General features: G+C 39.0%; 2 protein-coding genes across 2 annotated transcripts; one reads left to right on the forward strand and one right to left on the reverse strand.

Moving 5' to 3' along the window:
• Nucleotides 1-24,693: 24,693 nt before the first annotated feature.
• Nucleotides 24,694-160,461, reverse strand: E(bx) (nucleosome-remodeling factor subunit NURF301 E(bx)). The gene is made up of 31 exons (XM_072306427.1): nucleotides 158,838-160,461; nucleotides 151,091-151,251; nucleotides 150,817-150,938; nucleotides 147,824-148,032; nucleotides 145,273-145,424; nucleotides 142,277-142,379; nucleotides 130,010-130,687; nucleotides 128,777-129,235; nucleotides 125,242-125,426; nucleotides 113,807-114,158; nucleotides 106,619-107,831; nucleotides 103,553-103,787; nucleotides 102,728-102,925; nucleotides 95,470-95,918; nucleotides 93,866-94,137; nucleotides 92,876-93,049; nucleotides 86,119-86,307; nucleotides 78,253-78,404; nucleotides 76,891-77,037; nucleotides 66,405-66,537; nucleotides 64,472-64,686; nucleotides 60,512-60,767; nucleotides 58,205-58,329; nucleotides 45,082-45,358; nucleotides 41,383-41,680; nucleotides 37,467-37,650; nucleotides 33,543-33,808; nucleotides 33,043-33,210; nucleotides 29,570-29,765; nucleotides 27,445-27,529; nucleotides 24,694-25,309 (listed from the first exon to the last, which is right to left on the reverse strand). The coding sequence occupies exons 1-31, from the start codon at nucleotides 159,835-159,837 to the stop codon at nucleotides 25,104-25,106; spliced, it is 8,859 nt and encodes a 2,952-aa protein (XP_072162528.1). The 5' UTR covers nucleotides 159,838-160,461; the 3' UTR covers nucleotides 24,694-25,103.
• Nucleotides 160,462-172,619: 12,158 nt separating this feature from the next.
• AIMP2 (aaRS-interacting multifunctional protein 2) lies at nucleotides 172,620-201,838 on the forward strand. Its single transcript, XM_072306488.1, has 3 exons — nucleotides 172,620-172,909; nucleotides 179,010-179,244; nucleotides 201,355-201,838. Exons 1-3 carry the CDS (start codon nucleotides 172,769-172,771, stop codon nucleotides 201,732-201,734), a joined length of 756 nt encoding a protein of 251 aa, XP_072162589.1. The 5' UTR covers nucleotides 172,620-172,768; the 3' UTR covers nucleotides 201,735-201,838.
• The last annotated feature ends 13,626 nt before the right edge of the window (nucleotides 201,839-215,464 follow it).

The raw sequence follows: 215,464 nt of genomic DNA on the forward strand, positions 1-215,464 counted from the left end.
GTTTATATTATTTTTGGTCCGGAAAGGTCCTCAATTTTGCTATATTGCTTGATGCGCTAAGTTGTTGGACATGCAACACCTGATCATCCCTTTTTTATGTAGCTTCAAATTGTTGGGTACTTCAGCCACTTGGAGGCATTCAGTTTCAAAATTATGTATAACCGCTTGAGCTATACAACCGCGCTCGATCACATGAGTGATTTGACATGCATAACATACGTCCTAGTTTATTTTTCAATTTTCAAAAATTTGGAGCTCTTATGACTGCCCTACCCCCGATTAAGGGCAGTTGAGATAAAAATTTTCAGTGACCTCCTAGGCTAAGTCAAGGCTTTTAATGCGCTGAATATGTAGACATGTCAAACTCATTATGTATTATGTTTAGCTGCAATTTTCCAAAATTTTGAGGCCTTAAGCCCCTCGGGGCAGTCTTTTTTGAAAATCATTTGTAACCTTACTTGCAACTGCACTCGGTACTCTGAGTCTTTAGACATGTCTCACTTTCATGTTTGTGAATTTTTCGAACTTTTTGGTCCCCCAAAATTTTGGGGGGCGGGGGCTAACTTTTTTTTTCAAATGGCAACCCCCCCTTTGTGATACCTCATTCGAAAGATAATAAAAAAAGAAAATTTTTTCGCGCAAATCGCAGGTCAAAATGTTCATTTTTGACAAAATGGCGGCCGGTCAAAGTTCAAAATGGCGGAAATTTGGCATCTCCGTTGTTTATTGACGGATTGGTGTCAAACTCGGAATCCTAGGATTTTTCGAGATGAGAAAAACGATTCTGGCATTGGTTTTCCTGAAAAGTCAGTCCTTTTCAAAATGGCGGCGGTCAAAATGGCGGCCTCGAGCGGGAAGTGGATATTTAGGCTGCATATCGTTGGATTTGCATGTAACTTGGTATCTGGGGGTATTCCGGCACTAGAAGAACGAATCTTCCATTGGATATCTAAAATTTTGACAAATTCCAAAATGGCGGCGGAAAAATGGCGGGAAATCAGTTTTACGGCTCTTCACCGATGGATTTGCATGAAATTCGATATCCTGGCGGTTTTTGGTTGGTTAAAAAGGAATCTTTCATTAAGGCCAAGATACACACGGCGATTAATCGCCGCGATTGGGTTGGTTCGGGTCGCATCGCTCAACGCAATACAATCAACAGAGGCCATCAGTGCGATCACGCATACACCTAGCGATTAATCGCCGCGATCAGCGCTAATTGTTAATGTTATTATAACCTTAAAATGAACAGTATCTTATCTAGTTGATCATATTGATAACAGGATAGTCGTAAGTACTGTGCCCAAAAGACTAGTGCCTTTTTTTAATTGAATGAAGATGAAGATTTTCAACTGAATAATGTTTCCTATTTCTGAAGTTCTGGTGCCTCTCTTGAATAATAAGTGGCTAATGAACGGACACACTTCTGCTGCAATTTTAACAATTTTCGCATCAAATGTAAAAATAAACATACTATAAAACTAATTGACGAGCACCTCGAAGACAGAAGAACGTAAACAAAAACACATGTAGACCACATGTACTGGTGGATTTCGCATCCATCAAGAATAAACAGGACTCAACAAATGCATCTACTCGCCCAAAAAGTAGGATTGAATCCTACTTTGGATTCAATCGCGGCGATTGGAGAAATTCCGAGAATTTCACTCGCCCGTCGCGGCGATTGACCGAATACACCTGCGTTTAAACGCCGCGTGTATCTAGGCCTTTAGATTCTTGAAATATCAAATAATTTCATGCTAATCCATCGGTAAAGAGCCGTAAAACTGATTTCCCGCCATTTTTCCGCCGCCATTTTGGAATTTGTCAAAATTTTAGATATCCAATGGAAGATTCGTTCTTCTAGTGCCGGAATACCCCCAGATACCAAGTTACATGCAAATCCAACGATATGCAGCCTAAATATCCACTTCCCGCTCGAGGCCGCCATTTTGACCGCCGCCATTTTGAAAAGGACTGACTTTTCTGGAAAACCGATGCCAGAATCGTAATTCTCATCTCGAAAAATCCTAGGATTCCGAGTTTGACACCAATCCGTCAATAAACAACGGAGATGCCAAATTTCCGCCATTTTGAACTTTGACCGGCCGCCATTTTGTCAAAAATGAACATTTTGACCTGCGGTTTGCGCGAAAAAATTTTCTTTTTTTATTATCTTTCGAATGAGGTATCACAAAGGGGGGGTTGCCATTTGAAAAAAAATTTAGCCCCCGCCCCCTTAAGGGGGGCCGCCCCCCAAAATTTTGGGGAGACCAAAGAGATGCTACTTTAGACCGAGGAACATTCCTAAAGTTTCAAACTTCTATCTCAATTTGGAAAAAAAGTTACAGGGGTGGTCAGTGACTTTTGGATAACCCTGTATAGTAAGCTGTGATTTTTCAAAATTTTTAGCTTTTAAGCCCCTTGGGATAATTAATTCCAAAAATTATGTTTAAGCTCGTAAACCACTGGAAATAGCTCAGTACTATGAGTTTTTTTACATACCTCACATCGGCACTTCATTATATTTCCATTTTCCAAAAATTTTTAGACCTTACGGACCCCCCCCCCCCCCCTTCCTCGGGCCAGTGCGCAAAAAAATGTTTTGAAGGGCCGATTTAAGCATTTGAAAGAACACGGGAATTGAATGACGGTACACTGTATCAAAATTATAGATCCATGGATCCACCACTAGAAAATATCGTACTCCATGTCTGCAGGTACTTCTGCGAAGATGTGCGTACAAAAGATGAGTATATTTTTCAAATATCGTTTTCCTCAGCTGCTCGATTTCGGAAAAAACAAAATCGAAAACGTTCGTTGGGGGGAGGGGGCTGTGAATAAATATATGAGCAGTAAGCGTAGGTGACACAGAATGGATGCGAGCTGCGATCCGATCGAACGGTTAGAAAATAGCTATGGAAACATAATAAAGCTCAAAAACTTTCATCAGCTGATAATCGGATGAAACATAGAAAGGCCCGCACTGTTGCCGTTCATGGCATAGATCAGCGGGAATCAAGTGCCAATTACGCGCGCAGCTCGCGGTGTCCGACGGCCACCCGGCAACGGCCGCGACAGAAAATATACCCGCACTGCTACGTCTCTCTTGCCAACACACACGGGCTTACGGGAATATCCGCGACTTCCGACCGCGGTTACTCGCTAATGGACGGGCGGATCGCGAAAAGGAAGCTTATTGCACCCCTCGGGAACAGTACCCGTCGAACGGCTAAGTTTATTGCACCGATTCCGACCGGTGGGAGCAGGGAGGCGAGCGCGATGGATGGGGGAGTGAGTGAGTGAGTGAGTGAGTGAGTGAGTGAGTGAGTGAGTGAGTGAGTGAGTGAGTGAGTGAGTGAGTGAGTGAGTGAGTGAGTGAGTGAGTGAGTGAGTGAGTGAGTGAGTGAGTGAGTGAGTGAGTGAGTGAGTGAGTGAGTGAGTGAGTGAGTGAGTGAGTGATCAACGTATTTCCCTTTTATTAGTTAGATAATTTAAGTACTTAATTTAGAAATTATTTCTAACCCACATAGCACAGAATATTGATATAATACTACAATAGTACTGACACATCAGTAGTGTCAGTATTTATAAAATGCTGATGTATCCTGATTTAATATTATATCAAGACTATGCCAGTATTTATTAGTTACTGATTTGGAGCTGTCAAAATATTGTTACAGTATTGGCCGAGAAGGTTGATTTCATATGGAAATCAGGGTTATGACAAGGTCATCAGAACACTGCAGGTCACCGACAATATGTATGCGTTACTACCTTAACACTGACACGTCTGTACACTCAGCGCACTCTGTCAAGTAGATATGAAAGTTCAGACGATGACCGTCATTTTCATAGTACTACACATGTATTACATTTGAAACATGAATTACGCAAGTATACAAGTATTGAATATTATAAACCACTTACTTGATGTCCAGCGACGTTTAGTAGCGTAAAATACCCGGACGCCCTCAGGTGGATTTGAACCCGAACCGCGGAATTCCTAGCCCAGTATTCTGCCATTGAGCCACAAGGAGCTGATGGTGTTCCGGGTTAAAATCACGCCTGTTAAGGCTGTTATAGCATGCATAGCATCAGTGCGCGGCTCGACTTTCATCATAACTTTGATTAACACCGTGTTTTCTTAGGCTTCTTTTTCTTCCTATATTTTTTTTTCATTTTTTCGTGTTAATTTCTTTTCGTGTTATTTTTTTTTTACCTCGTCAGGATTGACTCAATACTGTTGTTTGATATATTGAAGGTATCAGTGTTATATTCATGCTGACGCGGTATACCTTTTAACCGACAATCTTAATATCATACTGCATTAGTGTTGATGATATCATGTCAACATCCAACAATATGTATCAGTATTGACATAAGATTCTGTGCTATGTGGGAAAGATATGTAAGCTAATCTAAGTTATTGGATTCATATTTCAATCATGGATTAATAAAATCGCTTATCTAGTGAAGTATATATAAAAGCCTTGTTGATTTATCTAGTAGCTACGTTTAGCTTTATGAGCTGGACTATAAATAATTGATTAATAATTTGATATCTTATAGAAGTATGTCCTGGTAAAATGGCAAGCGTTAGGTCTGTGAATTTTCCACTGAGGTCAGTGCAATTTGCTCTGAGGTCAGTTCAGTTTTCTCTGACGTAAGTGTTAAAGCACTTACCCAAGAAGTCAGCACTGAGGTAAGAGGCACTGACGTCGGGGGAAAGACTTACCTAAGTGCAGAGATGTCTCTGAGGTAAGCGGGACTGAGGTCAGGACTTGGTTCAGAGGGTAATAGTCTCTGACATCAATCTTAATCGAACCGCACTCACTCCCAAAAAGTAGAGATGGCTCCCCTTCCCCCACCCTATTTCATTTTCGTGGGGGAATATTTCCTCGGGATACGGGGACCACAAACTCTATCTTACAGAGAAGCATATTTTTTAGGAGGGGGGATTTTCCAAGAGGAAAGGAAAAGTTGTTTAGGTAGCCCTCACACTCTTGAATAATTTGTTTTGCCTTCTTCGTTTATGATGGCACTTAAATAATTAAAACACAACAAAAAATGAGATCGATAAAAATATTATCACCGCTAAAATATGTATTTAGATATATTTATTTAAGCATTATTATTTTTTTATAAAAAAATAGTTTTAAATTTGGTTTTAATTTTTTTCAGTTTTAACTGTTTTTAAAATGTTTCAGTCTCAATTTTTTTTAAAATTTTCCTACTTTATTTTCAATTCTTTTCTAACTTTTTTACTCCTTTACTTTCAATTTTTGTATCTGCTAATTTATATTTTTTGTATAATTTCAACTTTAATTATTTTTTTTTGCATCATTAGCTTTAATTTTGAATTTTAGTGCGATCCATTTTTTTTCAAAGAAACGTAACTTACAACACTTCATTTACATGTTGATTGGTTAGAAAAGAATAATAAAAAAATTAAGTATCGGATTCAAATTCAAAGACAAAATCATCATTTGCTGGCAAAATTACTCTAATGGGGGCCCTGAAATATGGCAGAATTACGCCCCGCATACCAACACGCGCAGGTAGTGTAGTGGTTCAGTCTCTAGGTCGATCACCGAAGTTAAGCTTTGTCAGGCGTAGATAGTACTTAGATTGGAGACCGCATGGGGACGAGCGTTGTCCACTGAAGATTGTGATACTTACATGTGATTGAAAACTCACAGCAGCCCTCCCTGATCGTCAAATAGTGAATTAACGTACTTGGCGTATTGGCAATTAACACAATTTTTGCCTCCACAGTATTTCTGGGAGTTTCCACTCTACTTACGTCGGAGACACTTAGGTCAGTGCCACTTACATCAGAGGCACTTGCCTTTGGAACAGACCTAACACTGACGTAGCAGATCAGCGCCCGGCAGCACTGACATCAGTGTTTAGGTCTGTTCCAAAGGCAATAGGTACTGATCTGGGCACTTGCCATTTTTACCAGGGTTCATAGAAAACTTGGTCCTCGGGCTGTGGGTACACCACGTAAAAATAGAACACACTATACGCCGGACCTCTTGGGGGATTTGGATGCAATAAGTCATCACAAAATTATATTTGTTGTTTAATTTATACGTTAACGTTTTGTGAAACTAGGGGGCTACGCCCCACAGTGGGACGAAAAGGTGTCAAAACGGGACATTCGCCCATTAGACGATAAATTTTCGCCGATCTTCTCAAAAACTTGACATTTTCGGTCTTTTTGGGAAAAGGAATCCAATATTATGTTCAGTATTTGGTTCATGGTGACAATCCCGCCAAAAAGTGATGTTGCCAAGTCTCTGTTTAAATCTATTTGGACTGCATTTTGCAATTTGGAACTATAAATTCTAGCCCGATTTAAAAACAACGTATGTACCATTCGTTTCCCTATGCACATACGTGTTTTTTCAGATGAGTCAGAATTTATAGGTCCAAATTGCAAAATGCAGTCCATTTGATAAACAGATTAGCATGATTATGGTAGAGATTTAACGCGCGTGTCTTTTGCTTTTTTCATTGAAAAAGAAAATGAATTCACTTATCCTGAAATTGAGAAATGCTTTTATTAAGAAACAACACCCCCCCCCCCCCCTACCGTCTTCTTACCTATCGCAAAAACCGCATCGATATTTGACTATAGGGGAATGAGTTCATCAATGGGCAGACATTAAAGTGAATCCGGAATCATAATCGAATAGGTTGCTCCCAAATATTTCATTCTTTGACACAGATGCTTTTTTCCCCGTTTTTTTTCAAGGACTTTTCTTCTTCCCTTTTGAGCGCCATTTTCTAAAATCCTGATTATATGGAATATGCAACAGGACGCTCAAAAGCTCTAAATCTAAGATGTCAAGGCAAAATTCCATACTTTAGAAACTCCGAGTTTCTTAGGGGTCTTTTCTGCACTTCTGAGATATCGTTCATAAGAATGAGGATTATTGCCACTCAATATATTGCAAATTTTTCCATCGAATATGCTGGAATACAAATCATGGGATACTGTCAAACTGTCGCTACATTGGTTGAAATTATATTTTCAATCTCAGCCTCGATTCTACCCAGTTAGCAAGATCGAGCTCCATCGCGGATTCTAGCGGTGGACGGTGCCAAAGCGGAATCGCTTATCCGCATAGAGGAGCGGCAGTGTAGCTAGAGATATTCACCCGTTTGAATGTGGATACCCCTCGTCGGACTCGGAGTCCAGGCGCCGCTACTCGCGGCATCCGGAGCGGCTTTGTAGCACTGACGCAAGCGGCCCACGCGCGGCGTCACGCAGCGCGTTCCTAGCGGCAGTTCTGACTTATAATGAAATTTATTCGGGGTTTTTGTTTCTTTTACAAAACATCGGATCTTCAGGAAATAGATCTATATCTCAAGAGAATATAATTAAATTTTGAGGCTAAAAAGCTCAAAAATAAAATGTCAAAAATACCTCTGAAAGAATTTCACAATCCATGAAATTTTTTCTTGTATATTTTTCACTTTATTCCTCAGTTTTTTAGCTTTCAAAATTTCAGAAATCAGGCACTCTAGAGATGTAATGTACTTCCTGTGGATCCGATTTTTTTAAAAGTAATCCCAAAAGAAAACTTAATTTTTTTAAAAGAAAACTTATAGTAAAGACTTATACTTATAATGTACTTATATCAAAGTGTTTTCGATAGGTACACAAAATACCAAGTCAAAGTTATTAACTAAAGTTTTTTTCCATATTACCTCGAAAATCTATTTTTCTAGGAGACAAATTGCCTCTTGGATGAATTCGATATGTCGCTAATAATGAAAACGCAATAAAAACATGGGGAAAATACTTACTTTAACAAGTGGACTTTACAATCAATTCCATAAGCGCTCACGACTCAAATCACAACAACTTGCCTGTTGAAGGACGCGCGGCGCGCCATCCAGACTCCTGCATTTCTCCGCAACTCCAAACGCACTACACACGCGGCTAGATGCGCTCGCCTGGACTCGTACCCGACTCATTTTCGTTCAACCGCTAGAGACGGTGGATGAACACCGTCAGAAGCGCGCTTATCAACTCAGTCTCCAATCTGCCGCTAGAGACTGTGGACGGAGACTGTAAGGAGCGCGCTTAGCAATGCCATCTTCAATCTACTGCTACATTTTGTGGATAACGCGAGTATTGGAGCGAGCTCCTGTACGGGCTAATGGATCCAAATGACGGAGCTCAATCTTGCTAACTGGGACCGTTTCCATCACGACATCATTCGATTCTTTGCAAATTCAAAACAAAAAATTGCTCTACAAAAAAGACGACAGCAATCAGTATCCTAGATATCAGATAAGCATTGCAGCAAGCTGATAAGCAAGGCGGCGGCGGCGGCTCGGCGGCCAGCAACGCAGCCCGTTGCGCTCAACCTCAACCGTCAATTGGCCTGAGAAAGCGCTCGATTTTAAGCGAACCGCGCTCATGTTTTCCCTTGTAACTTCCAAAGTCGGAAGAAGTCGGATGAAAACTAATATGATTCTAAAAGCTAATACGTAGAAATCTCGATATGCAAACCGTTTCTTGGACAAGTCTGGACATTTTTTAAAACTCTAATTGAAGTTTGAATTTTAGTTTTTGACTTGTCGATTTTGAATTCACTCTCTGACCCCCAGGAAGTTAAAAGTAATCATCACCAATGACGTAAAAGAATAGTCTATGTTTGTATTCAATTGTTATAACAAAAAATTGCATTTAAAATCATCTCGAAGCTAGAGGAGCAACATTTGTATACTTGCGCTTTTACCTCTTTTTTTAATCTTTCCGAAACACGCGTTTCTCTACGCCTGTCATTTGAATATTCCTCAATTAAATTGTTAAAATCTTCGTTTTTCTGGAAGTTTAGACCCTCCAGGTAACTTCTACACCTTTGTTTTTTGCTTTTAATGATTTCATTTTTACCGTGAATGTCCCGTTTCTGTAATGGGCTCGTCCCAATGTGCGCCCCCTGGCCGCTACGCGGCCCAACCCCCTGAAGGCGCTCGCGCGAATTCAATGGGCCGCTTGGCTCTATTTTTACCCTCCTTTCAATGTTGGTTTCATTTTCCCCATAAAAATTACGATATGAGGTATACTTTACTTTTAGAATGAAATGATCTTTGTTTGTGATGAATAAAGAAAGAAAACATTTTTTGAAGTCAAAAGGACGCGTTTTGCAATGACTGATTAATGAAACATTGCAGTGAAACAACGAATAATGCTGATTAGATCATAAGTAAGTATAGTGGACGAGTCTGGAATCTAACCAACATCCTGAGCCACGTGGGCACTTCCAACGTCATGGACGACTCGGCTACTACTCATCTTGAAGTGACTGCAGGGCGAATCTTGTGTTGATAAGTAGAGCTGATGCGCAGGCTACCTACTCAGCCACTGCGCAACCTTCTTGGCCACTGCACGACGGCAGCAGGTTGCGGAGCATTCTGTATAAATTCGCTCACTTTTATAACTTAATTGTAAAAAAAAACCTGGGCCATATTTCCAAAATCTGATCAGAGCGGGCTGATCTAGGGCCTATCACCTGTCGATAGCCACAAAAATTATGGAAATCGGCCCGGTAGAACGCTCAAGGGTGATTTCACGATAACAGGAATAGTTAAAATATGAAATACCTGAGAAATAAAACTGCACCAATTTTAACAGGATTTCATTACCTCATTCTAAAGGTATTAAACTTCCTTTTGCCAGCTTTGGCACGCTCTATTTTGATTCAGTGCAAAGTTAAAGTGATTGATAAACAAGCCATTGAATCAGGTATCAGCGCTTCCCGCGGGACTGCTGGAGGTCCACGCAAACATGGCGGCCCTGCCAAATTGTGTCGGTTACGTACCTAACAGACACAGCGTAACCGACACTCAAAAATGTGAGATTAAAGATGATACAAAAGATGAAACTTGACAATTCTTGAGTTATGAGGTGGAATTAATGCTGCCTTAAAAGTTTTCTAGACTTTGGAGACTTCGTTTTAGTTTAGGTAATACTATTAAATTGAGGTTTTTGCGTAGTGAGGAATTAGTGCTACACACGTAAAAATCACTGGTTTTCATAATAATTTAAGTTTTCATTGTAAAAAAAACTGACTTATCAGTAATGGTTTTGTCAAGAAGACTTCAGCGAACAATTTGATGGCAGTTTTGAAACTCCTGACTCCATGTGGCGAGATAAACACTGCACTTAATACAACTGCAAAAAGTTGTTGCCAAATGTGGCGACATCTCTTTCTTATGACTTTTCTCGCTCAATAATAAACATTTCAGTTCAAACTGGCAATTTTCTTGAACACTATAGAGTCTCTTTTCAGCAAATATTGCCAAAGAGTTCATGATCAGTACTGATATTTTACCGCAAATTGCTCTTTTGCTTCAAAATCGGGGTTGGCGACGCGTAACCGACCGGACATTTTCGGCCTTTAAAGTCTCATATTATTAAATATAATAATAATTCATCATATTTTTTAGCATGGATAGGTTCAGGGACATCATTCCTATTGATTAATTAATTTGGTTTTCAATCGTTTTGCCTTATGTCGTTCAGAACCCACGGAGACACGACTGCCTATTATCGTGAAATCACCCTCAAACGAACTATGACAAAAAAACGTAAATTTGCATTGTTTACATGGGAAAATTCGCAACTTTACTACGTAATTTAAAAAACCTGGATCATATTTTGAAAATCTGAATAAAGCGGGCTCATCTAGGGTCAGTTGGGGTAATTCTGTCACGGGGTAATGGAGATGTTTTGGGTGTGAGGAATTTGCGATTTGACTATTATTGATTCTTATGTAAAAGTTCGCGAGAAACACGATGTTGCCACTGGTTGTCTCTGAAATCAACTCCCAAGCTCAAAAAAAGCTCTCAAGTTGAGGCCAAAATGGAGGAGGTATAACACTTTGGAGGGCAGTTATGCGTTTTATAATTTGAACAAAAATAATGAGAACTAAATCTCTCAGGGTGACTAACTGGACGTTGGTAACAATAATATACTAGCGCGAAAATTCTCTAACCTCAATATTACGACCTCCATGATGCCCATCTGGAATTACCCCATTGCGGGTGGGGTCATTCCGTATGCAACGGGGTGATTCCGGACGCAATGAAATAATTCACCAAAAAATTTTTACATTTTTTCAACAAAAACTAGCTTAACTAGCTCTCCACAATATGAGGAGCATGGCTGATTTAAAAAATTATTGAATTCAATCAGTTTGACCGGTCCAAACAAAAGGTCAAAGTACAAATTAGGTTTCAAGTAACAAAATCGTCCGGAATTACCGCAACTGACCCTCGAGACAATGGAGATGTTGCATGTGTGAGGAATTTGCGATTTGACTGTTGCATCTTTAATAAAAGTTCGCGAAAAACACGAGGGTGCCACTGATTTTCTCTGAAATCAACTCCCAAGCTCAAAAAAAGCTCTCAAGTTGAGGCCAAAATGGAGGGGATATCCCACCATACCCTGAGAGTCCACCTCTACATAAAAAAACTCTCCATGCAAAGCTAGGGAGCAAATACATTAGCAGGGTTGCCGTGTTTTCAGTTTTGGAGTCCCCAAATAAAGTGGCGACCCTGCTAATGTATTTGCTCCCTATTTTTGCATGGAGAGTTTGTTTTGATGTAGAGGTGGACTCTCAGGGTAGGGTGGGATATTCCCTCCATTTTAGCCTCAACTTGAGAGCTTTTTTTGAGCTTGGGAGTTGATTTCAGAGAAAATCAGTGGCACCATCAAGTTTTTCGCGAACTATTACATAAGAAGCAACAGTCAAATCGCAAATTCCTCGCACATGCAACATCTCCATTGCCTGTCGATACCCGAAAAAACGCTGGAACTAAGTGTTACCAGTTACCTACGCAAAATTACGGCATGGTGCCATGGCACCGGGCGGCAAATTTTTGGGGAGCGGCGAATTTCGGATTTTTTTTTTTTTATTAAAGAAATAGCGGAGTTTATGTTTCATGTTCGCCTTTTAAGTGTCACAAATCCTCGTTCCTTGAAGAATCATTTCCCCCTCCTTAAATGTTTGTTTGCAACACTTTCCTGCACAATTGCGCATCCTTCTCACAATCGCAGAATCGGATTGTGCTTTTGCCGTGTTTTCCGAAACTTATGTTTCGTCCGCATCAGCATCGTGTGTATCTATATGATATTAAATTGATCAAGATTAAGATATTATATTGTTGATCCTATCTAAAATCTCCAACCGGGAAGAAAAAAATCCTTATAATTAGCTAAAAATCCATAAATCCCCAGTTTGTTCAAATATCCCCCAAAAATCCCTCGATATTGTAAAAAAACCGCCATTTTCAACGTAGAATTATGACATCATTCGATGTGCCGATTTGCAATATTTAAATCTGATTTGCTTGTTTGAACTTTGCCGCCTTATGAAAGCGTTGAACAGACCAATGAAATGAAAGAATATTGGTTGAGGAGTTTTTTTTCATTCTTTACTTTTTAATTTTTTTTTATTCCGTTGAATTGTCAAGTATATCGAGTGACGTTATCGCTATGTGTTCCGGTTTATTATTGGGGAAAAATAGTGTTGCCAACAAGGCTTACATTTAAGGCCTATTTTCTATAGAAAAGAAAAGGAGGCATTTTTCTATTGTGAATCGAAGGTAAAATTGAGGGTAAAAGAGTAGATTCAAAAAAATTTGTAGATTGTCTGAAAAATCTCTAGGTATCGGATCACAGCCGCCACCGTATATCTGGACCGGGGGGGGGGGGGGGGGGGGGGGGGCAAATTTTTTTTTTTTTTGGCTCCAGGCGGCAAAAACCTAAATCCAGCTCTGAATAAAACGAATAGGTATTAAGGGTATAATGGTCAAAAACCGCCAAAAACAATTTTGCATAATCTTGTCAACATTGCAATGCGGTTAGTACCTTATTTTTGAGCTCGGTACATGCATTCATTGTAAACTTCCATCAACTTCATTTCATTTGTCAATGGATCGTTCGACAGACGGAAAAAGGAAGCAATGCTCAACAACAAACAAAATGCCAATTTCTGCTCTTTTTCCGAAATTTGGCACCCTTTAGCGTTTATATTGCCATGGGCAAAAAAAGTTTCGAAACAATTTTATAGGAAATTTAGTGAGGATTAATCTTGAAAAACTAATTTTGTGGTCAGATCAACTCCTCGCGAGTTACGGGCCATAATCCGCCAAAAAAGCCAATATTGGGCCATTTTTGCAAGATTTGGCAACTTACCGGTCCGAATTTTTTGAGGCAAAGTTGAAATTCGGATTCAGCGTCAAAGTTACACAGGAATCGCACTGAAAACATTGCCATCCGGGATTTTTGCAGGCTCTTTTCCTTGTTTGCCTGGATTATTTTGATCCTCCTCAGAATTGGAAAAATTTAGCAAGCACTAAATTGGTATTTACAGCAAAACATTACTTTCCCTGGTACCAGTTTATGGCTTACCAATAAAGAACACCTTCATGGACTGTTAAAATCTCTTTGGAAATTGGAAGCACAGATGAGACATTGAGTATTTAAAGTAAAGTTGATACTCTCTTCCTTTTCGATGACGATGAGATAATTTTAACTATCGGTTACCCAGAAAACCTGTCATTGACTCAATAGGGAGAAAGGTCTGACATATTCGAAAAGTTTCTTCTTATAACTTTATTTTCAACATTAATATGTTACATGTTGTAAAATTCAACTTAAAGATAATGAAGGGGGGGGGAGGGGCAGAATTAACTCAGTAGAAAGACAAACCATTCATTTTTAACGGACAAATTGATACACTGTACACATAATACATCATTGATCTTGAAAACACAAACACTATAGTAATAGTCAATTCATTCGTTACATACCTCACCTCATTCATTAAAAAAATCTACTAGACACGGTAATTTTTAAGAACTAGCAGCATTATACAGCATCTGAAATTACTCTGGCATCAGATACCCAGTGCTAACATACAAAAATATTCCTTATTGAAGACCAAAATCGCTAACCAACTAAGTAAAGTAAGGTAAGAAGAAATACAATTTTTCCTTTCTCATTCCTTTAAATTATAAAAAGACAATGCGATATATACACATTACTGAGTGAATTATTGCAGCATTTGCAACAATTTGTAATTTTTTTTCTTGTCTTCATAGCTTGCCTTTTTTGACAAATGTATCAGAGCAGAGTGAAAACAGGACTACTCAAGTAGTACACTCCTCCACAACTTGAGAGCGCTTTCCAGACTCTTAATTTTTCAGTTTAAAAGATAAAACTCTAGAAATTGGGTACCTGCTTTCTGCTACTTCCCCAGAATATCATTGAATGTATTACCTTTCCTCGAGATAAAAAAGTGAAAAGGCCGTTTTCTTTTTAGATATCTATACCTAAGAGACTCATGAGCAATGTGGTGAGATCTACGTTTTGTTGAAACGCAATAAAAAAGAGGGGAAGGGGGGGGTCTATTGGGGGGAAAAGGCAACTATTGGTGTGTGGTATTGAACCTAATCTACAGGTGCCTATATGAATAGAAAAACAAAAATATTATGATGATGATGCCTAGATTAAGAAAAGAAGTTAATGAAGCGAACCACTGAAGAATTATGATTAAAAGTATCATCGAAGTAAAAATAAAAAAACAAAAAAAAAACACGAAGCATGAAAAAGTCTGATTCAACTACAACTTACTTAGTCACGACTCAAGTTATTCATTCTTTCAATTTCTTACAGAGGTCCACAAAGTACAGGGAAATTCAAGAATCTAGATCTAAGTTCCTTTTATAATAATATATGCTGTAATCGCAGGCTTTCCATCAATAGAAAAATGTATTTATTCCTACTAGCAAAAACTGACTGAATAGTTATGGATTAGTCATGACCATTTGAAACCAATTTAAAAACTGAAAAAGAAGAGTGAAGAAAAAAAATTGCAAAGACAGTCCCAAAAAATTGGAGTAAACTTCAGAATAACAAATGAGGTCTAGAGGAAACTTCAGAAAAACTTATTAGCTACTAGGTAAGCAAGAGGCTCATTTGATATACGAGTAAGTCGAACGTTGGGTGTCTTATTCCAGACAACAAATACCCTGAGGCCAAAAAAGAATACGCTTTCATGTTGATTTGTAGGTACGAATTTCTGTCCCTTTTTCCCTCGGTGTGTAGGTATACCGACTGTAAGATGAAAATTAATCCGTATAAACAAATTATGTTTTATGGGAGGCGAGATACCCTCCGTACATCGCGATTTATCGAAAATCTGTCTTAGAATTCGGGAAATGACGCAAGGTGGCGTCTACTTAGGTTGTATAAAGCCGGTAGGTACCTTATTTCAGGGTTGCTTTCCTTTATTTCAAAATCCTGATGAGCGCACTAAAGCAAAGGGAACCGACCATAGTTCTGCTTGATATAATTCGTCACTACCGATTCCATATTTTCATGCCGATTCAATCCTACCAGATGAAATCAAGTTTTTGTGGAACATATTCATACTTCAGAGTAAATAACAGTCATGGTGAATCAAAATCTGTCAAAAACTAAAAATTGAAAATCAGGTACTATGTCCCCTTCCCAATAAATACGTCCATTTGAACTTGAACTTAAAACCTTCGAGAGGCTTTTTTCTACATGGAAAACATGGTGAGGAAACTGTACAGAGGTGAATAAATAAGTGATGTAAACAAGAGGGTTTTTCTTATAAATTAATAAGTTACTTAGAGCTTCCTCAAATCCTGTTCGATTACTTTTGATGTTTCTGAGCAGACATTCTCTTGCAGTTTTTAAGTGAAAACGTGCTTGGGAGAGTGAAGAAAGAGGCTGCAATTTTCTAAAACTGTCTCCTTTTTCAGATCATACCACTTTGCTCGAACAGATTAAGAGCTGAGACAAATGGATCATCAGGCATGATACTTTGATGATTGTCCAAACTGTAAGGGGATACCTACCGAAGGTGGTGAAATTTTTTTTTTTTAAAAAGCAAGTGATTTTGCGGCCATATTTGCCCCATTCAATGAGGTTCAAGGTCGCATCACTAGTTCCTACAGAATGCGAATTGAAATGGCACACATTTCCACTGCTCACTGAATTTTGATTAAAGCTGCGGCTCAAGCCAATTTTCTTCACAAGTCTGTTTCAGACTTCAGGCATGGCAAAACCAAGTATTTTTTACATGGAACATGGTTCAGAAATGACAATGAGCATGCGTATTGGCAAAGTTTGAAAAAAATCCTTACCTCCCCGTCTGCAAAAGCAATTTACAAAATTTTGAGCTTCTTCCTTGGAAAAGTATACTATTACAACGATTTGATGCCGATTAGTCAAAAACTTCACTTAGCTGCTTTCAAAATGATGTTTGAGTAACAAGAAAATTACGAGGGTCATCCAGAAAGTATCTTTACCCCTTTCATACTTCCGAAACTAAAAGAGATAAATCAAATCGGTAAAAAAGAACTTCTTACGTATATCCTCAGCTCTCCATAGGTATACCAAGATTTTTAAATTTGGACCGCTGATTGCCGAGATATTCGATTTTTACGTGAACAACTCCCGGCCAGTTCCGTCCACCAAACGATGCACTGATATGAGATGCACCGCGCGCTGTAGCGTCGCTTTTGTCTTCTGGGACTCTCAAGGAGTGCTTCTCGTCCATTAGTTGGCGAAAGGGTGTACAATCAGTGCACCACGGTATTGTCGAATATTGAATTCGTTGCGATTGGCAATAAAAAACCAGCGACCGGGTCTCTTGTCTCGTGGTCCCCTATTCCTTCACGATAATGCCAGACCTCACACGGCGAAAGAGACCCAAATTGAGCCTTGCACAAAAAGGGCTAAAATTCGCCCGTTTTCGGGCCCTCGAAATTGGGGTCGGTGTGAGGTATTTTTTCATCTATAGGGTGACCCTTTACACATAATAAAATTTCAGATTGAGTATACGCACCGTTTTTGAAATATGGGGGGGCAAAGTCCCCGATTTTTACTCATATTTGCAGGTATTTTATAGTCGAACTTCGGCTGCTACAAGGTACCGGATGTAGATATTGAAGCGCGGTTTGCGGTGATTTGTCAAGCTATTTCTGGATTATTTTTTCACATCTTTTACAAACCCGCAAATGGTTTTTCGGGGGGGGGGGGGGGGGGAGCTTTATTCATATTATCATGACCGTTCGTATACGTCTTACTGGCATTAATTGCTTCGTTCTCGACTCCTCTCCACGCCGTAATCATGATGGTATTTTCTGTTAGGAATCTTTCTTCTTCTTTATATTTGACCAATTCTAATGTTGTCTCCCCTTTTTCCCTTTTTAAACCCCCCCCCCCCCCAATTCTAAACACTCCCTCTCAAGTGTATATTCCTGTGCGGCAGATATGAAGGTGTTATTTGTGGGGAATTATTTTCTGTCTTTATGGTTGATAAACTTTGACCCCACCTATTTCCTCCTTCCCCCCTTTACCCCTGTTTCACCCCCCCATTTCCACCGTACCTTACTCGAAGTTGTCTGCTCCCTCTGCAGCAGAAATGAGGATGTTTCCGGTAACTATTACACTATCCGATAACTATTATACTCTCACAAAAAAAAGTATTCAAGCATGTAAAAAAGAGAAAAGAGGGGGGGGGGGCAGTGGAAAGAGGGAATAAGGTAGGAAATATGAACTAGTGAGGGGGGATGGGAAAGAGAAAAAAGGGTGGGGGGTGTCTCCCTTGTATTGAGTTTAAAAAAGTAAAAAATTCTTCGCTGGAAACATCCTCATTTCTGCTGCGGAGGGAGCAGACAACTTCGAGTAAGGTACGGTGGAAATTGGGGGGGGGGGATGAAACAGGGGTAAAGGGGGGAAGGAGGAAATAGGTGGGGTCAAAGTTTATCAACCATAAAGACAGAAAAATAATTCCCCACAAATAACACCTTCATATCTGCCGCACAGGAATATACACTTGAGAGGGAGTGTTTAGAATTGGGGGGGGGGGGAGGTTAAAAAGGGAGAAAGGGGGAGACAACATTAGAATTGGTCAAATATAAAGAAGAAGAAAGATTCCTAACAGAAAATACCATCATGATTACGGCGTGGAGAGGAGTCGAGAACGAAGCAATTAATGCCAGTAAGACGTATACGAACGGTCATGATAATATGAATAAAGCTCCCCCCCCCCCCCCCCCCCGAAAAACCATTTGCGGGTTTGTAAAAGATGTGAAAAAATAATCCAGAAATAGCTTGACAAATCACCGCAAACCGCGCTTCAATATCTACATCCGGTACCTTGTAGCAGCCGAAGTTCGACTATAAAATACCTGCAAATATGAGTAAAAATCAGGGACTTTGCCCCCCCATATCTCAAAAACGGTGCGTATACTCAATCTGAAATTTTATTATGTGTAAAGGGTCACCCTATAGATGAAAAAAAACCTCACACCGACCCCAATTTCGAGGGCCCAAAAACGGGCGAATTTGTGCATGGCTCTTTGTTGGACAAATTTGCGTGGGAGTTGTCACCTCATCCTCCATACTCTCCAGACCTTGCCCCGAGTGACTATCATCTTTTTCCGCAACTCAAGAAGCACCTACGTGGCCAGCACTTCGAGAACGGCATTAAGAAGCTTCAAAAACGCTATGAAAAATGCATCAATAGGAACGGAAATTACGTCGAAAAATAAGGTAAGATTGTTTTAAAGCTAATCTTAGAATATTTGAGTTGGTTATTCCTACGTAGATGTGTGGGGAACACAGTCAATTCAGGTAGCGTGACGGGAATCGCAGCGCGTCGTTTGGTGGACGGAACTGGTCGGGAGTTGTTCACGTAAAAATCGAATATCTCGGCAACCAGTGGTCCAAATTTAAAAATCTTGGTACCTATGGAGAACTGAGGATATAAATTCTTTTTTACCGATTTGATTTATCTCTCTAGTTTCGGAGAAAAGAAAGGGGTGAACTTATTTTTTGGATGACCCTTGTGAAAAGATAAACTCTTACATGAAGATTTTCTTTAATTGTAGCCGGAAAAAAACCCTGACGACGTAATTCCCTAAGATGACCCTAGCGGTCGATTTATGAAAAAGTTTTTTTTAACTATGAGCGCATCGTCTAACTAAAACCAAACCAGGGTTAAAATGTGCCCTAAAGCCTCCTTGATAAAATATAAAAAGCTCGTTTTAGTTAGAAGATGCGCTCGGTGTCAAAAAAAACCTCGGAGTGATAGAAAAACACGTATTTTCGCTAAAATACGCCTGCAGACGTATGTTCAGGCAGCCATTTAATGCGTATCCAGTGGCCTATGGATCAATTATTTCAGTGAACTACATTGAGACAATTTGGAAAACCCGCATAAATTTCCAGATCCTAGGTGGGGCAAAAAAAGGCCGTCTAGAGGGGAGGGGGCCCAAAAAAGGCCCTCAATGATTCTCCTCCTTTGCTATTATGTTTTAAGTCCTAAAGGCATCTGACCACGGCTCTTCAAAAAATAATCTATGCTGTGATAAGGACAGTTGTACGGCTGAAATTTGTTACTACACATGCGCTTTCTGAAGTCAAATTCAGAGAGTCTTGGTTTGTTTTTTTTTCTATTGTAAAGTTCCTAATTGAATCGGCTCATGCGAAAACCGCTAATGTCCATTTTCTCTTATTTTGAGTAAACTGCAAAAAACTGAAGAAGCCTTTTAAATGCGGGATTAAGAAAAGTTCAGAAGTTAATTATTACAAGAATGAATTGAAGAAAAAGATTCCTAACAGTTGTCAGCTCCTCTTCTGTCTGGGACGGAGTAATTAAAAAGAAAGGACTCTGGACATTAGCGGTTTTCGCATGATACGTAAAAATCGCCGAGTTTTGGAGCCGTTTGATATTTTCAAAATTCATTCTAAAAATATTAAAGCGGTAGATTATGATTCACATAAAGTTAAAAAAATAAAATTCTAGACAATTGCGGTACTTGAAATAAGTTTCATTACGAAACTACCATCAATAAAATGGACATTAGCGGTTTTCGCATGATTTGAGCTTGGACGGTTCTAAAACATCGAAAACGCATATTTTTCAGTATGCCTTTCGGGATAAATAAGGTTATACCAAGGTAATTTGAGGCGCTGAATCCGAATATGACTTCGTTTTTTACCATCACCCTCCAATTTTCCGGAAAAGCCGATTTTACTCGGAGAAATGACCTTTTTAGGGCATTTTCGGTGTTTTTCCAACTGGTATCCCCTGCAGAATGTAGGTAAAATTTTTCGTAGCTACGAGATTCAATTTTGTCGATGTCTTTTTAACTGATGAATCCGGAAATAACTTTAGTTTTTCCCGTTTTACATCTCAGTTTTCCGGAAAAGCAACTTTTTCCCGGGAAAATGAGCAAATTCGACGTATATTTGTCGTGCATGCAATTTATTTTTATAATTTTCCTGGACCCTTGGTCGTATGCTACTTATGTATTTCGAGCAGCAAAATCGGAATATGACCTTGGTTCCTTTCTATCACACTTCGAATTTCCGGTAAAGCCGATTTTTCCGAGCCTGAGATTGTGTATTGTAAAAGCTCTGCCAGATCGAAGTGTATTCAAAATTCGTTTTAAAAATGTTTCCGATGTGTGTAACATCGATTCCTTTGAATTTTGATCTGTTCAATTCAAATTTGATCTCATGTTTTTCCGATCACCCATTATATTTTCGGAAAAGTCGCTTTTCCTAAGAAAACGCTCTTTTCAGATATTTTTTCGTTGATTTTTCTGCTCTAAGGCCTTGTCTCCACGGGACGTTTTCATGGGATTATTCCCAAGTTCAAATCGCAGGAATGAAACTTCTGGGATTTTTCCCAGTTAATGTCTCCACGGGACGGGGCTCATACAGTCTTGCGACTAGTTTGCGCGGGAAGATAAAGTAGTTAAAGTCGGGTATTTAACCGGGATTATAATAATAAATGCACTCAATTGACAATTAGTCACATTATTTTAACTAAACAAACATTAACAATGTAGTAATGAATAAAATATCGCACAATTCGTTTTCACTTCTTCTTCTTCTCTCAGTGGGTCCTAGGGGTACAAGTACCATACTTGGTACTGGGAAAAATATTGATTAATTCAATATTTTTCCCAACTTCGTAAGTGGGATTATTCCCTGAGACAAATCTCGCGAAACGGCTCGTGGAGACAAGGCCTAAGGAGTTTCAGAAATTCTCCGGTGGGTGATAACAAATTTTTAACGTCATAATTGGGGTTTTCAGCTCAAATTACATGAGAATCGATGTATCACACATGCGGAAAAAGTTTTGAATTTCTCTAGAAGTGGGAACAGTCATGAAAAGCTCTTGGCCTGGAAAAATCGGACGTTCTAGAAAACGAAGGGGTTTTCAGAGATGAGTGAAGGTCAAATTCGAGTTCAGTGCCTCATACAGTAAGAGAGACCTAAAGAGGATCTCGGAAAACTTCTGAAACTCCTTAGAACAGGAAAATCATCTAAAAAATATCTGAAAAGAGCGTTTTCTTAGGCAAAGCGACTTTTCCGGAAAAATAATGGGTGATAGGAAAAATCTGAGATTATATTTGAATTCAACAGATCAAAATACAAAGGTATCGGTGTATCACACATCGGAGACATATTTAAAATGAATTTTGAATACACTTCGATCTGGCAGAGCTTTTACAATACACAATTTTAGGCTCGGAAAAATCGGCTTTACCGGAAATTCGAAGTGTGATAGAAAGGAACCAAGGTCATATTCCGATTTAGCAGCTCGAAATACATAAGTAGCATACGACCACCACGGGACCAGGAAAATAATAAAAATAAATTGCATGCACGACAAATATACGTCGAATTTGCTCATTTTCCCGGGAAAAAGTTGATTTTCCGGAAAACTGAGATGTATAACGGGAAAAACTAAAGTTATTTCCGGATTCATCAGTTTGAAAGACATCGACAAAATTGAATCTCGTAGCTACGAAAAATTTTACCTACATTCTGCAGGGGATAACAGTCGGAGAAACACTGAAAATGCCCAAAAAAGGTCATTTTTCCGAGTAAAATCGGCTTTTCCGGAAAATTGGAGGGCGATGGTAAAAAACGAAGGTCATATCCGGATTCAGCGCCTCAAAATGCATGAAGATCACCGAATGTCGTCCAGGAGCAATTTTTTTTATTTTGGTTTATTGCACAGTATTATGATGCATATAACGAAAGATGGACATCAGCGGCTTTCGCATGATTCGGACCACGCCCCCCCCCCCCCCCCCCTGAAAAAGGCTTCAAACCTGAGGAACAAACATTTTCACCACATTAATGAGTGTGTCTGACCTCCGAGAGTATTTTAACCTAAAAATCTCAAAATTGAAAAAAATGGACATTAGCGGTTTTCGCACGAGCCGATTCAATTATTGAAGTGCTACGTGCCTATATTATATTTGTGAGATCTGTTATTTTTCAGAACGACAATTGTCACATCTGTCTCCGGCGATATTCCAAAAATATTGCGTAGTAAATTTTTATTCAATGTTGCAACAGTATTGCTTAAACAATTTGTCAACATTGATAAAATATTTTGAAAATATTTTATCAATATTTCCTTGACAACAATGCTGCAATCAGGGGGCTGGACAAAAAAATATTGCAGCAACATTATTTCGATATTGCTGAAATATTATTGGAATGTTTCTGACAATATTTCAACAATATTTTCGGAATATCTCCGTGTTGGGCGGGCTCGCAAAACAACGGGAGTACAAAACATGCCTCAGCAATACACTCATGTAAAGAGGTTGTTCCATAAACTTCGATTTTGTACAAGGTGCCCCCGATGACTGGGAAAAATTTCAGCCCCCTCGGATAATTAGGGGACAGGGAGGCCGAGTTGCCATGTTTGCAAAACTGTAAAAATCAGTATCTCCTGAACCGTTTGAATGTAAGTGTTACGGATTGCGCTAAAAACGGCAAAAACATTAATACTATTTTGATTGTTGCATAATTTATCTTAATCATGATTCGACTTAGACAGTTCGAATTTTTGCCATTTATCGTATCTCTTTTTAAGGCGATTGTTCCTGTGGAAACAGAAATCAGTCGGGGTTACTCTCCAGTCGGATGAATTCCGCATCTTGTGGGAAAATATTCTCTCAAATATTCTGGTAGGAGCTATTATTTGACGTTTTTTTAGCGCAAACCGCAACACCCCCGCTCTATAATTGTCCGAGGGGGCTGAAATTTTGCCCAGGCATTGGGGGCACCTATCGGAAAATTTAAGAAAAGCAACCGGAACAAAACCGGGGGGGGGGGGGTAATCGGCGATTTCGGAACAACCTCTCTTTAGGGTAGGTTTTTTGCACTGAAATTTAGCGTAAAGCATTACTGTGAATTAGTCAAGATTCCCTGAAAAGTAGAAGTCACTACTTAAAAACCAGTAGCTAGGGCAAAGGTCGTCTGATTTCCTTAGGGTCCCTTTTTTCCATGTAGCTACGAACTCATTCTCAGGAGCAATTTTTATCAGACTGCTTTGTCGTGCTATAAAGTGTAGGATACAACTTTCCATGAAAGAATCTGTTCATTTCATCCACCAACAATAACATCCATTTTTATGTCTTGACTTATCACAGAACGCATTTCAACTTGAATACCCTTACTGTAGAACAAAAACAAAGAAAGAAAAAGAAAAAAAACCAAGAAAAAACTAGAGAAACGTTTTCCAAAATATAAGTTGATGATCCTAAGAAATGGCATCCATTTCTCCATTTGGCAAAGAGCACAGAAAACTCTTCCTATTACATAAGTATAGACTTTTTTTCTAATTTTTCTTAATCTTGCTCAAATATTTGGTTCTTTTTATTATTGTGGGGGGGGGGGGGGGGGGTGAGAGGTGATGAGACAACCCAAAAAACCACAAAATATCATGTAAATCTAATCCAATTTTTTCAAATAGAAAAGTATAGGTGAAAGATTTGTCTAAATCATGCTTCTTATGAATTTAAATAAGGTTATAAAATGTATTGACAAGTAACCTCAATTCTTGTTTGACATGTCAATAATAATAATAATAAAAATAAAAAGAAGAATCGGAACCAATTGTTTTTGGAGGGACTGGTTCATGTTTCAGAAATCTGGTGATAATGTTGAGATTCAGCGACTAAAACTTCTTCAGCAACCTTCAATTTCACTTTCAATACTTTTTAACCCTTTCAGTCATGTTCTGTGGTGACTATAAGGGATGCTGCTTAAAATCTTTTATAAAACAACCAAATTATTTACTTAACAAATAAAATTTTCTTCTATACTTCAGAATAATTTTAATAGAAAAATGATTTAACACTTCCTACAAGACCAATGCCTAGTTGAGATATTTGAATTTTGAAAGCTGTTGACGGGTTTATCCGCAGTGTGGTGATTCTTTAATGAGTGTAGACGAAATCAATGTGGCATTATGTTTGAGAAACTTTCTTGGGGAGAAGTAATCAGGGGAATGAATCAGGTCTAAAAACCAGATTACATGCAATACTGTTACCTACAGAGTATAAACAGACAGGTGAATTGATTTTAACTTTCTTGCTCTCCTTTTTACAAAGACTTTGAAAATTATGAGGATAATTAAATCTGATAAGAGACCTGTTTCAGTTAATATTATACCTCACAAAAATAAAACAATTTTCATCGGACAAAAAGTAATCCAATAAAATAAAAGCTGAGCCTCCTTTTTTCCATGCAAAAAAAAAAAAAACTGGCTTCGGAGACGGAAAACTTTGGATGCAGTTATAATATTTCAGTTGATAATTTTATGATTTATTTACAATCAAATATGAACCAATGAGTCAGAGACCAAAAAATGGGGAAAAAGTAAAACATGAGAGGATTATGCTAAAATAATTAGATGATTGTTGAATAAAATTTCTTCAGACAAGTCAAACAAATAATGGATTATCTTTTCAGGCATTGATAAATGAGGGATACAGTAAATAAAACTATCTTTATCGATAAAACGGAGAAATAGGTGAATAAATATCTAAAAAGGTGTATAGGCTTACTTACAAATGTACATTCATTATCCTCCACAAAAATTACTGCAAAATTACAAAAAGATCATAGAATAATTTAAAACTCATCTTACTTCACGATCTACGTAACACAATGATGTGTTTCCTGGCTTTCCTTAATCCAGGTTAAAGTCACTTCATTTGGTATGATCAGCTAGTTTGTCCCGCAACCCTTTCACTTTTTGGACAAAGAATGACTCCAAAGATTCAGCACATTTAAAGAATGGGGATTCTTTTGGATTATAGTAGCGACAATTATCAAATATTTTTGTCATATCTCCTATGAAGTCACTCAGTTTTTTGTAGCTTCTGTCACTAATCCTCAATTCAATGGTTTGAAGATCTGAAATAAAAAATTAAAAATTGAACTACAATAATCAGATATAACATAATCTAGCCCAATAATTAGTGATGACATACATAGAAGCTACATTCTGATTAAGATTCCGATGGGTTCATTCGGATGTGTGAGAATGGATCACACTTCAATAACAGGCAGCATTTATAGTTCAGCTTCTTCAGCTTGGCATGTTTTTTTAAAAATCTGCAAAAATCTAGAAATATTCTCAAAATGGGATTTTTCTCAAAGTTTCACATTTATTTCTTTCTATCCTTAATAGGAGTTCTGTTAAAGTTCCTTTGGTTAAAGGAGAAAATTTGGCATTTAGCGCAATATAGGTGGTCAATCAGAGATATAGACATTAGGCAGGTAACGTAAACTAATGAAAATTCAGTAAATCGTAAACTTCTGCAGCTTTTACAGAAATGATTTAAACAAGGTGGAATTTTTACCATAAGTAGGTTTCCCAAGGATCTTTCAATTCCCAAAATTTTAGATTTTTACTAGGAACCCCTTTTGAGTTGTAGCGCGCTGAACTTGGCTGAAACTTGAATGTCGGCCATCTAGGAGCAACTCTCACAGAAGTAAAATGAATCATCTGTGTGCTGATATTCGGTCATGTAAGTGCCTTAGTATGGATCTAACAGTAAAATTTTCAGTCTGTGCAATGAATTCCTTCTTCTTCATATTTCAGCCTTGAATTGGTCATTTTGGCGAATTTCAGCCCAATTTCAAGGCCTAAATTTACCCTTAACTTAAATTAAAATTTGAGAGTAAATAAATTGGATTGCACTGTGCTGAAAGTCCATACAAAGAACTAAAATTTCTGTTTTTGATTTCTCCGATTGCATAATTTTTTGGTGAGATATTTTATTTACCGCTAACAGCATTTTTTCCCTCATATCGGAGTCATATGGCAACGCTGCTGTGCGTAAGTTTTTTCGAAAAATTAAAATTAAATATTTTTGATCTTTTGAACTTAAATGAGCATGTGTTCATACTTTCAACAATTTCTGAGTCAGCCGAGCAACAAATTATCTGAAAGCTGGGTGATTTCAAGTGGAATAACTCTTATACAATCCGAAAATGGGTGCCTGATTTGCAAACCCTTAAAATTTAACCATTTGTACTTTCAATATACTTGCATTGAGTAGTCTATGAAACCAACTTGTATTAGAAAAGATTTTTTTATCGTTTTGAGGGCAAATAAAGCATGGTCTGAGTCAAAGAGAAAAACTTTGCTTTTGAGCATATCAACGCAACTCAAGTTTTCTAGTCAAGATACCATTACAGGCCTTCACAAACGGCTTGAGTTAGGTGAACTACATAAAGAAGATGCAACATTGGATGATCTTTGAAAGAGGTTTAGTGAATTTTTACTGTCCGTCCGACCCTTCCATCTGCTCTAATGGAAAATAGTCAAAAAGGTTGATTTTACCGGCTTTTCCAAGCCATTTTGAGTGAAAATTGATGACTGAACCCACAAAACGCCAGAAAGCCATCAATTTTATTTCATAGCGTTATAGATTATACCTTAAGGAACATTTTTTAAAAAAAAGAAAAAAATATTTGGATATCCCCTGCGCCTTTTTGGCTACTCTCATTTTACTTACTTTGATTTTTACCGCAAAAATGAAGCTTAAAAAATATATATATATATATATATTGACTGGTGCTCTACTCACTCATGGTTTGAGCCCAGAAAACATTTTTTCTCATATTACACATTCTCTCAGTGACCTGTGCACAAATTTTTATCCAGATATCTTTAAAACTCAAATTTTTCAGGAGATTTTTCGAGGAACAGGCACAGCTGTTTTAGTGACTCCAGAAATGTATTTTTTCAAAAATCATCAGAACTTCAATAATTTTTTTCTCGAGACCTACTGAGTATTTTGGGCTAAAAATTTGGACTTTCTCTTACTTTGACCTAAAGAACGAGTAAAAATAAAAATCGTGCAAATCCGATACGAGTAGTGAACTGGTCCGGTTGATTTGGCATGGAATGACACCGAGAACTTTTTGTCTCTCTTTCGCATTTTCAAAGGATTTTTTGAATGCCATTCCATTTAAGGAATTGAGATGGAGAGGACAACGGATGAAAGTTGGAAAATTGGTATGAATGACAAAAATTTTACCCATAGGTTCCTTGATGACTTTGTAATAATCTGGTGCTTCAATGGGATCAACAGGTTCCATAAAAGGCCATGCACTCTTATGCGCCTGAAAAGGTACAAGAAAAATATCAGTGTCACCTCAGAATGATTGGAGTAGAATAGAACACAGCACTACTTGCCAATTAAGACATGCCAAATTTTTTAAAATGACCGGTAGGAAGGCGGAGCAACACTTAAATTTTAAATTGCTCTCACGAGTTTATTTGCTATTGCACAAAAATGGTTATGGTATCAAAACAAAGGTCAGACAATTCTATGTCTCCGGCGAATAAAGCAAAATATCTATTTTCTTGCCTGTCAAATAGTTATTTGACCTCGAAATTTCCGAAAATTTGAAAAATGTTGGTTATTCCAATTAAGAGAAGAAAAATTCCAGCCTGACAGAAGAATTAGTTAGGACTACTTTTTTTCCCATAGACTTTCACGGCCGGCTTCAGTGAGACCTGAGAGCGGCATATTCCACTCTAAAAGTGCAGGATTTTCTTGTGTAGGCAACGGACTAGGGTACGTCAAGAAATTTGTTTATGTTTCATATGAGAGAATTGGTGTATTACAATTCGTTTGTTTCTTTGATAGTTCAGTTTCGGTCTATGTTTTCTTTCTCCCCATCATTTTGTGCATAATCATGTTTATTTTTTTCGAACGTTTGTGGTATAAAGGCTGATAGATTATTATTTTAATGGTGTTTATCGAAAAAATGGCTCTTCATTCATGAAAAATTCTTTGAAACTAATTGAAATCAAGGGAACTGAGTACATTGGATCTCCATGCTTCAAGGCTTTCGAACTGCGCGACTGCAAATGTCCAGGGTGGCAAAATTTAATGAACAACAATTTTGAAATTTCACATGAAATGTTTTATAAAATTTCAGAAATTTATGAAAGATATTGAAAAATATCGGTTCCTTTCCATGTTTCGAAAAATGTAAAATTGTGACTTTCTTCTATTTTTGTACGTTTGAGTGCGGGTTGCATACTCTAGCCCCTGAAATATATAAAATATTTCACAGGCTCGCGAAATTTCATGAATATTTCACTTAAATTTCCAATCTTTCATACGTTTCATGCCACCCTGCTGATGTCTGCCCGCATCTCCTTGTTATCCTGGAAACTGACTCAAACGACCGCATACAACTCCTCTACTGGCTCTGGGAGTTTTTCCCCTCGAGCGGTCAAATATTTATTCCTATCTTGCAGACTCATTATTTTTTTTGACGAAGTTTATATTATTAGTTACTCAGTGGAATTAATAGGATGGTAGAATAATGATGGGTCCACACTGTTCTGCATCGAAATCAGGCCGAATAATTCTGAAAATTTTCATCTCGTTAAAAAATTTAAACTCTAAACATTCTTATGTTTTTTGTACTCAATAGAATGGTGTCTCAGTATGAGTTGTGAGAACGTTCTTAACTACGAAACTTTTGATGATTTCTCAAGAAATATCTTGGATCCTCTTCAGCGAACAAAAAGTATGGAAACCACTTTGATACACCACTGCAAACTGCGATGTGGGAAACTAAAGAAACTATGTTGAAAGAATACTTTCATTTTGAGTTTCACATCGAGTTGTGAGACTGGGATGACTCTTCTGTATCCAAATACATCTTTGGTGCGGTATACTTTTTGAGGGAGAAAGCTAAAAAACGTGCAAAAATTTTGGGTAGATTGTAGAGTAAAGAGTTAATTTTAGAATTATTTTTGAGCCATTTCTTATGTGAAATAACGGTCGCCTTCACTCCAACTAAAGTATGGAACAGATTGTGCATCCATTGTTGAGAGTACTGTGGATGTTGACAGTATAATACAGCTTTTAATATTTCTTTACTTCATTATTTATTTTTCACATCACATGTTTCCCGGAACTGTATCCATTTTTATCTTTATCTCTACGTTGCAAAATTATCATTTAAATAGAGACCTCTACTCATGATCTTCTTCTGGTTTCTTGCCGGTCCACTATCGACAGACAGAGAACAGTAACCTTTCCGAAGGTTATTTTATGGACCTGTCTTTAAATTGAAAACTTTCCTTTATAAAAAGGTTTCCCAGTAAAATAATTTTTGAAACAAGAGTGAAGTACTAACCTGAATTTGTTTTATCAATTTTTTCAGAGCTTCAAAATCTCTACCACTCAAATTTTTCATGTTTGCAAAATTAACCTCTGAGTTCTTCTGACACTTCGGGCAGATATATTCATCAATGTTATCAGCTTCAGATTGCAAGATTCCAACACATCGTCCATGGAACCAATCTTGACACCGATCACAGCAAATATAAAATCTAAACAAAAATAAAATTTATATCCTTTATTAAGGGTTGCCACAGCATTTAGAGAATGAAATTCCTTGACATCTGAGGGTATGCAAGGCCGTTAAAAAGACTTAGTTTTAAATACTTGTCTCAGAAACATGTAAGTTTTATGGTGAATAGTTTATTTGCATACACCTAGTTTTCCGTCATTGACAGCAACTTAAGGAAGTTACATCTTTGAATGGCCCATTACTTTTATTTTTATTTTTTGCTACTTCAAACAGCCCACAAGGGTTAATCCTGCGCTTTCTTTCTGTCCCCTCTCCGTCCCTAACAACCAGTCCCAGGCAACCATTTTTTAAAACCATCAAACTCAGGTTGCCTGGTAGGGAAGCAAACCCAGGACCTCCCGGTTATAGAGCTAGCGCTACAACCACTGCACCATAGGAGGCCGACAATTATAGGAGACCTGGATTATTAAAGAAGTTTTGGTCAATTTCTTATGTTGTATTTCCACAATGTTTACATTGACATCAGGCTCTGATTGCCTCAGACAAAGAGTATAAATTCTGCAATGCTAAGTAAATTGCTGGGTGTGCTACCACTTCCATTTAGGACTAATAGTAGGTAATACTGAGTCTTCTGTACAAAATTGATGAAAAGAGAGGAAGTTGGAGCTAATCATTTTTCACAATAACCAATATTAAAAACCAGAAAAGTTCTTTATTTTACACTGAAACAATGCCCTGTTGCTAATATAAAACCTCATGGAGACAAAGGCACAAACACACAAACTACAGTAAAAATAGACCAATCCACTTCCCCAATTCAAATTTTAGTATTGTTAAACACAGTTCCGTCCTTCTGAAAGTTAGAAGGAAAATGACTGAAAGAAAGCGTTTGGCTGGGCAACAATATTGAATAAAAATGCCTGAGTTGTTGAAGCTAGGTAGAGAGAGGTATTTCCTTTCATTCTTGCTATGTATAAAAAGGGTAAAGTTGGTACATGCGCATCAATAGAACCGCGTGGGAGGAGGCGGTGGGAAGGGGAGGGACTGAAGGAGAGAAGTGGCAAATTCAGAGCGAGTTGGAGACCATTTGCTGGGGCAGAGTGGGGGGTGTGGGGATACGCCTCCCCAGAGGAAGGGGGCGCAAGGGGGGGATTTTTAAGAAAATAGGCCCTCCCAGATTGATTTTTAAACAGTTTTAGCATTTTATTAGAACTCCGGATCATCTTCACTGATCTGGCAAGAACGCGCGGCCAAATTTCGGACCGCAACGGTCTGTGTTGGGTACAATATAGCTGCCAACGTGTTTGTCCTCCATTGGTGGTGTGATTTGGTGGCGCAGAAACATACTGCGGCTCAAAGTAACACCACATTACAGCCAATTTTAGCCACAACGTAACTGAGGTAGGAGTTCTAATTCATTATTTATTACTTGGTGTTGGTATTGGTGTTCAATCTATTATCCAAACTTTTCAATTATTCAAACGGTCCCAATTAGTTCGGATAGTCGGAAGTCTACAAATTCACATCAGCGTATTGGAACTCAACAACAATTGTCGAAACAAAAGCTTGCAACACAGGCCCTATCAATAGAACCGAAAGTTGTAGCATGACAAAGGTAACCAATAACAGAATGACAGAGGAAAAGAGGCTGTCCCATTTTCCATACGAAATGGCCGCAAGAGATTTTCCATCCATACTTTCAGGAATCATAACGGATCATCGGAGGGGCCTAAATTCGGTGACCTTTCCCGTCTAGCCCTCCAAAGGGTGAGAGGGGAGGGGATCAAAGGTCAAACACACAGACCGCCATAACTTTTGAACGAAGCAACGGATCATCTTGATCTTGGGCTCAAATGAAAGCTCTCAACAGGACCTTACATTTGATGTATATTAAGGTCTGTTATTGGTAATTTTTAAAAGTGAAAAAAATCATTGTTTGATTTTTCAAGCCGAAAAAATTCAGTTTTTTAGGTTTTTCTACAAACGGAAACGCATGAATCATTACAAAAACTAATTTAAATGAAAGCCCTTGATTCAAGCTTTAAAACGAGCTATCGTTGAACCTGGGGAAATGAATTGTTCAAAAGTTATGACCGTTCAAAGTTGGCGTGGCGCGTGCGCGCGGAGTGTATATTCGCGTGCCACCCCTCCCTACCTTTTCCTTTGGTGCCCACTTCAGCTGATGACAGATACAGAAAGGTCCAAAGCTCCTTCCACCTGAAGAATAACCAATCATTAGTGCAAAATTACTTTTATTTCTAACTAAAAATCAAGCCTCTTTTACTGAAAAATACACTCAAAACCTGTAGATAATATTCATAGGCTCTAGTACGCAACTAATCGACCAGCACTTGAAACTCGCATATACTACTGAATATCTCTCCCTCACCTCTCTCCGATCTATTCCCCTCTTGTCAAGATTTACCTGCATGGGAATAATCAGATACCGCAATGATGAGAGGCTTGATTTGGCCATTAAATATTAAATCATGGAGGGGGGGGGGGGCGAAAAAATAATGTATGCCAGCGTCTTGTCGTTTATTAGCATTTTATTTATTTTTATTTCCTTTTTTTGTTAGAAATAAAAGTAATTTTGCACTAATGATTGGTTATTCTTTAGGTGGAAGGAGCTTTGGACCTTTCTGTATCCGTTATCAGCTGAAGTGGGCACCAAAGGAAAAGGTAGGGAGGGGTGGCACGCGAGTATACACTCCGTGCGCTTCAAAATAGCGCGCCACGCCAACTTTGAACGGTCATAACTTTTGAGCCATTCATTTCCCCAGGTTCAACGATAGCTCGTCTTAAAGCTTGAATCAAGGGCTTTCATTTAAATTGGTTTTTGTAATGATTCATGCGTTCCCTATTGTAGAAAAACCTGAAAAACTGAATTTTTTGGGCTTGAAAAATCAAACAATGATTTTTTTCACATTACCAATTACCAAAAACAGACTTTAATAAACATCAAATTTAAGGTCTTGTTGAGAGCTTTCATTTGAGCCCAAGATCAAGTTGATCCGTTGCTTCGTTCAAAAGTTATGGCGGTCTGTGTGTTTGACCTTTGATCCCCTCCCCTCTCACCCCTTGGAGGGCTAGACAGGAAAGGTCACCGAATTTAGGCCTCTCCGATGATCCGTTATGATTCCTGAAAGTATGGATGGAAAATCTCTTGTGGCCATTTCCTATGGAAAATGGGACAGCCTCTTTTGAGGCTTCCATACTCCACACTGAGACTTGGGCTGGTACGTTACCTAATTGTTAAGAGGTACAGAAAGTAATGAGATTGCTTATTGACTTACTGTGACTCATCATATGGTTGTTTACAGAGGCAATAAAGTTCTTGTGTTTCACGGGCGTGCTTGCACTCACTACAGATGAATTCCGTTAGAGATTTGCTCATCTCTTCCGTGATACCGACACAGTCACCATGGAACCAATTGTTGCACAGATCACACCCAACATAAAATCTGGGAAGAAAACACCGAAGGATTAACAAATGCAGTTAACTAAAGTAAGAAGAACCAAAATCATTCAAAGAGAATATAAACTCTGATAGTTTGATTTAAAGAAATAAATTGATGATACTTCAAAGTCCTCACAAAAACCTTCTTAAATTTGCTAGTAAATCGCAAGCTTGCAAAGCATGACTCCTCTTACATGGGTGGATTATAAAATCAAACTAACTATTTTCCTCCAACTTCTTTCACAGAGCAGGGGAGAATGTAGTCAATATTAATCCATGCAGAAAAAAATGTATAACTGAGGAGGAAGGGGAACGAAATGTTGAAACAAAACTTACTTGGTATCATCATATGGTGTCCGACACGAACAGAGTAATTTTTCTTTTTTGTTGGTTTTGGTATTAGTGTTAGTTGGTGGTGACTGGTGTATTGCTTTGGAAGTGTGTTTTCTTCCTTTGGAGGTTGACTTAGGTGGACTGATGGTGGTTGCAGGAGTTGATGCAGATTTTCTTTTGCTGCTTCCTTGAACATGGGTGGCAGGTTTCGGCTGTTCGACTTCAATTCTCTCAGTTTTCATACGTGATAAGTATTCCGCTAGCTCGTTCTGGAATTGAAAACAAATGAGCCATTTAGGATGAAAAATCAAAATACAAGAGAAAACTGCATTTTTGCTCAATTTCAAGTTTGAAGAGACCATCCAACTGCATATAATCATACAGAATTTCATGTTTTTAAATGGTGAGTAAGGCAAATATTTGCAAAATTGACAAGGTGACTGCAAAATCAGCCCATATGCGTAGGAGCTGTTTTTGCTTCCCACATTGCAAACAATTATTACACCAAAAGAGTATTACCTCTCCAAATATGAAGATGATCTGATAATTCCATGGCTTAAAAAGTCAATTTGTTAGGCAAGAAAATTAGAGAGTACACACACCCGACCTGGTAACAGTGCAGCGCAGTAGAGGTATTTCCAAAAATAAAACAAAAAGTCAAATGAAGTCTCAAAAAATCAGCCAATAAGTAAGTCCCTCCAGATAAATTGTTTATAACAAAGAAATTTTAAAGTTCACCATAAGTAGTTCCTTAGCATTTATGGTAATGTAATAGGTACCGATTTAAAATCTGCTCCATTCGCATATGAGGACATATATGTAACAATAGCAGATGTCGAGTTTTCACATTTTGAGAAAATCGCGTTTGAAGTTTTTGAAACTTTACACACTACCGCCCGTAGAACAGGGAGGATCCTTATATAGATTTTCATGAAGAGCAACTCTTCCTGTAAAAAACACGCGTTTTATGATTTATGTAAAAGAAAAATTGAAGGAGTTACAGCAATTTGATAAAAATGTGACATCCGCTATTTTTTCTGAGAATATTTTTTTATGCATGAAACAAAGTCTTCAGGAAGGGTGAGGCTGGTGGAAGTGGTGGAACGAATGGAATGAACCATAAGTAAGTCAAAATGCTGATTCATTTAACACATTTGAAAAAAAAACTAAACCGTTTGTAACTTCAACAACAAAAATAAGGGAAAAATTATAAAATCAGTTAAAAATTCGACAATTCTGGCGGGACGGTCCCAATTTGTATCATTCGAGTGTCAGCTGCAGCCCATGGCCGGTGCACAGGCAGTTATCTAGAGTGCGTTCAAATCTCCACAGTTTCCTGCCGCGCCTGCAGGGGAGAACAATGGATTCTCATAACCGCTGTTTTTACAAATAACATGGTTTTCACTTCATATCTCGCCGAAAAATTAAGCTGGATTCTGAAACTTTGCACAGGCATTTTTGAGGGCCCCAGAATTTGAAAAAAGCGTTTTCCCTAAAAATGGCAGATGGCAGCGACCACAATTGTTACATATAAGTCCTCATTCAGGGTGTTAGAAAAGTTCCCTCCCCCCCGTCCAACTTTTTACCTAATTGAGGTAGAGATTAGAAACTTGGAGGACGTTCCCAGGTCTAAGAAAGCTACTTTTTGACCACCCTAAAATTATCAGGGGGCCCTCCTTAGGGGAGGGGGGGGGGGGTTACGGACCCCAACTTTTGGCCAGAAATTGTATCCTAGGTTTTCTGTCGATGGATTTGCCTGAAACTCCGTATATGGGGGAATTTTAACACAAGAAAAACGAATTTGACGTTAGCTTTTTAATAAAACCAAAATTGTCTAAATGGCGGCTGGTTGAAGTTCAAAATGGCCGAATTTTTTTTTTTTTAGAAATCTAATTTCAAAGTTACTCTCATGCCATAATACTCCTAGAATCCAAGTTTCAGGCAAATCCATAAGCAAATAATCGAGCTGTCGACTTTTGGCCATTTTGAACTTCGACCAGTCGCCATTTTGACAGTTTCGGTATTTTTAAAAATCTATCGTCAAATTCGTTTTTCTCGTGTTAAAATACCCCCTCATGCAAAGTTTCAGGCAAATCCATTGACAAAAAACCTTGGTTTCAATTTTAGGCCATCTTGATCTTTAACCGGCCGCCATTTTGAAACGGTTTAAGGTATTGACTTCGGGTTTGCGCAAAAAGTTTTCTTTTTTTAATTCTCTTTCGAACAAGGTATCAAAAGAACGGTCTTCTCATTTGAAAATAAAAAGTTGGGGTCTGTTACTCCCCTAAAGGGACCCCTGAAAATTTTAGGGAGTCAAAGAGCAGCTCCCTTTGACCTAGGAGCGTCCTCCAAGTTTCAAATCTCTACCTCTATTAGGTAAAAAGTTAGATGAGGGGGAGGGGACTTTTCTAACACCCTGTATGTATACCCAACAGTGGGATGCAAAGATAGCTCATGACACAATTTTTTTTAAATATACTACAAAAGACCATGAATAAAAAAAATCATATATCTTTATGCAACTCTCCTTTAACGAGGGTTCTTACAGTCAAGGTTGCCATAGAATTTGGAAAATGATATTCCCTGACATTTCCCTGATTTCCTTGACACATTTTGGTGAAATTTCCTGACAACTGAAGATATGACAAGTGGTTGAGAAGACATAGTGAAAAATGTTTTCAGGCAAAATTTGCTGTTCCGAACTTCAAAACCATTCTAGAAAACAAATAGAGGTAGCAAATTTTCCCTAGCATTATCGTCATTTTCCCTGACATTTCCCGGTTTCTCCAGTATTCCTTGACTGTGGCAACCCTGTACTATGAGAATGCAAGAAAATTTATTCATTTTCTCAAAACAAGGTTTTTGTGAATGAGCTGTTTTTGCAGCCACCTCTTCATTGTCTAAACATGTGGCGTGGTCATTTACATATTTTAACAGATTGCACACTTCATTATTTCCGTCTCTTTTACTCACTCTCCAGCTTTATTCACTCTGAGCCAATCAGAGTGGAGGATTGTGTCAGGTGACAAGGACACCGTCTCTTGGTTTATCTAGAAGTATGGGCTGTCTTTATCGTTTTAAGATCGACAAATCATCAGAATATCTACGAAGATTTATTTTTGGCTCTGGTGTTCATTTCAGGATTTCCTCACTTTCCCAAAAAAAGTTTCCAGGAGAGAAGACCTTTTTCTTTGTAAGCCTTAATTTTGTGGTTGAAGATTTTCTTTGGCATGATCAACAAAAAAAATAACGTCACGTAGTAACACCATCCAGATAAGACCAACCAAGCCGGTGACGATGAGCAAAGCCTCGTGAGCGTCCGAGTCCGAGCATTGGGTATGGGTGGCGGAGAAGCGGAGAGGGGCTGGAGGGGTCTGGAAGGAAAGGGTAGTAGTAAGTAGCGCCACACAATGGTACGGCCGGCGGGACCTCCGTTCACGCATGTAAAACGGCAAATATCTCGAAAACCGCACATGGGATCTCTTTGGGCGTGTGAGAGCTTTTGATCAGAATGATTAGCTGAGCAACATATCTCGCGCGCTGCTGACCATCGAGCATGCCTCAATCACGTGTGTGCGGGGTGCGGGTGACCCTCTCGAACCCCCTGTTAGCTGAGTGCGGCTGTCGGGGGGGTGGGACTGATCGCCCCTTCCTGGCACATGCGAGCAGTAGTTGCCGGAACTCGGTTTTCTCCCCGCTTTCAAAGCAACAAAATAAAAAAGATTTGACCTGAGAGGGGGGGGGGGATTTCCCATTAGGATGGTATGGGGTCCTTTTTTTTGGTTTCCTTTTGGACAAAATTTCCTTGCAGATCACATGATCATCAGATGTTTTACAGTGCTACAATGTGTGCATCAATAAAGCACAAAGGAGACCATTAATTTGAGGATCTTTCACTCAGATAAAAAGTTAACAGTAAGAGTTCACCTGTATCGAAACTTGAAATTCTTTTTCAAGAAGAGCACGTTTTTTGACCATGTCCTTCTTTAAAAGCTCCTTGTGCCGAAAGACCAACACCTGCAATTTTGACTGAATTTGCTGTCGCTTTTTTTCTTCTTGTAACTTTCCTGCTCGGGCCTTCGGTCCTGAAGGGGATACCTTTTCAACAGTCCTGGAGAGAAATCAAAAGTAAAAAGAGTAAAATTTAGCTAGCTAAGCAAGAAAAGTGACCAACATACAAAGTTTGAAATAAAGAGACATAACTGAATCATATTCAGCTTGTTTCTTCAGAGCTATTTATTTCCACTTCTGTTCTTTAACTCTGAGCATTGAGTTGCTTCATTGTCTTTTAACTTATTTTTTTGCTCCAGTTGATTTTCCAGTTTTGTTGCGTCCAGGATAAATTTCTTTGTTGCCTTAAATTTTCATTCATCTTTGTCAAGGGGACACACGTTCTAGAATTCAAAGATTATCAAACTTAACCCTGACTTTTGAGGTGAGGTTCTTGAGCACATAATGTCCTAACTTTTCCCTGACTGCTACTCACAGATTCTGAGAAAGAAACTGCCTATTTTGTACTCCTATGTAAGTCTCTAAAAATAAACAGTTTTGCTTTTTAATGCCTTAGCAGGTGCAAGAAAAAGTTCAGTGCAAAATTTTACCTAAAATATGCGCTTTTTCAGACAATTTTAAGGTCACGCTAATGTTGAAATACTTATGGACAAAATTTTGAAAAGATCTTAGTTGAGTCATAAATTTAAAATTGTTGTTTCCAGTATTTCCTTTAAATAACTTAAATGATATTCCTGTTTCCCATTCTTTACGAGGGCTGTCCCAAAAGAAACCGGACTTTTGTCATAGAAGGCGAACCGAGCGTTGTAATAAAGTTTTCTTGGGCTTGTTTGAAAGCTGATAAGCTACCAGAGATACTTGTTTTTACAGAATGCAAAAATTCGTCTTGGTAAGGAAACTACACGCTTTGGAATAAAGGAAAGTCAGACTCAAGTTGCGATTTTTGTCGATATTTCAAGAAAAATTTAGATACATCTTTAAAAAAAACCCCAGGTTTAAAGTTAAAAACTACGTTGCTCTCTTATTCAAATGCTGAAAGATAAGGAAATTAACATTTTAAACAGTTCACCAAGTCATCACCTATCCCCTTCAAAATACTCGCCAGCTTTGTCGATGAATTTTTGCCACCGTTTCTTTAATTGGGAGAAACACTGTTTGAAATCCCGAGGTTTGAATGATCGCAATTCCTTCAAGGTGAAACTGTCAATCGCGAATATTACAATGGTGTTCTGAGATGATTACGCGGAAATGTCCGCAGAAAAAGGCCCGAACTTTGGAGAGAGAATTTCTGGTTTCTGCATCACGAGATAATGCACCTGCCCATGCATCCCTCCAAATTCGCGAATTTTGTGCAAAGAATGTCATGAGTGTCCTCCCTTATCCCCCTTATTCACCTGATCTGGCTTCGTGTGATTTTTTGCTTATTTCCATGACTTAAATTTATCTTGAAAGATCGACGTTTTCAAACCATTCCGGAAATTCAAGAGAACACCTTGAAGGAATTGCGATCATTCAAACATCAGGATTTCAAACAGTGTTTCTCCCAATTGAAGAAACGCTGGCAAAAATGCATCGACAAAGCTGGCGAGTGTTTTCAAGGGGATAGGTGATGACTTGGTGAGCTGCTTAAATTGTTAATTTCCTTATTCTTAAGCATTTGAATAAGAGAGCAACGAAGTTTTTAACTTAAAACCTGGGGTTTTTTTAAAGATGTATCTAAATTCTTCTTGAAATATCGACAAAAATCGCAACTTGAGTCTGACTTTCCTTTATTCCGAAGCATGTAGTTTCCTTACCAAGACGAATTTTTGCATTCTGTAAAAACAAGCATCTCTGGTAGCTTATCAGCTTTCAAACAAGCCCAAGAAAACTTCATTACCACGCTCGGTTCGCCTTCTATGACACAAGTCTGGTTTCTTTTGGGACAGCCCTCGTACAGTATATTTCCTTGAAGTTTTCAGATCTTGAGGTCTGAGAATTGGTTTTCAATATTCAGATAAATTTTTTGCAGCCTCATTTAATAACATCATTAATAAGCAGGGAATAAAACCCAAGAATTTATAAATGATAGAAAACCCCTCCAGTTCTGATTATTCAATTTTCAGCCATATTTAAAGCATGGGTGATATAAATATCATATGCTTGATTTACATTTTGAAAATTTATTCATAAATAGGAAGCACAGCTCCCGGAGAACAAGGCATTACTTAAGTTTATCTTGCTCTACATTAATGGAGGAAATATACCGATTTCTTCCTTCTGCAGGGCACTGTGAAGTAAACAGCAAGTTCCCATGATGGTGAACAATTGTGTTAGTCATAGAGCCGTGTTTTCTGATTTCAGATTATAACGAAAAATTAATAAGATCCATCCACAAACAAAATTTCCGCGTCGAATAAATTAACGAAGATAACAAGTTCAAAAAACATGGCAAGTGACATCATTCACCACAGTAGTGCATATCATGACTCCTTCCACCTTGATTTCCTCCATGTTTTAAAGCAAGCAACCAAGGAAAATGTGTGTCTCACTGACTGATTAATGTAAAGAGGAAGGAACCATGATATGTACTACGGCAGGGGATAATGTTGTTGGTTGTGTTTTTCAAAGAGCGGTATTTCCATTAATATTAGACACAGAAACTAGGCATCAATTGAAAACAACTCCTCTAGAACCCTTGACGTTTCACTCCTCTTTAACTCACTCATTTATCTAAAGCATAACATATTTTTCATCTAATCACTTTCCTTTCATTTCAATTTTTCTATAGTTGGCTGCAGGCCCCACTGGGATGAAAGTCATTAAACCAATAGAAAGTGAACGAAAAAACCAAGCATTTAGACCGATTTTATACCTTAAGTCCCCAAATTTCGGGAAAAGTTAAAAAAACGAACTTCAAGGTGATTAAATTTGACTCTTTAAATTTCGTTTTTTTTTAACTTTTCCCGAAATTTGGGGACTTGCAAACGTAATGTTGAACTGATTTTGACCTTACTGAGATAATGTGGGGGCAAAGTTAAGGGAAATTGGCTCATTTCGCCGGAAAATCGAATGACCTTGGAATTGACGGATTAAGGGGTCCAAACTCTCACTTAAAATTACTTCGAAGTGCTATCTGTGATTTTTACTTAAAAGCGAACACAATTTAGAGAATTTTCCTGTTTAATTTTTTTTCTTTGCGATAATTTGAACCGGAGTTAAAATATTTTGAAAATAGGTCAAATTAGACCTTTGACCTATCATAACTCGATCAAAAATTAAGATATTAATCTGCAGTTGGCGCAACAATTCTTAGTTTTTAATGTACTTTCGAATGATTTATTACAAGATAGGGGTTACCATTTGAAAAAAAGGTGGGGGCCTTCCCTCCCCTGAGGGAGGGGCAAAAATTTTGACCTCCCTGAAAGCTGGTCCTCTTTAAGATGGAAACATTCTCAAAGTTTCGTTTTTCTATCTCAAGCCGTTCAAAAGTTAAAGAGGTGGAGTGGGACTTTTGGAACACCCTACATAAGCTTAAACTATCAAAACGTGATTTTATAACTTATCTGCTGAAAAGTTGAATTTAAAGTCATATCTTTTCACGACTTCAAGACAAGTGGAAAGGACTGAAAAAAACAGGATCTCTGCAACTGAAGAAGAGGTCATGAAAACCCCATGGAGCAAACAACACCTTAAATGAGTTCATTAGGTAATATAGTAAGTTTTTTTAAAAAAAATTTAAGTCTCATAATTTTAACTCCATTGTTTTCCAGTTTAAATTTACTATCGTGATAAGTTACTGGTCTAATGGTACAGAAAGAAGATCAATGTAAAGCATTGCTGATTAACTCACTTGGACTCTTTTTGTTCATGGGATCTTGCAGGCCTTTTCTTGGGAGACTCGGTTTCTACTTCTGAAGGTGTAGGCCGCTTTCTGTTGCTTGATCTGGTGGGAGAAGATGGTGACTGTTGTGTCTGGATCTGATGAACCTGCTGAGGTCGGGATATCGATGTGAAAGATTCTCGTGAGTTTGGTGAATCTCTCAAGTTTGGTGAGTCTCTCAATTGCTTTTCTTGGTATCTTTGGTATTGAAGGAGTTTCTCTTCCACCTCCGGACTGAGGTTCTCCTGTTTCAATGCACTTTTGATGGCTACAAAAATCAAAACTGAATTACTGCCCTCACAAATGTTTAAGACACTTTCTCATTAAAAGTCGTATCACCAATGTGTAAGGTAGCTCCTTCATACAAGACCCAATAGAAATCAGATAACATAAAAGCTGCTCCTAAAATGCACTCTGGTGTTCTGTGACACCCAAACGCTACATGTCTCTACGTTCCCAAAGGTCATCAGGCGACTGACAACATAACCTCTCTTCATTAATGCCCTGCCGCCACCCCTTCATGGGACGTCCGTTTCGCCTCCTCCCGGGTGGTACCCAATCTAAAACTTGTGTGAGCAACCTCTCCTCTGACATTCATTACACATGTCCATAACTAACTGTCTGGACATGACATCATGCACGATATCAATTTTAATCCTCATCACCGGTCAAACTCTTTCATTATAGACTTGGTCCCGTCTCGAGATGCCAGGAGACCGCTGCCAAAAATTCATTTCAGCTGCCCCCAACATATCTTGCATTTGCCTTGTCAAAGGCTATACTTCGCTGCATAGAGCACAATGGCTGTATAGAAATCAAATAATATAAATAATTGAAAATAGAATAGTCAGAATAATTTGAAATATGGAAGGTCTTTTCTTAAAGGAATCATAAGTTTATACCTACCGTTCTACAAAAACTGTTGAATTATTTAGAGGGGCCAAGCTAGCTTGAGATAATCAAATTAGGGATCTTATTTTGTAAACTTCTAAAAGCGCCAACTCATTTTGGCAATGATTCAAAATATTGGGGTATGACTGTTTCAACTTATGATCTGACTTAACAACACTCACATGTGAAAAGGAAAGCTTTGAATTTGTTAGAGAAGGCATATTTTCTGCATACTGTGGAATGACCTAAAAATTTGTCGACTTCCAAAAGAGAGGGACTTCACCAATTTGAATGCATCCCCTAAATATTTTAGTATTGGATTCATTTGAAAAGAACAGAAACTTAAAACTAGGATGTCAAAAGGCGAATTATCGCGATTATGCAACATTTCACCGCAGCGACCTTTCACCATGGACACTTTTCACTGCGCGACATTTCATGGTGGATTGCTAAAATGGATCTCAAGTCAAAACGTACTATGAAAATGGGTGAGGTAAAAAAAACGCAATACGAAAGATCTTCCGAAATGCTATGGTGAGAGGTTGCTACTTCCACTTCTTACAGTGCATTTGGAGGGGGAATTCAAAAGTCCGGACTCCAAACAGCTTACAATGAAAATCCTGATTTTGCTCTCCACATTCGCGAACTGGCAGCCCTCGCTTTTGTACCCCCAGACGCCATCCTAAAGGCCTACCATATTTTGATGGAAAGTAAATTCTTCAAAGAGAACGAAGAAAACGAAAAACTGAACGACCTCACCAATTATTTTGAAGACACTTGAATAGGAAGACTTGGATTGCATTTTGCAAAAAGGAACCACTAGCATTGCGATGATGCTAAGATTGTGCAACTTCATCCTTTGCAATAAAATTGCAGAAATTGTGAAAAACTATGAAATTTAGATGGTCTTTTTGTCTTAAATTTACAGTTTTTAGCGAGTAAAATAGAAACTATTAAGGGATAATCGGGTTTTTCCTCCAAGACAAAAGAAGTTGCACAATCTTAGCGACATTGCAATGCTAGTGGTTCCTTTTTGCAAAATGCAATCCACTTAATAGAAGGAGACAGAGACAACGCCCCATTTTTTCAATTGAAATGTGGAATTGCAATTTAGCAAAAATCAAAGGCCTTCCTCGCACGAATAATGGTATCAAAGGCTGGTAAAACACTGTAAACTCCGCGTTGGGCGCAAAAATCCGACTTTATGGAAAGTTCTCAAAATGCTTCAGAAATAGGAGATGACAACACGGTGGCAGTTGGAAGAGTACACATCTGGTAAATAGAAGCCGGGCCAGATCGAGAAATATGCAAAGCTCACTCTTCGGCTCCAAAATATATGTCAAGAGTTTGAGTCAAGTCCTGTCCTAGATTTTCTCAAAGGCATTGCACACAATTTAGAACTTTACGTTTGGTTCAGAAAATAAAGGTATTATCCTTGATCAATTCTTTTGTCTCCTTTTGCTCATCCTTTTGTTAAAAGTATTATCCTTAATGAATCCTATTTTTTCCTGAGTATTTTATCTTCCAATCTCATCAATCCTCCTTTGAACCCTTAGTTATTCCTGATACTCAATCCCTAGAACTATTCCTTTAAACACAACTTTTTAAACACGCCCATTTAGCCAGTCCTAAGCCTAGAAAAGTGTGAAGGAAAAGTTTAGCCTTAGAAATTATTACTGGCGGTGAAATGTTGCGCGGTGAAAAGGGCTTACGGTGAATGGTCACCGCGGTGAAATGTCGCTTCACCAATTATCGCAGGTAGATTTCTTTAGGTTTTTTGACCGAACCAGCAGGGTTTCGATCCAAAGAAGAAAAAGCTCTGCTGAGGTCAAGAACTTGACTCAGTTACTTGATGAATTTCAGCCAACGTTTGCATCCGTCCACTTTTCCACCCTATGAGCTTGTTCAGTAATTTGTAAATCTTGCATTTTTGAAAACTAGGAAGTGCACATAGTTCACAGGAATTTTCCCCGATTTTTGGGAGCATGTTTAACCCACAGAATACGAGTTCAAAGTTCGATATTTCGAGCTCCCACTTCAACGCGCGTCGCTCGGGTTATCCAAGATGGCGTCCATTCTATCCGTCCAGCGATGGCCACACTTTTGACCTCACGTGCCGGCGAGGTACCTCTGCCGCGCTGAATCCATCGAACTCAAAGAGAAAATAAGAGAGAATAAGATAATAGATTGGAAGAAAGCGTGGTTACCTGATACTGGCTTGAGCTTCTTGCGCTTGCTTTTCTAATTGAGTCGGACAGATTCAGCCTAATGTTTGTTTGTTTACTTCTTGGACTGCCACACGGCAGAGGTTCCTTGCCGGCACGCGAGGACAAAAAGGTGGCCATCGCCGGACAGATAGAATGGACGCCATCTTGGATAACCCGAGCGATGCGCGTTGAAGTTGGAGCTCAAAATACGGAACTTTAAACTCGTATTTCATGGGTTAAAAATGCTCAAAAAATCGGGGAAAATTCCTGTGAACTATGTGCACTTCCTAGGTTTCAAAAATGCAAGAATTACAAATTACTGAACAAGCTCATTTGGGAGGTGGGTCAAGAATTTTTGATGTGATCCTCAATGCTGCTAACATGAAAACCAAATGTTTCGGGCTCATCATCCTCCGGAGGAAATTTTGTGTTGTTGTAATGGAGGTTGACAGTAAATAAATACCACTCTAACAAATTCACTTGCAGAAATTCTATTAAGAAGTAAGAATCCATCAATCCAATCTGAGAGAAGTGTTTCTCACAGATGTGAAACAATGGATGATAAACTTACTTTGTTGCACGTAATCTGGTGTAAGAATAAATTTGGTTCCTTGTTTCATGACAGGTGTGGCATTGGATGCAGCCTGGATGAGCGTCTGGTCCATCTGCCGTTGTTGTTGCAACTGCTGCTGCTGCAATAATTGTTGCTGCTGTTGTTGCAATAATTGTTGTTGTTCTAACTGCTGCTGTTGTTGTGGTGGTTCTTGCTGCTGCTGTTGCAACTGTGGTTGTGACTGTTGTTGCTTGGCTGCTAGTTGCGAACCGGATGTTAGAGCAGTGTTTAGAATCTGTGACACAGGTGAAGTAGGTGTTGAAAGTAGTTTTGATTTCTACATAAACTAGGGAATTATTAAATGTTAAAAGAAGTTATTGTCCAGTCAAGTTTAATTAACTCTCCTTTTATTTCATAATTTTAATGAAATGAGATAATGTTACATTTGACTGGATTGAGCGGAAAAGAACCAAATTACATTTTGGAAAAAAATAATTTAGGAGTAGTTGTGAACATAAACAGCTGCACATTTACTTCAGAAAAAATTCAAAGCCGAAAAAAAAATATTTAAAAGTAAAAATGACCAGTGTCCAACTTGTAAATAGAGCCAACAAGAGAATAAAGAAATTAATTTGTGCATGCAGGTACTCTAGTAATGTCAAACGAATAAAATGAGTAATAAAAAGCAAGCAAACTGCTGAAAGTGGGAAATATATAAATAATGAGTTGGAATCTAAAGTAATTAATGAAAATGTTAATGATCTAATTATAAATGGACTGTGCTATTATATGATGACCTGACAGAGATTGCCTGTAAATTTAATGAAAGTTTTGCCAACATCAGAGAAAAATTTTCAAAAACTGGAAGTGTAGCACAGGCAAACAATGTAATGAGAAGAGCGGTAAACAGTACTTTTAACTTCAAGTCTCCAAGTAAGGCAAAAATAGAGGAAATAATTAAAGGTCTAAATAAAAAAGTAGAGATAGGTTTGGATAGAATACCCAACAGGGTTCTTCTTAGTAACATGGATGTTCTAATAAACCCCTTTTTTTCAAAGCTGTAATCATACGGTCCACTCCACAAAATTTCCTGACCAGCTTAGAGTTGCAAAGATCATCCCAATACATAAGCAAGGTTCCAAAAGGGACTTTAACAATTATAGACCAATTGCTTTTCCTCCATTCCTCTCCAAAATAATTGAAAAGTACTATATGATCAAAGAGGGTTATTCAAAATCTGCGATTTTGCCCTACTCTTGGATTTTGCCCGGAGTTGGATATGTTGTTCCCTATCACAAGACACGCCTCACGGTTCGTTTCAGAGGGAGGTAAATGAAATTGTGTTGCCCACTCAAAATTCCTTCGGGATCTTGAAGTAGGATGCACACATAGTCATTAAAGCCTAAAATGAAAATATTCTGTCGAGCTCTTCGAAAATAAAATCGATTTTTGTGTTTTTGGCCTAAAATGGCCTTCAAAGACGATCGATGATTAAATTCCGATGGGTTGTGCATATGTAAAATGGTACATGTGCAATGGACTCTACGTATTTTTGGACCAGGAATCGATTGAGCAGGGTCCTGAATCGGTCCGAAGCTTCATTGACCGAAAAATGGGCCTTTTTTTGGATTTTAGGGGTGCTTTGGGCCGATTTTCCCCCAATTTTGGCGTGAAAAAACCTGTGCCGTCATGGGTAATGATTATCGGGTCATTTAGGCCGGACCATCGAATGCACATGGTCCCGAGACACTCCGGGGCTTCCGGAGTGATACAGGGTTTTCGAGATACAGGGGATCAAAGTCCCCGATTTTCACTCAATTCTGCAGGTATTTTAATGTTCAATTCCAACTATAAATTGTTTTCTGATTTAGATATCGAAGCGCATTTCGCGGTGGTTGATTCAGCTACGTGTGGTGGATTTTTCTACATATTTCACAAACCCTCACTTTGTTTTTTTTTGGGGGGGGGGGGTGTCTTTTTCTGTACAGGGTGTGCACAAGGTATGGGTACTTGTTAATACCTCGAGAACGTTGGCAGATATTGACTTACGGTTTGGACGAAACTTCCTTGAATTAAAGTAGGTACATTTTTGGTGAAGGGTTATGACTCCCTTGCCCCCAGGGAGGTGGGTGGTAGGTTCAACTTCTCGAAAATATCGATATGACCGTCATTTGAAAGCCTGCCAATTTTAAAACATCGTAATATTTTTTGCATTCTGATGTCAGATTCGTACATTTCCTGGAAAAAATACCCCTGGTTACTAAGTTTCATCAAAATCCACCGCTTAACGATCAAGACATCCATTTTCCGCTATTTTGAACTTGATCCATCCGCCGTTTTATGACGGTTATAGATGGCAACCTGCAATTAACGCGAATAATTGTCTTTTATTAAGTTCTTTCTAATGAGGTATCACACGATGGGGGTTCCCATTCTAGAATCGAAAATTGCCCTTATTCCCAACCCTTGAGGGGGCGAGGGGTAGGGTGGGACTTATTTTTTTAAATCGACAAAACCAAATGTTGTACGGTCTTAAATGGTTCTAGGTGATAAAAAAACACGGTAGCCAAGAGGATTTTGAGAAAAAAAATTTTAAACCCGGCGCGCACAGAGCCTAAACATCGAGATTTTTCCGGTTTTTTTGGCATTTTCGCCGTATATTTTTGATATTTTTGCCAGCAACACAGATTCGACGCTAGATGTCCAAAAATTGGTACAAACCTAGCACATACCTTGCAGATTCAGGGAAAATTTTTGTTTTTCTCCTAGGTCACTCTCAGTTCGCTTGGTAATGCCGAAACTCTCCGCTCGGAAGCTCTAAAAATCGAAATTTCGCCGTTTTTTAACGAATAATGAACTTTTTGAGCTACCTACAATGGTAGTAAAAATCCGAAAATTTGTGCAAAGCAAGTCCAGACCATCAGTATGGTAGGGCAAATGTCAGAAAACTCCTACGTCTTTTACTTTCTGCCAAGCTATGCCCATAATGGTGGAAAACTTGTCAAAAATAGCTCAACTTTGACCGTTTTTTTCGCGTTCGAAAATTTATTGGACACCCTGTAATGACAATGAAGGTCCGAAAATTTGTGGAAAGTAAGTTCATACCATCTGTATGAAATAAAAAATTTTACTTGGTTCATAAGTCTTATATTCTTCGTCCTGCGATACCCGAAATGGCAGCAAAAACGTCAAAAATACCTCAAATTGGCCGTTTTTTGATAATTTTTTGGAACACCTTGTAGTGGCAGTGGAGGTCCGAGAATTTGTGCAAAGTAAGTTCATACCCTCCGCAAGGGATAAAAAATCTACTTGGTTCCTATGTCTTACATTCCTCGTTGCGCGGTGCCCGCAATCACTTCGAAAACGTCAAAAATACCTCAATTCGGCCGTTTCTTCAATGGCGAAATTTATTAGACACCCTGTAATGACACTGGAAGTTCGAAAATTGGGGAAAAGCAAGTCCATACCACCAGTATAAAAGGGCAAATTTCAAAAGGTCCATAGATGTTTGATTCTTGGTCGCACGGTGTCTTCAGATACACAAATATCGTGAAAAATACCTCCATTTTGACCGGTCTTTCGCTATTAAAATTTAATAGACACCCTGTAACGGCAACAGAGGTCGAAAAATTTGCTGAAAGTAAGATCATTCCATCTTCATGCAATGAAAAATTCTACATCGTTCCTATGGTATGCATTCCTCGTTGTGCGGTGCCCGCAATCACTTCGAAAACGTCAAAAATACCTCAATTCGGCCAATTTTTCGCATGTGAAATTTTTTTGGCACCCTGTTATGACATCAGCGACTCTTAAAAGTGCCAAGTAAATATACGTTGTTTATACATCTGAAAGGAACGGCAATTTTTCAAAGACCCTTACATTTATAATTGTTGTCGCTAGACGCCCTGAAGTGGAGGAAATTTTCTAAAATACCTAAATTTATCCATTCCTTTCTTTCACCACTAGCTTCTTCCATAGTTTCGGACCTCCGCTGTCAGTACAGGGTGTCTGCAAAAATAATTCGGTAAAAAAATTGACCGCATTCAGGTATATTTGACCTTTCCGATGCGATTGCGGGCACCGCACAACGAGGAATGCATACCATAGGAACGATGTAGAATTTTTCATTGCATGAAGATGGAATGATCTTACTTTCAGCAAATTTTTCGACCTCTGTTGCCGTTACAGGGTGTCTATTAAATTTTAATAGCGAAAGACCGGTCAAAATGGAGGTATTTTTCACGATATTTGTGTATCTGAAGACACCGTGCGACCAAGAATCAAACATCTATGGACCTTTTGAAATTTGCCCTTTTATACTGGTGGTATGGACTTGCTTTTCCCCAATTTTCGAACTTCCAGTGTCATTACAGGGTGTCTAATAAATTTCGCCATTGAAGAAACGGCCGAATTGAGGTATTTTTGACGTTTTCGAAGTGATTGCGGGCACCGCGCAACGAGGAATGTAAGACATAGGAACCAAGTAGATTTTTTATCCCTTGCGGAGGGTATGAACTTACTTTGCACAAATTCTCGGACCTCCACTGCCACTACAAGGTGTTCCAAAAAATTATCAAAAAACGGCCAATTTGAGGTATTTTTGACGTTTTTGCTGCCATTTCGGGTATCGCAGGACGAAGAATATAAGACTTATGAACCAAGTAAAATTTTTTATTTCATACAGATGGTATGAACTTACTTTCCACAAATTTTCGGACCTTCATTGTCATTACAGGGTGTCCAATAAATTTTCGAACGCGAAAAAACGGTCAAAGTTGAGCTATTTTTGACAAGTTTTCCACCATTATGGGCATAGCTTGGCAGAAAGTAAAAGACGTAGGAGTTTTCTGACATTTGCCCTACCATACTGATGGTCTGGACTTGCTTTGCACAAATTTTCGGATTTTTACTACCATTGTAGGTAGCTCAAAAAGTTCATTATTCGTTAAAAAACGGCGAAATTTCGATTTTTAGAGCTTCCGAGCGGAGAGTTTCGGCATTACCAAGCGAACTGAGAGTGACCTAGGAGAAAAACAAAAATTTTCCCTGAATCTGCAAGGTATGTGCTAGGTTTGTACCAATTTTTGGACATCTAGCGTCGAATCTGTGTTGCTGGCAAAAATATCAAAAATATACGGCGAAAATGCCAAAAAAACCGGAAAAATCTCGATGTTTAGGCTCTGTGCGCGCCGGGTTTAAAATTTTTTTTCTCAAAATCCTCTTGGCTACCGTGTTTTTTTATCACCTAGAACCATTTAAGACCGTACAACATTTGGTTTTGTCGATTTAAAAAAATAAGTCCCACCCTACCCCTCGCCCCCTCAAGGGTTGGGAATAAGGGCAATTTTCGATTCTAGAATGGGAACCCCCATCGTGTGATACCTCATTAGAAAGAACTTAATAAAAGACAATTATTCGCGTTAATTGCAGGTTGCCATCTATAACCGTCATAAAACGGCGGATGGATCAAGTTCAAAATAGCGGAAAATGGATGTCTTGATCGTTAAGCGGTGGATTTTGATGAAACTTAGTAACCAGGGGTATTTTTTCCAGGAAATGTACGAATCTGACATCAGAATGCAAAAAATATTACGATGTTTTAAAATTGGCAGGCTTTCAAATGACGGTCATATCGATATTTTCGAGAAGTTGAACCTACCACCCACCTCCCTGGGGGCAAGGGAGTCATAACCCTTCACCAAAAATGTACCTACTTTAATTCAAGGAAGTTTCGTCCAAACCGTAAGTCAATATCTGCCAACGTTCTCGAGGTATTAACAAGTACCCATACCTTGTGCACACCCTGTACAGAAAAAGACACCCCCCCCCCCCCCAAAAAAAAAACAAAGTGAGGGTTTGTGAAATATGTAGAAAAATCCACCACACGTAGCTGAATCAACCACCGCGAAATGCGCTTCGATATCTAAATCAGAAAACAATTTATAGTTGGAATTGAACATTAAAATACCTGCAGAATTGAGTGAAAATCGGGGACTTTGATCCCCTGTATCTCGAAAACCCTGTATCACTCCGGAAGCCCCGGAGTGTCTCGGGACCATGTGCATTCGATGGTCCGGCCTAAATGACCCGATAATCATTACCCATGACGGCACAGGTTTTTTCACGCCAAAATTGGGGGAAAATCGGCCCAAAGCACCCCTAAAATCCAAAAAAAGGCCCATTTTTCGGTCAATGAAGCTTCGGACCGATTCAGGACCCTGCTCAATCGATTCCTGGTCCAAAAATACGTAGAGTCCATTGCACATGTACCATTTTACATATGCACAACCCATCGGAATTTAATCATCGATCGTCTTTGAAGGCCATTTTAGGCCAAAAACACAAAAATCGATTTTATTTTCGAAGAGCTCGACAGAATATTTTCATTTTAGGCTTTAATGACTATGTGTGCATCCTACTTCAAGATCCCGAAGGAATTTTGAGTGGGCAACACAATTTCATTTACCTCCCTTTGAAACGAACCGTGGCCTTATTCCGGCATTGGCAAGTTCATCCGAAATTTTTCCCGCGCGCTACAGCGTTGCCAAGTTGAAAACAGGCAAAATCCGTAAGTGACATTAAAATTGAGCTATGAAGTTGCGGTTTTCACGAAAATTCTCTAAAAATTGCGCACTTTTAGAAATCGACCATTTTTAATGTCGCATTAATTTTAACATGCATTATTGCCAATTTTTCGATTTTTAAATTCGACAAATTTTAAAAATCCGCAAGTACCCAAAAAAGCTATCTTCAAATTTGAATAAAAAGTTGTCTAATCGATCGTTCGTTTAATGCCTCATCCATCAATATATTATAGCTTGCAGGGAAACTTTTGGTTTGAGAGATATCATTTTTGTAAACAGCTTTATGGAGCGACAACGCTTTTTTAGTCCGGGCAGATGGAAATTTGAGCTTCCAAAAACACTGGGTAGCATTAGTTCCATGGTTTCCTATGTAATTTTTGGCGCTGAATCCGAATTTGACCATTCCATAAAAAAATTGTTGCCAAGAAGTTGCCAAATTTGGCAAAAATGGCTTAAAATCGGCCTTTTTTGCGGATTATGGCCAGTGACTTGCCAGGAGTTGATCAGACAACAAAATTGGTTATTTCCACAGTTAAAATTCGTTAGACTTTCTACGAGCTGAGTCAAATTCTTTCTGCTCTCGGCAAAATTAAACGCGTGACAAGCAGCAAACTGAAAAAAAACCACCAAAATCGGCGATTTTTGCGGTTTTTGTCCTACATGCCTTGTTGTCCAATTAAGAGAATGTTTCTTGACTGAACTAATGAACAACATAAGCAGAAATTAATAAAATTGAACAATTAAAATCGAACATATTCTAATGTTGCCGAGCTTAAACAAAATACTTGAATTTTCGCTGGTTTTTTCGATATTTGTCCTATGTTCTTTGTTCACTTCTTATTTTTAAATTTTATAAATGTATCTCTCGTGCAAAATAATACACTTCTGTAGAATAATTTAATTTTCAACTTGGATGCATACGAATAACTGGGGTATTTAGTCCAGAGAGGAAAAATTCATAAAACAGTGAGTTTTTTTTAATCATGTCAATAAATCAAGTTTTGAAACAATAATGGAGAACTTTCTGCTGAAAATTAATGAATAAAATGTACTCTTCAGACTGACTTCATTAAAACAAGACAAGACGCATTGCAATATTGCCAAAATGACGTACAATTGTTGAATTTTGGCGGTATTTGACCATTATCATTCATCGCTCTAAATTCAGTATACAATTTTATTTTATAATTCTGAGAAAATGAAGTTTAATAGGAAAAAGTAACAATACCAAAGTGAAGAAGATGCCCAGGAAAGGGCAATAAGGGGCTTAAAAAGGAACAAGGGCGCCCCCCTATCTATCTTATCTATGTATGTAACAATACAATAGTATATCGTTACACCCTGTGTAATTCAGATTTTCCTAAGAAAGGTTCATTCAGTCGGAAAACAAGAAACATAGGACGAACACCTCAAAAAGCGCCGATTTTGGTGTCATTTTTTCAGTTTGCTGCTTGACACGCATTTAATTTTGCCGAGAGCAGAAAGAATTTGACTCAGCTTGTAGAAAGTTTAATGGACAAAAACCGCAACTTCATAGCTCAATTTTAATGTCACTTACGGATTTTGCCTGTTTTCAACTTGGCAACGCTGTAGCGCGCGGGAAAAATTTCGGCAGAACTTGCCAATGCCGGCAAAAGGCGTGTCTTGTGATAGGGAACAACTTATCCAACTCCCGGCAAAATCCAAGAGTAGGGCAAAATCGCAGATTTTGAATAACCCTCTTTATAATTACTTTGAGAACAACAATTTGTTCTTCAAATTTCCGTTTGGGTTTCGGCAGTCGCGGTTCAAAACACCAGTTGTCAGCCTACAATTTGAAAAGTCTAAAGCTTTGGATTTGGTAGATCATGAGATATTATTAGAGAATTTGTTTAAATATGGTTTTTCCAATAACGCTTGTAACCTTGTCAAAAGCTATCTCTTAAATCGAAAACAACAAACAGAAGTATGGGCTTAGGTATCTTTCTTCCATGAAAACTTGTTCGGATGGAGTGCCTCATGGCTCGCTTTTAGGCGTATTCCTTTTCTCAATCTATATTAACGACTTGCCTGATTTTTTAGCTGACATTGAGGACAGTCAAACAGTAATTTATGCTGATAATATTAACATTGTAGTACAGGGCAATTATATACTGGAGAAAACAGAACAGGTGCGGGTTAATAATTGGGTAGAAACAAACAATCTTAAGTTAAATTTTGGGAAAACCTGCATACTAACTTTAACCAGAAAAGTGCAGGCCTTTGAAAAAGTTGTTTTCCAAGGCCATGAAATTCTAGTGAGCCAATCAGTCAAATATTTAGGTTTCCATATAGACCAAAATCTAAGTTGGAACTCCGATGGCAGTTATGTACAACGTAAAGTTGCCTCAAAAATATTTGCCATTAGGACACTAGCTAGTAGAGTAGACAGAAACTCTCTAATGAATTATTATTATGCCATTATTGACTCTATTATTAACTATGGCGTTCACGTGTGGGGACATGCCTCAGATGTAAGTGATATCCTATTAGCCCAAAAGAGAGTTTTGCGAAAAATTGCAAAAAAAGGTAAGACTTGAGTCTCATAGAAGGCTGTTCCCTGAACTCTGAGTTATGACAGTCTCTGCTCCGTACATTCTTATCACAATCAAAGAAGCAATAAAAATGGGATATATAAGTAAAAAGAGAAGCAAAAATGACCATCACATGGAAACAAGAAACATTCTAGTGAGAACAACAAGAAAGGTTGACACTGGCTGGGACTGGGATAGCTTGGAGTTTAGGGGATTCAGGTTTTTCAACAAATTACCTAAAGAATGGAAAGAGATCTTTGTCAAAGCTGAGTTGCCTAAATTGTTCATTAAGATATTAAAAGAACACTTCTTCGAAACGCTTACTACACCTTGCAAGAAGTTTTAAAGGGGTATGTGCAAAACGGGCCATTTCTCGCTCGTGTCGGATACCACTGAGACTTGTCCTATTCATTCATCTAACAATGCCCCATGTTTTCCCAAAGTTTCAAGTCCCTAAAAAAATTTGGGGGGAAATGGCAGGGGGTCCAAGTTGAAAATCCGCTAAATTTTCGCGAATTTTTTACTCTAAAACTACTAAATATTTCGAAACGCGGTTTAAACGAGCGTTTTCAGCGTGAAAAGAGCTCTCAGAAAATGTATAATATCATAGGGTTTTGTCGACTTAAACTCGAGTTATAGCCTCCGAGGCGCCGGAACGCTATAAATGACCCGCTTTTCTGTCACGTTTGGGCCGATCCCCAGAATACTCCATTTTTAATTTCTTTGAAAACCTAATATGTTGTTCCTGACTCTCTATGGCACCTATATGTCTTTACCGTATCCTGGGGAAATGTTTTGTTCGCGAGTTACAAGCGCGGAAAAGAGCGAAGGTCGGGAAAATCGGCTATTATGAACTGCGCGCGTCGCATGAGTTAGAAGGAGAACGCCCCCTCCTGCTCAGTTCGGCGAATCACACTCCTCTGCCGACTTCGCATTGTTGCCACATGTCTCCTGATCCGTCGCCGCGCGCAGTTTAAAATAGCCGATTTTCCCGACCTTCGCTCCTTTCCGCGCTTATAACTCGCGAACAAAACGTTTCCCCAGGATACGGTAAAGACATATAAGCGCCATAGAAAGTCAGGAACAACATATCAGTTTTTCACAGAAATTAAAAATGGAGTTTTTTGGAGATCGGCCCGAACGTGACAAAAAAGCGGGTCATTTTATAGCGTTCCGGCGCTTCGGAGGCGATAACTCGAGTTTAAGTCGACAAAACCCTATGATATTATACATTTTCTGAAAGCTCTTTTCACGCTGAAAACGCTTGTTTAAATCGCGTTTTGAAATATTTAGTAGTTTTAGAGTAAAAATTTCGCGAACACGTAGGGGATTTTCAACTTTGACCCCCAGCCATTTCCCCCCAAATTTTTTTGGGGACTCGAAACTTTGGGAAAACATGGGGCATTGTTAGATGAATGGATAGGGCAAGTTTCAATGGTATCCGACACGAGCGTGAAATGGCCCGTTTTACACGTACCCCTTTGTAATATTCATCTGTTTTGTAACTTTTTCTAATTGGACTTGTATTGAGCCTTTCTGTTCAGGCTAAAGTACTAATTTTTTTTTTGAAAAATATAAAAAAAAAAAGGCAAAGAAAGAAATAAATGATATAAAAAAAAATAATTACTGCTTAAAGTTATCTTGTATTTGCTGCAATCCGATGGCTTCACTTAGCCACAATCCAACTTCAAAATTGCCTCAATTTTTATACTTCTGCACTCTCAATCTTCTCCTAAATTGCCGATTTAATTTCGTTCTTTTTTGCCCGATTTAATTGCTGTCACATGAGACTGTCTATTCAAAGACATAACCTGTACAATACTGAATTCCACACTCAAAAGCAGGAAATTCAAACAAACAAATATTGAAAGATTGGACAGAAGGGAGGTCTCTCTTTTCTTATTCAAAACCTGTAAAGAGGTTCTCCGAGTCTGGGTTTTCAAGTTGCTTTCTTGTTCGTTGACAATTTTGGAATTTGCAGACTGCACAGGAATATGTAATTGATTTCTTAAATTCGGTGGCGTGCGGTCCTGATAAGAAAGGCAAGCACTTGTGGCGACAGAAAAAAAGAAAAAAGAAAAAAAAAGGTGATGACCCCCTCTAGAGGGCAGGGAGCTCTGGGGGAAGAAAAGGGGGAAAGGTGAAAAAGGGAAGAATAATGGACAAGGGGTGACTGGCCAGACCAATCAAGATAACAGCCAGACCGTACCTCTTTCCCTTGTCCGAAGAGAAAGATTGGAAAAATCCCTAGGGCTGACTGGCCAGACCAGTCAAGACAACGACCAGACCGCGCCTCTTGCCCTAAGGAAAAGGTGAATGGATGAGAGCAGTAAAGGTAAGGGACTAAAAGCGTATTGGGCAGACCAATCAACACAACGGCCAGACTGTGCCTCTTGCTTTTAGTCAGAAGAGCAAGAGAAAAATGAATGATATGCGACAAAAAGGGGGACTAACGATAGTTACGAAAGGGCAGAATCAATGATAACAAAGTAAATACTTGTTCGAGACTGAGACCTTGTATTCTAATCACAAGAATAGATAACACTGAACAGTAAGGGAGTAAATGAGAAAAGGACTAAAGAACAAAAAGGAAGTGAAAGAGCGAAGAAAAACTAACTGTATCGATTCGGGGTATCCAACATAACCTACTAATCCAACTCGTCAAATCCTACAAAAAACCTATCCCGAGGTCGAACTCCGTGCGCCACGGAAGCTCTCGTCCACCTAGATCTGCAGTCACGACCGGGGATCCTCGTCGCCTCCAGCGCGCCGCAGGCCAGCAGTGGGGGTAGCTGAATCAGCACATGGCTGTCGCCGGAAAACAAGTGTTTTCTAGCGAAAAGGACAGGCGCGATCCCACCTCTCACTCTGGCCCGAAACGCTACGGAAACTCACGAGAGGATTTCCCTGATTACCACACTGCTTGCCCAAAGATTTCAGAAGAAAGAAGAAAATTACACCTATTACATGTTTTAAATTTTAGCAAATATTATTTATGAAAGGTGTTAGTATTAAGTGAATTGTATTAAAAACAGAAAGAGAGAGAGAGACAGAAGTACGTATGGAGCCACTAAAATAGGAAAGCGGCAAAGCGGACGGAAGTGGCGCAGCGCGCTGCGCGGCCTGAACACGGGCCAACTCATGCTCTGGAAAATCGCTGACGATGGGCTGAACGGAGAGCCACTACTTGGCGGCGGCGGAATCAAGGCGGGCGGGGAGAGCGGTACGCTCCAAATCCGAGCGCTTTGCTGCGCGATCGCAGCTCGCTTCCCTTGGGCCTTTACTGCAGCGCGCTGTTTTTGCCACCGATGTGCTATCTTGTTCCCTCTTTCCGTCGCAGTTGCGATTGCTCCCTCTGGAGCAAATGGCCTCCATTTCTATAATATGTCGCTCACTTGGATCTATTTGGTGATGAATAAGACAATTCTCAATCCTATTTTAAACGCAGAAAGATGCTTTTTTTGCAAAACTTAAATAACTCCAAAAATTCTGAACGCTGTAGAATAAAGACTAGAAATACTTCAAACATGGGGCAAAATCGGTAGTTGAGAGCATGGAGCCGTCCTCCAACTCTCAAAAACATTCGAAACAAGTTGAGTAAACGAAATCATGAGTGAAAGAAAAAGAAATAAAACCACCGTTTTTCAAGACGTTCCATCAGAAAAATAGAGTAAATAGAGGGTCGCAAGGATCTGAATTTTTAACAATTTTGTAGGGGGGCTTCCTGAGGCGGGGAAGGGGATTGCGTTCCCCCCCCCCCCCATGGCGAACGCCAGAGCTTGCCTTGTCACTAAACCCACCGCGGGACACTGCTGAAATCGTTATTGGAAAAATATTTCAAGATCAATTATGCATATTTCCTGCTGTTCATCCAAAACAAGAGAGGCATTGCCTTCCTTGACAAGACACCTCTGTTCCTCTTACGTTGTTATGTTAGTGTTTGAGGAGTGGTAATGAATATTCCACACTAAAATACAATGTCTACTTGACATGTGTAATACATACTTGAGTCCCAAGTTGAGAGGTGATTGGTGGCGACTCTTTTGGTGGTGTCTGGGGCGTGGCAGGCTGGACCGCCAGATAGATCTTAGTTGGACCAAGAACTCCTTGTGTTCCTGATAGAGCTTGGGCTACATAAAAAAAAAGAAGTAAAATATCGATATCCATAAAATAAACGAAAGAGGTAAAAAGCAAAATCATGAAATACAGGGTGTTAGAAAAGTCCTTTCCCTCCTTTTAACTTTTTACCTGATCGAGGTAGAGATTTGAAACTTGTAGGACGTTCCTAAGTCAAAGGGAGCTACTTTTTTACCCTAAAATTTTCAGGGGGCCCCCTTTGGAAGGTAACAGACCCCAACATTTTTCTTCGAAATGGAAAGACCCCCTTTGTATTACCTCGTCCGAAAGAGCATAAAAAAAGAATATTTCTAAGTCAATAACTCAAACAGTTTCAAAATTACGGCCGGTTGAAGTTCAAAATGGCCGAAAATTGGGACCTCGGCTATTGGCACTTGGCTCTGCCTGAAACTCGGAATCTCACCCTTAAGTTACCCTTTGACACCGATTATTGCGACAAACAACCGGTGTCAGTTTTTCCGTCATCTCGAACTTTAACCAGGCGCCATTTTTAAACGGTTTGAGATATTGACTTCGGGTTTGAGCGAAAAATTTTCTGCTTTTATACTCTTTCAAACAAGATACCACAAAGATGGGTCTTCCCATTAGAAAAGAAAAGGGTTAAAGTCCGTTACCTCCCAAGGGAAGCTCCTCTAAAAATTTTAGGAGAGTCAAAAAGTAGCTTCCTTGGACCTAGGAACGTCCTCCAAGTTCCAAATCTCTACCTCAATTAGGTAAAAAGTTAGAGAGGGGGAGGGGACTTTTCTGACACCCTGTGCTTAAAGGTTCTACAACTTGACAGTTGAAACTATTTCATACATCAAAAGTTTTGAGGACCTAAAAATAGAAAATGTCGATTGAAATGGCTTTGAGAAGTCTTGGTACACTTGCTGATGGACCTAAAAATCATGTTAGTGAAGCAAAATATCGGGCTAAGCAATCGCATTAGCATTAACAATGATCAGATCAACAAAAAATCATTCACTAATAATTACAAGCAGCACTCTTCATATTTATGAGGCATACTGGACTTTTTTCTAGATACATACATTTATACATAAGTTTGTCATTGGCTACAATTCAATGAAATTAATTTTTTTTCTGAGGTTCACTCAACAGTAAATGTATGGCATTCATTTTGTTTGAGTGCTAGAGAGAATCTCAGTCCGAGAAAGTTCTGAGTGAACAAAAAAATCAGGGCCTGCTGACAGCTGCACTACCGGTTTCGCTTTCATAAGAGTAAATCGGGTCGGCAAAGCCAGCCAACCCTAATTTGAGGCCCGAGCATTCTGAGATGCCGTGCAGATCCAAATGCCAGACGCTGGCGGGAGACGTACCGACGCAGCGCGCCCCACGCCCTCTGTTGTATAACCACCGCGTAACTCCCACGGTTTCTCTCCTGGCAGCTGAACAAGGACTATCTCGCCAAAGAGCCAACCTGAAGGTCTCACACGAGGCAGGTTTGAGGGTCCATTTACAAACCTTTGCTCAGCACATTTCACAACTCGAAAGCTTTGCAAACGAAAGTATGTCATGGGCCACGATTCTATGAAAACAAATTTTTTTATGAGGTTTAGCAAACATTAAATGTATAGCACTCATTCGATTCATCGCTTCAATTTGCACCGCATCTGGGAGTGCTTGGGCCTCATAACAGGACTGGCTGGCTATACCCGCCTGATGTGCTCTGCAATGAGCGAAACCAGTGGTTAGGCTGTCAGCCTGCCCCTCACTGGCCCATTTCTTTGTCCACACTGAAGTCTCCCCGACTGAGATTCTAAAATGATGATCGTAAATTTCGGAGATTTCGAAACCTCCACTGCCCCCTGTCAAACCACAACCCTTTGGGTATCCAGCACCTTGACATTTCTGCTTCAATCCCATCTCTCCAACTTCTCATTGGGCACCCTCTGCGCCCTCTCCCAGAAAGAATCCAATCAAGGACCTTCTTTGGCAAACAGTCTCCTGCCATTCTCTGAACATGACCATACCAAATAATTTGTTTCGTCATAATGCCATGCACGATGGTCTATTAGACATCCATTATCTCCTACACCGTCTCATTCTTGGCGCAATCCTCTCTGGAAATACCAGCGGATCTACACCAGAAAACCATTTCAGTTGCCACTAAGACCTCCCGAGTCAGCTGTTTCGTTAGCCATACCTCTTCTTTTTTTAAAAAGAGAAAACGCATACCTTTGAGAAGCTGCTGCTTAACCTGCTGCTGCACTGCAGCCAGTTGCTGAGGTGAGAAATCAGATCCTTGGAGCCCTTGTAGCACAATTTTGGGGCCCTGAGGTCCTTGCATGACTTGAGCTGTTATACTCTTTATGATTGTACCTGGTGGCCTATTCACAAGAAGCGTTTTCTCTTGCTCGGCAGTAAGAGAGTTTGGCAATGAGTCAACTTTTTGGACAGGTGCTGTGGCTGCCGACGGTGCTGTAAGAGTTGCCTGGAGAAAGAATAAGAATAAAGTTGCAACCAAGAGCAAAGTTTTGCTGGAGAACCATGATCTAGAAACACAATGTAATTCCTCACTTGCTATTACTTTTCTTTTCTAGGCGCATGCGTTTTGTGGAAGTGGCGGCTGGCATCCTAAGCGAAACCGATTTCCCTAATTTTCCATTGGTGGGTGGCTGCTGTACCTATCCTCCCATCTCCCTCTGTTTAGGATATTGAAGCTGTGGACACCCCTTGACCCAAGTGAAGTAGATCAGGTCCTTAATTCCCTTCCTCCTCTTTCAGTTAATTAATTTCTTACTCCTATGAGTTTTGTTTTGACTTGTCACCGTTGATACATTAACAAATCCTTGAAATTGATTAGAAGACTATTCTAGGTAGAGCGATAAGCAGCAATGCACGGGAACGAGGGGGGGGGGGGGGGGGGAGATTTCCATCATGGATGTGGAACATTTCTGCTTGCTCAAATGCTCATTTAGGAGCATAGGCCAGACAGTGGGTCTATTGCACGCAAGAGATACAACCAACCGAATAGACTTTCTAGCGGAAAATTCACGGAAAATTGTTAAAATCACTTTGGGCACATAAAAAGTCTGAAAATCACTCCATGATGCGCAACCTGCATAGTTGGAAACACGTTTTTTCAAATTTACCGAGTAAGCGGGCAGTTTTTCTTGGTGGCCGGCAGTCAGGTTTGCGCGCAGAGAGACCTAACCTAAATAGACTAAGAATCTTGCAAACTGTTGTTAACTTTTTTTGCGTAGGAATTCAATGCATTCAAAGCTTTTGTTCTTGCAAAATAAAGAGAGAAAACGGAAAAAACGCTTGAGAACGATTGAAACCATACAATATAAAAAGTTGATGAAATCGTTTGTTTACTCAGATTGCTTTTTCTGACTCCTCTGTCTGTGCAAACCTGGTTTGCGGTGACTAAGAAAACCTACCCGCAGACGCGGGAAACTTGAAATTTGTGTTACAAACTACGCAGATTGCGCACTATGGAATGAATTCCTGACTTTTTTAACAATCCCAACGTGATTTTCGTGCGATCGTACCTGTATAGAGTGTATTTATTTGGCTGTATCTCTTGCGTGCAACAGTCCCATTGAGGTGAAAATATAAATATCTTTTTGGGTGCCAAAAAGCCACCAAACTCCGTGATTTATGCAAAATACAAAAAAAAAAAAATGTAGTTAGGCTGACTCTTTACGTGGTCTGTCCGGAAAGTATCAGGACTTTTTTATTATCTCGGAATGTAATGCATGTAATCAGCTGAAACTTGGGTTAGACTTTGCCCATGTCCTCTCCAATGCAGCCACACAATCGGGCTTTCACACCTTTAATCAGTCGATTGCAATCAACTGATCAAAGTGTGTGTGTCAAGTGCTATCGTCGCGTTTTTTTTTTCTTTCGTGAAATGACCGAGCGTGAAGATCAGAGAATTTGTATTAAATTTTACTTTAATCTAGAAAAAACTGCCAAGGAGACCATGGAAATGTATTGGAAAGCTTTTGGCACTGATTCTATGAGCAAGAGCAATATTTATGAGTGGTATAATCGCTTTAAATCGGGTCGTGAAACAGTCGCTAGTGATCCGCGGTCCGGGAGACCTTCATCGACGAATTCTCCCGATAATGTGGAAAAAGTTCGGGAAGCTATTGCCCAAGACAGTCGGTTAACCATGGGGGAACTGGAAAAGCAGCTAAATATCCCGAAGACCGTCGTTGCGGAAATTTTAACTGAAAAACTCGGGCTCCGTAGAGTGGCAGCGAAATTTGTGCCAACGCTCCGGCTCATTCCTCCTGTCTTGTGCAACAGTTTTTGGCAAAGCACGGTATTCCTCTGGTTCCACATCCTTCATACAGTCCAGACTTAGCTCCTTGCGATTTCTGGCTGTTCCCAAAGCTGAAATCTCCAATGAAAGGGACTCGATTTGACTCCATCAATGACACAAAAGAGAATACGACGAGAGCGCTGAAGGACAACCCAAAGAAGTGCTTTTTGGACTGATTTGAACAGCTCAAAAATCGCTGGAACAAGTGCATTGTGTCTTACGGAGAGTACTTCGAAGGAGATTAAAGCCACAATGTCATGGGTAAGCTCGATTTCTCAAAATCTAAAAAGTCCTGATACTTTCCGGACAGACCACATATGATGCAGTTGCGTACTCAGTGACAAACCTATCTACGTAATTTCTAATAGCTCGGTCAATACATAATTTTTTCCCCGATTCACCCAGAGACAATGATAAGGAAGCTTCAAAGGATCATTAATTATCTTTAAGTCAGTAGAAAAATGTACTTGACAGTTTAACCCCTTGGATTTGCAAAATTTGCTCTCCTGTTAAGTTGATAAAATGTACGGAGTCAGTCGGAATCAGCCTCACTACATCAGAAAGTTGAGTGATTTCTTTCATGTTCTATTTTTTTAAACTGAGGATTAGGGAACACTGAAACTTGAAATTTAGTGGGAAAATCGTCCATAATCTAGAGGGTATATTCACAGAAAGTATTGAGGCATTAAGAGGTTTAGTTCTCGGTTGAAAACCAAAAACTAATTACAAGACATGAAGTGCAACAAGCCTGAATCCAGTAAAATCCGTCCAAATGTATTTGGACTGATTTTGGTAAAAGCCAGCTATGTGGTTTTTGTTGGGGCCTCTTGTCCCCTCTTCTATGTTAAGTCTAATCCAAGGATGGACTGTGTTTGAGACAGTCTTGTAGATTTGCAATACCAGAATTCCAAGCATTAAAAATGCTGTTTGAGCCGTATTTGACATACTAAGGTTGCTCCTGCGCAGGGGTGCAGAAACTTCCCAACCACACGACTGGCCATTCGCGTGAAAAGGGGGAACCTATGAGAGGACGAGAAAAATGGGGGAACCCATGTGAGGACGAAATTTTTTTTTTTTAGGATTTAGGGGGAACTTGACTGTTGCGTGCGCTACTTTGAGGGAACCTAACTGTCGAGCGCGCTATTTTTGGGAGAACAAAACATTCAAGCGTGCTGTTTTGGGGGAACCAAACTGCTGACCGCGCTGTTTTGAGGGAACCCAACTGTCGACCGCATTACTTTATAGGTTGGGCAAAATTCTGCGAAAAGTTAAAATGAGGAAACCTAAATTTATTTTGGGGGAACCCTTAGAAGTTTCTGCATCCCTGCTCCTGCATTAGAATTTTATGTGCCCAGCACATTTAAGATACAGAATTCAGGTGCACTTTTGAAACGATTGGGGGAGGGGGGATTTAAGATACAGAATTCAGGTGCACTTTTGAGACAATTGGGGGGGGGGGGCTTAGGAGGGACAAGAAGATAGTCCCCATGCTGAATTTGAATGAGCTTGATGCCACTAGTTTTAATTACTCCAGGGACTTTGATTGCCTGCCATGGTGTGTGTCGTGCATATTTCCCCCAACCGCAGCGCTCCCCCCCCTCCCCGCCTTTAAAGCCATTCTGATTGTGAGCGATAAACATATACACAGCTTAGACAACCGCTGGCGTAACGAAAGCATTCGACACAGGTAACTGTACCCCGGCAGAACTAACCGGCTTGGCTCTTGTGGACCCCTTCAATACCAGTCAATACGACCTGCAGGCAGTGTGTTAACACATCTAGAAACAATGAAAAGTCATATTAAAACTTGATTATTTGGCTCAGTTGTGGATGAAAATTAATAGGAGAAATAAAAGACTTACTGATGTCGGTGTTGAACAGGGCACCTGAGGAGTTGTTTTAAGTGGTGATGAAGAGGCAGCGACAGACATTGAAGTGTTAATGGGGGGCGTTGGTGCCAAAGGTGGAGGACTTGAGTGCAGTTGAAACTGATTACTAGATTTAACAACTTTCACAGTTTGACCACCTAACATCGTTGTAGTTGCACCACCTGCCCCTAAAATGGTTGGGCCAGCTCCTGAACAAACCAAAGGAAATCATTCTTAGATATATTGTCTGAAATTTTTTATTTTGTCCATTCCCTGACGATCCCCTGATTTCCTAATTTCCATGGAAAAATTCCCTAATGAAAACTCAGGATTTCCACTTGGTTCCCTCTATTTTTGGTGAAAAAAAAAGATTTTTATCCAAAGTCTGTGGAATAATAGAGTTTTCAGCATTTATCCGATTCCTTGAAACCGACTTAACACAAATTAACAAATGTATGTGTTTACTTACTAAACGCACAGAAAAAAATTGATTAAACTAAAGTTACATAAAAATAAGAACATATCTTTAAAGTGTGCATTCTTTTAAAAAAAATCGTTTAAACCGCGACTTCAAAGCTCAATTTTTATGGCATCTACAGCATTCAACTGGGCAACACTGCAGCGCCCAAGGAAAATGCTTTTCAAACTTACCATTGCTGGAAAAAGGTATGCCTTGGAATAGCGAACAACGTATCAAACTCCAAACCAGATCCAAAGGGGGAGGAGATAAATCGCATTTTTGAATAATCCTCTTTCAATAAAGAAGCACATATTGCGATTTTTAACGCCGGATGATCCAAAAGTCCCTTCTATCCCCCTCTAACTTTTTACCTAATTAAGGTAAAGATTTGAAACTTGAGGGATGTTCCTAGGTCAAAGAGCGTTACTTTTGAGCCCCCCTAACCTTTACAGGGGGGCCCCCATGGGAATAACGGACCCCAACTTTTTTATTTCAAATGAAAAAACCCCCTTTGTGATAATTAATTCGGAAGAGCATAAAAAAAAAACTTTTCGCGCAAACCCGAAGTCAATGCCTCAAACCGTTTCAAAATGGTGACCAGTAAAAGTTCAAAATTACCGAAAATTGCCACCTCGGTTTATTGCCGACGGATTTGCCTGTAACTTGGAACTTACAGATAGTTTGACATAAGATTAACAAATTCGAACTTGGTTTGAACTATTAACCGACCGCCATTTTGAAACAGTTTGAGATATCTACTTCCAGTTGGTGCAAAAAGGTTTTTCTTTTCAGCTTTTTCGAACCAGCTATTACAATGGGGGTCTTCCCAATTGAAAAAAGAAGTTGGAGTCCATAGCCCCCAAGAGGGGCCCCCCAGCCCCTGAAAATTTTAAGGAGGCCAAAAAGTAGCTCCCTTTGACCAAGAAACATCCTCGAGTTTCAAATCTGTACCTCATTAGGTAAAAAGTTAGAAGTGGTGGAAAGGACTTTTGGAACACCCTGTATAGTACCCTGCCTTGTAGACACAACGCTCATTTTCCATGATGAACCAGAAACATTATATTTCACTTTGAAAATATCTGAACACAAAGACAAAAGGGCAAAAAACCAAGAAAAAGGAGGGAGAGAAGAAAAAAAGAGAAAGATGAGGAAGTGTTGGGAAATTTTGCGAAAAGATATAAAATGTGAATGTCTTACTGAGTTCCGTTTAAAAAAAAAACGTTTAGTGGGCAATTTATTGTCATTAACTTTTATTGAACCTCTAGTACTTCACACTTGAACCTGCTAAAACTTATTTTAGACAGACATGCTTGAATCATCTTATTAGGGAAAACCCAGTTTGGCTATCAGCGCAGAAAAATGGGGGCATTTCATTTTTGCGTGAGATTGTATAGTTAAAGCAAACTTTTAAAAAAATTTTTACAGACAAAATTTTAAAAAAAATTACTAGTAAAGCTTAAAACTTACCGGCTGAAGCCGAACGAATTAACACTTGCTGTCCATTAATGGTTGCCAAGGTGGCACTACCAGCTGCCAGTTGCTGAACAAGGTTTTTACTGGCATTGTTTACGACCACTTGTTGACCACCCGTTTGTAATAGCTAAAAGAAAATAAAAAATTGAAAAAATGATTGATTGAAAGGCTATGGTTTACTATCAGAATTCAACGTGAAAGTCAATGACTAGAGCAAAGCAGACTGAAAGGGGAATTTTGAAACCCTCCATGAATTCATACCAGTGATTAAGGCAGTTTAAAAAGCGGTAAGAATTTTTCACTGTGTTAGTCGAGAGGATGTTTTTGGGCCTCTGTGAGATGCGTTGAACCGGCAGTGCCATGAACTTCCCTATCTGCAGATACCCAAGTGAAAGTTTTTGGCTCCCAAACGTTCCTCTGATGATCTTGTTTTTTGATCGACTGTATTTTGTACACCATAATTGATTTTTAAATGCAAGGCCTATTCTTCCTCCACTAAAGTCAATATAATTTATCATGGGGATAAAATGGCGAAAGGGCATATGTCTATGCTTCACCTAGGAGGCTGCAAGTTTCAGGGACCTCTATTGAGATCCCTTGGTCATGGGAACATGACTTGGAGACAAGATTTTGTAAACTTTCGGTTTTTTGAACAACCCTTTAATTGAGGTATTATTTGGATTGCATTTTGCAAAAAAAGAATCAAGAACATTCTGATGTTGCTAAGATTGTGCAACTATTTTTACCTTGCAAATCTAAACGGATCATCTAAACAAGTTTAACTTTGATATCGAATTAACTACAAATTCAAGACAAAAATTACTTTTGTAAAGGATGTGTTCCATTAAGGGGGGTATTTTGGCCCTAACTTTTGTCGAAAATTGAAACAGCTTAGAATAAAGTCATGTATGGTCAAATCGACTCTTAATCATCTACCCTGTGAGAACTTGGCCTTATTTGAGGTGTTTTTGAAAGGTATTTGCCTGATATACCCGCGCAAAGTAGTGAAGTCTTGCAGTTTTCTCGAATAATTGCTCATTTTCGGTCCTAAATTAGATTGGTATGAGCGCAAGCGACTGCCACTTTCTCCTTTAAATATGTTGTGATGGATTTACTAAAGATTTGCATATTCGAATATGAAAGTGGTTAGTCCCTTGCGCTGGCTCTTAAAAGTGAACTTATGTCACTTTTCACATAAATAAATATATGAAACTTGTTCGAATTTCGTGCCAATCTTTTCAATTCCAGTAGTTGCAAAAGTAATCCCATAAGTATGAGAATAGTTTTTGAAATAATTAACAATACTTAGGTCACGAAGGTAGTACATAGTCCATTTGATGGGCACACGGTGGTCAAGCTTTTCCATTTTAGCGACTTCAAAGGTATTCATGGACTGTGTACTTCCTTATTTTGCCACAGTCCAGACCGGTTACAGCTACAACCGGTTCAGCTAAAATGAGTGTCTCTCAATGTTTGAGGGTCTAAACTAAAAGGCTAGCATGCTTAGACCCTCAAACCTTTTAAGCTATAAAACCCCCCTTAATAACACATCCTTTAATTTTTTTTTTATTATTTCAGTATTTTACTGCAAAGAATGTAAGTTGCATAAGCCTAGCAACATTGGAATGCTCTTGGTTCCTTTTTGCAAAAAGCAATCCATTTGCAAAAAGGGCTTTTTTGCCTGTTTTGCAGAAAACGGCTCCGTCAAGTCAATCCTCCTTACCTTGACGAATAATTATACCTAATTTGGTCGGAATCCCCTGATTCTAGGAAAAATTTTGCTGAAAATTGTGCGCAGCAGAGAGGCAAAATTGAACCTTTGGAGACAACTTGTTACACAAAGATGGTTAGAGGTATGAACACACTGTTGTACAATGCACGAGGTTTTCCCACCAGTCCTCTCCACCAGCCTTACTCTGCACTAGGTATCAATTATGACAGTCTGGTCCCAGATCATTTAAGGGTATGTTCCACAAATTTTGTGCGCTGTTGAAGGTTATCTTACTATAGTAAAAAAAAAAAATAAGGCCTTTTTTGTGTGTACATTCGTGTCATTTTGCATTCTCATTGGTCGTTCATTAACCAATCAGAAGACGCCATTGAATATCCCAGGAAATTTAAATGTATGCTTCCTTACATCATTCGATATTAAACATGATAGACACGTATCAAACGGGATTTATTGATATTAACCGGTAAAACGGGATGTACCTATATTAAGCAACCAGGATTACAGAAAGGATATGGATCTTAGAATATCGATCTTCAATACATCGTTTGTTTTAAAGCAAAATTGCCTGGGATACAACGGGATTTCTTCATAGTAACCGGGATAACAGGAAGGAATTTTACCAATACAGGATAGTCATGGATAAATAGGGATGTACCCATATTAGGAAACCAGGATAACAGGAAGGATATCGATCTTTCAGTATCGATCTTCGATATATCGTTTGATTGAAAGTAGTATTGACTGAGATAAAACAGGATTTCTTCATAGTGACCGGGATAAGAGGGAGGAATTTTATCTATACAGGATAGTTGTGGATAAAACGGGATGTACCTATAATGATAAACCTGGATAAAGGGAAGGATATCGATCTTTCAGTATCGATCTTCGATGTATCGTTTGATTGAAAGCAGTATTGACTGAGATAAAACAGGATTTCCTCATAGTGACCGGGATATACAGGAGAAATTTTACCTATACAGGATAGTCATGGATAAAACGGGATGTACCTGTATTAAGAAACCGGGATAAAGGAAGGATATCGATCTTTGAATATCGATCTTCGATATTTCATTTGTTTTAAGGCAGTATTGACATGGATAAAACGGGATTTCTTCATAGTAACCGGGATAAAAGGGAGGAATTTTACCTGTAGAGGATAGTCATGGATAATACGGGATGTATCTCCATTTTTTAACGGGAATAAAAGGATCAATATCTATCTTTATATATCGATCTTCGATATATCGTTTGATTTAAAGCAGTATCGACTGGGATAAAATGGGATTTCTTCATTGTAACCGGGATAATAGGGAGGAATTTTATCTATACAGGATAGTCATGGATAAAACGGGATCTACCTATAATAATAAACCGGGATAAAGGGAAGGATATCGTCCTTTTCATATTTATCTTCAATATATCGTTCGATTCTAAGCAGGATTGACAAGTAAAAAACAGGATGAATCAATATGAACCGGGATAAAAGGGAGGATTTTTACCTAGACAGGATAGTCATGGATAAAACGGGATGTACCTTTATTCTTTAACTGGCATAAAGGGAAGGATATCGATCTTTGTATATCAATCTTCGATATATTGTTCGATTTAAGGCAGGATTGACAGGGATAAACCAGGATTAATTGATATTAACCGGGATAAAAGGGAGGAATTTTACCTTAAAACAATAGCCATGGATAAAACAGGATGTACTTATATTCAGTAACCGGGATAATAGGAAGGATATCGCTCTTTGTGCATCGATTTTCGATATATCATTCTATTTAAAGCAGGGGGCTGAATTACTTCCCACAAACACACCAAAAACTGTGGTGGCTTCACACCAAATAACACATCAAACTCACTGAACACATCAAACAGTCCAAGAACACCGAACACATCGAACACACCAAACATATCAATCTCACTAATCACAAAAAAACACACCAAACACATAGAACCACAAATTTCATCAAGCAAATCAAACACATCAAACGTACTAAATACATCAAACACACCGAACACATCAAGCAGACTAAACACTTTAAACACACTAAACACATCAAACTCACCGAACACATTAAACTGACCCAACACATCAAACACACCAAACAAAAAAAACACATCAAACACATTGAACACACCAAATACATGGAACACACAAAACATATCAAGCAAATCAAACATATCAAGCAAATCAAACACATCAAATACACCAAACATTTTGGGGGCTTTACACCAAACACACCACACACATCAAACACAATAAACACATCAAACTCACTGAACACATCAAACTCATCGAACACATCAAAGACACTAAACACTCCAAACACATCAAACTTGCCAGTCGATAGCGGCAAAAACATAAAAATCGGTCCGGTAAAGAGTTGTAACTAAGCGTTACCAGAAATTAAAATGAAGGAAACCTGAGAATTTTTTAGTATAGAAAATGATAAATATCAATTTATATCTGGTTTTAAATAATAGAGTGTCGTCTCAGAAAAACGGAATGAAACTTGAAGACCTATGATAGTGTGTATGTTGGTATCATCCCTCTATTCTGAATGAAAATCAACAAATTCACACACTAAACTCATCAAACACACCATACAAATCAACACACGAAACACATCAAACACACCACGGTTCCTTGGGTGCCAGGTACGGCAGTCCCGAGGGGTTGGGGTTGGGCTCCTTGCTTGCAAGGAAGATTATTCCCCTTTTCTCAAATTTCGTACATTTAACCCGGTTAATATCAATGCACCCAGTTTTAGTCAGTCCTGAACAACATATCGAAGATCAATAAACAACCTATACGGTAGTTTGATAGATGCAACTGCATTTATCCCAGTTAATCTAAGTTCATCCTAATTCAGTTAGATTCATCCTTGCAGTAACAATGAATTCGATTTTCAATTGATTAAATTTCGAATAAATTAAATTTGAGGAAAGCTATTGCGATGCTAAGTGGGGTTCTCTGGGACCAGAGTATCTTCAAGGAGACCAAAAGAAAAATTTACAACGTCATCGTGAAGAGTATCGTAACTTACGGGAGTGAGATCTGGCAACTCAAGAAAAGAACTGAAGACATGCTTAGGGCAACCGAGATGGACTTTTGGCGAAGGTCTGCTGGGATATCGAGAAGAGAGCGTGTCTGCAATGAAAGGGTACGCGAGATAATGGGTGTGGAAAAGGACATCGTGCACGATATCAGGTCCAAGCAGTTGGTCTGGTATGGACATGTGCGAAGGATGGCAGATGATCAGTTGCCCAAGCAGGTCTTCGATTGGGTTCCTCCCGGAAAGCAACGGCGTGGACGTCCTGTGAAAGATTGGCGACAAGGGGTGGAGGAGGAGATCAGAAGGTGCCAATTGCCTGATGATCTCTGGGAGGATAGGGGGCAATGGCGATTGGGCGTTGCAGAGCGCAAGGCGGCGCTATAAAAGCGACTTTATGTATAAATTAAATTTGTGGAACTATGTGTCATTAACATGACAAATATGCACATACTTTCTCAGATTAAATCAAGCGAAAACATACCTACATTACTAAAGAGGTTGTCCCATTTTCCAGAGAAAATGGCCGCAAGAGCATTTCCACCCATACTTTCAGGAATCATAACGTATCATCGGAGAAGCCTAAATCCGGTGTCATTTCTCCTCTAGCCCCCCAAGGGGAGGGGGGGCAGGGGGTCAAAGGTCAAACGCTCCGACCGCCATAACTTTTGAACGAACCATCAGATCAACTTGATCTTGGGCTCGAATGAAAGCTCTTGACGAGACCTTTCATTTGTTGTATAGTAGTGTCTATTTTTGGTAATTTTTCAACGTATAAAAAAAAATCATTTTTTGATTTTTCAAGGCCAAAAAATTCAGTTTTTCTGGGTTTTCTCTAAAAGGGAACGCATGAATCATTACAAAAACCAATTTAAATGAAAGCCCTTGATTCAAGCTTTAAAACGAGCTATCGTTGAACCTGGGGAAATGAATGGTTCAAAAGTTATGACCCTTCAAAGTTGGCGTGGCGCGCTATTTTCGAAGCGCGCGGAGTGTATACTCGCGTGCCACCCCTCCCTACCTTTTCCCCTGGGGCCCGCTTCAGTTGATAACGGATACAGAAAGGTCCAAAGCTCCTTCCACCTAAAGAATGACCAATCATTAGTGTAAAATTACTTTTATTTCTAAAGAAAAAAGGGAAATAAAAATAAATTAAATGCTAATAAACGATAAGACACTGGCATACATTATTTTTTCGCCCTCCCCTCTATGATTTAATATTTAATAGCCAAATCAAGCTTCTTATACCGCAAAATACACTGAAAAGCTGTAGATAATATTCATACGGTGTGGTACGCAACTAGCCGACCAGCACTTGAAACACGCATTTACTACAGAATATCTTTCCCTCAACTCTCTCTGATCTATTTCCCTCTCATCAAGATTTACCTGCACGGGAATGATCAGATACCGTAATGATGAGAGGCTTGATTTGGCTATTAAATATTAAATCATGGAGGGGAGGGCGAAAAAATAATGTATGCCAGTGTCCTATCGTTTATTAGCATTTAATTTATTTTTATTTCCCTTTTTTCGTTAGAAATAAAAGTAATTTTACACTAATGATTGGTCATTCTTTAGGTGGAAGGAGCTTTGGACCTTTCTGTATCCGTTATCAACTGAAGCGGGCCCCAGGGGAAAAGGTAGGGAGGGGTGGCACGCGAGTATACACTCCGCGCGCTTCGAAAATAGCGCGCCACGCCAACTTTGAAGGGTCATTACTTTTGAACCATTCATTTCCCCAGGTTCAACGATAGCTCGTTTTAAAGCTTGAATCAAGGGCTTTCATTTAAATTGGTTTTTGTAATGATTCATGCGTTCCCTTTTAGAGAAAACCCAGAAAAACTGAATTTTTTGGCCTTGAAAAATCAAAAAATGATTTTTTTTTATACGTTGAAAAATTACCAAAAATAGACACTACTATACAACAAATGAAAGGTCTCGTCAAGAGCTTTCATTCGAGCCCAAGATCAAGTTGATCTGATGATTCGTTCAAAAGTTATGGCGGTCGGAGCGTTTGACCTTTGACCCCCTGCCCCCCTCCCCTTGTGGGGCTAGACGAGAAATGACACCGGATTTAGGCTTCTCTGATGATACGTTATGATTCCTGAAAGTATGGATGGGAATGCTCTTGCGGCCATTTTCTATGGAAAATGGGACAACCTCTTTAGTGATGTAGGTATGTTTTTGCTTGATTTAATTTGAGAAAGTATGTGCATATTTGTTATGTTAATGACACATAGTTCCACAAATTTAATTTATTCGAAATTTAATCAATTTAAAATCAAATTCATTGTTACTGCAAGGCTCTTGCGGCCATTTTCTACGGAAAATGGGACAACCTCTTTGGAAAATTATACCATTACTGAAGGTAAGTTTTTAGCTAAAATATTAATGAATGATTTGAATTGATAAGCATCTGAAGGAAGTTAAGTAGTATTAATAAATATTACAGCAAGAATGTATAAAAAAAAAATTAAGTGATGTTCTCATCATAATTTGACAGAATCTACGAGGGGGTTGGGCCGTGGAGGGGCCAGGGGGCAGAGCCCTCTAGTTTCTCTCATAAAATTACTGTTTAGGAGAGGTTGAATTGGCTTAAATTGCCACACCATGCAAAAACGGCCCTTACCCTGCATTTAAGGTATACTATTTTAAAACTGCCCTTTCCTAAAAATTTGACAGTAAACCTCTCCCTCTTTCTAAGAATAGGCATCACACTCACAAAAAAAAATTAGTTGCAAAGTAATTAATCTTTGAATGGTAGTGTTAGAAACCTTCAGACAGGTTTTCCTCAAAAAAAAGTTTTGGCATGAGAGCCTTTTTTGTATATAGTCCCTCAATGGTCATTTGCTATAATATATTAAATGAAATATAATTCTGTATTATATCAAAGTTATTTACTACGGTTTGGTAAGTTCACTTAACATAGACTGTGTGCTCTGTACTTCATTAACCCTTTCCACTCAGGTGTCGAGCAGGACTCGACAAAATTGATTCAGGGGTTCCGCTCAGGTGTCGAGCTGTGCTCGACAAAATTTCCATCTTCCTCATCGCTCGGAAACAGTGAAAATAATGGCCATGGAAGCCTGTGCTGCGCTCTCTGGTGACACTACGGAACTACTTGAGTAAAAATAAAGTAGTGAGTTCAAAATTTCGCCGCTAGGTGTCACCGGGGAGCCATCGCTCCCAAAAACCTTTAATTTCCGCCAAATTAAATCAGAGTTGGGGGCGGGTGACCTTAAACAAAATTTGAGTGGAAAGGGTTAACATGCAAATGGACGTTGAACTTGGTTGTGATTTTATACTATCTTAGACTCTCGACTATTTGTTAATTTCCATTAAATATACCGGATGTTCCAGAGCACCCGTCCACTATCTATTTCTAGGAACCGGCTGAACATTCAGCTTTGGGGTCAAAAAGTTATTGGACCTTAAAATTTCAAAAAATTTGAAATTTTTTAGTTTTTCCCCATTTAGAAAAAAATCTTTAAGTATAACAGGAAAATTGATAGGAAATAAAATTGGTCTCCTTGAAATTACCTTTCATTTAAAAAAAAGTTGATCAAAATCGGATCAATAGCAATCGAGGGACAGCGCTTTGAAAAAAACCAAAATGACGAACTTTAACGGCCGCCATCTTGCTCCAAATGCGGGTCTCACAGTGTTGCCCCTTCCAGAATTACTCCTGAGGGTACCACCAATGAGCCCTGGAAGCGGCATATTCCAATCAAAAATTGCAAGTTTTTTGCCATTTTTGGATCGTAGTCAACAAACTGTGTGCCTCTCTAGACCCTAACAAGCAACTTAAGCCAAAAATAGCTTGTATGGGAATTTTTTCCCCTAATTCGGGATATTTGATCTAATTTGACTGGACTAAATTTTGGATCAACGGGGGCCATGAGCAAATCAATAAAATGGTATTGATCTCTTTTCCCCGAACACTTTTAGATTTTGAAAATTGGATAATTTTAACGTAGACTGTTTGCCCAATAAATGCCCCAGAATGCCCTGTAACTTCACAAAATGAAGGTCAGGGAAAAAATGCAGAGAACCAAAAGTTCTTATTTTAGGCTGTAGAATTTAAATCCGAAGTGAAAACATACCCTTCCTATTAGAAATATGTGAGAAACGGGGGCACCGGCACCCTCTTTAAAACGCTCCTAAAATGGGGTTTCGGGGTGCTGAAAATATTTTCATTGAATTCCACGGGGTTGATATACCCCTGAAAGTTTTCACCCCGAAGCTAAATGTTCAGCCGGTTCCTAGAAATAGATAGTGGACGGGTGCTCTGGACATCCGGAATATTTAATGGAAATTAACGAATAGTCAAGAGTCTAAGATAGTATGAAATCACAACTAAGTTCAACGTCCATTTGCATGTTAATAAAGTACAGTGCGCACGGTCTATGTTAAAAGAACTTACCAAATTCGTAGCAAAGAACTTTCAACATCTATCACATATAGGAATAGTTTTTACGCATTTTAGAGCATACATCACTTAAAACAATAACCTCTGGAAAATGATATGGCCGATCTGCTGAAATGCTTAATCAGCTGATTAAGGCTTTTCATTAAGGGCCTCCCCCCCCCCCCCCCCGGAGGCCCATATGTGGCCCCCCTTGAATCTGGAACTCAATGCAGATTTTCCAAGTTTACTCGATGTGGTTTATGGAAATAATTATGATTTGGTCCATAGGCCGTTGGATACGTGTTAAACGGTTGCCTGAACATAGGTCTGTGTTTTCCTAGCACTCCGAGAATTTTTTGACACCAAGCACATCATCTAACTAAAACAAGCTTTTGATATGTTATCAAAGAGGCTTTAGGACACATTTTAAACCTGGTTTGGTTTTAGTTAAATGATGTGCTCATAGTTAAAAAACTTTTTCATAAGTCGACTTTTGAGGGACATCCGCAAAAATCTAAGGGAAACATGTCGTTAGGATTTTCTCTGGCCACAATTGAAGAAAATCTCCTTGTAGGAGTCTAACAAGGCTTGATAACTGCCCTTGATAATATATGTAGCGTGCATAGAGTTGGAAAGATGTGTTTCCCTCAGATTTTTATGGATGTCCATTAGCACATCATCTAACTAAAACCAAACCAGGGTTAAAATGTGCCCTAAAGCCTCTTGGATAACATATCAAAAGCTCGTTTTAGTTAGATGATGTGCTTAGTGTCAAAGAAGCCTCAGAGTGATAGAAAAACAACCATTATTAGCTGAAATGTGCCTACAGAGACAGACGTATGTTCAGGCAACCGTTTAACACGTATCCATGGGCCTATGGACCAAATCATGCTTATTTCCGTAAACTGCATTGAGTCAACTTGGAAAACCCCCATAAATTTCCAGATTCTGGGGGGGGGGGGGGCCCAAAAAAGGACCTTATTGATACCTCTCCTTTTCACAATTTCAAATATCGTGTTTTTCCTTCATTTCCCTACAATTGTCAAAGTAAACAAAAGGCAAAACTTAGTGATAAAACAATTTAGGCTGTCAAAACTTAAAATTTATGATCATCAAAGTCATTGTAAAAGATCCCAACATTTCCGGAATTTTCGGGGTTTTCCTCAAACGGTCGGTGTTTTTTGTAGTTTTTGCATGCCATATGAAATTCCTTGCTGGCTTATTCACTAAAAATCCTGATTCAAATAACGACCATCAGGAAATATTTATAAATCAGCTAACCTGCTGTGAAGAGTTGGTTGCCACAACAAATTGATTTTGAGAAGTGAATACTTGATTACCACTCACTACCACTGAGTTGGTAGACTGCACTGTGCTGTTTACTTTTGGAGAGATTGGAGCTCCTTGAGATTTGATCACCATTGTTTGCTAAAAAAAATTAACACCGTTGTAAAGTATTTTTGAGACCTTGTGTCATATTAAAGAATTGCTAGGTTAGATGAGGCATTAATGCCTCCAGATCCAATACTTCCAGCAAGAAAGCACAATACAAAAACGTCATTTTTTTACCACTTCCACAAGAGTTTCATAATCTCTTGTCTATCACATACTTTTACTTAATACATTTTCCCCCGTACTTTCCAACCTCCAGGAAATCTTTTTTTTTTTTTGGGAGAGATGGGGATGCACTCGTGGGACGAAAGTCGAAAGCTTTGTACCTCAATACCTCCCCAACTGAGAAAGATATCGAGGTCCATACAGGACAATTGATTTTTTTCATCACATCAAAGTCAACGATATGGATTGCATTTTGCAAAAAGGAACCAAGAGCATTCCAATGTTGCTAGGATTGTGCAACTTGCATTCTTTGCAACACAATTACTGGAATCATGCAAAAATTAAATTTACAAACGTAATTTTCGTCATGAATTTATAGATTATTGAGAGTAAAGATTAATCTTCTTTAGATAATCAGTTCATATTTGCAAGGTAAACAAAATTGCACAATCTTAGCGACATTGGAATGCTCTTGGTTCCTTTTCACAAAATGCAATCCATATGTAAGACACTACATAGAATAGACCAATTTAAATGAAGATGAAACAAACACCATTTTACAGCAAAGCGAACTTTAATACTAAATCCAGATGCTAGGTTTGGAGGTAACAGCTGCTAGGAGCTAAACGGCAGGTAATGTCAGACAATATTTGACAAAAACCGCATTTCAATTCCATTTCCTATAAGGGACATGTTAAGGTACAAAGGTTGCGGATTTCACTCTTCTTTAAGCCAAAAAAAATTATTTTTGGATGGTCGCAAAAATTCGGGCAAAAAGGGATTCAAGTAAGAGTAATTGATTGAAGAAGGTTGAAGGAAATCAGGGCGAAGAATTATATTTTTCACTGTGCTTTTCATCAGCCTTATTCAGCTCTTGCCTGCTTAAAAATTACCAGACACACGTAACCTTCTACATTAAGTAAAAAAAGTTTCTCTTTCTATTTCAATTTTAGACTTGTGCATGTTTACTCTTAGTATGAGATGTTCTAATCAATAAGAATTAACAAGTGGATTTTCTAAAACCTATCAAGATATTTACAGACACTGACTAAGTTGTTTCTAACATTTGATGAACCAATCGTTTACCTGTTGAGGGGACGTCACAACTGCTGCAGTTGTTGTTGCTATTCTAGTGAGCGCAACACGTGAAGGCGTGATTGCATTGGGCTGTGCAGTAGCTATTGTTTGCGTATTGAGAACGTGTAGTTTCCCGTCAGGCATTTGCACCAGTTGTTGACCTGGAGAGTAAACCAGAAAAGTTATACTGTTACATATAAATATAAACCATGAATAACAGGAGAAAAAGAACATATAGCTAATCTACCACTTTCAATCAAAGGTGCAAAGCTGTTCGCCAGGCCAGTCGATGGCCTGGTAGTCATGAGCCTTGATTTTGATGTATCAGGCAAATAAGAAGAGGCTGTAAATGTTGACTATTCTGCAGACGCCGCAGGAACTTGTTGAAGATGATAACACACAAGGTGACCCAAGTCTTCTCACCAACCCTCACATGAGCATACAAATAAACCCAGCAAATCAAAAGTTGGACGAGCTAAAAGAACATTTCATTAGCTTTACAGCTCCTTACCTTAACCTTTCAAGCTCGTTTAGCTGAACATTTACTGTGTTTTGGTGATTTCTATGTAACCCCTGCAAAAATTTAATTTACTAGGGATCTACGCGGTCCAACCCCCTGAAGGCACTTTGCAGCCCTTTTCTGTAGCCGCAGCATTAATAAAATTCATATTTTCATGATAAAATTCGTATTTTCATGATAAAGTTCATATTTTCATGATAAAATTCATATTATCATGATAAAGATTAACAAATCTCGGCAAAACTTTCGTGACAGAAGTAGTGAGAGCCTAATAGACTATCGATGCTGTCTAATTTTTCTTTATTTTGATTTATTTTATTTATTCATTTATATTTTTTTTTTGGAATTTCTTTCGTTCGTTCGAGTTTTATCTTTGCATCTTTCTCTTTTAGCTACATATCAATGTTGGTTTTATTTTTCCCCCCAAAAACAGGATATGAGGTATATTTTCCTTTTACGAACGAAATGATTTTTGTTTTTGGTGGGAAAGAAGAAAAAATTTTAAGTCTAAAGGATGCGTTTAGCAATGATTGATTGATGAGTCATGGCAGTAAAACAAATAAAGATGATTTACAGATCGTAATGAACAAGTGTTAATGACAGGATACGATCCTACATTACGGGACGGCACAGAGGTGACATGGCAAGTGAGGTATCATTTCTTATGTAATTTTGGTCGTAGATTTCATTTATGAAGTCGTGAAAGCCCTCCTGTCAAAGAGGGTGCCCCGAATCGACGATGGCGGCCAAATGTGAAAGCAGGAAGGTGAGCCAAAAAAACAACAATCACGTTAGAAGGCAGGTTGGCTATCAAATTCTTTGTATTTTTAGTCAAGGAGTCTGAATGAAATTTTAAAAATTAATTTTACACGAAAATGAGACGTGACATGCAAGGCGGTGACCATCATAGTCGAGAAATCATAAGTGGTAGGTAAGGTGTCTCGCTGATTAGTGCGCAATAACTCAGAATTTAAGTTCAGATGCCTTAGACAGTGAGGATGAAAAATCTGAAACACCTGCTGTAAGCACCGGGATAAAGAAGTAAAAGTTCAGTACGTTTTAGATGGTGGGTCTTCACTCCACCGAGGGCCATGGAAAAGAGGGCAAACCTATATTATTTGGATTCATTAATTCAATTTATCGTACAGTTCTACACTAAATTCTTTTTTCTAAGTTATCTGTAGCCACGGCAGTATTTGACGGGTGCCAAGGAAATGGACCATTTATTAAAGACTCCACTCGCCATATAAGAAGCCAACAATTCAGATACGCGCCTACTGTCAATTTCTCACCAAATCCATCTTCTGTTGGTAATACAGGGTTCCCAGCCAATTTTGGAAAAAAAAATCCCTGACTTTTCCAGGTTTTCCAGGCCAAAATGAAAATTTTTCCAGGCCTTTTTCCGTGGAAAAAACTCGAATAATTTGCCCTAAAAGAGACAGCGCGCGCGCGCATTTTTCGGTTTTTGTAAAAACTCTTCTATTTTCATCAATTTTTGATCAAAGAGGTAAATTTTGACAAATACAGTCACTAAAAGTAAACTTATCCAAATCATCGACACACGCCTCGAATCCTTCGGTTGTAAGGTCGTGCATGTGAAATACATATAAGATGCAGCTCTTGATATCGTCAAAGAGGGTGATGCACCTTGTACATAAGAAAACTGAAACGATTATTGTGAACGGAAACGATTCGAACCTATTCGTTTTTTTTTTTTAAAATAAATATCCGAGGACATCAATTTTTCAATCAATTGGAGTGCTTTGATAAAAATGTCAACAAAATTTATCCTATAACAAGCAACTTGCCTCCAGTCCGAAATCACTGCATAAAACTATTCGGTAAAATTGTAAAAAAAAAAGGTGCGGTACACCATGCAGTATGAAAGTGAAAATTTCAGAAAATGAACTTATGCTGCACGGACTTACGTATAAATTAAGAAGACTTCATTAACGTGAAGACACCCCAGGAAGAAGATCCTGACGATCCTAACTCAGACTATGAATCAGCATGTGCTGATTCAGATTTTCTCCCATATTGATCAGAGTTCGTAGGTCACGTTTAATATCCTTATTTTAATTGGGAATGTATGTGCTTCAAAATTAACAAAAATAACTCGTAGGTGCTCCTTTTCACATCTTTTCATACCCTGGACAGCCTTGATGGTCACCGTCTTGCATGTCACGTCTCATTTTCGTGTAAAATTAATTTTTAAAATTTCATTCAGACTCCTTGACTAAAAATACAAAGAATTTGATAGCCAACCTGCCTTCTAACGTGATTGTTGTTTTTTTGGCTCACCTTCCTGCTTTCACATTTGGCCGCCATCGTCGATTCGGGGCATCCTCTTTGACAGGAGGGCTTTCACGACTTCATAAATGAAATCTACGACCAAAATTACATAAGAAATGATACCTCACTTGCCATGTCACGTAAACATTTCAAAAATCCACCCTCCTGTCTTTCAAATTTAGCCGCCATCTTGAAATTTGGAGCACCCCCTTTGACCGGAGGGCTTTTATGACTCCATAAATGAAATTTACGACCAAAATTACATAGGGAATGATACCTCACATGAACCTATATGCGCATTTTAAAAATTCACCCTCCTGCCTTTCGAAATTGGCCGCCATCTTGGATTTGGGGCACCCCCTTTGACCGGAGAACTTTTTTGACCTCATATCTGAATTCTACAACCAAAATTACATAGGGATTGATACCTCACATGACACTATATGCGCATTCTAAAAAACCGAAATCCCAGAGGCCTTATCATGGCCACCATTTTGAATTTTCGTCATTTTGGGGGGGTGTTCCGGGGTCGGACCGTGGTAAACTTTTGGTATGTTGTTCAGGAGGACCTACTGATGACGTTTACATAGGAAAAGTCTGTTAGGAAATTTGTTCCGGGTTAACCCCCTTTTTTTCGTATTTCTCCTTAACTATTTCCAAAATCTGATTAGAGCTGGCTCATCTAGGATCTATTACCTGTCGATACTCGCAAAAATCATGGAAATTGGCCCAGTAGAACGCTCAAAGGAACTATGACAAAAAATATTAATTTACATTGTTTAAATGGGAGAATTCGCTACTTTTCCACGTAATATGAAAAAACCTGGATCATATTTTGAAAATCTGAATAGAGCGGGCTCATCTAAAGATAATTTACCCGTCGATAGCCGGAAAAATCATGAAAATCGGCCCGGTAGAACGCTGGAACTAAGCGTCACCAGTTTCGCAAAATTAGGAGGTCTCGGAGCTTGTAGTAAAGATACCAAACTTTAAGAACATTTTTGGAACGAAGAAAGAAATGATAAGAAAATGAATGAAAAATATTTTGTGTAACTTTTTCTGATGTTGATAAATTTTGGAGAAGAATCGTCCTGTAGAGCTAAAAATTTAATAAATCGCCACGTCTGAGATTCAAGAGTGTGGAGCATAACTTTCATATTGACGTACTATCGACGAAGTTAGTTTCTTGCAGAGTCTCTGGTGACTACCTAGCAACAGCGCGGTGCTAAAAAGGAGCATTTTTGGGAAATTTTGTCCGATTGAATTACGATAAACCAATATCGTAACCGATATCGATATTCTGAAGAAAGTACCTTATTCAAAATCCGCCAATTCCAACCTCCGCCTGATCTTCTCGTTTCTCTAGGATGGACTTATATTTATAAAAAACTCAAATGGTACGCTTTTATGAGCATTTCTTCTTTTTTTTCTTATTTCCACACAGAGAACCGTCAAAGGTATACATAAATATTTTTTTGATCGAAAACTTTGATTCCCCTATATCCATTGCATATTACACAGTTCAAAAAAAAAAAAGGACAAAAACGTTTCCCAAACAAGATAAGGTGATTCTTATGTAAGGCTCTTTTAACAGTCAAAAAATACTTATTTAAATTCGAAACGGATTTGAATCCGCGGATAAACGCGCAAAAACGGCCTTTTCTTTTAGCGTGAAGGAGGGATGTGCACTGCGCACCTTGTAAATATGATCTGATGTCTTTCAGAGTTCCACTGGAAGTCGATGTTTCCAAACACACAAACTGTGTTCAAATTGTTCGAAGGTAAGTGTGCGAAAAATCGCGATTTTTGGTGATTAAGGAGGGGGGGGAAGGTGACACTAGGGTGGATCGAAATTTTCAACTTAGAGAGCGGAAAGGCGTATTATCGCAAAAAAGGCCCTATATGAAGTACAGAAAAGTTCGCCGCATAAATTTGACCCCTTCATACCGCAGATAGGCCAATATTTTTTAAACATCATACTAAAGATTCAAATACGGGTTTCTTTGAAGATTTTCGAAAATTGATGCTCTTGAGGGCGTACTTCGTCCGTTTTGACGTGTTGTGAACGCATAAAGCACAATAGAGAATTTGCAGGTGTCTGAAAGTTTGTGAATTTCATTTATAAAATGATACTACTGGAAAAACTGAGCACAAGGATATCCTCGGTTTCTAAATTGGACAATGGAGGATTTGCATGCAAACTCTTTATTGCTTCACCTGAGAGTGCTTAAAGAGCTGATTACGCAGTATTTTTTATAATTTTTTTCTGGTATGGGAAATAGTATAAAAATTGATTTAAAAGTGAGGAAACGCACTGCCTGGTGACGTCATCTGGCGGCATTTCCTATTTAAACACATGTGTTTTAGCAGATTAGATCATTTTGTCATATCTTCTCCAATAATTGTTCAATTCATGAACCAAGGGAATCCTCGTCTTCAGTCCACTCAGTAGTTTCCACTTAAACACGAAATTCATCAAATTTCAGACACCTGCAAATTCTCTATGATTGGAGATAATATGAGCAAATAGAGAAAATATGAGCAAATAATCTTATCTGCTAAAATCCGTGCGTTTAAATGGGAAATGCTGCCAGATGACGTCATAAAGCGGCACATTTTCTCACTTTTAAATCCATTTTTCTCAAAGAAACGTATGCAAAAACGACATTTTTCGCCCCCCCACTAAAACTTATTCAAACTTCGTCTATCAGTTACTAATACTGGAGCGCTTCTTTCCCCAAATTTTCAGACCCCCAAAAAATTTTGGGGGGGCGCTAGGGGGGGTGGAAGTCAAAACCTGTGACCCTCGATATCTTTCGAACGAAACAAGATATTGAGGCCCGGTTTGGACGAAAAATCGTCAAAAATTGCATACTTTGAGATTCTAAAGGTCAAAATCCCAAAATTAAATTTTTAACTTAATTTATGTGCTTTTTTTCAGTTTTTGAGGAAAAACAATTTTTTTTAAACAGATTAAACTGAAATTTCACATTTTTTGATTTAAACCAAAACCAGTTTTTTAAATTGTTCGTCTTTTTCCGCATCCAACGAGTGGTCGTATAAGCTGGGGAACCGAACGGTTCCGGAGTTATGATCGATTGAAGTTTCCGCTCAACGCGCGCCGACCGACTTTCGCGCGCAAAAAAGTCGGATTTGACTATTATTAAATCAGATTTAATGTTCAAACTGAGCAAAATGCATTATTAGGGACCCTTGAGGGTTGCTGAGTCCAGGAATTACAGATACTTCCAAAAAATTCACGTTTTTAAAATTACAGCTCCGTATCGCTATTTTAGAGGCCCACTGAGCGCCGACCGGCCGCTCAGTGGTCCTGTCCGGAGCTGTAATTTTAAAAACGTGAATTTTTTGGAAGTATCTGTACTTTCTGCACTCAGCGACCCTCAAGAGTCCCTAATAATGCATTTTGCTCAGTTTGAACATTAAATCTAATTTAATAACAGTCAAATCCGACTTTTTTGCGCGCGAAAGTCGGTCGGCGTGCGTTGAGCGGAAACTTCAATCGATCATAACTCCGGAACCGTTCGGTTCCCCAGCTTATACGACCACTCGTTGGATGCGGAAAAAGACGAACAATTTAAAAAACTGGTTTTGGTTTAAATCAAAAAATGTGAAATTTCAGTTTAATCTGTTTAAAAAAAATTGTTTTTCCTCAAAAACTGAAAAAAAGCACATAAGTTAAGTTAAAAATTTAATTTTGGGATTTTGACCTTTAGAATCTTAAAGTATGCAATTTTTGACGATTTTACGTCCAAACCGGGCCTCAATATCTTGTTTCGTTCGAAAGATATCGAGGGTCACAGGTTTTGACTTCCACCCCCCCTAGCGCCCCCCCAAAATTTTTTGGGGGTCTGAAAATTTGGGGAAAGAAGCGCTCCAGTATTAGTAACTGATAGACGAAGTTTGAATAAGTTTTAGTGGGGAGGGCGAAAAATGTCGTTTTTGCATACGGCTCTTTCCCATGTCAGAAAAAAATTACGAACGATATTGCGAACTCAGCTTATAAGGCACTCTCAGATGAAGCAATACAATTTTTGTGTGCAAATCCTTCATTGACCTGTATTCAAATCATAAATAGCCAGAAATACCTCCCAGAATGACGCATCTACATTAATGTCATAGAAAGGAGTGAGGATAGTCAATTCCAGTAGATTTTGAGGAATTACGGCCCCATGATCCAATATATCGTTCGTTTTGCAGTATTTTCAACTGTTGCTCAGCGAATATACGGAGACGGCGCTCGAGAGTTGCGCGGCGAGTCCACTCGGTGCCCGCTTTGAGCTTTTGGGGTCGGCCGTGGGAAACCTGACGCGACGCGCGGCGGTAACTTGCCGGCAATGGTTCCCCGACCACCGCCGACTAGCGCACCGGTGCAAAATATCCGACAATTTCCGTATGGACTCCCAATCAGATATGAGATACTTTAACCAGGGTTAGCAGTGGCAATCCTGAAAAAAAAAAAACCTGGGAGATCTTTGGCAATTTTTAAATTGATGCTAACGGCATCCAAGATTTGGACTGTGGCTCTTTAGAACTGACCCCAAACAATGCATCAACGTCTCTACTAAAGAAGGATTTAGAAATCTGTTGGTTATCATCATGGGAAGTTACCGAGTACCATTCAAATTAATGTGTCATTAAGTTCGTAGGGATAGCTTAATTCCATCAGTCACTCGCAATGCATCAATGAAATTCGGACGAGCATGGTCATATTATAATTTCGATAAAAATGTAAGAAAATCTGTCATTTTGTCCTGAAATTTAGAACAAAAAGTCCTGTCTTTTAAAGGTCGAATAAAAGATTCATCTTAAAATCTACAGTGATTGTGTTTTGGGTTCGCCTCTGCACCCTTTTGATTTGTCAATTGAAACCTAACTGACTTGTTTGCAAACGTTCACTTCACAAAAAGTAGCAACTGATCTATGGCCACAGGTATTTTTATAAAAGTGATACAGACAAAATATACGTTCAACAGTTAGAAATGATTTTAGGCAAAAAAAAAATACAGATAATAAATTGTAACTATTCAATTTTCAAAACTAACCTGGCATTAGCCCTTTGACTTGAATTTTGCCATCTGGTCCTTTGGTGATTTGCACCCTCTGTTGCGGTTGTGGTGTAGGTTGCACTTTAATAAAAGACTGTACATTGGTAGTAGGTGTGCTTGATCCCACAATACTTGACTTGGATAACACATTGGGAGCAGAAATAACTCGTGCTTTCCCATCAGCGCCTGGAGTTTATCAATAATAATATTAAGCTCATTAGATGAACATAACATATATTTCACATCAATTCAATTTTACCACTTTCCAAGAACACTCTCAACTTCTTATTTACCTAAAACTAGTAGAGTGGTGTAACCTAAAATCTAGAGGAAGTGGTTGTCAGAGTCAGGGTTTTGGAAAACTACTGTCAGCAAAAATTTCATACTCATCCTTTCAACCACCCCTCCCTAGGGTGCAGCCTTTTTTTTGATAAATAACGTTCAAGTTAGCCCCGAGCTTAATTTATGCTATGGGGTCAAGAAAATAACCTCTTCATAGGGGGGAAAATGGAAAATTTTTCACCTGGTTCGCAACGCCCGAAAAGGCAAGAGTTACAATTTTGGCTTTTTGGTAATGGTATGTATCAGTTTAATGTAAAATTGACGACTTGCGGCCACTAAGAGACGGAAATTTCAAGCATTTCGATGAACGTATCTGTTAGCGTTGAGCCAGAAAAGCCCTCGGAAAAGCGTATACGACGCACAGTGCGGCCCTTTGTGGACGAAAATCAAAAATTCACAACTCAACTTCAGAACATTTCTTTAAAGTTTGCCATCGTAAAGATATTTCTGACTCACAATGATGGTTCATTTTTAAAATTTTTCGCTCAAAACTACTTCAAATGTGAGTAGAAAGTGGGCAGGAAATGGGTCGAGAATCACTGATGCATAAGAAATACACAGGAAAAAGACATCAACTTCAAATGAAGATTTCTCGCTTGAAACGCAAAATGCTCTGGGTGGTTGATATTTTCTTAATCCTTAGATACCCAACTTAAATTCTACCAAAAAGATCTTGCGAATTTTGAGACTATCAGAGATATCTGAAGTTAAAGTGTAGGTGTTTCACATTGCTTTTACATTGTTACCATAGGGCTGATTCAAGGTTGACAACCTTAAATAAACTTTTCTCGAAAATTATGCAACAGATTCGGTTATAAGATATTTTCTTATTCCTCCAGTGTTTTACTTTGATAGTGCTAGAGTCCCTTTATACCCAGAGTTAAGACAACTCGATTATCAGCTGACTGGCAGCCGGCCTCGGCTGGCCATGGAAGCCGAAACGAGTGCACCCAAACAAACGATATTGAGGGATAAGGATCAGGAATCCTGTGATGTCTGTCACACAAAAACAACAACATCAACAAAGTGATCAATTAAAAAGAAAATGAAATTGGTTTGTGAATAATTTCTTAATCTGTTTTCATTTTGGACCTATGGAAATAACAATTTACTCTTGATAAACCACAATTAGGTAATATTTTCATTATTCTTGTTCACATTCGAGGTACCGCCATCTTGGTGCACTCGTTTCGGCCTCCATGAGCGAGAACTAATCAGAATTGGATTTTTTTTAGGCCACTTTCAGCCCAACCCTGGCCCAACCAAAAGTGAGTTGTCTTAACTCTGGGTATAAAGGGACTCTAGATAGTGCCAAAGAGTTTTCCTATGTCAGTGCTACTATCTTCATTATTTGAAGTTAAGTGTCTTTTGCCGATTTTTGTCTGTATCGTCCATGAGGATACCGCACTGTGCGACGCGCCGCGCAGGTGAAGTGGGCGTCTCACAACGTGCAGACCCCTCCAACCTCTCTCCCTTCAATGTATTCCTCCATTCTGCGTAACACCGTTGGGCTGCGGCAGGCTAATCATGAAAATATTGAACTGGAAGAAAAAAAAATCACAATTACACGAGAGACAAAAAAAACTATATGCTCTGTGAAAGTTATGGGGTCATAGAAAACCTTACGTAGTTGTGCTTAAAATATAATTTCAAATTAGTGCTTCACAGGTTAAAAAAATTGGCCTCCGGCCAATTTATGCGCGGCGCTTCGCGCCGCGTACCGGCGCTACGCGCCGGCATTTGGGGGGCTTCGCCCCCCCCATCCGCTTAGCGGATTGGTGCGGGGACCGCACGGGACTTTCTCGCTCGAGCCGGCGCTTCGCGCCGGCATAGACACTTTTACTGGAATATTTAGAAAAATATTGCCAATTTTACAAAATCATAAAGTTTGATTGGAATTTTGATCACAGGATAATAGTTATGAAATTTTTATTCAAACCACTGAACTTTATTGTAAATGTCTTCGCGATATGTGATGAATTCATATATTCGGCCTCGACTTGTTGATTTTATGAGGCATCTTCAATTAAATATGTAATTGATTAACAAAGTCTCCTGTCAAAGATGGCGATCCGTAAAAATCTTAGCTTTTCTACGATTCATTAGGATCCATTAGATTCATTGACATCATACTTCAGATACGATTTTATATTATAATCTCTCCTTAAGCACGGTCAAAAGCCATCAAATATCTACTTGAATGGGTAGTAGAATAACTATTCGATGTTCAAATAGCCTTAAATCTAAACGGTTTTCGCTTAGCATCTCCCAAATTTTAAATTTGGCGGGCGAATCTACCTGCTGGAAGGTTCACCACACGCCCGCCAGGAGCGCCATCTCCTTACCGCGTATCCCTGTAATTCAAAGCGAAAACAATAGAGAGCGCTGAGAGCGCCATCTCCTTCAACCAAACCTCGGGTTCTAACAATTTATAACCTCCTTTATTAAATAACAAGGAAACAAGCATTAAATCAGTCCATATTTGTGCCGTATCATTATATTATATTTGTGCTTAGTACCTCGTAAAAAGGAACCGCGAAAGATGGAATCTGCCGGGATTCTAAATTCATTAACAACAAACATATTAGTATTTAATAAAGATGTAAGTGTCAGTTCTTGCGTCAGCTTGATGACTAATAGTAACTATATATTGTAAGTACTTACCTACCTAATTAGTTGTCTAATTTTGCTTGGTGTATACCTACGGAGTAATTTTGGAAATAGTATATGATGCATTATATAATGCATTTGAATTCCTAGGTTTCACCTGACTCAAAGCGTTTGCTGCTATTATCTAGAAGCGTTCCGACTCATTTATCAGAGAATTGAGCGTTTCCTATCGGCCCCTCTGCAATTATGAGATTAGTCCAAGAATCCTTTAGGAACTTAAATTAATGACTCAGATGGTGCTTTTGAGCCAACTTTCAAAGAATTAAGGCATTTTTTCAAAAATCTACAGTCCATGAGCTCTCCGTGTGACCGAAGTGCTCTCCTCGCTATATGACGCGTAACCCTTCAATTTTTAGTTTAGTCCAAAGACCTCATAGGAACTTACATTATTGAACCAGGTGGTGCTCTTATGCCAACTTTCGAAGAAATGAAAGGCATTTTTTTCAAATTTACAGTCTTTGAAAATGAGTTGTTTGTGTGATGTCGCGGAGCAAAGTGCCCTACTTTTGGGCCTCGTAATCCCTTGAATTTTGAGATTAGTCCAAAGATCTTTTAGGAACTTAAATTAATGACCCAGGTGATGTGCTTGATGCCCACTTTTAAAGAATTAAAGGCATTTTTCAAAATTTACGGTCCCTCAAAATGAGCTTTCCGTGTGATTTTGCTGAAAATGGACCTTTAACCCAATTTGACCCTAGCCCCCCCAAATTTTAGCGTACCCCAAAATCGTTGGACGTGCATAAGGAGACCATAAATATGGTGTTCTGTAAGAATTTTGAATGAAATCGAACAGATAGATTCTGAGATATCGCTGTAGACAGATTTGGGGGACGCGGACGGACGGACACACATTTTTTCAAGTATGGTTATTTTGACTCCTGGGACCTTAAAACGTCTAGAAATGATGAAATTTCAACTTTTTTTTTTTTTTTTTCTTGGAGGATGACAATACTTCCTCTCTACCCTAGGGGAGCGAGAAAGTAAAAATATCACATATACAGTGGTGCGAAAAGAGATTCTCAAGTTACACCCTGTCAAACAATATTACACAGAATAAAATGAAACTAGCATATGCTAGTCTTTGACGTAGAGTGAGCGATTAAGATGTGGTTTGCAACGTTAATGGAGGAAATGAGACAAGCAAGATTTTAGATGTAGTTCTTCCAAATGATTTGCGAAAATTTTATAAGACCCATAAATATAGTTACTTTACTTCGAAATTTTTCGGAGACTTGTACCGGATTTTGGTGATTTTCCTCATTATAAGTGATCTTAATGTCTGCAACCCACTAAGCACTAATTTGAAATTATATTTTAAGCACAACTACTTAAGGTTTTCTATGACCCTATAACTTTTACAGAGCATGTAGTTTTTGTCATCTCTCATGTAATTGTAATTTTTTTTCTTCCAGTTCAACATTTTCATGATTAGCCTGCCGCGGTCCTTCGGTGTTACACAGAATGGAGGAGTGCAATGAGGGGACAACACATCAATATCTTAATTTTTGACCGAGTTATGATAGGTCAAAGGTCAAAATTGACCTATTTTCAAAAAATCATAACTCCGGCTCAAATTATCGTACATAAATAATAAAAAAATTTAGCAAATTCTAAGCAGTTTTAAGTAAAAATCACAGAAATCACCTCAAACTAATTTTAAAGGGGGGTTCGGACCCCAAAATACGTCAGTTTAAAAGGTCATACGATTTTCCCGCTAAATGAGCCAATTTTTCCTAACTTTGCCTCCGCTTATCTCGGTAAGTTCAAACTTAGTTCAACATGGCCTTTTCAAGCCCCCATATTTCAAGCAGAAGTTTAAAAAAAACAACGAAAATTAAAACGGTCAAATTTAATCACCTTGACTATCGTTTTTTTTAACTTTTGCTGGAAATAAAGGGGGCTTGAAAACGCAATGTTGAACTACGTTTGAACTTACCGAGATGAGTGGAGGCAAAGTTAGGGAAAATTGGCTCATTTAGCGGGAAAATCGTATGACCTTTGAACCGACATATTTCGTGGTCTGAACCCCCCCTTAAAATTAGTTTGAGGTGATTTCTGTGATTTTCACTTAGAAGTGCTTACAGTTTGCTAAATTTTCCCATTTATGTTTTTTCTCTACCATAATTTGAGCCGGAATTATGATTTTTTTTGAAAATAGGTCTAATTTGACCTTAGACCTATCATAACTCGGTCAAAAATTAAGATATTGATGTGTGGTTTGCGCCAAAATTCTTAGTTTTTGATGCTCTTTCTAACAATGTATCACAAGATAGGGGTTACCATTTGAAAAAAACAAGTTCCCCCCCTGAGGATGGGGCGAACATTTTGACCCTCCCCCTAGAATATGGTCCCCTTTGTGATAGAAACATCCCCAAAGTTTCGTTTTCCTATCTATAACCGTTCAAAAATTATCAGGAGGTGGGGGGTTACGGACTTTAGGGACACCCTGTATAGGTACTCTAGTTACAAGATTGAATCCCATCGCATCATTAGTTTTTTAATTCTTAGATTATGTTCTTTGATTTTTAAAGGTTTCCAGATCTTTCTTCCCCCTGGTATTTTTTACTTTAAGGGACTTACAAACTTTTAAATGTGAGTTTGAGGATACATGAGCAGCTTTAAGAATACATGTGAGACTTTCAGATGGCACTTCAGACTTGAGTTATATCCACGGGCACATAAGGATAGGTTAGATTGGGAGTTAATTTTAAATTTTCACAAGTTTTCTCTTTGTACTGTACATAAATATGCTCAATCTCTCAGGGGGAAAAAATGAATAAATGAAGCATTCTAAACATTTAATCATGAATAGGATAAATACCATTCATTGTATTCCCGGCTCACCTACAATAGAAATAGGAAGAGAGCATTGAAAATTAAATTAAAGGACCCTTGTAAACCAATAAAATCGAAGGGGCAGTTTACGTGCACTTTGGTCCATTTGTTCTGTATCCTTCAGACGTTATTGCAGGAGATAAACAATTGAACATATGTATGCTTGAGAGAACTATGGAAAAATTAATAAAATCAAAATGAACTATGTAGCATGCAAGTCCTGGACATTTAATTCCATTCAGCATAAATATGTCCAATAATTCTGGTTTAGACAGCACCCACTGAGCACACCTGTAAAATACCTACACTTTATACATACACTTCAAGGGTCATCCTCAAAGGCTCACGGAGGTTAACTATATCAGTTCGGACAGCACCTGTTAGGCGCACTCCTGTGTGCGCAGCAGAAGCTTCGTTGCTTCAAGCGATGAAACCACTGCTAGGAACTACCTACTTGGGACCAGACAGGCCTTAGAGCTCTATTGCTGCGCGACAGAATTCCAAACTCATTTAGACATCCGAACTATTTAATTACGTTAAATAGATCATTGGCATTGTTTGCAAAGATGACCAAAATCCTTCATCATCGGGGTTCAGGCTGATGGTCCTTTTGATTGCTAACAATGGTTTCATTTTTTGCCGGTTAGTCATTTTTTGAGATTGCGAAGATGAGAGCTGGCAAAATCTCCGTTTGCAATGGCTTTTTATTTTTCATTTTGTATAAAATATAATTGATTACATTCATTTTTATCCTGTTGAATCCAAGGTTTTCGAAGATTTTTAGGGAAAATAAAGTAAACTTATATTTAACATGGAAGAAATGCCAATTTCAAAAATTTAAAAAAAAACAAGGAGGGTTGTGTGGATTATTTCGTCAATAATCATGATCATAGAGGTATAAACTTACTTTTTGTCATAAATATTCGACGTGTGCCAACAAAGGGTTTGCTGGGTGTTGAAGTAACCACATTGGAATTATTTGTAAGAAGTGAGGTCAATGTAGTCTTCCCAGGTATTGATACTGGTGGTATTGCTACTTTGGTTACTAGTTTCACTTTGCCATCAGTTGCTGGAGTGTTGCCTGAAGCAGGTAAAATAAACTTTTGAATACCTGATGTATGAACTACAGGGGCAAATTAAGCCATTAGACTGGAAAAATCTCATTGTCAGACACACTGAGGAAAATTGTTTAGACATTCCAAACGTGATTCTGTGGGTGCTAGCCGCTTTTGATTCTGAAAGTGAGCTTGGTTTTTCTGTCACAACAATTTTTCAAAAAAGTGAATTTTCCTGGACAAGTCTATTTCCTTGAGGAGAATCTCGATTTACCGAAAAATTGGATCTTCGGAATCTTCAAAAGTAAGAATGACTAAAGACACTAATACCAAACAAGTTAACAAAAATCCCAAGTTTTCAGCATTCACTATTTGTCATATCATAATGTACATTGCCTCAGATTAAGGAAAATTTTTCGAATGTTAAGAAAATTCCGATATCTGAGAAAAACCAATAATAAATAATATAAATAAATTACGGGGGAAAATTTGAAAAAAAAGCAAGTTCTTCATAACACGCTGAGAACAAATAGCTGAGCACTCTAGGTTTTCAGAGGCGCCATGTTCTTCAGATGTGCCCAACATTTTCAGTGGAAGTAGTTTTTGCCTACTTTTACTACTTCAAGCCCAAAAGTTCAATACATATCAACATAAGACCAGTAATGTGAAAATGATTCTTGCCCAGCACCAAACACCCAGTTGTAGCGCTGGTGCATAGCTTTCAAAATCTTACATGTATCTAATGGCAAGGTTGCTGCACTGCAAGAGACATCGAAAGTCAGTCATTGGCAGATAATGTGTTCATGAAAATAAGAGTAACAAGGATCAGTCCTTAAACTCACCACGAGGTGTTTTGGGCATAATTTTTATGACTTGCTGAGGGGTGGAGACATTATTGACTGGTTTGACAGCTAATGGCTCCAGGGAGACTCTTTTCTGTACATGCTGCGCTCGTTGCAGTTTCAGTTGATTTTCTAACTTCTCTTTCATTTCCTCTGGGTTGACTTTGATTGATTGGACATTTTCAATCTTAGGAGCAGTTATAGCAGGTCTGGCTCTTTGGAGAGCAGCTTGCGTCTGGGCTGCCTTTTCCATTTGTGCCTGTTTCTCCATCCTGCAAAAGCGTTTAATGTTTATTATTCACATAATATACCATTTTAAAAATGCATATATTAATTATAGTCATTTTCAGGGTGTCTAGCGATTAAAAAAAAAATTCCTTGACAAAAACGGGGGGGGGGGGGGCGGGGGAGAAAATTTAAAATTCCCTGACCTAAATGAAAAATATTCCAAATTTTTCGACACAGTTGAACTGATAAGACACAAGTAAGAATTTTTCATGTTTAAGGAATATAATGTAACTACGGGGTAGCCCCCTGGCCGCTACGCGGACCAACCCCCTGAAGGCGCGCCGCTTCACTGAGGGGACCCCTCGCGGCCCTTTTTTTAGCTGCATATCAGTGTTGGTTCTTTTTCCCTAAAAAATTACGATATGAGGTAAGTATATTGTATACTAGCTGTAAGCGAGCTGTCACGCCTTGCCGGGGAGTGCCTCTGGACCCCCAGTTCCTCCCTTCGCGATGAACTTGCAACTCGCTCCGCGAGTCGCCCCTTATTAACTTTTAAAATAATAATAATAAGATAACATCTTCGCCACTTTGGTCACGACCGCCATCTTGGAATTAGGAATTTTGAAAATCTGACCAAAAATTCGAGTTTCCCGTCGAAAAGCACCCCTTAGCACCATTGTTCACAAAAATCCGTCGAAAAATCCCCCTGAAACCTGAAATTTTGTCTATAATGCTGTGACGTCACACAACAAGATCGAAACTGTTCGGTGCGGTGCGCGTGAACAACCTCGTATCCCCAATGCATTAGTATAGGGAGAAACAACTTTTCTCTTTCTTAGGCTTTAGCGGCAATTTCTTCTGAGGTTGATTTTTCTGATGTGTAAAGATGGTTCTCGGCTTCATTCTCGCCAAGTTTGAAAGAAATCGCTCTGACAATTTTTTTGTAAAGTGTGGATGAAATCTTAGTAACTTATCTTTATATATTTAATATTGCTTTCTAGAAAAGATGATTTATGTTTGTGTTAAATAAAAAAAAATCTGAAATAAAAAAGATGCGTTTAGCTGCGATCGATTACTGATCCATTACTTTCAACAACCCATCCATCACCACCTTGGATGTACAGGAGAGGAGTGGTGACGGTTGGACAGTGGTTCAAAGGGGAAAATCAAGCCAAGCCAGTCATGCTGAGGATGCTCTCTTGAGGGGGTTTCACTCTTGAAGGGTCGTACTTACTTTAAAAAATCAACTAGCGGAAGTGAGTTCATTTTTGTAAAGAATTTAAAACTCAACATATTCTTTAGCAGCCCCCAAAAGGCTACTGACGCTTTATTCGTTGTCTTAAATTAAGAGCTTACATGTGAATTAGATGACTTACTTCTCAGTATATTGCTTGATTTCCCATAGATCTAATTTACTTTCATCAATCCACTCTTCTGTCACTTGAGGTTCTGTGCTTTGCACAGTTTCTTCTCGCTTCCGTTTTCTGAGCCCTGTTCGAAAACTGGTGACTTCTCGAACTGTTTTAGGTAACTCCAGCGGGATGACAACTTTGCGGATAAGATATTGTGTTCGGTCATTGAATTCCCCCAGGTGTCTGTGCTTCAGAATTTCAGTTGTGATAATCTCTGTTTCCGTTGTTGTTTGATGTTTGCCATCATGGTTAAGGGGTGGCTTCACCTGCAGATCATCCCATCTCACACAGGCCCACAGCAGACGAAGTTGAAGTGCAGCTGCTGCAATTGTTTTGAAATTTATTGTTCGGAATAACCAGCAAGTTTTAAATAGTGGTCTTGAGCATGGATAAGGCCACACGGCTTGATTTGGCTGCAACATGAAATTAAATATTGTTTGATTAATAAGAGCGTCTTTTAAATGCAAAGCTTGAGGACAAAGAGAAGAGCCTTTTAGTTTAACTCAGGATAGCCAGGTTTACACACTTATACAAATTTCACATTAGTCCAACAAAGTAAACATCACTTGTGGCAAATATTTAACATACAGCTAGACTTTGGCCCAACCGATTCTACATAAAAAGATGATTTCAGCCCTAAGTCCCCATGAATCCGACCCGAAGGTTTTTGCAGAGTGCTCCAATGAAGAGAGGAATCAGTCCCTTTTTTTTCAAAAATCCACTATGGTGCAAGAGGTGAGCTTAAAGAGATCAGTGTCATAAAAGCAAAGAAAATTGAGTCTACTTATTTCATAAATAATAGTTTTGAACATCAACACAGGTTTCATAAAAGTAAAATTGGAAGATATTAAAAATTTACAGATATTTGACCTGGGTTTTCTTTCTTTATGTCAGCAGGTGAATATGCATCTAAATAGAAGTTTAAGATCACTCTTCTAGCTTTAGTTTGGCATGATATGCGATGGATCTATTTTTAAAATTAACACAGTTAGACAACAAAAACCAGACGGGTTGATGCACAATGTAATTCATTTTGAATCATAAACTGATGATTTGAAGCGGCGCCTGGTTACGATGATTGTCGATTAAGGTGTGACAGACTTTTAACACTCAACATTAATTATTTTAAAGTATGAGTTCTTTTCATAAGTAGTGCCACAGTAGGGTGGCCCAAGTATACATGGCAATACATTTTTTTGGTCTTACCCCTTGAAATTGATTCATTTGATCCAAAAAGACTCTCTACCAAGTTTCAGACAAATCTGATAATATTAACCTGTGTCGACAGAGCCCTCTTTCTTAAATGAGATTTTACATCGGAAAACACTTTCGTTCAGAAAAATAAATTCTCCAGAAAATCGGTAATTTCTAGAAAAAATCTGAGGTTATATTCGGCTTCAGCACGAAAAATTATGTGGGTACAGCCCTATTGGACACCTCAAAACAATTTTTTACCCCTCGTTTTAGTAGTAAAACATCTGGAAAAGGCTCATGAAGGGCAAATGTCGGTGTTAAATCTCAAATAATTACATAGTTTTGCGTCCGAAAACAAAGCTTAACATATGATAGATGTTCAGATGCACTTTCTTCGAAGTTCGAAAATGCTATCAATTGTTCTCTGTTTCGTCAGGATTTTCCGGAAAGTCGATTTTCTTGTTAAAAACAGGATTTTCCGGGGAAAACTCAATTTACAGGTTTTCAAATTTCACATTTGTCATCATTTTCGGACTCTGCGTAGAAAAACACATCAAATACACTTACAGGGCCGTTTTGTTGGCCTCCTATGGTGTAGTGGTTTTAGAGCTAGCTCTATGATTGGGAGGTCCCGGGTTCAATTCCCGGCCAGGCGACCCCCGTTTTATGGTTGCGTGGGTCTGGTTGACGGGACGGAGGGGGGACGGGACTAAAGCGCAAGGATTAGCCCTCGTGGGATATTTGAAGTGGTTAAAAAAAAAAAAAAGAATTATGTAAGGCATTTTTGCCAACTTTTTGACTCCTCCCCTCCCCCTGTAAAGCACTGGTAAGAAATCCCTGACCCCCCCTTTTGAATTACGTCAGATTAGCCGCCCCCCCTTTTTCAGAAAAAAATAAAGCCTGGTAAAATAGATGGGATAAGTTTAAGGCTTTTTTAAAGGTATTTTGATGAAAATTCGCAAAAAAAGAAGCAAATAATTGAAATTTAATTTTCAGGGTGTTTACCAGTACAAAAAACCAAAATTGGGGACTTTTAGGACTGAATTTTCAGGCAAATCAAGGACTCTTTTTCCCGAAATAGTGAGAGAAAGGGAGTTAGTTAGCCAGTAAGGCAGGATGGTAGCAAAAGTTTGCGGCATGAACAAGTCTTGTTATGAAATGGCAGGGTTTCACAGCTCTCAACGCTGATGAAGTTTGTTTTTGTATTTTTTAAATGAATAGCCTTTTTCTCACAGCAGAGAGCTTATGTAAGACTCTGCTTGACCACCCCCCTCCCACCTTTGTAAGGCCCTGAAAGACAAGCTCTGATCCCCCCCCCCTAAGTACCTTACGTAATACTTGAATGGCCCCTATCACATGTTGATCGTTTATTTTCTGAAAATTGAATTTCCCTCGGGAGAGCCTTTCTTCACGAGAAAATCGATTCTCTGGAAAATTCTAATGAAATAGAAAAAATGGATAGCATTTCCGGACTCAGCGTAAAAAATTATTTTTTTGACAAGTATTTTTATCACAGACCAAATGGAAGTTAGATCATACAAATGATCGTTTGTATTTTTGCCATTTAACCAATGTTGATATAAAGCACTTACATCTTGCTCAGGAGTTGATTTCCAGACTTCCCGTTGTGTGATTTGTTTTCATAGTGAAATGTTAAAGAGGAATTATAAAACATAACTAGCCGTGATTAACTTGCTTCGCGAGCTGATACGCCTAGCCGGGCAGCAACCCTGGACTCCCGGTTCTTCGCTTCGCGATGAACTTGCGACTCGCTCCGCAAACCGCCCGCACTCCACATAATTTTTAACTATTATGAGAATACAACATCTTCGTATTCATCTTATTTCTCACCAAGTTTCACAGAAATCGATGGTCCAGGAGCCAAGACCGCATAGTAGAGCGCGGCCGCCATCTTAGATTTTGAAATGTTGAAAATTTGACCAAAACTTCGAGTTTCCGGTTGAGAAATACCCCCTGATACCGAGTTTCAAAAAAGTCGATGAAACAGAAGCCGAGATAGCATTTTAAACCACGTCCGCTATCTAGGATTTTTGAATTTTGAAAATCGGATCAAGAATTTGAATTTCTCGTCGAAAAATACCCTCCCATGCCGATTTTCATGAAAATCGATGAAAGAGGAACCGAGTTAGCATTTCAGGCCAGGGCTGCCATCTTGGATTTTTGACTTTTGAAAATCTGACAAAAAATTCGAGTTTCAAAACGAGTTTTTTTGTTGAGACGTCTGATTGGACTTTACCCACTAATTTATTGCTGCTAAAGCTGAGTAAGACCTCAGATTTTTTCTAGAAATTACCGATTTGCCGGAAATTGATTTTTCAGGAAAAAGTGTTTTTCAATCTTAAATCTCATGAAAAATAACTAGTCAGTCGGCACGGGTTAATAGTATTTGATTTGGCTGAAATTTTGTAGAATCTTTTTTGATCAAATGGATCATTTTAGGGGGTAAGACTAAAAAAATTCCGACATTGCCAAATTTGGTCCACTCGAGTGCCAAAGTTGCCAGTTTGTAATGTATCTTTTACTTTTTACTACCTTGTACAGGGCACAGTGGGCCAGAAAGTGCCGCTAGCGGTGCTCAATTGATAACTCCTGCTAGATCAGATTTAAAGCTTGAAACATGATGATTCATAGGGTAATTTGATCTGTTCTTTCCAAAGAACCCCGCACAGAGCATGGGTTCGGCGGCTCTCGATGAACGTTGATGAAACTTTGATAGATTGATATAAAGTTCATAATTAAGGGAAATCCAAAAAATTAGCTCACTTTTGCGAGTAGAAGCCGAGATATTCGTAATTGAATCCGGACTATTTTCTATCATGCCGCGGCATGGCGGAAGAGTTCCGAGTCCCCTCTCCTCTCGTTGTTCGGCGTTCTCGATCAGACCTCACGTCACTCACGTGAAGATAGGTGCTTATGCGCTCGGCCAGTGCGAATGCCGTACTCCCTCTCTCTCTCCCCGCATCATGTCACTTCTGTTTCAGCAACTACATTTCAGATTAAACCGGCCGGCGGCGCCGGCACAGGCGAGGTGCGAGAAACAGGGAACTCCATATCGCACAGCTTGGACGGAGCGTCCTGATGAAAGGAGTGAGTGTAAACAATGCGACATCGTAGTTACGTGGTGGGGAGAGGGGGTTTCCTGGCCGAAAGGCTCAAGCAAGGTAAGGCGACACGGAGAATTCACCTCTGCCGCACAGAAAATAGTCCGGGTTCAATCGCGAATATCTAGGCTTCTACTCGCAAAAGTGAGCTAATTTTTTTGCTTTCCTTTAATTATGAACTTTATATCAATCTATTAAAGTTTCATCGACTTTCGTCGAGAGCCGCTGGCCCCATGCTCTGTGCGGGGTTCATTTGTGTCAAAAAAGCCGGCAGAAACGTCTAAATGTACGATTAATGCGTCAGAAGCCAAAGAAATTGCTCAATAAAGAAGAGGGTCTAATAATTCTTATAAAATGAGGTTAAACACAATTATAAATCACAATCATCATAATAAATATGTAATCTCATCATCTAATCTTGAAATTCTATTGCAAGGAGAACATTTTCGCTGTCGCCGATCACAAAAATATTGATTTTTAGCAGCAGGCCACGAGATCAAGGTTGCCCGAAAAATAAGCCTTAAGAAATGCATTTTTCAGAATATAGAGTAGACTAGGAGAGTGTCATTCTAGTTCGTTGCGCTGTTCTCTTAGGTATTTTTAGAAAGCACATATCTCAGAGGTTCTATATACCAAAGCACAAATGATATAAGCCGGTACAACCATTTTTGTCAAATGCTTTCTTGAGATGATCTCCAATTTCCGCGAAAATCAGATACAGAGGTTTTAAGGAACCACAGTACACAGTAAAACGGCCAATGAAATATTTCATTAGTACAAATTCATGTTTTAAGGGTTTTGAAAGTTGTTAATAGCTTTTTTCGTTCTTTCTATACATCAAAGTAGAAAGTGGGGGAGGGGGAGGCCGACCAAAATCAGACTGTCAAAAATTTGTCAAGTTCAACAATTTCCTTAAGCCCCGCAAAAAATGATAATCTTTTTACATAATAATCAAATAAAACCAGTTTTAAACCAGTCTTGCAATGAATATGTAAATTCTACCATCACATGACACCTAAGTTTAGAGTAAGTTTACCCTGACTGACTTCAATATAACAGAAGAAATGTCAACTTAATTACTGAACTGTAATTTATGCAAGCTTGTGTGCTCGATGGTGGTATCTTAGTGGTAAAGGAGGAATCTATACCAAATTCTGCTAATTCGATCAAACGTTAATAATGTTAGTATAAAAGTAATGCAATATTCAGAGCCGACTCATTCACAGCTCAGGATGATGTTACTTACCGAATATATCACATTGCTTATACGATGACATTAGGTATTAAAAGGGGTGTAACGGTAAATTTGGTTAAGTTGTATTGAAAGAAGTCAATATTTATTTATCAGAAGGACTTTAAGAATAGGAGATTACATTAATTAAATCCCAACGGTGAAGTTGACCTTCCATCTGTTATAATGGTGTCAGTCAGGGTTAACTTCCTCTTTTAGGTGCCATGTGACGGTAGACTTTACATACTCGTTGCTAAATTGGTTGAAAACCAGTTTAATTTGGGGCACCTGCGTGAACAGGTGTAAAAATATTATATTTTGGATGTAAATATATTATCATTATTTACTGGGCTCAAGAAAATTGTTAACCTTGAAAAATTGTTGGCTGTCTGATTTTAGTCGGCCTCTCACTCCTTCTCATCCCACCCTGATGTACAGAAAGAGCAAAAAAAGCTATTAACAACTTTAAAAACCCTTAAGACATGAATTTGTATTGATGAAATATTTCATTGACCGTTTTACTGTGCACTGTGGTTCCTTAAAAACCCCTATATCTGATTTTCGCGGAAATTGAAGGTCACCTGGAAAAAGCATTTGACAAATATGGTTGTACCGGTTTGAACCATTCAAGCTTTGCTATAGAATCTCTAGGATGTGTGCTTTCTAAAAATACCTTAGAGAACATATCAACAAACCACTATGGCACTTCCTTAGTCGACACTTTTCTAGAAATGCATTTTTTAAGGCTTATTTTTCTGGCAACTTTGATCTCATTCCCTGCTGCTAAAAATCAATATTATTGGGATCCACGGAAAATAAAATACTCGTCACACAATGGAGTTTACCAGTCAGATGACAATAATAAGGTGAGGTTCACGAGTACACTGTGAAATACGTGAGTTTAAAACCCGCGCCTGAGGTTGTAGAAATCTGGGCTTATTACATTCCACAGGCTGCATATCTCTCAGCGAGGGAACTGCAGATATCATGAATATTTGAGATAATCCCATGTAATTTTGTTATTAGTAGGTATCTGTGCATCGATGAAGACACCTCTGATGACAAAAAAATTTTCGAGAAATAGAATTTTGCGCCGCTACAGTCATAATCTGGCCCATACTGCAGAGGCCGTTGGCGTATTGTTTCAGGCATTCTACACAACTTTTGCGCCCCCACTCCTCTTGTATGGCACTTGTAAGACAGCAATGGAAAATAATATTTTATTTTTAAAGTGAGAGGCTTCCGTAAGATTGAGATTGACCCTCCTTCTCCTTGTAAGACCCTTCAAGGCAAGTTCAGACCCTCTTCCCCCTTAAGAGACTTAGGTAATACTAGAATGGTCCCCTACGATTTATAGGGTTACCAGAGTTTCTTTCTGTATGGGTGAAAAATGAAAACTGAACAGCCCACGTAAAATGACCTTTCCAATTACGCACTAATGTTCATTTTAAGTCTAGCGATTAATAAATTTCAAGTGAAATAGAAGCTGAAAAATATAAGAACAGCTAACATAGTATATAATGTTCATCTTATCTCTCACAGCAATTCGCACTTTACTCCCCACATAAGATTTTCAATGTTAAGATCCCACTTAAATGAGTGGATACCCTCAAAATACTGATAAAAACAGGATGAATCATCATACTTCCAACTTTACAACATAAATAAAGGGTACCTTGGCAAGATGACTGTAACCTGACACGGGAATGCGCCCAGCATTCCGAGCAACCTTGCGTAGTTCATGCTGTGGTAGAACAAGTAAGCTCTTTTTCTTGCTTTTCGTGTGAAATGTGGAAACAAGAGGGTATTTTACTGCTGCCCGTTTTTTCCTTTTGTCACTGATTGCAGAGGCTATTATCTTTTTCAAATAAATCTGTAAGCAAAATATTCACAAAAAATAAAACACTGAGACAATAATCCTGAATCGGTTTTTTTCTGTAAAAGTGTTTTTTCAAAAATTTGACTTTTTTATAAGTTTACTCAACTGTAATAGATAATCATGTAAAAATTAACAGTGGATGCAAAAGAGAGAGACGGGGAGAGAGAGTGATGCTAGCACTGAGGGGGAGATCCTTCTTCCAACATCAAAATTTAGCCCAAGACATGTATACATTTAAGATTTTTTGCAGATTAGTTTTTAGTTTTTTTATCCCTTTCATTTCGTTTTTTTTTTTTTTTTTTTGCAAAATTTGATTCAACGTATGTACGTACGGTAAGCTTGTGCAGTGAGGCCGAAGTAAAGTCATGACTTTTCGAAAAATACTTCTCGTTGTTTTAGCAACTTTTCAAACTATGGACTTCTTATAAAGTTTGCTGGCCAATGGGAATCTTTATTTCACATTATAAGCTGAAATGAAACCCCTTAAGTGATGAATTTTAAATAGAAGAGAAAACAACTGACAATTCTCATTGCCTCCACCATCATGAGAATGTGAATTGGATTTATCTGAATTATTGTATGTGTGCATAAGAATAAAGAAAGAAAAAAATAATCACTTACCTTTTGCCTTGTGTCGGTTTTTGAATAGATGCGGCCTTCTTCTGACGTGACAGTGGTGGAGACAGTGGTTATGTTACTAGTGGACACATTTGAAATTTTACCATTTTCAGATCTAAGTGATGTTGAAACGGTTGTTGTTGTGGTGGCGGTAGTAGAAATGGTTGATGAAATTGTTTTCTTGTCTTCCAATTTGACTAGTCCGCCTTTCAGTGGAGTCAGGGGGCTCTTTAGCACACTAGGAGAATAACAAATTCAGTGATTTAATACAAATAATGATTGTTATAATCTGACAGGATGCATAGATGGAATTTATGATTTCATAAACTTCCAGAAAAAATTAAATTTTCACAAAAATGCAAGCAAGTCATAGTTTCTTAGATTTTATTTTTCAAAACATCCACAAATTGCAGGGAAACTTATAGCAAAGATGAAACATGCAATTATGATGCAAAAAAATAAAGTACCGAAATAGTGGAGGTTTGTGAATTTTGAAGTTTTATTAGGCCATTATTACTTTTTCTTTGGGATGTGGCTAAGGATAAGCAGGCTCATTGCGAGGAGCACATAAAGTACTCCCCCTCTTGATGCGCCAAGATTCCTTGTTGTATCTTGCCTTCTCTTTCCGATGAAATTTTGTGAGAAAGACATTTGAAGAGGAATTAGACAGAAATTTAATTACAAAAAACCCCCGTCATCCCAGTTCAACAGGATCAGCCTCACCCTGGATAAGCGAAACCTCCAGTTGAAAAATGGACCAGAAAACCAGGAAAAATGCACTGTAACCGCTAGCAAACTGAAAAGCAGTAATGTTTGGACTACATTTTGCAATGAGAAACTACTATTTTTTACTTATTTTAAGAGCAACATTAAAGCCATCAGTTTCCCTGTGCAGATATGGACCTTTAAGAATGAGCCAGAGATACTTATTCCTTATTGCAAAATTTTGTTCATTGGATTCTCTACCTTCAATATTTAACAGCCGTTCACAGCATGCCTTCACTGCTAGGCAAGGGGTTCCCTCGCACCCCCGATCACTTGCTTAGCAAATGACTTTACGGCTCGCTTTATAAGGAGGCATCATTGAAGCTTACTTTTTGTAAGAAAAAAATCTTTATGATACAGAAAAAATTTTGTGTTGATCGGAGCTATGCGCCATACTTGAACGCGATTTTCTAACCTCATAATGGCCAAAATGCCACTATAGCCTCCTTTGATGACTAGGCGTGGAGAAACGTAGAGAGAAATATCCGGTTATATCGTCTGACCTCTTTAGTGATCCACTTATCGAAACAATTTTATCACCTTGTTACACATTGGCCATGTTTTAGGTATTCTCTTCTTTTTTTCTTGATTTTAAAGGAGATGATCGACAAAATAAAAATTCAAGGGCGGAGCTTATAAACTGCTGTTTCACAGGATTAAATCAAGTTTAGGAACCATTGACATACATTTTCTATAAGTATATTTAACGCTCTTTTCAATGAATATGACAGTTTTTTTGTCAGATAATCGTGGCTGGAGATATGAAGCAAAGTTTCTCCTAAAATCAGCAAAAATGCGCCTTTTTTTTAAGCTTTTTTTTTTAAGAAAACGTTAATTTTACTATAATAAAATTAGGCTAGATATAACAAGGAAGGGTGATTCCGGTAGGAAACTTTATGTTCTTTCTGCTGGTTTTTTTTCTTCTTTTCTTTTCGTGAGATGAACCGTTGAGGAGATATTTGCAAAAATCTAATCGTGTGTTTTCTCAATTATAAAAAATTCAAAATGGCGGCGTCCTGAGCAACAGACAATTTTCCTGAAGTTAACATGGGCATTTTCGGACTTCTTTAGCACCTATGAATCGAAAAAAATTGGTTTGGTTCGAAGGATAAAACCCATGTTGAGCAGTGTAGTGTGTGCCAAAATGGGCAATTAGGGCTTTTTGAGGTTGGAAAACGGCACATTCGGGTGTTGCGCACCACTCTGATCAACACGAAATTTTGACTCAAGGTACTTAAGTGGATCACTTAAGAGGTCAGACGATAAAACCGGATAATTCTCTCTACGTTTCTCCACGCCTAGTAGTCATCAAAGGAGGCTATGGTGGCATTTTGAGGTTAGAGAATCGCGTTTTTAAGTATGGCGCACCACTCCGATCAACACGAAATTTTTTCTGTATCTTATTGGATATATATTGTAAGAAGAGTTTGTGTCGTTTCCATACGTCACCTGGCCGCGAAAAAAGGAAAAAAATGATGTTTTCTTAAAATTTTACGAATTTTTTTAGAAGCTAAAATATTATCCAATGAGAATGATTTTTTTCTTATAAATAGTGAGCTAATTGATGTAGATTCTGACATATTTTGGTTCAATTCTATCGAAAATTACGAAAGTTGTAAGGAAAAGACGTTATAACAGTCAAAAGTTGCTCAAAAAAACGGTTTTTGGGGGTCTGAGGAGGGAGGGGTGGAGGGGGTTGGGGGGTTAAAATCCCCCAAATCCTAAGTTTTAGGACACCCTTGATGACTTAAAATGGTTAAAATAAAAATCCATTCAGGAGGGCATTTTGACGTGCTTATCCTGGGATACCCTTCTAACAGGAAAACGAATCACACGACAAGAAGTCTGAAAGTCAACTCGTAAAAAAGATATGAGTGTTTAAAATAAAAGTTTATTTTACAGTTACAATTAACGTTAGTCAAATGGCAAAAATACAAACCAAATCCTTTGGATAATCTAGCTCCCATTTGATCTGATTAAAAGATACTTGTTAATAAGTGGTTTGTTGATCTCCTAACTTCCCTTCGTGTGAATCGTTTTCTACGTAAGGTTTTAAGGACAAAATAGGAGACAGCTTTTTTTAGTCCAGACTTTATGCAGAGGCTCATTACAACTATATTCATCTTTGATATTGCTCTCACACAATTGCTACATCTGTATATTTGGCTTCCTTGTCTTCTTGAATCTCTTGATATTCAACGTTATTATGACACCAGCGAAACAAAAAATGCTCCTGTAGTTTAAAACTTCAAAAATGGCTTAAAACATTGATAAATGAGCAAAAAATAATTGAATAAAAATTACCCGGATGTAACAGGAACAATGGAACTATTCAGACTGCTTTCCCTGATTGCAGATGCTGTATTAGAGACTGTTGTTGTTTCCGTTGTCACAGATGTTACTGTATGTGTAGTAATAACATTGCATTCAGTAGTGACGTTCATCACATCAATTTGTTCATCTTCACTTGAATGTTTGGTCTCATGCACTTCGATGTCTTCCTTTGGGACTGCAACTACTTTAAATGGGGTAGAACTTGCAACAGATAAGGGGAAGTCATTTGAAACATTCAAGCAGTGGTTAATTTGTTTTTCATCCTTGGTTGATCCACTCTCCAGGATGGACTCATTTGGGCATACTGTAAGGTCAGGAGCAGTTAGGGTTGTATTCACACTTCCCTCTGTTGTTGTATCTAGTGGCTCGATACCAGTGAGAGTATTATGAGTGATTTCTGCAGCGGTTGCATTTACTGATTGAGTTTCATCGATGACAACTTCATTTTCAACTGCTGAAGTCTCTACTACAGTTTCAACGGGTTCTATTTTAATTTCAGATTCTTCCATTTTAATGTCTATTGAGGTGGGTTCTACGCTGTCCTCCACTTTAACGATTGTTTGGACTTCTGTCTCAATGGCACCAGTTGAATTTTCAGGGAGTCGAGTCGAGTTGGATTTTTCTCCTAACGTTTCTCTAGTTACTGAAAGTTGTTCAATCAAAGAAACAGATGAAAATTCAGACTTTGCCGAAGCAACTGATGACTCTTGAATTTCATGATCAGACTTTTCTGTCTTCTCCTCGTCATCCTTCTTTCCAGCTTTATCTACATTCCAGCTCCCGCTTGAAACTTCAGGTTGATTTTTATCTTCAATTTTAGCTTTGTTTTCAACTGAATCTGGAGGCTCTTTTTCAGAAAAATTCTCGATTTTTTCTATATTTTTATTTAAATTTCCTGTCTTATCTGAATCATTTGTTAAAACTGAGTCGTCAGTTTTGTTGATAACTTCTGCTTGATCTATGATTTTAGCTTTATCCCCACAACTACCTCCACTAGAACTCTCTTGTCCAGTTTCATTTTTTTCAGATGTAGATGTGGGAGTGTTGGATACTACACTTTCTGGTGCAATCATTCTTACTTCTTCTTTAGCTTCATTCTTGCGAACACCGCTTGGTTTTAATTGTGTCAGAGGAATTAACTGACTACTACTGATTGTTGAACTTGTAGCAGCAGCAGGAGAATCTGAAATAAAAGAACAATTTTCTGTGAAAATATTCTGGCCCATTAGAAATATTTATTCACATGAAGAAAATGACTGAGAGAATGAAGAAGAATGAAGCTGAATGAGAGAAGTTGACAAGTAGTTATTTTCAACACGACCATAGTTGGTCACAGATTTTAAGATTCATGAAACTTGTCAATCAAACAGCCTATCTTAATTCCATGTTCCTTGGAATATGGCACCTCACTTGAAGCATTTCAATTAAAGGAGATTCAGCTTTCAAACATCCACTCTCTTCACCCATAACAAGAAAATTTAAAGCACAAGCCATGATGGGCCAAAAAGTAAATTCAGGTATCCACCTTTTCTGAGCTCCGAGTTGAAGCCCCTCAAAGTTTGGGCCCGAAGAACCAATTTTTCTTTCTTATAACGACAGTTGTGAACGAAAAAGCATAATATTAGCTTGTCTACTTTGGTGTAGACAGTGAACACAAAGGTCTATGAAGTTCCCTGCTTTCCACATTTTGCATGATCTGAGAAAGTGCTTCCCCAAATTGTGATTATCATTTCATTAAGGGGGAGGAGGGATTTTAAAATGGTGGTAAAAAGGGTTTAATCAATGCTTATTTTACCATTTCTATGGTAAACAAATTTTGCGCAAGCTTGGCTAATGTGATAAGGAAAAAAACTGAAATCGTATTTTCAGGAGGGTTTGGATTTTTGAGTGGCTGAAATTTATGTCTTCATTGAAGTAATTGAAAAATAAATGGTACCACCATAGAGTTGCTAAAAAATCTTTGAAGTAGGTTTGTAGCGTTTTTCTCTCCAAGCCGCTCCAGCAGTTTCCGCCAGGTGATACCCATTTCATCCCCTGTTTGATTGATAATACATGGTCTAGCGCACTGTGCATATTTCAGCTCAGAAAAAGAGAAAATGAAATTTCCCGAAATTTCAGCTTTGCTCCTTCGATCAATTTTCTCAGAGGAACAGTTTATGTTGCAGGCTGTAATTTCATGAATTAGCATTTTCTCTTTTTCTTCAGCTGACGTGCCACTCAAAAATCCGAGATCCCACTTGAAATATAAATTCGGTTAATTAGAGGTCCGAAAAGGATACGTGCAAGACGGGCCACTGGGGGCTTGCAGCATATACCTTTGGGACTTGCCTTATTCATTCACCAAACAATGCCCCATCTTTTCCCACAGTTTCAAGCCCCCCAAAAATTTTGGGGAGACGTGGCGGGGGGTCAAAGTTAAAAACTGGCATAATTTTCGCGAATTTATTACTCAAAAACAAAGAAGTTTTGGAAAATGCCGTTTAAACGAGCTTATTCAGCGTGACGAGAGCTTTCAGAAGATGTACCGGGTGTCCGTAACGTAACTGAAAAGTGGGTATAATTTTCGAACAAAAAAAGATAGAAGGTCGCGGTTTGAGGCATTCTTCATCATCCTAAGGGGGAAATTTTTCGATAGGGGGTTTTTCCTAGTGGACCCCCCTCGGGGGGGCCCCAGGGGGGGCAACTCCAAAAATTCAACTGGCAACCCCCATTTTTTTAGGCATGGTTAAAAAGAACTTAAAAAGACAAGAATAATGGCGCAAATAAAATTAAAATCGGTTTTTCCGTTCAAAAGTTACAGCCGGTCAAAATTTTAAATTGACCACTTTTCAAAAAATCGCCGATGAGCTCCAAGTTATCGAAAAAATAAAAACAAACTTGGAATGAAAAGTTTGAAAAGTGCTTTTTAGGAAAAGGAATAACAACTGACGTTATCACAAGTCTGGATGACACTGTTTCAAAATAAAATTTCGGAAAATCCAACATGGCGGCAAATTTGAGGAAACTCAAAAAATGAAAATTCCAGAAACTGTCATCTTTCAAATACCCTCTAGTTTAAGGAAATCAAAGGTTTCAACTTTTATTCCTTTATTTGGCCAAGTAAGAGCAATAAGTTGCTGACTTAAAAGTTGTCAAGCGGGGCGCCTTCAATCGTTGGAGTATGCGACATCACAGGATTAAGTGTGCTGTCAAAAAATGAAGCCGATGTGAAAAAGCTCTTGGCGAGCCAAAAAAACATGATTTATCCTGATAGGGTAGGAGCGGTTGACATTTTTGACATTTCCCTCTGTGAAAATTAAAAATCCAAGAATAATTTTGATTTTCTAACTCCTGGCACTCCAAGTTGGCAAGGAGGATATCTGCTACGCTTCCAATTCCGAAAACGCCGTTCTACTCTTGATTATAATCATTATCTGAATTGAGATTGTCTTATTGACAGTCTAAACCTTACGATTTGAGACACCAATCTTTTCGGTAACATATCTGATGCACTATCTGATAGGTGACACTATTTACGAAGCTAAAATCAGTATGCTAAGTTCCCTTGATCATACTGCGTTCTGATTAAGTTTGCAATTATCCGAGTATTCTCGATTTACAGTAAAACTACTGTTTCCATTTTCCACCGGATTTTTGTTTGTTTTAAACTTGGTATCTAGTCATTTGACAAATGAAGTTGTAAAATATTAATTTGTTTTACTTGATAGGGCTTAATTTTGCTGGTGTCTAGCTTTGCTTCTGCTTACTATTGCGCGCTTCAGTAACTATTCATTTATTTTTTTGAAATGAAATTAACACAGGAGCTGCGTGTGCAAATAATATTAATGAACGGAGCTACGAATTCTGTATCGGACACAATGCAAAAAAAAAAAAAAAAAAATTAATAAAAAATAAATTGCCAAATTTTACTTTTCTTCTTTTTTATCATTAAATTTGAGGAGGAGGACCTTGAACATTTCTAAAGCATCCCAAAGGAGGAGAGCTTTTTCACATCGGCTTCATTTTTTGACAGCACACTTAATCCTGTGATGTTGCATACTCCAACGATTGAAGGCGCCCCGCTTGACAACTTTTAAGTCAGCAACTTATTGCTCTTACTTGGCCAAATAAAGGAATAAAAGTTGAAACCTTTGATTTCCTTAAACTAGAGGGTATTTGAAAGATAACAGTTTCTGGAATTTTCATTTTTTGAGTTTCCTCAAATTTGCCGCCATGTTGGATTTTCCGAAATTTTATTTTGAAACAGTGTCATCCAGACTTGTGATAACGTCAGTTGTTATTCCTTTTCCTAAAAAGCACTTTTCAAACTTTTCATTCCAAGTTTGTTTTTATTTTTTCGATAACTTGGAGCTCATCGGCGATTTTTTGAAAAGTGGTCAATTTAAAATTTTGACCGGCTGTAACTTTTGAACGGAAAAACCGATTTTAATTTTATTTGCGCCATTATTCTTGTCTTTTTAAGTTCTTTTTAACCATGCCTAAAAAAATGGGGGTTGCCAGTTGAATTTTTGGAGTTGCCCCCCCTGTGGCCCCCCCACGGGGATCCACTAGGAAAAACCCCCTATCGAAAAATTTCCCCCTTAGGATGATAAAGAATGCCACAAACCGCGACCTTCTATCTTTTTTTGTTCGAAAATTATACCCACTTTTCAGTTACTTTACGGACACCCGGTATAACATCATAGGGTTTCGTCAACTTTAGCTCGAGTTATCGCCTCCGAAGCGCCGGAACGCTAAAAACAGACCCCTAATTTTTTCACGGCTGAGAACGGCCTGATGGGCGTTTTCGCTGATGATATAGCTGCCTTGGAGAGGGATAAGGACCTCTTCGAAGCCACTGGTAAACTTCAACGATCGGTGAACAGGATTGTGGACTGGGCTTGGGACTGGAGAATTTCTCTTAGTTGTCCCAAATGTCTACACATGCTGTTTACCAATCGGAAAGTTGGCTACCTCCCGATAACGATAGGCGGCGATCCGGTGCCGTTCACGGATAATGCGCCTTATCTATGGGTAACATTAGACTCTAAATTAAGATGGAAACATCACGTTAAAAAGAAACGCCAACAATTAAACATCAAATACAAAAAAATGTACTGGCTTTTGGGGAGGAATTCGGCCCTCTCCACAGGTAACAAAGTATTACTTTATAAACAAGTGTTGCGCCCAGTATGGATGTACGCGTGTGAGCTATGGGGATGCACCCGGAAATCGAATTGGTACCTTGTGGAAGCTTTCCAAAGCAAGGTACTGAGGCAGATTGCCGGGGCCCCATGGTTTGTTACGAATGAGCAAATTAGAGAGGAGTTGAAAGTGGAATCAGTAACAGAAATAATTGAGAGAGCGGCTGTGCATCATCACACAAGACTGGACGCACACCCTAACCCGCTTGCTCAAAGTGCATTCAGTGACAATCCCAGCAGGAGGCTGCGAAGGGTAAAGCCCTTCGACTTGGCCACAGGGGTGTTGCATTAAAGCAGTAACCATGGTCTTCCTAATTTAATTAAAAATCACTATTGTGTGTGTAGTGCCACTTTACAGTTGGAGTCCATGATAACGATGGCCCCAGCTGTAAAACAGTTAGACAATTGTTCATTATGGAATCTGAGTCCATATTCTTGTAATTTTTTGTTTTTTTTTTTTTATATATATATTCTTGCAGTATGTATGTTGTGTGTGAATGAAGGAGTTGTAAAGAATTGTTTCAAGAAGCGAAGGTAAAGGTTTGAATGTTACTTATCAAGTTAAAAACAAAATCTTATAACATTAGTTTTAAGTTTAGCTGTAAGCACAAATTACCTACAATGTAATTAATGCCACATAAGGGGCAGTCGTACAATTTTTTCTTAATAAAAAAAAAAAAAAAAATTTTTTTCACGTTAAGACCGATTTAAAAAAAAGCCATTTTTTTATTTTGATGAGAAATTGATATGTTGTTCCTGACTCTCTGTAGCACCTCTAGCTCTTTACCGCATGCTTGGGAAATGTTTTGGTCGCGAGTTATAAGTGCGGAAAGGAGCGAAGGTCGGAAAAAAGGCTACTTTAAACTGCGCGCGCAGCGTTGATTGGAAGGAGAACGTCCCCTCCCACTCAGTTCGGTGAATCACAGTCCTCGGTCAAACTTGCATTGTTGCCGCATGTCTCCTGGTCCGTCGCCGCGCGCAGTTTTAAGTAGTTGATTTTCCCGACCTTCGCTCCTTTCTGCTCTTATATCTGGCGACCAAAACATTTCCCCCGCATGCGGTAAAGAGCTAGGGGGGCTACAGAGAGTCAGGAACAACATATCAGTTTTACATCAAAATAAAAAAATGTTTTTTTTTTAAATAGGCCCGAACGTGAAAAAATAAGGGGTCTTTTTTGAGCGTTCCGGCGCTTCGGAGGCGATAACTCGAGCTAAAGTTGACGAAACCCTATGATGTTAATGATGTTATACATCTTCTGAAAGCTCTCGTCACGTTGAATACGCTCGTTAAAACCGCATTTTCCAAAACTTCTTTGTTTTTGAGTAATACATTTGCGAAAATTATGCCAGTTTTTAACTTTGACCCCCCGCCGCGTCTCCCCAAAATTTTTGGGGGGCTTGAGACTTTGGGAAAAGATGGGGCATTGTTTGGTGAATGAATAGGGCAAGTCCCAAAGGTATCTGCCGCAAGCCCCAAATGGCCCGTTTTGCACGTATCCTTTTCTGACCTCTAATAATCTGAATTTATATTTTAAGTGGGATCCTGGATTTTTGAGTGGCACAAATTTATGTCCGTGTTGAAATAATTGAAAAATAAATGGAACCTCCGTAAAGTTGCTGAGAACACCTTCAAATTATGTGTGAAGTATTTCTTCCCTCGGACACTTTGTTTTCAATGAATTGCGTCTAACCAGACAATTCATGATTTAAAGGGGGTAGGAACGGTAGTGGCTCACACCAGTGACAACCATTACATCCTCTTGTTTTAACTTGATGATGCATGGCGCAAATTTCAGCTGAAGAAAAAGAGAAAATGCTAATTCATGAAATTTCAGCCTGCAACATAAACTGCTCCTCTGAGAAAATTGATCAACGGAGCAAATCTGAAATTTCGGGAAATTTCATTTTCTCTTTTTCTGAACTGAAATATGCACAGAGCGCTAGACCATGTTTAGGGAATTAGATGAGTTACATACTTGCTTCAACCTCAGATTCTGATTTTGGTCTGATCACAATGGAACCTCCTTTGGTTGCTCCTACAGCATTATGCTTAGCTGCCGTTACTTCTTTCAGGAGTGAAATGAGCTCTTGTTGTAAGCGGTACGTGTGGGCACAGATCGGGGAGTAGCAGTTGGCTAGGCTGCTTGGTGAACATGCAGTTGAGTAGCATCTCATGACTGATGAAATCTTCTTCAATGACTCATATTCTGCTTTTAGGATTTTTATCTTCTTTGCAATAGCCAAAATTCGCTCATTTTTTAAGGTGCCACTTGAGTCAGGTTTACCGCTGACTGCCTTGATTATTTTTGCTTCAGCTTTAGTAGACATCTAAAATAAACAAAGAAATCAATTATTTGAATACAGCACATGGCGAAATTACTTAAATTTATGTATTCTAATGAAATCAACCTGTGCGACACCTGCGTTTGAACATGGACTTTGGAAGCTCATAACAAATATGTGCTTAACGACTTTGATAGTACATTTTTAGTGCTTCGGAACAAGAGAATGTTAAGGTGACATTTGTACTACAAACCTCCTTTTGCATGCCATGGTATTACTGCAAGAAAGGAGGGGAACTGAGCTGTAAAAACAGTCAGCAGAACTGAGTGCATTATTACCGATGCTGTTTCAAGAACCTAATGTGGTAGATGTCACCATTTCAGAATTTTATCCATCAGAGGAAATACAAGGAACCGATGGAGGATTTCAATGATGAGTCTGCAGAAATGCGTATCTCGGTTTGCAGCGTTGCTGACTTCTTGTCATCCTTTATTTTCTACACAACAAACTATGGGACATCATTTATTGAAAATTTCAATGATTTTTCTTCCCTTTATAAAAAAATTCTGTGAAAACTTCTAGCCACGATGTTGGTTCAGTCTCTTTGTTAAAACAAAATATGAGCGGAAATTTCGAAACACCGCAGCCATTTTGTTTCATTTTGAACGTCATTGACAAGCTTTTGAAAATATCATTAAAAAAATAGGAACCAAGCATCGACAGCTTCTCCACGTATCCGTGTCCTCCTCCTTTCACACATTCTCCAAGGAGACGAATGAGTCAAATTGAAAAATTTCGCTGGTAATCGATCCCTCCCCAAAAAGTCCCTCTAATCATTAAATGGCACAAATACCCCCCCCCCTTCCCACTCGAGGGTGAGCAAAAAGACATTAAGTCTTGAATTTCAAAATTATACATACAGGAAACGTTCTGTCTTGGTATTAGACTATTGCGAGCCATAGTACTCTCTGGCTAATTAGTTTCTAGATGAAATGTTTTGGACCCTCATGCATGCCTTTAAAAAGGCTAAAAGTATGATTGCTGTTAATTTGGACTGGTATATTATATTTATTACAACGATTTTATCAATTTTTTTAAAGACTTGGCAAACGCTTGTGAAATCAGTTATTAGATTTAAGGGACCATTTTTATAATCGATGAAGAGAAAATACTAGTTTTCAGGATGGGAAGGGAGTTATTTTCATTTATAAGATCGTAGTTAGGCAGAATCGCTCGAAATCTTTGCGATTTTGGTTACTTTCTTACGTGACAGGGCAAGTATGTCAAATATTGTGCCTTCATTTTTGAATGTTTCTTTTCACAGTAAGTAAGGAGAGCATGAGAATTATTTTGCCAAAGGATGTTTTAGGGCCTCCAAAAAACCTATACCAAGGTAGAAAAGCCCGATTTCTGACGACTTAAACTTTACTCTCCAGATTTTCAACTCAATTTGTAACCCAGGACTCATAATAATCCATAAAAAAGATCCTTTGATAATTGGAGGCTCTATTTTTGCGTCCTGCCCAATTCTCTCAAAAAAAAATATGGAGAATCGCTGGAAAGTCGAGAAGAATTGTGGAATGAGTTCATTACTTAATCGGATGTCAATATTTATGTGTAGCCTTACTTTTTAATTCTTTGGTCCTGATTTTCTTAGTTAACAAACGACGATCATCATTCCGGACCTTGTGGGTTCATCTTCAAGTCAAATAGCGATCGCAAGACGCGAACTTGTTGCGGAAATAAAAATAGAAATAAATACGTTACTGCACCAAACCACGTTATCAGCGCGTATCTGTTTATCCGCGCGTGCTCGTGATTCCAACTTCCTGAGTTCCAGCAAGGAGGGGGGGAAAAACAGGTGTGCCACTTGACTTTCTACTTAGATGTTTAATAATTTACCAATTTCTTTTCTTTTTTCGATTTCCTGCTGTTCTAGGATGTTCATTATTCTGCCTTTTTTGCAATTTCTTAGAATGTTAATTTTACATTTGTCTACTTGATGTTTAGTAGAAATCAGGTGATCACTAAGTTGTTTAGATTTGTTAAAATTTACTTTTGATAAGGCCATTTTAAATGAAATCTGAAGGATTTTGACCAAGGCCTTAGATGAGATTAAGTAGTTAATAAGTATGGTACATACCAAAATTAACTCAGTCCGAAGCTTTTCGTGCTGTTGCACATCGTCAGGGAAAGAAATTTAAAGAAACATGATAAAACTAAAAGATGGGAAACATAACGGAAATAGATAAATTAAATAAGAAGATAACGAAAGCACCTGAGACAAGCACACACTCTCAATACCCTACTGTTATTCCTAGTTACTAGAATTGGACGTTAAGGGGCAGCAGTGGTTGATTAAAGGATTTGAATTTGCCGTGTCTATTTTAATTTGAATATTTAATAGATCATTGTCATTTTCTTTTCTAGCTTCAACAATTTCATATTATTCAAGTGCAATGATCATTTCCTCATCTTTGCATTTATGAAGGGCGGAGGAATTTTTATCAATATTATCAATTTTATCGTCAATCACAAAGTGATGATGGGCCCTTCTTTCCTCATCTTGCATGGGCAGTATGTTCCTTGACTTTTATCCCCACTGCACTTCCAGTTTGACCGACACAATAATTCCCACATTGGCATTCAATTATATGTATGCCACTATCTTTGAGTTCATCCTTGTTTTTGGTTTTTTTATTTATTAATTGTCTCCCAAAGTTCTTCTGATTACTGAAAGTGACCCAGGATTTCTCTAGTTTTTGGAAGATTCTGCTTATCTTCTTGAATACTATTCCTGTGTACGGAATGGCCATCCAATTTTTGTCTGTGTTGGTAGTTCCGGTACCTTTGAAAATAAGCGCATTAACATTCTTATCTCTTTTTCGTTTTATTAATCTGTTGACCATTTTTTGGTTGTACCCATTATTCATTGATATTTTTTTTATGGCTTTTGATTTTTTCATGTAATTAGTTTTTTTTAAGGAGATATTGAGGAGTCCGTTGATCATGCTGTGGAAGGCTGACAGCTTGTGTTTCTAACTGTAACATGACTTCTACGGGATTACTACGTCTGTGCTACTTTCTTTTCTGAAAAAAATGAATTCTAGATTGTTCCTTTTTGTATGGATGGATAGGTCTGGGAAGTTGAGATTTTTATTGCCCACTTCTATTTTAAACTTAATGTTTGGGTCTAATTGGTTTATTTCCAACAGTAATTTTTGGCGTTCTCTGTTAGTGCCAATCCATATCAAGAAAATATCATCAACATAACGGTGATACGTTCTTATTTCCTTTTGCCAGTTTTGATTGCCAGTTCTTTTGTCAAATTTATCTAAATAGATGTCTGAGAGTAATGGTGACATGGGGGCTCCCATAACTAATCCCCTTCCTAGCTGGTAAATTTTATCATTGTACTGAAAATAGTTGTTTTTTCATTGTGAATTCCGTTAGCTCTAGGTATTGCTTAATTTCAGACTTAGAACGTTTAGAGTGTTTTTTTCATAATTTGACGCTACAGTTTGGGCTCTGTTTACATTTGTACATATATATATCACTGACATCTACAGATATTAGTATGGCATCGTCAGGCAGTTCTAGGTCTTCGATTTTGTTGACTAAATCTAAGGAGTTTTTAACCGTATTTGTGGGCATCTATGAAACATTTTTCTTTAATAGGTTAAAGAGGAATTTTTCTACCTTATATGTTGGTGCTTGGCATTTTGAGACAACTGGGCGAATAGGAATGTCTTTGATGTTTACTTCTCCATTGGCTGTGTGTTTCAATATAGCCGTGGAAGATGGGTGGTTGTGGGATGTCTTTAATGTTAACTTCTCCATTGGCTGTATGTTTCAATATAGCCGTGGAAGATGAGTGGTTGTGAGTTCGTTTGCACTAGACTTGTGGTGTTTCCTGGCAGGGTTTAGTTACGTAGGAATTCTTTTAGGGTATGATTTATTTCCTTAGTGGGATCCTCCCATATTTCTCTCAGGTCATCTGTTTTTAGGAAATCTTCTAATTTCTCGCCGTAGCTTATTTCCTCAATGAGTACACGTCTCGCAATCGCTATTTGACCTGAATATGGACCCATACGGTCCGAAATGATCATCAACGTTTTTTAACTAAAGACATCAGGACCGAAGAATTAAAAGGTAAGTGCACACATGAAGATAAGAATCTTCTTTTTCACCCTGCTAGGGACTCTTCAGAGACACAAAAATATCTCTCCTCAAAATTATTCTAATTCTCTCTTCATCTATTAAAAGGCGAGTCTCTGGAAGTTAAGGGTCAAATTTTTGCTACTTTGTCAAGTCACTTAAAACAATTGATTCAAAACCAGAGACTCTTTCCATGGTAGATTAGGAGAGTATAGGAATTATTTTGTCAGAGGAAGTGTTTGTAACTTGGAGGTGGGTATGAAAACACGATTTTCAACGACTTTACAGCCGTTTTCAACAACAGGTTAGAGTGACATGGCAAGGCAGCAAAAATTTGACCCTTAAAGTCGTAATAAAAGTAAGTTCAGTCTCCAAAAAAGAGAGCTCTAGCCAATTTATACCATGTTTAAAAAGTGCGATGGAATTTGCAAAAAAAGATTCAATTAAGAGATTTTATTACACAAATTGTAAAAACGGCACCCTCCAAAGAGTGCAATGGCTCACGTTAGTTTGATACCATGACGCAGTCTTTCCCCTACACATGAGGACTTAGATGAAACAATAGCAGTCGCTGAAATCCGCCATTTTTGGGGAAAACGCTTTTTTTGAATTCTGGGGCCCTCATGAATGCCTGAGCAAAACTTCCGGCGCAATTTTTCAGCCAAATATGAACTGAAATCTATGTTATTTGTAAAAACAGCGGATACGAGAATCTATTGTTCTCCTTGGCCGGGGCGGCAGGACACCCTGGAGATTTGGATGCACTTGCGATAACTGCCCGTGCATCGGCCATGGGCTGAAGCTGACACTCAAATGATACGTAAAGCAGTGACGTGGCATTCTTTGCGATACATCGATTGATCGGCCATTTAAACCTATGGAAAAGTATCAATAAACAGGGTGTTTGCAGCGAACACCTTAATAATCGATTATTTACCACAGTTTCAAACGGGGAAATGTTGATAGATCCCAAAGCACGCCACGCCACTGACGTATAGGGACTGTCGCACCAGAATTGTTCATTTCTCAACTGGTTTTATAATTTGTTCCTTATTTTTCTTGTAGAAGTTATGAACGGTTTAGTGTTTTAATCAACTTTATTAAATGACTCAGCATTGACATACTTTTGGTTCATTTCAATCGTTTCGCTAGCCTTGCCTTTACTGAAGACTTTGTTTCATGCATAAACAAGTGTTTTCAGAAAAAATAGCGGACGTTACATTTTTTTCAAATTGCTGTTACTCCTTCAATTTTCCCCGTACATAAATCGTAAAACGCGTGTTTTTTACAGGAGAAGTTGTTCTTCATGAAAATCTTTACAAGAATCCTCTCAGTTCTACAGGCGGAAGTGTGCAAAGCTTCGAAAACTTTAAACGCGATTTTCTCACAAAGAAAACTCGACATCCGCTATTGTTGCATAGAAGTTCTCATATAATTTTGAAATTCTAAAGTTGCTTTAGATGAATTCTTCCTCGAGGGGGGGGGGGGGGGAGGGTCCATAATAAGTGAAAGGACCCTACAACAAAACGGCCAAATCGGCCTAAACACGGAATCGTACGATTTTCTCAGGGATGATAGAGGGTCTTCCCAGACACACAAAACTGGTCATATTTTTTGCCTAACCCCCAGGGAAAAGGGGGGAGAGGGGGTCAAAGTCAAAACCTTTAAATTAGCATAACTTCTCAACGGTTTGTCGTAAAAAGATGATCTTGGTGTCAAAATTCCCAGAAAAATGAGAGTTTTCAGAATAGACGTATGAAATTAAGTAAATTTTAAAATTTGACCCACTTTTGGGGCATTTTACAAGGTCCCCCTTTCGTAAATTTTCGTTTTTTGAGATTTTCGGTTGTTTGGTTCGCACGGATCAAAACAAAGACAATTTCAAATGAAAGTAGAGCGTTTAAGCTTTAAAACAAGCCCAAGATAATCTTGGGGAAACGATTAGAAGCGGAGTTATGAGTCTTCAAAGTTGACGCGGCGCGCAGGAACCTTGTATGTTCCGAGTCTCAAGGTCACCTGCGCGCCCCGGATTGCCTGCAGGTTGCAAGTTTTTGTGTTTTTATGCTTCTGTGGGTCATTTTTAATGTAAATCATTCAATGAAGATTGAATAATCGAAATTTTTTAATTTTACGGGAGGAGCGAGAGGGGGCTTAGAGTATCAACCATTATGTCCATCATACCTCATTAAACATTTGCTGACGATGACGATTCTGCTCTTATAATTTAGAAGAAACCATGGACCCTCAGTTCAATATACATATGCTCCATACAAAACTGAACCATTTGGAAATTACAACCCATTGATGCCAAATTTTGGGGTACCCCTAATTTTAAAAATTTTTAATTGAGCTTTAAGCTACAGTGCTTGACAGAACTCACTTGGTAAAGCCAAATAGTTTCTGGTAGAAGCAGACGAGCTTTGAGCTTCAAGACAAGTCTCAGTTATTCTTGGGGGGGCTATTTGAAACGCAGTTAAAATTTTTTGACGTTAATGTGGTGTACCTCGCCGAAGGCCCATTGTGTAAAATTAAAAAATTCTGATTAAACTATCTTCATTGAATGATTTACATTAAAAATGACCTACAGAAGCATAAAAACACAAAAACTTGCAACCTGCAGGCAATCCGGGGCGCGCAGGTGACCTTGAGACTCGGAACATACAAGGTTCCCGCGCGCCGCGTCAACTTTGAAGACTCATAACTCCGCTTCTAATCGTTTCCCCAAGATTATCTTGGGCTTGTTTTAAAGCTTAAACGCTCTACTTTCATTTGAAATTGTCTTTGTTTTGATCCGTGCGAACCAAACAACCGAAAATCTCAAAAAACGAAAATTTACGAAAGGGGGACCTTGTAAAATGCCCCAAAAGTGGGTCAAATTTTAAAATTTACTTAATTTCATACGTCTATTCTGAAAACTCTCATTTTTCTGGGAATTTTGACACCAAGATCATCTTTTTACGACAAACCGTTGAGAAGTTATGCTAATTTAAAGGTTTTGACTTTGACCCCCTCTCCCCCCTTTTCCCTGGGGGTTAGGCAAAAAATATGACCAGTTTTGTGTGTCTGGGAAGACCCTCTATCATCCCTGAGAAAATCGTACGATTCCGTGTTTAGGCCGATTTGGCCGTTTTGTTGTAGGGTCCTTTCACTTATTATGGACCCTCCCCCCCCCCCCCCCCCTCGAGGAAGAATTCATCTAAAGCAACTTTAGAATTTCAAAATTATATGAGAACTGCTATGCAACAATAGCGGATGTCGAGTTTTCTTTGTGAGAAAATCGCGTTTAAAGTTTTCGAAGCTTTGCACACTTCCGCCTGTAGAACTGAGAGGATTCTTGTAAAGATTTTCATGAAGAACAACTTCTCCTGTAAAAAACACGCGTTTTACGATTTATGTACGTGGAAAATTGAAGGAGTAACAGCAATTTGAAAAAAATGTAACGTCCGCTATTTTTTCTGAAAACACTTTTTTATGCATGAAACAAAGTCTTCAGTAAAGGCAAGGCTAGCGAAACGATTGAAATGAACCAAAAGTATGTCAATGCTGAGTCATTTAATAAAGTTGATTAAAACACTAAACCGTTCATAACTTCTACAAGAAAAATAAGGAACAAATTATAAAACCAGTTGAGAAATGAACAATTCTGGTGCGACAGTCCCCTCCCCCCTAATTAATTTCATACGTTTATTCTGAAAACTCTCATTTTTCTGGGAATTTTGACACCAAGATCATCTTTTTACGACAAACCGTTGAGAAGTTATGCTAATTTAAAGGTTTTGACTTTGACCCCCTCTCCCCCCTTTTCCCTGGGGGTTAGGCAAAAAATATGACCAGTTTCGAGTGTCTGGGAAGACCCTCTATCATCCCTGAGAAAATCGTACGATTCCGTGTTTAGGCCGATTTGGCCGTTTTGTTGTAGGGTCCTTTTTCAATCTAACTCTTAGGTGCGCCTCCTTGGAAAATGTGTTTTTTTTATTGAGACCTCAAAAGTTTGTAAATGACATTCAAAATAAAACAAAAAGATAAAAAGTACCTGTAGACAGAAATTTTACTTCTCTATAAAGAACCCCGTACAAAGCATGGGCTCAGCGGCTCTCGGTGAAAGTTGATGAAACTTTAATAGATTGTTATAAAGTTCAAAAGTAAGGGAAAGCCAAAAAATTAGCTCACTTTTACGAGTAGAAGCTGAGATATTCGCGATTGAACCCGGACTATTTTCTGTGCGGCGGAGGTAAATGGGCGCTCCGCGTCGCCGTAGCTTTACTTTGCTCGAGCACTTCGGCCAGGAAACCCCCTTTCCTCACCAGGTAGCTACGATGTCGCATTGTTTACACTCACAAGGGGAACTTACGGACCTGCCGCCTCCGATTGGGCTGAATTTTTTTTTACAGACTCTAAGGACCAATTCTAGAGGTTAAGTTGAGCCGTTTTCCCGAATGCGCAATAGAAAGGGCGTAAAAAATTCCCAAAAGTTGCGTTTTCGGCGTGTGATTTGGTCGTGCGGCGCGTGGCAACACTGAAGCAGCCTCTTGTACCGCTTTATCGGCCTGAAGGTTTCAGCGGAGTCCGGAGCCCTACTGCACACGTACTGGCTCCATGATAGTGATGTCCCGGGTTCGATCCTCGACTTTTTATTTTCCGCATGATCACATAACATTTTATTTTTAATTCTTCATCCGCATTTATAAATCAAGCAGTTCCGATCACTATCCCCCCCCCCTCATTTTACGTACATTTTCCCCCGATATTTATTCACGTTTGCCACATATAATCGTATGTAACTTCATTGATATAAATTAATGAATTAAAAAGCAAAAGAAAACCTTATTTGTTACTACATTATCTCCCAATGTTTTCCTGGAAAAACATGTAATGTGTAAATAAATCGAAGAGCAACCCCAAACCCATGTGTACGCAAGGGTCACCAAGAAACACATTATTTTAGCCCTTTGCTTTTTAATTCATTAATTTATGTCAATGAAGTTTCATACGATTATATGTGGTCAATGTGAATAAATATCGGGGGAAAATGTACGTAAAATGAGGGGGGGGGGGATAGTGATCGGAACTGCTTGATTTATAAATGCGGATGAAGAATTAAAAATAAAATGTTACGTGATCATGTGGAAAATAAAAAGTCGAGGATCGAACCCGGGACATCACTATCATGGAGCCAGTACGTGTGCAGTAGGGCTCCGGACTCCGCTGAAACCTTCAGGCCGATAAAGCGGTACAAGAGGCTGCTTCAGTGTTGCCACGCGCCGCACGACCAAATCACACGCCGAAAACGCAACTTTTGGGAATTTTTTACGCCCTTCCTATTGCGCATTCGGGAAAACGGCTCAACTTAACCTCTAGAATTGGTCCATAGAGTCTGTAAAAAAAAATCAGCCCAATCGGAGGCGGCAGGTCCGTAAGTTCCCCTTGTGAGTGTAAACAATGCGACATCGTAGCTACCTGGTGGGGAGAGGGGGTTTCCTGGCCGAAGTACTCGAGCAAGGTAGGGCGACGGCGACGCGGAGCGCCCATTTACCTCCGCCGCACAGAAAATAGTCCGGGTTCAATCGCGAATATCTCAGCTTCTACTCGTAAAAGTGAGCTAATTTTTTGGCTTTCCCTTACTTATGAACTTTATAACAATCTATTAAAGTTTCATCAACTTTCACCGAGAGCCACTGAGCCCATGCTCTATGCGGGGTTCTTTTGAAAATGAACACTTTTCCCATTAAGTCGCTCTGGGAAAAGTTACTCACGAGAAAATCGCAAGAAACGCGAAATTGGAATTTTGGCGGTTTCTTCAGTGCGCTCTGGTGGCTTAAATTTCAGTTAGAACAGAAAGTCAATAAGAAAATTTTCTCTTCAAAATTTTCAGTAACTTCCATTGAAAAGAACTACTTTCGTAGAAAAATCAAGAATAATTGGAATATTTTCAAAACACAAAATTTTAGACCTGAAAAAATGGCTGCTTCAGCAGCGGATATATCTTTACACAAATGCGAAATTAGGATTCAGCATCTAAGGATACATAAGAATCACCCAACAAAAGGTTTTTCAGGAAACTTTGCCCAAGAACTTCCCTATCGCCCGGACTATTACAGCATTATTGTGAGGAGTATTACTTCTTACAAGAGTAAGGTCAGGCAATAGAGGAGGAGTATCCAAAAAATCCGGTGGGATTTAACAATGAGAGAGCGTTTGTAATGAACGAGAGCAAGAAATAATTGGGGGTTGAAAACGATATTGTGCCCGATTTTAGAATCAGGAAATTGGTTCGGTATGGACATACAAGGCAGAAATTGGTGGATGGTCAGTTGCCCAAATAAATGTTTGAACGAGTTCTTTGCAGAAGAGGGCGACAAGAGCGGCCAGTAAAGGTTAGCAGCGGAGAGCGTAGGAAGATGTCAGAGGGTGTCCATTGCTTGATGATTCAAGGAAGGATGGGTTTCGATGGCGATTGGAAATTGAGAGCACCCTGAATAGCTGAGTCAGGGTTGCCATAATTTCTTCATCTTTTATGTCCCAGACTCCAAAATTATTGCACTCCGAGACTTTTTATGACCTTTGAAACAAGATTTCCACCTATTTGTTCTTCTTTAAATACACTGATTTTGCTCAACTTTTGAAAAAATGTCCTTGTAAGGAGATCAAATTTTGGAGGAAAAAGGCATTCAGTCAGTAGCTGGTTAAAAGATGACAAGCCTTAAAATGACCAGAAGGGATAAACAGTTGGAAGATCAGTGATAAGTTTTGGTGATTTAAGTGTGTGTTAGAAATTCCTCGACTTTTCCCACGAATCCCCTGCCTTTTCTTGGTTGTCGCAAAATGACGCTCAGACCGCTGGCAACCCTGTGATTTACCGGTTTGAATATATTAATTGATAATTAAGGAAAATTTTGCAGCATCCTCTAAATCCAGTCCTACAAAAATTTCTGAGGGCCCATAACGGCGATAAAGTCAATGAAGAACTTACATTTTTTTGAGCAAAAGTTCTCTCTTCCAATTGCTTAAGCTGCATTCTCCTCACAAGTAAATCATCGAGTTTTGATTTGTGGGCAATTTTCGGGTAAAAAAGACGACCCTGGGTTGTTAAGGCTTTAGAGACGTCAATTTCTTCAAATTCAGAGATTGGTGGGAAGACACTAAAATTTCTAGACCCTGTAAATAAAACATGGTAAGGATGATCAGATCAAATCAACAAAACAAAAAACACAGGATTACAGTTTTCATTGTATCATTGAGTAACTGGCTACTTTAGCTAATGAAATTTCTGTAACTTTTCCCTGAGGTGTCTGGTTTTAATCTGAGAATGAATAAAACTTTCTGATCAAGAATCAGGAAACATACATTCTACAAAAGAGAAAAATCTGCCAATAATTTTGAAATTGCCAAAAATAATTTTACTATCTTAGTAGAAGTTAGAATTTTAAGAAATCTTGGAATCAAACTTGAAAAAACTCAAAATAATGGGGTAAGTTGAACCAAAGGAAAAAATCCTCATTTCCTTGATACTGTAAGGTAAAAGAGCTTTATGCAAAAACGGCTTTTTCGCCCCCCCCCCCCCCTGGAGTTTCTTCAAACTTGTCTATCGATTACCCATACTTGAGCGCTCCTTTTCCCATTTCCAAACCCCCAAAATATTTGGAGGGAGGGGGGCGCAAGGGGGGTTGGAAGTCAAAACCTGTGAACCTCGATATCTCTCAAACGAAGAAAGATATTGAAGTTTGGTTTGGACGAAAAATCGTTTAAAATTGCATGCTTTAAGATTCCTGAAGTATCAGCCATGGATTTTTTGTGTGGATTTTCCTGTACGAGCGAGTTACTCATTCAAAAAAAAAATTCATGGCTGATAACCTCTGAGTAAACTGCATTTTATATGCATGTGAACATTTGCAACATGCATGATTGGGGTGCATACATACATGCTTACATACATACGTAACAATGACGACATACAAGCACCTGTGCCTTGTACATACACAAACACACCCCCTTGCGCCTCGCGCACCCTGACACACACACACACACCCTCACCTACCCGTGCACAATTAAACACACACATATATAATTTCAGCATTAGACACAGGGAAAATGGAGCTATTCTGATGGCTGAAACGGGTCGTTATACAGGGTGTTCGAAAAGTCCCCTCCCCCCCTCTAACTTTTGACCTAATTGAGGTAGAGATTTGAAACTTGGAGAATGTTCCTAGATCAAAGGGAGCTACTTTTTGACCCAACCCAAAATTTTTGGGGGGCCCCATTTTGGGGGGGTTACGGACCCTAACTTTTAATTTTCAAATAGGAAGACCCCCTTTGTGATACCTCGTTCGAAAGAGCATAAAAAAAGAAAATTTTTCGCGCAAACCGGAAGTCATTATCTCAAACCGTTTCAAAATGGCGGCCGGTCAAAGTTCCAAATCGCCGAAAATTGGCACCTCTGCTTTTGGCGCATGTATTTGCTTGAAACTCGGTATCTAGGGGTATTTTGGCACGAGAAAAACGAATTTCACGTTAGATTTTCAAAAAAAACCCTAATTTTTCAAAATGGCGACCGGTTTAGGCTCAAAAAGGCCGAAAATTTGACAAACTCGATTTTTTTGCCAATGGATTCACCTGAAATTCGGTATATGGGGGTATTTTGACCCGAGAATAACGAATTCAACGTTAGATTTTTAAAAAAACCCTAATTTTTCAAAATGGCCAACAATTGGCAACCTCGACTTTTTGCCGATAGATTCGCCTCAAACTCGGTGTTTGAGGGTAACTGGGTGGGAGACAAACGAATTCGACGTTATTTCACCGAGTTTCAGGCGAATCTATTGGCAAAAAGTCGAGGTTGCCAATTGTTGACCATTTTGAACTTTAATCGGCAGCCATTTTGAAAAATTAGGGTTTTTTTTAAAAATCTAACGTTGCATTCGTTATTCTCGGGTCAAAATACCCCCATATACCGAATTTCAGGTGAATCCATTGGCAAAAAAATCGAGTTTGTCAAATTTTCGGCTTTTTTGAGCCTAAACCGGTCGCCATTTTGAAAAATTAGGGTTTTTTTGAAAATCTAACGTTAAATTCGTTTTTCTCGTGCCAAAATACTCCCAGATACCGAGTTTCAAGCAAATCCATGCGCAAAAAGCAGAGGTGCCAATTTTCGGCCATTTGGAACTTTGACCGGCCGCCATTTTGAAACGGTTTGAGATAATGACTTCCGGTTTGCGCGAAAAATTTTCTTTTTTTATGCTCTTTCGAACGAGGTATCACAAAGGGGGTCTTCCCATTTGAAAATTAAAAGTTAGGGTCCGTAACCCCCCCAAAATGGGGCCCCCCAAAAATTTTGGGGGGGTCAAAAAGTAGCTCCCTTTGATCTAGGAACACCCTCCAAGTTTCAAATCTCTACCTCAATTAGGTCAAAAGTTAGAGGGGGGGGGGGAGGGGACTTTTCGAACACCCTGTAATACACTGGAGGAGAAAGTGATAATTTAACCACCTCCTTACAGGACCACTGAGCGGCCGGTCGGCGCTCAGTGGGCCTCTAAAATAGCGCTACGGAGCTGTAATTTTAAAAACGTGAATTATTTGGAAGTATCTGTAATTTCTGAACTCAGCTACCCTCAAGAGTCCCTATTAGTGCATTTTGCTCAGTTTGAACATTCAATCTGATTTAATAACAGTCAAATCCGACTTTTTTGCACGCGAAAATCGGTCGGCGCGCGTTGAATAGAAACTTCAATCGATCATAACTCCGGAACCGTTTGGTTCCCCAGCTTAATGGACCACTCGTTGGATGCGGAAAAAGACGAACAATTTAAAAAACTGGTTTTGGTTCAAATAAAAAATTGAGATCTTTGTAAATTTCTCGTTTAAAAGAAATTTTCTAGATCTAAAAACTGGAAAAAAGCACATATGTTGACTTAAAAATGTGATATCGGGATTTCGACCTTTAGAATATTAAAGTATGCAATTTTAGACGATTTTTCGTCCGAACCGGCCCTCGATATCTTTCTTCGTTCGAGAGATATCGAGGTTCACAGGTTTTGACTTCCACCCCCCCCCCCCTAGCTCCCCCCCAAAATTTTTTGGGGGTCTGAAAATTTGGGAAAAGAAGCGCTCAAGTATGAGTAATCAATAGACAAAGTCTGAAGAAATTCCAGAGAGGGGGCGAAAAAAGCCGTTTTTGCATCAAGCTCTTTCCTTGTCAGGAGATCCAATTATGGAAAAAGTCATTCAGTAGCTAGTTGAAAGATGGCAAGCTTTAAAAATAACCAGGAAGGGTGAACAGATGGAGGATCAGTGTTTTATTCTAGTGATTAGTATATTGGTCGAAAATTTCCTGATTTTTCCCAAGAATTCATTGACTTTTTCCAGTTGGCAAAAATTCCCTAACTTTCACTGGTTATCCCGGATTTCCAGACCGCTGGCAACCCTGCAAATAAAAAGTTGATGCTCCTGAGGAGGTGTTGACAATTAGAAAAATATGCAAGAAATTGCTTGAACAGAATATGGAGGATTACCTTCATTAAGTTCATTTTCAGGTATAATAGCTTGCAGGGCTAATTTCTCGAGACTCTTATTCTCTTTGTTCTCCTCCAGATCCGTTTCCATTGGTTCACTTGATTTCAGTTTGAGCATGACTTCAAAGACTTTAGGTTCCACACAGAGGATTTTCAACCCTTGAGAGTTTTTCACCTGGACCATCATCATCTTTGGGCCTGCCCGTAGTCCACACTGTCTGGCGTCTAGTTTCTTTAGGATCCTTGTAGACGACAACCACAACCAACCCCACTGTCCGTGGATACGGTACTCCTCGCCTTTCTGTTTCCATACTTGATGTTTCAGACCGAGGGTGTACTTGACAAAGTTATAAAGTCTGTTCCTTTCTTCTTCATCATCTTTCTCCTTCTTTTCCTTTTTTTCTATCCGTTTTCGCTCTTCACGTTCAATGGCTGTGTGTCGTTGCAATTTAACGTGTCCTAAAAATAGAGGATGAAACATAGGAGACGTTAGGAGCTACATATTCTCTTCAGATGTTACACATTGCTTGAAGAACTTTCCCCAAAAAGCAGTACATTTAACATGGTGCTAAAGCTTGGAATAATTAATGGCATGCTACAGCGTTTGTCACTGTGGGAGTTACATCCATTTCAATAGTAAAAATCTTGGCTAACAAGATAAAGAGATTTTCATTGATTAGCATGAGATTCCGCATAAATGATGGTGTCATAGAAGATGAGCTAGCATCACTGTACTGCTGAGAGGGGAGCATTTGCGCCAATAACGTTAGTCTTGCGTTGCTGAAGGGCACCTGCTCAGTTTCAGTGTTTCAACTCTGCTCACAAAAACACCGGATCTCCCTGTTAGTTTTGGGGACTTTTCCGACCCCATTCCAAAAACGGAGAAGTACGGGTACCCTGAAATCATCTCTAGTATCAGAGAGAAAAATCTGAACTCCATATTCCGGTTACATTAGGAAGCTCTCCTTGTAAATCACATTGGTCTCGTTTGATTGAAAAGATACAGACTAATTTGAATGTATTTCTGGAACATTTTCAGCAAGTCTGCTTACTTTTGGATTTGTACATTGTGGAATAAAACCCTTAATTGCATTATCACATATACTATACGCCATAGGAGTCCTTCAGAGTAGACATAAGAGGTACTTACTAAGTCAATTGGAAATAGTAAGATTAACAAATCTCTCAAGTGATTGGTTGGAAAAAGAAAAAAAAAGTGAAACTTAAACTTACCGAGTTGGTCGTGCCAGACTGCAGCATAAACAACAGGCTTGACACAGGCTTGGAAGACGATCATTGCACGAGCAAAATCTCTAGCATTGTTGCATGCAGTCACAGCAGCAGTCCACGGTTTACGCAGCTGGGACCAGTTGATGTGCATGAATGCTGATGGAATATTGCTTTCCAACTGGAGGAGTGTATTTCTCAAAGTACTCACTAACTGAGACCGGCTCCCATAAACACTTCCCACCCACTTGAATTCTGCGGCTTGCGTCAAGGAGAATTTGTGTGACATATGGCGCTTCTTGTCCCGTTCTTCATTTTTCTGAAGTTTGTTCAGTGCAATAGAATTGGTACTGTACTGGTTTACGTAAGTTTTGTACTGGTTTTCCATACCTAGCTTAAAAAGTAGGGTTCCCGAGGCAATTTGCTGCGCTTTCAGTCTAGTTAGCCTAGTGTCACCAAGAATCTTATCTGTTGAAATGTCATCTTTTTTTTTATCAAATCTCTCAAGTTCTTTTGATGCGATTGTCGTTGATCGCCTTTTGAGATCTTCCATGTTAAATGTTCGAGGTTGCAAAGAACCTGTCTTTGACCTCGTAGTTATGCCAGGTTTTCTACCTGTCATATCTTCTGTATCATCATCCATGCTTTCATCTTCTGTTTTTTCACCTGAACTTGTTGCAACACCTGCCGAGAGAAAGATTTTAAAGATTTTCAGATTAAAATCAAACAGAGCAAAGAGTGAATAAAGAGAAAAAAATTAGATTAATTGTACCCTGCAAACTCCTTATGGAAATGCATGCCCTGCTCGATTGCTTCGATAAGGCATCGGCCATGTTGAGCAAGGATTGAATGGCACGACTCCTCCAGCGAAATGTTTACCTGTGCCGTAGTATCCTTTTTGAAGCGGGAAGCTTAAAAAAAACTTAAATTTCTCACACAGCTTATGAAGTTAGGAGTACATTTCAGAGTTTGCCGGTACGCTCATGGTCATTTTTATTGTGACGAAGATGGTCGACAATATCATGTTTGAAGGGCAGAGCTAATAAACTGCTATTTCAGAGGATTAAATCAAGCTTTGGCACTTTTGAAGTATGGTTTCTGGAGGTAAATTTGACGCTCTTTTGAAAGAGCTCAGCAGTTTTTTTCTCAGATTATCTTGGCAGGAGATATGAACCAAAGTTTCTCCAAAAATCAGCAAAAATGCGCCCTTTTTTTTAGCTACTTTTCAAAGAAAACGTTAATTTTATGACCAAAAAATTAAGCTAGGAAAGGAAAGGGAGGGTGATTTCTGTAGGAAATTTTATGTTCTTTCTGCTGATTTTCTTTTTTTTTTGTTTTTGTAAAATAAACAGTTGATGAGATATTTTAAAAAACTGATCATTGGTTTTCTCAATTTTGAAAAATTCAAAATTGCGACGCCCTGAGCACCAGACAATTTTTCTAAAGTTATTGTGGGCATTTTTGGGCTTCTGTATCACCGAGGAATCAAAAAAAATTGGTTTGATTCGAAGGCCAAACAAAAACCCAAATTTGTTGTGCGGTGTTATTTACCTTGAGGTGTAGGTTCAAGACAGTAAGGAGACAAGTTTGGATTTTTGTTTGCTTTAGTGCTTAATTTTCACTATTATATTAATTTTTGTCACCTGTGCACTTGAAGCAAGATATGTTCCCATTGTATGATAAAAGTGAGCACTGTCAAATTAACTTAATTTATGATACAATATAGATTAAGCCTCCTTGATGAAAAGTTTCCATAGGACTTGGGTCCAGAAATCTCAAACGAGCGGGGGTTTTGATGCCGCAAATACCCTGATTTCGACTATTCTCAAGATTTGTCTCCATGTAGCCACTGAACAGGGTAAACTTTATCAATTGAACCGTACCAAGCAAAAATCACTGATGTCCATTTTTCCAGTCTTGAGTTTTTTTGAGTTGATAATACTTTTCAGAGATAAATGCAACCAAGAAAATGGTGTTAATACTTGATTTAGGGTTATCCTCGTCCCAAAACAAGTATTGGCACCTCTATCATGATTGTGTCAACTTTTGAAAATTGATACAAGCATAAAAAAACTGATAGCTGAAAAAATGGACTCAAGCGGTTTTTGCATGACGCGATTCAATCAGGCTGAATTTTTTATATGATTCAATTTTGACCTTCCTGATAAATCACATCGTTAAAATGCCCAGAGAAAGCCTCTCTTATCCCCTGGAATACTCGATTTTCGGCGGATTTTACAACTTTCAGAAATGCACATGACTGCTGCAAGGAACAGGCTGACATTGGGTGAATTAGGATGCATTTTTACGATGATACAGGTCTGAATTTCTGGATGAGGAGAGACTCGGAGGTTCGGTCCTAAACTCCCGAAGAGGGAGGATTATAGCTGCTGAACATTCCCGTTTTGGCAGATTCTGGGATTTTTCATATCACCTGTAGATATTAGGGTTTGTGGACAAATTTTTAACAAGATACGGGTTGCACTTTTGTAATGAAAAGAATTCATACGGCTCAAATTTAAAAACCACGCATGATGACGAAAGGAGGGGATTCTCACCTACATACTCTATCTTGGCTAGATTTCAACGTTTCTCTTGGTACTTCTTGAGGGATATGCACTAAGATCAGGGGGTTGAATTGATTTGGTTGAACGTTTGAATTGGCGCAAGTTTCACCTCTCTTTTGAATTGTAGACGGAGTACTTGGGCCTGTTCCGAGTGTCCACGAGTGAATGAGATAGTAAAGAAGATAAAGACCACCGGAATAATTTTCAGATAATTTCTTGTTAGCTGCTAGAAGGTGAGGCTGTAAGAATTTGATGAATTTTTTATATACTGTCGGTCTAACCTTTTTGATACTTGAAAATACAGAACTTTCGTTCCTGTTCCTCTAATGAATGTCATCTTGGATCCCTGAGAATTTTTAACCGATTTCGAGAATTTTCCTACAATTAGTGACATACAGGGGGGCAGGGTGCGATTAGTCAATTTACTTGAATTTTTTATATGTTGTAAGTCTGAATTCAAAATACTTCAAGAACTTTGTCCAACAAACCCCACATAAGAGGGTAGGGGTTCTATTCCCAAGCGATGGAGTTCAGAGAGCTTTATGGGTTGATCTCAATATTTGTTATCTTATTACTTTCTCTCTCTGTTTCAAAAATGTAGGTTCCGCAACTTTTAATGGTGGTATAAAAATTAACAAATAAGACGGATGGAAGGAGCACAATAATTTTTCAGTTCAAGTTTTAAGGGCAATCCACAGAGATCATTAACTCAGACCAAAAAGCTGTAAAACTCTCAAGGGATAAAACTCCCTTTAATCAGGATTTCTGAACCCTAATTGTACGTATCTATTCGTTAAAAAGGTATCACTTGCAACAAGTAAAAAAAAACCGAAGTGGTTATTCGGCGATACAGTGCCCTGACTAGAAAATCCTCTAATAATCGCTAAGGTGCCTTTACCGGATTACTTTATGACCGCTAACCGGAAAACTTCCTATTGCTAAGGTGCCTTTACTGGATGACTTTTTAACCGCTAACCGGAAAACTTACTACCGCTAAGGTGCCTTTCCCAGATGACTTTTTAACCACAAACCGGAAAATTTCCTACCGCTTAGGTGCCAACAGTACGTATACATGCTGCAGATAACACCATTATGCTAGGTACTTCAGGCCGAATGTAAATGCACATAGGTAATTCAGTGCTTCAATGTTCACGTAAACTCTAACTGTTCTCCGCACCCACTTCAAAAATTCTGCAGCTAAATGCACTTAAAAACTCAAGAATATTGCATTGCTATCACATGCAGGTCACACGAACCCGGTTTCTGACCCGAGTACTGGTGAGTCATTGATTTTTACGCATCCAAGATTTCCTTGTTTGCATAATTTCTCCAGATAATACCAATAGATCACCGTAGATGGCGTTTGCTTACTCATCCAGTGGAAACATCTTACCAGTAGGAAATTTTCCAGTTAGCGGTTAAAAAATCACCTGATAAAGGCACCTAAGCGGTAGGACATTTTCTGGTTTGCAGTCATTAAGTCATCCGGTAGACGCACCTTAGCGGTAGGAAGTTTTCCGGTTAACGGTTAAAAAGTCATCCGGTAAAGGCACCTTATCAGTAGGAAATTCTCCAGTTAGTGGTCATAGAATTGTCTAGTAAAGGCACCTTAGCAGAAGGAAATTCTCCGGTTAGCAATCATAAAGTTACCCGGTAAAGGCACCTTAGCGATACTTGGCAGATTAGCTGGTCAGAGTACTGTACCGCCAAATTACGTTTTATTCGACGGTACCGCACCGCCAATAACAGAATCCAAAAAAAAATCTGCGAAATCGACTGATTTTTATATTTTCAACAGGTAAGTGCTTTAAGAATATCATGAAATCAGACCAAATTCCAGAGAGGAAAAAACCCCAGCAACTGACAGATTGCAAACACAAGTCCTTGCATGCTTTCCATTAAGGGGGTCAGACAATCATTTTCACAAAATTCGGCCGAGCCCACTTCTCCTATTACCAATGAATATTATATAAAATGGTAAAACCAGACTAGAATGCGATATTAGGGAGGGGGGTCAGGGTTTGAACAAACAGACCTGGGGTTTGGGTTGGGAAAAACTGCCATCACAATTTTTACCCTTGATGTCAAGACATGCAGAACATACAAATTGGCCTCCGGCCAATTTATGCGCAGCGCTTCGCTCCGGCATGTGGGGGGGCTTCGCCCCCCATCATGGTGCAAGAATCGCACTACACTTTCTCGCTTTTACTGGAATATTTAGAGAAATACTGCCAATTTCACAAAATCATAAAGTTTGATTGGAATTTTGATCGCAGGATAATAGTTATGAAATTTTTATTCAAACCACTGAACTTTATTGTAAATATCTTCCCGATATGTGATGAATTCATATATTCGGACTCGACTTGTTGATTTTATGAGGCATCTTCAATTAAATATGTAATTGATTAACGAAGTCTCCTATCAAAGACGGCAAAAATCTTAGCTTTTCTACGATTCATTAGGATCCATTAGATTCATTGACATCATACTTCATACATCATACTTTCAATATCCTCTCGTGTAAACACTATGGAAGATAAGATTAAGTCTGTATCAAGCGAGCTACTGGCGCTTAAATCCCCTGTCAACTGTGAACCAGCCACATTTGAGGCAAATGTCGATGGTGTTCTTCAGGAAGTGGAAGAAAGGAAGCGGAGGGCTTGCAACTTAATCATGTATGGCGTCCGTCAAGCTAGGTCTGAGGGTGAAGATAAGGCTGCTGTTGTAAAGTTATTAAGAAAAATCAAGGACTTAAAGGTCGATGGAATGCGCATTATCAGGTTGAAATCCAATGCTGCCGACAAGCCGAAGCCAGTAAAGATTATATTTCCGTCTCGGTCTGATGTTATGAAAGTTCTTAGAGGTAAGGCTCTTCTCCCTAAGGGAGTGTCGGTTGCTAATGATAAGACTATGACGCAAAGACAATATCTGGTAAAGCTATCCAAAGCTAAAGACGAACACAATCTAACGTTCCCTGATGATCAAAAATCAATTAAGTACATACGAGGTACTCCAAAGTTAGTTAGTAATAAGCTGGATGCGGTAGCAGGGGCTTCTTCCTCCCAATCGGGAGGGAAGTGATGCCAGGCGTTTGATGCACAAATTCAAATTCAGTATGCCAATGCAGGGGGCTTACGCTCAGGTGATAAACTTCTTAATCTTAGAACTTTTTTTAATAGTCTTACAATTAAGCCTAACATTCTCGTCATCACTGAGACTTGGTTAAATAGTTCTGTTTTCAGTGGAGAGCTGGGTCTAGGTGGTTATACTGTCTATAGATCTGATCGCGTATATGATGATGATATTCAAAGAGGCGGGGGAGTATTAATTGCAGTCAAAAATTCTCTTAAGTCTTGTCGCTTGATAGTTTCTCCTCTAGAAGGCTACTCTAGCCACCTGTTTGTAAAATTGTCACTTGCTCCTGTCGTTATTATTGGTGGGACGTATATTCCCCCCCGCTCGAACTATACAGTATACAGGGATCATTCCCTGGTAGTAAGTACCTTAGCAGATCAGTGCCCAGACGCTAAGTTAATGCTCTTTGGACATTATAATCTGTCTAAAATTGCTTGGTCCAGTTCTTTGCCCCTTTGTGCTGAGTGTACAAGTTATGTGGATCCTAATGGTATTGATGCTGTAAATCATGTAGCATCCATGTTTACCTGCTTAAGTTTAAACCAAGTTTTTCCTGCCCATTCGTCCAAAGGATACACCTTGGACTTGTTTTCTAATGTAGATAGTATTTTTGTTTCTGACCCACCAGATGATTTTGTATTCAAATCGAATGATAACCATTGTCCTAAATTGTTTTCTTTTCCTCATAAATCTTTTGCATCTCTTAAGCCTAAATTATTTTATAAGAACTTCTTTTCTTGTGATTATGGCCCAATTATAACCAGATTATCTGGAATTGAATGGTCCTCCTTATTTAAAGATAAATCTCTTGATGAGATGGTTGACATTCTCAGTGAGGAATTAAATGAAGTTGTAGCTGAGCTTGTTCCTACTTCATGCAAGCGCCCTGACGCCAATTTTCCTGTTTGGTATGATAAGGAGCTCATCAAAATTACAATGGATAAAAGATTCTATCACTTCTTGTGGAAATCAAATAGTGAAATGAGACACTACATTCTATTTAAGAAACTAAGAGCTCAGTGTATTCGCAAGTCCCGTGAATTGTATAAGAGTAATATACTTAAGGTGGAGTCAAACTGTAAGTCTAATTTAAAGGCTTTTTGGTCATTTGTTAATAATTTTAATAAAACTGCGTCCATACCAGATGTGATGAGATTGGGCGACCGGAATTCGGACTCTTTGTCTACTTCAGTTAATTTGTTTGCAGATTTCTTCGGTTCTACCTACCGACCCAGTCCACTCTCACCTTCTCTTGATTCTAGTTATGAAGGTTCCACTTGCTTTCCTAACATAACTGAAGAAACAGTTCTTAATGCTATTAATTCCACCAAGGCGAATGGTAGTGTCGGTCCTGACGGGATTCATCCTTTTTTTGTTTCAAATTGTTCGGAGGCCAAGCCTCTGTCTCTCTTGTTTGATAAGTCCCTGTCATCGGGATACTTTCCGTCGGCTTGGAAAGTCTCATATATTACCCCTATTTTTAAGTCCGGAGATGAGCATGATGTAAAGAATCATCGTCCTATTTCTACTATAAGTGTCATTCCGAAACTTTTTGATAAGATTGTGTCTAACATGCTGTATGAAGCTTTTGCAGAGAAAATATGCTCACAGCAGCATGGCTTTGTGAGAGGTCGCTCTACAGTGTCTAATTTAGCAGTGTACTGTGACTTCATTGCTGAAGCTCTTGACATGTCACAGCAAGTGGATGCAGTTTATACAGATTTCTCTAAAGCTTTTGACAGTGTTAGTCACAATCTCCTGATTGATAAGTTGAAGGATTTGAAACTTCAAAGTAATATTTTACATTGGTTCCAATCTTATCTAACAGGTAGGACTCAAATGGTTAGGGTTCACGGTGTCATTTCCAAACTTATTTATGTGCTGTCCGGCGTGCCACAGGGATCTCATATAGGGCCCATTTTGTTCCTCATCTTTATCAATGACCTTGTCTTAAATTTGCGTTTTGTGACATCCTAACTCTTTGCCGATGATTTAAAATTGTATGCGGTCATTCGTAGTGTGGCGGATTCTATTTTGTTCCAGCAAGACCTGGATTACCTTGGAGAAAGGTCGTTGCGCAATGATCTCCCTTTTAATGTTTCTAAGTGTTCTGTGATAACCTTCTCCAAGCACCGAGCCCCTGCTCATTTTGAGTATGCTATTAGTGGTTCTATTCTGGACCGGGTTCATTTAGTTAAGGATCTAGGTGTTACATTTTCTTCAGACTTCTTATTTAGTGAGCATATTAATTTAGTTACCCTTAAGGCTCTTAGACTTTTTGACTTTATCCGTAGAGTTTCTGCGCATTTTAGAGTTGGTACAATCCTCTACCTGTATAAATCCATCGTTATGCCAATTCTAACTTATGCATCTCCAATATGGTCTCCTCAGTCCTCATACACGCCAAGGGTGGGATAAAATCGAATCCGTCCAGCACCATGTGCTTCGTTTTTTGTCATTTAAGTTAAATAGACCCATGTCCATATATGACCACGATTATAGTAAGATCTTTGAGGCTTTGAACGTCCCAACGTTGGAGTCTAGGCGTCATACCTATGACCTCGCTTTGGCGTTCAGAGTCCTTGGAGGTCATATTTCGGCTCCAGATCTGTCTCAGCTGTTTCAGGTGAGGGAGGTCAACTACTCCCTGAGAGTTGCCCGTCCTTTATTTGACAACTTCGCTAGGACTTCTTACCGTTTCCACTCGGTGGTTGTCAGAGTAAAGAGGCGGTGGAACCTACTGTCGCCTGGGCTAGCTGATACAAGTCTGGAGACGAACCTGTTTAAGTCTAGGGTCAAGGACTACTTTTTGAAATACTATGTTCCCTATTAGTTATATTCATTGTATTGTACTTTTGCTTGTTTTGTTTTGTCAGTTGAGTCTATCATTCTTTTAGCTGTTTTGCTCTTTTTTGTTAATTACTTTTGTAATTGGGCAACTTGCCCGTTTTGTATAATAAATAAATAAATAAATAAATAAATAAATAAAATAAATAAATACTTCAGATACGATTTTATATTATAATCTTTCCTTAAACACGGTAAAAAGCCATCAAATATCTACTTTAATGGGTAGAATGATTATTCGATGTTTAAATAGTCTTAAAACTAAACGGTTTTCGCTTAGCATCACCCAAATTTTAAATTTGGCGGGCGAATCTACCTGCTGGAAGGTTCACCACACGCCCGCCAAGAGCGCCATCTCCTTACCGCGTATCCCCGTAATTCAAAGCGAAAACAATAGAGAGCGCCAGCTCCTTGCTGCTGTCGACAAACGTCAACAAACCTCGGGTTATAATAATTATAACCTCCTTTATTATCAAGCATTAACTCAGTCATGTTTGTGCAGTATTATTATATTATATTTGTGTTCAGTACCTCGTAAAAAGGAACCGCAAAAGATGGAATCTGCCGGGATTCTAAATTCATTAACAACAAACACATTAGTTTCTAATAAACATCTAAGTGTCAGTTCTTGCGTTTGCTTCGATGATTCATAGTACCTGTGTAATGTAAGTACCTAATTAGTTGTCTAATTTTGCTTGGTGTATACCTACGGAGTAATTTTGGAAATAGTATGTGATGCATTATATAATGCATTTGAATTCCTAGGTTTCACCTGACTCAAAGCGTTTGCTGCTATTATCTAGAAGCGTTCCGACTCATTTATCGGAGAATTGAGCGTTTCCTATCGGCCCCTCTGCAATTATGAGAGTAGTCCAGTAGTCCAAGAATCCTTTAGGAACTTAAATTAATGACTCAGATGGTGCTTTTGAGCCAATTTTCAAAGAATTAAAGGCATTTTTTTCAAAATCTACAGTCTGTGAGCTCTCCGTGTGACCGAAGTGCTCTCCTCGCTATATGACGCGTAACCCTTCAATTTTTAGTTTAGTCCAAAGACCTCATAGTAACCTAAATTAATGAACCAGGTGGTGCTCTTATGTCAACTTTCGAAGAAATGAAAGGCATTTTTTTTTCAAATTTACAGTCTTTGAAAATGAGTTGTATGTGTGATGTCGCGGAGCAAAGTGCCCTACTTTTGGGCCTCGTACTCCCTTGAATTTTGAGTTTAGTCCAAAGATCTTTTAGGAACTTAAATTAATGACCCAGGTGATGTGCTTGATGCCCACTTTTAAAGAATTAAAGGCATTTTTCAAAATTTACAGTCCGTCAAAATGAGCTTTCCGGGTGATTTTGCTGAAAATGGACCTTTAACCCAATTTGACCCTAGCCCCCCCCCCCCAAATTTTAGCGTACCCCAAAATCGTTTGACGTGCATAAGGAGACCATAAATATGGTGTTTTGTGAGAATTTGGAATGAAATCGAACAGATAGATTCTGAGATATCGCTGTAGACAGATTTGGGGGACGTCGGACGGACGGACACACATTTTTTCAAGTATGGTTATTTTGACTCCTGGGACCTTAAAACGTCTAGAAATGATGAAATTTCAACTTTTTTTCCCCTTGCAGACTGAAAATACTTCCTCTACCCTAGGGGAGCGAGAAAGTAAAAACAATTAGTCAGATTGGCCAAAATTCACCCAGCCCTATTTCAATGAGTGTTCTAAGAAGTCCAAAATCTGCCCAAATTTGAGTAATTTGGGGGAGGGCGGGTCTTTTTAGGACATTTTGGACCAAAACATTGGACTTATCAGGAACGTCAAACCTTGACTCCATGCAGTATGTTGCACAGTGGTCTTTGTCCAATATACAAAACTTTTGAGAGGCTCATGGAGGCTATGCAGAGGCTCATTTGCTAACCACTGAAACATGGCTACATAGGTTTTACAAAATCTTTCATTTAGAACTATTAAGAGAAGCAGACCTTTCGTGACATCCGCTTTTAGGTATACCGATTGTTTGTAAGAGGGATTCCATAGTTCAAAAGATAGATTTTTCACTTCAAAATAATGTACTAACAAGGGGATCGACCTTACACTCATGCCTCCTCAAAATCGATTGGCTTTCGGCCAAATTGTAGTTCATGAAAATCCATTGGAGTTCTTCCGTCTTTGAGCCTTCTTGCCAATACCCCCGGTAAACGGTAAAATGAACCCCTGTATTTCGGGGTGCACAGGGCCGCGTGCATATGATAGTTTCTTTGCTATCGTCCTCTTATCTGAGAATGTGGCGTAATGGCTAGCGACGGCGACTCATACTCTACAGGTTCGGGGTTCGATTCTCCGCCAGGCGCTTACTTTTTTCCCTTGGTTTTTCTAATGCTTTTTCTATTTCTCCCATCCTGATCTGTTAATTGATTTTTTGATATGCACTACCTCCCCCCCCCCCCCCTACTATCACTAATGTGTCACTTTTTTCATATGAGTGGTTGTATTGTCCTCCTTCCTCTCTCCGGCAGTCAGGTAAAAATTGAAATTTATTGGTCTCGTAATCGTGGAACATTTCAACAAGTTACAAAAATAAACGCAATATATGCGTATTTTAAACCTCTTGCTCTTTGTAGCATGCCTGTAAATTCGATGTTCCGGAAAGTATTTGGTATTTCCACTTCAAACTTTGGCGCTAAGTACAGTTATTTCATTTTGCATCTATTAGATATAAGGGCATATTATCGATTGGTCGAACTTTTCCCCTCCCCCTCCCATGATGATTCTGTATACATTGAATCTATAACATGCTTCATGCATTCATAGAATGTGTGAAGCTCTGTGGGTACGCGATTTTAAAGTTACCCGTCACAGGATAGGGACCTATGTCTCAAATACCTTTCGGGAGGGGGGGGGGGGGGTCGACTAACCAGAAAATTAACATTTAACAAAATGAACGGCACACGGTTCCCACGGTTGGTTTTTCTATGTGTTAGTTATAAATTCAATGTACACGGAATCATCATGGGAGGGGAGAGGGGACAAGTTCGGCCAATTGATATTATGGCCTTACATCTAGTAGATGCAAAATGAAATAACTGTACATAGCGCCAAAGTTTGAAGTGGAAATACCAAATACTTTCCGGAACATCGAATTTACAGGCATGCTACAAAGAGCAAGAGGTTTAAAATGCGCATATATTGCGTTTATTTTTGTAACTTGTTGGAATGTTCCACGATTACGAGACCAATAAATTTCAATTTTTACCTGACTGCCGGAGAGAAGAAGGAGGACAATACAACCACTCATATGAAAAAAGTGACACATTAGTGATAGTAGGGGGGGGGAGGTAGTGCACATCAAAAAATCAATTAACAGATCAGGATGGGAGAAATAGAAAAAGCATTAGAAAAACCAAGGGAAAAAAGTAAGCGCCCGGCCGAGAATCGAACCCCGAACCTGTAGAGTATGAGTCGCCGTCGCTAGCCACTACGCCACATTGTCAGATAAGAGGACGATAGCAAAGAAACTATCATATGCGCGCGGCCCTGTGCACCCCGAAATACAGGGGTTAATTTTACCCTTTACCAGGGGCATTGGCAAGAAGGCTCAAAGACGTGTCCAATGGATTATCATGAACTTCAATTTGGCCAAAAGCCAATCGATTTTGAGGAGGCACGAGTGTAAGGTGTAAGTCAAAGATTTCCTGTAAAAATTATAAAAATGGTAGACCTACTTGTAACAGTTGTGGAAGTTGCAGTAGCAACTGATGTGGTAGTTTCAGGCAATTCCATTCCTTCTGAAGAGACAGTTGTACATTCAATTGTTTCGGTATTTTCCTATAAAATACGAAAGCTTTACATATTTCATGCGAAACTCTTGGAGGAAAAAAGCTGAGGGGAGAGTGATGGCCAATGGAGAGAGGGTGCAATGGGTGCAGAGCAGTGGCAGTTGGTACAGCAGAGAGCGGGGGAGTCTATCAGAAGGAGGAAGCCACCTACTTCGGCTGTTTTTTTTTTGGTTTGTGGGGTGGCCAGTGCTATGGGTTAAAACAAAATGTCAGCTCACATTAACTTGAAATTGAAGAATTTCTTATTCAAAGCTTTTTGGCCTCACCCATCGTCAGGACTTAGCAAAAACACAGTTTGAGACAATACATGATAAATATCAGTTCATACAAATGATGTCAATGTTTGTGATGGTTTATCTTTATCTCTTACATATCCGGTTTCTCTCTCATCACTTGGGATTCATGGTCCTTTCGCTTTCCACTAGAGAGGTGTGCATATCCGATACAGCTCATTTGCTGCCAGATCTACTTCTGTTTGCACATTTAGTAGAGTTCCATTGTTCCTCACTGCCTCATTAATTTCGAATTTCTCCAACTCGCTTAGAAGTCTCCTATCCTTACATTTATGTAATATTTTATTTAGTTTATATCACTATGGTGGTTTTCACCTTTAATGTGCCTATAAACATTGGAATTTTTTTAAGACATATGTTCTTTGAATCTGGAATTTATCGATCGCTCTGTTTTGCCTAGGTATTTTTTGTGGCATGTGTTACATTGAATTTTGTATACAGTTTTCTTGCGGTTTGTTATTTGTGGATCGTTTCCTCCTGATACTGTCAGCATTAAGTTTGATTTTTTCTAGGATGTTATTACTAGTTGCAAAAGCCGGTTTGGCGTTGGCATTATTGAAATATTTTCCTTCACTTATACTGATTGGGCTAACATAGTCTATTTTGATGAATTTTATTTTTCTTTTCTGGGTAAATTTTGGTCTTTTTGTATGGTGGTCCTATTTTTGTGTTTCCTTAAAATACTATTGACTATATGCCATTACCTTTTGCTCCGTCCTGTATAATACTAATTTCTTGTTGTCTATCTTTACACTTCAATGAGATAGAAAAAACTCTGTGTGCCATTGAATGAATTGCGGCATGTTTATGGCTGTTGGGGCTGTCAGAGTTGAATGGAATGATACAATTAATAGCCGTAGCTTTTCTTTATATTTTAAATGGAATCAGATAATTCCCATCGATGTATAGCATTAGGTCGAGAAAATGATGGTGTTTTCAGTCATTCTTTCAATTGACAATTGTAAACATTTATTGATGGCGTTTAAATAGTTAGTGAAGTTTTTTCCATCATTCTGCCTGTACCAGCAAAGACATATATGGTATCATCAATGTATCATAAGTATTTTTTAACTTTATCATAAAAAGAATTATTTTTTGTAATCATATGTTTTTCTTCGTAATCCATTAAAAGTATTTTGGCAATTGTTCCAGTTAGTGGTAAACCCATTGCTACGCCATTTTCAGCCTCAAATACTCGTCCTTTAAGCATGAAATAGTTTTAATTGACAATCGCGCGCTTCATTGTGATTAATTCTTCTCTTTTGCTATCATTAATTTCAAAAATGTAACCCTAACAACTGTGCAAACTATCAAAACATAAAGACCTTCAGTCAAAAAATAGCCAATAATGACCTAGCAATAGTTAATGTAGATAAAAGCAGCTGAAATATACCATTCCAGTTACCAAAGACAACAACATTAATGCAGCTAGAGCACCTAGTTTTAAACCTGTTATTACATTACACAAAAATGGAAATCCCATTCGCCCTCTTTTAAACACCATAGGATGCCCTGCATACAAAATAGCCAAACATTCCAGATTCAAAGAACATATGTCTTAAAAAAATTCCAATGTTTATAGGCACATTAAAGGTGAAAACCACCATAGTGATATAAACTAAATAAAATATTACATAAATGTAAGGATAGGAGACTTCTAAGCGAGTTGGAGAAATTCGAAATTAATGAGGCAGTGAGGAACAATGGAACTCTACTAAATGTGCAAACAGAAGTAGATCTGGCAGCAAATGAGCTGTATCGGATATGCACACCTCTCTAGTGGAAAGCGAAAGGACCATGAATCCCAAGTGATGAGAGAGAAACCGGATATGTAAGAGATAAAGATAAACCATCACAAACATTGACATCATTTGAACGAACTGATATTTATCATGTATTGTCTCAAACTGTGTTTTTGCTAAGTCCTGACGATGGGTGAGGCCAAAAAGCTTTGAATAAGAAATTCTTCAATTTTAAGTTAATGTGAGCTGACATTTTGTTTTAACCCATAGCACTGGCCACCCCACAAACCAAAAAACAAAAAATTGTACAAAGTGCTACTACCATAATATTGTATATCAACACTTTCAATACATTGGCTATTCCAAAACAAGTGTCCATCGACCTCGTTTTCAAAAAGTAAAAGAGATATCCACAAGCGGTTTGTAAGAGGCTCTAGAAATGCTCCTAAAAAATCAGACATGGTCTCTAAAAAATGAAGACCCTCACAAAACATGGCCCCAAGAAATTACTTTAATCCTAATTTTTCTGATTGGTGATTTTCCATCAACCTTTCTTAAGTTACAGCCCTAAGTATTGTAATTGGACATTCTGCATACAATTTTCTGCTAAATGGGCCTTGACATATAAGGCCGAATTTCATTAGGCTTTTAAATAACCTTCAATGGCCTCAAAAAATTGTGCTTAAAGGACTACATGGCTCCGAAAACTCAGAGGTGAGTTTGGAACTTGAGTACTTGATAGCATTCACAGCTTATAGATCATATTAAAAATTGTAAAATGATCAGGATCTGGTGTACCAATACAAGTCATAAAATGAATGAGTATAGTTTAAACATGTATTCTTACCACAGTTAAGCCAGAAATGTTGTCCGGATCTCCATCTTGCATCATTTCTTTGCGTAACATCTCTTCTGCCTGCTCGCGCTCCCTTTCCTTCCTTTCCTCTTCTTCTTTTAAACGTCTTTCTTCACGCTCTTTGCGGCCTTTCAGAATTAATGCTATAAAATTATGAGACAATGAACAGGTTTTGTAAGAAGAAATTTTGAAATATGAGTATACCATGCCAAGCAAGAACCGCTAACTCAATATTGCTAAATTTGTTTTCAACAAATTTCCATGATCAGTTGGCTTGCCCGTATCCTCTTGAACTCGATAGGTCTAATTTCCATACATTACCCCAAAACTGATACTAGAAAATAGACAACTGTAATCATAATCAGGTCATCAGGGGATATAATTGAATGTAGCTGGGGATCAAAACTCAAAGCAACTCAAAATCTAATGCATCACTAGGCAGGGTGATAATATGAGCATTTTACTGAGTGTTTCTTTTCACAATTTCTTTTAGAACACTACTCGCACAAAAAAATTTACTGACACCAACACCTAATCAAGATATTGATGTTTGTATGTAACACTGGTTACAAAAAATTTGAATTTCCCGCTCACCAGAAAAAACAAGAGTTTATGCCCATCAAATCAGGCACCAGGTTTCAGAGGTTTCGACAGGCTTCTTAATCAAGCAAAGTTCCCTCCCAACATCGTATTCTTCAAAGCGTAAACTGTGCACAACAGCTGACAATGAGCCAATTGAGTTTGTCATAATTTTTACTGCAAAGACTGTAACTATGACGTTTAGTGTGCGATTTGACTCAAGTAGATAATTGTATTTTTGGGACCAAGAAATAATAAATGCATCATCAAAAAACATTATTATAATGGTTATGAGTTACTCTAAATAATGTTCGTTGCATGAATCATTTTCTGTGTGAAGTTTTGATGAAGGTCCATAAGCCATATTACTTAGTTTTGCACCTTGTCTAGGTCCAATTTAATGATTATGAAGGTTTCAGGGTAGCCTTTGCTAGATATAATAATTAAGTCAAAACTTACAGAGATAACATATTTTACTATGTTTTAAAGATGTCAAAGCTTTCCGGCATGTGCCTTTATCAGATAATGATGATATGAGAACATTCCACATGTTAACTGTAGTTTCAGTAAGTTACATCTTTATTTTACATTTTTTCTACGCTACATTCAATGGCGAAAGCCAGAAAGCTTTCATGACTTGAGAAAAATTAATTAATTTTTTCTTATTTGTACACAAGAAAAATGCAAAACATATGTTCTTAGACAAAGACAAATAGAAAGTGTCTTTAAAAAACTGATTTCTGACTTTAACATAAATTTTTGCTCTAGAACTTGAGATTGACTGATATCAAGCCCTTATTTCTAACATTGTAAAAGGAAGCCAAAAAAGCTAGCATTGATTAAAACTTTATCACTTTAAAGCAAAAATATCTTTTCTTTTACTTAAACTAGAGTTGACAGTCATAAGGGACCAGAAGTTCTCCAGCCAGCTCCAGATTTTGACCAAGAAATGGGCACTCCACGCAGCCCTGATTTTACCTTTTAATTTAAGAACTTTTAGAGCCCCTGCATCCCATGCTCAAGGGACTTTTTTCGTGTCAAAAGATGAGAACAGTTGGCCCATTCCAAGAGCACAAGCCCCTCTGGGTTTGTGTGACTTTGCAATCTGTTTTAATAAGTTACACATCTTGGTGATGTGGTCCTCTACTGCAGTGACATTGGGGACAGCGCAGATATCTGCATTCATCTCATACTAAGGCACTTTACTTATACTTCTTACACTTTTTATCTGGGCAACCTCAGTCTTATCCTCATTTGTTTTGGCTGCACAGCCCCACAACTGGCAGCCATAACTCCAAAAGGAACTCAATATTGACTTGTAGAGAAGCAGTTTAAAACTGCGTTTCAAATTTACGGATAATTTAGATTTGTTACCTAGTTGCCACTGCATGTTGCTGAACTTTATTTTCAGTTGTTCAATTTCTTTCTGAAACTAGTCACCCCACTAGTAGAGCCTGGAATCCAAGCGAAGGCCCACATATTTTACTGTCTTATCAAAGGGGCTTTCTACTTCCTCTTGTTACAATAGTATGTGTATGTATTTCCCATTTATAAAGACCACTTCATCGGCTTTGGAGCTATTAAGTCTGGTTCTGTTTTTTTAGGATCCATTTATGTGTATCATTCACATGTTCCTGAACATTCATGCACACCTTTCTGTAGATTTTCGATGAGGGAACTGTTAGAGTGTCATCTGCGTTTACTCCTACTTTCCCTCCTCTCTTGGTCGACTTTAAACAATAAAATGTATCATCCCCGTACGTTTTGACAAAATTATAGTATCTAACACTAATCACCCTAAAACCCTAATTTTTATGAAGTGCTACTACCATAATTTTGGACTTCAACAACTTTAAAAATCATAATCTAACACCCTACCTATGAACAGATGGAGGGACATGAACTATGAAGGTTAACCGAAAAAAAAGGGAAGAAAAGGAAGAAGACAACTGAAACTGCTTACCATTTTCAACTTCTAGGTATGATTTCTTGTTTCCCTTGTGTTGTTCTGTTAATTTCTCAGTAATTTCCATTTGACGCACAATTTCGTCCCGAAAATCTTGAATTTCTCGGCACAATGTTGCCTCAAATTCTTTGGAGTCTAAGGTATTCATTAATTCATCTAGCTGGGTTGGTGTTGAGTAATACCAGGCCTCTCCTTCTTCACTTTCCCTGAATAATGAATAAAAAATGAGCATACTTGTGGATTCTTGAGGGACAAACAACTATTTTAAAACCTAAAGAAGGTCACGCAGTGTCTCACCTGAATTTTGATCAGTGTGGCTTAATGGAGCTATAATTCGACGTTTTGGCAATGGATCCTAGAAACTTTAAAGTTATTTACTTACAAAAGTGGCAGAAAAGTTGCTAACTGAAGTAGAAAAATGACATACTCAGGAGCCACAGAATTAGAGTACAGGTTAGGAGCAATGTTCTCTGGCAGAGGGGTCTTTCAGATTTTAACACAATCATGAATATTCATGCCAAATTTCAGCATCTTGCTGCAAAGAAGTTACGAAAAATAGGGTCATTAGTCAAGAAAACTAGGAGAAACGGGGCTGAGGCTGACTTCCAAATGGCGGCCAAAAGCTAGGACAAAGTGGCCGACTGAATTTAAGTCTCGAGTTTTACTTGTTCTAGACACGTACATGAATAGCTCTGCCAAATTTGATGTAAATAGGTAAATTTCAGTCACCCAAAATGAGAAAATGAAGAAAACCAGATTTTGGCGGCCATCTTGGAAAATGGCGGGCAAATTTCGGGATCACAAGATAGACGAGGCTTGAGTCTCGATTGAATTTCGTTCTAAGTACGTGACATTTTCACCAGATTTTATGCTAGTGGCCTAAACTGAAAAATCACAGTGACTTTTTACCCTAGGCAGACCCTTTAGCCTTTCATTTTTTCAATATGGCAAAGAAGTTCTTGCATGCCTCTGGGATTTGCAATTCATGTAGTTCTCTTCCGTGAAATTTTGGGAGAAGCACAATAAAGCCACTGGTTTTCTCTGAAACGAACTCCACAAATCACTCGCGGCTGGCGTCTCTTTTAGTTATTTCCAGTCGAGGACTGCAGGAATGAAAAGGGAATCGACCCGAAGGAATACGAATTTCATCATCTAGAAGCCTTCCTGGCACCTTTGAGGAAGTAAGAAGGTTGTTCTGATTTTAAGAGTATGGTTTCCTAGCAAAATTTTGAAATCAATCAGAACACTCCTTAACCCATATCTGAAGGGAACACGGAGAAAGGAGCAGGCCTCTTTCAGGTAAATGAAATGTAGCTTGGCTGGGATTACCTGGATATTGTTCCTGTCATTCAGTCTGTACTTAATGATTGCTACAAGAGAAGCACGTGAGGGTCGCTAGTATGTGATAATTCTACTTGGTATAGTGTTATAAAGCATCAGAGGGGTGTGTCAAAACACCACACTATTGCTGTACAGTGAAGTTTCATATTCAGTCGATTATTACAGCCTGACAAATTTATAAAATTTCCCTCACCTAAAAAGGTGATTGGAATGATAAAGCAAAAAGGGTGCAAATTAATAAGATTGAATCCTGCCATTGATTTTCGGTAGGATAAATAGAAATACCCAGGGCCGGACCGGCTAAGGCAGCTAGGCAGCGATCGCTGCCTAAGAATTGTCGGCTCAGGGGCCCCTGAGCCGACAATTCCTGAATTTATTCTTCAATAAATGAAATGAATCCATGTAAGAGTGAAAAATCCTTGAAAAAAATCCTTGAATTTATTCTTCAATAAATGAAATGAATCCTTAAAAAACCCTCGTTTTTTCCAGTCCTTGAGGGTTTAACTCATAACACCTTCTCTGAGGCCCATACGGCCGGAAAAAGGTAACCTCAGGGGCCCCTGAAAAGATGCCAGCAAGGGCCCCTCAGCGATCGAAAAATATGAGCTTCAAGGGCCCTGGAACGGCCCTCGAAGCTATATTTTCCCGGCCTCTAAGGGTTTTTTACTTTAAACAGCATGACTCTTTCTCTGAGACCCCTGTAGCCCGAAGAAGGTCACTTCTGGGGCCCTTGAAAATATGTCAGCAGGGGCCCTTCCGGGTCTCGAAAGCTCTTTTTTCCGGTCTTTGAAGGTTACTCACTTTAAGATGACTTCTTTTTTGAGGCGCCCCTACTGGCCCTGCAGCCGGGAGAAGGTAACTTCAGGGGCGGGGCCTCTGAAAAGATACCAGCAGAGGCCCCTGCGTAAAGTTTGAGGAGGTTATGTGCTTCTTTATCAACAAGAGGAATCGCCGAATTTTTCAAAAAATATCTAAAAAATAGGTGACATTTTCGGAGGCGCTATTTATCAAATTTCAATGCGAAAGAGCCTAAAACTTCTACTTTCAGGGGTTAAATTTTCAAAATTTTCCAGGGGAGGACCCCCAGACCCCCCTCCATCCATGGGGGGTGACCCCCCATAGGGGCCCAGTTTTTACGTCAGGAGCCCCAAAATCCTAGTAGCTGCCTAACTTTTTTTACGCCAGTTCGACTCTGGAAATACCCAAGTGTTTATATACTCACCACGAATTCACTCAACTAGCATCACTGTACCAGGCGTGCTAAGAATTGTGGACTTTTGAATGGTATGGAGATGATCCAGAAGTTTGAGCATAAGAAGTTGAGTTGCAGTAAGGTTATAGTGTGACCTTCAGTTTTTTTTAGTTTTAGTTGAGAAATTAGAATACAATAGCCAATGAAGATTTTGATCACACAAGAAACCTGTAGCGGTAGGCATTAAGGATTGAGGCAAAAAATCAAAAATTCTTCCCTTCTACTGACTTGCATAAATGGGCCAAAACCAGGATTTTTAGGTCAACAAGTAGGGGCTACAGCTTTTGCTATTTGACATTATGCTAGGGTCATAAACTAAGATAAATCACACAGGAGGAAAATACAAATATATATAATTAATAAAATCTGAGGGAAAAAGAAACTATTAAAATCTCACACAAAAATCCTTCTGGAGAGGAACCAATATTTTCGACCATGTCGGTCAAAGCCTAGATGCTCCTGTCTGGACAATAAACCAGATTTCTCAACATCCGGAATGCAATCCATGACACCAACAACCTATATCAACATAAAAACAAAACAGTTCAAACTCTCCATCAGTTTACAGAGAAGAATTAGATACTACTGGTTCCCTTAGTTACTGTTATATACAGAGTAATCAGATTGTCTGCCTGTATTAACATATAAGAGGAGAGCAGAATTTATTATACCTTGTGAGCTTTACAAAGACTGCACTGCCAATCCTCTTGAGGAACGTCAACAAGGGGTGGTTCAACACATTCAAGATGAAAGACAGCAGGGCAAGTTTCGCAACAAAGCAGATCACCGACACGATGACAAACTCGACAATGGTCATCATAAATAAAGCCACCTGTATCAAACAAAGAACAAAACCATTAAAACATGTGCAAGTCCAATTCTTTACTGCACAAGCAAAAAGAAAACAGCAGTTGAGAAAATTACCGACTTGCCTTTTTATGTTTTCAATTACATACACAGACAAAAGCTTTGAAGGAGGAACAACTTGGTATTTAATTTAACGTGCTGTGATTAAATGCTGCTGACTTATGTTAAGTAGAATCATATCTCCAAAACCGTCAATCCTACGGAGGAATTCCTCAGAACTTGGATTAAAGAACACAAAGTTTCCTATAAGAAACACTAAAAATTTATTATATTGAGACTTCCAGTTTAAGAGATATCGCGATAGTTTACTGCGGCTGGGAAAGTTGAGTTTTGCTTGAAATCACGCTTTCTCCATGACAGAGATACATGCATCTTCCACAGGGATTGGGTCAAGAACGGAATCTTGTCATACCTTCACCTTTTTCAGAGGAAGGTTAGAGAAGTTCAATATGGCGGAATATTTGATCCAGCCCCCCCAGGGGGAAAAGAGGCGGGGGGGGGGGGTGTCAGAGAAAAATCAACATTTCGGCATAACTTTTGAACGATTACAGATATTGAGTTGAAAATTTGAATGAAAGAATAAGAAACATGAAACAACCTTACTATAGAGTAGGTATAAGAAATTGACAATCGGTTAATTTTTGACAGAGATGTGGCTCATTAAATTTTTTGAAAAATTTTAATTTTTGATTTTTCAAATTTCGATGTGAGGGGCCGGACGAAATGTTATTAATATGTGTGCAACAGATATCCCTTGTATTTCTCTTTAAAATGAGCAAAGAGCATGTTGGGGAAATGATCAGTTTCGGAGTTATGCTTTTTCAAAATTGACGAGACAGGGTCCGCATATGGGCCTCGGGTCGGAGTCCCGAAGCTGCGCCTAGGAGCGTCCGAGAGTACCCTATTTCACGCTGATCTCCATAATTTTTTAACATTGTACAGCATTCTGACCACCTAGTAAGCATACATAGATGAATAAGCCATAGATAATTTCCCTTCCCCTTTTTTCATTAAAACAACTCTGGAATTTGGGGACGTTGCACTAGCGATTGGCATGCTAGTTACTTTTTTCTTGAATGGTCTTCGTGATTTAGTAGTATGCATATGATCACTACTTAAGGACGAAAAATAATTCTGGGCACTGATTGTGGATATGTAACCGAACAAGAAGCAAACGAAAGTAGACTGTGTACCAACGTCCGGTGGGTAATCGAATGGATCACTTGTTTCTTAAAAAGATTCAAACATTTCCACAATCTGGTTGTTTCGAGTGCTGTTTCGAGCTTATATGACCATGTACGAATCGCCTGCCCGATACATAATTACATTTTCAAACGTCAATATGGTGACTCAGATAATAAGGAAATTGCCACTGAGATGTTGCAACGTCTTTATATGCCGAACATGGTACGAAGATCGTTCATGATAGAAATTGGACCAGAAAATGTGTAATATTTGAAGACGTTACAGATCAACACTTCAAAAAACTACCAAAATGTTCAAACGATTTTAAGGGAGCTCTCTCGGGATTATACCAACAACGCCTCGCGCGGAGTTATATCGCGGATTATTTTGCGAGGGGAAACTTAATTTTCAAGTGACCCACGATAATTCGTAGCCAGATTTCAAAAATACAAAATTAGTGGCGAATTCACTTCTTTTCGTAAAAGCTCGCATTCTTTCGAGACATTTCGCAAATAACGTTCATTACAATTTTATTTTGGTTGATATGAATTAATTATCCCGTAAAGTCATTATTGGATATTACTGTTCTTGTAAGAACGGTGCGCGTACTTTATAAACCCTTGTGGTCACAACATAAGTATATCGTCGTACTTACTCTATGGGCGCCATAAGAAAATCGCTCCTCCGGCTGCAAATTTGAACGAAGATTTTCTGCTTCAGAAATATGACTTTGAATTCTTGGGCTCAGGAGATAAAGGGGACGACAATAAAAGGCCGGATTCAGACGACGATGCGTAAAAAGCTGTATCACGGTGAATGTAATTTTACAATCATACTTGCCCTTTACTGAATATTGTCTATTGTTCTGTTACCCAAAATAAATGCGCAGAATCCTTTGTCGACCTTAAGTAGTGATCATGTGCATACTACTAAGACAAAAGTAACAAGCATGCCAATCAGCCCAATTCTTATGGGAGATGCATACATCTCTTTGCAGTTTTCTTAAAAACGGCGAGTCTGAGGAAAAAATTGTTTGTACTGAAATGAAAGTGCATAAACTTTCTGATAGAGTAGTGCCTATTATTTTACCAAGGGGTTTGCCCCTAGATCGCTGTGCTGTCGAGCCCAATGGCGGCTGCTACAATGAGTTTCCGCTTGGCTGCATCATGAATCATTGCGGTACAAAATACGATGGCATCACTTATTCTGGTAGATTTATCAGGGAGATGAGCTATTTAATCTATTTATGCATATACCTCTTCCGTTTCCTGAATGCCCCCCCCCCTTCCACCCATAGAGTGTTAGTTGTAGGTCATAACGACCAATGGCCGCGATTGAGGATAATATTATTTTTTTATTTTTTATTCAATACCTACTAAATGGTACACAACAAATCTTTTTTCTGAATCAGGGCAAGGGAAAAAAATTAATGAAAAATCGGTGTAGAGAGAGGAAGATAAGGAATCATTCGTGTATTGTTTGTAGTTTTAGTTTAGTTTATGGTCAATTCTACTTCGCTCTCTGCTTCCTCCTCGATCACTGTTTTTACATAATTACTGATAATACTTGCAGTTTCATAGCTCACGATTTCATTGAGGAACACAAGCCTAATTTTGGTACACCACTCAAGATAAGTCTAGTTCCAAATTTGCAATGTACATAAAACCAGAGACCTAGTTTTTGAATAAGTTTGTCTACACTGTACACTGACCGATACAGCAGAAACGATTGTTTGTCTATTCATTCTTCAAACTTATCATCTCTCCGCTGTCCCTACAGTTTTCTTCAAATATAATGCTGTATTGCAAACAGTAGTAAGTACAAAACACCAATAATTTTCAGAGTCAGGTATATGGAAATGTAACATTTAATTCAGTTACTAAACTCCAGCTTGATGCCTAAACTCCAGCCTGATGCCTATCTGGTGACTCTACAACTCAGCGTTTCCTGTGGATCAGTTGAAGAGAACCATACCTAAGTAAAACCATGCTCACTTCCTAAATGAAAAGTAAAAAATGAGCCTAGCACAACAACATAGACAAGCCTAAACTGCAAAGTGATAGAGGAACTTAACGGAAAAAAGGCACATACCTAAAAATAGCGTTGTGAGATAAACGCATTTATTAACACTTTCTGGCTACTGATGGTGACTTACATCAGAACTTGGACATTTCGATCAAAGTTCATTACACCCCAGAATGAATGACGCTCATTGGTAAAACTTATACTTCTTTTAGTGTGATGGGAGGATTTTGTAAAATTTTCTGGAAATAAACCAGCGGTCATAGGTTTATAGAGCTGGACTTGTAGGACATGAACGAGTTACTACAAAAAATTAAGTTTATTAATCTCTTCTGTATGTAAAAATAAAATAAAAAACCTTCTTTGATGTCAAATGTATTTCCCGCCTGCTCCTTAGTACCGCACGCTATCTCCACAAGGCGTCCTTACTCAGAGGTACATAGATGAGATACGTTGCAAAGCAGATTTGCAAATTTTCTAACCAATATTCCATACAGAACCATGATTTGCGCAAAGAAAATTACTGAAACTAACACCTTACTAAGATACCTATTTAATGTTAATTGAAAAGTAAATTCAAACATTTCACTCATGAAAAAACAACAGTCTACACGAGTCAAACCGCGCACTAAACGCTATCATGATAGTCTCCACCTTATGAAAATATGGCAACCTGTATCTCCCGTGCTTTGGCTCAGCTATTGCATATTGTTAACACGCTGGAGAACACAAGGCAGGGAAAGAGCATTGCTCCATTATAGAGTCTTCCTAGACCGTTGCAGTTCGCGGTTTAATTCAAGTAGACTACAGTTTTTCTTGTGAGCAGGGAATTCAAATTTCCCACAGCCTATGTAAACTAAAAAAGTTAATACTTAGGTATCTTAGTTAGGGGATAAATTCAGTAATTTTCGCTGCATGAATCGTGCTAAAAACTGTTAAAATTATTGCTAGGAAACATGTATCAGTATGCTAAAATTCGCAGCTTGTCTACTGGGCCATTCCTTATTCTCAACCCCCCCCCCCCCCCCTTTATGAAAGAACCCTTTCAAAGCGATTGTGAGAGAACAACTCGACTGATGAGAAAGTAAATTTTGAACTCTAGATTGGATTGTTATTTTATTGTTAGGTACCTAAATGCTGGAAAAGAAAGCGATTAATTCATGGGTCATTCAGTGGAAATCTTATATTGAGAATATTTTTTACTAGAAGTTCCCCTCTTGTTCTCTTTAAAAACCCTTTCATCCTAGAGGATTCAAGGCACATCGTAGGTTGAGACAAAAAATAATTACTGTTTATATCACCATCTGATTGCATGTATTGACCTATTGAGTGGTGCTGATTTGGAGTCAAGATAATTCACAGTGGTTTCTGGCTCGGTCGAACTAGTGTGCGATTATTGCATTAATTAAGTAAAAAATATTGGCAGAATTAGAAATTTTAGCAAAAAAAAAAAAATGATAGCCCCTACTCATGAGCCTAAAGAATTATCTTAAAAATAAATAAGCAAAATTAAGAAACACAAAATGATTGCGGTGCACGCACAGGTCGTAAGACAGTATGTTGGAGTTTTTTGCCAACAAGCGTTAAAATTCAACATTAAGTTGAAAATGTCAATACAGAGGGAAAAAGCTCAAATGAGCACAGTTTTCCCTCCAAGAGATATGCTGTTTGGTGCAACACCAGTTGCATCCATTCAGGAAGGCAACTGCAGACGCGTTTCGACCTTGTTGGGCCAATCCTCAGTACAGTGTAGCCTCCTGAATTTTCTGCTACCAAGCTAGAGAGGTCGTGAAAACCAGCCCAAAACTTGGGCAAGCGGATGCTGGCGGCAAGTAAACTTGCGCCATCTAGTGAGCGATTATCCAAACAGCTCTGCATAAGCCTTGGCAAGGCAGTTTTACACTAACTGACTGTGGTGGACGCACAGGTCGTAAAATAGTATGCTGGAGTTTTTTGCCAACGTGCGTTAAAATTCAGCAAATCTTTTTGGGGGGAAAACTGTGCTTATAAGAGCTTTTCTCCTCTATATTGAGATTTTCAGATATATACTGAATTTTAACGCACGTTGGCAAAGAACTCCAACATACTAAAATTAAGGGAAATGAAAACAGGATCGTTTTTGGAAAAATATCTCACATTCGATACAGTTTTCGCTTTCTGTATGGAATGCAAGGTTTTTTCCCAAAAAGGATACTGCTTTCATTTCTCTTGATTTTTCCAATTTTTTGGTTTGGTTCGAGTGATTTTTGGCTTGCTTGCGGGGCTACAGTTCTTTAGAAAGCCGAAAATTAAAAAACTGCCTAGATTTTTTACATAATCAATGCACGCCACTTCCGGAAACAGTGACAAGACAGCTGAATCAAAGATTGGCATTTGTCTCAACAAACTATAAACAAGCTCCAGGGGGGCAGAAAGTTCTTTACCTCCTTATTTTTGGAGGCAGCCTTTACAACATCGTTCACATAAGAATATTTTCCCTTTATACTGCTGTCCAAACTTGAACTTTACTATTTTCCTGGCATAAAAGGGTGTGCTTCACTATTTTTTGCGCACAAAAAGGCACATCACTTTTTGATGCAAAAAGTAACATGCTTAGTGCTTTCTTTCGAGTGAAAAAAATAACATACTAAATGGTTTCCTTCACCAAAAGAAGTGCATCCATGCCTGGTAGAGAGAAGTACTTAATACAAAAATTGAAAAAAGCAAAATCCCAAATGCCTTCTGTTTATTTTTCTCCCTTTCAGGTGCCTTCACATTTGGACAGCTTTAAACAGAAAGGAACCAAGCCAAATCAGCTATTGCCAAATTTAACTGGGCAATTTAATCTTTAACATGAAAACGGCTGTGCGAATTTTCTTGCAAATTTCAGTGAATTTTCTCCATAGTACAAAGCAAATTCCTTAAAATTTTCAGAGGAATCTGCACAAACGTTCTCTTGTAAAAAATTAATTTTCCCAGTTAAATTTGGCAATATCTGATGTGGCTTGGTTCCTTTCTGCTAAACGGGACCCATTCGACCCCTGATGGACGGACTGAGCACTTTCTGCACCCCTGCAACCCGACCACAGACTTTGGCTGTTCAATTGAAAGCAATGGAACAAGTCCATTTCATAAGGTGTTTCCCAGGGGAATGCAGTTCCATTTAATATAAATAGATGTAAACGTTTGTGGTCAGGCTGCTGGGGAGTTTTAAATGTTGAGGAAATAGAAAGAAAGATAGGCACCACTCTTAAACGCAATGTAGCATGAAGACAGCCTAACCCCACTGAGCTTTCATTACTTTTTCTGCTATGAAGTATAAGTTTTCATATGAATCACATCTGTTTGCAAAATTCACTGTCAAGAGGGCTTTTTTTTTATGCGGATCGCAGTGGAGCGCGGTGGATCGCGATGGACATCGGTATTTTTTTATTCTGTTCCTCAGCGTGATCCAAGCGTTCCAGGTGGATCAGGGTGGAACGCTGGATCGCTCTTCCGAGGTGGAGCGAGCTCGCGATCCACTGTGATCCTAACCTAGTGCGAGGAAGTTGCCGTCCCCAAAAAATCAAAACAATAACAAATCGAACCAAATTCCAAGTTTGGATTTTTTTATCACTTGGAACACTTGGATCGGTCCGGATCACTCAGGATTCCAATCCAGTGCGTTCCACTGCGATCCACCCTGATCCGCGATAAAAAAAAAAGCCCTAAGGAGGCGTATTCCCTGAATCAATGAATTTCATCTCCTGGATAAGATCATGATATGGAAACCAGGGGAAAATTTTCTGAGCCCTGGAAAGGGGGCACCTAACCGGCTGATTCTTGCATGAATGCCAGTTTACCTGTTTAAGCAATTAACCCTCAATGCCACCTCAGGATTACCAGTACTCATGGTTGTCATCACTATGACCCACTGCAGGTCCCCTAGAAAAAGCTAAGTAGCTCTTCTTATTTTGCTGTAGGAGACCCCGAAAATAGCAGCTGTCTCGGGCACCACCAAAAAATAAAAAAGTGAAGCTATTTAATCCCCTATTATTCTCCAAAAAAGGAATATTTTAGGACTACTAACTAAATCTTGGACTAATGGAGGTGCCATTACCTATACTGGCATTTGTTTACTTTCCATTTGCAAGCAATCGAGCATAGACCACGGCCCGATTGCAAGCGTGGTCAATCCTTCATCATTATTGGACAACTGCATCACGATCACTTGCACACAGAAAGTAAACAAATACCAACTTAGCTGACAACACCTGTATTCAAACAGTTGATTTATATGAAAGGCAAAAGTTTCTGCCCCTGTACATAAATCCAGCCTTGAATCTCAGGTGTAGTCTAAAAATTGAAAGTTTTGTGAACCCTTACCTTCATGGATCAGATCTTCCCGGACAGGATTGGTAACTAAAAATTCATCCGTTAAAAACTGCAGTACTTTCAGAACATTTTCAACATCAGTAAACGGATACTCTGCAGAATGCATGACTTGCAGGAGACCATCGTTGAAGGATTTGTCACTTTCAATGTAAGATCTTAGAATTTCAGGCCAAGTCATGGCATCAATAAAATAAAGACATGCATTCACACTGTCTTTCTGATCTAGAGGACCAAAATGCGTCTGCTGTGCTTCTTCCTCCCTCAGTACAGCTTTCAACAACATTATATGAATTTCCGCCAGAAGATAACTTTGATCTGCATGCATTAGCGCTGCACAAAAATCTTCAAAACGAAAGGGGGAAAGTCGCGCCAGGGTTCGAAAGTGTCTCAGAACTTCATAAATTGATAAGGCTTGCATGACGTATTCTTTGGGAATCATAAGGTCGTCGGATGATTTTGGTAGAGTTAATGGAGGGATTTCTCTATCCTGTAGCCAAATTGGTTCAGGACTGACCGCTTTCCTGCGGTAGGTACCAGCTGTTGAATAACTAGAAATGGAGTAATCACTATCACTTTCTTTCTCAATTTCTAATTGGCTACTTTCCATGTCACTATCACTGCGGTCCGTATCACTTTTGTCGCTTACATCATCACCGAAATCAGAGCCGTAGTGGTAATCAGAATTCTTGTCATCAATTTCAGAGGCGTAACTGCGCCGCGTATTTCCTCCACCTTTTGATTTACCTCTCACTCTACCTCTGAGACCACTCCGGGTGATGCTGCGCCGACTACCATCACTACCATGAGGCGATGAGGCTCTTGATGCAATAGGTGTGCTAGTCCTGGAACTAGGAATATCAAACTCTTTCCCTGATTGATTCAACAAGTATTTGGGCTTCTTTAAAAGATGGTACTGAAATTTCCTGGGCTTATCGGGCCCTTGGTTCTTAGGAGGCCTGCCTCTCCTCTTGGCCCGTCCGGCGGACATCATTTTAGACTTCGGGAGTTTTTTCAACTGTCAACACGTGGGTAACAAAAACAAACGACTGTAAACAAAACTACATTACACAGCTTATCACCACCGAATACGAGCGTATAACGTTCAATTTGCGCCATTATGAGAGGTCACGTGACGTCCGAGCATATTTGAAAGCTTTGCTTAAGTACATCATTACGATAGAACAGAATACACTAATTGTGAATCGAAAGTTCATTCATTACGCTTAGTGACAATGAATACAAAAATCTGATCAACACGTAAAAACTGAAGTAATTGTGGGGCAAACCGACGCGGACAGCAAGCTGAATGATACTCTAGTGCAGAACGCACGAAGCGTTTCTCTGATTGGTGGAAGTAAACGCCGCCATGTCAATATGACAGACAACACTAAACCTGAGGTGAAATAACCGAAATGAATAGTTCAGAAACGGACGTGATCGAAGTGAATAATAAGGTCAAAATCAAAGGCACAAATTTGATAAACTTCCTGGTGAGAAACCACAAATAATTGGCGTCCCGAGATACATTCCGAACAATCAACTTCTAACTCCATACTCCAATGCTCACATCATAACCGTAGGCATCGCCATCGAACAAGGCGGATAAAGAATGGTGGTCGCATTCCGTCGCATTTCGATTTTGGCTGCCATCTTGAAGCGTTGTGACGTCAGGTGGGTACGGGTTTTGCTGCAATACGTCTGGCAATACGGCCGGCCCCCCTCGACCTCGGCCCTCGGCCAAACCAATGTACCTGATCCTGATACCGTGTGACGTCCAGAGGGTACGAAATGCAACCACCAATATTTATCCTCCTTGGCCATCGTAGAGAACAAAAAGGAGGTGTTGGCATCTTGAGGATTGTTTACCCCCTGACGTAGGTCGGCACAACCTAGCCAACAAAATCTGGAATTCAAAGTATAAAAAACGAACCACAACGTCCGATTTTTTTGCTTAAATCAACTCATGATATCATTTTAAACACTTAATATAGAATAGCCTTATTCTATAAACTACACCATTTCTATGAAAGTACATGATAAAACTCGTCCGCACCGACCTACGTCATCAAGAAATACAAGATGCCCGAATGCCCGAGATGCAAACACCTCCTTTTTTTTCCTCTATTTCGTATCCATCTGAGATTGCGATATCGATTGGTTCAAAACATAAACATAGCCTCGAAATCCAACTTTTGTAACAGATTTTTCATAGTACTAATGCGTTTGTCACATATTCGAGCCCAAACGGAACCGTTATCCGGTCTATTTAGAATAACGAGACTATCGTCAACAGAAGCGAAAGCCGCCGCCATTTTCATGTCAACAAAACATAACGAAAGGAAGCTGTTTCAATAAGTACTAGCTATGTTTGCGTTGGGTCGACGTTTTGGAGAGGTCGAATATAATAACGGATACATACGTTTTAAGGAATTGAAAGAGTTTTCTTTTAACTTATTTATCGTTGAACCGAAGAAGTACTGTAAATTCGCCTAAAATTTAATGTTTTTTTCCACTTTTTTTGTTTGTAGGTAACGTCAAAATTGGTTTCAATAAGGACCGACTCTGAGAAGAAAAATGGTAACGTTGCTTCTTACGGAGCGCTCTGTTGTGAGCGGGTGATTGCAGCGGATTCTCGCGTAGGATCCTAGTCAACTCAGAGGATCCTTCCCCCGAACCTCGACTCATCCATCGCCCGCTCCAAAAGTGAGGTTAAGCCGGAGATTGAAAAATAACACATAAGGCGGCTGAATTCTTGAAAAATAAATATATTTTTGGCGTTTTTCGACCCCTTTCGACTTAGCTAAGCTGGCCGCATGCAATGGTACGATGAAAAATTCGATTTTTTGCAGTTATACGCGATCCTACGGATTTTAATGAAGTCCAACAACTGATAACAGCAGTGAGTTGCGAGGATCCTACGCGAGATAGCAGCAATTAGAGTACCTGTATAGCGAGAGTATAGACAGATGTGAAACTCCGAAAATCCATCAGGCCTTCACCGATGCCTCCGCGAATAAAGTTAGGGCCCAGAAATGCAGCCAACCTATGAATTTCAATTATCCAGAGCGATTTATTAATACAACTGTTACGAACCATCGTTTATAAAGCACGTATTTGACTTAGTTTTTGCATAAATTTCCTCATTTTTGTGGAAGAACGCTCATTTATGTACTTTCTTAGCCATCTTCGTTAGAATTGGAATCTACAGACTGGCAGCAGAGATGGAAAGTGAAATTTCACGTTTTGAAATTTGTTGATTTTTCAAAGAAATATTGTTACTAAGCCTCGGAAACGGTTCAGATGATCCTCCTGCTGATGCAGCAGAATATGGCCCACTAATGAGATGCTACACCCAAAGGAGGGGGCACAAGGGGGGTTTTAGAGAAAGTTAGCCCTAACCTAACCTCCAAACCAAATGTAAACAGACATGTACCCAGCAAATCGCGTGGCCGTGGACAAGATTATAAGAACATGAAACGACTGAAAGGCAGTAGGTAAATGTAGTCGCATATTGCTGCTACTTTTAAGAAGGTTCCTGAAACAATACCTTTATAAATCAAAATCACCTTGGGTATTTATGATTTAATTTTAATGAAGCTTTGAATTTTGCAACTTTGCTCGAAAAGGTAAGAAGACAAAACTGAAAATCCTGTAGATTTTCTTGAGAACTTTCATTTTTTTTTTAGAAGATGCTCAAAAAACGAAAAGAGTAAAAAGTGCAATATTAATTAGTGTTTACCAAGCATCCAAGGGTGCAGTCGCGTAGTATCCAAGAGGATAGAGAATCCATAACAACCCAAAAAAAAATGTTTTTACAAATAAAATTAAAGTTACTTACGTTTGGAATTACTTGATAAAATTCAAGATGATTGAAAACAATCCATTTTTGAAACTGAGATTTCCGACTCTAAAATATATATGTTGGCAGTTTGGCACTGCTGAGAATAATCTTTATAGTATAATTGTTAAATATGTAGGACATTAAGTTGGTTCAGAAATATACCACTAAAAGTGCCGTTTTTTAGCATTACAATTTTTAGCATCAATTTCTCCAACGTTTCTCAAACAAAAGCCCCCCCCCCCCCTCATAAAAAAACTAGTATTTTCATGCCGATGCGTGGAGGAAATTGTTCTTGTGGTGGAGCGGAGGCACTCAAGTGTCAATGATGCATTACTTACGAAAATTAAGGACCCATGACTTACATAAGTGACATCTGACATGACACCGAAATCTTCGTGATAAAAAACTGAGCTGCTGGAAGAGTGGGTGGTGAGGTTAGGTTAGGTCAGGGGGGGCTGAAAAATCTCAATATCGAGAATCACCGTTTCTAGGCGTTTCTTGGCCTCTTGAATGTATCCTCAAAAGTTTCAATAAATTTCATGAAATTTCGTGAAATTTCATGAAATTTCATGAAATTTCACGCGTGAAATTTCACTCGAATAAATTTCATGAAATTTTCCATCTCTGACTGGCAGTGAAATTTTGTGCGTTAGAAGTTGGTTAGAAGGGTGGCTGCACTTTTGGGCCCTAAGCCCTCCATGAAGCGATCTGTCCATACTCTCGCTATACAGGTACTCTAGCAGCAATACTGGTCCCTGATACGGCAGAGGCACGTAGAGTCCCTTTATACCCAGAGTTACGACAACTCGATTATCAGCTGACTGACAGCCGGCCTTGGCTGGCCATGGAGGCCGAAACGAGTGCACCCAAACGAACGATATTGAGGGATAAGGATCAGGAATCCTGCGATGTCTGTCAAACAAAAACAACAACATCAACAAATTGATTAATTAAAAAGAAAATGAGATTGGTTTGTGAATAATTTCTTAATCTGTTTTCATTTTGGACCGATGGCAATAACAATTTACTCTTGATAAACCACAATTAGGTAATATTTTCTATATTCTTGTTCACATACGAGGTACCGCCATCTTGGTGCACTCGTTTCGGCCTCCATTAGAGTACCTGTATAGGGAGAGTAGCGACCAGAGTTAAGAAATTTCATGAAAGATTATAAAAAGAAATTTCATGAAATTTCGTGAAATTTCATTTAACGCGCAGAATTCAGGATTAAACCCTTGAAACTTATGAATTTCCTTAAGTTCATTTGGACCGCGTTAAACAGAAAGGAACCAAGCCACATCAGCTGTTGCCAAATTTAACGGGGACATTTTATTTTTTACGAGAGAACGTTAGTGCGGATTTCTTTAAACATTTTCAGGAATTTGCTTCGCATTGTAGAAAAAATCCACAGAAATTTGCACAAAAAACCGCACAACCGTTTTCATGTAAAAAATTAAATTGCCCAATTAAATTTGGCAACAGCTGATGTGGCTTGGTTCCTTTCTGTTTAACGCGGTCCATTTATAGGCACGTGGTAAACTGTGAAAAGGAACTTTAGAAATGCCCAGAAAGTTGAGTAAAACAGCAAAAACATAATTTTGAATTTTTTATCTTAAATTTTGGTTGAACACACAGCCGTACCAGTTGAACACCAAAATAAATTTTACGGATAAAGTAAGACGTTAGCTTTCATATTTGGAGCAAAACAAATTTCTTGACTATGAAGAATCCTACTACCCCCTAATAGTATATCGTTCTTTTTTGGTACAAAAGGGAGGGATCTTGAACTATCTTTGAAACAATTTAAATGATTTTTTCATTTGTCTCTGGTTTTTTCAGAAATTAACAGTTTGAAATTTGAGGTTAGGGTCCCCGGTCCCCCTCCCCATGATGAGCCAGAACTGCCAGAAGAGAAAGAGTAGTTAAAGAGAAGACCAGAAGTGAAGAGCTGAGAGAAGACCGCGCTCCAACTGGTCTAATTGACGAATATTATTCTCTTTGAAAATAAAAACAAATTCTGTTAGAAAAAATAAGCATTTTTGACATTTTGTCGGGTGAAAGAAATTTCATTGGGAAAAAAGAAATTTCATGAAATTTCATTCGATGAAATTTCTTTTAGCAACTCTGGTAGCGACAGATCTGAAACTCCGAAAGTCCATCAGGCCTTCACCGATGCCTCCGCGAATAAAGTTAGGGCCCAAAAGGGCAGCCAGCCTATGAATTTCAAATGTCCAGAGCGATTTACAAATACAATTGTTACGAACCGTTGTTTAGAAAGCATGTATTTGGCTTACTTTTTGCATAAATTTACTTATTTTTGCGAAAGAACGCTCATTTATGTACATTCTTAGCCATCTTGGTTAGAATTGAAATCTGTAGGCTGGCAGTGAAATTTTGTGTGTTAGAAGTTGCTCAGAAGGGTGGCTGCACTTTAGGGCCCTAAGCCCTCCATGAACCGATCTGTCGCTACTCTCCCTATACAAGTACTCTAGCCTCCATGAGCGAGAACCAATCAGAATTGGATTTTTTTTAGGCCACTTTCAGCCCAACCCTGGCCCAACCAAAAGTGAGTTGTCGTAACTCTGGGTATAAAGGGACTCTAGAGGCACGCAGAGGATCGATAGATCGAAAAAGTGGCGCGCGGAATTACTTTCTGGTGCAGCGCCGGAAAAAACAGTTTTAACACGATCGGCGAGCAGGAATCGATATATCGAAAATTCTGCGCGCGGAACAGATTTGGAGCGCCGCGCCGGAAAAAATAGCTACGTTTATGCGAGGCTCGAAACTAGAGTCCCTTTATACCCAGAGTTAAGGCAACTCGATTATCAGCTGACTGGCAGCCGGCCTTGGCTGGCCATGGAAGCCGAAACGAGTGCACCCAAACGAACGATATTGAGGAATAAGGATCAGGAATCCTGCGATGTCTGTCAAACAAAAACAACAACATCAACAAATTGATTAATTAAAAAAAAAATGAGATTGGTTTGTGAATAATTTCTTAATCTATTTTCATTTTGGACCGATGGAAATAACAATTTACTCTTGATAAACCACAATTAGGTAATATTTTCATTATTCTTGTTCACATTCGAGGTACCGCCATCTTGGTACACTCGTTTCGGCCTCCATGAGCGAGAACCAATCAGAATTGGATTTTTTTTTAGGCCACTTTCAGCCCAACCAAAGTGAGTTGTCTTAACTCTGGGTATAAAGGGACTCTACTTGAAACCGGGGTTTCATGAAACCCGAGTTTGTAATGCAAGTTTCCTCCGTCGGGTTTATGCGGGCGCTGTAACCCGACTTTCGCGGGAAATCAAACTTTCCGATTTTGGCGCTGTTTATGCGCATGTTTTCGATTGAACTTGAATTTCATGTTGGCGCCATTTTCACAAGCTATACTTCATTTTTCCACTATGAATTAGCTACGTTTATGCGAGGCTCGAAACCGGGGTTTCTCGAAACCGGGGTTTCACGAAACCCGAGTTTGTAATGCAAGTTTCCTCCGTCGGGTTTATGCGGGCGCTGTAACCCGACTTCCGCGGGAAATCAAACTTTCCGATTTTGGCGCTGTTTATGCGCATATTTTCGATTGAACTTGAATTTCATGTTGGCGCCATTTTCACAAGCTATACTTCATTTTTCCACTATGAATTCATTCAATAAATTCCTGTGTATTCATCCTGTGTATGTTCAATTTTTCCACAATATATAAGCGGAGGCTTCATCTTCACTAGAAAAGCCTTTACTGACTTTCTGAGCAACAGTTGGAAAAATGACAGTAGATGTTTAATCATTTTACGTTCATCTTTAAAATTGAATGAATACCTAATCTCAACAACCCTCCAAATCATGCTCGAGCTTATATTCTGAGTTCAGAAAAGTTGCCATAGGTAAATTTTAGTCATGTTAAAAATAATTATGGCAGGCGCCGAAATTCATCATGTTGTTGATTGAGCTTCTAATGATCTTACAATAGGTAGATATAGGCATTGAAAGTGTAGGAGTGCTAATCCGCAAGCAAAGCACCGCACCTTCACTCCATGCTGTTGTAAAGATTGTATGTCTGCCATTATTGTAGTGAAACAAATAAAGAATCGGGATATACTTATGGGAATTCCTCCTTCAAGATATGATCAAAATAAGCAGATATTGATAGGTCAACAATGTATCGCTGAAGCAGAAGCGTCTAAATCCTCTTGAGGCAACGGACGGTGACAATCTCAACAAACTGGTGACGCTTCACAAATTTTGAATTTCCACATTCCCAGAGACACGCGCTGAAATCCTGTTTCTCACCCCTCTTTCCGACTGCTCTCCGAGTCCATGACCCAAGTAGCATTTTTCAACGGAAAAATCGCGATTTTATCGCCGATAAAGTCGCGATTATCCTCGATTTTATCGGCGATAAAATCGCTAGGATCATCAACATTTGAGCGATTATCCTCGATCTTTTCGCGATTTTATTGCGATTTTATCGGCCCGAAAAAATTGCGATTTTATCGCGATAAGATCGAGGATGATCGCTCAGATGTTGATGATCCTAGCGATTGATAAAATCGCCAAAAAAAAGGGGTTAAAGTTGTCAGCCGATTGCCGTTAGGTTCAGCCGTCAGGTCCTTTGACGAAGACGAGCGTAAAATCCCCGGAGCCTCCGCGGGGATTCGAACCCCAATCGCTACGGTGGAAGGCCAGCACATTGTCACTATGCTATGACCGCTATATGACTTGCGTGTGCGAATTGAAGCCTCTTATACATGGATCGGCGCTTCGCAACCTCACAACTTATGTCTTTGCGTTGACTGACACCGATTTTTCATTGGATTATTTTTTTTTTTTTTTTTTTTTTTTAATTTTCCTTCCTCTGTATTTTATTTCATACCTTGAAATACGGTTGGTAAAATAAGGTTCTATTGGTAATCTCATCATTCTGTCTCTGTAAAATTACCAATAATAGTGAGATGGCAAAGTTACCGATGGACCTTGGGAAAAACGCCAATAGTTTTTATCGACTGTGGTAGAATTACCGGGATAAAATGGTAAAGTTACCGGGGATTGATTACCAATAAAAGTGGCATTCTTACCTGAAAAAATCAGTAAAAATACCGGTTTTCAGGTAAGCTTACCAGTCTGTCTTTGTAACATTATACTAATAATTGATAAAAAAAAATGAGATGGTTAAGTTACCAACGGATCTCGGTAAAAACGGCGGCGGCGGAATAGAAACATCTTTCATGCGTCATTCATGCGTTAAGGAAAAATTGCAATTTATTGCAATTTTATCTCTATAAAATCGCGTTCGATAATATCGCGATTTTGTTGCAATTTATCGCGATTTTTCTCCCGATAATATTGCAATAAATCGCGACGTCGATAAAATCGCGATACATTCTCCAATTAAATCGCAATTTATCGCGATCACTGCTACTTGGGATATCTACCTATTGTAAGATCATTAGAAGCTCAATCAACAACATGATGAATTTCGGCGCCTGCCATAATTATTTTTAACATGACTAAAATTTACCTATGGCAACTTTTCTGAACTCAGAATATAAGCTCGAGCATGATTTGGAGGGTTGTTGAGATTAGGTATTCATTCAATTTTAAAGATGAACGTAAAATGATTAAACATCTACTGTCATTTTTCCAACTGTTGCTCAGAAAGTCAGTAAAGGCTTTTCTAGTGAAGATGAAGCCTCCGCTTATATATTGTGGAAAAATTGAACATACACAGGATAAAAGAGTAATACCTAATAATTTATTGAATCAATTCATAGTGGAAAAATGAAGTATAGCTTGTGAAAATGGCGCCAACATGAAATTCAAGTTCAATCAAAAATATGCGCATAAACAGCGCCAAAATCGGAAAGTTTGATTTCCCGCGAAAGTCGGGTTACAGCGCCCGCATAAACCCGACGGAGGAAACTTGCATTACAAACTCGGGTTTCGTGAAACCCCGGTTTCAAGCCTCGCATAAACGTAGCTACTGTAAAATAAGGTTTCAAACACAAATTTCGGAAACCTACATTTCGTTAGTTCCGTATCGTTTATGCCGTGATTTGAACCTTGGTTTCAAACTCAGGTTCAAGACCAATCCACACAGGTCAGTCATTTATTGCGCAGCTTTTTTGAAATCCACTCCCCCGCCCGGCCCTAACTCGCAGCACTCATTGTGACGTACTATTGAGTGCTCCCATAAGAAATACATTGTATGCACTCAATACTACGTCACTGCGCAGTAGAGTACCAAAATTCGTCCTCGGGAATGACTGACCTGTGTGGATTAGAGTCCCTTTATACCCAGAGTTACGACAACTCACTTTTGGTTGGGCCAGGATTGGGCTGAAAGTGGCCTAAAAAAAAATCCAATTCTGATTGGTTCTCGCTCATGGAGGCCGAAACTAGTGCACCAAGATGGCGGTACCTCGTATGTGAACAAGAATAATGAAAATATTACCTAATTGTGGTTTATCAAGAGTAAATTGTTATTGCCATCGGTCCAAAATGAAAATAGATTAAGAAATTATTCACAAACCAATCTCATTTTCTTTTTAATTGATCAATTTGTTGATGTTGTTGTTTCTGTGTGACAGACATCGCAGGATTCCTGATCCTTATCCCCAATATCGTTCGTTTGAGTGCACTAGTTTCGGCCTCCATGGCCAGCCAAGGTCGGCTGCCAGTCAGCTGATAATCGAGTTGTCGTTACTCTGGGTATAAAGGGACTCTAATAATAACGGCTGGGGTCAGGTCGCCACTCAATTTTTTACTTGTTTTTATGTGTTTTTGCAGCTGAAAATTAGAGTCCCTTTATACCCAGAGTAACGACAACTCGATTATCAGCTGACTGGCAGCCGACCTTGGCTGGCCATGGAGGCCGAAACTAGTGCACTCAAACGAACGATATTGAGGGATAAGGATCAGGAATCCTGCGATGTCTGTCACATAAAAACAACAACATCAACAAATTGATCAATTAAAACGAAAATTAGATTGGTTTGTGAATAATTTCTTAATCTATTTTCATTTTAGACCGATGGAAATAACAATTTACTCTTGATAAACCACAATTAGGTAATATTTTCATTATTCTTGTTCACATTCGAGGTACCGCCATCTTGGTGCACTAGTTTCGGCCTCCATGAGCGAGAACCAATCAGAATTGGATTTTTTTTTAGGCCACTTTCAGCCCAATCCTGGCCCAACCAAAAGTGAGTTGTCGTAACTCTGGGTATAAAGGGACTCTAGTTATTATGAGTGGTTACGTGATAACGGCTGAGGTCAGGTCGCCACTCAATTTTTTACTTGTTTTTATGTGTTTTTGCAGCTGAAAATGAGCTGGAAGCAGCTCGAAACGTCTTACCTTTTAGTGTTTCAATAATTTTTAGCCTTGTTTACTCGTATTTTAATTAATTCTCCTTCTTTATTTATTTCCACCTTAATTATTTAATCTGGAAATATTGAACCACATAAATTCTACTGAGAAACTAATTCTTGAATTCTTCGGAACGTTTCATCCCACAAAAATCTGAAAAAGAAGTATTCTCCCGCCGAAAATCTGCTGAAAATAGCCAAAATTTCAGTTTTGGTTCCTAGTTTTAAATGCCCATGGATTTTCCCGCCAATGGCGCTCACAAAGCTACTCCACAGATTAGTCCAGATCGCTAACATCCAATCTAGCCAATGCTTCAGAAGCGTGAGTAATTTTGCTTACAGGTTAGGCAACTTTAGAAAATTGATGGCACTACCAGTAGTGAAAGAACTTGACCGGATCGAGAGAAATTTCCTATTGAATCTGATTATAAAGCTTGAAAAAAGTATAAATAGTAATGTGTAATAATGGTTTTTGATCAAATAAGATTTTATCAAGTACTGTTATGCTAAGTATTCTGTTTCAATATTCTTACAACAGTTGGTAGCAATTAACTTCTCTCATGGGGGCCTGGCGGGAATTCAAAACTAGGAACCAAAAGTCTCATTTTGGAGGGATTTTGCTTTAATTTTCGGTTTCTAAGGCTTTAAACTTCAAAAATATGATATATTATAATCTGCAAATTTTTTCAATAATGTTATCTACTCAGTATACTGATGAACTCTGATTTGTTTATTTCCACCGATAAAGCACAAAAACATAGCCCGATTATACGAATAAAGAAGGAGAATTAATTAAAATACGGGTAAACAAGGCTAAAAATTATTGAAACACTTAAAGGCAGGACGTTTCGAGCTGCTACCAGCTCATTTTCAGCTGCAAAAACACATAAAAACAAGTAAAAAATTGAGTGGCGACCTGACCCCAGCCGTTATTATGAGTGGTTACGTGATAACGGCTGAGGTCAGGTCGCCACTCAATTTTTTACTTGTTTTTATGTGTTTTTGCAGCTGAAAATGAGCTGGAAGCAGCTCGAAACGTCTTACCTTTTAGTGTTTCAATAATTGTTAGCCTTGTTTACTCGTATTTTAATTAATTCTCCTTCTTTATTTATTTCCACCTTAATTATTTAATCTGGAAATATTGAACCACATAAATTCTACTGAGAGACTAATTCTTGAATTCTTCGGAACGTTTCATCCCACAAAAATCTGAAAGAGAAGTATTCTCCCGCCGAAAATCTGCTGAAAATAGCCAAAATTTCAGTTTTGGTTCCTAGTTTTAAATGCCCATGGATTTTCCCGCCAATGGCGCTCACAAAACTACTCACGCTCCTCCGCCGATGTTAGCGATCTGGACTAATCTGTGAGCTACTCACGCTCTTCCGCCGCGATCTGGACTAATCTGTGTAGAGAATGGGCCGATCAAAGATTACGAAAAACGTTCAATTTCTGTAATCTTTATTCCCGTTTGTGACATCCATGAGCTGAATTGTCTTGACTCTCAGTATAAAGGGACTCTAGTATTTCGGGCATCTTGGAATTTTTCATAGAGTATCTATAGCTTTGATGACGTCATTGGGTACAGCGACGTTTTTATCCTGTCGATTTTCTTGAAAATGGTGTAATTTAAGGGAAAAAGTCATTCTATAAAAAGTGCTTGAAATTATATAAAGAGTTGATTTGTAAAAAAATCGGACATTATGGTCCGTTTTTACAGCGTCAACATAACCCTCAACGAGCGTCTTGTTTACATTGATGACGTAGGTGGGTACAAATCCTCAAGATGCAAACACTTGGTATCACTTTTCTTGATCACTTGGTATCACTGGCTGTCATGCAGTGATCCCAGGCGTACGGATATTTCCGTGCCGCGCGGACCTTCCCTATAGATGCGTTGTTAAAGTCCACAACTGCCCAACGAAAATTACCCGCTGAGCGTTGAGCTCAACGAAAGCGTTGGTAAATTCTGGTGGATTTACCCGTTTTCCAAGATGGCTGCTCAGCAAACTGCCCAACAGCTCAGCGAGGTTTTTGGCTGCTGTGGACCGCTGCCGAGTTTGCTGGATCGTTGTAATGTTATTGTTTACATCCACAACCGCCATTTTTTCGCACTTCTTCGCCACATGTTCGTCACCAGACTGACTTGCAATTGCTTATAATCGTTAATTGCGTCAATTTCGGAGTAATGTGGGTGTTAATAAGATTTTTAAATGTTAAAAATCTTAAATTTCAATAAAACTTAACCTCCAAATCCGCAGAATCCAACGGGAATTTAACAACGACGCCTCGATTTTCTCCCGTCTGTTGAGCTGACGTCGTCGTTGAGATGACGTCAATCCTGCTAAGATTCGGCCATTTTTGTTGGGCAGCAAAAGTAATTTAACAACGCACCTTTCACCCGCGCGGACAGCGTACGGACAAAAACCTTATGGGAAAAACGCTTCCCTATCTTAAAATATCCGTACGCGTGACGTCACAGAATGACGCTCAGCCAATAGCAGCACGGAGAGCAGTAGAGCGTACGGATCTCGCACACGGAGCACCGGGAACACTGCTGTCATGTGTCATTGTCATATCAGTAGTCTCTTGTTTTTTTAATACTTGTTTCCGTTGTTGCTCTGATTGTTGAAGATGAGCATACCTTTGTGAGAAGTCTATAATTTTCTTCTAAATAATTTGCTTGGTACTCAGGAGGATCGCAAGGATGTATTCATTGAAGGCAATACACGATTTCACCGAACTGTCCATCAATAGTCCGATGTACAGAATGAGGAATCTCCTCAAAAGAGGTGTCTCACCTGTGGCAGCTAAAATGACCGCATCTGTCCCTACTAGAGATCAGCAGGTATTATAACTTGTATTCTTTCACTAAGGATAGAGTTCTTTAGGCCCCTTAATCAGTCAGAAATCCAACGCCGTTGAAAATTTTGTGCTAGAAGCATTAACATTTGGAGTAGGATAGCCGTGAAGTCCTCAGATATCCATATTTGATACCAAAGGACCTGGCACACCTCTCATGCAAAGCTGCGCCATGACCGAATGCTAATTTTCTTATGTTATTCGACTCTTCTCAAGATGCTGATCAAAATTTATAATTGCGCCAACTTTCTACGATGCCCTGTTTTCGCAAAGAAATCGCCGAGAAGATTCAATTATTCGGCGATAGAAAGCCAGAAAGATTCCTTATTTTAGTACTCGATTGACAAGCGGCTGTGTGTCAACAAGGAAATCATGGAAACTCTCGCACCCAGCAGCAGTCTTATCTCGGATTCCGCACGCCGTTTTGCTCGACCATCCAAATCAGATTCTTGAGGAGCATAAGAACAGGAAAGTCGGAACGTCAACCGGACGAGAGCGAGAGGGAGATAGCCCCAGAGTCGGCAGTACAGATGAGATGGACATGCGCTACGTTTTTTCCTTTTTTACATCAGGCCTGTTCTCTAATGCTTTGTTCATTTTTATTCATTGTTGCCGAATAATTGAATCTTCTCAGCGGTTTTTTTTGCGAAAACTGTGCATCGTAGAAAATTGGCGCAATTGTAACTTTTGATCAGGATCTTCAGGAGAATCGAATGACATAAATAAATTAGCATTTGGTCATGGTGCAGCTTCCCATACGAGTTTTGCGGGGTCTTTTCTGTGAAGAGTATGAAACTCCATGCATTGGTGTATGGCTTTCCGTCCTCTAGAGCTGCTAGTACAGGAGCAGTCTGACTGCTCCAAAGATCTGCACCAATTTAGAAAAGTGCTCCCTAGTTAACTCTATTAATGGCATTTGAAGAACTGGGTGAAGAAAAGAATGGATGCTAGCAAGGTATGTTGCTAGTTGGTGTTGACATGAGTTATATCAATCTGAATGTGCCAATCATCAGTTGGCACTTAGGCCCTGTCTCCACGGGACGTTTCGTGGGATTTGTCCCAGGGAAAAATCTCACTTGCGAAGTTGGGAAGTATATTGAGTTAGTAAATACTAATCACAGTACCGACTAGGGTAGGTGGGGGTAAGAGTACGCATTTTTTGGTTTATCCCGTATTTTCCTGACCGAATCGACTTTTAAGGCGGGAAAAGTGATCAGGCACCTACTGCAAGCCCTCGCGCACAAATGCCCTGCGTTGTCCAAATTTAATGGGGCAAAAGTACGCAGGTGAAATTTGTCTTTTAAAAACATCTCCTGGGCTCCAAATCGCTGTTAAATCCCGGAAAACGACTGAAACTGGTCTCAAAGGGTGCCAATAGTGCCTAACCACTTTCACTGAGAAAAAAAAAATAATTCAGTCTCCACAAGTTCCCGAAAAATTTTCGAAGTCAATTTTTTTTAAACAGGAAAATAAAAAAGTGTAATTGCCCAAATTGAACAAAGGAACATAAAACTTTATTAAGATACTTAGTAAGTTGCCTATATCTTCTATTTCGAAGGTCCTATACCCCCCTCCCCCACTTTGGGCGCGTACTTTTCCCCCATTCTGGCTGCGTACTCTTGCCCTATTTGTAAACATTGGACAACATAAACTAAAACTTAGAGCCCAAGGCGCTAGGTGTGAAAACAACCACGGATTATTAAAGTCAACACTATAACACTTTGATACAGTGTCTGTCAGATTTTCTCCATCAACTATTTTACTCACAACAGACAATACAATTATTAAAAAAATCGATCTTTTTCGCATGAAAAGTGAACTTGCCTCATAATTCCGTCAAAACTAGAGTACATTTATAGACAGAGTATGGCCATTTCTGTTCCGGTTTTTCATTGGTCGCGAGCGAATAGGCTGACACTATGCTCTTAGGGCCGTAAATATACAAACAAGATGGCTGTTATCAGCAAGCAAGATTGAGGTTATGCACATCTCACATCCTCCTGTGATTAGAGTACCTATATTCCTATTATAAGAGAGTACCTATTATAAGAGAGTATGGCCACTAGGTCCTATGGAGAGGCCACAGATTAGTCCAGATCGCTAACATCGGCGGAGGAGCGTGAGTAGTTTTGTGAGCGCCATTGGCGGGAAAATCCATGGGCATTTAAAACTAGGAACCAAAACTGAAATTTTGGCTATTTTCAGCAGATTTTCGGCGGGAGAATACTTCTTTTTCAGATTTTTGTGGGATGAAACGTTCCGAAGAATTCAAGAATTAGTTTCACAGTAGAATTTATGTGGTTCAATATTTCCAAATTAAATAATTAAGGTGGAAATAAATAAAGAAGGAGAATTAATTAAAATACGAGTAAACAAGGCTAAAAATTATTGAAACACTAAAAGGTAAGACGATTCGAGCTGCTTCCAGCTCATTTTCAGCTGCAAAAACACATAAAAACAAGTAAAAAATTGAGTGGCGACCTGACCTCAGCCGTTATCTCACGTAACCACTCATAATAACGGCTGGGGTCAGGTCGCCACTCAATTTTTTACTTGTTTTTATGTGTTTTTGCAGCTGAAAATGAGCTGGTAGCAGCTCGAAACGTCCTGCCTTTAAGTGTTTCAATAATTTTTAGCCTTGTTTACCCGTATTTTAATTAATTCTCCTTCTTTATTCGTATAATCGGGCTATGTTTTTGTGCTTTATCGGTGGAAATAAACAAATCAGAGTTCATCAGTATACTGAGTAGATAACATTATTGAAAAAATTTGCAGATTATAATATATCATATTTTTGAAGTTTAAAGCCTTAGAAACCGAAAATTAAAGCAAAATCCTGCCAAAATGAGACTTTTGGTTCCTAGTTTTGAATTCCCGCCAGGCCCCCATGAGAGCAGTTAATTGCTACCAACTGTTGTAAGAATATTGAAACAGAATACTTAGCATAACAGTACTTGATAAAATCTTATTTGATCAAAAACCATTATTATACATTACTATCTATACTTTATTAAAGCTTTATAATCAGAATCAAGAGGAAATTTCTCTCGATCCGGTCAAGTTCTTTCAAACCCGGTAGTGCCATCAATTTTCTAAAGTTGCCTAACCTGTAAGCAAAATTACTCACGCTTCTGAAGCATTGGCTAGATTGGATGTTAGCGATCTGGACTAATCTGTGGGAGAGGCTTAGGACCCAAAAATGGCGGTGCTTTGTTTTGGTTTTTGAGGATGGGAGGGGGGTCATTGCCAACTTTTGACGGTTATCACCAACCGCACTTGCTGCCAACCTTACTACATCTAAGATCATTTTTCTCAAAAAGTGCACACGATTAGCCTTAAAAATATGTAAAGAAGTCGCAATAGTGCATTTGGGTAAATTTCTCGTTACGATAAGCTAAGACAACTACATTTTGAATCATTTTGCATTACATTAACTTTATGGCGTCCGCCATTTTTGGGTCCTAAGGGCTCCATTCAGCCTAAGATGGCTAAGCCAATCAGAGGTGGTAACTCCAGTGGCCATACTCTCTCAATATAGGTACTCTAATAAAGGTGAAAGGCGATTTAACAATGTTTTCATGTGTTTTTCGTGTGTTATTCGGAGATATACTAGTTCAAATTGTTACTGCCGCATAATTGAAATTTTTGTCAAATTTAGCTTCCTATCGATGTTACGGTGAGCCGCCATTTTGTTTGTTTATTTACGGCCCCGAGAGCATCATGAAGCTTAAAAACTCGTTGATCAATCAAAAAGCGGAACAGTTTTCCTGTAGTAAAATCAGAGACAAGAGACCCTCCACTGGCCTCCTAGCGACAGGTGGAAGCTTTTACTTAAGTGTCATATTGGAGTCCTAGGAACAACTTAAAAAGAAGAAATTTTGTTGTGTTGTTTCACGGGGGAAAAGCCCAGATGTTTCATTCCTGCGATTCGAACTTGGGAAAAATCCCGTGAAACGTCCCGTGGAGACAAGACGTAAAATTTCTGTTGAATGGTGCCATTTTCTCATTTGACATCCGTCCATTTTTTTCTTCCATATTTCTTTGTACCGTTCTAAGAATTCTTAAGAGGGGGGTGGGGATGCCAAGTATCCAAATCATGATATATCATACCTGTCAAGATATGTAAAAAAAACTCATCCAATAGGGTATCAAATAGCTAAAAATAGGTTTAACTACAATTTAGGATTTTGCACCCCACTCAGAGTTGCTAAAAGAAATTTCATCGAATGAAATTTCTTTTTTCCCAATGAAATTTCTTCCGACCAAAAAAATGTCAAAAATGCTTATTTTTTCTGACAGAATTTGTTTTTATTTTTAAATAGAATAATATTCGTCAATTAGACCAATGGGAGCGCGGTCTTCTCTCAGCTCTTCTCTTCTGGTCTTCTCTTACTCTTTCTCTTCTGGCAGTTGTGGCTCATCAAGGGGAGGGGGACCGGGGACCCTAACCTCAAATTTCAAACTGTTAATTTCTGAAAAAATCATTTAAATTGTTTCGAGGATAGTTCAAGATCCCTCCCTCCCTTTTGTATCAAAAAAGAAGGATATACTATTAGGGGGTACTAGGATTCTTTATAGTCAAGAAATTTGTTTTGCTCCAAATATGAAAGCTAACGTCTTACTTTATCCGTAAAATTTATTTTGGGGTTCAACCGGTACGGCTGTGTGTTCAACCAAAATTTAAGAAAATAAATTCAAAATTATGTTTTTGCTGTTTTACTCAACTTTCTGGGCATTTCTAAAGTTCCCTTTCATGGAAGAATGGAAGGATTTCATGGAAGTTCCCTTTAATGGAGAGGCCGTACCTAGTCAGTTGTGTGATGTCAAGCTAGTAGATATTCACCGAAAACAACAAGCATCTCCGGGTCATCGGTGCATCGATGAGTGAGGCAGTCGCTGCGTGGACCTAGAGTACCTATATTGAGAGAGTATGGCCACTGGGGTTACCACCTCTGATTGGCTAATTGTAAGCCATCTTAGGCTAAATGGAGCCCTTAGGACCCAAAAATGGCGGACGCCATAAATTAATGTAATGCAAAATGACTCAAAATGTAGTTTTCTTTGCTTATCGTAACGAGAAATTTACTCAAATGCACTATTGCGACATCTTTACATATTTTTAAGACTAATCGTGTGCAATTTTTGAGAAAAATTATCTTAGATGTAGTAAGGTTGGCAGCAAGTGCGGTTGGTGATAACCGTCAAAAGTTGGCAATGACCCCCCTCCCATCCACAAAAACCAAAACAAAGCACCGCCATTTTTGGGTCCTAAGCCTCTCTATGGGGCCCAGTGGCCATACTCTCTCAATATAGGTACTCTACGTGGACCAATCAGAGTGGCCCTCGATCGGCCTTGCGCGAGATCCGCCGAAGTTGCGCGAGCGTTTGAATCTGAGTGGAGTAACGATTTTCGGCATTACGCTTTCATTTCCTCGATTTTTAGACAATGTCACAAATGGGTTAGTTAGTTTTCTAAAGTGAAATTTCATCCTCTTTCGGAAAGGTTCTAATGAAATTTTGCGTCAGATCAACCCTGAAAAAGATATCGGCGAGAAATCATCGCGCGGCAAGCGTTCTCCCATAAGAACGCGTGTTCAACCGCGGCCGAGTTTCATCTACTAGTGTGACGTCACAGAATCATAGTTACGGCCTCTCCAGTCTCCATTCTCGTAGGCAACGGTACAAGTTACGATAAGCCCCTATCTTGAATTTTTGGCGTCAGAAAAGGTCCGAGTGAATTTTTGACTGGAATGTTATTTGAATTCAATGACCATAAGTAATTCAGAAATAACTTCTTAGTCGACCAAAGTGGGCTCTTCGCTGAGATTTTACCCTTGCCATGTGGCTAATTCGGCCATTACTGAAAACTGGGGACGATAGCCTAAAAATTGAGGTTGTCATAATAGATTTTCTTTTGTAGACGTCCATGTAGACAGATTAAGATATTGCCCTTACTTCTATCATTTGCCGTTCAACAGTAAGACTCTATTGTCCTGACTGGTTAATCTACATTAGTCTTTTACCAAAGTAGGCACTTAACAACATCATGATAACGTATTATTACATTAAAATGCTGCACTTTTCAGGTCTCTACGTCAACATACGATGTTGTAATTAATGCAAATCCAGACTATGCACCGTATTCTCTATTGGTCTTAGAAAAATGGTGGAATGGTATGATTGGTACACAAATAGTATCATACTGTCATTCCTCGATTGAGAGGCTACCAGAATATCTAAATTTATTCACTCAGAGTAAATTGCCTTCCCAGCAATCAAGACGGAAAATTATGGTCAACATCACACTAATTTGGAAGAAAGGTAGGCATTTCACTCTTGTTCTTACAGGTAATATTAGATGTGGGTGTTACGAAATGTGAGAATCAAAAGAAGAGGGCAAGTTTAGTTAAATGGATTTATTTCAATGCAGGACCACTCAATTAAAAACATAATTCTCAATCCTGGGTGTCGACTAAATTAGGTTGGCAAACAACCAGTACTTTCACTGTGCGTATTCAGCTCTTTCTAAAAGAATTCAGGAACTCTCCAACGAAAAAATCCAGTACTTTTCAGTACCCTTACATTACAATATGCAGGATTGACGCTCTACTGCACTAATTGTTAGTACAAGGTGCCTCTAGTTAAGGTGTGAACTACAGTACGTTTATAGACAGAGTGTCGCCATTCGCATCTTTTTACTACAGGAAAACTGTGCTGCTTTTTGATTGGTCAACGAGTATTTAGGCTTCATGATGCTCTCACGGCCGTAAATGAACTAACAAGATAGCGGCTCACTATAACATCGATATAAAGCTAAAATTTGACAAAAATTTCAATTATACGCCAGTAAAAATGAGCTTGTTCAGTAATTCGTAATTCTTGCATTTTTGGAAACTAGCGAGTGCACATAGTTCGCAGGAATTTTCCCAGACTTTTTTGAGCAATATTAACCCACGAAATTCGAGTCCAAAAGTCCGTATTTTGGGCTCCCATGTAGGCCTTGTCTCCACGAGACGTTTTCATGGGATTTGTCCCAAGTTCGAATCGCAGGAATGAAACTTCTGGGATTTTTCCCAGTTACCGTATCCACGGGACGGGGCTCATACAGTCCTGCGACTAGTTTACGCGGGAAGATAAATTAGTTAAAGTCGAGTATTTAACCGGGATTAAAATATTAATCGCACTCAATTGACAATTAGACACATTATTTTAACTAAACAAATATTAACAATGTAGTAATGATTAAAATATCGCACAATTCGTTTTCACTTCTTCTTCTTTTTCTCTCAGTGGGTCCTAGGGGTACAAGTACCATACTTGGTACTGGGAAAAATATTGATGAACTCAATATTTTTCCCAACTTCGTAAGTGGGATTTTTCCCTGGGACAAATCTCGTGAAACGGCTCGTGGAGACAAGGCCTTAAACGCGCGCCGCTTGGGCCATCTCAAAATGGCGCCCATTCTATCCGTCCGGCGGTGGCCACACTTTTGACCGAGCGTGCCGGCGAGGTACCTCTGCATGCCTCTGCCGCGAGTGGGTCGTATAAACAAACGAAGATTGATAACACCAAGGATCCAAACAATTCGAAATCTCTTAATTTTAATTAATTTAAAACCATTTTCGACTTCAACCAAGCATTTGGCAATAATATTCATCGTATTTTACAACCTAGAGCCACGGCCTATCGGCTCATTTTAAGGTGCATTCTGGAAATCAGTTTTACAAGTCCAATGTCCAAACCCAGACTTTCTTTTTTTACTTTTTCTTGACCATTCTCTTTTCATTTTCGCCTCAAATCAAATGTTTTGCAGTTTCTTTGTCTTAAGTATGTGGTCCCGAATTCATTCAAGAGTTAGAAGTTCACTATTTATTTATTATTATAGCCTTTTGACCTCTCAAGCTACACCGACATCTATACTACAAGCTCCGAGACCTCCTAATTTTGCGAAACTGGTGACGCTTAGTTCCAGCGTTCTACCGGGCCGATTTTCATGATTTTTGCGGCTATCGACGGGCAATTGTCTCTAGATAAGCCAACTCTTTTCAGATTTTCAAAATATGGCCCAGGTTTTTTTTATATTACGAGGTAAAGTTGCGAATTCTCCCATTTAAACAATGTTCATTTATACTTTTTGTCATAGTTCGTTTGAGCGTTCTACCGGGCCGATTTCCATGATTTTTGCGTAGATCGACAGGTAATTGGCCCTAGATGAGCCCGCTCTAATTAGATTTTGGAAATAGGACCCAGGTTTTTTTAAAATCACGTTATAAAAGTGAGTGAATTTACAGAATGCTCCGGGACTGCTACCGCTATGCGCGGGAGGATGCGCAGTGGTCGAAGAGGTTGCGCAGTGGATGTGTAACCTGCGCATCAGCTCTATACTTATCTACACAAGATTCGCACCTCCTCCCTCAAGACGAGCGATGGCCGAGTCGTCTAAGACGTCAAATGCGTCCACTTCGACTACGGTGTGGGTTCGATTCCCGACATTTGATATACTTAATTATTACCTGATTATCATTGTTCGTTGTTTTACTGCAATACTTCATCAAGCAGTCATTCTAAAACGCTTTCTTTTGACTTCAAAAAATTATTTTTTTCTTTATTCATCAAAACCAAAAATTATTTCATTCTACAAGCAAAGTATACATCATATCGTAATTTTTTAGGGGGAAAATAAACCTAACACTGATAGGAGGGTAAAAATAGGGCCGCGAAGCGGCCCATTGATGGCGCGGAGCGCCTTCAGGGGGTTGGGCCGCGTAGCGGCCAGGGGGCGTAGCCCCCTAGTGATCTCATGTAGTTCAAGGTTTCTTTGGCCCAAACCAAGTTATTACACATCTGATGTGTGTCTTATGGCTCTTCGAATTCGCAGTTTAGAACTAAATCAGAGACTACAGTTACTTAATCCAGTTCTGCTCTCTTGTTCAATGTTTGTCATAAGTGTTTGTTTGTGTCTGTTCTTTGTAAGTGACCACTGTAGTGCATATACATAGTTATGCTATTGGTACAGGTATTATTTCTTGTTTTCTACAGTCAGGACTTTCTCTTAAGCGCAATAATTTACTAAAGAAATTCACTTAGTTGCGTAAATAATTTAGTGTATAGATATGGTGAATATGGATATGGTAATAGTTAAATGGGAGCCAGAGTTAAGACACTTTGTGAAAGATTATAAAAAGAAATCATGAGGAAATTTCAAGAAATTTCATGAAACTTCAGGAAATTTACTAACACTCAGAATTCAGGATTAAACCCTAGAAACTTATGAATCTCCTTAAGTCTCTTGATATGCATGTGGTACACTGTCAAAGGGAACTTTAGAAATACCCAGGAAGTTGAGTGAAACAGCAAAAACATAATCTTGAATTTTTTTTTTCTCAAATTTTGGTTGAACACACAGCCGTACCGGTTTAACACCAAAATAAAGAGCCTTATGCAAAAACGGCCAAATCCCCCGTAGCTCCGATTGCTTCCATTTTTTAGTATGCTATTTTACCGTAACAAAGGGCCCCGTTTCTGATAATTTCAAGTCCAAAAAAATTTTCCCGCGCTTTGGTGGCGTTGCCAAGTTGCAACCTTAAAAATTCGATAACTTTTGAACCAATTGAGTTATTGATCTGCGGTTTGCGCTAAAATTCTTTAAAAATTATGAACTTTTGTTTTATGTATGATTTTTGGATGAAACGTAACATTAAACTTATGATTCACCTCTTTTTTTGGAATTTTGATCCGTCGAATTTTACATGTTCGTAAATACCCAAAAAAGCAATTTTTTTATTTTAAAAAAATATGTCCAATCAATTTCTCGTCTGATTCCGCATCTATCGATATGTCATACTTGGCGGGGAGACGATTGGTATAGAAGTTATGACCATTTTTATACGCGGGTTTCGACGCGCCGTACCCATTACGCACCGTTACATAGCCGTCCTGGGCTCCTCGCCGCGTGGCCTAGCGACTGGTTCATCGACTTTATGCAACTTTTTAGTTTTAACTGACTTACTCAAGAGATAATTTGTAATAATAAAGTTTATGTGCCCTGTGATTTGTTGTTCTAACCCATAGTTAATAGCCAGTTCTAAGTGTCAGAGACCATCCAGGCAAACGAATAATTTAGAATAAGTAGAAAATGGAATGTTGATTTCAGCCAAGTGTTTTATGGTTGACAAGAGTTTAAAGACGATTATTTCCAATGTTTGAAATTCAAACAAAATGATATAAAATAATCTTACAAGAAAATCTTTGTTTACGGATCTACGAGTAACAGCCGCCATACACAACGCTTATTTTCGTAGGAATTACAGTAACGAGGACAGTGCAACTGTGGCATTGGACATGTGGCATGGCAAAAATTAACGAGCCAAATCTGATACAAAAAATCGTGGAAACTAAGGGCCTAATTCGAAAAAGTAAAAACTGTAGAAGATTGGAGGAGACCAACTTTCAGCAACTTCAGCTGTGGACTGCGGAAGATATTAAACAATTTTGTGGATCATACCACTTACATCTCGCAAGATCTTACACAGCAGATATTTTTGCTTGCGGCAAATATTAATTTCAAAGCAAGGACAGCTACCAACCAAACTTTTTGGATCATGCAATACATGTTGTTGATCCAGTTTTTTTGAAATGCAGGTTATTGACAAGACACAAATCGCTAAAGATCTACAATGTGTTTATATTAATTGATCTTAATAAACGAACAATGTCATCGGTGGCCACCTGTTATGTAGGTACGTGCATGAATGGAGCCAGAACAATTGGGCACCGTGAACACGCGATCGTCATCATATGGTACCTAGGTTTCAGCCGTTATGCAGGATTCAAGGCACTGGCAGAATATTTGAATTGGCACTATCACCAGATCAAACCTCGCTTAGAGGACACATCCAAGGATGATTCTGACGACGAATGTGGGAATTCATCCCAATAGGTGACGTTTACTTTAAATTCCTTACCATTTTTAAATCATATTAAAAAAACTAGCATAGTTTTATTTTCTCTTGTTTTAATTAGCTTAATCTTGAGGTACTTTATCCTACATTTCACTTTTTTTTTGTAAGATTATTTTATATCATTTTGTTTGAATTTCAAACATTGGAAATAATCGTCTTTAAACTCTTGTCAACCACAAAACACCTGGCTGAAATCAACATTCCATTTTCTACTTATTCTAAATTATTCGTTTGCCTGGATGGTCTCTGACACTTAGAACTGGCTATTAACTATGGGTTAGAACAACAAATCACAGGGCACATAAACTTTATTATTACAAATTATCTCTTGAGTAAGTCAGTTAAAACTAAAAAGTTGCATAAAGTCGATGAACCAGTCGCTAGGCCACGCGGCGAGGAGCCCAGGACGGCTATGTAACGGTGCGTAATGGGTACGGCGCGTCGAAACCCGCGTATAAAAATGGTCATAACTTCTAAACCAATCGTCTCCCCGCCAAGTATGACATATCGATAGATGTGGAATCAGACGAGAAATTGATTGGACATATTTTTTTTAAAATAAAAAAATTGCTTTTTTGGGTATTTACGAACATGTAAAATTCGACGGATCAAAAATCCAAAAAAAGAGGTGAATCATAAGTTTAATGTTACGTTTCATCCGAAAATCATACATAAAACAAAAGTTCATAATTTTTAAAGAATTCTAGCGCAAACCACAGATCAATCATTCAACTGGTTCAAAAGTTATCGAATTTTTAAGGTTGCAACTTCGCAACGCCGCCAAAGCGCGGGAAAATTTTTTTTGGACTTGAAATTATCAGAAACGGGGCCCTTTGTTATGGTAAAACAGCATACTAAAAAATGGAAGCAATCGGAGCTACGGGGGATTTGGCCGTTTTTGCATAAGGCTCTTTTACGTATAAAGTAAGACGTTAGCTTTCATTTACGTATAAAGTAAGACGTTAGCTTTCATATTTGGAACAAAACAAATTTCTTGATTGTAAAGAATCCTAGTACCCAGAGATGGAAAATTTCATGAAATTTATTCGAGTGAAATTTCACGAAATTTTATGAAATTTATTGAAACTTTTGGGGATACCTTTAGGAGGTAAAAAATGCCTAGAAACAGTGATTTTAAATTTTGAAATTTTTCACCCCAAGCCTAAAAAATTCGCGCGTTGCAAATGTTTTGGTTCAGTTTAGAGGTTAAGTTGGGGTTCTACTCTCTAAACTACCCTTTTTGCTCCCTCTTTGTGTCTGGCACCTTCTGAGTAGAGTAGCATAATACCCAGAGTTGCTAAAAGAAATTTCATCGAATAAAATTTCACAAGAAATTTCATGAAATTTCTTTTTTCCCCATGAAATTTTTTGAAATATCCTCATGATATTTCTTGAAACTTCCTCATAAAATTTCTTCTTATAATCTTTCACGAAATTTCTTAACTCTGATAATACCGCAGCATCAACTAAAAGACCATCTGAAACGCTTTCAGACCTCCAAAGGTTTAATCAATAATTCTAAAAAAAATTAATAAATTTCAACTTTTGTGAAATTTATTCGAGCCTTTTGAAATTTCACTTTCCATCTCTGCTAATACCCCCTAATAGTATATCCTTCTTTTTTGGTACAAAAGGGAGGGAGGGATCTTAAACTATCCTTGAAACAATTTAAATGATTTTCCAGAAATTAACAGTTTCCTTCGCTAATGTATTTCTTTTTTGAAATAAGAAATATTTGATAAATAAGTAGAGTACCTGTATTTTTGAGCTTTTAAGTGATCGATTTTGAGATCAGTAAGTAGTCAAGTATTTTACTTTTTCTTAAATCTGAGAGAAAATGTTTCAAAATGAAAGAGTAAGCATTTTGTAAGTGGAAGAGAAGACGAGAAGCGAAGAACTAAGAAGAGACAGCGCTCCACTTGGTCTAATTGACGAATATTATTCTCTTTAAAAATAAAAACAAATTCGGTTAGAAAAAACAAGCATTTTTGATATTTTGTCGGTCGAAAGAAATTTCATGGGGAAAAAAGAAATTTCATTCGATGAAATTTCTTTTAGCAACTCTGATGGGAGGCCGAAATACGGACTTTTGGACTCATATTTTGTGGGTTAATATTGCTCAAAAAAATCGGGGAAAATTCCTGTGAACTATGTGCACTCTCTAGGCACCAAAAATGCAAGAATTACGAATTACTGAACCAGCTCATTTAAACTCAACAATGTCTACGAATAACACTTGAAAAAACACATGAAAACACTGTTAAATCGCCTTTCGCCTTATGGTGAATCTTCAGCTATAGTTCCTGAAAAATCCACCACATTGCGCTGCTATAATCCGACTCCGAAATCAGTGATTATTTAAATATCACAATAGATATTTTGAATTCGAAGACTCATAAGTTCAAGCAGCATACATCTGGAATCCTTAGAAACAAACGCAAGCTTTGAAAGTTTAATAATAGAAGCTATAACTTGATCCCAGTTTCTCTTACGGGATATCTGCAAGTGCGAGAGAAACAGATCATGGTGGGAGAGAGATATCTGCAACTGCTGAGAGCGATCAATCGCGATTGGTTGCATCAAGGTCATCATGCTTAACCCTAATTTTTTTTGGGATCAAGTTTCAGAGCTTCAGAAATTACTTTTCACGTCGTGTTTAGTGTCAATAGGAAGAAGAATGTTATAGCTAGAACTTATGACTCTTCGATTTAAACAGAAATTCCTTTAACTTTCATAAAAGCTCAAGGACTCACGTGGAGCTGTGCGGATTCTAATAGCGTGGACCAAAAAGTCCAAACACAGCGGTGGCGCCCCCTGCGTAGAGAAATTTCTTAATTCACGGAGCTGTAGACAAACCAATCACAGGAGGATGTAAGATGTGCATTACCTCAAACTTGTTTGCTGGTGACAGCCATTTTGTTTGTTTATCTACGGCCGTAAGGACATCGTGTCAGCCTATTTTCACGCGACCAATGAAAAACCGGCACAGAAATGGCCATACTCGGTCTATAAAGGTACTCTAGTGTGAACCAGTGTTCGAAACACAGGCTGGCCAAACAGCAATTTGCTCGTAAGAAATCGCCTTTGGCCGCTAAAAGAATCGTTGTTAAACTCTGTTTTTGGGATTTTTCGGCGCATCCTCTCAGACTGAGATGGAAAATTTCATGAAAAATAAGATTTTGAAATTTCACTTGGGATTTCATGAAATTTCAATGAAACCGTGAAAAATTAAAATCTCAGCTTGATTTTCAGTAATTTTTTGATTCCAGTAATTTTTTCTGCCCAACTGCTTGCCACAACAAGACGAATATGCATAGGGAGTATTAGGGAGTCGTATCTCGTGCCCTCTTGCCGTCACGCAACGAAATGGCGGCTAAAATCGAAATGATTCAACCGTCGTTGTTTGTTTTATCCGCATTCGTGCCATAGATTTTTGGTACTGTAGATTTTTGCCGGTCAACTAAGACAAAATGATCATAAAATTCCTACCTTTACTTTTTGTTGTTCGTATTCTTTTGGCTCTAAACTTCATATATTCACTGCAAAGAAAATGATTTTCAGTAAAAAAAAAATTAAAAAAAAGAAAAACGGTAGAAAAAACCAAAAAAATAAAAAACAGCAGAAATATGTACTCCAACGTTACATACAATGCACTGAGTAGGTACTGGGCTCTTCATCTATAATTCTTGAAATTTATCATTTAAATGCAAATAAAGTTTAGAGCAATAGAAAGGAAAGGTACTTAGGTACATACTATCTATTCTAATCTTAAAGAAGAATTTTACCTACTGAAAAGAATAGCACAATCATGACTATTTTTTGAGGGACACAATTGTTTTACGATGCCGTATTATTTATACAGGGTGTCTCACGAAAAACGAGCCACCATGAATATCTGCCGAACACGTCAGAATTTCGAAAAACGGTAAAAGACGTGTTCGTTTATATCAAGGGGGACACCTTTTGGCGTATTTGACATTTTCCCAAACCGCGGGAGGGGCGCGGGGCGGGAGGTGCCCCACCCGTAAGTGGAACTTTTCAAATGGCACTCCTACTTTTTTATTTCAGAAATCAATTCTACGCAAAAAAACAAGACACCCTGTCCAAACCGAATGTAAATCGGACAATTTTTCAGTGATTGGCAGAGGTTGAAACATTTTTTTCATGCTCTTTTCAAAAATTTCCCACGCCCAATGGAATTGCCGCATCAAACCAAACTCTCCGCCAAAAAAATTCTTAAACATTGCACTTTCGATAAAAAAATAAAAAAAAATCTGCTGCACTCGAAATCTGGAGTACGCGGAGCCCTTCTTTGTGACATTAAAATTTGATTTACCAAACATTTCCGAGGGGCGCTCATTGGGAGGGAGTAGTAAGTTTTAGACAAGAATTATTATTCTTTTTTCTGAAGCATAAGAAACCGTGTCCATGAAGAAGCAGCTAAGTAGAAAAACAAATGGATTAGCTTTTTTTTTGGGGGGGGGGGGGAAGGGGTCAATGACTTGAGCCGGACATACTTCTGAGGACGCTATTTTTCCGCGGGGCGTTGTTTTTCTACTTAGCTGCTTCCTCATGGAAACGGTTACTCATGTTTCAGGAACAAGAATAATAATTCTTGTCTAAAACTTACTACTCCCTCCCAATGAGTGCCCCTCAGAAATGTTTGGTAAAAAAAAATTTAATATCGCAAAGAAGGGCTCCGCGTACTCCAGATTTCGAGTGCAGCAGATTTTTTTAAATTTTTTTTTAGCGAAAGTGCAATGTTTAAGAATTTTTTTGGCGGCGAGTTTGGTTTGATACGGCATTTCCATTGGGCGTGGGAAATTTTTGAAAAGAGCATGAAAAAAATGTTTCAACCTCTGCCAATCACGAAAAATTGAAAAATTGAAAAATTGAAAAATTGTCCGATTTACATTCGGTTTGAACAGGGTGGCTTTTTTTGCGTAGAATTGATTTCTGAAATAAAAAAGTAGGGGTGCCATTTGAAAAGTTCCACTTACGGGTGGGGCACCCCTCGCCCCGCGCCCCTCCCGCGGTTTGGGAAAACGTCAAATACGCCAAAAGGTGTCCCCCTCGATATAAACGAACGCGTATTTTACCGTTCTTCGAAATTCCGACGCGTTCGGCAGATATTCATGGTGGCTCGTTTTTCGTGAGACACCCTGTAGGAGAGTAAGAAGACTAGCTAATCGGAAAGAAAGAAAAAACAGGCGTGAGGAACAATAAGAAAATGTATTATTATTAAATTTAGGAACATAAGTGAAGAAAAGGAATTAAGGGACAAATAAATCAATTTTTCAAAAAAATTGAAATTTATGAGGCCTTTTGAAATTTCACTGAAATTTCACATGAAATTTCAAGGGCGAACTCAGTCTTGGCCCGACTGGATAGGGAAGAATTGAAACAGAAGTTGAGCCGTGGGCAAGCAGTTGAGTACGTTGGCATGAGAGTGCGCGGCGAGCGAGAGTTGCGGACGGACGGTGTATAAAAAATTGCCTACGTGAGGGTGGTCCGGCAACAACATACCCGCCGCCAGTCACTGCATAACAATAGAAAATTGTAGTTGCGTACGTTGCCAGCGAGCGCTTCTGTTTCAATTTCTTAGCATTGAGTTGGACCTGTAACGGGCCTTCATTGTCGCAAGGGGTCGGAAATCGCCATAAATACTTATTTTTCAAGAATTCAGCCGCCTAATACGCTATTTTTCGATCATCGGCTTAACCTAACTTTGGGAGCGGGCGATGGATGAGTCGAGGTTCGGAAGAAGCATCCTCTGAGTGTATAGAAACTTTTGTAGGGGACAGACACCAGACAATTTTTGTAAAAAAGTGATAAAAATTGCGTTCTCACTTGCGCTAAATTAATTTAATCGGGACGCGTTTTGAGGTCGAGATGGCCCCATCATCAGTCGGCAGCGAACTGTCCTTTGAGTTTACAAGGATCCTACGCGAGAATGCGCTGCAATCACGTGCTCACAACAGAACGGCGTCCTACAGAACTCGTCCCCGGTGCCTTGTCGTATCGTGCTATCAATTCTTCCCCTCCGTCTTCGTCAAATTTCGTGACACCTTTGGTGCGTTCGTTACAGACAACGGAGATTGGTTCACTGAATTACCCGCGGAGTTACCCGTTGTCAAACTATTTGTCACGTGATTGTCTTGGCAGGAGAACACTCAGTTTGAATGTCGTCAGCATTGCGTCAACGCTTTTCTTCGATTTTTTCTTTACAAAATACATACAAATTGAGAATTTTACACCAATATATACATGAAATCTACTGAAATTTTCATTTTAAATCATTAAATTAATATATGACAAATACTAGTAGGGGGGGCTCCGCCCCCTGGACTCCCGTTCACTCGCTCCGCGAGAGGCTTGAGGCTCGCTAGCGAGCCTCATCAGTCGTTTCGCGCGCCCGGAATTGCTTGTGCGGGTCGGAATGTTCTAGAGCCTTCTAGAATGTTCTGCCATTCATTTTTCGAGACAATTCGGGAATAGAATTTTCGAGGACGTGCGCTCTCAACCAGTCGAGAATCGACACATGGCATAATGAGACTAGGTCAGTCCTTGCGCAGATCCCCCCGCCCGCGCGGCTGCACAGCCGCCTCTCGCCCATCGGAGTTTTGCCGTGGCGTCAGCAGGAGCCCACACTGACTCCCAGAATGAGGAGCGCGTGAGTCCCTCCCCTCGTCTCCTCTCATGCGTTTTCAAACTCCCCGCTCGAGTGGGCTCCTGCTGACGTCATGCGCAGTAGAGGTCTTATTTTCGTTTTCGGAAGGACTGACCTAGTCTCATAAGGCTATGGAATCGACACTGGTTGAAGTGTTGAACTCACTCGGCAACGTGGATGCGGTGAGCAGCCGAGGAGTGGGAGACGCGTGCGGCGCGGGGAGAAGGCTGGCGGGTAGGGAGGAGGCTGCCAGGTGGGTTTGCGCGGTGCGTCGCGCGGGGGGACGAATTCCTGGCACGAATTTTCGACGATTTTTAGGCGCGCTTAGAGCTGTAATATAATGATGTAACTCACAACGGAGAAGCCGGAAATGAGAAATTCGGCAAAGCTCGCGAAACAAAGGAAGAAGAGAGGGAAAACTGAAGCGACGAGTGAGAAATGACGAATTTTTAGGTTTTGCTGCCGTGGTAGCGAAGAGAGCCGTAACTGCAAAAATGAAGTTCTGAGAAAACGGGCTCAGAAGCTTCTGACAGGAACATTTTATTGAAAGAAGCCTTCGTTCTTTGTCAAATTGCCACTATTCGTCTGGAAGACTCCTAGAAATCATTTGGGGGATTAAAACTCGACCGATTTTATTTTAAAGTACATGAAAAAGGTAAAATTCAGTTTCGTGTTATAGGTTATTGTTAGGCAAGACAGCCGTAAGTGCCACCTTCTGCATCGGTGCCGGACACGGGAGCTGTCAGCAATAGATTTCGGGTGCACTGCAGATTGCGAAACGACGGGTGGCGCGACTGCGGATTGCACAGGAGTTAGGGCGCTCGTATGATGTAAACAAACTTTGGCCGCGGGATTGAAGAATTGAATCTCTAAATTGAATCGGACATCTGAGGAACTAACGAACAGCTTGTGGGCTGTAAAAATTGACGACCTGTAATACAGATGGACAAGATTCTAAAAACTCTCTGACTTTTAAAAAGAGGTGGCGGGGGATTCAAAACAAGTTGATGCTGTAGGTACATGCTAAAGTAGGTATTATATAAGAAGCGGAAAATTTATTAAAAATTAGAAATTTAGAAAATATTGACTCATCAAAAACTAATTAGCAATAAATGTATATACATGAATTATGGTTTGTGTTGTAACGTCACCATCAACTGGTACCCTGGATGTGACCTCAAAATGCCATTATCAACACGTCATCCAAGGATGACTCCATGACGTCATCAACGAGACTCGTTTCCATCGACGTCATCGACAGGTGCCTCCATGACGTCATCAACGGATGAGTCTATGGCGTCCTTGATGGGTGTCCCGATGACGTGATCGGGGGGGGGGGGGGGGATTGCTGGTAGATATAGAATTGTCATTTTCTCAACTTAGGGGGATTAAAGTACAAGAGGAGAAAGGTAAGGCCTTGTCTCCACGGGACGTTTTCATAGGATTTGTCCCAAGTTCGAATCGCAGGAATGAAACTTCCGGGATTTTTCCCAGTTACCGTCTCCATGGGACGGGGCTCATACAGTCCTGCGACTAGTTTGCGCGAGAAGATAAATTAGATAAAGTCGAGTATTTAACCGGGATTAAAATATTAATTGCACTCAATTGACAATTATACACATTATTTTAACGAAACAAACATTAACAATGGAGTAATGAATAAAATATCGCACAATTCGTTTCACTTCTTCCTCTCCTCTCAGTGGGTCCTAGGGGCACAAGTACCATACTTGGTACTGGGAAAAATATTGATTAACTCAATATTTTTCTCAACTTCGTAAGTGGAATTTAACGCTGGGACAAATCTCGTGAAACGGCCCGTGGAGACAAGGCCTAAAGAAAAAAGTAAAAACATTGAGAGCGAAAAGAATCACTCTCAAAAATGGACAACCACTGTTTGACCAGTTATTCCGATTAATCAGTCCACTGCCCCTTCTTTTATATCGACATAATTCCCCTTTACCTGCACTTCTCTGTAAAATACCGTCAAAAAAAGGCAGCGTTCGGCCCGCAGACCGGACAAGAAAACTTCTAAAAGTCAAAGTTCTAAAACGAACCACACGCTTCATATATACAGGGTGATCCAAAAATCCCTTCCACCCCCTCTAACTTTTTACCTAATTGAGATAAAGATTTGAAACTTGGGGGATATTCCTAGGTTAAAGGTAGCTACTTTTTGGCCCCCCTAAAATTTTCAGGGGGGCCCCCTTTGGGGGGGGGGGGGCAACGGCCCCCAACTTTTAATTTTCAAATGGGAAGACCCCCTTTGTGATAGCTCGTTCAAAAGAGCCTAAAAAAACAAAACTTTTCGCGCAAACCCGAAGTCAATATCTCAAACCGTTTCAAAATGGCGGGCGGTTAAAATTCAAAATGGCCGAAAATTCACACCGATTATTTGTCGATTGATTTTTGCAAAAATCGGTACGTAGGGGTATTTTGACACGAGAAAAACGAATTTGACGTTAGATTTTCAAAAGAACCAAAATTTCCAAAATGGCCGCCGATTAAAGTTCAAAATGACCAAAAATTGATTTTTTTATAAATCTAAGTTCAAATTTGTTTATCTTATGCCAGAATACTCTCAAATTCCAAGTTTTAGGCAAATCCATTAGGAAAAAACCAAGGTGAAAATTTTCGGCCATTTTAAACTTTAACCGGCGGCCATTTTGGAAATTTTGGTTTTTTTGAAAATCGAAGGTCAAATTCGTTTTTCTCGTGTCAAAATACCTCTAACTACCGATTTTCGCGCAAATCCATCGACAAATAGCCGGTGTGAATTTTCGGCCATTTTGAACTTTAACCGGCCGCCATTTTGAATCAGTTTGAGATATTGACTTTGGGTTTGCGCGAAAAGTTTTCTTTTTTTATGCTCTTTCAAACGAGCTATCACAAAGGGGGTCTTCCCATTTGAAAATTAAAAGTTGGGGGCCGTTGCCCCCTCAAGGGGGGCCCCCTGAAAATTTTAGGGGGGCCTTTGACCTAGGAATATCCCCCAAGTTTCAAATCTTTATCTCACTTAGGTAAAAAGTTAGAGGGGGTGGAAGGGACTTTTGGATCACCCTGTATAGGTGTTGTTCATATCTTCTCGCGGAGCGCCCCAACTCCTGTGCAATCCGCAGTTGCGCCACCACCGTCGTTTTGCAATCTGCACCCGAAATCTATTGCTGACAGCTCCCGTGTCCGGCACCGCCTTCCGGTTGCTTTCGTGGTTGCGTTTTGGACGCACAACAAACACATTTTCAGGTTAGAAATTGGCAGAAGAGGGCGGCACTTTACTGGAAAGCACTGTTTTCATTGGCTCTCATGCACCTACGGCTGTCTTGAAAACACCTATAGTTATTTTTTGTGCACTTACGGCTTTCTCATACGTCTCGTTTTCATTAAATTAGGATGAATTTTGCTGTTTTCGCTGTCTCAGTAATTTCATCTAAAAGAGTTTAGACGAATTTTGGAAAAACTCGATTTCGAAAATTTTGCACTCACGGGTCTCTTCGCTATCACGGCAGTATGAGTACTCAACAATCCAGCTCCGCAGTCCTCAAAGAGATGCGTTGTTAAAGTCCACAACTCCCCAACGAAAATTACCCGCTGAGCGTTGAGCTCAACGAAAGCGTTGGTAAATTCTGGTGGATTTACCCGTTTTCCAAGATGGCTGCTCAGCAAACTGCCCAACAGATCAGCGAGGTTTCTGGCTGCTGTGGACTGCTGCCGAGTTCGCTGGATTGTTGTTATGATATTGTTTACACCAATATTCGCCATTTTTCCGCACCTCTTCGCCACATGTTCTTCATCAGACTGACATGCAATTGGTTATAATCCTTGCACTGCGTCAATTTCGTAATAATGTGGGCGTTAATAAGATTTAAATGTTAAAAATGTTAAAGGACTACGTGCAAAACGGGTCATTTGGGGCTCGGGGCGGATACCTGTGAGACTTGCCCTATTCATTCACCTAACAATGCCCCATCTTTTCCCAAAGTTTCAAGCCCCGCAAAAATGTTGGGGAGACGCGGCGGGGAGTCAAAGTTAAAAACTGGCAAAATTCTCGCGAATTTATTGCTCAAAAACCAAGAAGGTTTGGTAAACGCGGTTAAAACGAGCGTATTCAGCGTGACGAGAGCTTTCAGAAAATGTATAACATCATAGGGTTTTGTCAACTTCACCTCGAGTTATCGCCGCCGAAGCGTCGGAACGCTCAAAAAAGACCCCTTATTTTTTCACGTTAGGGCCGATTTAAAAAAAAGACATTTTTTTATTTTGATGGAAAACTGATATGTTATTCCTGACTCTCTGTAGTCACTCTAGCTCTTTACCGCATGCTGGTGAAATGTTCAGGTCGCGAGATATAAGAGCAGAAAGGAGCGAAGTCGGAAAAAAGGCTACTTTAAACTGCGCGCGCGGCGTTGATTGGAAGGAGAACGTCCCCTTCCACTTCAGTTCGGCGAATCACAGTCCTCGGTCAAACTCGCATTGTTGCTACATGTCTCCTGATCCTTCGCCACGCGCAGTTTAAAAAAGTCGATTTCCCCGACCTTCGCTCCTTTCCGCTCTTATAACTCGCGACCAGAACATTTCCCCGGCATGCGGTAAAGAGCTAGAGTGACTACAGAGAGTCAGGAACAACATATCAGTTTTTCATCAAAATAAAAAAATGTCTTTTTTTTAAATCGGCCCTAACGTGAAAAAAGAAGGGGTCTTTCTTGAGCGTTACGGCGCTTCGGAGGCGATAACTCGAGGTGAAGTTGACAAAACCCTATGATGTTATACATTTTCTGAAAGCTCTCGTCACGCTGAATACGCTCGTTTAAACCGCGTTTACCAAACCCTCTTGGTTTTTGAGCAATAAATTCGCGAAAATTTTGCCGGTTTTTAACTTTGACCCTCCGCCGCGTCCCCCCAAAATTTTTGCGGGGCTTGAAACTTTGGGAAAAGATGGGACATTGTTAGGAATAGGGCAAGTCTCAAAGATATCCGCCCCGAGCCCCAAACGGCCCCTTTTTGCACGTAGTCCTTTCAATGAAACTTAACCTCCAAATCCGCAGAATCTAACGGGAATTTAACAATCTCAGGTGCTGAGATTCCCACTTAGCTGTTGAGCCGCCATGACAGCCCACCTGGTAATCAGCGACGAGTCAACTTGAGTTCAAGAAAGATCATCAAACTCCACCAGGCTACCACCGAGCACGCAAGAAAAGGACCGATGTCTATAACGAACGCACCTATCGGGTCTTGTAACACTGCTGCGTGGAAATCGTCGGCATCGACAAAAGTCGAATTCGAAAAAAAGGTCAGTCGTCGATTCGGAGAGAACGGATCGAATGGTCCCGCGAACGTCTGAAACGTTCGCCGAAACGAGTTTGTTTTGTTATTATTCATCTAACTCCAAAACAATACCTTCCATCTACGAATCTAATAGTTGTTATTTAATTATTCAACTTTTGAATGTTTGAAATAATGCACTGAATAAATTTTCGCATGTCGTCAAACAAATTATTTACGTAGCGGTCTACGTCTAGTCGCAATTTCTTGTCTAGCCAGCCGTTCATTGTCGGAACGGTGGGAAGTAAATCGAAACCTCTCCATCTATTCTTGGGTCTCCATACTTAAATTAGTTGATTCCCCCCTCGGGCCCTAATAAGTGAGTATACATTCTATGACTTTCGTGTAAGTAGGAAAATTCATTTTTGAATAAAAATTCCGTCTTTCAGCAAATCATAAGGATTATCTCCATGCAATACTATGAGGTGTGACATCTTTTCATCTGATCATTGAAGGTTTCTTGAGAGCTAACAAGGGGAACTTACGAACCTGCCGCCTCCGATTGGGCTGAATTTTTTTTTACAGGCTCTATGGACCAAGTCTAGAGGTCAATTTGAGCCGTTTTCCCGAATGCGCAATAGGGAGGGCGTAAAAAATTCCCAAAAGTTGCGTTTTCGGCGTGTGATTTGGTCGTGCGGCGCGTGGCAACACTGACGCAGCCTCTTGTACCACTTTATCGGCCCATGAATGTCGGTGGAGACCAGAGCCCTACTGCACAGGTGCTGGCCCCACGATAGGGGGGTACCGGGTTCGATCCCCGAGTGAATCGTCTACTTTTTATTTTCCGCATGATAACGTTACATTTTATTTTTAATTCTTCATCCGCATTTATAAATCAAGCAGTTCCGATCACTATCCCCCCCCCCTTATTTTACGTACATTTTCCCTCGATATTCATTAACATTGACTGCCAATAACCGTATGAAACTTCATTGACATAAATTAATGAATTAAAAAGCAAAGGGCCAAAATAATGTGTTTCTTGGCGGCCCTTGCATGCACATGGGTTTGGGGTCGCTCTTCGATTTATTTACACATTACATATTTTTCCAGGAAAACATTGGGAGATAATGTAGTAACAAATAAGGTTTTCTTTTGCTTTTTAATTCATTAATTTATGTCAATGAAGTTTCATACGGTTATTGGCGGTCAATGTGAATAAATATTGGGGGAAAATGTACGTAAAATAAGGGGGGGGGGGGATAGTGATCGGAACTGCTTGATTTATAAATGCGGATGAAGAATTAAAAATAAAATGTTACGTTATCATGCGGAAAATAAAAAGTAGTCAATTCATTCGGGGACCGAACCCGCGACCTCCCTATCATGGGGCCAGCAACTGTGCAGTACACTAATAATTTCCCTATACTTTTTTTTCACTCCCACCAACCGTCTTACCCTCTGTTTTATTCAATCTACCTTTTGTCCAAACAAATCATTCTCTCTCACACATTCTATCCCTACCGTATGTTCACTTTGTTTGTTTTCCATTACCCAGTCTCTGGTCATAGGAAGTCGCTCTGCCGGGTATCAGAGCGTGAAAATGGTGAAGGGTTCTCACCCTCTCCCTACTCAACTCCTCTTTTTTATCAACCCTTCACCTTTTTCCATGTTTTTAGTTTTTTCTTTTTCACACCTCTAAAGTCGGTAACTAGTCACCTGTAACCTTCTCTCTACACTATCACACTAGTCTAAAGTTGGCTGCAGGTGCTTAGACACAAAGCCATAAAACAACAGAAAAAAAAAAAAAAAAACTGTGCAGTAGGGCTCCAGTCTCCACTGACCCCAGTTGGCCGATAAAGTGGTACAAGAGGCTGCTTCAGTGTTGCCACGCGCCGCACGACCAAATCACACGCTGAAAACGCAACTTTTGGGGATTTTTTACGCCCTCCCTATTGCGCATTCGGGAAAACGGCTCAAATTGACCCCTAGACTTGGTCCATAGAGTCTGTAAAAAAAAATTCAGCCCAATCAAAGGCGACAGGTTCGTAAGTTCCCCTTGTAAGTTGATGGAAAATGCAGATGAAACTAGAATGCACTGAAACCCCCTTAAAATCTGCCCTAATTTTAAGGGGGGGGGGGGGTTCGGACCCCCACATATGTCAATTCGAAGGTCATTCTATTTTCTCGCGAAATGAGCCGATTTTCCCTAACTTTGCCTCCACATTATCTCAGTAAGGTCAAAATCAGTTCAAAATTACGTTTGCAAGTCCCCAAATTTCAGCAAAAGTTAAAAACAAACGAAATTTAAACAGTCAAATTTAATCACCTCAAAGGAGGGGTATCGTTAAGGGCCTATTTTGGGCCCACCCTAAAATTCCTGAACTCCGCGATTTTTTGGTCATTGAAGGTCTACATTTTACGGAGTGCATCATGGTTTGGTCATTTCCGGTGTCTACCACTGGCCTAAACATGGGTCTGAAGGCCAATTCTGGCGAAAAATGCGGTTCAAATCTGTACTCATGTAGTTTTACTAAGAGATTTTGAAAAAAAAGAAAAAATTAAGGGGGGAATTCTAAACGATCGCTGTTAATTAGAATAAGGGCGGGGGGTATCAGGGTGGGGCAGAATCAACGTAAAGAATTCAAGATTTTGATTCGTACATTCCGCTCCCTACTTTTTCCCCCTTAGACCTAGTATATCTACATGAGTGCGGATGCATCACGGCATGTATGAGATTTGTGATGTTTAATATTATCCACTTCAGAAAAAACATACTATAATACGTTGACTACCAATGCACACTGCACAGTCGCTCATGTCGTGTATTGCGACTATGCTGAACTTCAAAACATGTGAACTTGAAAAAAACTTAGGTAATAAAGTCATTATTTTCAATTATTTCCGAGAAGCAAAGTTCTGAAGAACGATCACTGCCGATAAAAAATAAGGAGAGGGGGGGGGGGGGGTTAGGATTGGGCAGAATCAACATTGAGAACTCGTGATTCTGATTCATGGCTCAAATATTTTCAGCAGATAGCGGTCAAAGTTTGGAAGTCGCGTCCTCGAGCGCAAATATCCTGTTTTCTTCGGAAAATACTGTCTAAAATCACGCCAAAAGGTGTCCACAACGCTGCTTTATCTCGATCATAAGCTCTAACACAGCACTGGTTGAGATTAGGAAAGTGATAACAACAAGTTACTGAGGTTATGTTGTGGTGTTGTTGTGATTTTTGAAATTTTCAGTGACTCAAAGGTATCAAGACTAGGCCAAAAATAAATTTTTCGCGAATTTTTAAAAAGACGGTATTCACCCCTACTTGACACAGGGCGAATCCGGGTGTATACCATGTGACGTCACGGTGTCCTAGTTCCGAAGCGCGGGGAAAGACTCGTTTCTTATCGCTTTTGACTTCGGGGAGCTTTTTCTCAAAGTTCCGATGACCGGAATTTTTTTTAGAAAGTACCTGAATACTCAGTAGACCTCAAACTTTTTGAAATTGAATTAAAAAAGTGTCGTGCGACTACCCCATTCCATCATTTCAAAATTCCTTATTAGAGCTTTTGCATGTGCATACATGCATTTCCCCTAAGAGCTCCCCTGGTCCTAGAGGGATCTTAACTTCAAAAATAGGTAGTGTGGCTAGCGACCGGGAAAGGCCAGGGAATGCAACTCAATCGGGAAATATCAGGGAAAAGTCAGGGAATTTCGTCAACGGCCAGGGCATTTTTCGTGGAGCTGAGTACCACGTCAAAATCGGGTCCATGACGGCTAGCTGATCGCATTGTTGTCCTCGCATTGCGTCATTGTCGCATTTGTGTCAGAACGGCATGCGATATATCGCATCAATTGGTTCCATTTTTTCAGCTACTTGTCATTTTACTCCAATTTTGCGATCGCAATTCTGTTGTCAGGAGACTACAGCAATCCTTTACCAATTTTAACAAAGAAATTCAACGTAATAAAGGCGTGGTTTTTTCAGAGAGAAAACATCGCATTCGATACCGATATCGAAACTGCACTCGAATGCGATATTTTCTCTCTAAAAAAACCACGCCTTTATTACGTTGAATTTCTTTGTTAAAATTGGTAAGCGAGTGCTTTAGTCTCCTGACAACAGAATTGCGATCTCAAAATTGGAGAAAATTGACGAGTAGCTGAAAAAATGGAACCAATTGATGCGATATATCGCATGCCGTTCTGACACAAAATATGGCGTCCATCGAATCACCTTAAGTTATCGTTAAGAAGTCAGGGAATTTCATTGGAAGAAGTCAGGGAATTATAAAATTAAATTTTTCTTGCCATCCTAAATGGGGGTTTCAATCATGATTTTGACATTATTTGATCAAGATAAATAATCACTGAGAATTTTTACCTCATTGACACCGAAAAATTCAAAATCTGTCCATATTTGTCAGACTTACAGACCTCTGAAGTTTGGGAACAGGATCTCCCTCTTCAATAACATGGTGAGTAGCTAAATTGATGTAGAGGCCACGGGAGAGGATATTTTAATCGGTAATTGAACTGATGGAGTCCAAAGTCAATGAACCTGAACATACCCCCCTCCCCACGGCTGATGGTGTAGAGGGGGGCTAGAACCACTGATCCTCAACTTATTAAGTCCATGACTTTGACTATTACCTCATCAGGAGGGCTCTGGAGGGCTTCTTAACGGTCAGATTCGTATTTTTTGAGGTCGACTACCTGAGAAAAAATGTTCTCAGACCTCTACATCAATTCAGCAACCTTGGATTTTCTTGAGAGATAGGCTCCCCCCCCCCCCCCCCCATCAGTGATGGATCGAGGAATGGACCGATGCTACACTCATTGGTGTCAGTTTAGTTAAACATTTTCTATTCTTCTTGATTTTGGCAAAATAATTTCAAAATTGTGAAGGAAACCCCGACTCTTTAAGTTGAGTTACCCCCCACCGCCCACCCCCTTTCTTTATTTGCCCTCTAGGAATCCCGGGGCACTGCAGGAATACGAAATTGATATTTCTTGGGGTCAATTTCCCACTAATTCCTGCGGTCCTCATCTGCGCATAACCTAAAAAAAAACCTGAATAGAGCCTGGCACAGGTGGCGTAAGACACCCTGCATACCATTCATTTTCCCCCTCTTGACCTCCCTCACTAAGAATCAGAAACAGAGCTTTCGTTTCGTATATTCGAGATTTTCTTTAAACCCAAGCCCCGAACAGAACTATGGTCTAAACTAAGTAGAAGTTATTTCCAGGTAAGGTTGAAAAAAGATACCCCAGGATGGACGGTTGTGATAGTCAAACACAGAAAATAGTGCTGTTAGGTAAGACCACAGCATTGTATGAGCAAGTCTCGGTAAACATCAGATGTGGTCATTCTCTGCGTGCCCAAGACTGCACTTTCTTAAGTAAATTCTTATTACTCCATAAAAAATTAATTAACTTCAACAAAAAATAATTCATTTCATCGAAAATTCAACTGTTTTTCTGAGTCTAATTCGTTTGCGTGGTTTATGATTGAGACCAATTCATTGATATTTTTCTGTTTTCAGTGGACATTGATTGTGAATTAATCATATCACCAGTGAAACAAGTACCCATCCGCGGTGAAGTAAACTTATTGAAATTTTTTAATCGTGTTGTCAATGAAGCCTTGGGAATTAGAGCAGATATGCTGCAAGAAACTGTTCTGGAATCTGTTTTAGATAGTTGTCATCGATTGTCACACTCAAAACACACAAATGAATATGAAAAATTATTAAATAATTTAAGTTCTTTCATCAATAAAAGTGAATCATTTTCTGAGAATAACTCAACATTAATTGATTTAACATTGTGGTCAATTATTTCAAGGCGAAGAAAACTTAGTTTGCCCACTGGTCTTAAAGATTGGTATGATGGAGTCACTAACTTCCTTGGAGTCAAATTTTAATTTGTTTTGGAGAATTTGTGAAAAACTAAAATTAATAATACTGAAATGCCTGATTTTCGCTACTGAAATTAATTTGTGGTGAAATTAAAGGAATATTTAGATAATTCTGAGACATTTTTTCATTTCTGGCACCATTTGGAGAGTAAAAAAAAAAAAAATACATTTTAACCTCTGAACGTATCGCCGCAATCACACGCTAAATGTGGCTTGAATGTGGAAGTCATCGGGCGATGCCTGAATTTTGCGTGTGTCGCGCAAAATTCAGCAACGATTCTCAGCGACCATCGGATAATGTCGGATTCGTCTGAGCTATTCGAATAGATTTGATACACATCTGGATGAAAGTAACTCAAATTTGCGAAATTTCAGCTGTTGAGCGAAGACTGTTAACTTCTATATTCAGCTGCCAAATTCAGCGTGTGATTCCGGCATATCTTAAGTTACCATGTCTTTTTTCTAGATATTTTGGGCTCGAAGAGCTACTGATTGTGGTACAAAATCTGATAATTTACAGTTCCTAAGGGTCCTATAATCAGTAGTCTTCTATTTATATAAATAAAATCGTTGGGAGCTTCTTTGTATCGCTTATTTCTGAAGTTTACCGGACCAATTTCGACGATGCTCAATGCCGGTGAAAGCGCTTGACGTCCCAATGTCCGCTAAACTATCAAACTTCCAAATTTTACAGCCTCTTTTGCTTGAGGCGTTTTGAGAGCCAAATTCACCCCCCTTCCACCTTAAGTTCCCGAGGGTTGACGTGAGCTCCGGTTATAACGCTTAATTTGAGTGATCTACTAGGCCGATTTCAACGATTTTTGGGTCGACTATGAAAGCTTCTACCTTTCAGATGCTCACAAACTTTCCTATTTGTCAGCCACATCTGCGTAAACCGCTGAGAAATGCAAATACACCCCTCCTCATTCTAAAAATGTGATCCATGAGACATTATACCGGCTGCACCGAAGGCCCAAGGTCAAACTCTATATCGGTCCGGGAAAAAAGGCAGCAGCCTGCGTCCTGCGTGGCTGCCACAAACCTGTCGAAGTGGCACGATGACATCGGGTTTTCCACCCTTTTATTTATCAGCAACCCTTGATACCGTCGCTGCCTCATTGTCTCACGCCTAATTTGACCCTCAAAATTTAAAGACTGCAAGAATGCAAATTTTTTTATTATTCAAAAAACGTTTTTACAGTTAACATTTCTTGATTCGCGGCGAAATTTTGAGCAGAATGGTACTCAAACTAATGTAAATATATAATTCTATGTTACAATAAGTTCCGTATCACCACTGCTGCATTCACAACTTGCTGATCGCTTCCGTGACACATCATCATATCGCAAAGAAATTTAGTTCATTGTAATCTACTGTTTTAAGAGAATGTAAGCCGGCCAGGTTGGCCTAGCGGTCAGCGCGTCTGACTCTAGACCAATAGGTCCCGGGTTCGAATCCCGGTGGTGGCGACAAATTTTCACGGAACTGACGTGTGGATCTGCAGAAACAGATTCTACTCGGCCTTAATCCCTGAAAATTTGAAAGCCGGAGCATGGATGTCCCAATCGCCCTGTTGTCTAAGGACATTAAATCTCTGTCTATAGTTGGCTGTAGATCTCTGATAAGAGATGTAAGCCATTAAACCTGCAAAAAAAAAAAAAAAAAAAAAAAAAAAAAAAAGGAGAGTGTAAGAATGTGTTCTAACGCTTTGACGAGATTTTATCGACGGACAAGTCGTTATTTATTGCATAGAAACAAGTCAAACGTCGAGTAATGCCCTTACTGTATCTTCATTGGAGGTAAGTCCAAATACTTTGCAAAAAGCCGAAAAGGACTTTATTTGAAGGCAGGGTTTTAAAATTTACTGGAGGAGTCATCCAAATGTTAATGCTCTCATTGTCACTGCGTTTGAGTTAAGTCAAAATAGTTCGCAATCTTAAGAAAGTCCACGCACTTAACATCCCCTAATCTTCGAATTTATTTGTCACACTTAAATTCAAAATATTTCAAATTGTATACAGCTGCTTATTCAACAGTTTCCCACATGTTTTGGAATCTTAAAGGAGAGGGGCCTGTCAAGCGTTACGTAATTTTTAAAGGAGGGTTTGCGTCCGGTCACCGGGAGGGGGGGGGGGGTCTACATTGCCGGGAAAGTGCGTTACGTAGTTGATGAATGCCATCTCATCACAGACTGTACCGTGCGGTAGAGCGCTTCATACATTTTTACTTTTCGTAGTGAGAACCATAAATTTTAAAAAGACAAGAACAATGAACTTTGAAAAGATAGGATGGTCAACTGCATGAGATGCTTTCCTTTATTGCAACACATTCGAATTTTTTTCTTTTCCTACGTCTTCTAAATGCCGTCCAGAGCCAAACCGCCGTATGATTGTGTTAGTCTCCCGCTTTGGCGTGGTGTTGGATGAGTCCTAGTGGACGTCAGAGAGCTACTGCTACTGTGTGCGCAGGGCTAACATGGAATGACTTCGCCTTTTCTTAACTCACGGTTAATCCCCCCCCCCCCCCGAAAGAAAAAATCTCCTTACAGAAAAATTATTCAAAACCCTGGCCGTTACGCGGCCCAACCCTCAGGGGGCGCTTCGCGCTCTCTTATGCGCGCTTCGACAAGAGAACGACCAAAAAAAATTAAAAGATTTTCATACCCGACTCTCATTTGTCCAATCTTCCTCTGGCCGGGAGCGATTGGACCTATAGGAATCAAACAAGAAAACCGGTCATTTCAAACTTCAGGCCAAGACTGAAACGAAACGAAACTTTGGGAGAGTCTGGAGTAAAGAGCATACCTTAGATTCACTTACCTTACCCTACTAATAGACCAAGATTCAACATTTCCCACTCTTTCCAAGCTCTCTGGTATAATCTATTATAAAAAAAAATCTGGGTCATATTTCCAAAATCTGATTAGAGCGGGCTTATCTAGAGACTATCGCCTGTTGATAACCGCAAAAATTATGGAAATTGGCCCACTGGAACGCTCAAACGAACTGTTGACGAGAAATAAGAATTTACATAGTTTAATGGGAGAATTCGCAACTTAACCACGTAATATAAAAAAACCTGGGTCATATTTTCAAAATCTGAATAGAGCGGACTGATCTAAAGACGATTGCCTGTCGATAGCCGCAAAAATCATAAAAATCGGCCCGGCAGAATGCTGAAAATAAGCGTTACCAGATATGCAAAGCAGGGGTATCGATAAGGGCCTTTTTTGGCCCTCTCCTAGAATCTGGAAATTTATGCGGGTTTTCCAAGTTGACTCGATGTAGTTTATGAAAATAATCATGATTTAGCCCATAGGCCACTCGATACGTGCTAAACGGTTGCCTAAACATAGGTCTGTAGGCGTAATTTAGCGAAAATTCGTGTTTTTCCATCACTCCGAGGCTTTTTTGACACCGAGCGCACCGTCTAACTAAAACGAACTTTTGATATGTTATTGAGGAGGCTTTATGACACATTTTAACCATACTTTGGTTTTAGTTAGATGATGCGCTCATAGTTAAAAAAAAACTTTTTCCAAAAATCGACGTTTAAGGGACATCCGCAAAAATCTTAGGGCATTACGTCATTAGATTTTTTTTGGCAACAATTAAAGTAAATCTCCTAGTAAGGGTTTACCAAGGCTTGATAACTGCCCTCGATAATATACATAGCCTACATACAGTTGGAGAGACGTGTTCCCTATGATTTTTGCGGATGTCCCTTAAACGTCGACTTTGGAAAAAGTTTTTTTTTAACTATGAGCGCATCATCTAACTAAAACCAAAGTATGGTTAAAATGTGTCCTAAAGCATCCTTGATAACATATCAAAAGCGCGTTTTAGTTAGACGATGCGCTCGGTGTCAACATCGCCTCGGAGTGATAGAAAAACACAAATTTTCGCTAAAATACGCCTGCAGACCTACGTTTAGGCAACCGTTTAAGACGTATCCAGTGGCCTATGGGCTAAATCATGATCATTTCCGTAAATTACATTGAGTCAACTTGGAAAACCCGCATAAATTTCCAGATTTAAGTTGATGTTAAAGTGAGGTCGGGTAACTGGGCAAGAGTTCGGAGAAAAATGTCAAAATTTCAACTTCATGATTTTTTCCCCATCATTATATTGACAGTGGAGGCTACTTTTAAATTTTTTTTAGTAAGTACAACACCTTGTCTAAATGTAGGAAGAGTCAAAAGTCGAATTCCATCTTTCAATTTTTTCCCACAAATTTTAAAAAATTTCCCGTTTTTTTAACTCAGTTACCCAACGTCGTGGGGTAACTGGACTAGCCCCCCCCCCCCCCTTAATTTTTGAGGGGGGCATTATTTTTAATTCTCATTGGCCAGAAGGTGATGTTCTGCTCATGAAGGTTTAAGAAAATGTCATTTGAATGTGTATAAACATGTTTAAGTGGTTAAGAATGATGTCGTAACAGTTAGCGGCAAAACAAGCCTCAAATCTGAGAATTGAATAACGGTAAAAGAAATTGTTTCCTTGTAGATAAATGCTTAGAACTTTCTGTATTACTACTTATAAAGTAGTATTGTATACCAGGACACTGTTTGGCCACTTTTAGTGAGATTAAGCATGATACATCTTTAAAAAATGAAAAAAAATTAAGCCGCAAGGCTGGTCTGGGATAGAGTCAGGCGCCAAAAAGTTCCCTTAATTTTTAAGGGGGGCATTATTTGTAATTCTCATTGGCCGGAATGTCCTTCTCATGAGGGTTTCAGAGAATTTCATTTGAATTTATATAACCATGTTTAAGTCGTTAAAAGTGATGTCGTAACAGTTAGCGGCAAAAATGTAATTAAGTAATGCTTAAGTTATGCTATAATTGACTTAAGTTAGAAGTTTAGTGTGCTGGGAACCCTGATTATTGGCTTTGGCACTTAAAAGTCCGCAATAGTCAATTAGTTTTGACATTTTCAGAAGTAAACAAACACCGAAGCACAGCAACCTTGCAATGGGTAACTGAGCAGGTGCCACCACTGCCACCTGCCCAGTTACCTTGGGGTGGGTGCCCAGTTACCCCACAAAGGGAAAATTTTCAAGGTAACTGGGCATCAACCCTTTGCAGCCAGTGTTTTCATCCAATTACGTTGTAATTACTCACGCATTACACAAATACATCATACATGAAGAAGAATTGTCAAAGTTGAATAAAATACTTGCTGGGAGTGAGATGTGAGGCTCTTTTCGGGACCACCTCCGGCGTTGTTTTGAAAAAAAAAAGCTGTCCAATTTTCGGCACTTCACCATTCACCGTATAAATTTTTTTTGGGATTATCTTTACATGTTCTAGATGGTTTACGTCATAATGAAGGTTTACAAACAGTGAAAACAATTTTTGCACTAATATGGTAGAAATACAGAGGGTACTGCGCAGTTACCCCTCCGCCCAGTTACCCGACCCCACCTTATGTTATTAGAGAAAATATGCCTCCACTACTCCAAAAACCGTTAGCTTCATAGCTGTCTGTATAGAAAATTTAATTTTTTTTTGGACACAATTGAAGGAAATCTCTTTGTAAGAGTCTAACAAGGCTTGACAACTGCCCTCGATAATATACGTAGCCTGCATGCAGATCGAGAGACGTGTTTCCCTAAGATTTTTGCGGATGGCCCTTAAACGTCGATTTTTGTCAAAAGTTGTTTTTAATTATGAGCGCATCATTTAACTAAAACCCAACCAGGGTTAAAATGTGTCCTAAAGCCTCCTTAATAACATATCAAAAGCTCGTTTTAGTTAGACGATGCGTTCGGTGTCAAAAAAGCCTCGGAGTGATGGAAAAACACGAATTTTCGCTAAAATACGCCTGCAGACCTATGTTTAGGCAACCGTTTAGCACGTATCGAGTGGCCTATGGGCTAAATCATGATTATTTCCATAAATTACATCGAGTCAACTCGGAAAACCCGCATAAATTTCCAGATTCTAGGAGGGGGCCAAAAAAGGCCCTTATCGATGCCCCTCCTTTAGGAGATCGCGGAGGTTAACGTAAAGATGCTTCGTAGCGCTTTCGCTTTTTTCTTTCTCGTTTTGAAAATTTACAAGGGAGATAAATAGGAAGAGGACACAGGTAAACTGATTTAGAAAGAAATTCCTCTTGAATTCATGTACTCAGAAAGGAAAGTGCTTATTGGATTATATTATTTTATCCCTTCTTGCACTTAAGGCACGGAATATGGCTCAGGCGAGCCGTAAGTCACTCGCGAAGCGACGGGAGATCCAGAGGGCGGAGACCTCTGCTAGTAAGATGACAATACACGTTTCATCCTGATCAAACTTTTACATGGGTGATATCACGATAACAGGAATAGTTAAAATGTGAAATACCTTAGAAATAAAAGTGCACCAATTTTAACAGGATTTCATTACCTCATTTTAAAGGTATTAAACTTCCTTTTGCCAGCTTTGGCACGCTCTATTTAGATTCAGTGCAAAGTTAAAGTGATTGATAAACAAGCCATTGAATCAGGTATCAGCGCTTCCCGCGGGACCGCTGGAGGTCCACGCAAACATGGCGGCCCTGCCAAATCGTGTCGGTTACGTAACAGACACAGTGTAACCGACACTCAAAAATGTGAGATTAAAGATGATACAAAAGATGAAACTTGGCAATTCTTGAGTTATGAGGTGGAATTAATGCTGCCTTAAAAGTTCTCTAAACTTTGGAGACTTCCTTTTAGTTTAATACTATTAAATTGAGGTTTTTGCGTAGTGAGGAATTAGTGCTACACACGTAAAAATCACTGGTTTTCATAATAATTTAAGTTTTCTTTGTTAAAAAAAACTGACTTATCAGTAATGGTTTTGTCAAGAAGACTTCAGCGAACAATTTGATGGCAGTTTTGAAACTCCTGACTCCATCTGGCGAGATAAACACTGCACTTAATACAACTGCAAAAATTTGTTGCCAAATGTGGCGACATCTCTTTCTTATGACTTTTCTCGCTCAATAATAAACATTTCAGTTAAAACTGGCAATTTTCTTGAACACTAGAGTCTCTTTTCAGCAAATATTGCTAAAGAGTTCATGACCAGTACTGATTTGTTACCGCAAATTGCTCTTTTGCTTCAAAATCGGGGTTGGCGACGCGTAACCGACCGGACATTTTCGGCCTTTAAAGTCTCATATTATCTAATATAATAATAATTCATCAAATTTTTTAGCATGGATAGGTTCAGGGACAACATTCCTATTGATTAATTAATTTGGTTTTCAATCGTTTTGCCCTATGTCGTTCATAACCCACGGCGACACGACTATTCCTATTATCGTGAAATCACGCACATACAGGGTGATCCAAAAGTCCCTTCCACCTCCTCTAACTTTTTACTTAATTGAGGTAAAGATTTGAAACTTGGGGGATATTCCTAGGCCAAAGGGAGCTACGTTTTGGCCCCCCTAAAATTTTCAGGGGGGCGCCCCTTGGGGGGGGGGGGGCAACGGCCCCCAACTTTTAATTTTCAAATGGGAAGACCCCCTTTGTGATAGCTCGTTCGAGAGAGCATAAAAAAAGAAAACTTTTCGCGCAAACCCGAAGTCAATATCTCAAACCGTTCCAAAATGGCGGCCGGTTAAAGTTCAAAATGGCCAAAAATTCACACCGGTTATTTGTCGATGGATTTGCGCGAAAATTGGTATGCAGGGGTATTTTGACACGAGAAAAACGAATTTGACCTTAGATTTTCAAAAAAACCGACATTTCCAAAATGGCCGCAGATTAAAGTTTAAAATGGCCGAAAATTGTCACTTCGGTTTTTTGCCGTTGGATTTGCCTAAAACTTGGAATTTGAGAGTATGTTGGCATAAGATAAACAAATTTGAACTTAGATTTCTAAAAAATCAATTTTTGGTCATTTTGAACTTTAACCGGCGGCCATTTTGGAAATGTCGGTTTTTTTTTTAAAATCGAACGTCAAATTCATTTTTCTAGTGTCAAAGTACCCCTGCACACCGATTTTCGCGCAAATCCATCGACAAATAACCGGTGTGAATTTTCGGCCATTTTGAACTTTAATCGGCCGCCATTTTGGAACGGTTTGAGATATTGACTTCAGGTTTGCACGAAAAGTTTTCTTTTTTTATGCTCTCTCGAACGAGCTATCATAAAGGGGGTCTTCCCATTTGAAAATTAAAAGTTGGGGGCCGTTGCCCCCCCCCCAAGGGGCGCCCCCCTGAAAATTTTAGGGGGGCCAAAAAGTAGCTCCCTTTGACCTAGGAATATCCCCCAAGTTTCAAATCTTTACCTCAATTAAGTAAAAAGTTAGAGGGGGTGGAGGGGATTTTTGGATCACCCTGTAGAATGGGATAAGAACCCAGAATGTTTCTCTAGTTCAGTAATTTTACCTGAAAAAATGTGATAATTTGCTTGACCATAAATTCAAACGTCACTCCTGTCATAATTTTAGGCCTTATTCTGTTGAGCCTAGCACTGATCTTTTTCGGCTCACTTTCTATGAAATGGTTTGCTCAAATGCTCATGGTGTACTGAATTTCTCTCCATAAGGTTCCATGTATTGTATTACGTATATCAGATATCACACCAAGAGGAAACACCTATTTTATCCTCTATCACCGTAATATGGGTTGAATGGGGACAGGCGGGTGAATAGGGACAATTTTGATTTATTTCCGTTCTTCAGTCATAACTCGGTAAGTTTGGCTCCTACAGAACTCGTTTTGTCCCGAAAATGCATGGTTTGGCATCCTCTTTACTCAACCGGTGTAATCGGTGTTGTTTAGTGAAAACATAAAATGTCAATATAACCTCAAAACCAGACCTTGAAAAAAAGCGATAAAACAAGCGTGATAACGTCCCATGCAAGTGGATCACGAGTTTAAGAAAAGTTTTTTTTTATGTTATCACATTTTGACATCATTAGTTACCTTGTTCATCACCAAAAATGATGGAATTTGCTCGATATTTAGGTGGTTTAAAAAATATTTTTCTCCAAAAAACGAGCAGTTGGGAGTCTAAGTATCATAGATTCAGGCACTGGGGAGGGGTTTCTTTGACATTTTCTACCTCTTATCACGTCCTTTGGAATACTTTCATGTATTTTTGAATACTGCCCTGGTTTAATTGAGGAATTTATCTTTCAGATCTCACAATGATCAGGGCGTAAAGGACAATTGTCATCTGTTTGCTTCTTGCTATTCAATTTTTGTTAATTAAAGACATGTTTTTCTGATTCAGATTCGAATTTCAATTTTTTTTAAAACTCAGGTAATGTCTCCATTCTCTCTCTAGTTAGGAGAATGGGAACAACGCTTTATTTACATTGAAATCTGCTGGTGTCCCTATTCACCCCAGTGGAGGATGAATAGGGACAGTAGGTAAAAAAAAAAAAAAAAAATTTAAAATAGTTAAAATTTTCGTATCATCACGATTTTGGGGGAAAGTAAAGGACTGGAAAGGTCAAAACTTCCTGTTAAAAACAAACACGGAATTCTCGAAATCAGTAGGCTACAGACGTGCATTTGAATATAAAAAACTGTCCCTATTCACCCCATATTATGGTATGTAAATTAGCGCTTAGTAGCGCCTACCACAAACGCTGATTCAGTATACTATCAATTCCTTAGACAGCGGCTGCAAACAGATTTCACAATTCATGATGGTAACAACCCTAGTTCTACAAGAGCACATTGCCGGTTACGCCGGATCAGAGTTGCTAAAAGAAATTTCATCGAATGAAATTTCTTTCGACCGACAAAATATAAAAAATGCTTGTTTTTTCTAACAGAATTTGTTTTTATTTTTAAAGAGAATAATATTCGTCAATTAGACCAAGTGGAGAGCTGTCTCTTCTTAGTTCTTCTATTTTCGTCTTCTCTTATACTTACAAAATGCTTACTCTTTCATTTTGAAACATTTTCTCTCAGATTCAAGAAAAAGTAAAATACCTGCCTACTTACTGATCTCAAAATCTATCACTTCAAAGCTCAAAAATACAGGTACTCTACTTATTTATCAAATATTTCCGATTTCAAAAAATAAATTGTTTCAAGGATAGTTTAAGATCCCTCCCTCCCTTTTGTACCAAAAAAGAAGGATATACTGTTAGGGGGTACTAGGATTCTTTATAATCAAGAAAGGACCCCTACAACAAAACGGCCAAATCGGCCTAAACACGGAATCCTACGGTTTTCTCAGGGATGAAAGAGGGTCTTCCCGGACACTCAAAACTGGCCATATTTTTTGCCTAACCCCCAGGGAAAAGGGGGGATGGGGGATCAAAGTCTAGAACTTTAAAGTAGCATAACTTCTCAACGGTTTGTCGTAGAAAGATGATCTTGGTGACAAATTTCCAGAAAAATGAGAGCTTTCAGAATATATGTATGAAATTGATAAAATTTTAAATTTTGACCCACTTTTGGGGGAATTATACAAGGTCCCCCTTTCGTAAATTTTCGTTTTTCGATATTTTCGGTCGTTCGGTTCGCACGGAGGAAAACAAAAACAACCCTTAATGAAAGTAGAGGACATGAGGTTTAAAACAAGCCCAAGTTCATCTTGAGGAAACGATTAGAAGCGGAGTTATGAGTCTTCAAAGTTGACGCGGCGCGCGGGACCCTTGTATGTTCAGAGTCTCAAGGTCACCTGCGCCCCCCCGGATTGCCTGCTGGTTGCAAGTTTTTGTGTTTTTATGCTTCTGTAGGTCGTTTTTAATGTAAATCATTCAATGAAGATAGAATAATCTGAATTTTTTAATTTTACACAATGGGTCTTCGGTGAGGTACACCACATTAACGTTCAAAAATTTTAACTGCGTTTCAAATTGCCCCCTCAAGAATAACTGAGACTTGTTTTGAAGCTCAAAGCTCGTCTGCTTCTACAAGAAACTATTTGGCTTTACCAAGTGAGTTCCGTCAAGCGCTTATAGCTCAATTAAACAATTTTAAAATTAGGGGTACCCCAAAATTTGGCATCAATGGGTTATAATTTCTAAATGGTTCAGTTCTGTATGGAGTATATGTATATTTGAACTGAGGGTCCATGGTTTCTTCTAAATTATAAGAGCAGAATCTTCATCGTCAGCAAATGTTTAATGAGGTATAATGGATATAATGGTTGATACTCTAAGCCCCCTCTCGCTCCTCCCGTAAAATTAAAAAAATCCGATTATTCTATCTTCATTGAATGATTTACATTAAAAACGACCTACAGAAGCATAAAAACACAAAAAATTGCAACCTGCAGGCAATCCGAGGGGGGCTCAGGCTCAGGTGACCATGAGACTCTGAACATACAAGGTTCCCGCGCGCCGCACTATGGTCCCATAGCCCGATTTAAGCGGCATTAAATCAGATATGTAAGTATGTTTATACCTTGCAACATGAGTTTTCAGGGGTTTTTTGGGTCGCTGAGTGCAAATATGCTAACATTTATCAGAAAAAAATCAATTGTTAACATTTTTATACTTTTTTATAACTGCGGTAATAATTTGTGGAAAAACCTTAAATTGAGGCGAACAATAAACGGTTCCGCGGTGGTGTAGTGGACACCGTGTCTAACCCGTAAACCTCAGGTCCCAGGTTCGGTCCTTGGAGGAATTTTTTTTTTTTTTTTTTTTTCTTTTTTAAGCTTCACAATTAAATTTTACAATGGATGGACTGTAAGGAGCTAAAAGTAGAACTTCGTCGAACACTACTGTCAAGGGAACTTGAAAAAGACAGCTCAGGATAATACTAAAAGTTTTTGTGCGTTCACGACTGCAACGTAACGGAGGAGGAGGCAGGAGTTTTAAGCTCCATTAAACACAAATTGGAAGCAGCATTTTGTGAAAAATTTTCATGCCAGTCCAAGATTACTGACTTTTTTAAGCACACCTAAAGTTTTTTCAAGTTTTAACTACATATTAGTTTTAAAATCAAATATTTTTAATTTTTTTAATATTTGCACAATACTATATTTACAAAGTGGACGTCTACAATATACAGTGCAGTGAATTACAAAAATCGTACGGAGTACAGCCGTTTGAACATTCCCTGGCGTTTCCTGCTTTTTCCTAATGTAAGCCATTTTTTTCCTAAGTTCGGTTAAAACGACGAAATCCCGTGGCCCCTTGAATGTCGTATAAACCGGTACCTATCTACTGTACTTCAAAGTTTCATGGCTGCGGAGGCCTACTTTCAAGTTCCACCGATCAGCCGTTTGAACTTGTTTTCGTCTGCCAAGCTGAACTTAAGCTTAAATACATCCATTTTGATAGATTATGTGCTTGATACATGGGTAAACGTCAAAAAAAAAACTTTTGCGGGACCTCAAAGTAGCTTCCCAAGACGATTTCATCGCTTGGGAGCCTTACTTTCAAGTCCCACCGATCAACCGTTAAGAACGCGTTTTCATCTGCCAAGCTAAACTTGAGCCTACATGTATCCATTCTGATAGATTATATGTTTGAAACATGGTAAAACGTCAAAAGAAAACTTTTACCGAACCTTTAAAGTGGCCTCCCGAGGCGATTCTTCGCTGTTCTTGAGCATAAGTTTCAATTCCTTCCGATCAGCCCCATCAACTCGTATTATTCTGCCTGGGTAAATTTAGGCTCTAAGGCATCTGTTGATAGAATATGAGAGTGGAACATGATAAAATGCATGGTCAATGGCATATGATAGCTAATAGTAGTGACTGCAAAGAAACGCGAAAACGTCATTTTTCATGAGAAATAACTTGAGGCGATTGTGGATGATTGATCTGCCACTCATACTAAAAGGTAGTCTAGAGTCATGACAATAACTTCCGAGTAAAATTACGAGGTGCTCAGAGGTGCAAAGTATATTTTTTGGGTATCCTACTTTTGCGATTTTATTAAAAAAACTGACTATGTCCAAGGGTTAATCTAGAGCATTAGACATGATAAAAAAGAATTGTTTCAGCATGGAACATCTTGAAATTACCTTATGTTTTGTAAATCAAGTACCCAAACACTTTCAGTTACGGTGAAACAACGAAAACAAGCCCTTAAACACAGCACTGCCGCTCGGTAACTGGAAGCGTACTCAGAAGTGCTCCGCGCGCCGCACTTCCCAGGCTTGTCACATCTTTATTAGTGTTTCAATATAGATGATATTTTACAGAAGTCTTCTTTACAGTATGTACTATCGATCTACGTATTGAAATCGAACTTTTTCCAAACTGCATTTTTCCGATTTATTGCCGCTTAAATCGGGCTATTGGACCATAGTGCGCCGCGTCAACTTTGAAGACTCATAACTCCGCTTCTAATCGTTTCCTCAAGATGAACTTGGGCTTGTTTTAAACCTTATGTCCTCTATTTTCATTAAGGGTTGTTTTTGTTTTCCTCCGTGCGAACCGAACGACCGAAAATATCGAAAAACGAAAATTTACGATAGGGGGACCTTGTATAATTCCCCCAGAAGTGGGTCAAAATTTAAAATTTTATCAATTTCATACATATATGCTGAAAGCTCTCATTTTTCTGGAAATTTTGACACCAATATCATCTTTCTACGACAAACCGTTGAGAAATTATGCTACTTTAAAGTGTTTGACTTTGACCCCCCATCACCCCTTTTCCCAGGGGTTAGGCAAAAAATATGGCCAGTTTTGAGTGTCCGGGAAGACCCTCTTTCATCCCTGAGAAAATCGTAGGATTCCGTGTTTAGGCCGATTTGGCCGTTTAGTTGTAGGGTCCTTTTGTTTTGTTCCAAGTATGAAACCTAATGTCTTACTTTATCCGTAAAATTTATTTT

This window comes from Bemisia tabaci, chromosome 1, assembly GCF_918797505.1.
Source record: "Bemisia tabaci chromosome 1, PGI_BMITA_v3".
Taxonomy (NCBI): domain Eukaryota; kingdom Metazoa; phylum Arthropoda; class Insecta; order Hemiptera; family Aleyrodidae; genus Bemisia; species Bemisia tabaci.

Coding starts and splice junctions, on each gene's coding strand:
- AIMP2 (XM_072306488.1), top strand. CDS start 172,769: ATGTATTCATTGAAGGCAATACACGATTTCACCGAACTGTCCATCAAT. Junction 172,910..179,009: donor TCCCTACTAGAGATCAGCAG/GTATTATAACTT, acceptor TGCACTTTTCAG/GTCTCTACGTCAACATACGA. Junction 179,245..201,354: donor CACACTAATTTGGAAGAAAG/GTAGGCATTTCA, acceptor TTCTGTTTTCAG/TGGACATTGATTGTGAATTA.